General features: G+C 52.4%; 6 protein-coding genes across 13 annotated transcripts; 3 read left to right on the top strand and 3 right to left on the bottom strand.

Moving 5' to 3' along the window:
• Positions 1-3,375: 3,375 nt before the first annotated feature.
• Positions 3,376-55,949, bottom strand: SORT1 (sortilin 1). 4 transcript variants are annotated; one of them, XM_039537111.1, is made up of 20 exons: positions 55,760-55,949; positions 40,881-40,940; positions 38,764-38,837; positions 37,290-37,392; positions 36,607-36,777; positions 36,148-36,221; positions 34,586-34,635; positions 33,174-33,304; positions 32,504-32,648; positions 30,318-30,473; positions 28,827-28,933; positions 28,159-28,261; positions 27,726-27,894; positions 27,098-27,288; positions 21,193-21,382; positions 20,542-20,658; positions 19,830-19,938; positions 19,556-19,662; positions 18,456-18,579; positions 3,376-3,611 (listed from the first exon to the last, which is right to left on the bottom strand). In XM_039537111.1, the coding sequence occupies exons 1-20, from the start codon at positions 55,925-55,927 to the stop codon at positions 3,480-3,482; spliced, it is 2,481 nt and encodes an 826-aa protein (XP_039393045.1). In that variant the 5' UTR covers positions 55,928-55,949; the 3' UTR covers positions 3,376-3,479. The 4 variants fall into 4 exon arrangements, with proteins under 4 accessions (XP_039393045.1, XP_039393044.1, XP_039393047.1 ...); XM_039537110.1 differs by lacking the exon at positions 3,376-3,611 and adding an exon at positions 5,117-7,081; XM_039537113.1 differs by lacking the exon at positions 3,376-3,611 and adding an exon at positions 13,613-17,179.
• A 15,302-nt stretch (positions 55,950-71,251) lies between these two features.
• PSMA5 (proteasome 20S subunit alpha 5) lies at positions 71,252-92,943 on the bottom strand. Its single transcript, XM_039538438.1, has 9 exons — positions 92,751-92,943; positions 88,020-88,086; positions 84,594-84,720; positions 82,314-82,381; positions 81,158-81,265; positions 80,995-81,053; positions 79,842-79,944; positions 76,518-76,604; positions 71,252-71,543 (listed from the first exon to the last, which is right to left on the bottom strand). The coding sequence occupies exons 1-9, from the start codon at positions 92,777-92,779 to the stop codon at positions 71,466-71,468; spliced, it is 726 nt and encodes a 241-aa protein (XP_039394372.1). The 5' UTR covers positions 92,780-92,943; the 3' UTR covers positions 71,252-71,465.
• A 16,940-nt stretch (positions 92,944-109,883) lies between these two features.
• Positions 109,884-142,274, top strand: SYPL2 (synaptophysin like 2). Of its 2 annotated transcripts, none has more exons than XM_039538679.1 (6): positions 109,884-109,901; positions 129,386-129,457; positions 134,743-134,867; positions 139,954-140,155; positions 141,063-141,254; positions 142,061-142,274. In XM_039538679.1, the coding sequence occupies exons 1-6, from the start codon at positions 109,884-109,886 to the stop codon at positions 142,187-142,189; spliced, it is 738 nt and encodes a 245-aa protein (XP_039394613.1). In that variant the 3' UTR covers positions 142,190-142,274. The 2 variants fall into 2 exon arrangements, with proteins under 2 accessions (XP_039394613.1, XP_039394612.1); XM_039538678.1 differs by lacking the exon at positions 109,884-109,901 and adding an exon at positions 129,047-129,272.
• Positions 142,275-153,564: 11,290 nt separating this feature from the next.
• On the top strand, positions 153,565-170,850 carry ATXN7L2 (ataxin 7 like 2). Of its 4 annotated transcripts, none has more exons than XM_039539088.1 (11): positions 153,565-153,697; positions 158,356-158,424; positions 159,725-159,829; positions 161,543-161,747; positions 162,624-162,934; positions 164,038-164,120; positions 164,792-165,036; positions 165,341-165,533; positions 165,882-166,003; positions 167,828-168,674; positions 170,477-170,850. In XM_039539088.1, exons 1-11 carry the CDS (start codon positions 153,565-153,567, stop codon positions 170,489-170,491), a joined length of 2,328 nt encoding a protein of 775 aa, XP_039395022.1. In that variant the 3' UTR covers positions 170,492-170,850. The 4 variants fall into 4 exon arrangements, with proteins under 4 accessions (XP_039395022.1, XP_039395023.1, XP_039395025.1 ...); XM_039539089.1 differs by having other exon boundaries at positions 153,566-153,697; positions 158,353-158,424; XM_039539091.1 differs by lacking the exon at positions 159,725-159,829 and having other exon boundaries at positions 153,566-153,697.
• A 3,258-nt stretch (positions 170,851-174,108) lies between these two features.
• LOC120402767 (cytochrome b561 domain-containing protein 1) lies at positions 174,109-180,046 on the top strand. The gene is made up of 3 exons (XM_039533110.1): positions 174,109-174,304; positions 175,177-175,214; positions 176,611-180,046. Exons 1-3 carry the CDS (start codon positions 174,181-174,183, stop codon positions 177,112-177,114), a joined length of 666 nt encoding a protein of 221 aa, XP_039389044.1. The 5' UTR covers positions 174,109-174,180; the 3' UTR covers positions 177,115-180,046.
• Positions 180,047-195,357: 15,311 nt separating this feature from the next.
• Positions 195,358-202,289, bottom strand: AMIGO1 (adhesion molecule with Ig like domain 1). Its single transcript, XM_039538324.1, has one exon. It carries the CDS (start codon positions 201,867-201,869, stop codon positions 200,361-200,363), a length of 1,509 nt encoding a protein of 502 aa, XP_039394258.1. The 5' UTR covers positions 201,870-202,289; the 3' UTR covers positions 195,358-200,360.
• Between the last annotated feature and the right edge of the window lie 44,477 nt (positions 202,290-246,766).

The following is a 246,766-nucleotide window of genomic DNA, read 5'->3' as shown; positions in this document are numbered from 1 at the left end:
TGACAGATAGTGCGGGTGCAAAGGGAGCAGCTGCCCTGGGGCCGGCAATTTAAAAGGGCATCCGGAGCTCCAGGCCCTTTAAATCAACCCGGGAGCCCTGGGTGGCACGGGCCAAGGGCTGGCTGGGAGATGCTGACCCCTTAGCCCCATCCCTTCTGCCTGAGGCCCCGCCCCATCTGGGGGCCAGAGCCACCCCCTGTACCAGTAAGTGTCCTCAGTTACTTTCAGCCCGACCCCTTCCCCCAAGGTTCCACCCCTGCCCCACCTCTTCTCGCCCCACCCCACCCCCGAGTGCACCCTGCCTTTGCTCTGCCTCTTCCTGCCCCTGCTCCTCCCCCCAGTGCCTCCTGCATGCTGCTGAACAGCTGATCATGGTGGGCGGGAGGTGCTGGGGGCAGGGGGAGGAGCTGATTGGCGGGGCCCACCAGTGGGTGCTGAGCACCCTCTATTTTTTTCCCATGCATACTACAACTAGTACTTCTGCAATTTCATATTTGAGTTCCTTCAGAACTCTTGGGTGAATCCCATCTGGGCCTGGTGACATATTACTGTTTAATTTATCCCCTCAATCTGGGACAGTTCCTCAGATCTGTCACCTAAAAAGAATGGCTCAGGTGTGGAATCTCCCTCCCATCCTCAGCCATGAAGACCGATACAAAGAATTAATATAGTTTTTCTGCAATGCCCTTGTCTTCCTTGAGTGCTCCTTTAGCATCTTGATCATCCAATGACCCCACTGAGTGGTAGGCTTCCTGCTTCTGATGTACTTTAAAAAAAAATTGCTGTTAGATTTTGAGTCTTTTATTACTTGCTCTGTGGATTCTTTTTTGGCCTGTCTAATTATACTTCTACACTTGACTGGCCAGAGCTTATGCTCCTTTCTATTTTCCTCACTTCCAATTTTAAAGGATGCCTTTTTGCCTCACACTGCTCCTTTTATTCTGTGGTTTAGTCAAGGTGGCAGTTTTTTGGTCCTCTTACTATTCTTTTTAATTGGGGATATACATTTAATTTGAGCCTCTATTACGATGGGTTTTTTTTAATTTCCATGCAGCTTGCAGGCATTTCACTCTTGGGACTGTTCCTTTGACTTTCCATGGAAGATTAGGACCATGCCATCACCAGCGCAAGCAGCTGGAACTCAGGATGCCCACTGCTCCTATTTTCATACATCCCTAGACATTAGATCCGAAACCAAGGGCCCAGGCCTGCTCCTAGTCAAGTCAGCAGGAGTTTTGCCATGACTGTGCTGGGGCCCAACCAGAAGAGAAGGGATCTAGGTGCTGGGGGATGGTTTCCAGGAGGCAGCATCAACAGGACGGGCAGCTACAGCAGCACTCTGCACTCAGTTGCTCTGTGTTCCTGTACTACAGAAGAGCTAGGATCAAAGCAGGGGGGAAGGATAGCTCAGTGGTTTGAGTATTGGCCTGCTAAACCCAGGGTTGTGAGTTCAATCCTTGAAGTGGCCACTTAGGGATCTGGGGCAAAAAATTGGTCCTGCTAGTGAAGGCAGGGGGCTGGACTCAATGACCTTGCAAGGTCCCTTCTAGTTCTAGGAGATTGGTATAGCTCCAATTATTACCTATTACCAGTGAGTTTCGGGGGATTCAGCACTATCAGTCCTACTTTCTCAGGCCACCAGACAAACATCAAGGGCAAACACCTGTGACTGGGAAGAGCCACATCTGTGCACCCCACACAACACCTAGAGCCAGGACACTCCCGATCTGCCACATATGGAGAAAACCATCAGTCCTTCAGAAGGAGTGAGCCGTGGGCTGGGAATGGCTTGCACAGAGCTGAACGCTGCACCAGGGCTGGTGGGGCAGCATCATGTTAAAAAGCAAGTGTGCATGTGCGTGAGTGTTTTAAAAATAAAAGAGCCAAGAGTCCATCTCTCACTATGCGCTCATACAGCACCTAGCACCGAGGCCCTGATTTCAGCTGAGGGCACCGCCGTAACACACGCCTCATTATTGCAGGGTGAGGGACAATCTGGAACAAGCACCCAAGAGGACCAAGAATGATGAAAGCCAGGCTGCAGCAGCTTAATGTTCTCTTGCTCTGGGACTTGTCATCAAACAAAGCCGAGGGGAGCACGGCTGCGGCCACGAGTTACACTGATTAGCACCAGAGACCAATGACATGCTGGGCTCCATCCTGCAGGTCATCCACGCTGAGCGGCGTGGGAGTGCTCAGCACCTGGCAGGAACAGAACCTAACTGCAGAGCAGGTTTAGTCACATCACAGGCCTGGGGAACCATGTTGCCATTGACCTCAAGGCAAGTGCGCTCAGCCCACCATGCTGCTGCTGGCGATAGACACGGAATCTTACTGGGTGAGTTCTTTGGAGAAGACAGACGCATCTTCCAGCCCAGCAACACCCCTTTGCTCCCCAATCAGACCTCATTATCACTGAGCTCATTCACACCTAGTGTTCCAGGAGCCAGCATCTCCCGCCTTCCACCCCACCGGGGAACAGCAGCACCTTTAACGTTCCCTCCGGAGGCCAGTGCTGCTGAATTCCCTCCCGGGGAACAAACAGCTGATTCACCATGTAGGTGAAGCAATACACTGTCTGGGATACCACCTGAGCGCCACAGGAGAATCTCAGGGTAAAATCAGATGCATATAGAAACAGCCTAATAGCCAGCTATTCCACCTGCATGCCATAAAATGCAGCAATCTTAGCGTACATTATAGCATTTCAAGAACTCCCCAGACAGGCAGCATGGCTCAGTGGCTGGGGCATGGCACCTAGGTGAGGAAACCTGGGGTCTCTTCCTGGATCTGTAGTGGGCCTGCTGGATGACTTTGGGCAAGTCACACCCCCACCTGTACCTCAGTTTCCCCTCTCATGCTCTGACCTAGTCTACAAAGACTTTGCTGGTACATAATGACACCCTAACAAAGATGCAGTGTAGGCTAGCGCAGGAGTTCTTCAACCAGTATAATTACACTACCTCTCCAAACGCCATAAGCTAGCCTGTCCAAAGGTATAAGCTGGTATACGCTGTGTCTACATGGGGATTTCGCCAGTGCAGGTATGTCACTTAGGGGCATGATGTTTTCACAGTCCTGACCCACAGCTACGCTGACAAAACGCTGCCATGTAGAACTGACCTATCTCACTGATTTGTGTCATACACACTTTGGGGCAGGGCCCGTCTCTCATACCAGGGCCTGCCCCACCTGCAGACTTTGTACCAATGGCACCAGTTTGGCTGGCGGCTATATACAGTTAAATGGCACAGAGCTACCTTTTACCAGGATATTCTGTTTTATGCTAGTTCTCACACCATGCTCATCACTGGAGTGTCTGAGCATCTTCCAGCCGTGCACTAAGCAACATGGCCCACATCTGTCACACAGTTCGCTCTCTGATCCACCCCCTGGGGCAGCACATGCTGTGGAGTTGTGTTTTGGGGGGATTTTAGGAGGGGGTTATTCTGTTTTTAAATAGCCACAGTAACATGAAACTAGAGCAGAGGTGGCAGGTCAGAGAACTGTGCCTCACACTTGGATCGGAAGGTGGGGAGGTTTGGGATGGCCCTTCGCTCCTGGGGGTTCGTGCCACAGCCTGGGACTGGCCTCCGAGGAAATTGTCTCTCCTGCAGAGAGACAGATTCAAGTTTAAGGCCAGAGGGAACCACCAGATGATCCACTCTGTCCCACATATCACAGGGCACCAGCCCCCCAAACCCCTTTGCCAGCCTGCGGAGCATTGCACTGGGCCGGAGCAGCAGAGCCCAGAGATTCCCAGGTCAGACAGGACTATTGTGATCCTCTAATCGACCATGGTCGTCATCACAGAGTTCAGGCCCTTAGAGCTACCTGGGCCCAGGCCACGGAGCCCCGTGCAGAGAAGGGCAGAGGCCTGTTCTCTGGGACGCTGGGGTAGAGAATGTCGGATGGTTGAGATGTGCTCACTGGAACCTGTGGTGCTGAACAGACATGCTGCACCGTTCTCGACTAGCTGGAGCTTCGTCAGTGCTAAAGGTTTCCTGCCCAGGTGTGGAGGGTTGCTGTACCCCAGCCAAGAGGAGAGAGCTGATATAGCTTATTCCCAAATGTTAGTGCACCCCAACCCCCTTCTGACAACCAAAATTACTACATGGCCCCAGGCGGAGGGACTGAAGCTTCAGCCCACCCAAGCCCTGCCACCCCAAAGGCTTCAGCCCAGGCAGGGGACCTGTAACCTGAGCCCCATCCCTAGGTGCCGACTTTCCCTCCAGCTGGGGGGTGCTCGACCCCCCCTCCCGCTCTGCCTCAGACACCACCCCCACTCCACACCCCTGCCCCCGCCCCTTACTCACCTCCTCCCCCGAGCACACCCTGTCCCCGCTCCTTCCCCTCCCTCCCGGAGTGTTGTATGTGCTACCAAACAGCTGTTTGCGGTGGGTGAGAGGCCCAGGGAAGGAGGGGGAGGAGTTGGTCAGCAGGGCCGCTGGCAGGTGAGAGGTGCTGGGGGGGCAGGGGAGGGGGGAGCTTGGCTGCCAATGGGTGCTAAGCACCCGCTAATTTTTCTCACCAGCCCTGGAGCACCCAAGGACTCGGCGCCTATGGTCCCACCGCCCAGGCCTAAAGCCCTCAGGCAATAGGACTTGAGCTTCAGCTTTGGCTCCAGGCCCCAGAAACTCTAAACCAGCCCTGCTGACCCCATTAAAACCAGGTCACAACCCACTTTAGGGTCCCAACCCACCATTAGAGAACCCCTGCCTTACAGGAATAGTTATACTGGCATAGCCACCTTTCTCCTGCTCTGATTATATCCACGGCGGGGGGTGTAGATCTAACTACACTGGTAGAGCTAAATCACAAACATTGGTGTTGACAAAGCTATGTGTGCACATACGTATAGCACCTTGCACACTGGGGTCTTGCTCTCAAGTGGGGCTGGTGGGTGCGACTATAATAAATTAACACTAATCTACCCCCTAAATGATATTGAAAGCAATCATACCCAAGAGCTAGCAAACAGACAGAGGCCAGGCCTCCAGGAACCCAGCGTCACCCCACCCGCCCAACGAACTGGACAAGGGAACGTTCTTGTCACTCACTCGTTTTTATTCACATTTTGTAATGAAGCTGCTAGAGTATTAGGGGCACATAACAGAAACCAAAATTCTTGTCAAGGTGGAGCCGAGTGAGTGTGGGGAAGGGCAGGCTGGGGGAGCTACTAGTTTACCTCGCTAGCGCCTGCCCCAAAGAGCTGACGGTGTGTTCTGCACTCGTACCGGGCCTGGCACATGGGGCTCCTGGGTGCTACCGTAACACGTGCTAAGGACCAGATGATACAGCCCCTCCCTGTGAGGGCAGGGCCAGGCCCCTGATTTATTGCTAACGCCATGTTGCAATAACGCCTAAAGAATCAGATTTTAAGGCCTGCCAGGACTGTGACAATTGGTGGCTGAGCTCCTGCAGTGCGCAGCCCAGAGAGCCCATCACCTAGTGCTGCATCCAGCCCCTCTCCTCTGGTCAAGCCGGGCTGGGCCTGCATGCCTAGGGATGTACAAACCCGTGACAATATCACCGCTGCGGCCCCATGGAGCTTCCTGTCTAGAACCAAGACAGCCAAGCAAGATTGAGGCAGCAGCTTACCCCATGCAATGGGATGTGCTTGGTTCTCAGCCAGTCAGGCTGCCCACCCTGCTGGCTTCTTCAGCGCCTCTGGGACGCTGGGTGTCTACGGAGCCCTTTGGGAATGGTCCAGTCTAGGGTGCCCCTGCCCCGGGACAGGGGCTGAAGAGCTAATCCGGCGCATGCAATATTGCACACCCAGCAGCCATGGGGACTGAACTTGGGACCTCTTGCTCTACAGGCAATAGAGGCTCATGCTTGAGTGATGAGGCCCAGCTCATCCCCTCTATGTGTGGCCCAGGCCCATGCGAAAAGGACCCGGACCAGCCCGGAACGGGCATGGTCACACGTAACCAGGATGGAGAGCGTCAGACCTTCTCCATGCCTTCCTCATCCCAACTCCGCCCAGCCCCATCAGCCCCTATAGCGCTCCTCCCTCGCCACCTGCAGCTTCCATCCTGACCGAGTCCTTGGAGCACCCTGGCTCGAGGCAGCACCCCGTCCGCCTCACAAGCTTCCTCAGCCCAGCCTGACACTGGCTGGAGAGGCTGAAGCAGATGATGGGGTTGACGCAACGGTTGGCATAGGCCAGCAAGGTGGTCAGGTTGGATGCCAAATACATGGGGCCTGTGGTGAGCAACTCATCATCCTTCGTGAGGAAAACCACCAGCCAGTAGGGCACCCACATAACCACAAAGGTCACCACGGTGACCAGAGCCATGACCGTGGCACGCCTGTTAACCTGGAGGCTGGAGGCCGTGTGGACGGCCAGCCCCCTCCTAACCCACAGAGTGAACATGATGCTGGAGTAGCAGAGGATCATCAGTAGCATGGGGGGGAGAAACGCCAAGCCCCCCAGGAGCCTGAAGTAAAGAGCCAATTGCTGCTTGGGCATTTGGTTCACGCAGTACGTCTCCCCCTCCACCTCCACTGTTGTGTAGTGAATCCATAAGGGGATGGAGAAGAGAAAGCCAAGCGTCCATATAAACACACAGGCCCAGGCGATGAGCCTCTGGGACACAGCCATGGTGCGCGTGGGGTGGATCACAGCCACGTAGCGCAGCAGGGAGACGGCCAGCAGGCTGTAGAAATCGGCAAAGATGATGGAGAGGGATAGGCTGTTGTAGGTGACGCACACCACGTAGCCCAAGGGCCAGCCCTTGAAGAGCACGTTGCCAAACATCACCGGGACGACATAGAGGAAGAAGAGGAGGTCCAGGAGAGCAATATTGACCAGCAGGGGCCCGGTCAGGCGGGAAACATGGCTGGCACCAGTCCTCATGAGGTCTGGGATCAGGACCAGGAGCAGCAGGACATTCCCAGGCATGCCCAGCAGGAAAATGAGAAAGTAGATGGAAGCAAAGAGCCTCCTGGATTGGAGGAGGAAGAGGTCACTCAGCACAGAGCTGGAGCTGTTCCCTGCACTGGAGTTGAAGGTCATAGCAACGCTGACGTGCCTTGTCAAGCGGAGCTCGGCTGCAGCTGGCCCTGTCGCTCTGTTCTGGAAATCAAAGGGCAAAGTTAGCTTGGCATTCAGCACCTATGGGCTTGTCTTCACGGCCAGCACGGCGGCGGTACTGGTGCAACTGCACTGCTGTAGCATGTTTGTGAAGACGCTGCTATTCTCCCGTTGACAGGGAGCTGTCTACGCTGGGGTGAGGTCAGTATTACTATCACTCAGGGAGGAGGATTTTTCACACCCCTGAGCGATGTGGTTATACCACTACACATCTGTAGTGTAAACCAGGCCTCAGAGAAAGCAGCAGTGCTAAGGGTCCAGCCCTCGGAGAATGGTCAGAAGCACGGCTCCCCAAGAGGAAAATACGGAGGTTTGGTGCGTGGAAGCGGGATGAGTAACAAATTCACCAGGCAGTCTGAGAAATTCTGACCCTCAGAAACAAAACTTCCAGCTTCCTGGGGACAAAACCACTAGAAATCCAGACACAGAGGGAACAAAGCTCCCTGATGGGAAAGCCCTGTAGGATGCCAGAGCAAATACTAACCCCGCAGAGGTTTCTCTAGCAGGGATCTGTGACTGCTTAGGGAACAGAACCCAGGCACCCCAGCCTCCTGCTTAGCTAGCGAGCAAGACAGCCTCGGCTGACACCCCGGGAGCTGTAGTTCGAGGCCAGTGGTGGATTCGTTGCACTAAGAGCCCAGTAACGGCAGGAGCAGCCAGATAATTTCAAAGAGGTGGATTTAATTAGAGTGAGTCTGACCGCACCACTAGAGAAACGTACTGGGGGGTCGGGGAGCGGCCTTGGGAGAGCCAGGCACTGCTGGAGAATAAAATGCTCAAAGCACGGCAGGAAAGTGGGAGAATGTGCAGAAGCCCAGTGTCCACGGCTGAGGGACAGAGGCTCTAGCTGGGTGTCTAGGAGGCCAGAGCGCCTCAGGTTCTGCTGCGCTCGGTAAAGCACCTAGCAAGCTCTTTGGAGCAGGGCCGGTTTGCCTGGGCCTTGTCCAGCACCAACCCTGTTGTTGGTTATTTCTCCCCGCTAACCTCCACATGTGGCTGTTTCTGAAGGGCAGACAGGCTCCCCGAACTCCAGCACCCTGTCACGGGCAGGCTGTTTGCTCACCCAGAAAGAGCGACAGAGGGGGAGTAGGAAACTTCCCTCAGGACGGGGGTTTGGTTTGGCCAGTGAGCTAGGAACTGACGCTGCAGCACAGGAAACGCTCTAGTTAGAAGGTAGCTTCTCGTTTGGTCACCGGGAAGATTCCCCCAAGTTTCACTGGAATCACGCTTTGCACGAGTCCGGACACTCGTTCTCCTCCACTACACATTGGACTCACCCAATGGGCCCGATCCTGCTCCCACCGAAGTCAGGAACTGAACTTCCGTGGTGCAGGAGCAAGCCCGATGTCCGAGTTCCCGACACACCCCGTCCTTCCTGTATTTGAAACGCAGCTCTACGAACCCGCTCCTCTGTGTGCGTCTCCTTCTGCAGTGCAGAGAGGTTCCTGGCTCCCTGGCCTGTAAGCTGGGAGCCCGTGGTGTGTCCAAGCCAAAAGGACTCGCCTCTCCAATGCGCGTGGGTGCCCCTTGCAGGGAACAGCTGGATGAAGCTGCAGTCCCAGGCAGCTGCTCTTGTCTTGACCTTGTCACTTTCCCGAGCAAACCCCTGCTGACTAATGAGAGACAATTTATAAACTCCAGCCAGAAAAACCTCAGGAGGCGGCAACACCCCTGCTCTGCCCAGGGCTGCCCATCACAGTCCCTCCGGCTGAGCAAACAGGCAACCTGCTCCAGTGCAGAGATCAGCCACAAGGCACAGACGGCCGTCAGTCAGCCTGGTGGAGAAACTACCTGCGAACTGGGATGAGCAAGGGGACTCTGCCTACTTCTGCCACTTGTTCCAAATAACCGAGAAGCAGGCTGAAATCGACACCCTGGATCCAGCCACCGCTGAGCTTCTGGGGAGTTTGGATCGAGACTGGAACCCCCAGTCCAGCCTGACTCACAGCACTCGCTGTTCCAGAGGACACTGGGGGCTGATGGGGAAGAAACTACATGAGGCACACAGTGAAGCTGGGTAACAAATTTTCAGTGAACAGAAATATTGCTAAAAAATGTATTTTTCATAAATCCAGGGCAAATCTGGGGAATAGTTTCACCCCCCCCCCCTTTATTTTATTTATTTATTATTATTATTTTAATTTTGGCCACTGAACCAAACTCTGACTACCACGACTGTGGTCTGCATCCTGGGCTTTGATACCACGAGCTTTCCCGGAGCTGTGCTTACAGAACATGTCACACACACTGCACTCGCCCCAAAGACTTACAGGGGGAGGGATAGCTCAGTGGTTTGAGCATTGGTCTGCTAAACCCAGAGTTATGAGCTCAATCCTTGAGGGGGCCATTTATGGATCTGGGGCAAAAATCTGTCTGGGGATTGGTCCTGCTTTGAGCAGGGGGTTGGACTAGATGACCTCCTGAGGTCCCTTCCAACCCTGAGATTCTATGACTTTCCAGTGGTTCTTTCCTGCTCTGTTATTTTCCCTGCTGTAGAAGGAAGCTCGTTCAGACTGAACGCACCCACTCCTTTCCAAATGTGAAGCCATAACGTGCCAGGAGCCAAAGAAACCAAAGCCTTTACTGCAGGTGCAGATTCATAAATGTTTGCTCTAGCAGATCACTGCCCTTCAACAGGACCCAGCAGGTGCTGAATCCAAACTCTAACACGAGGGAATTTGAAAGAGACCTGGCCTAAGCAGCTACAACTCCATTGACTTCACACCAGCTCCACCTGCTTGGGCCAGATGGGAACTGGGCCCAACTATTGCCATAGGGGATTGGGACAGAGCTTAGCCTATTTAAAGGAAGAGCAGGGATTTCTAACAGCTTCCCTTCATGCAGGGACATGCACCTCAAAAATCTGATGCAAGAGCTGGGCTCAGTCAGGTGACTAATAATGGTCCATGTTGGCATACCGGAGTCCTGATAAGTCCATGGCTGGTGAGTATTTGTCCTGTCATCACAGCACTGCCTTTTACAGGTCGATCACATGTACTTTTGGAAGTTATTCCACATACTTTGCCCTTCTGTAGAGCTCTCCACCTGCAGGTCTCAAAGCATTTTATAAACACAGACCACCTCAGCATCCCCAGATGGGAGATATTCTGCCCCTCTTAAAGATGGGGAAATGGAGACAAAGGGGAAGTTAATTTCCCCAAGTTCACACAGTGAGTCAGGGCAGAACCCAGCAGTCTAAACTCCCATTTTCCCTGATTCAACCACTAGACCATACTCCTCTCCCAGTGCCAGGAATGGGAGCCAGGACTGCTGGCTCTGGATTCACCACTGCTGCTACCACAACAGTGGGAAGGACTTTTGTGTTAAATGGCAGCATTATTTTTTGGCACTTCTTTCTTATGTATAAAGAGCAACTTTATTACGTGAAGGGAAAGGTTATTCTTGCTTTTTTAACACACTAAAAACAGAACAAATCAAACAATCTGATCACTTTCTCCCCTGTTGTTTTGCTGGAGGACCCCTCAGAGAACGGGAGAACTAGCAAGATTAGGACATTGCATGGGGCTAGAGCCAGAGCAGTGGAGAGATGGGATTTTTAATCAGGCTGTTTAACACTCCAGTATTAACAGTGTTCAATCCAAACTCCGGCCACCTGGGAAGAAAGCCCTTTATAAAGGATTCAGCATCCCCCTACAGTGGAGAGCCGAGGAAGCTGAGCTCCAGCTCTCTGCTACTCCAAGCAGAGCTCCAGCAGGAGCAGGGACAAGATTTGATATTTCTAAGTTTAAAACAACCACAGCCTAAGCAGGGAGATCCGTCACAAATTGCAGCCACGCAGTGCAGGCTCTTTACGGACCAGGGCGTGTGGTTACGTCTCTGTTCTAGTAACAGAGCTCCTGGCACTTGCTCATTGAACTGCACCAACAGCAGGGCTGGAAATGCAGACAGGTTTTGCCCGCAGGAGCTAATTTTTGCTTTTACCTGCTAAAGCCCCAGTCTGAGGCTCTGTTGGTTCAAACGGCGTGTGGCGGAGAAAGACACTCAGAAACATGGCAGGGTCCCCCAACACCAAACAATCACATCCCTGAATCCTCAACCACCACCTTCCTTCCGGGCTGCTTTCCACCCCACACTCCTCCCCCTTCCCCCCTGAGAGCAGGTGTCACTGGTTAAATCTGCTAAATTCCAGCCAGAAAGATTTACTGGCAGACCGTCTGTTTCATTAAGCTGGTGTTTGCGTTCACCAAGACCCTAAAGACATCATTAAAGCCTCCAAACACCGTCCATCATTAGCGTGGATTGTCAAGAGGCGCCACAGTGCTTATTAAGAGCGCTCACCTCCACAGCCAGGGACAGGCGAGCAGCCTCACGTTGGGCAAGGTGTTACTCTACTGCCTGGCTCAGGGGAAGCGTTTTCACAAGTCCAGGCTGCTTGGATCGATTTCTGGGGGTGCAGAGCCCGGGAGCAGCTGTGAGGGGGGAGGGGAATTGATTGCAAGGATCTTGCTGCCCACCCCACACCAATTGCCAGCGGGACACAGGCACAACTTGCTGCGGAGAATGGAACAAACACCAGCCTAGAGTGCTGCCCCGGCTGTTCCCAATCACAGCACCGCCCAACAGGGCACGAGGCAGCAGAGAGACCGGCTGGGATGGGGATGCACAGAGCAGAACATGCCCGATCCCACGGTGTCGAAGTAATGCAGATGGCAAGGTCTGACAAGCAAGCGCTGCGGTTACATCAGCAGGAGATAAGCACCTGGCTTTGAAGTCCCTTTGTCCAATGCAAGGCCTAATTCTCACTGAATTAAGGCCAGCAGGGACTATGCTGATGCTGTCTGACCTCCTGCATGGCCCAGGCCAGAGCCCGTCACCCAGCTGTTCCTGCACTGGAGGGAATTGTTCTTCCCTGCAGATGGGATTGGTGAGCAGCCCAGTGACTTGTTAAACTAGTTGCTCCCCCCAAGCTCTGTTTACAGACTCCAGACAACGCTCCCAGTGACCCCATCGCTGCCTACGCTGCTCCTGCAGTTAATCACCCTCAAGAAGTTACATCTTCTTTCCCATTGGATGTTAACTTCAGCTGGGAACCCCTGGATCCTGCTAGGCTCTGGGGTGCCCAGTTAGAGACCCTGAATTACAGGGACCGTCTCCCTAGGTAGCACTGGCCAGAAGAGTCACCTCTTAACCGACTCAAAATTAGACTGAGCTCCCAAGCCTCACAAGGCTGTTCTTCCTAAAGCGCGTGCTGGGAGCCCACATCCCCAGCCTCGCTGGGTGCCAGAGCAGCTCAATGAATGCTGAGAAAACCAGAACCAGATTGGTAACATTTGTACAGCACCTAGCACACTGGGGTCCTGCTCCACAGGGCCAGCCTCCACCACTGCCTACTAGCACTACTCTGTCTACCTGGGCTGGGAGGCTCGTGCCCAGCCACAGTGTGGACATATCCCAGGCAGCTACCACAATACAAACAGGTTCTAAGAGAGCCCGTAGGCATCTAGTGCACACAGTACAGGTTCATTAGTGCCTTAGGGCAGGGACAGTCATTTTGTTCACCTAGCACGGGGGATCCCACCCATGAGCAGGTCTCCAGGGTGTGACAGTAACATACAAATGGCAGTTCAGCGTAGGGTGACCAGACAGCAAGTGTGAAAAATCGGGACGGGGATGGGGGGGTAATAGGAGCCCATATAAGACAAAAACCCCAAAATTGGGACTGTCCCTATAAAATCAGGACATCTGGTCACCCTAGTTCAGCGGCGGAGCACGCTGGTTTGCATGCTGACCACGCCTGTTATGGAACTGGCTTTCTACAGCACACGGGGGCCGTGCTTTGTACAGTGGCTACACACAGCCCTGAGCCGTTCTGCCAATAGGTTTTCAAAGCACTAAAGTAGCTTTTCCTTTCAAAAGCCCTGGGAGGTGCCCAGGGACAAACCGCCCTGGGGAGTCGTGCAGTGGGCTCCTGAGTTAGACCCTGGAAGGGGAGGGGTGGGATGGGATGGATCAGTTCTGGCCTCTACACTCACCCAATAGCCACCTGCTTTGATCTGAGCCCTCAGACTCCAACAATCACCCAAAGCCTCCAGCACTAGTGGCCTTGGCCCATGGCACGGCCTCCCAGTGTCCTGCTGCTCCCTGGCTGCCCGCTCCAAGGGCGAGCCCACACTGCTTTCACACAGCTCCCCTTACGGATGCCAGGCATGGAAGCCCGCCTCTCTCTGCAAGTCAGAAGGATCATGTGAGCAAAGGGAGGGGAGTTTTCCTGCCACTGGTAAGATGGAGATTCAATAGGACTAATCAACTGTATATTTTATTGACATCAGTGCGTTCCCAGAGAAGTGCATTAAGCAGGGAAATGGCCACCCGAGTAACAGACTTACTGGAGCCCTTAAGAGGGGCACATGGCTAAACAGATTGATGGTGCTGCTATCCCCTGACCCTGCCCCAACAGTGTGTTATGGGGAAGAGAGAGAGAGAGAGAGTTGGGCCCCGGAGAAAGCACCTAGTGTTTGTTACAGTGCGCAGGGGTCTGCTGAGGCCTGTCGCTGGGCCAGGGGGGAGAGGCGCTTTAGAGGAGTCTAGCAGCTCCCGCTCGCACAGTGAGGCACCCACAGAGCAGGTAACACAAAGTCCGTTTGGTTTTTATTTCTAACTCAAATATTGCAAATATACAGAAAAATCCCAGTACAAAGTCATTCCCCAGCCCTGACTTCTCTCACCAACAGACGTTGGTCCAGTAAAAGACCCCCTCTCCCACCTTGTCTCTCCAGTACAGTTATAGCCCAGCCAGGTTTGTTTACAGAACACTCCACACCCCTCAGCCCGTCCCCTGGACCTGCCCTTGGCCTGGAGCCCGGAGATATTCTACATGGCAGGGCAGGGGCTCTGGCTTTAGTTACGTGGTGACATATCCCTGGCAGGGCACCTGGCACAGCATCCCTGTGTTGATCTGCCCTGCAGCCATGCTAGTAAGCCAAGGGTATTGGGGCAGCATTGGTGCTCAATGCCATGCAACAGCAGCATCCCCAGGGTAGTGCTCGGGCGACCACCATTCAGCAGGGACAGGGATGCAGCATTATCAGCCTGCTTTGCTCAGGGAGAGGAAGGCTGCCGTTGTATGGCACAGCGGGGGCACTGGCCCATGGGGAAATCCACCGTCGCCCACCAGAAAAATGACATTTGTCTCTCGCCAAGGCTGTGTTCACCCCATTGGCACGCAAGCTTTCTGGGGGGCAGGTGCTCTCCACGCCAATGGCCCATGTACCACGTGCATAGTGAACATCAAGGCTGATGGGTTTGGGGGCAGGAAATAGGGCGGGGGTGTGCAAAAGAGAACCACAGTGTTTACCAGCTTCCTCGACAGCCTGTAAATGAGAATGCGCCTTCAGAACAGGCTGGTCTCAAGAGCATGAGAATTCGTAGCCAGTTTTACATTCATGCATCTGACCGTCCCATCCCCCAAATGTTCTGCTGCTGTTTCCCATCGCAGGCTGGTGCCTGGAGCTCCAGCGACCGCTCTAGGAATAAGAGCCACGGACATCTGATTCTGCCCCAGATGTCCATGCTGTGCAGTGCTTGAGACAGTCTGCAGGAGACTCCCAGAGACAGAGCAGCTGCCTTTCATTTATTCTTCAGTCTCTGTTCCCAGCTGGTGAGGAACGTGGACCCGAAGCTTCTCCTGGCGCTTTGGCCAGCTGCAGCTATTTGGCTGCTAGTCAAATTCTAAAGGAAAGCTCCTCGAAAGCTCATTCTTTAAAAAGAAATTTTGTTAAACCCAGTCTGGGAGCCAAACACTCTCCAGGCAAACAGGCTAAGCTACTTCATTCCTATTCTACACAACCAGCTGCGTAAATACCTGGCGGATACTGGTGGGACGAGGGTAGAGTTTGGCAATGTGTTGCCCAGGAAAATGCACCCAGATCTGCCTTTACCACTGAGCAGCCTCTATCTTGGCCAGATCACATTCGCTCCCTTGCAATAGGCTACTCCAAAACATAGCGCAGCCTTCCAGCCGTAGCTGGGGAAACTGCGCCTTCTAGTGGCCACAGGAACAGCATGGCTCCTCCTGTAAATTTTTAAAGGAAAGCCCCAGTGTAACAAGAGTTCGGTAGCTAGAGCCAGATTTTTGTGAAGGTATTTAAGGGCAGCTCCACTCCTTGTTGCAACACTTAACTGATTTAGGAGCCTAAATCCTACTTTCAGTGAGACTCCGGAGCCTAGGGGTATGTCTACACTGCAGTGTAAGCCCAGGGTTCGAACTCAGGCTCAAGCCTAACCCCCCTTTCGTCTACACATAAATCATCCTAACGCAGGGTTTGGACCCAGTGATCCAGGACCCCATAGGGGTGGAGGATATGAGCCTGAGTCAAGCCGGGACCCAGGGTTCAAGCCCTATTGCTTTGCAGTGTAGACGCAGCCCCACTGGGTTCGCGCTCTGGGAGTCTGCAGAAAGCACCCACAATCCTGTGAGCCAAAATTTCTTTTGTGCCCTGGACAGTCATGTTTTCCCATGCTGCACTACGAACACAGGGCTTCAGTGGCCACGTTTAAGGAGGGAACTAGGAAGCCTGGGATGGGGGTGGCTGGACTCAGGCCTGCATACTGCAGTATAGATGCTGGAGCTCAGGCTGGGACCCAGGGTTCAAGACTTCCGAACCTGGGGTTACAGACGAATGTAGACGCTCAAGCCCTACGTCTGCCAGCTCGAGTTCCGCTAACCCAGGCAGTGTAGACAGAGCCCAAGCTCTCTTGAAAATGACATTATGCTCGTAAGTCGCTGGTGCTGCAACGCTGAGCAGAGCCATGCCTAAGGTCCTGCCAAGGCTGGGACTTAGCAACGTGAAGAGTTGCAATAAATGGGTTTAGTGTCAAAGAAGAGTTAAGTTGAGGGGAAGCTGCTAATGGGACAGTGAGATGGACAATTCCAGTCAAGCCAGCTCAGTTCAAATAAGCCAAGTTTGAAAAATACCAGTTCTTGAGACTCCTGTCTCCCGCATGCCTGGGGTTGAACTGTGTTCCTTGCTCTTGGCCTACGCTGGTGCCTAACAAGGCACCGGACAAATGGCAGCCCACTGGGACCCAGCCGTGGAGAACGAACCCCAGTTATATCTGTCAGACTGTTCCGTACATTCACTTTTTATCACCCAGCCCTCCAAGTGCAAAGGCCAGCCAGGCATTGGCCTAGACACCCCCTCCACAATCAGCAGGGCAGCATCTATTGCAGAAGACAACTGGATGTTTAAACAGGGACATGGACACACTGCAGTGTACTCAGCTGAGTGGAAATGCGCCTAGAGCAGCAGCTTACAGTTTGCCAGGTGACATCACACCCAAAGGTGGTACCGCTGGGAAGGGCGGGGCACTGAGGATCCTGTTTATAACAGCCAGAGTCCCTGCAAGCCCCCGCCAGGCCTGGCCACATCAACAGCAGCTCTAGGAGCTACCAAGCAGCTGGTCTCCTACCGCTTTAGGTGGGGAAACAGGCGGATGTTAGAAAACTAGGAGCCTCTCTCTTCTGCCCCCTTAAACGAAGCCATGGGGCTCTTCGCCAGAGCACTGGCATTTCAGCGCACAGCTCCACCTGGAACACGCTTCCCACCACCCCGAAGAACACACCAACAAGCAGGAGATTTATTCCTACCGAGTTTTCTGTTGCACTTATTCCTAGAACTAAAAATAACCCCTTTCCCTCCCCTGCTGCTGCTGTCAGTGTTTGCAGACATGATGCTTTCCCAGTTCAGTGCTTTGGTTCCACAAGGGCCAGTCACAGCAGTTACTCCTGGCGCGGAGATGAACTCCACTTGACGCGCTGGTTTCATCCAATCACTTCTCATTTTTGGCGTGTGGCCCTGCGGGGTGCTGGCTAAGCGACATGCCGTCCTGGCGGGGGCCCCGAGGCCTGCCCATGCTAGGTGAAGTGGTGGGGATAGGCCAGCGCCACCAGCAGCTTCGCCCAGCCGAGGCCATGCTGAGGCAGAGATGAGCCCCCGAGGGGTGACGCTGGAGTTAAGAGCCTTCTCTCTGCAGCAGGGTGAATTGCACCTTCATCATGGTTAGTGCTTAGTGAAATGCTGGTTTCACCTTCCTATTTAGTCTTCCTTAAAAAACAAACAGCTGGAAAGAAATCTCATTAAAATAAAGTTAAATTACGCCCCTGCCCTCGCCCCCGGCCTCTGGGCCGCCAGGTCGCTGCAGCAGCTCCCTATCTCTTCCCCGGGTCTGCAGCGCAGCTGGCTCTGGACAGTCTCAAGGGAAGCGACAGGAGAGTGGTGTCCCTCAGAAAGGGGACGGGCAGCCACTGCGGAGAAGCGTGGGCTGGAGGAGGCGTTGGCTGTTCTGCAGATCCGTGGCAGCGTCCAAACCCACTTGTCCAGTGCCAGCGAGCAGCAACGTGCCCCTACTCCAGGAGGTCCTGAGGAGAGAACACGAGTGCTCATCCTTCAGGGCAGACAGCGCCAGAGCCTCCCCGATCTTGGTCAGATCCCAGCCCAGGATCACTCCCCTCCTGCCCCGGGAATGGGAGAGAACAGGACACCATGCTTGCTGCCATCCCCTCATGCTCAGGAAGCCACGGGGCCCCTGGGAACTCAGCACTACGTGAAAATCTCAGCCTGTGTGATAGCTAGGATGGTGGGCATAGCCACCAGGTCAGCACAAGCCCACTCCTCTGCCTATCAGCCCCAGGACAGGCACCACTGCAGTGCAAGCTTCTCACATGCACCATACAGTTCCTGGCCCAGAGGGCTAAGGACATGGGGGCAGGGGCAGTGTCCGGGGCTCAGCCAGCCGGCACAGGGGCCCGCTGTGCTACTCTCTCGTACAGACCACCTAGAAACGGGACTGGGACTGACTTACTTCGCACAGGCCATTCAGCCCACATGGGGGTGGCTTTCAGAGACGCTTGGGAACTAGCCCGCCCCGCCAAGGCTGAAAGGGAGACCCAAGATCAAGTGTTCTCCAAGCCACTGAAGACATTCCCAGGCTCGAATACGTTTGCAGCCACCAGCTGCCCCATTCAGAACCCACTGGCCTGCCCACTCAGCCCCCACAAAGGCTCCTTCGGCTGGAGTGGCTCAGGGCCCTCATTCATGACCGGCCTGGCCTTCTGCAGCCTGAGGATGACACTGAGTGGGAGGCAGGTTCTGCAGCGGCAGCCCTACGCTCCCGTTGCCGGTGGCTGTGGTCTGCACTCCACCAGGGCTGCTCAAACAAAGGGGCAGTTTCAGATGGCCATGACATTCAGTCCCCTCTCTGCATGGGAGCAGCAGCCGTTCTTAACCCCATCCTTCCAGTGTCCAACTCAAGCCCTGGTTCCCCAGGACACCAAGGAGGACATGCCATGCTCAGACATTGCTCTCTGCTGCATCTGCATCACCCTCCAATCACCTACCTCGTCAGAATCATCGTGGTAGCCCCCTTTATTAGCAGGGCTGGCTGCATCCAGAGCTTCAACCCCTTCCACCCCGTTAGCCTCTGCGTGCTGCTGCAGGACAGAATAGCGATGGACCAGGAACCTGGGGGTGGAGCAGACACGGGAGTCAGGGCCATGCCATGCTGTCTATTGCACCTCTGGCATGTCAAACAGCAAGACCTTCTAACGCAGCCAGCGCTGGGGGAAGACTTCCAGGCCTTTAAGGTGCCCCGTACTCTGCAGTGGAATGGTTAGTGACTGTGGGAAGGATTCAGGAGCTGCTAACCATCAATGACCTTCACTTAACTGAAGCTGGTAGATTTCAGAGCCACCTCAGGATATGCCTACGCCGCAGTCTGAGGTACAACCACTAGCAACACGAGCAGGTGCCCGGGATCTCGGACAGCCTGCGCTGGAGCTGTGCCACTGGGCTACACTGCTACTTTTAGCCAGGGTGCTGCATGTACACCTTGGATTCCAGCATGGCCGAATCTGCTGAGGGGGCAGAAAACCTAACTGGCTTCAAGCCTGAGCCTGATAAGTTTATAGAGGAGATGGTGCGATGAGACTGCCTACAATGGCATGTGGCCCAGCAGCGACGGCCAGTAGCAAAAATCCCTTATGACCAGTGACGGGACACTAGATGGCGAGGGCTCCAAGTTACTACAGAGAATTCCTGCCCAGGTGTCTGGCTGCTGGGTCTTGCCCACATGCTCAGGGTCTAGCTAATCACCAGATTTCAGGTTGGGAGGGAATTTTCCCCCAGCTCAGATTGGCAGAGACCCTGGGATTTTTTCACCTTCTTCTGCAGCATGGGGCACGAGTCAATTGCAGGTTTAAACTAGAGTCAATGGTGGATTCTCTGTAACCTGACGGCTTTAAACCATGATTTGAGGACTTCAGTAACTCAGCCAGAGGTTAGGCGTCTGCTACAGGAGTGAGTGGGTGAGGTTCTGTGGCCTGTGACGTGCAGGAGGTCAGACTAGATGATCACGATGGCCCCTTCTGGCTTTAAAATCTATGAGATATGTAATACTTCAGCCAGAGCGACTGCATGTGAAACCCCTCCCAAACCTCACCTGCCCCCGCAGACGTATTTCTTAATGATCAGGACTCCAGCTATGATGGTGAGGAGCATTACGCCCGCGACAGCCAGGATTATGGGAGCGGAGCTGGAGGCAGCGGACTGCAGAGAGAGATAGAGAAGGAAGCTTTGCTAAATTCACAAAACATGAAATTTAAACCAAGACTGCTCCAGTTCCTGGCATTTGTACAAGAACCTTGCACCCCAAGGGTCCCAAGCACTTCACGCCCTGGTATTGGCTGGCTCCCCACACGTTTGCTATCACCTACCAGCTGGCTGGGGGTCAACAAGTTGCTTGTACATTTCCTCTTCAGGTCCGTCACCTCACGGCTCGGACTCTTCCCACCGCTACATTTGTCTCCCGGGATCTTACGATACCTGGAATGTCAGGGAAGAAAGCGCCTGCAGGGCCTGATGATCAGGAGGGAGCTTCCCAGGCCAGCTCAGAGATTGTCTGGCCATTCCTGGAGACATCAAACCCCCCACCCCCACCCTGAGAGGGGCAGAAAGTGTGCAGAGCAATGTGGTTTCCTAGCCAGGATCCAAAAGCTACACCCAGACCTGCTGGGAGATCTCCAGCCCTATCCGGCCAGAGGAACGGCCTCCTGAAGCTGGGCAGCTCCCCTGAGGTCTGGCTCCATGACCGACTGCCCCCCCAAACAGCACAGGGCCAGCAGCAGGGGTCTGTGCCCAGCACTGGCCTCCCAGGACCAGAAGGGCAGTTTCCCACTTGAGTGTGCTACAGCTGCACTTGTCCCAAAGCCCTGGGGCCCAGCTGGGAAGTACCATCGTTGCCCAGAGGGGGAATTGGTGACACAGCCTGGCACAGAACCCAGGTCCTCCTAATTCCCACCCTGTAGCCCTACCCACTGGCAGCAGCAAGATCTATCCTCCTGCTCCCAGGAGTCCCTGCCATGCTGCTCCTGCCCCTATCTAGGGTCAGGGTTTGCTGAGCGAATCCCTGATAAAAAGCCACTTTACCCACTAGTCGTCAGTAGCTCCTGCCTGCCATAGAGACAGAACTCCAGGTCGTGGCCTTTCAGCTCCGGCTGCTCCACGCAGACAGACTGGTTTTCAGGGCGGAAATAGCCAAAATCGCTGCAGCGCAAGGACAAAAAGCAGAGACGGGCATGAGCGACACACTGAGTGATGGCTCAGGGGTGAACCTCACCTAGCCAGCTAGAGCGCTGTCACACAGACAGTCCTGGAGCACCTGAAGTGGACTCTTTTAGCCAAGCGGATACATGCTGTGCTAGGCCTGCAGGTGAGCTCTTGGCACTCCCACATACACCGTAGGGAAGTCAGGATCTGGTTAGAGGTCCCCACATGCCCTAGTTACGCATGGCACCATGTGTGGTGCACTCTGAGCAGGTTGCCTTTGCCAGGCACTAGGAGTGGGATCCCTGACTCGCTGGGCGATGCTCTGACAAACCCTACACACCAACCAGGCTAGATGATCCACGCGAGTGGGTCCAGCACGAAGGCAGCTCCTATGCCACCACCTGAGCCCCAGACGAGAGTGCCACCTGATGCAGTGCCACTCTAGTAACCTTAGCAGAGTAGACATCACCCCTTGCCCAACTATGCCAGCCCCCTTGCCACGCAAGGGGAGCGAGCCTTTGCTCCCCATACCAGAGGTAGTCCTCCAGCGTGCACGGGCAGACCGATGGCTGCTTCATCATCACGTAATCCCGGCCGTTCTGACAGACAGATGACTTGCGGAGACGCAGGTACTGCTCCTTATAGCCCAGGACGCAGCCATCAGTGCGGCTGCCGGGCTCGCTGGAGTGAGCCAGCCAGATAGTATAGTCGTCGTCCTCACCTACGAGAGGAGAAAGGTGATCAGGCTCCAGGCACGAGACGATGTAATTGAGAAGACAGGAACTGACCCTAGGCAACAGCTGCCAACCCCAGAGCTACAGCTCACGGGGCTGAAAGCAAGAAAAGGAGTGTGGCCATTCCAGCCCAACCTCCTACAGATTCAGGCACAATGAAGCAGGACAGTCTGCCCGCTCGCAGGAGAGGCAGTAATGGGTAATACCTGGGGGCACTGGGAGAAGGGGGAGGGATTTTACACCATCTGCTCTAGCCAGCATCAACCACATTCCTTTCCATCAACACTAAAATCTGCCCTGAAAAACCCTAGCAACATCCGCAGGGCTTTGACTGCCCGGTGAAGTCATTTGCTGCCAGTGGGACTCAGAACACTGGTAGGGAACCCCGGTTCCCAAGTAGCCTATGGGAGCTACCCCCTCATCTCACTGGGAAGTTACAGGATCGTGCATGAGATTAAATCCAGGAACCCCTGATTTCTATCCTGGCTCTGGTGGCCATGGGTGTGTCACTCCCTATCGCACCAGCCTCAGAGGAGCCGTGAGATCTAGCACGTTGGGAAGATTCAGAGCTCTGCACCGAGCGCAGGAGACTCCTCTCATTTACACAACCCTCAGGAAACTAAGTGCCCAAGATGTTACCATGGCAGCGTCCAGCAGAGGCTCTCAGAGAGGCTGTGCAGCATCTTTGCAGCTTGGGAACCAGGCCTGTTTTACTAAGGGGTCTGGGCCTTGCCTGAGGTCACACCTAGGGTGACTAGATGTCCCGATTTTATAGGGACAGTCCCGATTTTGGGGTCTTTTTCTTATATAGGCTCCTATTACCCTCAACCCCCGTCCTGATTTTTCACACTTCTTGTCTGGTCACCCTAGTCACATCACAACTTGCCCAGCTGCCTACTCTAACCACTAGCAAGAGGCGAGCCCATTAAAACAAAGCCCCCTACACCTCCATGTTCTCCACACCAAGCTGAAACCCAAGGCTGTGCCCAGGCTCCTGGGGCCAGCACAGCTTTGGTCACGCTTTGGGAGTGAAGGCTTTTACTGAAGGAAGGCAGCACAGAAGTGGGTGAAGAGCAAGTTCCGTTATATGCTGCCCCTGCATTCGCAGCCACTAACTGATCACGGAAGAGGTCGGCGTGAAGCTGGAGGTGCTAGCCACTGGTAGTTGGGGCTTTTGACCCTGGAGAGGTGTGGGAGCGGTTTGGGAGGGCAGGTTAAGCACACTGCCTCAATGTTCCTGCAGTGACCAGCAGTGCAGTGATTAATGACGACACTTCCAGCGTTCATACCCAGAGCTAGCCTCATGGCTGTCTGCAGACTCAAGCAGACACTGCAGAATTCCACACTCTGTTCAAGCGTTTCACCACAGACAAGCCACAGGTACAAAAAGCTCTAAATGACCGTTCTGTGCCGGAGCACAATTCTACAGCAAGGGAATCACAGCATAGGCACTACCCCACCCGTAGCAGCAGCCTACGTCAGGGCTGCACAAGGAGCTTTTTAGCTTTCTACAAACCAAAAAGGGACATCCAGGAAATGGAGGGAGGGGCATGTCACTAAGGAGTAGCCAAGTGTGTAGGGACAAAATCAGGAAGACCTAGGCAAGGAAGAAGTTAAAACTGGCAAGAAACGTTAGAGACAACAGAGAGGGTTCTACAAATACGTCAGAATAAAAAGACAGATCGGGGATAGTGTGGTCCCGCTGCTCAATGGAGCTGGTAACAGATAAGAAAGCAGAGCTGCTCAATGCCTCTTTTGCTTCAGTCTTCTCACAAAAAAATAACATGTGACCGGATGACTAACAAAGTTATCACAGACAACAAAGGGGAAGGGCTGCAGATCGGGATAAGTCAAGAACATGTCCGAGATCTTCTGACCAATTTGAATGAATTCAAGTCAGCAGGGCCGGATGCTATTCATCCCCACGATGCCTGGGAAGCTACTAGAGCAACGTATAAAACATTCCATTTCCAAATGCCTGGAGGATAAAGGGGTGATCACTAGCAACCAGCCTGGGTTTACCAAGAACAAATCATGCCAAACCAGCTTGATTTCCTTCTTTGACAGGATAACTGGTTTGGTGGATAGGGGTAGTGCGCTGGACATAATATACCTGGACTTCACCAAGGCTTTTGACAAGTCCCACATGACATTCTGAGAGGTAAGCTGGAGAAATGTGGGCTTGACGGAATTATCATTAAGTGGATACATAATTGGTTAAAAGAACCGCAAACAAAGAGTAACTATTAATGGGATGATGTCAGATTGGAGGGATGTCAAGTGGGGTTGCACAGGGATCTGTTTTGGGCCCGGTGTTGTTTAACATCTTTTTTTATTAATGACTAGATGTAGGAATAGATCAAGTTTGCAGATAACACAAAGCTGGTGGGGGCGGGATGGGGAAGACAAGGGGGGTTGCAAACACTTTGGAGGATAGAGCTAAATTTCAGAGGGAATGTGATAAATTGGAGAACAAGGTTATAGACAACAAAATTAAATTCAACAAAGACAAACGTGAGGTGCTATACTTAGGGAAGAAAAACCAAATGCACAGATACAGAATGGGGGATAATGGCAGCAGCACTGCTGAGAAAGATCTGGGAGCTGTGGTGGATCACAACCTCAACATGAGTCAGCAATGTGAAGCAGATGCAAAAAAAAGCAAATGCAATTTTAGGTTGCATTAACAGAGGTATAGCATGCAAGTCATGGGAGGCGATAGTCCCCATGCACTGCATCCAAGGGTGCTAAAGGAGTTGGCGAATGTGATTGCAGAGCCATTGGCCACTATCTTTGAAAACTCATGGCGATGGGGGGAGGTCCCGGATGACTGGAAAAAGGCTAATGTAGTGCCCATCTTTAAAAAAGGGAAGGAGGAGGATCTGGGGAACTACAGGCCAGTCAGCCTCACCTCAGTCCCTGGAAAAATCATGGAGCAGGTCCTCAAGGAATCAGTTTCGAAGCACTTAGAGGAGAGGAAAGTGATCAGGAACAGTCAGCATGGATTCACCAAGGGCAAGTCATGCCTGACTAACCTAATTGCCTTCTATGAAGAGATAACTGGCACTGTGGATGAGCAGAAAGCAGTGGACGTGTTATTCCTTGACTTTAGCAAATCTTTTGATACAGTCTCCCACAGTATTCTTGCCAGCAAGTTAAAGTAGTACAGGCTGGATGAGTGGACTGTAAGGTGGATAAAAAGCTGGCTAGATCATCGGACTCAACGGGTAGTGATCAATGGCTCCATGTCTAGTTGGCAGCTGGTATCAAGCGGAGTGCCCCAGGGGTCAGTCCTGGGGCCAGTTTTGTTCAATATCTTCGTTAATGATCTGAAGGATGGTGTGGCCTACACCCTCAGCAAGTTGCAGATGACACTAAACTGGGAGGAGTGGTAGGTATGCTGGAAGGTAGGGATAGGATACAGAGGGACCTAGACAAATTAGAGGACTGGGCCAAAAGAAATATGATGAGGTTCAACAAGGACAAGTGCAGAGTCCTGCATTTAGGATGGAAGAATCCCATGCACTACTACAGACTAGGGACCGAATGGCTCGGAAGCAGTTCTGCAGAAAAGGAGCTAGGGGTTACAGTGGACAAGAAGCTGGATATGAGTCAGCAGTGTGCCCTTGTTGCCAAGAAGGCTAATGGCATTTTTGGCTGTATAAGTAGGGGCATTGCCAGCAGATCGAAGGACATGATCATTCCCCTCTATTCGGTATTGGTGAGGCCTCATTTGGAGTACTGTGTCCAGTTTTGGGCCCCACACTACAAGAAGGATGTGGAAAAATTGGCAAGAGTCCAGCAGAGGGCAACAAAAATGATTAAGGGGCTGGAGCACATGACTTATGAGGAGAGGCTGAGGGAACTGGGATTGTTTAGTCTGCAGAAGAGAAGAATGAGGGGGGATTTGATAGCTGCTTTCAACTACCTGAAAGGGGGTTCCAAAGAGGATGGATCCAGACTGTTCTCAGTGGCATCAGATGACAGAACAAGGAGTAATGGTCTCAAGTTGCAGTGGGGGAGGTTTAGGTTAGATATTAGGAAAAACTTTTTCACTAGGAGGGTGGTGAAGCACTGGAATGGGTTACCTAGGGAAGTGGTGGAATCTCCTTCCTTAGAGGTTTTTAAGGTCAGGCTTGACAAAGCCCTGGCTGGGATGATTTAGTTGGGGACTGGTCCTGCTTTGAGCAGGGGGTTGGACTAGATGACCTCCTGAGGTCTCTTCCAACCCTGAGATTTCTATGATAGTACTGCTCTATGATAGTACAGTATGATAGTACTGCTGGTTAGGCCTCAGCTGGAGTACGGTGTCCAGTTTTGGTCACCAATGTCTAGAAAGGCTGTAGAGAAACTGGAAAGGATCCAGAGGCGAGTGACAAAGATGATCAGAGGGATGGAATACAAGCCATACGAGCAAAGGCTGAAGGAACTGGCTATGTGTAGTTTGGAAAGGAGGAGATTAAGGGGGGACTTGATAATGGTCTTCAGATACTTGGAAGAAAAGTTGTGTTCTCTTGCCACAGAGGGCAGGACAAGAGGCGATGAGGTCAAACGACAGCACAGCAGATTTAGATTAAACCTCAGGAAAAGCTCCCTAACTGTAAAAACAACAGTGCAATGGGACAGATGCCTAGGGAGCTTGTGGAAGCTCCTTCACTGGAGGTTTTCAAAAGAAGGCTGGAGCTGTCAGTCTGGGATAGGTTAGACCAGGGGTGGGCAAACTTTTTGGACCAAGGGCCACATCTGGGTATGGAAATTGTATGGCGGGCCATGAATGCTCACAAAACTGGGGGTTGGGGTGCGGGAGGGGGTGAGGGCTCTGGCTGGAGGTGCGGGCTCTGGGGTGGGACCAGAAATGAGGAGTTCAGGGTGCGGGACGGGGATCAGGGCTGGGGAAGGGGGTTGGGGCACTGGAGGAGATCAGAGTGCAGGATCTGGGTGGCATTTACCTCAAGCTCCTTCCGGAAGCAGCGGCATGTCCCCTTTCGAGTTCTTATGTAGCGGCATGGCCAGGCAGCTCTGCACGCTGCCCCGTCCACAGGTACCGCCCCTGCAGCTCCCATTGGCCATGGTTGCTGGCCAATGGGAGATGTGGGGGCAGCACGCAGAGCCCCCTGGCTGCCCCTATGTGTAGGAGCCGGGGTGTGGGGGTGGGGGTGGAACATGCCACTGCTTCCAGGAGCCACGCAAAGCACGGCACGCATGGAGCAAGGCAAGCCCCAGACCCTGCTCCCCAGCAGGAGCTCAAGGGCCAGATTAAAGCATCTGAAGGGCTGGATGTGGCTCCCAGGCTGTAGTTTGCCCATCTCTGGGTTAGACACAACAAGTCCTGCATCTTGGCAGGGGGTTGGATTAGCTGACCTTTGCAGTCTCTTCTAACCCTATGATTCTAGATGGGACCAAATCATAGGAAATCTGGGGTCGGGGGATTCCAATTGCTACAGCTTAATTTGGATTCCTGCATGAAATCCCACAAGCATGCCCAGGTGTGAAAGGGAGCAGTAGTGTGATGTGTGCAGTCTAGAGAGGCACAGTCACTCTACAGCAGCCTCTCTGGAGAAGATGTTCCACTGTTATGGGAGCTGAAACCAGTCTGTATCTCTCAGTCCTAACGCATCCATACTCATCTATTCAGATTGCTCCCCCACTTTGCCCCTCAGCCCTTCCGCACCCCCATCTCTGCGGAAGTAAAAGACGCTCACAGTTCCTGCTGAGGAGATGATTGAAGTCAATGGTGTAGGAGACCCACTTGCGGGGCAAGACAGAGTCTCTGTAGCCCCAAAGGCTGACGTTCATAGATCTGGCTCCTGGCTCCGACGCCAGACCGGTGAAGTAAATGGGTTCCTTGGAGAAAGTGTACTTGTGCCAGCACTGACCTTCATCCGTTGAGAACCTAGACAGAAAAGGCTTACAGTGAGGAGCTGGGGTCCCAACCAAGGAGAGACCAGGTGGAACCTTCTGTGACCCCGTTACGTTCAAAGGCGAAGAGATGTGGAAAGACAGCACAGGCCGTGCAGCTTGGCTTGTGCACAGGAGTGAAGGCCCAGAAGGGGGAGCTTACTGACAGAGCGCTAAGCACAAAGCAGTATCTGCCAAAGGAGAGGGCTCCTTCCACTCTCAGCAGCCCCACTCCCATAGGAGATCCTTTAAGCAGCTGCAGAACAAGGGAGGGAGGGGAAATCCCAACACCGACAGCAGCCTGGTTTCTCCCTTAGCACCAATCTATATGGACAGAGCTCCACTTACAGCTCACCAGAGCCTCCCGGAACCGGAGAACAGACCCCTCGCACACACACCCCATCCCCTTTAGCAGGTGGAGCTCAGGCTTACTTAATCACATTGATCGGCTCGAGGCTGTGCTCAATGGCTACGATGATGCCCCCGGAGTCCAGGATGGCGTAGTGATGGGGTCCTTCCAGCACCCATGTCCAGGTGTAGCCCCCATCATCAGATATGTAAACGTCTGGGCTCACCACGGAGATGGCATCCCCCACGCTGCCTGCAACCCAGAGCCCAGCACCACGGGGATTAGAGCAAGTCCAGGAAGTGTCCCTTCCTCGGGGGCAGACAGACTTATTTCCTCTGACCTTCCCTTGGCCCCCCCAGCCTTGCTCTGTCGGAACGAGCAACTCACCCCAAATGGATTAAACCTGTCACTTGCCAGCCCAAGGCCCAGAGGATGGATCCTGAGAGACCCCTCTGCCCCGCCCACATACCCCTCCACTTGCCCTCTCCCTGTGTTGGTAGCAGTCAGGTTCGTTACCGTGAGCGATGACTATTCCCACCACATTGGGCTCGGACAGAGGCAGCATGGGCACGTTGTGATTCAGGGAGATGCCGTACAATGCATAGATGTAAAGGCTACACTGTGAACAACATCAGAGAATCCAGGTTAGGAGACAAAATGACACATTTGCGGGGGGAGGGGGTGTCTTCCTGGCATTTTCCCACCAGCATCTCAGCAAAGCCCAGCTCAGGTTTGTGCCCACCCTGGGCCACTCAACTAATGTAGAGCCAGGGACCTTTACCTGCTTCTGCCATTTCCATGTTGTGCGAGGCACAGACCAACCACACAGGAAAGGCAGCCGTTTGCCCCCAAAGATACCCCACAAAAGCCTGGGTTAACACATTGTCAAGTCTTGGCTGGTGTCACTATTGAACTTCACTTTATTACGCATCTCACTCACGCTGCAGGATGGGAATAAACTGAGCAGTCGCCGCACGCAGGCCTGATGCTGCAGTGTCTGGGCCACTAGCCCTGCCACGGGAACAGGTCCCCTTGGACTTGCGCATGGGAAGATGCAGTGGTCTTAAATAAAAGATTGCTTACAAAAAATGAACTATGGGGCCAAGTCTGCCCTGCCTGTGTCCCGACACACGGCAGTGCCCCACACCGGAGCCTGGCTGCCCTGGGACCCCAGACGGACAAACCTCATCCTTGTTCTTTGCTGTGGAGTTACACTTAGCGTTGACAGGCATCCTCAGTGGCAGCCACTCACCACCTTGGTCGAACGTGATCACCGACTGGATGGAACGGTCTGGGGGGAGGGGGAAACACGGTGTGAAACCCTCGGTGTTTTGTATTCCACTCAGCTCACTCCAACTCAGCCCTCCCGTTGAAGATGGCAATACAGTCTGACGGGACCCTTGTCCCGTCCATCTAGCAGACATCCCACCCCCGTGAAACAGGCAGCCTGGCTGCAGCAGAAGGTGATGAGTCGATTTCTCCCTGGCAGCTGGCCCATGTATATTTCTGCTGCACCCTTTTCCCAGTGTAGAGAGCTCCTGCTACACTGCACTGAGGCAGTGTCTCTCCAGGTACAATCACTGCACTGAGACTGTTCCAGTTCAGGGCTTCAAGACTAGTAGGACCCCAAGGATTGGTTCAGGCTAATAGTTCAGTAATGGGCAATTAGCAAGCTCCCAAGTTACACCAGCAGGCTGTCCAGGAGACAGTGGAGGTGAAGAACCATCCTTGCAGGCAAAGGAGGAGCAAGCAAGTTTCAAGGATTTTTTTAATCATTATTAAGCCAGCCAGGCTCCCTCCCTGCTCTGCCTTAGAAGGCAGAATGGACCTGCATGGCACAGTTAGCACTGTTCACCATATTAGCTCATACTGCCATGGACTACTCGCCTCCCTTTGTATATCACTGCACCGTTTCAGCTGCAAATTCAGACACGGCAGTGAGAGCGCTGTGTTTCCTCCCAGCGACGCTCCCAGGTGTGCCTGCATAGTGCCGTAGCCTGCTGAGCAGCACAGAACCCCAGTGAGGCTCTGCCAACAACCTGATGCTTTCAAGCTCAAAGAGTAGAGTCCTGTGTATAGAAAGGTCTAGGTCTCGCCCCCTCCCCCAGCCAGAATAAATTTGTCCAGGCTTTGGAAGCCAACTCAGGCTCTTCCCTGAAGACCTCCAGGCTGAACCCAAACGTGGCCATTTCCAGCCCTGCAGGAGACTCATGCATGAGCAGAGAAAAGGTGTTGGACTGAAAGTTGTTTTGCATCCAGGGGCCAGCCGGTACTTTACTACTGTGAGCAGGCCCACCAGCATCAATGGGAGCAGGACGGGCCCACTGACTTCAATGGGGCTACTCACATGAGCAAGGACTGCACGCTATCCAGTCCTGTAAGCCAGGCCCAAGTGAGCCCTGCAGACAGAGTAAGGGTTGGACTCAAACAGGAGCAGGCAAAGGACAGCAGAGATCCACCCCATCCTTCCTGGGCCTCGGTGTGCCCCAAGGCATTCCCGAGGCCTGGAGCAGACCCCGGGAGCATCGCGCCCCCCAGGAACAGGGAGGAGCATTCCAGAGAAAGGATCTGCCTTGACTGAAGCTTTAGCCCGGGCCCTTCCCTGATGCCGAGGGTTTTGCTCTACCACAGCCGTCCTGCTGGGTGCAGCCCATCCCCCAAGAGCGAGCGCTTGCCTTCAGAGAGCACGCTGGTGATATAGACGCCCCGCAGCGAGGTCACATTGGTGAAGTCAGTTTCACTCCCAATGCCAGTGTAGAGATGCCGTTCGAGGGACTTGGAGTATATGAGGCCTCGATCATCTGAGGTGTAGATTGTGCCACACCCAGTATCTGCAAGACAGACAGATGATACAGCTGGGCAATCAGATAGTGCCCACAGTGTAATTGTGAAAGAGGTTACCAGGCCTGGGAAGTTTCCTGGTCACACCCGGACTCAAGCCTCCACATGCCAGAGTCACACCTAATGCTGCAGTGCTGACACAGCATCACATCAGCAATTTATCCCTAGTTCACATGGCAGGGGTGGTGGGGGCAGACAGAAGCAGCAAGTCCCAGAGGAGAAGCAAAGATGGCCCATGAACTCCAGCGCTCACGTGGTGTGACGCTACTAGATGCCAAATTCTTTGCTTCTCCTTACAGCTGGCCTTGGAGACAGCACTTTCACCCTCTGCTTTGCCAGGAACAATGGCTCAGCAGTTAGGGTGCCAGACAGGGACTCCGGGCTTGATCACAGACCATGGGCAAGTCACTCAGTCTCTCTGGCTTCAGTTCCTCATTTGTACAACAGGGAGAACAGCACTGCCCCCCAGGGGTGTGAGAGGATAAACCAATGACAGTACTCTGATAACAGGGCCATCTGAGCAAAGGTCTCTCTCTGTCCAACGCCCAGGGAAGCCCTGATCCCAAGCCCCTTAGCTTTGCCAAACCAAAACCAGTGCAACTGAAATGTCACAGGAATGATCATGTGCCGGGAACAGCTTTTCTGGCAAGTCTGAAGCCAGACAGTGGTGCAGAAGTGAGGATTACACTCAGTGTAACTCTGGGCGGTCATTAACTCTCAAAGCATGCAGCCTAGAAAGCAGAAGTTTGGCTTAATCTGCTACTCTGGAAGCCTGGTGCCATGGAGGAGTTTGCTGGGGAGGGATTTGGGGGGATAATTTAAGTGTTTACACGTATCTGACAGGCAACTTCATGTGACACATACAGCTATGGCATGGGGAGAGCAGCAAGGAGCGCAGAGGGGACCCCTTCAATCCTCGTCCACCAGCCTGATGTGGCTCTCTCCATGACTGGAGAACGGAACAGCAGGGAGCTACATGGGATGTCCGGTCTTGACACTAGAAAGGAAGCCTCCACAAAGGGACTGGTCTGAGAAGGAGCAGGGCCATCTGCTGAAGTCTTAAAGAATATTCCCTAGCAAAATATTTCAGTCAGGGTTAAGACTGTAATACTGAACTCACAGGAAAAGCCTCTGAGAGAATGCCACACTGTTCGGAACACTCCACAAGCATTAGAAAGCCTGGAAAGTCAGAGTTAAGGCTAGCCAGGTAACCTTAACTCTGCCCTTGTATCACTACTCATAAGACAGTCCTACTTTCCAGCAACAAACATGTTGACTGCATCAGCGACTCTGAAAACTGACTTGTGATCTAACTGGCCTGCTTTGGTCTTGCTCCTAGTTTGCACTCGGGAATTTAAACTGAAGGGCACTTGTCTTTCCAGCACTACAAGCTGCTCTTACCCTCCAAGGCCATGAACAACTGCGGAGGAAATAAAGGAGACTGATGCACTTCTCTTCATCAAAGCAGTCTGGATTCAGGACCACAAGATTCAAAGGACAGATTTTTCAGCTGCCGTAAGTACCACAGTGAAAGATTTGGCACAGATAAAGGGCAAATGCTTCTAAGGGAACAAACTTAAGGTGTGGACCAAAACTTAGGCAACTTAAATGATGGGGTGCAGGGCAGTGTGGAAACCACATGCATCTCAGACCCACAACGTACAAAACCATAGTGTATGTATGTGGCTATGGGAGTCCCACAGCCATGGGCTACCAGGAATTAGAGCCCTTGCTGGGCTCTCCTTCAGAATGCTGCCTCCTACATGGAAGGTGCAGCGGGTACACAAGGCAGGTCAGTGCAGAACGGGACAAAGTTACGGTTGTTTCTATACTTAGAACATACGAGCAGGGGGGTTATGTGAATTGTCAGCTTGGCTTTGCATTTCCTAGGGTTTGCTATCAGAAGACTACAGTGTTCCCTTGAGTAGAGATTTACAATCAGCTCCAACTGGATGAAGCATTGGAACTGACATTTGGATCTATTCAGGCACGCATCGCCCACCTGCCTTCTATCACTCACCTCCAGGGTCATCCACATGCATGAACACCATGTCCTCGTTAGCTGCCAGGATGGAGAAGAACTGCTCCTGACCCACAGATGGAAGCTGGGCCATATTCCAGGTCTCCCCTTGGTCAGTCGAGACATGGATCCTCCTTGTATTGCCCTGGAAGACAAGCACAATCTTTATGCTGCACCACCAATGGCTACAGTACTCAAGTATCAGAGGGGTAGCCGTGTTAGTCTGGTTCTGTAGAAGCAGCAAAGAATCCTGTGGCACCTTATAGACTAACAGACGTTTTGGAGCATGAGCTTTCGTGGGTGAATGCCCACTTCTTCGGATGCAAGAGTACAAAGTGTTCATCAGTGCCTATGCTCCGGGGGCCTAGACGGATCAGAGAGGGTGACAGGGAAGAGAAGCAGGAGCGAGAACAGTCCCGGTACTAGATCAGGACACAGGAATGGGACGAACAACTCTGGACAGCCACATGCTCATTTATGCCCCTGCCTGTTCCCAGCCCCTTAAGGCACAATCACATTCACACAGACCCTGCACCCACAAACCCAAACCAGGGCATCTATCCAAACCTGGGGCATGGCCTCCCACATGGAAACAAAGAAAGGCTGCGACTCTGTGGACTCGCAGGGCCACCTGGAAGCCAGACAGAAAGGAGTAAAGCAAATCTCCTACCTTCTCTGTCACCACGGAAGTAAACAGGAAGCGACCTCCTAGGCCAAACGAGTAGATTTTGTTTCCTATGGTCTTGAAGCTTTTGCCAAAGTCATTGGTTTTCTTTAGCTCCAAAAACCCAAGATCAGTTTCTTAAGAGAAGGAAATGAGAATTAATATTGCTGCAGTAGAGGAGGGGACACTGAGGTGAGGTTGGTATAACTACGTCACTCAAGGGTGTGAACAAAGTAGTTAAGCCAAAGCCCGCAGTGTAGACAGGGCTAGGTCAATGGGAGAATTCTCTGGCAACCTAGCTATCGCCTCTCAAGGAGCTGAAGTACCCATGCTGGCAGGAGAAGCTCTCCCGTCGGCATAGTAGCATCTTCACTGAACCACTGCAGTGTTTTAAGTGTAGACAAACCCCGAGGCTGGGAAGTGCTGATCGCCCTTAAAGTCCATTCCTGCCTCACCACAGCAGTTTCTCACCCAGCCCCGCCCGCACTCCGGGCAGAACCTCATCCTGAAGCATCAGTCTGCTCTAAAGGCTACTAGACTGTCTGTCACAGACTGCCACCCTGACGTGCCCACATCCTGCCATCAGCAGCTTAGCCTCAGCCTGCCCGGTGGCAGAATTCCACACCAGGCTGCCCCCGAAACCTCAGACAACCCTGGCTCTACTTCACAACACAGCCTGTTCAGCCTCCTTTCCACCTTCTGTGCTCGCAGCCCTGGAACAGGGCGGATTCATCTGCGCTCCAACATCACCCACCTTTCGGGATCCCACCATCACATCTCAAGCTGGCAGTGATTAAGTCTCTGGGAAGCCCTAAGGAGAGCAAGATCTCCCCCCAGACATCCATCTCACTTCACTTCTCAACACCCAAACTCTCCCACAACACACTAAGGAGCTGTAGCATGAGCACTGCCAGCCTCTGTTCTCCCTCACCCACTCCCCAGCATCAAACCCATTGGTTTGCTTAGAGTTTTGTGAGGGTATTATGGCATCATGCTTTCGTGATCGCTGGAGAGCACCTGGAGAATTCTGACCTGTGGGACTGCTACATTTAAACAGACTGGAGATGTAATTTACATAAATTGTTTAACCTGTAAATCCAGGCATCTAAGTCACCTTGTATGGTGCCTGGCAGGAGGGGGACACACACAGTTGACAGGTTTCAGAATCGCATGTTAAAATAGCCACCAATTAGCTCTATCCAACCTCCAGAGCATTTGGGCTCAGGACCATTCACTGGCCTGTCCCTAGCGACTTGGGCAAATGAGTCAGTTGCTAACAGCTGATGATTTATTAAGGTGTTTTCAGAACACGGAGCTGAAGGGAACAGGCTTGTGAAGTCTCTGGCCTCACACACACACAAAGTGGCTTTGATTCGCTGATACTGCACAACTGTTAGTTGGAACCAGGGAGTACTTACTGCAGGAGGCATTCAGGTAGGTGGTGAAGAAGATGATGGTGTTGGGGCCCCTAGAAACAGACAGGAGGGGGGAAAAAGTGCTTAGAAACCTGATATAAGAAAAGCGGATCAACAGCTGTGTCAGGCTGTCTACACTGCAGTTGGAGGTGTAACTGCAGCTTTGGTAGGCAGATCTGTGCTAACTTTCTTCTAACTAGCATTGCTGAAATAGCCATGAAGACGCAGCAGCACATACACCGGCGCAGGCTATACAAGCACACCCAGAACACATTGCCAGAGTCCCTGCCAGCATGTCTTCTCTGCTCCTTTTAGCTGCACTAGTTATATTACAACTAGTGCAGGCATGCCCACATAGGCAGCAGTCACATCCCCGATTGCAGTGTAGACATGCCCATAATTTTACACAACATGGGGACACAGGTGAAGCCAGACTCCCTGAGCAGGGACAGCTTCTAACCCAGTGGTATACTGGGATTCTACAACACATGCACCAGTGAGGACTGCTACAGGGCCTTTCAGAGAAGCGTGGGTCCTTTTGCTCAGAAGTCTGGGGAACATCCAAGGGGTCTGTGAACTGCAATCAGATACCATCCATACCGCACACACTGGCCCTGTCCAGGTAGTCACTGAAGGACTAGTTTGACTAGATACAAGTAAGTGTGTGATGAAGCTTCTACCTACCAGAAGCAGGGCTGAGACCTATCGAACTCATGGCACCCAAGCCCATGGTTCCTAAACTGTTCCAGTCTGAACTGAAAGCTATCGGATGCATGTGTCACCTTGGTATCTAGGACCAGAATGCTGAGTGGCATTGCTGACTCCAAGGAGTTCAAAATCCAGAGAGACTAAGCAAACTGGGAATCAACTCCAAAAAATCCAAGGTCCTCTCACCTTCTAAGTGGCCCCCCTCCCTCTGTAGCAGCCAGGAAAGAAGATTGTGGGCATACATAGGCAGAATCTGACATGAGCAGGTGCAGCACAGGCACAGTAGTTTATACACACATTAGAGAAGTGAAGCAGCCAAGCAGGAACTGGAGTATTTATCAGACGGCCAAAGGTCTAAATGAAGTGTGTGACAAACAAAGACACTCAGATAACCCCAGTAAGGAAGGGTGGCTGGCCAGGGTATGGGGAGGCTCCAGAGCAGACAGTTAGGTGAAGCCAGTCAGGCAGGTTACCAGATGAGCCTAGCCAGAAGCCCGTGGCTGTGTGCAGAATTCTAGACACTCCATGTGAAAAGAGTGGAGCCTTCCATTGAGGGAACACTCAGTCCATGCTGCTGCTCCTGATGGAAGAATCTGAGTCCAGGACATTGCATTATGGCAGGGAAGGCTCCCCAGCCCCCAGTGGGATGGGACACTTATTTCTAAATCAAAATGTATTAAACATGAGTGGCATGGGCCCCGCATGCTGTTGGGCTTCCTCTATGGGAAGAGAGAGGGGGCAGAAAAAGAGTGCAGGAGAGCTGATGGAAGTGCCACAAGCAGTGTTGAGCAGCTCCTGCTTTCCTTTGGCAGGAGAGCTTAGAGCAGCAGACACCGAGTTACCATTCGGCTACTCACCATTTTGCCAGACAAACAGCTTTGTGGATTTCTTCCCACTTCTCCCCAAAGTTCCTGGACACCCAGAGGCTGTTCTGAAAAGTTCAGTAGTCAGACAGGATTGCTGGTTATTGGCTGTGTTACCTCTAATGCTTCAAATAGCATCTGGCCTAAAAAATGCAGAGCCAACCCTCTGAAATGGAACACACATCAGGGCTTCTAAATACAAGGCCACATAACACTCCCTGGAAAGTACCAACCGTACGTTTCAGACTCAGGAATAGAAGTTCATCCCCCAGAATCCTAAAGGGCTAAAGGACACAGCAGCTGTGATGTGTCATTCTTCCCCTTGTGGGATGCTACCACCCGACCCCGCCAGGTGTCGCTACAGAACTCAATCCCAGGACATCTCACAGAGCACACTGGCAGCTATGTAAAAAAGCAGAGATGAGAGGGAGTGGGATGCGTCCTGTCTCTTACTTCGGTGCTGAGGACCAGCAGGTTGTCGGAGTTCTGCGGGTGGTATATGACCTGACTCTGGGGCTGAAAGGGGAGATCTGTCTGAGCAAAGTTCTTAGCATAATCAGACGATCTGAAGATCTTTCCTCCCTGGCTCCCTCCAGGCACAGGCATGTCCCCCGTCAGAATCACCTAGACAAGGAGCAAGAGGGAGACCAGGTCAGCGAGGGTGCATACGCCTTCACCGTGACTGTCAGCCTCGGCCACGTCCCCCGCAGCAGCTGTACTGACCTGCTCCAATACAAATGGGCTTTGTGTGGCTCACTCAGCCCCCATTTCCCGGCAATGGGATCAGAACGTGCACTTCCTGGCAATGGGGCTCCAAGGGCTTCATAGGCTCTGGCTAAGCCCAGACAAAGGCACTATCCCCGTTCTACAGACAGGGAAACCCAGGCACAGAGCTGTGACGTGACTTCCCCTCAGTCTCCCAGCAGGTAAGTGGAGTGTTGGGAGCAGTACCCAGGAGCACACCACCCTCTGAACACCAGTCAGCACTGCCATGTGGAGAGGTACATTTCAGTGAACAGAAGTGCATTGCTATGCAGCGTGAATGCAGCCCTCATGAAGGCCAGCTCCATCCCTGACTCAGGAGCAGTTCCAGGGAGTGCATGCTGTCCAAGAGCACATCAGCAGCTGTCTCCTACCTTCCCCGAGTTCTCTGGGCCGATGGCCATCCCAAGCTCCGTCCGGATGAAGGTGTGGTTAATGAGCTTTGTGATGTCTATGAAAGTTTTTCCATAGTCCTCGCTGAGAGGGAAGAAAGTAGATAATGACTCTTCTAGAGCAGTGGTTCTCAAGCAGGGGTTTGGGGCCTCCTGAGGGGCTGTGAGCAGGTTTCCGGGGGCGGGGGCGCCAAGCAGCACCAGTGTTAGACTCGCTGGGGCCCAGGGCAGAAAGCCGAAGTCCCACCACATGGGCCTGAAGCCTGGGGCCCTGAACCCCACCACCCAGGGCTGAAGCAGAAGTCTGAGCAATGTAGCTTCGTGGAGGCTCCTGTGGCGTGGGGCCCTGTTACCCTCTAATGCTGGCCCTGGCTTTTATATACAGAAAACCAGTTGTTGAGGCACAGGTGGGCCATGGAGTTTTTAATAGCACGTTGGGGGAGCCTCCGACAGAGAAAGGTTGAGAGTCCCTGGTCTAGGAGACACCTTGGGATGCAGCACAGGGGACAAGGTGTCACTGATGCTTCAGGGACAACTGCTGGGATTAGAGAGCCTCAAAGCAGGACTGCGCTGGGCACCTCAAAGCAGCTGCTCAGTGCAGCTGGCAGACAGAGCATTCCATGGCAAACGGCTGCTTTTCCAACACTCGAGCTAGGGAGGAGCCAACCTGCAAGAGCTCCAGTCACCCAGGACCGGCCCAAAAGGGAGTCACAAGACCACCAGCTCAGTCCTGCATTGCTCAGCTCCGGCCTACAAGGCTCCTCCTCCCCAAAAAGGTGTTTACCCAGGACTGAGGATATTCCAGTCTCCAATGAGCCCCGTAATCCTTTGCATCAGTGCAGAGGAGTCTGGGAAGCTGTGGGTACTGGTCACTCGTGCACATGCAGAACCAGGGCCTGATTTTGTAGAGGGAAGTGAGTGATCGGGCACCACGCACCAGGTTCACAGAGTGCTAGCTCCTCACTGGCATGAAAAGAGTCTCAGCGACCTGAACACCCAGATTCCCAGAGCAGCCGAGCAGCCCAGAGCTGTTCTTGTCATCCTGTAGCACGCCACCCCACTGGGCTGGGCAGTTTCTTTGCATTCCTCACCCTCTCCCAGGCACATCAGAGACAGAGGCAAGATACACCCAAGCCCTTGGCAATTATCCCCACTCGAGGCATCTCCCATTCCTGTATGGCAGCCCAGCACCTGTCAGCTGGGGTAACACAGTGGAGTGAGTCGGCACCAGTTTAGAAGCCCTGCCTCCCCCACCACACCCCAGGAGGCTGCCTGAGCCTGCTGGTAGCTCAGCCTCCCTTCAACTCCTCCCCTAGTGGGTAGGCCACGCTTACGGCTGGCCTCCCGCAAGCAAGAGAGAGAGCTGCAGCATCAGGTCCGACAGCCAGACGATGCAGCTCGCTAATTCACTGAGTTAATCAAATCAGCTGCATGCATCAGGCACTGGGGGCCTCACCTCCTGTAGAGTTTGGACTGCTTGAAACTCACGAACAGCAGCGGTAACTTGAATGTGGTCAGGACGAGAATAACCTGGCCAAAGAAGAGGACCAGAGAGTCAATCTTGGGGAGAGCTCATCCCCCAGGCAGCTTGCGAGTGCAGCCCTCAGCTCACCCCGCCACTGGATTTACTGACCCTGAGAAGGGGTTTGACAGCCCCTTAAATATCCACCTCAGGATAGTCAGTTAGTGCTTTGATCAACCCTCCACCCCACTCTTATCCCTCTCATGTGGCTTCTCCCAGGGAGAATGGCTTTAACAAGACAGGGACTCACTGGCCAAAAAGGTTTGTATTTGCCAGGGCAGGACATGAGTCTGCTGGGAAGGTACCCCCAAATCGCAGGCGATCAGACTGTCATCTGGCCTCCAGCCAATCCAGGGACAGGTTATTGGCTCAACCTACCTCTTTCAACAGCCAATCCCAATGTCTTTAAGGCAGCAAATGCCATGAGCTAGTATCAAAGGATGGTCTTACAGGGATATACAGCACCTTCACCTCCCAACATGCAGCCACTTCTAGGGTGGAAGGCACTAAGCTACGGACAGCACAATGCACAACACTGATGTGGGGGGAGGGGTTTGGCCAGGCTTTAGGACAAACCATTCCCCCCCATGAGAAAGGCCAAGGGATCTTTGATGTCCACAGCCCAGACAAGACCTTGGTCTCGCCCAGCAGGCCCACACATAGGGGAGGCTGAGGAGCTGAGCCAACTCTGCTAGGGCTTGAGCCAAGAACTTCAGACACGGACTTGAGCCTCCAAGCTGCTCTGCGAGAACCAGCATTGTCTGGGACGCAGCGGCCGTCTGATGAGGGTGAGGGAGGTTGGCTGCCTCAGCAGTTCTTTCCTGCAGGAGCCCACGGGAGTGTAGGTCGCCTTGCCTGATAAAGACAGCACAGCCCTGCCCTGCCTGGAGCTGTAATTTAGAGGGTCAATTCCAGGGGCTGGAGGAGCAGCCACCTTGCGATAGCTCTATAGATAAACCCTCCGACGGCAGCTTCTCAGCGAGCAGTGCTGGCTGTGAAGGTTTCCTAGCAGCAGCTCACTTGCTCCATGTTCAGACACTTCTAATGGGCATCAGTCACACAAGAGCACGGCCCAGCACCATCCCATTCCTCAAATGCCAGGAGCTTCCATAGATCCCAAAGCCACCACTGCAATGTTCCTGCTAATTTTTTACATCCATGTGCAGAATGAATTTTGTTCTGTGCAGCAATATGGAGGTGATGAGTGGTGGGGGTGGGGCCGAGGGGTTTGGGTTATGGGAGGGGGCTCAAGGCTGGGGCAGAGGGTTGGGATGTGAGAAGGGGTGAGGGCTCCGGCTGGGGGTGCAGGCTCTGAGGCAGAGGGGTGGGGTGCAGGATGTGAGGGCTCTGGTTGGGGTGTGGGCTCAGGCAGAGGGTTGGGATGTGGGAAGGGGAGAGGGCTCCGGCTGGGGGTGCGGGCTCTGGGGCAGAGGGGTGGGGTGCAGGATGTGAGGGCTCTGGTTGGGGTGTGGGCTCAGGCAGAGGGTTGGGATGTGGGAAGGGGTGAGGGCTCCGGCTGGGGGTGCAGGCTCTGGGGCAGAGGGGTGGGGTGCAGGACGTGAGGGCTCTGGTTGGGGTGTGGGCTCTGGGGCTCAGGCACAGGGCTGGGATGTGGGAAGGGGTGAGGGCTCCGGCTGGGGGTGCAGGCTCTGGGGTGGGGCTCCAGGGTGGCACAGACACATGAGGATAAAGGTGTCCTATCGGTGCAGCTCATTCCGGGAACTGGACCTAAATAAGCAACACCAGTTTAAGCACCGTTCTACCAGCATAACTGCACCCCTGCTGTAGGTTATGTAGATTCGTGCCAATGATCTAGCTGGAGTGTTAGACCCGCCCCCACTGGGGACCTTCCTAGGCAGGATTAAATGTCTGGGCACACAGAACACTGGGAGTGTCCAGTATCAGGAATGCTTGTGCTCAAGTTGGACACTGCTTCCCGGAAGCCAAGTTGTGCTTCCCAGCTGCCTCTCCGGCTTGCCCACCCCCACCACTGCCCCGTCATTTAGAAGAGTTACCTTTTAAAGCCCATTCAGATCAAATGCACTACTTACTCCAGTGCTGTCTCCAACCCAGGAGAGTGACACAGTGCCGCTGAAGTCATCAAAGACATACTGCAAGGAAAAAGATTGGAGTCACAACCAAACTTCTGTGCTCCACACCCCAGATCAGGCAACAAGCCCCTCTACCTCCTGTCACCAGAGGGGAGAGGATCAGGAGAAATTTGATCTGCATGGTGGAGTACCTCCCGGTTACACACACCATCCCAAGGCAGTAATAACCACCCAGCTGCCAGCCCAAGATTTGTCCAGCCCACTGGCATTCCCCCCCATCACAGGTCGCTAGGGATTACCTGGGCAGTCTATTGCTGAATCAGTAAAGCCAGGAGACACACCCCACTAGGGTTTTTTTCTCCAGCTTCATGCTCCCTCAGGTGGCTTCCTTCACCGACCCACACACATCCCCTTACGTAGGATGTTGCTGAAATGCCCAGTGGATTCTTGCCACACGCCCTACGTGTGACAACTCAGAGTTTGTCTCCTTGGCAGATCTCATGGGCAGGTGTCCCAAGTCCTCTCTCTCAATACCACCTTGTCCCTTCGGTACTTCAGGTAACACTGGGCGGCTTGTGCTGGGCAGGCAGAGTGAAGCAGAACTCAAGCTTTGTGGGTCGAAGGTGCTAAGTTCAGCCCCCACTGACCACCACTCCAAGGGGCTGACGTGCTCACATCTGAACTACAGAGCCATACTGTCTCTACCCCAAAGCTTTGCAGGGGCCTGGGGCCTTTCCCCTTAGCACTTGATACTCATCAGCGAGTTATTGCAATATGGAAAAAGCATAGTCAGGTTCCCCTTGTGTCTGCCCTTGAACACATGTGCAGGATAGCAGCTCTGCTAGGGGAAGCTGATTTCACTTTTGGTTCTGCTGAAGTGCAGATGCTTGCCCGGCGTGGTCACCCTCCCCTAATAGGGTTTCATTGCTAAACCAGGAGCCAGGGCCCCACAAGCGTCATGAGGCCTGCGATTGTTTCTAATCCAGCCCTGCAAGAACACGAGAGTGAGCAGCACAGACTGCTCCCAGATCTCACACCCTCATGAGTTAACAACACCTCTCCTATCAGAGAGCTCCCCAGCAGCCAGGTGGCATTGAGAAGGATCCCCACCCAGAGGGGCAGTAACGGCTGAAAGTTAAGCAGAGCTGGACTCTTTTCCTGTTGGACATAACTAGTCATCTGTAAGAGCAGCACCACGCCGACAAGAAACACTCTGGTGCATTTGTTTGGCCTTGTAGAGCAGTAAAACTGGGCTGTGCACTTTATCACGAGCACTAGAGTAAACAGCGCAGCCCTGCCACCCTGCAAAGGCATCTGCCTCCAGATAATATTTTCCACAGCTCCTGCTGGCTGCCAGGCAGGACCACAGCAAAAGGTGCACAGAACGTTCCCATTAAGCAAGGGGACAAACTGGACCCGGCCTCAAGAGCCCAGAGGGACACCAGAGAGATGAAGCCAGCAGAGCAGTGATGCTGGGATTTGGCTAGCTAGCGCCATGTTAGTGCCAAGGAGGAACCTGGCAATGCAAATATTCCCCTGAGCAGAACAATGAACGCCATCAGTGCCCTGCCCTGCAGTCTCAAAAGTTGCCTCATAATCTGTTCACAATCTCGCTACATTTTGAGGCTTGCCATGTTACAGCTCAGCCAGCACTTACGCCATAAAATCCTAGATCAGTGGCTGAGCTGGATAGGACATAAACCGAGATCTGGGTTTCAGGCAGAGAAACCTCTCCCCCACCCAGAGCAGCGACTCTGATACACCTGTGCCTCTGGGAACAGGAATCCCAGCATTCTACAGGCAAAACCTGGGAGATGGCCAGACAGTCACCATGGAAATACACCTGGGACCTTGGAATGCTCTGTTCTGAGAAGCCCTCAATACCTTCACTGCGACAGGAGAAGCACTACCAGTTTCAACCTCAAGTGTCCAGTTACCTTCACTGGAGGGGAGCAGAGACCCAGGGAACACCTGGGGGAGAGTGCAGAATGCTGTTTCTTCACAGCCATGGGCACCTTACGGCCTCAGTAGCGCAGGGGCAGGGCTGTGCCAACACGGTTATTGAGCTATGCCAGACCTGTGCAAATGGCAGGCTTCTGGGGCGATCAGAAGGAAGATGAAAGGAGACAAGGAGGCCATGGAGAAGGCTCTTGCACCAACAAGGATGGCGTGAAGGACCGACGAGAGCTGACGCTATACAAACAAGGGGAGGAGTAAACAGAAAATCCAAGAAGTGGGCTGGAGCGAGCCCTTAGAGAGTCACTAGCCCGGGTGACTCTGAAATGGACCCAAGAACAAGTGTGGAGTTTGATGCAGTCTCACCGTTTGGAGTGTGCAGGAAGTGGTTGACGACGTGCTTGAGTGCAGGGAACTGGGACTTTGGGAGACAGGGGAGGCATTTTCAGCAGACAAGGAGAGAGGCAGGGAGACACAGGTGGGACTTGCCACAGCCAGGGACTGGCAGCAGCCTACACCAGCCGCACGAGGCAGGTGAAGGAGGAAAGTTCTGGATGAGAGGGGGAGGCAGAGGGACCTTCCAAGCAAAGGAAGGAAAGAGGAAATGACATGGCATACAGCAGTGCAGCAGTGTCAGAGTGGTGGGTATGGTACAGTGCAGACAAAGAGCAGAACCTATGAGCTGCAGAAAGGGGGAGAGAAGTCAGGGCAGCTGTGCCCCTCCCCCCGGGAGCCAGTGCAGCATTAGCAGATTCATGAGAGAGACACCTATTAGCATCTCATTAAAAAAAATGGAAGAAATGTAAATTAGCTGCTTGTGTGACAGATGGGATGGGGGATACCAACGGAGGTTACAGACATGCCAAAGTGAATGTAATCCAGACAACACAGCCAGGGCTTCCGGTGTGAGGAAACCCACGGGGGAAATTTACAAATGGTTGGCAAAAAACTGCCTGCTACCAGCCACCTCCAAACACGGAGGCTAACTTTGCATAACTGTCCTAGCCATCCCCAACCCCAGGCAAATCCACCTCCTCACTCCCCTCCTCCCAGGAGGCAACAGTTACATAAAGATTCTGCTTTGATGCAAGATGGGGAACAGTTCTGCTGAGAGCACTGAGTCACTCCCGTCGCACATGGCTCACTAACCCAACAATCCCAACAGGTTTTCTAAACCCACCTTCACTTCAGCCAAGCGAGATCGGGAAGATTCTGCTTCTCTAGGAACTAGGTTGTGCTTTAATCTCGCCAGGCCTCATGCTATGAGGCCATCAAATCATCCACTGGACAGCCATGTGACAGGAGGCCACTCTGCTACACAGCAGTGTAAAAGATCTCATGCTTTTGGCCTACCGGTCCATCAGTAGCCAAGCTTCATAGTAGTGTAGCCCCTGCTACTCAGTCTCTGTTAATAAAGGATGATTTTAACGGCTCCTCTTCAGGCAGAAATGGAAAAAATGGTCTTAGCATTTAATTACAGGTACATTGAAATAAGTTCTTACAGCTAGAAGGGGCTCTGTGGATAGCAGCCCTCCCACCTCCTATGAGATGACGTTTGGGCCCACGGCAGGGGTGCAGGTGCTAAACTAGGAACTCTAGGAGTGGCATCTGCAGCAGCACAAAGGAGGCAACAGAGTTTGCTGTCTAAATGCAGCTGTCTGCATGAGAGAGGCTGCCATACCCAGGAACATCACCATGCTAGAAGGCTAGTGGGCGGATTCAGGGCTTGCTTGACTAGAAGCAGGATAGAGACACTCCTCTTAAGCAGTTAAAACTTGCTTATTCACGTATCTCCTTAGCACAGATGCTGGCAACTCAAACGCATTTCACCTCAGCACTGACTATCCCTCAGGGAGGCAGAAGGAAAGCTACTTTGCACTTTATAAATGATCACAGAGTGTTTAACAGCTAAGCCTCAACACCACAGTGTACAGGTAAGGGGCATGAGGAGATCTCTTCCCAGGGCACTGAAGTTGGGATGGAACATGGCAGCTGTTCCTTTATTATTTGCATTATGGTAGCATCTGGAGAACCCAACCAACATCAGCATCTCATTTTGCTAAGCACCACACAAACAGCCCCTGCCATGCAGAGCTCACACCACAGCACCAGAGAAATGGCAGAGGTCAAGACATAAAAGGTAGTGCAATCCAACTGCAATTAGAGGAAGGCTCTAGGGAGCCAGGACAGCAGTTCTCCAACTGGGGCCTGCGGACCTCTGGGGGGTCTGCGAGTCATGTCCAGGGCGCCAGCCCCACTGATCAACTCCTTCCCCGCCCTCCCAGCACCTCCTGCACGCTGCTGGACAGCTGTTTCGCAGTGTGCAGAATGCACTGGAGGGGGGAACAGGAGGAGTAGGGACAGGGCATGCTCAGGGGAGGGCAGAGGCAGGGAAGAGGAGTGGCAGGGGTGGAGCAGGAGTGGGAAGAGGTGGGGCCTTGGGGGAAGGAGTGGGGTGGGGCCTGGGGCTGAGCACCCCTGGGGGAAAACAGAAGCTGACTTGGGGGTCCATGAACATTTTAAAATGAAAGTGGGGGTCCTCAGGTTGCTAAAGTTTGCAAACCACTGAGCTAGGAGCTAGCCACATCAGTTGGAAACTGACCAGGACACACGGGTTAGAGACAGACAGACAGGCTTTGTTGTGCTTTTTTAAAAAAGCAGAAGTGTCCATTTGATCAGCTCTTCTATTATCAACAGTGCTTAGAGAAGGAGATTACAGTGACAGGAGCCTGAGCATTGCTGCTTAGAAGGCATCAGCAGCACGCTCTGGCTCAGCAGCCACGGTGCTGGTGTGATCTAACTGAAGGGGAATGCCTTCTAAGGTGGGGAATGATTTTGTGTGTAGAAGCTTGAAGAGAATCTCTGGCAAAACTAGTATGAAAAATGCCCTCGTGTTTAATATTTCACGTCTTATTAGAGATGACTTGACCCTGTTACGTTCATAAGGGTTGTGAGTTCAATCCTTGAGGGGGCCACTTAGGGATCTGGGGCAAAAATTGGTCCTGCTAGTGAAGGCAGGGGGCTGGACTCGATGACCTTTCAAGGTCCCTTCCAGTTCTAGGAGATTGGTATATTTATTACCTTTTTATATTACCTACGAGCATAGCTAAAAATAAAGGCCCAGATGTGCTGTGCATCTTCACAACCCACAATGTCAAATACGACATCTAGTGAAATAGGGACATTTTCCAAAGCCGAGAGAATGCCCATCGCTTCCACTTGTCATGGGAAAGGTTAACGACTTGTGTCCGACAGCTCCCCTACTGGAGGAGGAGGCTGGGCCAAGGGGAAAAGCCCCCAGTGAAAATTGAGCTATCCTCAGGAACAGCAGTCCAGGAAAGCTCCAGTATTAGAGTGCCCCTTCGGACCGCAGCATCACTTCCTGTGACCCTACCACATCCCTGTGCGGGCTGGAGAATGGGACTGGGAATAAGCAGGGCTGCCCAGAGGGTGGAGGGCGGGGCAAGTGGGGCAATTTCAGAAGTGGTGTGGCGAGTCTTCATGTATTCACTCTAATTTAAAGTTCCGCGTGCCAGTAATACATTTTAACTTTTTTAGAAGGTCTCTTTCTATAAGTCTATAATATACAACTAAACTATTGTTGTATGTAAAGTAAATAAGGCTTTCAAAAGGTTTAAGAAGCTTCATTTAAAATTAAATTAAAATGCAGAGTCCCCCAGACTGGTGGCCAGGATCCGGGCAGTGTGAGTGCCACTGAAAATCAGCTCGCATGCTGCCTTCGGCACGCGTGCCGTAGGTTGCCTACCCCTGGTCTATATTTCATTACAGTGCCATAGGGAGATTCATGTCAGGAGAGGGTAGCTTCATTTAAAATTAGCCACTGGGTGAGGGATCACATGAGAAGAGCAATATCCTTCCCAACCCTACCAAGGGAGACCCCCCTCCCCTGCATTCCCTGAGGCTTCAGAGGGGTTAATTCAGTGGTTCTCAAACTTTTATACTGGTGACCCCTTTCACATAGCAAACCTCTGAGTGTGACCCCCCTTATAAATTAAAAATAATTTTTTATATATTTAACACTATTATAAATGCTGGAGGCAAAGCTGGGTTTGGGGTGGAAGCTGACAGCGCGCGACCCCCAGTAACCACCTCATGACCCCCTGAGGGGTCCTGACCCCCAGTTTGAGAACCCCTGGGTTAGTTTAATTTTAACACCCTGTATCCATTCACATGCATGTGCTATTTTGAGCATTTCAGTTTTCACAACATAGGCTCATCCCAGATTCTGGAACAAGCTCAAATGCTCAGTTCGTGGAGTATGTACATAAGTTATACTAAAGACAAACCCACAGTAACCGTCTCCAGTTTGTGGGGGACCCCATGGAGCCAGTCTCTAGGAAATAGATAAATGCATGGAGGTTAAGTCCATTAATGGTATTAGCCAGGATGGGTAAGGAATGGTGTCCCTAGCCTCTGTTGTCAGAGGGTGGAGATGGATGGCAGGAGAGAGATCATTTGATCATTACCTGTTAGGTTTACTCTCTCTGGGGCACTTGGGATTGGCCATTGTCGGTAGACAGATACTGGGCTAGATGGACCTTTTGTTTGACCCAGTATGGCCATTCTTATGTTCTAAGCTAAATGAACCCAAAGTTATGGAGACAGAAATGAGTCAAGGAAGCCAACAGAGTATCAGAAACCTGGAAAAATCTCTGACTGGATGGGCTCAGGTGTTTGGTCACAAGCTGAGCTGGTTCAAAAGTTTTGGATTTTTTTTAAGCAGAATTTTTTTATTGTTTCTTTAAACAATCAAACACAGCAAGCAGCAAATATTTGGCCACACACTTCTGAAACCCGAAACCATATTCAGGTTTTGGCAGACTAATTTCAGCTTTTCAGTTAAAAAAAACTCAACAAATTTTGAAGGAAAGCAGACATTGTCCGTGATTTTTTTCTCCTTTTTAAAAACCCCTAGTTTTCGATCCAGAAAAAGTTTTGACGGAAAATATTTGTCCAACCCTTTTAATGAGCTTTAGTGCCTTTTAGCACTAGCTGATGCTGAGAACCAGTGATACCTTGTAAAGGTGACTTGAAAAGAAGTTCTCTCAAAACTGGGTTTGTGCCGAGATGCGGAAGGTTTTTAAATGTTTATTTTTCCCAGGGCTGCCTCGGGATGGGGGGGGGGAAGCAAGTGGGGCAATTTGCGCTGGGCCCCACAGGGCCCCCTACGAGAATATAGTATTGTGTAGTATTGTAACTTTTTTATGGAAGGGACCCCCAAAATTGCTTTGCCCCAGGCCCCCTGAATCCTCTGTGCAACCCTGGGCCCTATTTCCAGCTCTCCCCAGTCTCTAGAATGGTTCTCAAAAGGAGAGTTAGTCACAGACGTTCAAGCTGCTTTGAGATCCTTCAGTGACCAGCACTACGGAAATGCCAAATATCCATATTAAAAAAACATTAACCCAGTTTTCACTCCTGCCCACCCATCCCCCCAGCCAACCTTTCCGTTGTATCTTTCCCGGGAGACAAGTTGTGCACTCATCCCATCCGAGGAGGGGGATTGTATGCCGGCACACATGCAGCCCAAGCATCCCTTCCCTCAGATCACAGCTGAGGGAAGAGGGGAACTCAGGGCTAGTCTACACTGGCAACGCTTTAACGGTGCAGTGCTGGGAGAGAGCTCTCCCAGCGCTCTAAAAAAAACCACCTCCATAAGGGACGCAGCTTCCAGCGCTGGGGCTGTTTGCACGAGTGCTTTACAGCGCTGCAACTTGCTGCGCTGAGGGGGATATTTTTTCACACACCCGAGCGAGAAAGTTGCAGCGCTGTAAAGTGCCAGTGTAGACAAGCCCTCACATGGCTCATTCGGTCACAGATTCCAAGGCGGACAGGACCTTGGGGATCAACTAGGCTGACCACCTAGAGAGCATCCATCTAGCACTAAACGCTAGGCAGGGACGAGACCTGTCAAGTTCTATCCGGTCTGTGCCTTGACAGTGCTCACTTCCTCCAGTAAACGCTCAGCAGTGCAAAGACTTTAAATCCTCATTTGTGCTAGGAGAGAAAAGTCCAGCTAGGCATCTGAGGCCTTTGCAATACGCCTGAGCATGAGCAGACAGTGAATATTAGCGCAGGAGGCACCAGACAGCACAGAAGGCAACAAATCACACCATGTGGAGAGCTAGGCTGGGTTCAGGTTCAGCATGTACCGATGCCATCAAATCCTAGAGCAGTGGCTGAAAGGGCGGGACCTTGACCCTTTCCCTGGGAAGGGCAGAGGAAAAAAAAGTCACCCCTGTGGCGAACCACACCCTGTGAAGTATGGGTCACTTATGTCACCGTGGCCTTTTATTAAGAGCCTTTGGCACATCAGGCCCCCTCCAACAGCGCAGCAGGAAGGTAGATCTGGCAGAGAGCACAAGGGTCTCAAGTCTCCAATGACTGAGCTAAGATTTGCTTTTTGGAAGGGAAGAGCCCCCCTTCTGTCCTTCCTGACCCTGTATCTTATCCTGACAGGGATCATGCTTTGAAATGCAGCTGTCAGCACACCGGGATTCTGAGACACTGAGATCAGCATCTGTTCCCAGCTCCTGCAGTCTGGCATCACCATCACTCAGCGTTCTGCCAAGGTTTAAGGGTTTTTTGAAAGCTGCACAGCCACGTTCTGACATATACCCCAGCACGCCCACGCCACGTGTGCTAACAGGAGACTGGGCAATACATCTAGAGAGAGAGGCAGCTTTCCACCCAGTCACCTGGGAGACAGGATGTTCCCTTACACAAACAAGCCACCCAGCTCCTGAAATGCAAAATACAGGACGGGGGCAGTAGAGTATATCCAGTACAGTAATACAGGGGATAGTAATGCCCGAGTCCTGCCAACAGCCAACGAAACTCATCAGGCTGACCTACTGGATCAGTCTGACTCTAGAGGACCCCACCTGTCTAACCACAACCCACATCCACCCCACAGGCTCAGATTGTGCTGTAGCTGGATAAGAAACATCCTTGATGAAAATCCAGATGCTATAGGAGCCATTTTTCCGATACTGTACGATATCCAAGGTACCTAGATGGCCCCACTGCCATTATCTGGGCACCTTCCAATCTTCCTCTGTGATTATTATCCCCATTGCGCAGATGAGGAACTGAGCACAAAGTGAGGCTAAGTGACTTGCCCCAGCTCACACAGGGAGTTTGTGGCAGGGCTGGGAATTGGACCCAGGTGTCTCAAGTGCTAGGCCAGAGCCCTAACCACTGGACCATCCTCCATCTCTGGAAAGATCTAAATGCAAGGGCCTGATTACCTATAGTCATTAGAGACCCCAAGTACTTTTCCTCAAGAGTAAAAGCTTTAACCTCAGTGTTCTCATCCAACCCCAACACCCACTACATTGCTAGAAACAAGGCTCTCCATTGCTTTCCCAAACCGTGGAGCAGCGTGGCTGTTTGGCAGCTGCTCGGCTCCACCCCAGAAGCAGCCACCACAATTCCTACAAAGCACTCTGGAAACGTCAGAATGGGAGCACTACATCCCTGCTGGGTATTCATTACCACCTGTTTAAATTCTATTTGGAAGGGCGATAAAGAGAAGGCGGAAAGCTAGGAATTTTATTTTAAGCCTTTCCTTATTCAGGTGCCCTGTCCCTTGCCGTTGGAGAGGTCTGGCACTCAGCAAAGCCACCTCTTCAGTTTAATTACACAGCGAGGGTGGCTGGTTGCATCTGCAGCCCTTGATCATACAAAACAACATCCCTCACTGGAAACCAGAGGAGGAGTTCAGAACTTGACCTTCCCAGCCTCGCAATAGAGCATCGTGTCTTCCCAAACCTAGAGGCCGTAGGGCAGAAAACACCACCCAGCCCTGCATGGCTCAAGCTTGGACAAGAGTGCAAAGGGCTGACAGTGCAGCAGGGACCAAGCAGGACAGCAGAGAGTTCTCCCATTCGCGCTGCTGGTCAGCACGGTCTCTAAACCGGAAATTCCGGCTCTGCTGGGAAACGCTTGGGCGACTGCTGCTCTGAACACAGAATAAATGAAATGTCCTCAAGCATGAGCAGAGCTGGAGCAGGGCCCACTTCTGCTGCCAGAAAGTCCCTTTTCTTCACATTGAACTGGGACCTCACCCTGTTTAGAGGGCAAGAATCACTTTATTTCAGAGAAAAGCTGTCTGCCAGGCTGCCAACAAGCAACTCAAAATGCCACTGAGTAGGTAAGAGATCTCACGCAGAAAGCTTCCCAAATCCAGGGCAAATCGCTCTGAGGCCTTCCCCTCTAGTTTAACATTCCCCAGCTGTTTAACACTTTCTGTTTTCAAACTGCATCAATGATTTTTCCATATCCCTCCCTAATGGTAGAGGTAGCCTCCCATTTTACAGTAGAGAAACTGAGGTGCAGAGGCTAAGCAGCTCTACTCAGTGTTGCTCCAGGGACAGCGATGGCATGAAGCAACTGGCTATCTCACTTGTCCCCACAGCCACATGGTTTCTGACAAAACCATTGCGATGCATCAGCATGCGGCATAGCTCCCTTCTATGATGTCCAGGCCACAGCTTTCAGAGAAGCTCAAGCATCACTCCCTTACTGCCCCCAAACACTGTTGTGTTTACACATGGAAGTGTTGTAAGGTAGAAGAATTGCAAGCAGCGAGGGGGTTTTGCAACACTTTCCATTGGCTTACACAAGGCATAAACCAGTGTAGCTTCCGAGCTAGGATGGAAACCCCAGAGCTGCTGTCTCGCAGTCCCATGCGCAGCCCCCTAGGCCGCGCTGCCTCTTACATATAAGGCAACCAAACACTTCAGACCCAAACAGGTCTGCCCATATGGCGTGTTTAACCCAGAGGAAACGCCTTCAAAGGGAGGAGGAGTTGCTATTATTCCACAAGCCAGCTGGCAGGCACTATGCATTAACTTGGCAGCTAAGGCAGGAGAGCACACTGGTTGATGCTAGCCTCACCCCCACCCTGGATTTGCAGGTGTATTCTTGAGCTAGGAAGTTTTCAAACCCATCAGGAGGCAGCCACATGTGGGCACACGTTTCAGCATCTGATCAGAGAAGGAAAGCCCAGCAACCAATAGAATTAAACCCACTGGCTCTCTCCTCACCCCTACTGCTGCTTGGAAGCTTTGGAACTGACATCCCAGTACAGTGAGAATCCCAGGAAGAAGTGTTGCTGTGAGACAGAGCTGTTTACCCAGGCAGCAATCTGCAGAGGGTTTGGGAAGTTACCTTAGCTGGCCTGCGCAAGGAGAGGATGGAAGGAGTGTCTTGTGTCATCTGACTTGGCCAACTAGGGAGCAGTACTTCAGTTGTACAGAAAGCTCCAGCCAGGCCTCCCTGGACTGAAGATTGACAGACCCTTTCCCCTCCATGGGGAATGGGGAACAGACTATATTCCCCACAGACACACACACAGACATAGCTGAGATGTTGGGCCTCTCAAGCATAAAGCAGAGACTCTGGGAGGAGAGGACCCTCAAGGGCTGGGGGAGTGCAAGCTAAACAAAAACAGAGGCTGAAAGCTGTGTAAGAAGATACCAGATTTCACTCCCTCTTCAGGAGTCCAGAGGCCCATAATAAAAGCATAAGAGCTATGGCTCGCTCTCTCGTCTCCAGCAGACACGATCTGTTCTATCACAGATGGCTAGGACAAAACACTGCCAGTCCTAGCAAACAAATGCTCATATTCTTCTCTGTGCTGAGACACCATGTTATTCCCCAATGCTGATTTCTGACACAGCCTGTTTCTTTTAGACACTAAGTGCTCTTTACATGCCTACAGAAGCTATGCGCTGAAGGGGAGAGAGGATGGGATTGTGGGTTAAGGCAAAGAAACAGGAATCCGGATATATGGGCTCTGTTCTGAGATCTGTCATATACTCACTTTGGGCAAGACACTTGCCCTCTCTAAGCCTGTTTCTCAACTATAAAATGGGACAAAACTGCCTGTGTTACAGGGAGGTTGGGATGCTAAACTCAGTGTTAGTAAAGGGCTTTGCAATCCCTGGAAGGAAGCCAGAGAAGGTTTTTAAGTCTCAGCTCCAGACACAATAGGATGACAGCAGATACACTGCAGAACAACATTATACCATAGGGCCTATCCACCACAAAGGCAGGATAAAGCACCCACAAATGATGTAATATTACACTGGGACTAAATACCTCCAACATGTCAGGAAGAGTAAGCAAATGAATCCCAACTTTTGATCCTACTCAGGTACAGAAGAGGCTGATAGAAACGGGCTTAAAACCTAATTACTCAAGCCAGGCCGGTTTACTACTACCTAGTGAGTGGTAGGCTTCACCACTCGTTGCTACAGAATTTAAGGTTTTAGTCCTTATGATTGCGAAGAAAACCTGCCTATCTTCTGGAGTCTGCAGACAGTGCCTCTGCTTCTACAAGCAACAGCCTGAAATTAACAAGAGCAGTCCAGATTAACAATAGCACTGAGAATGCTGTGGCCAGTAGGCAAAACTGACCAGGATCATCACTTCTGGCCTTAGAATCTATGTCTCTTTCTCCCAGCACCTGTTAATTTGGAAAGCTAAAAGCAGAGGCAGACACTGGAGCTGCTCCTGGGAGAGAAGGGTTCAAAAGAAGAGGCTGGGGAAAGAAGGGGAATAATAGTCACACTCCCTCCCCGGCTTGCTGCAGCCCAGAGGCTCTCTGGGATGAGTAGAGGAAACCTCTGCCCTTCCAAGCAGCCAGGAAGCTCACCTATTTGAGGCAGGTGGGGGGGATGATAGTACAATAGTAAGAATCCCAGGACCTTTCCCAGTTGCTATATTATAGTAGCAACCAGGAACCCCCATCAAAGACCAGGATTCCACTGTGCTAAGTGCTGGACAGACAAGTAACTAGGACACTACTCCTTCCCCCATAGAGTTACAATCAAGGTGTCAGGCAGGATGCCACAGGCAAGCAGGATGGGAGCATGAGGGAACAATAAAACAGAGTATTTACACAAAAGCAGAAGGCAGCTGGGACGTCCAGCACAGTACTCCTAGATCTTTCTGGGGTTAACATCTCCTTTTTTCTACTAGCTCCTGGCTAGCAAGCAATTGGTAAGGTGGCTGTTGGGGGGGGGGGGGGAGGCCTGTACTAGGAGAGAGGACTAACCCATTTAGCTTTTGTGGGGGTAGGTGACTGAAGTTTAAGCTGTCTGTGCAAATGGGAAATAACCAGGACATTAGATTTTAGGTCTACCAAACCTGGCAGCATCTCCTTAATCTTCCACCTCATTCTTTCAATCACTGTACTAAGAAGCTACTCCATTCAGGTGAAGTGCTGACACACCACATCTTCTGTGGGAATAGCATCTCAGCTATTACTTAAAGTTTAAAATATAAAAATGCAGAAAGAAAAGCCACTGCATCAAATGTTAACTCAGGCTCTACCCAGCTAAGAGACCCCTCCCCAGAGGAAAGGGGGATAAACCTGCCAGACACAGTTCTGCCTCTCAGGGGATCCCCAAAATGGTAATACATCTCAGGTACAGAATTAAACCACAAAGAAAAACACCAAGAGTGAAACAAACATCTGCTAAAGCCATAAAGGGAATAGGGAGAGACAGGAGGGATATAGAAGGAACCAAATAATAGGATTTTCTACAGCAGATTATTAATGCAACAGCAGCACTGAATTGCCCTGCTATAGTTAAGGGCCTGTTACAGTTTGGATTATATGCCCCTATGCTCATTGTCAGTGGAGCACAGGTTCCTGCAGTACACATACAGGTGCAATCTTTGGAGCCATTGCACTCTACCAGGTCAGTGAACTGTGGCTAACAGACTACTGGGGTGGGGGGCAGGGGGGAACAGTTGTTGTTGTCATCGTTTTGTTTTTTTAAGAGACTGCTACAGAGTTCCACAGATGCAACAAGACTCAGCACCTCAGACGCTTGACAATCTCACGGGAGCAGCAGTATGGGCCCCTCTGCCGCTCACTCAGCATCAGCAGAGTGACCTGTTTTCAAACTCACTTTGAAAGTCAGGGAGAAGTTACAATGCTGTTCAGGTGAAGGCACACGGAGGTGTTTAACACAACGTTAAAGGGTTCTCTGTAGGTCCTCTATGGGCCTGCAATAGCGCACAGACTAGCCATTAAGACCCTGCCCTTCGCTGACACATGCAGGTAAACCAAGCGCTCAGACATTAAAGATACCTCTCTAACCCCAGGCAAAATGGGTTCCATTATCCCCATTCAGTAAATGGGGAAACAGAGGCACCAACCGAGGAAGTGACTTACCAAAGGTCACACTGACATTTGCCATAAGAGACACTCACGTGGCAGGAACCTGCTCTATACAAACTTAACCCCCTCGGCTCCTGGCTGCGCAAAGACCAGCTGCCCCCCGCCCCAATACCTATTGTATGCAGCGATTTCTTGAAGTCACTAGCAACCAGTGCTAGAAAACAAGGTGGGAGGGCCAGCTTTAGCACTCCGGGCCCCTCCCTGCAAGAGGAGGAAGGTGATTTGCTGTCCTTGGGGCTCTGATAGGAGGCAAAGACAAAGGCAGCGTGGGAGCCCCCCAAGACCAGGCAGGCATGGCTGGCACAGGGCGGTACCCCCTATTCTGGGCACGGCAAGACCATCAGTGGCGGCGGGGTCTGGCGGTCGGTCCGCCCCCAGCGGCGGGGGGGGGGGTCTGTCGGTCTGTCCGCCCCCAGCGGCGGGGGGGGGAAGGGGATCTGTCCGCCCCAGCGGCGGGTGGGGAAGGGGTCTGTCGGTCTGTCCGCCCCCAGCGGCGGGGGGCGGGGGAAGGGGGTCTGTCCGCCCCCAGCGGCGGGTGGGGGGGAAGGGGTATGTCGGTGTTTCCGCCCCCAGCGGCGGGGGGCGGGGGAAGGGGGGCTGTCCGCCCCCAGCGGCGGGGAAGGGGTCTGTCGGTCTGGCCGCCCCCAGCGGCGGGTGGGGGGGAAGGGGTCTGTCGGTCTGTCCGCCGCCCCGCCCCGCCCCGCACCTGGTAGGTGTTGTTGCCCAGGATGGGCTCGACCCCGCGCAGCTCCCCGCAGCCCGGCTCCACCGCCCGCCGTCTCCGCAGCGACCCGCCACGGGCCCCCTCCAGCCGGTTGGGTCCCAGCAGCAGCAGCAGGAGGGTCCCCCACAGCGCAGCCTCCCGCAACCCCATCGCCACTAACCAGCCCAGCCCCTGCCAGCGCCCGGACCCCGGCTTCGCCGCGCCCCGCCTACAGCCGCCCCATTGGGCAGCACGCACCCAGCTCCCACTTCTCATTGGTTAAAGGAAACGGCAATCGCCGTACCAGGAAACAAGCCCCGCCCTCCATGAGGGCTCTTTCCCCGTTCGTGTGGCCGAGCGAGCCTCATAATTCTGATTGGCTTCATGAACTGTCCGTCTCTATCTCGCAAGAACTCACACCGTCCCCCTAGCAACGTACCATGGGCCGAACCTGACCAGACCCTTTACCTTCTGATTAGGTTCCCTCCTTGTCAATCATGCATCCCGAGCACCACCTTCTTCCAGAAACGCCTCGCTCATTGGCTGACCTCGCATAAAGTGATTGGCTAGACCCACCGTTAATCTTATTTCCCCTCAATCCTAATCTACCCCGCGACCGTTCTCCGATTGGCTAGTGGATGCGCAGAGCACGTTGTTGTTTTTTTAATTGGTTGACTTTAACAGTCCCTATTTTGCAACCTGGAAATGTTGTGTCTGCAAGTCCCGCTCCCCAGAGCATTTAAAGGCGCAGCGCCCTGTGGAAGGCTGATCCCTCCACGCTCCCACCAGCTACCCCAGGGGTACAATACCCTACTCCCCTACTGGGTCCGGGCCCCAGAGCCGAGACCAGAACTCAGGCATCCCAGTCCGGGCCTTGTGCTAGGCCCCCAGCTGTGGCCGGATGGGTTTTTTTGCTGGGTGCCGGTTCTATGTGGGGAGGGATAGCTCAGTGGCCTGCTAAACGCAGGGTTGTGAGCTCAATCTTGGAGGGGGCCATTTAGGGAACTGGGGTAAAAACCTGTTCTGGGGATTGGTCCTGCTTTGAGCAGGGGGTGGGACTAGATGGTCCCTTCCAACCCTGATAGTCTATGATTCTACATTAATAATAGACTTAAAGCTAACCCTGCTGGCAGGCTCCATCTAGAACCATAGAATCTCAGGGTTGGAAGTGTCAGAGAAAAACTCAGTTCTCGCTTTTTGTTTAGGTGCAGCAAAATCAAATATTTTATTATTTCTCCAGTAATTACAATGGAGGGAGAGAGTGCCATAGGACACAGGGTCGCCCCAGTCCCGGACAGGTCTCTCAACTGGTAAACAATTACATCAAGCCTTTATACCTTTGTTACAGACAATAGCTAGCAATCCTGGAGACAGTAAAAAGAAAACATTTGCATTTGTTTATACATAAGCCTCTTTGCTATCTTATTTATCTCACTACTAAGAAAAAAACAAGACTGCACATTGCAAGGTCGTAATAACTTTCACACAATTCACTCTGTCTTACATTATCTTGCTTCTACAACTCTCACGTCATTAGGGTCACAGTATGGCCTGACTCTTGCTAACTGACTAACATGCATTAAAATCCCCTTCAAATCCTTATTAATTCTTTCCTTGCTTCCACAGAAGGGACCTCAGGAGGTCATCTAGTCCCACCCCCTGCTCAAAGCAGGACCAATTCCCAACTAAACCATCCCAGCTAGGGATTTGTCAAGCCTGACTTTAAAAACCTCTAAGGAAGGAGATTCCACCACTTCCCTAGGTAACCCATTCCAGTGCTTCACCACCCTCCTAGTGAAAATTTTTTTCCTAATATCCAACCTAAACCTCCCCCACTGCAACTTTTGAGACCATTACTCCTTGTTCTGTCATCAGGTACCACTGAGAACAGTCTGGATCCATCCTCTTTCAAGTAGTTGAAAGCAGCTATCAAATCCCCCCATATTCTTCTCTTCTGCAGATTAAACAATCCCAGTTCCCTCAGCCTCTCCTCATAAGTCATGTGCTCCAGCCCCCTAATCATTTTTGTTGCCCTCCACTGGACTCTTCCAAATTTTTCCACATCCTTCCTGTAGTGTGGGGCCTAAAACTGGACACAGTACTCCAGATGATGCCTTACCAATGCCGAATAGAGGGGAATGATCATGTCCCTTGATCTGCTGGCCCCCTCCTTATACAGCCCAAAATCCCATTAGCTTTCTTGGTGACAAGGGCACACTGTTGACTCATATCTAGCTTCTCGTCCACTGTAACCCCTAGGTCCTTTTCTGCAGAACTGTCTCCTAGCCATTCGGTCCCTAGTCTGTAACAGTGAATGGGATTCTTCCGTCCTAAGTGCAGGACTCTGCACTTGTCCTTGTTGAACCTCATCAGATTTCTTTTGGCCCAATCCTCTAATTTGTCTAGGTCCCTCTTGTTAGGATATAGATATTCAGGCCTGTCTGCAAAGGCCTATACCTTAAGAATTTAGGTGTATTCTTATCACTTACCTCTATAACTAGCTATAAAAGAAAATCAAAAATCACTGTCTGTGTAGTGGCCTTCTCTTACTGTGACAGTCTGAGGCCTGGTTCTTTAGCAGCTATAAACTGGGAAATGTATGGTCACGTCCTCACATTCCAAACTAGTCATATTAAAATAAGGCAATCTGGGGCTGTTAGGAAGGTGATTCGATCTATCACCTCCAGAGAAAGGAAAGAGCCTAGAAATTTAGTTTGAGTTTTCTGTCTGGTAAGAACTCACTTATCAATAGACACAGCTAGAGACCCCTTACGTCTGTATAGATGCAGTTGTGAAATCGTCACTTCTGTATTGTTTTGTATGTTTATTTGCATGGTTTCTGTCTGGTTCGGTGATTGTTTCTGACTGCTGTATAATTAATTTTGCTAGGTGTAAACTAATTAAGGTGGTGGGATATAATTGGTTAGCTAATCATGTTACAATACGTTAGGATTGGTTAGGTAAATTTTAGTAGAATAATTGGTTAAGGTACAGCTAAAAATATTACTATATAAATTAGGGGCAAACAGGAAGTAAGTGGGAATTCAAAAATAAGGAAAAGGAACTTGAATTTAAGCTTGCTGGAAGTTCACCCCAATAAACATCGAATTGCTTGCATCTTCAGACTTTGGGTATTGTTGCTCTCTGTTCATGCGAGAAGGACCAGGGAAGGGTGAGAGTGAAGGAATAAGCTCTCTAACACCTCTGTATCCTATCCCTACCCTCCAGCGTATCTACCACTCCTCCCAGTTTAGTGTCATCTGCAAACTTGCTGAGAGCGTAGTCCATGCCATCCTCCAGATCATAAATGAAAATATTGAACAAAACCAGCCCCAGGACCGACCCTTGGGGCACTCCGCTTGAAACCGGCTGCCAAGTAGACATGGAGCCGTTGATTACTACCCGTTGAACCCAACGATCTATCCAGCTTTCTATCCACCTTACAGTCCATACTACTTTAACTTGCTGGCAAGAATACTATGGGAGACTGTATCAAAAGCTTTGCTAAAGTCAAGATATATCACATCCACTGCTTTCCCCTCATCCCCTCAGACCCAGTTATCGCCTCATAGAAGGCAATTAGGTTAGTCAGGCATGACTTGCCCTTGGTGAATCCATGCTGACTGTTCCTGATCACTTTCCTCTCCTCTAAGTGCTTCAGAATTGATTCCTTGAGGACCTGCTCCATGATTTTTCCAGGGACTGAGGGGAGGCTGACTGGCCTGTAGTTCCCCGGATCCTCCTCCTTCCCTTTTTTAAAGATGGTCACTACATTAGCCTTTTTCCAGTCATCCAGGACCTCCCCCGATCGCCATGAGTTTTCAAAGATAATGGCCAATGGCTCTGCAATCACATCTGCCAACTCCTTTAGCACCCTCGGATGCAGTGCATCCGGCCCCATGGACTTGTGCTCGTCCAGCTTTTCTAAATAGTCCCGAAACCACTTCTTTCTCCACAGAGGGCTGGTCACCTTCTCTCCATACTGTGCTGCCCAGTGCAGCAGTCTGGCAGCTGACCTTGTTCGTGAAGACAGAGGCAAAAAAATCATTAAGTACGTTAGCTTTTTCCACATCCTCTGTCGCTAGGTTGCCTCCCTCATTCAGTAAGGGGCCCACACTTTGCTTGACTTTCTTCTTGTTGCTAACATACCTGAAGAAACCCTTCTTGTTACTCTTAACATCTCTTGCTAGCTGCAACTCCAAGTGTGATTTGGCCTTCCTGATTTCACTCCTGCATGCCTGAGCAATATTTTTATACTCCTCCCTGGTCATTTGTTCAATCTTCCACTTCTTGTAAGCTTTTTCACGTTTAAGATCAGCAAGGATTTCACTGTTAAGCCAAGCTGGTTGCCTGCCATATTTACTATTCTTTCTACACATCGGGATGGTTTTTTCCTGCAACCTCAATAAGGATTCTTTAAAATACTGCCAGCTCTCCTGGACTCCTTTCCCCCTCATGTTATTTTCCCAGAGGATCCTGCCCATCAGTTCCCCGAGGGAGTCAAAGTCTGCTTTTTTGAAGTCCAGGGTCCGTATTCTGCTAATCTCCTTTCTTCCTTGCGTCAGGATCCTGAACTCGACCATCTCATGGTCACTGCCTCCCAGGTTCCCATCTACTTTTGCTTCCCCTACTAATTTTTCTCGGTTTGTGAGCAACAGATCTAGAAGAGCTCTGCCCCTAGTTGGTTCCTCCAGTATTTGCACCAAGAAATTGTCCCCTACACTTTCCAAAAACTTCCTGGATTGTCTGTGCACTGCTGTATTGCTCTCCCAGCAGATATCAGGGTGATTAAAGTCTCCTATGAGAACCAGAGTCTGCGATCTAGTAACTTCTGCTAGTTGCCGGAAGAAAGCCTTGTCCACCTCATCCCCCTGGTCTGGTGGTCTATAGCAGACTCCCACCATGACATCACCCTTGTTGCTCACACTTCTAAAATTAATTCAGAGACTCTGGTTTTTCTGCAGTTTCATACTGGAGCTCTGAGCAGTGATACTGCTCTCTTTCATACAATGCAACTCCCCCACCTTTTCTGCCCTGCCTGTCTTTCCTGAACAGTTTATATCCATCCATGACAGTACTCCAGTCATGCGAGTTATCCCACCAAGTCTCTGTTATTCCAATCACATCATAGTTCCTTGACTGTGCCAGGACTTCCAGTTCTCCCTGCTTGTTTCCCATGCTTCTTGCATTTGTGTATAGCACTTAAGAGAATTCACTGATTGTTCCGCTTTCTCAGACTGAGACAGGAGTCCTCCCCTCTTGCACTCTCCTGCTCGTGCTTCCTCCCAGTATTCCATTTCCCCCACTTACCTCAGGGCTTTGGTCTCCTTCTCCTGGTGAACCTAGTTTAAAGCCCTCCTCACTAGGTTAGCCAGCCTGCTTGCAAAGATGCTCTTCCCTCTCTTCATTAGGTGGAGCCCGTCTCTGCCTAGCACTCCTCCTTGGAACACCATCCCATGGTCAAAGAATCCAAACCCTTCTCTCCGACACCATCTGCATAGCCATTCGTTGACTTCCACAATTCGACGATCTTTACCCAGGCCTTCTCCCTGCACAGGGAGGATGGACGGTAACACCACTTGTGCCTCAAACTCCTTTATCCTTCTTCCCAGAGCCACGTAGTCTGCAGTGATCCGCTCAAGGTCATTCTTGGCAGTATCACCACGTGGAGAAGCAGGAAGGGGTAGTGATCCAAGGGCTTGATGAGTCTCGGCAGTCTCTCTGTCACATCGTGAATCCTAGCTCCTGGCAAGCAGCAGACCTCTCGGTTTTCTCGGTCAAGGCGGCAGATAGATGACTCAGTCCCCCTGAGGAGGGAGTCCCCAACCACCACCACCACCCGCCTCCTTCTCTTGGGAGCGGTGGTTGTGGATCCCCCATCCCTAGGGCAGTACATCTCATGCCTTCCAATCGGTGAAGTCTCCTTCTGCTTCCTTCCCTCAGATGTACCATCTAGTCCACTCTCCACATTAGTACCTGTGGAGAGAACATGAAAACGGTTGCTCACCTGTATCTGCATTGCTGGTACATGGACACTCCTCTCTTCTTCTGGAGGTCACATGCTGCCAAATTTCTTCACCGTCCCTCTCTCCCCTCTGCGCAGCCTGCTCAGATTCTTCAGAACGTTGTGCCCGTAGAAGCATATCCTGACGTCTGTCCAGGAAATCTTTATTTTTTCTTATGCAATGCAGGGTTGATACTTGTTGTTCTGTATCTCAAACCTTTTCTTCCAATATGGAGACCAGCTTGCACTTTGTACAGATAAAGTCACTTCTGTCCTGCGGAAGAAAGACAAACATGGCATATCCTGTGCAGGTTACAATAGCTGAATGCTCACCTTCCATAATTTCTTCCTTCTAAGAGCTTCCTCAGCTGTTGCAGCAACGCACAGAAGCCTGCGAGATGACAGCCTCGGTGGGCTCTCCCCCGGTGAATTCCCAGGCAAACTCCCCTTGTTAGCCTCCGCTGTTAGCTGTTCGGCTCGTTTGCTGCTGACTGCCTTTTTATAACAGTCAGGCCCACTCAAGGCCCACCTGGAACAAAGCACTCCCAATTCACACTTTTCAAACAAACAATCTGACATTCACCTGACAGTGTTTTTCTTACAGCTCCAGCTGAAGTCAGGTGAATGTGAGACTCAGGGCTTGGCTACACTTGAGAGTTGCAGCGCTGGGAGTTTACAGCACTGGTCATCCAGCTGTGTAGGAACAGCGCTGGTGTGTGGCCACACTCACAGCTACCAGCGCTGGTGTGTGGCCACATTTGCAGCGCTGTTGGGAGTGATGCATTATGGGCAGCTATCCCAGCATTCAAGTGGCAGCAACGTGCTTTTCAAAAGAGGGGGGTGGGGTGGGGTGTAGTGTGACAGGGAGCGGGGGAGAGAGAGAGAGAGAGAGAGAGAGGGGATTTTTGGAGCCAACACTGTGTGTTAGCTTCCTGCCTTGCAAAATCAGAAAATGTTCCCGACCCCTTATTCTTAACTCTTAACTGCAAACAGCCTGCATCCAACTGACTCCCTTTCTCCCCTCTGCCCCCGCTGTTTCTCTGTCAAGCAAACACTCACTCCCTGCCTGCCTCATTCACAGGGGTTATCTCATTTGATTGTTCACAGTCAGGTACAGATTGATCACAGCAAACAGGAGCTGTGTTTGTTTTTTAGATAAGCAGCTCCCGGAGCACCAGAGCTCTGAGTTCACAACAAAACAAAGAGAGGCTGCATAACAAAACAAAGAGAGTAATTTAGTTAAAAGCATTCTGGGATATCTGCTAATACTCTGGAGGCCAATAACAGCGCTGGTGTGTGTCCACACTCACTACACCCCAAGCAGACCAGGTGTTCAGCCAGCGCTGCAGCCAGGGAGTTGCAGCGCTGGATGTGCCTTGCAGGTGTGGACAGTTACTAAGTTGCAGCACTGGAAAGCCTCCACCAGCACTGCAACTCTCAAGTGTAGCCAAGCCCTCAATCAAGTAGTTGTAAAAGTTTCTAACCATCCTGGCGGTGAACAAAGTTGAAAGCGGGACCCAGAGCATGCTCTGAAGGCTTAAAAACCAGAAGGTCATTTCTTTAAAATGTTTTTAAAGTTTTTGGTTCAAAAATCACATCAAGCTTTTTGAGTGCTTCATGGTAGCAATGCTAGGGGTAGCTGGCCCAGTGAGCAGTGCAAGCCATGGTAAATTGGGCAGGAACAAGAGTAACCCCAATTCCAACCCTCAGTGACCCCATGGCATGAGTGGAAAGCAGCTTCTAGTTACAGGTGAGGATTTAGCACAAACAGATGGCTGCTTGCAAAGGCTGGAAAACATAAATCATTCAGAATCCCAAATTGACATGATGTTTTACATGCTTTAAGGCACATGCCCTTCACCAGTGGACTTCACCCTCAAGACAGTGCATGGATCTTAGGGACATCTGGGAAGAAATTGCTGGAGAATTAGACTGAAAGGGAGAGATAGATGGGGAGCTTGGTAACTGATCCAGGCCTAGGCAAGTAGCATAACAGAGACATGAAGCCAAAAACTGGAGGCAAAAGGATCAGTAAAATGAGAAGATGGGGAAATACAAACCTAGTGAGAAAGGGGACATGAGAGCACAAATGATGAGGTGCGAGATTAGTAAAACAATGAGTTTGAATTAGATGGAGTAAGAGATGGGGACTCAGTGAAGGGATGCAATATAGCGCTACACAGAAGGAATGTAAAAAGATACTTTTAGTAGGTAGGCTGGAAAAGATGTTCAGCTTCTCTGCCTCCTCCATCAGTGAATGGACATGCACGTTTAACTGGTTTCGCTAGCATAAACATTCTGAAAGGTTTTTCATTCTGGGCTATAATTATGCCCTTACAAATCCACATTTAAAATGTTATGCAAGATAGTTGGACCATGGCCACACACATACACAGTCTCAGAATCCTAGCAAGGAGACCAAACCTCAGCTCCCACAGTGCGATGCTGCTGTTTGAAGAGTGCAGCTCTACCCCCACACAATGAAACTCAGTGCTTTTTGATGGTAAAGAGCAGCTTTGTAACAAATTAAGCTCCAACTCCATGGCAGGGGTCATGGGGAAAGTAAGACCATTCAGAAACCACCACTGGAATCAAAGAGATTAAAGCTCCCCCTTTGGCCCAAGGCAGGTATGGAGTTTACAGATATTCAGATGAAGGGAAGGCGCAAAGGAGAAAATTCCTAACCCAACGGTGTAACACTCGCCACCTTGAAAGCTTTACAGTGGCTAAGCCTCATAACTATGCAGAAGTGAGATCGCTTATCTCGCTTTGGCAGATGTGTAGAAGACAGGTTACGTGACTTTGCTTTGCCCAAAGCCACAGATTAAGTCAGCGGGCAAACAGATTAAAAATCAGAAGTTTCTGACTCTTCATTTTGTTCTCATTCCATGATCCCTAGCAAATGAGAGGGGGACTGCAGGAAAGAAAAGAGCTTAATTTTATATCAGTGTCATCCCCTCCACAGACGCTATTTTTCCATGCGTTCATTTGGATTTCAAATTTGAAAAACGTAAGGACAAATATCTGACATTTCTACAACTGCCTAACAGCACTGCATATCATCTGAGTAGTACTGTGGGAAGGCATCAAAAAGAGCCCAGATGAAACTCATTTGAGTGGGATGTGGCAAGAGAGCAAAATCTATTATTCAAAGATGTCCTAATTGTTCTGCATTTGACTTGTTGGCTGACTCACAACAACTTCAAGTGTTTCTCCCTAGAGCCGAGGGATCAGAGATCAGAACGCAAAGCCTTGATTTAGTTAGAATACCATGGCAGGATCATAGTTGGCACCAGTAAACAGGTGATTAGGATAGGATATAGAGGACATTTCTTTGTTTTGAGTCCCACCCAGGGAAGATGTGTTTGTTGTATTTTGTTTCCTTGAAAAGGAAAGTCAAAGGAACAGCACCATCTCCTGGAACAGCAGGATTCTTCTTGTCAGGTACCATGACTAATTGCACAACAATTGAGAACCAGAGAAGAATGGTGCTATAAAGGCAACATGCTGTTGTGCATCATATTAATCCAAGCCATGGAAACACTAGCATTGACCTCCAGATACCTGAATCCTACATTTCTTTTTAATGGGCAAGTTTCAGTGGCACTGACCTTTGAGATTATAGGTCTGCAAACAAGGCCTGTCAGGAATATGCATGAAGGCAGAGTGGGATTGGGAGTCAAAAGGCCTAGATTCTATTCCTGGCTCTGCCACTGGCTGTGACCTGGGGCAAGTCACTTCACTTCCATACCTCAGTTTCCCCATCTGTAAAATGGAGCTGAGACTTACTTTTCATCTGTAGATTTTAGTAAGAGTCAGGGATTATAATACTCAGGTCAATGAAGCACATACCTTGTGATGGCATATAAGGGCAACCTGTGTGATATAAGTAGTCACTGGCCAATCCCTATGCTTATGGTAGATGAGGCTTTTCAGCTCAGCTCGGCAGCTCACCTAGGAGAAAGACAACTCCAAATAGAAATCTTGCATGCACGACAGCTGCCATGCCTGTGGCATTTATTGCACCAGCGCAGCAACAGCTGCTTGGGTGAGAGCATGGGAAAGGCTCTGCGCAAGCCTCTCTCACTTAAACCCATTCATAGTGCTGGTTGTTCAGCCAAACTCATTTAGCTCATTTAATGTAAACAATTTACCCAAATGCTGTGGTGACGGGGACAGGCAGAGGATGCTGCTGGCAGTCCTTAGTCACAACTCTGCACACAGGTGGCCTTATGGCGATGGTCATTCTCCACAAACTAGGGCAGATATGCAGCTCATATCCTCCTGAGCTGACAGAGCAGGCCTTTTTGGAGACTTTAATGCTAGTGTGGGAGCCAGTTCTGACATGGGGAATAGAGTGCTAGGCCATCACAGCATTGGAAGGTCAAACTCCAGCAGCCAACTACTTCTCTCCAAGGGTGCCGAGCTCAATCTCACCATTACCAACACAGTCTTCCAACAGGCCAAGACAATATGGATGCATCCCAGATCAAAACAGGCACATGATGGATTACATAATTGTATGGTTTAAAGACATTAAAGATGTGCACATCACCCACGCTGTGAGAAGAGCCGAATGCTGGTCAGACTATCGCCTTCATAGAATCATAGAATTCAAGATCAGAAGGGACCATTATGATCATCTAGTCTGACCTCCTGCTAGATGCAGGCCACATAAGCCAATCCACCCACTCCTGAACTAATTCTCTCCCTTGACTCTGCTGTTGAATGCTCCAAATCATGATTTAAAGACTTCAAGAAGCAGATAATCCACCAGCAAGCGACCCCTGCCCCATGCTTCGGAGGAAGGCGAAAAACCTCCAGGGCCACTGCCAATCTACCCTGGAGGAAAATTCCTTCCCGACCCCAAATATGGCGATCAGCTGAACCCCGAGCATGTGGGCAAGACTCTCCAGCCAGACCCTCTGGAAAAGGCTAACAATATCCCAACATTGACCCTTTGTACTAGGCCTTGTGAGAAGCATGTTACTACACTTCTCAGAGTGCCCTAGAAGACACCACAAATCACCAAAGATCAATGAGCTGCCATGAAATACCCCAGCAAACAAGCAAAGTTCGAACAGACACCAGAGACTGCATTAGCTGAGGTCCCAGAGAACTCTGGAGACATTGATGCAACCAGGCAGAAGCTCAGATGTCACATCCAAGGTTCTTGGCTTTGTAAGGCAGAAACACCAAGATTGGTTCAATGAGAATGACCATGAGATAGACCGGCTAGTGGAGACTATGCACACCACACACACATCCTAAATTTTGGATAAGAAATAAGCAAGGAAGGCTTGGTAGCATCAGGCCAAACACTGCAAACCTGATGAAGAACCAGTGGTGGGAGCAGAAGGCTCTAGAACTGCAGGAAGCTGCTGACAAGCATGACATGAAGTCCTTCTATGAAGGTCTTCATGCTGTGTATGGCCCAACATCCAGTGGTACAGTCACTGTCCTCACAGCTAACGGTAACCAGTTGCTCACAGACAAAGGCAATATTCTCTCTCGCTGAGCAAAGTACATTGATCGTCTCCTGAACTATGTCTGACAATGCCATTGACTCACTCCTGCAGTGTCCTGGCCTGGAGGAGCTGCCCATGTACCTTTCTTTAGACAAAGTTAAAGGCAGCTGTCCACAGGCAAGTCACCATGCCCTGATAGTGTCGCATCAACCTGAAGTGTACAAATGTGGAGGTGCCCACCTAATCAGGAAACCCACCAGCCTTTTCAAGGTTCTATAGGAACAGGGTATGGTGCAACAGGCGTATAAGGATGCTTTCATAGTCCATCTCTACAAGAGGAAGGGAAGCACATCTAGCTGTGACAACTATCGCAGAATCTCACTGGTGTCTGATCCTTGCTCAGGTTGTCCCCAACAGGCTTGTCTCTCACCTAGTTGACTCAGTCACAGTGTGGCTTTGGTGCTGGCTGTGACACCCTGGACATTATTTTTTCAGCCTGACAAACATAACAGAAGGCTCGTGAACAGAACAAGGACCTGTACATAGTGTTTGCTGACCTGGCCAAGGCCATCAACACGGTGAATCACGAGGGCCTATGGGAACGCCTTCTTAAATTTGGCTGCACAGAGAAGGTGATTGCTAACATCTGCTCATTTCACGGTGGCATGATGGCCAGGGTGATGGAGTGTGGTGACTCATCAGAAGCCTTCCCTGTCACCAATGGCACCAAACAAGGGTGAAGAATGGCTCCCATTCTCTGCCATTGTCTTTTCAGCCATGCTCTTGCTCGCATTCCAGGACTTTGATGGAGGGAGAAGTACACATCCAGTTCAGATTGGATGGGGGTGGAGAATGGGTCTATTCAATCTCAGTGACTCAGGGCCCGCAACAAGGTAATCAAACAGCTATTAGGACCGCTCCTGTTTGCTGACAACTGTGCCCTCATTGAACACACGCCCAAGGACAATCAGCTTACCATGAACTGCTTTGCCTATGCCTCAGCCTCAAAATGCTTTGGTTTTACAATCAGCCTGTACCCGCCAGCACCAGACCATCAGCATCACGAGCACAATGATCCTGTTGTCACAATTAACAATACACCCTTCAACTCAGGCAGGAAATTCTGCTACCTGGGTAGCACACTTTCCAGCAATGCCGTGTTGGATTATGAGATCACTCAGCACCTGGTGAAGGAAACTGGCATTTGGCAGGCTCGCCCACAGGCTCCTCCAAAGGGAGCATGGAGTCTACCTCAGAACCAAGATAATCTACTATGCTGTTATACGCACCCAACTCTTCCATGTCTGCGACACATGGACGTTGTACCGATGCCATATCAAACAAATGGAGAGCGTCCACCTTCGCTGCCTAAGATCCATCTGCAACATCAAGGGGCAGGACAGGAGCCCCAACACTTAAGTCCTTGAGAGGTGTCAAATCTCTGCCATTGAGAGCATCCTCATCCAGGTTCAGCTTTGCTGGGTTTGGCACCTGGTCTGCATGGAGGTTTCCTATATAGCAAAAGCAGTGCTCTACAGCCAGCGGAGCACAGGAACCCACTCTAAGGGTCGACCTATCCTTAGATATAAAGACACCCTGAAGGCCAACCTCAAAGCATGCTAGTCACTGAAACGTGGGAACTTGTTGCACTGGACAGACCTAGACGGAGAGGTCAGTGGCATGAGGCTCTCTCTACTTTTGAGGAGTAGAGTGAGAGATCTCTGCAGAAGAGAGCAAGTCAGAAGGCCAATGCCTCAAACTCTCCCCTCAACAACCACTACACTCGCAAGACATGCAACCGTATTTTGCAAATCCAGGATCAAAACTCGCTTCCCATGTGTGAAGCCATAAAACCAAATAAACGCAGCACTTAAGTCAACACCAGCTGAACACTTGTCATCAAAGCAACAAGATAATCCAACATACAATGACTCTAGTACCGGATATGAGGGAGCCTCCATGAACAGTAGGTACAGGTACAAAGTAATAAAAATGATTAGGGTTATGGAATAGCTTCCATACAAAGAGAACTGGGACTGTTCAGGTTAGAAAAGTCATGACTAAGGAGGGATATGATAGGGATCTATAAAATCATAACTGGTGTGGAGAAATTGCCCATTCCCTCTGAAGCATCTGGGACTGGCCATGGTCAGAAGATGGGATACTTGGCTAGATGGCCCATTGGTCTGACCCAGTATGGCTTTTTTTTTTTCCCCCCCTCTCTTTAAGGTCCACAGACAATTGGCTGGTAAAGTCCAGCCTCTCACTCTTGCTACTAGAAAGATGATGCTGGGATTCCTATAAGGATGCTGTCTGGACATTGCTTTGGAGTCTACCTTGTGTGTCTATTCGTGTTCGATTTGAAACTTTCATGCTCCCAGCAGCTGGAAGGATGAGTTTTCCCTCTGCCTAGCCTTCTGGAGGGCTCTGCTAGTCTAACCTTACCCAGCCTCCATTATGAGGTCTTCCTCCTGCCTTCAACAGCCCCCTTGCATCCCTTTGCTGCTGCTCAGACCATTCCCAAGCAACAGCAAAAGAAAACTGACCCAATTCTTGGTGTTCAGACTTCCACAAGGGAAGGAATAGCAACAGTGAAACTGACCAGTCTTGTCAATTTCATGCTGCTGCTGGAAAAAGCTAAAAGCAACCATGAAATTAATGCTGGAGACAGAAACAGCTTCTACTTCAGAGTCACAGTGGAAAGGTTTTTTTCAGAGGCATAAGAATACTAGTTTTCTGTTTCAGTAAATTCTACAGAAATTGATGTCTTAAGCATTCCCATTTGCCAGAGCAAGTTTTCTTCTCTGCACTACTCAGAGTCTCTCAATGCCTGTATTAAAAAATGCTACCTCAGTTACTTATTTCACAAAAAACAAAAGTTCTAATTTCTTCATTATGAAACTGTTTAATTTTTCAAAATAAGAAAGACAAGGTGAAACTTCAGGTAGGTCCACCCTCAATCGTATGCAAGGGTTTAAAGAGCCACCCACTCAACAGAACTGTAGCCACACACCTCTACTGGCAGGAACCACCACACAGCTAATTTCCTAAATCCTGAAATAGCATTAGTAAAATAAGACCTTGATTTCACAGGAACAAACATTTGTGGTTTGATTATTAAGCAGAGCTTCCTTTTACTTTTAACAATCCAACACACATTGATCTCAATCCCCTGTACCCAGATTATGCAGCAGAAGTTACAGCTCCTCAGGTTAGAGAAACTAATGCTGTGTGTTACTCAATTGGGAACAAAAGTGAGACAAATAATGGGATAAGATTCACTCTAGATAAGCAAAAAGGACACTGATCTAAATGACAATCACCAGAGATAAATGACACTAGTCTGATTGTTAGGGCAATACTGCACCCATAAATCTCAAAGCAATTTCACATCTGGGAAAAGTAGTCACTCTCTGAAAATTAACTATGAAAATAAAGTCACAGAACTTTGGTACATTAAAATTCGTTTCCAGTTAAGGGTATAAGTATCCTACCATGCTCTTTGGTCCTACTTTTAAGGCTCCTGTTAAGAAAGAATGTCAAATCCAGTTATTGATTTCACAACCTTCAACAGAAGTCAAAACTACAGGCAAGCCTTGGACACATGAAGGAGAATGGGCGAGATGAATCTGGATTAGCAGGGGGTCTTTTTGACGCACTGGATACACAAAGGGGGATCCGTCTCTGATAAGTGACATTGGATCAGCTGTTTCATTACAGATAGTATGTTATTACAGCATTCTCCACAAGAGGGAGCTTTGCCATTGGAGTTGCCAGAAAGGATCTTCCCCAGAGTGGGTGCTGGAGGTCGTGCCATGTCTGGGAACACCAGACCATACCGTTCAGAGAAGCAGTGTGCATAGCAGGGCAGGGAGAGCAGTTTTATTAGGGATGCCAGATTGCAGAACATACATTAGATGCAGGGCTTACTGTTTTACCTAGCAGCAGTTTAACAGCAGAGTTTGTTCTATATCTGTTCCGCATCTCCCCCCACCCCAGATCTTCAATACAAGACAATCAAGATAGAGTAACAAAAGGATTTATTCTCATTTTCTTATTGTAGATTGTTTATGTACAGAACCTGTAAAAAAAACCATTAGAGCCTTCTACAAAGAGCAAGCACATAACGCTGCTGGAAATAAAATCACGGGCACTCAAAGCGAACTGACTTCTTTCAGTTCACTTAGACCAGGGAATGAGGCTTTTGAGGGAGTCTCTCTCTCAAGCCCTGTGTTTTTCAGATATCCTTGATGACTTCTTCAAGCTCTTCTTTCGTGTACATGTGAAACTTCATTCCGGGCTCCACCGTTGCAAGCTGGAAGGAGAAGAAGAAAGGGTTCAGTATAACTGTTTGCCTGCATACGTGAGCAAGTGACAGCACAGGGCATGGAACCGAGAAACTGCCAGAGATGGAGCAGCTGTTCCTTCTCAGCTGCCTGATCCGCCAGCCCAGCAAGATCGTTCCAGCCTGTAACATGTTCTTTGATTCCCCAAAATAGCTGCCTGCTGCAGAAATAGCTTCTAATTGACTCAATCTCCTCATCGTAGCAGCAGCTCAGGGAAACATCTACTGGGAACGGCTCAAGTTCAGCTGCTTCTCCCTCTGCAGGGACAGACCGGTTAGCACTAATTTTTCAGCAGACACTTGTGGGGGGGAGGGGGAGAAGACAAGCTGCAATTCAGCCCAGTCCCATTTCTAATCAGATTCAGGCAAACATCTTTTGACCAACATCTTCAGGAGGCAAGATTAGGGAGCCAGCTGCCCTCTTCTATAACAACCAGGGTTACAAGCCCTGTCCTGTTACAGGCTCATTTTTAGAATGCCTGTGTAACAACTCATATCATTAGGGGACAATTTGTTAATACTGAGCTTGAGTATCTTTGGGAAACTGGTAACCAAAGAGGCAATTTGCATCTAAGTCATTACTTCAAATACAGACCTGGTCAGTAGCGAACATCAGTCACTGCCATTTATCAATCAGTTGTTTAGTGGCTCACATGGAGATAGCAAGAGGGCCAGGGATTCAAGGGGACCTGGGCTGAGAGGGAGTTCACTCTCTTGGAAGTGACCCCAGGAGAACAGGACAGAGGCGCATTATCAAGGCAAGGCAGAGCAGGGCATGGATCTCCTGATGCTGTTTGGACCAGAGGAATTCAGTTTCTAGGGCAGACTGCCTGGAACCTTCACGGACCAAGCACCAAAATATTAAGAAGAAATTGGAAAATGAGCAACTGAACATTTGAAGAGCCATTTAATGGGGCTGATATGGAAAGGCAGCAGTAAAGAATAGAAGCAGTGGCAGCTGACAAGGGGGACTGGGGAGCATCCATGGCTGCTAGTGTGTGTGGCACAGAATCTTCATTCCTTGGACCGCCCTGGGATGTACTGAGTTCTGGAAGTGAGGCAGAAGTCTTCACTCTCTAGGGAATGGGGAGTATGCTGCTGCCACACATCAATGGAAGAGGAAGGACTGGGCACCGAAGTGCAGAACAAAAAGGGCCCAGGCCCTGCATGTCCTGGAGCTTCCATTGGGCCCACTGGCTCTGCTTTGTGGTCACCCACAGACACCAGCAGGGGAGCAAAGAACATCGAAGATGTAAAAGGTGAAGAGTATAAAAATCAAGAACTTTTAAGGCCAGCATTTTCTAAATGATGAGTCCCAACATGGGAACCTTAACCAGGCCTGGCTTTCAGATGGTGGGCAGTTGGCACTTTCTGAAAGACAGCTCTGTTTAAGAAGTCTCATGTTGGGCACCTAAGAATCACCAACTGCTTTTGATAGTTTTAGCCTAAGATACTGGACCCACTTTGACTGGGTAACCCTTTATGCACAACTCAGAACAAGGAGTAATGGTCTCAAGTTGCAGAGGGGGAGGTTTAGGTTGGATATTAGGAAAAACTTTTTCACTAGTAGGGTGGTGAAGAACTGGAATGGGTTACCTAGGGAGGTAGTGGAATCTCCTTCCTTAGAGGTTTTTAAGGTCAGGCTTGACAAAGCCCTGGCTGGGATGATTTAGTTGGGTTTGGTCCTGCTTTGAGCAGGGGGTTGGACTAGATGGCCTCCTGAGGTCCCTTCCAACCCTGAGATTCTACGATTCTATGAACTCTACCCATGCCCTCAAACCACCATTCAAAGACACTAGTGAATGACTCAAATTTGTCCAATCTCTAGACCAGTGGTTCGCAACCTGTTTACCATTGTGGGCCGCATATGCCGCTCTCTGTGTGTTATGTGGGCCACAGCCACACAATATATATACTACCTGTATGGCCCTGAGGATGTCACATGGGCCGCAGCTGTGTGCTGACTGGGCCCAGCAGCCCATGGACCACATGTTGAGAACCACTGCTCTACATTTTAAAACTTGTCTGTAAGGAAAGAGATTAAATAAAGGGAAACAGTCACATTGAAAAAGCGAATTGAGAGACGTTTCAGGTGCTGCACTGGCTCCTGAACCCTGCTGTCAACATATATTTTTAACTGTTCCTTTACCACATTTTCATGTTTTTCTACACCCCGCTTCTATGTGAAAAAACCCAAACACCGTGATGTCAAATGTAAAAAAAACCCAACCCCAAACCTTAACTCTCTCTTCAGTTTGCCTTCTAGTCTTTCAGATATAGTAACTAAGTCAAACATTCTCAACTAGAAGGGTGATTTCAGTCTACAGTGCCCCTTTAATCCTCAGTACATTATTCTCACACTTAAACCTGATAGTGATTCCTCAGTGCATATAGAGGTATGCTGAGGACAGTTAAGCCCTGTTAAATGAGGACCTGACATAAGTATACTGTACACATTACTCTGCACTGATTTCTTCACACACTGTACTACAAGTCAGTCATCCAGAAGAAAGCTTTACTGACCAAGATACTGGATTTGTAAGATCGTAATAATGAGCAAACATGCTAGTAAATGTGTGGCCCCTTACTGGGCACCCCACTGTAGCCTCATGGCAGCCCTGCAAGTGGTCCCTTGCCTCAGTTTCCCTCTATTCCTCAAATAAACTCAGTACAGCCTTTGGAATACATAAGTAGCCCTTGTTGCAGTTTTAGTTTATTACCAGAAGTCCTGCTACCTACCATAAACCAAGATGCCCCCAGCACAGTCCAAATAGCACATTTGTCCCAACAGTCCAACACCAAGTACAGCTCTGGCTTTTCTCAACATGCCCCATCTCAGAGCCTCTAGCTGGGGATTCTCTCCACCCATGTTCCTTTTCAGGAATAGTTCCAGCTCTTGCCTGAGACATCAGCAGGCTCACTCATCTGTCCTTCAGCCCTCTCTGGCTTTCCAGCTTCAGCTCTCCACTTCAGAGGCATCACCCTCTGCCGCTCTCAGCACTCTGGCCTGGGGAAGTTTGTAGGGGCCCCACCTCCAACTGCCTTCTTCTTTCCCCAGCCTGATCTGGCTTCAGGGACATCTCCTCCCTGAGCTCTCGGCCCAGCTCTGCTCTTCCTCTGAGCTCCTTACTCTCAAGCCTCTGGACTCTCTTCCATTCTAAACTGTACCTCAGGATCCTGAGCTCTTGTTTATAACTCCTGGGGCAGCCTCACCCTCATTACACTGAACTAGAGCACACCTGGACTGAAAAAGGATAGCTGAGTCCAATTTCATTTAAGGGGCTTGCTACCCTGTTAAAATGCTCATGACATAGTCCTTGCTAATTGGAACATTTCTGGGGATGGCACAAGATTGTGCTCTGAGTGTGCAAACTCAACCTGGCACATCCTCTTCCATCTCTCCTCTCCAGGACAGCTCAGTTTATCATCTCAGAAGGGCTCACTAGCAGCATTTAATATTAGACACAAGCAGCACAGCTAGCGTCAGATGCCTGTTGCTAGTAGCTTTTGTTGCTCAAACGGCTGCTAGTATCTAATGTAGTCAAACTTCTCTCCTATTGCTGGTACTGTTCAGGAACGGCACTTAGGGAAGTTTACTGGACTTCAGAGCATTTATACTGGACCCAAAGTATTTCTGTGCTTTAGTAGGTTTTTGCATACAAAAATGTAAAATCACATCATTCTGACTGTCATCTTGCTTCGCTTCCCCACCTCACTTCCAGCAACTGATTCTTCACGGACTGCCAGAGCTAAGGCACCTGCAGCTCACAACTCTGAGAAGTCAGGCCCCCAGGCATCTCAGGGTGGGCAGTCAAAAACAGAGGCACCCAAAATTAGAGTGTGTGCCTATTATTTTCAGCTTGAAAGTTACCAGCTAGAGACAGCAGCTGTTGAAATCACATCAGTAACTGAAGAAACACAAGAGCAAGTTAGTAGTCAGAATGACACGATTTTAAGGTTCAGTTATCTTGTAAACTGCCAGAAATAGAAACAAATGTTATACACCAGCCTTGCTAAAAAGAAATCTATTTACCTACCCTTTACCAAGAGGAAAACAATTATTTTTATTTGCCCCCAAAAAAAGCATTAGCATGTCTGAACCAAATTACATCTGGCAAGGCTGCTGCTCATCACTAGGAAGTGGAGGTTAACAGACTCTACATAAGTCATTCCCAGAGATCTGAAGCCTGGGAAACCCATCTCTTTGGTCTTGTTATCTAACAAGGATTTTTGCACTGATACAAGACTAAGAATAGCAAGTCCTGAAGCTGTATAATTTTCATTCCTTGGAAGTGCCAAGAAAGGATGGCAGTGGGAAACCCTAAAAAAATTGCCCAGCTGGCATGGCATGACATGTCCACTCTGGCAACTCTTGAGATCTTGTGTTAGTGCTCTCAGCAGGGCCCCCCCTTCAAGGTTTTGGAGAGCAATACAAAGCCTAGCCTAGCCACATTCAGGGAGTGTTGCAGGATTCAGATATTCACTCAGACAAGCATTCTCCAATTAGCAGGGCAGAGGAGCCCAACAACACTTTCCCAAGAGCCCACATCAAGAGAAAGATTGAGGATTTCATTCTTACTTCAGATATGCCACATGGAGTTATGTGGCAACACAGTGATATTATGCCAATGAGCACATTAGAAATTTATAGATGTTGAAACAGACAAGAATCACCACCTCAGGAAGAGATTGAAGGCTTAAGAGTTGCGGATTGGCCCTGTTTTAAAGTCCCCTCATCCCAGTCACTGCTGTTTTGACAAATATCTAAAACCAGCCCTGATTTAGTATCAGGTGAGACACTAAAAGGGGACACACTTGCTGTGCAACCACAGAGACTTGGACCAGGGAAGCACAGAATATAAGCAGGATAGACTTTTCTTGTAGTCCAAATGCTGCAAACTCCTACAGGATTTATACAGGGAAGAACAGTACAGCAGCACGTACCTCAATGTTAGTTGCATTCAGTTTCTCCTCCATAACTTGCTTTAGGATGACAAGAGATGACTTGATTGCTTCTTTCAGTGTCATTGACTGTTAAATAAAACAAGCCACAAAAGTTGCCACTCAGTTTCATTGCTTAGCACACCCCTCTAACCAGTCCTCTGAAAAAAGAAAATCACATCCTCTCTAGAAGTCATGTCCTCCCTCTGTCCTGCTCCAAAATATGTCAAGATACCATTGGCAGCAAATCAAAATGTCACCAAATTATATGCATTACCAACACTGCAGTAGTGAGGAATGTAGTTCAGGCAAGGTAATAAATTGCTGCGTACATGTTTTAACAATTATGAAAATTTGACCTCCATATTCACAGACATCTTCGTGCTCTAACATGTGAGGCCCCCACCATTAGCCAATGTCCAGAACCAATGGTTTATAGCAGGCCTGCACAACCCGTAAAGTGGCGAGGGCCACATTCCTCCAAAGAAAACAGCCGAGGGCCGAAACCTCCCGGCCCCGCAGAAACACCCTGCCCCAGGGCCGTCCAGCCCTGCAGAAACAAACCCTCCTTCCCCAGCGCCGCCCCACCAAAACAGCTGTAGGCCAAAAAGGAAGGTTGGGGGTGGGGAGGTGATACTTTATTTTAAATCAACCGGGGGCTCCCAACTGAAGAGGTGGCTGTGAGCCCTCAGGGTCAAATTAAAGGGCTCGGGGCTCCGGCGGCTGGGGGAACCCGGCAGGGTCGGCTCTAGGTTTTTTGCTGCCCCAAGCAAAAAAAAATTTCGCTGCCCCCCATCCCAGCCCTGGGCTCCCCCCTGTACCTCCCTGCTGCCCCAATCCTGTGCTCTCCCCCCACTGACCCACACCCCCTGCCACCCCAGCGCTGGGCTTCCCCCTTTCCTCCCCACCAGTGCCCTCCCCCGCCTGCTGCTGCCCCAGCCCTGGGCTCCCCCCCCCCGCCAGTGCCTCCCCCCCAACACACACCTCCTGCCTCCCCAGCCCTGGGTCACTGGTAACACTCCCAGGGCAGGTCATTAAGCAGGAATTTTGGATGTGCACAAAACACAGACAGGATTGGTTCCCATATGGTTACAGAGCTGCAGTAAAGTGGAACAATTTTCAGCTTGTGTGATTGGAAGATATCTGGATGCATATTATAAGACTGTCATACATAAATGAGGAAAAGTTCAGGTGCCTTTATTATTCTTTTGTTCCACTCTTTCTTTCTATGGGGAATTTGCCAGTGCAATATCACTGTCTTCCTTAAACAAACAAAAAGGCAATGGCTGTTGAAAATAGCAATTCCAGTGCTAATAAGCATTTCTTGCTCAATTTTATCCTGCTTTTTCTACAGCAAGTTACAGTGGATCAGTATATTTGATTTGGGAGAAATGAAGTAACAGCCGCCCAAACTGAGCTTGAGCACTCCTGAATTTTGAGGTGTTCAAATCTGGAAGGCAGGTGCTGGGGTGGGGGGGCCTGTGGGCTCCACGGGGGAGCATGGCAGCAATGTGTCTGGAGCTGCATGGAGCCAGACACGCTGATCTGAGTGGCACAGTAAGGGGGCTGGGGGTTGGAGAAGGGGTAGGGAGTTCCAGGGGGCAGTCAAGGGACAGGGAGCAGGGGTGGTTGGATGGGGCAGAGGTTCAGGGGGGCAGTCAGGGGACAGGCAGCAGTTGGATAGGCATGGGAGTCCCAGGGGTTTATCAAGGAACAGGTATGGGGTGGGGTCCTAGGGAAGTTTGGGGGTCTCAGGAGGGGGCAGTTGGGGACAAGGAGACGGGAGGCTTAGATCGGGGCTGGGGTCCCAAGGGGCAGTTGGAGCAGGGGTCTTGGGAGGGAGCAATCGGGGGACAAGGAGCAGCAGCATTTAGATAGGGGGTGAGGGTCCTGGGGGGCAGTTGGGGCAGAGGTCTGGGGAGGGGGCAAACAGCGGCCGCATGCCGGGATTCAAATGGCTCTGGGCTGCTCGCAGCCACGGTGAGCCCTGAGCCCTTTAAATCCCTGCCGCGGTTGGGAATCTCTGCGGGCAGCCCAGAGCCCTCTGACTCCCGGCCGCGGCTGGGATTTAAAGGGCTCTGGGCTCCCCGCAGAGCGCTGTGTGCGGGGGATTTAGAATCCCCTCGGGGGCCGCACAGTGACGCTCCACAGGCCGCATGTTGTGCGGGCCTGGTTTATAGGATACCCAAGAATGGATGACTAGCTGCTATCAGTTGTTGGCTGCATGTGTGTTGTAATGTACTGGCTCTGACCAGATCGATCAAGGTCTGCTGTATGGGTTAACGTCCCAAGAAGATCACAGACTCGGTTCAGTAGCAAAGGTGTTCGGCCAGGTTTATTGTTTACGAAACACGGTCCTAGCACCTGGTAAACTCTATGGCAGCGTTTCTCAAATGCTGCCACCAATGGATTTTTTTTCAGCCACAACAGCCTTCAAGGAGGGGGAGGAGAAGAGAAGCAATGGCCTCTACCTGCAGCATCCAGCCATTGCTCCTGAATAGCTGTTACCAAAAGCAGCAAGATGCGCTGCCTTGGTGTTTGTGCTGGTGCCGCCAGAAGGGATCTGTGCCCTCCTCAGGGACTCTGGACAGCACCTCTGGAGGCACATGGGGCTGGTGTGCGTGGCATCGGAGGTGGCTGCAGTGTTCGGTTGCTGGGGCACTCCCCTGGACAGCTACCCCGCTCCTGCCTGGGCAAGGCAAAGGGAGCCTGGGACTCTGCAAATGGCTGGTGAATTCCCAACCCCCATGCCTGAAGCAGGCTCTCGCTGAAGGGTTGTAGGAGACAGGGACAGAGAACCTGGTTTGTCAGAGCCGCCACCAGCAAGAGTTGGTGGCCACACTCTGAGGCCACCAAAATATTTGTTAGGAGAGCCCGTTCTATGGGGACACTTAACACCTGTATACCCATTACAATGGGCGCAGCTCAGTGAGCAGGCATGACCTTCTGCTCCCCACTAGTCCAGACAGACACACACCCTCGGCAATCCCTCTTTTATACACCGATACAAACAAGTTACGTATTGCCTCTCTGATATGGTTAGTTACCACCCTTTAACTTGTACCTGTTGGTTCGATCAAAACATCTCTATCCATCACGCTGTCATCCTGACCTTATCCTTAGGAGGGGTCAGCATGTCCCTGTATCATCTTTGGGGAGTGTGTTTATACCATACCTTGGTATTGGGGTGTTCTGGTATTACCCTTCAGGATTTAGCCCCCGTACCTAGTTTCCCCACTCATGAAGTAGGGGTAATACCTACTTCCCAGGGCACTGCAAACATCAGCTAGCTAATCAGCAGGTGCAATTCTGAACTCATTCCATTACCTTGTGATAAACCTCTTGCAGGGAGCTCTGTGCACCTTCCGAGGCAGATCCAATTGCTTTGGCATCGCACTGCACAAATGTCCCAGAAGGGTCCATGTGAAACCTGCCAGGAATACAGGTAAGAGTGTCTTATGCCATTGCATTGCAAGGGGTTTCCCCAGAAGATTCACAATAATGAAACAGCAGCAAAGAATCCTGTGGCACCTTATAGACTAACAGTCGTTTTGCAGCATGAGCTTTCGTGGGTGAATACCCACTTCGTCGGATGCAAGTTCGCTGCAGAGCCCAATTTACAGCTGGAAGCTAAGGACTCATCTGGTGAAATTTAGAGAGTGGCAGCTTGCCTGGGTACATGAGGCTCAGGGTACATGATATGTGGCTAAAGCCAGCATCATCCTGTATGGCAGATTTGAGGGGTTGCTGAGACAAGACACACCAGCAGCAGGTAACTCCTGCTGGCATTTGGAGGGCAAGATGAAATTCAGACCAAGATTCCAAAGGGGCTGAAGGGTCAAGAAATGCCCTGAAGCAAATGCCAAACCCAACAGACAACCAGGGTATCTAAACTAGAATTAGAGTTGCACCCCTTTCTGTCACTATCATTTGCAACCCTAGCGGAAGCATTTCACATGAACAGGATTTTTTGTTATTCTGTTAGGGACTGAGGCCATGGTTACCCAGAAAGACAGACCTTCAGCTAGAGATTCTTCTGACTGAGCTGTTCCTCCTACTGCATTCATGGAGTTTCCACCCCCCACCACTCCAGGAAGGTCTGGATCTTGGAAGCACATTGAGTTTCTGGTTACAAGCGCTCCCACCCCATCCCTAAGGAATGGTATAGCAGGCTCCAGATATTATGTTACGAGTGGTTCTGCTAGTTCTCTGGGGAAGGGTAAGAAAGATCTCCCCTTTTCACTTTATTCTCAACTTAAATAAGACTTAAAATCAGGATTTACTGCAAGGATATTCTGTTCAACACTGAACAGGCAACCATTGCAGCTTGTTGCATCCCCAGACACATACTGAGATAAGCTCAAAATGTTGATTTCTATGCAATTCCCTATTTCTTGTCTAATAAGACTATCTTGTGGTGCAGGTAGAAGCCCCACCTCTTCCCAAGAAGAGCATGAATCAGCGAGAGAGTTGAACTTACAGTTGGGGTCCTTTTTCATCGACTCCTCCGAACAACAGTGCTACTCCAAATGGACGAGACTGTAACAAAACCACAGGAGGGTTGAGAGAGACCAGGACTGTTAAGGCAGAGGAAATCCAATGGTTTTACACTCAGAAAGTGTCCTGTGCCAGCACCTACTCACCATAGCACCAGGATCAGCATCCTCCTCTCCAAACTGCAGGGCTAGGTTGGATACGGCCTGTGTCACACTCTCTACTGTCATGATTTCATTGTATGTAAACCAGTGATTCTAGGAGAAGATAATACAAGGACTTGAACTACCCATCCTTTTCCAAAAGCCATTTCTTGCACGTGATCCTCAACAGGACACATGCACAAGCTAATGCTCTGATGGAATAAAAGGGTCTCAAAGATAACGGGCCTGCCATGTAGCCTTGTGATGGTGCTCTTCACTGCCATGCGGAAGACTCACAAGAACGGCCGTACTGGATCAGACCAAAGGGCCACCTAGCCCAGTATCCTGTCTTCCGACAGTGGCCAATGCCAGGTGCCCCAGAGGGAATGAACAGAACAGGTAATTACCAAGTGATCCATCCCCTCTCACCCATTCCTAGCTTCTGGACTCCAGTTCCATTTCCTAACCTGGCAGGGGCTTGGAGCATTTCGAGGGCAGTACGTTCAATGGAGATAATGCAAGGAAGTGCTCAGAAGTGACATCCCAAGCTAAAGAACATGTGTCTGTGACATGGGCCTCTCCGAAGAAGGGCATCTTCATGGCCTGGTTTGGGATGGAAAAAACCCAGTAATTTGGAAATACCAATTCACAAGGGCTTCTTTCAGAAGTAGTGGATTGGTCCCTTTACTAGTTTGCTGCTCCCTTAGGGAAGCCTGAGACCCTGGGCCACTAACAGGGTGATTGCAAAGTCAGGGCATCTTAGAACTACACTCAGCTGAAAGGAGAGCAGGATTCATGTTACTCCAAAAGAAGGGGAGGAGCAGTGCTGATGTGCCTTTATCCACCCATACCAGCTGTGAGTCCCCCAGGCAAAACCCCTCTACAAGAGAATTTAATGCAGTTCCTTCTTCATACCAAGCTCTCACTATTAAAAAAGACCAAAACAAACAACAAATGAGAGCAAGAGAGTCAGTTCTGCCAAACACCTGTGAAATTTCAGCTGCTGGGCTTGACTCCAAGTTTCTCCTCCTACTCAGCATTGTTTGTCTTTGCTACCCAGGTCTGCAAGTGCCGGGACCATCCAACTGGCCACAAAAATAATCTGTTCCCAGAATCAGGTCACTGTTTTGGGGAGGGGGAATAACAACAGAGGAAGCTTTACCTGTGTCTCCACTCTTGCTTTATCAATTAAAGTCTTTGCATCAGCTATTAGTCCGCTCATGGCACAGCCTGAAACAAAGGGGAGAAAGTGTGACAACTTCATTTATTAAGTTATTTATCTACCACTTTTGTCCCCCAAATCCTCAAAGCACTGTACTAGTGACATAAGTACTCCTTCACCCACCGGGCCACACGTGCCTGCTGTGCAACAGCATTCAGTAACACTGTACAACAGTTTAGGTCAGAAAGTGAACACTGGATGCAAATAGAATTGCCAGACAGGTGAGGTTCTACTACTCAGCTAGATGGCTAAAGCTATGGCTCATCAGGGCAAAAAAACCACCACTGCAGCGAATTGACAAAGGAACCGAATCTGGAACCTTGGAAGAGAATCCAAGACACTAGCCAAACCAGCTGGAAAGAATAAAGTTAACCTCCCCTGAAAACAGGGCTGGCTGCTTCTCTATTAGCTGGCACTGGCACAGTAAGAGGTCTGAGACAGCAATCAGGCTCCACAGGGTGCCACTCACCAGCTTCCTGAACACAGGTGGCATAATGTAAGAGTGAATTAATTAGTGGCTGGGTAGCACAAAGCAGCCAGAATTCAGGCTGGGGACCTACAACACATGTGAGAGTAAAGGGTTGGAGTGGGAGGACCCGTGGGGCTATTGACCAAAAATCTAAGTACTGGAAGAGTCACCTTTCTGCTTGACAGTATTTGGTATACACACAAGTATCAGAGGGGCAGCCGTGTTAGTCTGGATCTGTAAAAAGCGACAAAGAGTCCTGTGGTACCTTATAGACTAACAGAAATATTGGAGCATGAGCTTTCATGGGTGAATACCCACTTCGTCAGATGCATGTCGCTGATATACACACACAATACCACCAAGTTGCACATTTGTAGCTGTGTAGTGAGGTGGCTGCCCCACTCCTGAAGAACAGGGGTTAAAAGCAGCCCCAGAGAGGGCTGCAGCTGTGAAAGGCTGGGCTGACTGGGGAAGGAGCCACCACTGGGGCCACGCCCCAATCAGGCTACAGTTGGCCCTATAAAAGGGCTGTGAGCCAGACGCGCAGAGAGTTTCTCTCTAGCTGTAGAGAGAAGGACCTGGCTACCTGGGAGCTGAGTGGGATACCTAGAGTGAAGCAGGGCTGGGGGAAGTCCAGAGGAGCTGCGGAGCTCCAGCCTGAAAACCCTCCAGGCTGCAAGCCTTGCTAAAGGCCAGGAAAGGTACTGGGGCTACAGAAGTGTAGCCTGGGAATAGGTAGAGGCAGCTGGTTGAACCCCTCCTTGCCAATGATGGGTGGTTTATAGACTGCAGTCTGCCCCAGTGAGCAGGGGCTAGATGGTGAATGGCAGTAGCCACTGAGGCAAGGTGGGGATAGAGGGTTGGGGGGGTTCCCTGGGTAGGGAGACCCAGACTGTGGGTTACTCCTGGGGGCAGAACCCTGACGTAGAGGGGCACCAGGGTCCAGGAGGGACACGGGCCAGCGGCAGGCGAGCGGCAGGCAAGGCGCTCTGAGCTGGAAGAGCTAATTCCCAGGATGACCAGCAGGAGGCACCACATCAGTGAAGCTTCGCCTTGCTATAAGCTGGCTGAAATAAGAGGCTATAAATAAATAGATTTGTTCAACCTGTAGTACCACATGGCTGCTGGTAGCTGTGGAAAGGGCTGTATCATAAGAAAGCAGAGGAGAAAGTTTCTTTTCTGGGACTCTAGCCTGTCTCTTCACAAGCAGCACAGCCCACCCCAATTCTCATCACTTACAAGACTAGTGCTTAGGAGAGCTCTAATTTTTTAAGCTGACATATTTGGCAATCAGTCTTCCTTGGGCCCCCTGCAGCCGCAGTAAGCTGCCTTGAGCACAGAGGAACAGGCTAACATTAGTGGTCCAATCAGTGAGCTCCCAGCACAGACACTGGCCTGGGATCAAACCTTTACATTGCAATAATTCCGTGCCCTCCCAGATCTAAATTTGGGGATGAGCTTTCATTAGGGAGGTCAAACAGGAGGAGCATTTCAGCTGCTGCTTCCTGCTCCTGCAACTATGTCCTGCTGGCCTGGAGCCTGGAAAACCAGTACCCAGTATTTGCTGGGAGTTGCTTGTTTGTTCCCACCCAAGAAAGCCACGTGAGGGCCTGAGAGCTGACTTCAGAAGCCATGTCTCAAGACAAGTCTCTCATGAAACTCTTCTGGAGGAGAGGCTTTCATTACACGTCAGGGCTGGAAGGATGCAACAGGCCTTACCATGAGAAGGAACAAACCTGCATTACTCTTACCTATATGAGAATCTATTTCTACGATTTTCTCAATACTGCTGGGTTCCATAAGCGAGGAGGTGATTCTCTTCTCCACTGCCAGGCAAACACCTTCTGATGTCTGAATCCCAATGGCTGTGGAGCCAAGCTAAGAACACACACACAGTTACCACCATCACACATAGTCTACAACATTACTAGGGTGCTTACACTTTGGTATCTAATTACACAAAATGAGGATGCTCATCTTGACCTACATCATTTGTAATATCTCTACCCCCCAGAATGATGCCATTACTGTACTACAATATCAGTAGCAGAAAAAGATTCTGCATATACTAATTTAGGGGTTCTAAACTGTGGGTCAGGACCCCAAAGTGGGTTGCGACCTCATTTTAATGGGATTGCCAGGGCTGGCGTTATACTTGCTGGGGCCAAAGCCCAAGGGATTCAGCCCTGGGCAGCAGGGCTCAGGCTTCGCCTTCAGCCCTGAGCAACTGAGCTCAGAGTACAGACCCCCTGCCCGGGGAGGGGCTTGGCCTTTGCTTTGCTCCTCACCCCCAGCTGGGGTGGTGGGGCTCAGGTTTCGGTCCCCCCTCCTGGGGTTGTGTAGTAATTTTTGTAGTCAGAAGGGAGTCATGGTGCTATGAAGTTTGAGAACCGCTGCACTAATGTACCTACAATTATGTACCTTCACAACAAATACAGGATAACACACAGTGAGAGCTAAACTAAGAGGTCAGAATTTGATCTGGGAACCAGAGGAAGTTAAACTGCTCAGGATGTGCAGTTTGAAAGTTCATTGAGACCCAGAAACCCTCTTGCAGATTAGTAATTAATCTCTTCCCCGAGCTATACCATAATCTCTCAGATTTTTTTTTTTAAATTTTACAGATTAAAAAGAGCCTTGTGAATTTTCTTTTGCAGAACAAAATTAAAGTCAGATGCATTGATTTCCAAGGAGGCCTTAAAACAGGATATAACTAATATTTTCAGAATAATTTTATTAGTTTAGTCACTTTTATTCTTTCCTTTGCTGTGAAATCCCCTACCGTCTCAGAATTTACTTAGTGTACAAGTGAGAGATACTTTGCACTCACACCACATACCGCTTTTCATGCCTTAATTACTGCATCCTCAACTCCCCTCTGAGATAATTAAGTATTACACTCCTCTTACAGACAGGGCAATGAAGAATAATGAAGTGAGGTGACCAACAAAGGCCACACAGGGCACCAAAACTAGGATTAAATACTTTGCTATCAGTTGCCTGTTCATAACTTTAAGAGCTTGCCTACACAAGGAAGTTTACTTGCATAACTATATCAGTAAATTTCCCCTTGTAGACAAGCCCTAAATCATGCCACTGTCAAATGCAACTTCCAGATTTAGGGAATTCTTGTGTGCATCATCTTCACCTACATGTTTCTCAATGACTGAACCACCTGGATCCCTTATTAAGTATATATCTTGCCTGAACCATATTCAAAGCTTTGACTGTAATTATGAAACAAAATATTATTGTTTGAGGTACTGCAAAGACTGCATTACCAACTGCCCCAATTTATTTCCCTGTAAACTGAAGGACACCCCTGTACTCCCGATACATGGAATAATGTACCAAGCATCTTTAAGGTAATATTTGAGCAGCATAAATTTAATTCATTTCCAGACTTATTGGTGGAACTGACAATAAAGACAAGCAAGTTTATCCTATGGATTAGATTTCAGCTTTATTATATGTATTTTCTGAGCAACATGCTGACTACTAGGATGAATTTAAGAGTTCTTGCTTCCAAAAACTCGAAAATGAATAGCTGCACCTTGCCTGCTCCTTGTGGCCGAAGTGTTTGAGTGGGCAATAGTAACACAGAAGATATTCATCTGCAGGGACCCTTAACACTAATTCCTAAATAGAGGCCATCGAGAAACCTATAAAAAAAAGGTTTCTTTCCTCAATGCCATTTACACTAAAACCCTCTGCATCAAATTTGGGGAGAAACTGTTGGTTTCTTTACATATTAGAAAAAATACACCTCCATCTCTCAATTCAGTTAAAATATATCTTGCGCATGTGCAATGAGACAACTGCATCACTTGCAACAGAAAGAACATTCCCAACCATTATAAACAGGCACTGCCAAACTTCACAAACTCCCAATTTCTTTGGCAATTAGCCAAAAAAATAAAGGTCACCTAGTTAACACAGAATAGTGTAGTTATAAAATGGTAATCTTTGAGAGAGGCGGTATGTGGAAACTACACATCCCAGAATGCAATGCTCCATTAGCCCAAGAAGGTTCAGGGCATCAAGTGAATATTTTTAATTGAAGCTATAGGGGGGCATTTAAGGAGCTAGAATGTAATTACTCACATTAGAATTTGGTTTGTATGTTGGCGTAACGCCAAGTCTCAAAAATGCCATGGGATCTTTAATAATCTCAGGTTAGAACTGTGGGGTCCCAGTCACAAAATTTGGCAGTATGTTGGCATTCAGTAGTTTCCCCAAAACTTTTGCTGACTGTGTAGTTTTGGGGAAGAGGTCTTTCCCATTCCCCCACTCCAGGCTGTGGCGTTCCTAAGTGTTAACTAACATTCAATTCAATTGATTATACAATGGATTTTGCTTATTAGCAACATCTTGGTTCCCAGTAAAAATTGCTGCTGTCCAGAAGTTGCCAATAAGCAGAAGGCAGGTTCGCAGGGCTGCAGCCAGGGAACAAGCACTAGGACAGCCTGAGCCCCCGGTGCCAGGACAGGACACAGCCAGGAAAGTGCAGGGAGAGGTATTGTGCAACCTTGTTGGGCCTCAGCACCTACACTCTCTATGGAAAGCCCCAGCATCTGGGCTGAAGTCTCCTTCTCTACCGCTGCCCAGCCCACAGCCTCCCCTCCCAGCCCATAGTGCCAGGGACATGGATGGCAGTTCCTGGTCACAGGCAGGTTTGTGGGGCTGCAGCCAGAGAAGGAAGCACTGGGGCGTGCCGAGCCCAGGTACTAGTGCTAGAGCAAGACAGCATAGAGACGTACTGTGCAGCCTCAAGCACTTCCTTTCCTTGCTATAGCCCTGCAAACCTGCCTGCAGCTGAGGTCTTTCCTCCAGAAAAAGTTAATGTACTGGCAACAGGCTTGCCACTTCCCGAAGCCCATGAACATCCATGGAACGGGATTGGCTCTCAACTGCAAGATGTCATCAGGATTGCTATTAACCAGCATCACTGTATGAACATAAGCGCTCCACCAGGTGTGTGTACACAAAAAGGGAACAATAAATAATGACAGGGCACTGGTTCAGTCCTCGCTTCAAATGAAGAGTGTCAACTACTGAAATGAACAATGGGACTTTTCTTAAGAGCTCTCCCATTCTTAGTGACTAAACCCAATCACAATTAGAAGCATTTGGGCTACAGATTGCAATGTATCAACAATGGCTGAGGTTTGCAATACCTTGATAGCCTCAATTGCATATTCCACCTGGAACAACCGCCCTTCTGGAGAAAAGGTATTCACACCCCTGCAATGAAGAAAACAAAATCAGAGCTAGAGAAAACGCCAAAAACTTAAGGACAAACATCAGAGAAAATAGGTCCTGTTTCAACTCCACAGAGGGACCTAATGGCACTAAGTCAAGTCAGCTGGTAATGCAGAAAGAGTGCATTAAAGTCAATGGCTGGATAAGTTTATAGGGGTACATTCCTCATCCAGCAGCATGCCACCTGTATATTCAGAAAGCGAACACCAACATGGCAGATATTGACTAGAGCAGGTGTAGGCAACCTGCGGCACGCGAGCTGATTTTCAGTGGCACTCACACTGCCTGGGTCCTGGCCACTGGTCCAGGGGGCTCTGCATTTTAATTTAATTTTAAATGAAGCTTCTTAAACATTTTAAAAACCTTATTTACTTTACATACAACAATAATTTAGTTATATATTACAGACTTATAGAAAGAGACCTAAAATGTTAAATTGTATTACTGGCATGCAAAATCTTAAATTAGAGTGAATACATGAAGACTCGGCACAGCACTTCTGAAAGGTTGCCGACCCCTGGACTAGAGGGATGTAGATCCACAAGTTTTAAAAAGAGGAAGAAGTGAAAAAGCAGCAGGGACTGGACAAAAGCAGAAGATGCCCTAGAATTCCAGTAAGTCCAATTATAAATGTAGGGAGTAATGCTTCAAGGGATCTTCCATAAGCAGATGCTAGAATGGCCACTGGACTCTAAAAAGTATATGCTCCTATTGGCTCAGGAAAGCTATTACCTTGCTTATATTCAGCAAGAGTTTCCCACCTACATAGCTACCGCCTCTTGCGGAGGCAGGAGTTAACAACCCGACAGGAGAGCTCTCTCCCGTTGGCTTAGAGCAGCGGTTTTCAAACTTTTTTCCTCATGACCCAGTTGAAGAAAATTGTTGATGCTCGTAACCCAACATAATTATAACTTTTGACTAGAGTTTTCATAAAATCATAATATTGCAAAACATTCCAGGTTAACCCACTTTACATAACCGACACTAGCCTTAGTAAGCCCATGGTAAGGAGTGTGGGAGGTGGCCCAGGGTAGGGCAGAGGGTGGCATGAGGGGGTGAGGGCTCTGTCTGGGGGTGAGGGCTCTAGGGTGAAGCTGGAGATGAGGGGTTCAGGGTGCTGGAGGGGGCTCAGGGCTGCGGCAGAGGGTTGGGATGTGGGGGGGTAAGGGCACTGGCTGGGGATGCGGGCTCTGGGGTGGGGCCAGGGATGAGAAGCTTGGGGTGCAGCAAGCAGGCTGCCCCAGGGCTGGGGCCAGAGGACTCCCCCCAGCCCCAAGGGAAAGGCCCCTCTCTCCCTCTGCATGGAGCTCCGGGGGAAGGGCCCCTCTCTCCTGCCAAAACAGCAAGCTCCGGAGGGCCAGGGGAGATGCCTGCAGCAGCCCTGCAAGCCCCACCTTGCTCCCCGTCCCCAGTTCCCACCCACCTCCTTCCTTTCTCCTCTCCAGGTTCCTTTAGAGCTGCTGCGCAGCAACAATCGTTATAATTTGAATCAGCAAGGTGACCCAGGGCCTGATCTGTACTTTGAAAAACACTGGCTTAGAGTGTCTCCACCACAAGCGCAGCATCGGTGCAGCTGCACCACTGTAAGTGCTGTAGTGCAGATGTAGCCTACGTGAATGCAATGCCACCACCAAATGCCTCACTAACATCCAGAAATCTGTGGGGGACTCTGGGAGATTTCTTAACACGCGACTTCTGCCTCACCTTGGAAGACAGTATCATTTTAAATATAACTGTATGAAACTTCATACTTGGTACAGCACAGTGCCCCACCTGACTGGTCCAGATGCTGACACCCAGGGCACAGACAGCCACTGGCATATGCCAGGAACTCATTCCATGCCACCACCCACAAAAAATCTTGGACTACTCTAGCAATACTGCATATAGCCCTTCTTCATAAAAGAGACTTAATTGGTATTTTGGGTTGGGCAGTTAGAAATAGGAGCAACACCACACTAAAGAAATTAACCTATTGGTGAAAAGGGATGAAGGGAATATCTATTTAAACCTTTGTGGGGGAGTGGGAAGGAGAAGGAAGTGCCATATTGATATGTGGAGGGGGGGGGGGGGGAGAAGAAAGAGAAGAGACACTCCTGCAAAGAGTGGAAGGAATCCAAGCAGCCTTGTCCCACCAACTACCCAAAACCTAGAGCTAGAAGGGCTGTGTGCCTGTACTATCTTGTTCTGGATCCACAATTTGCAGGCAAACTTACATTAGGAATTGCTGTTGAATGAGCCCCCCAACTGCTCCCATGAAGATGATCATCATGCAAGGGATGGGCAAAATAGATGCTGGTTCCCATCCCCAAAAGAGATATTGAAGAGGGTAGAACGATCAAGCTGCTGACAACTGAAGAAACTTCAGATGGGAAGAAACAGCTCGATGGGACACCAAGACAACTCGCAACAGCAGCGACAAGCTACATTTTGAGGTTACTCTCTTCCTAATTACCCCCACCACGCTGCCAGTCCAAAGTAGCCTTGCAGCACATAAAGCTATTTTCCCCACAGTATTTTAATCATATAGAAATGTGAGATGTATATAGTATTGTTGCAGTACATCAAAGAAGTTGTAAATATCTTCCTGCTAACTCTCTTTCAGGGTCACTCAGATTTTTATTTTTAATTGCTGCAACAGAATTCTGGATTATACCCTACCATGCAAAAGGATCTACTCTGAGGCCTCAAATCTGCAATGAGTTCCATATGGAGAGACTCTTGCACCTGCACAGGGCTCCGTGGGTGGATCACTGCACACACACAAAGCCTCAGTGACTTCAGTGGGGCTCAGCCCACACAAGTCTCCTTGCAGGATCAGGACCTTATACATCTGAATTATATACACACACAACAAAACCATAAAAAGGTAGAAGCATTAGCTGCAACTCAGCCATTTATCAAAGTTAATTAACTTTGCATTTTTCTCAGCAATAAACCTCAAATCAATGAAAAACTGTCTCACCATGATTTCTATATTCCTGTGTTGTTTTTGTACCCAGTGACTTTGCTGTCATATCAGTATATATTGCAATCATTTTGGAATACAATTGCAAGTTTTTATTAGGATTTGTAACTGTATGAGGAATAATTAGCTATGTTTTTAATTGAAAAGTTATTTGAACAATTCCAAATACATTCAAAGTGCAAGGGTGCATATGCAAATTCACATTTGTCAGATCCCCACAAAATGCTTAGCTCATGATTACATGGTCACCTAAACTTTCTGAGAGTAGTTTTTATTTATTTGCTTTGATGGCAGTTTTATAACCATGCAAAACATAGCGTTCAGTCCAACTAAAAATGAAACCAAAAGCCTGAAAACTCGGAGTCACTCTGTGACTAACCCAGCCTGCTTCTTAGGCCCTGCCTCCACTATAGTTTGAGTTGCAAGCCAGACAGCAGGAGGCCTAACATGAGTAGGCCTCATCTACTCAGGTCAGGGAAACTATATTAACACTTGCTAACCACCACCATATTTAAAGCAGATTGAGCCATGGCATAGACAGGGCCCAAGTGTTCAAGAACAGCAGTTAAACTACAATACAAAGGGCACAATATGTTGAATTAGGGACAAGGCTCCAACTACTCTACAACTACCTCTCTCCAATATGTCTAACAAATTTATTCGTTAGTCTCTAAGGTGCCACAAGTACTCCTGTTCTTTTTGCGGATACAGACTAACACGGCTGCTACTCTAAAACCCATCCAATGTGTCTCTTTCTTGTAACGAAGTCTACGGCCACGTGTAATTGTAGCGTGGACAGCGCCAAAATGACCTTGCTAACTTGGACTCCACTTGGTTACTGCTGCTTTACATCAGACTTTTAGCCATACTGCAGCACTTTTGGTATTTAATCTCAAGAGACTTCAGGGAGAGTTGGGTGCCATGAGTGGAAAAGGAAGATACTGTAGTGGGATAATCTGATGGTGTTCCTTTGACTTTAGTGCTTTAACATGGCTTGTGTAGTCATGACATAGCACTGGGAGAGAGCTCTCCTAGCACTATAAAAAAAAAAATCACCCCGACGAGGGGAGTAGCTCCCAGCACTGGTGCACGGCTACGCTGGCACTTTACAGCACTGAAACTTGCAGCGCTCGGGGGAGGGGGTGTACAGTGCCAGTATAAACAAACCCCAAGTTTCCTACTTCAGACACATTAAGGCTGGGTGGCTAAAGCATTCCCCAGGGCCTCCAAATGTGGGCCCCCACCAGAGGTGGGGTCTACAGAGCTTTCCAGAGTGATGATGTAGTGGGGTCTGTACTTCCCCACTAAGGGGGGCCAGTTCAGGGCCAAGGTGAAGGTAATGGGAACACCCGAGGGGAATCACTGGAGGCCTCGTTCTCATCCCCACTGACAGCACCAGGGAAGAGGCCCAAGGACAGGGTCTGGAAGGGGGGATTTCCCCACCAAGAGACAGTTGGGAAGCTGGGGGCGGAAGGAGAAAAGGGAATTGGGAGGCTCATGGGGGCAGATTTCCCCAGGCAGAGGGGCGGGCGCTGGGGGGCTCAGCGGGAGAGGCTGCGCAGGGGTCTCGGAGGCTGGGCCGCCCCCGGCGTGACCCAGCCCCAGGCCCAGCCGGGCTCCATGACGAGGCAGATCCTGGGCCTGGACCGAGGCCCGCGCCGGGGCCGCCCTCACTCACCTGTCGTATTCGGAGCGGGTGAGGAACATGGCGGCGACAGGCGCGGGGCTGAAGGCCGGTGCGTGCGGGGCAGGGAAACGCCGAGTCCGGATCCAAGACTCACGCCAGGCCCGATACCTGCGGCGAGCGGCTCTGTCAGCAACCGGCTCCGTACTGCGCCTGCGCGGACCCGCCCCTATCGCTACCCAATTGGTGAAACACCCTAATACGTCACCGTACCATCGCCAATAGGCGTCCGAGGCGGGATCCAGTCATGCCTCTTTGCTATTGGTCAAAAGCTACCTTGCCAAGCCTTGATTGGCTGCTGGTTGCCAGTGTCTAACGTGTATGAGGATCCCGCCCCCCTCTTCAATTCTTCCGATGGGGGAAGAACCCAGATGGTAATGAGGGGGGAGGGGCAGCAGGTGTGAGGGGCGGGCCGGCACAGGTCGCGCGGGGGAGGCTGGGCCCAGCAGGGAGAAAGAGGCGGGATGTGGGAGGAGTGGGCCTAGCAGTGGGGAGCCGGGGCCGGGGCCGGGGCCGGGGCCGGTGCTGGTGCTGGTGCAGTAGAAGGGGCTGAGGCCAGCAGGTCCCGAGTTCTGTTGCTCCTGCTCCCAGTGGGGCACCAGGTCCAGAGTAACCAGACCAGGGTGGCAGTAACCTTTGTCCCCACCACTCACTACTGGGCACAACTGGTGAGTTCATGACAAGTCTCACAACGGTTGTGGTATTTTGCTAGAGCCCCACCTGCAGAGATCAGGAGATTGCACAGGACTCTCAGCTTTCATATTAAAAAAAGACACCCCCCCCCTTTGTTGCAGCAAAAATTTTCAAATCACAAAGTGAATGCACCCTAGCAGCTCTAAAAGCAGAAGGCAACAAAAATACTCCAAAATGTATTACTTTTTACAATATTTTAAAAAATATGATTTTTACATACTGTCCAGAATAAATAATGAAGTACAAATCACAAACTCTGAATTACCAGCGCTGCTGGTAAACCACTTTCAGACCTCTGTAAATCTCAGACTTGCTGTTTTGCAAACACTCAGTAAACATAGGTTTAATGGTTTAGAGACTGATTGATTGAAAACTGAAATCCACTTGTGAATCATCTTCTTCTGAATGTACATATAAGTCCCCTATGAGATGTTAACTCATGGCTGGGGCCCTATCAAATTCATGATCCATTTTGGTCACTTTCACAGTCATAGGATTTTAAAAATCATATATTTCACTGTTTCAAATATTTAAATCTGAAATTTCACAGTATTGTAATGGTGGGGGGGTCTCAACCCAAAAAAGGGTCATGGGGGGATTGTGGGGGGATTGCAAGGCTATTGTAGGGGGGTTGAGGTATTGCCACCCTTATTTCTGCACTGCTGCCTTCAGAGCTGGCTGGCCAGAGGACAGCAGCTGGCCAGGCACCCAGCTCTGAAGGCAGCACTGCCGCCAGCAGCAGCGCAGAAGTGAGGGTGGCATGGTAGGGTGCGGGGGTCATCACTTTTGGAGGGGACAGAGCCAGCCTTATAGGTGGGTGATATGGGTGACTGCCCAAGGCCCTATGGTCAACTGGGTGCCATGGTTCCCCCCTTCCCCTATAGCCAGTCCAAGGCCCCTTTAACTCCTGAGAGCTGGATCCAGAGCTGGGGAGGGACAGGGCTGGGGCACCCCAGCTGGGGGCTCCTATCATGTGCTAGGCTCCAGCCAGGGCCAGCTCCAGGGGTTTTGCCACCCCAAGCAGCCAAAAAAAAAAAATTGCCACAATCGCGATCTGTGGCAATTCAGCGGGAGGTTCTTCACTCCGAGCGGAAGCAAGGGACCCTCCGCTGAATTGCTGCCGAATACCTGGATGTGCCGCCCCAAGCACCTGCTTGCTAAGCTGGTGCCTGGTGCCTGGAGCCGGCCCTGGCTCCAGCTGCTAGCCCTGGCGGGCTGCTGCTGGCAGTGGTGCTGCCTTCAGAGCTGGGCTCCCAGCAGGGCCAGCTCCAGTGTTTTTGAGGGACCTGCCGCCGAATTGCTGCTGAAGAGCCGGATGTGCCGCCCTTCTCTGTTGGCTGCCCCAAGCGCCTGCTTGCTGCACTGGTGCCTGGAGCCAGACCTGGCTCCCAGCCAGTAGCTGCGGAGCTTCCTGCAACTGGGGTAGGTTCCCAGAGGTGGGTCTGACCAATCCCTGGGAGAAGCCCATGCATGGTAAGAGGAAGTCCCAGCCCAGCTAGGGAGGGCTGGAGCCTGATGCATGGTAGGAGCCCCCAGATGGGCACCCCCATCTCTGCCCCTCCCACGCTCTGAGCTCCCAGCCAGCTGCCACCGCTCTCCAGCTGCCCAGATCTGAAGGCAGCGCTGCTACCACCAGCAGCACAGAAGTAAGGGTGCCATTGTATAATATTGCCACTCTTACTTCTGCGCTGCTGCTTGCAGTCATGCTGCCTTCAGAGCTCTGGAGCTTCCTGCAGCTGGGGAAGGTTCCTGGAGGTGAGTCTGACCCAGCCCCGGGAGCAGCCCGTGCAAGGGAAGAGGAAGTTCTGTCCGTCCCCAGCCTGTCCAGGACTAGCAGTTGAAGCTCAGTGCACAGTAGGAGCCCCAATCCAGCCCCTCCCCTACAATAGCCAGATTTCATGGGGTAGATCAGATTTCATGGTCCATGATGGGTTTTTCATGGTCATGAATTTGATAGGGCCCTACTTATGGTTTGTGTTATACCAAGGCCCTCCAGCACAACTAAGTCAGCATCATCTCTTATTTTCAAAGGGTCTTAGTCCATGATCTTTAATGCTAGACATAAAATCCCCCTTCCCCTTTAAGTCTGGACTATCCTGAGGCCTCTTCTCCTTTTACTTCAGATTATTTTTGTATGTGGTACTGTGGACCTAAATTCCCTCTAAGCTGCGTGGCCACGCGGCCGCACAGCAGCCTATTAAGAGCTGTGCAGGTGCTCAGGGCTGTGGTGGGAGAGATGCCCCTCCCCCAGTTCCAGCCCTGCCACGGCCCTAAACCAGCCCAGACAGTACCGGGTTTATAATGGCAGCAGGCCCACGCTCAGCAGGGGTCCTGGTGGCCCAGCCCGTCCTCTCCTCTCCAATCCCTCTAGGCCCACCGGCCCAGGGCTTCTCTCCTCCCCACCCTCCACCCACTCACTCCTCTCTCCACCCTCGCCCTCTGTCACTGGCAGACAGGAGCCGCCAGCTGCCTGCCAGTGATGGGGGTGGGGAAGAGCCTGAAGCCACAGACTGTGACTGGCGGCCCAGACTCCAGACGACCTGCTGCGGTTGGGAGAGAGGTGCCCCTCCTCAAGCACCAGCCTGGCCTGGCCTGGACCTGCCACGGCCGGAGAGAGGCACTTCTCCCACGGCCCAGCCCCAGAGATGCCACAGGGGGAAGAGGCACCTCTCCCCACCCAGCCCAGGTGCTGCTGCAGGGAGAGAGAGCTGCGGGGAGTCCTCTCTCCCTGCTGTAGCCCTGGGGCAGCCTGCATCCCAAACCCCTAATCCTCAGCCCCACCCCAGATCCCACACCCCCAGCCGTGGTCCTCATCCCCCTGCACCCCAACCCTCTGTCCCAGCCTTGAGCCCCCTCCTACATGCCGAACCACATGAACCCCTGCCACATGATTTTTGTTATGTGCACCAATGTGGAGGTGATGTGTCATACATCACCTCCATACTGGTGCACATAACAAAATTCATTCCACACATGCATGGGACAAATTAGAAGGAACACTGCTGTGGAGTGTATTTTTGGGGCCAGATTCAACTCAGATTTATGCTGGATTTTGTCAACACAAATGCAGGTGTAGGGTCCCCAAGGTCAATGGCAAATCCACTGAGGAGGAGATTGCCATGGCAGAAAGTGGCCCCAACCTCCCCTCCTCCATTGCAACCCAAAGAGTGAGCAGTCTTGGTTGGGAAGGGGACATGTGCAAGGAACCTGAGGGATGCACAGAAATAGCTTCTGTAAGCAAAGATCCTTTGGAGCCCCTGGCTGGAATCAAAACTGCAGTGATGGGTGGAATTAATCCAGTGGGTAAATTCCTCCCAGGGCTGGGGGAGGAGGTACAGGTTGGTGCAGAGAGCTGTCATTTGCACCTTCCTAAGCCTGCTTCAGTGAATCTGCCCCTTGGTGTTTTACATATAATTAGAATATTATAATTGGATATATTTAAATATTATAATTAGAGGTAACTGTGATGATTAAAAAAATATTTGCTCACACCTTCTGCTAAGGAGTTTCATGTGTCTACACCAGCAGTTTGCAGCACTCTCAGCTTGTGTTGTTTTATTTATAAAGCTACAGTAGATCAGGAACAGGGGAACAGTTGGACTTTAGGCAGGAAGATGCCTTTGAATGGAAATCCATCCCCGGGTGTTTATCTGAGGCATCATTGCCTTCCCAAAGTAGTTATTTTGTTGCATCTCACCGTCACAACAAAGGGAAAGGGGTAAATCCAACCAGCGGGGTTTATCTCAGCAGAGACTTAGCACTTCCAAAGCCAGTGGAATATCTCCTGCATGCCAGGACCGTCTGCCTGCATCTGCTAAGTGCCCGGCAATGCAACAATCACACAGATATGCATCCGACGAAGTGGGTATTCACCCACGAAAGCTCATGCTCCAATACATCTGTTAGTCTATAAGGTGCCACAGAACTCTTTGCTGCTTTTACAGATATGTTAGAGATGGAAAAGGTCCCTGAGATTATCTAGCCTCAATCCCCCACGCCCAGCCAATGCAAGAGTTTTTCCCTACAATATATTCTACACTATACAGATGTGTTGTATTCTGCAAACATAATTGGGTGAAATTTAAACAACCAGCCACTATAGTTTTAGATACAGCGCTAGAGCAGCATAATAAATAGTAGGGAGGGCAGGGTATAGAGCAGGTATCTCAAACTCAAATCACCACAAGGGCCACATGAGGACTAGTGTATTGGTGCGAGGGCCGCATCACTGATACCTTTTCATACAAAGATACAAAAGCCCCCACCTCTTCCCCCACCCCCACCCCCACTCCACCCCACCCCTTCCATGAGGCCCCACCCCTGCCCCATCTCTTCCCACCCCTTCCCCACCCCCATTCCAACCCCTTCCCCAAATCCCCACCCCAGCCCCACCTCTTCTCTGCCTCCTCCCCTGAGCATGCCGTCCCCCTCCTCCCCCCTCCCTCCTGGAAAGTCCTAAGTGCCGCCGAACAGCTGTTTGACAGCAGGAAGCCCTGGGAGGTAGGCAGAGGAGTGGGGACGTGGCACACTCAGGGGGGCGAAGGCAGCAGGGTGAGGGGAGATATGGCAAGTCACAGGAAATAATTCCACAGGCCGTGTGTTTGAGACCCCTGGTATTTAGACACAGGTTGAAAATTGAGAAGGACTTTATGGCTTGCAATAAATCAGTGGCCATCCAGCTCTTCACATGTGTCATTATACGGTGCACTGCAACCCCTTTACTGGTTCAGCAGGGTTAGAACTCAAATCTTTCTGCTCCAAAAGCAAAGACCCCCCTAACATGTGAGATAAGAGAAAAGCTTCATAAACCATTCCATCTTTCAGCCTAGTAAATGCATAGTTGAGCAGTTCTGATCCTGTCCAGCAGAAGGCAATGATTAGACAGTCTACACAGTTGCCATTATGTTTCAGTGTGATTGACTAGGCAAGACATCATTAGCGAAAACCAGGCAATGTGAGTTAAAATCAAGAGCCTACAATACCATGTCTACACTTACATTAGGCTGTTGCTGTTGCCATAAGAAGAGGAAAATGATAATCTTGCTGGCTTCCTAGAGTCTGTTGGGCAAGATTTTGAAAGCAAATAGAGACGCTGATGTTTAAAAGGGAATTTTTCATGTTAAGGCTGAGGTCACTTCGCAGCAATGCAGCTGTCAGAGGCCAGTCTGCAGCAAAGCCAGTCTCCTGCCAAACTGAGCGCAGTTGGCCCTGATAGTAGTTGTCTGATTGACTGAGCCACCTGATAGGCTACGAGAGTCAGCAGGCTGATACTTAAGCTCAGTAGTAGCAACATTCTAGTGCAGGAGTAGGCAACCTATGGCACACATGCTGAAGGTGGCATGCGAGCTGATTTTCAGTGGCACTCACACTGCCCGGGTCCTGGCCACTGGTCCAGGGGGCTCTGCATTTTAATTTAATTTTAAATGAAGCTTCTTAAACATTTTTAAAACCTTATTTAATTTACATACAACAACAGTTTAGTTATATATTATAGACTTATAGAAAGAGACCTTCTAAAAAGGTTAAAATGTGTTATTGGCACGCGAAACCTTAAATCAGAGTGAATAAATGAAGACTCGGCACACCACTTTTGAAAGGTTGCCAACCCCTGTTCTAGTGGCTGCTCCCTGTGCTCCTTGCCTGTGGCTGCACTTGGTCCTGTCCCTTTCTGCAGTCCTGCTCCTGCCCCAGCACCCCACTCCATCCTAGCTTCTGAGTCCTGGCTCTAATCCTCGGCTACGACTCTTGACTGTGACTCTAGCTAATCCTTCAGCTTTGGCTTCTAGCGCCAACTCTTAGCTATGCCTTCTGACTATGACTTTGGCTTACTCTTGGGCTTAGGGTTTGGCTTCTGACTCCTGGCTCTGACCTTTGGCTTCACTCCAGCACCCTGGCCCAGCTGAATTCAGCTTTATCTGGTAGGCTGGACTGTTGCTCCAACCATTAGGCTAGCCTGCCTGTAACTCAGTCATTGAGAGTTTGAGCAGCCCAAAAGACTGAACAAGGGTAGGCAAGGGGCCGGATTGCCCTTCAGATGGATTCCATCAGGAGAGCCATGCAGGACATTGTGGGAATTCTGCAAACCCCACAGGCTCAGGTTATGGTCCTGCAGGTACAAATTGAAGTCCTACAGGCTCCAGCCATCCCACCTGTGTTTGCTGCCCCAGCTTCAAGGGAGCCAGAGATTCCAGTGCTGGATAAGTTTGGTGTGGACCTTGGAAAGTTCTGTAGTTTCATGAACCCGTGCCAGCTCCTGTTCATGCTATGGCCCCAATCATTCTGTGCTGACCAGACCTGAGTAGGACTTTGTATTAGTCTACTAAGTGTGTAGGCCCTGGCCTGGGCATCTCCTGTCCAAGAGACTTCTAGCCCCCAATGGGGTAATTTGAAGAGTTCATCTGAGCCATGGTGATTGTGTTTGACTATCCAAATTGGGTGGAGTCTTCCAAGAATGCGCTTCAGGGGCTGCGTCAGGGAAACAGGTCAGTCGCTAAGTTTGCCGCAGAGTTCCAGCGCCCAGCAGCAGACGCTGAATGGAACGCGGCAATGCAGTGCTACTGCTTCTGAAATGCCCTAAGCAAGGAAATCAAGGATGAGCTGGCATGGCTGGAGCTGCTGTCTGTCCTGGACGTGTTGGTCAAACTGTGTATCAGCATTGACAACTGCCTGACTGAACGCTGCCTGGGGAGACAGTCAAGTTCTTGGCATGTTCCACATTCTCATCACAGGAGCCCAGGCAGATCAGCCAGTTTGGCCTTGTCTCTCTGACATTGTGAAGGGCTGGTGTCATGCTTTAGGCTTATGCCTGTACTGTAGGGAATCTGGACACCATGTCATGGGATGCTCTCGTAAGTATCGGGCCATATTTTGACCAGAAAGACTCCATGTCTCAGCCTCAATAAGAGGGTCTGGACTGAGACTATATTCCCTGCCTTACTCCAGAATTTTAGCCCCCCTGTGTTTATTGGTACCTTGGCTATGGATGGACACCATGCTAGCACTCTCCAACTGCCACTATGGCTGCAGCATCCCACCATGGCAGAGGGTAGAGCTGAGGGCTCTCAGACTCAGGGCCTCCAACAATTTCATGGACTTAGACTTTGCCCAGATTCACAATATTCCATCTCAGCACAAGAGCAACCCTGGTTTGGTGGAGTCTCTTGATGGATTCTCCCCTCTCCTCCAGCCTGGTTACTCATTAAATGGCACCCTTGATGGTTACCATGCTCCAGAATACCAGGGAGGTTCTACAGTTTGGTCTGATCTGTACACCTCACTCCCCCGTCATCCTTAGCTCACCACCCGTGATCCAGTCGGCTGCTGGGATCCAGGAACAATATGCTTCACATCAAGACTTTGTTGTCAGCTTTGCCTCCCAAAACCATGTTCCTGACCAGAAATGCCCTGTGATCTGCACCATCTACCTGTGAATTCAGAGACCACAGGAGATACTCTGAGGGCAACTGCTGCTGTTCCTGTGACTCCTTCAGTAGCTTTTGGAATCCTGGAGAAATATTGGGATTATGCTAATGTTTTTGATAAAAAGAGAACTGATACTTTATCATGCTCCAGTCTTTCAGGGTGAATAAGGATGGTTCCTTGAGTCTCTGCATTGACTATTGAGCTTTGAACAAAGTGACAGTCTGAAATTGCTACCCCCTTCCACTTATTAAATTCTTTGAGTCCACTCAGCCAATATTTTTATTGTTGGAACTTTATGGGTCCTACAATCTGGTCTGAATCAGAGAGGGTGATGAGTGGAAGACTGTTTTCTTCACTTGATGTGGACATTTTGTATATCTAGTTATGCCTTTTGGATTTGTAATGCTGCAGTGACATTTCAGCATTTTGTCAACAATATCTTCTGGGACATATTGAACTGGTTTGTGGTTATTTATTTGGATGATATTCTTGTTTTTTCTGAAAACCAGACCCTGCACAAGCAACATGTATGCCATGTTCTCAACAGGTTCTGCCTAAACCATCTCTATGCTACACTGGAGAAATGTGAGTTGGACAAAGGCGCAGTTGAGTTCCTCAGGTATATCATTTCCCCCAAAGAGCTAACAATGGTCACCCAAAAGGTTTCTGCCATCTCTGAGTGGAATACCCTGAAGGATATAGGAGGTGATCAGTGGTTTCTCAGTTTTGCCAGTTTCTACATGCATTTTATCAAAGGATTCTCTCACTTAGTAATCCTGATAACTGTGCTTCTCCAAAAGGGGGTCCACTTCTTCTAGTCAGTAGATGCAAACTGTGCATCTGATCAGCTAAAGAATGTGTACACCCAGATCTTGCCAAGCTCTTCACCAGAGGCAGATGCTTCAAGCTTTGTTGTTGGAGCAATTCTGTCACAACATATGAGTCTTTGCAACCAACTCCATCCCTGAAACTTCTATTCAAGAAAACTAACCCCTGCTGAGAAGAATTATGATATCTGGGATAAGGAGTTACTTGCAATAAAAGTAGCATTCAAAGAGTGGAGACATGTACTAGAGGGAACTCAGTTCCCAGTCCAGGTTCTTACTGATCACAAGAATCTGGAATATCTCTGAACTGCTCGTAACCTTAACCAGCTAGTTGTTTTTCTTTGTGAGTTTTGACTTATCAGCTACTGTCCTGGATCACAGAATGGGAAGGCAGATGCCCTGTTGTGCAAGGACGAATACGCCAAGTCAGAGATGGATCCCTTAGCTACCATTTTATGCCCATCTAATTTTATTAGAGTGACACCACACAGATGTGATGCCCCTGCTTCCCCAAGACCTCCAGGCTACTAAGATCTGTCAGACCCTAAATGGTCCTAGTATTCTGTCCAGTTTGGGGTTTCATTTGAAGGAGGGTCTACTTTATCACAGAAGGTATCCTTTACATCCCAGAGGGCCAACCCTGACACAAGGTGTTAAAGATGGTTCCTGGGTATTCTTGGATTTCATCGTAGAGTTACCTCACTCCCAGGATTGCACTGTCATCCTTGTCCTCATTTAGCTCCTTACTAATACGGTGCACTTCATTTCCATTTGTTCTCTCCCAACCACCCAGCCATGCCACCCTTTTTCTACATTATATTTTTCGGCGCCATGGGATGTTGACTGGAATAGTCTCAGATGGAGGTCCACAATTCACTTCCCATTTTCAGTGCAAACTCTTGGGAATGGAACTGCTTACCTCCTCAGCCTATCACCCACAGAAAAAGGGGCTGACAGAACAGGTGGACCAGGCCCTCGAACAATACCTCCATTGTTTTCTCAATTCTTGTCAAGATGATTGAGTCACTTTCCTGCTATACACAGAGTTTGCATACAACAGCTGCACCCATGCATCCACCCGACATAGTCCATTCTATGCAAACTATGGTTTTCACCCTTGCTTTCATTCTGCCACACCTACAGCTTCCCCAGTCCCCACCGCAGCAGATCTAGTTGCCCATCTTCATTGGGTCCATCAAGAGCATACTGAACACCTGGAAGCTACCAAGCAGGTATACAAACATCATGCAGAGCAAAACCGCCAAGCCACACTGACTGTCTGGCTGACCTCCAAACATCTCAAATCCACCTGTCTCTCAGCCAAACTGGACCACCAGTTTGACCTATTTAAGATCACGGGACAAATAAACCCTGTAGCATTAGGCTCTAGTTGCCAGAATCCTTAAAGGTCCACTCAGTTTTTTATGTGTCTCTTCTCAAACCCTAGGTGGGAAATTCCTGTCCTGGCTGCTCTGCACCAACCCCACCTCCCACAGATGTCCTGGGCCAAGAGGAGTATGAGGTCCATGAGATCCTAGACTCCAAACAAGTTTGAGGCAAATCCTATTATCTGGTGGATTGGGAGGGTTATGGATCAGAAGAGTGATCATGGGAGCTGGTAGAAAACATCCAGGCTCGAGAACTCATGTGTCTTTGACCAGAAATACCCTCTGAAACCAGATCCCATGGCCTCTAGGAGGGACTCTTGAAGGAGGATACTGTCAGGGGCCTGCAGCTGAGCCATTCTCCTGACAACCTAATGAGTGTAGCTGGCCCTGATAGAAGCTGTCTGACTGAGCCACCTGATTGGCAGTAGGAGTCAGCAGGATGATACTTAAGGTCATTAGTAGCAGCAGCACTCCAGTAGCTGCTCAATGTGCTCCTTGTCTGCAGCTGCCCTTGGTCCTGTCTCTCTCTCAGGGCTGTCCAGAGGATTCAGGGGGCCTAGGGCAAAGCAATTTTGGGGGCCCTTTCCATAAAAAAGTTGCAATACTATAGAATACTATATTCTCGTGGGGGCCCCTGTGCGGCCCGGGGCAAATTGCCACACTTGTCCCCCACCCCCGTTCCCCCGGGGCGGCCCTGCTCTCGCTAGCCCTGCCCTAATTCCAGCTAGTACCTGCTTCTGCCTCAGCACCCCACTCCACCCTAACTCTGATCCTCGGCTATGCCTTCTGACTGTGACTCCGGCTTACCATTTGGCTTAGGCGTTGGCTTCTGACTCTTGGCTCTGACCTTTGACTTCAGTCCAGGACTCTCCCCAGCTGGATTCAGCTCTAAATAGTAGGCTGGACTGTTGCTCCAACCATTAGGCTAGACTGCCCATGACTTGGTTGCTGACAGCAGCCTCCTCACCTCCAGCACTTTCTGCCTTGGGGATGCTGCATCTAGATATTAACACTGAGCTGAATCTGGCTTCAAAACAGCCATCTACAAAAACTATCTGGAATAGGACAAAAATCTCAGCACATTCCAAACGTTGAGGTAGATTCTGAGCCATGCCTCTCAGGAGCCATACCTCAGGAGGTGCAGCAAGTACTTATACACCTCCTTAATTCTGGGCTAGGCTGAGGGCCTGCCTGGGACATAGCATCAATTAGAGTAGCCCCAGACCCTGTTAACATCTCTGGCTAGCTGCACCTTCCATTTCAGTGATCAGTGCTTGTGGTATTCCAAAGCTACCTTTGGGAAGTTATAGACTTACAACCAGCAAGAAGGGGCACCAGATCAGCCAGCATGTGGGACATGGATATACCCCAGAAGAATATGATTTTCCTTTCATGTCACCCCACTAATTGATGAAGGTTCTGAGTTCACTTTCCCATTATCCAGCCCTGAACAATAGCAGCAGCATCAGAACCAGCTGCTTCCTCATCTCCACTCCAGGAAGGATGCTGTAGGGACACTGAATGAGACAGCCCAAGGCTCCTACCCTGCACCATTCTTCACCATCCTCAGAGTGAGTTTGCCATAAATATAATGAGGTAGAAGGCCTGGCCAAGGGAGGAGGCCCCATGCTTTGAAGTAACAAATTTAGCTGGATTCAAACTGGCAACCTAGGTATGAAAGCCTCCAGAGTCTGCTAGCAATTCCCTGCACCATCCAGACCTCCTCTTTGTAATGATTCTTCTTGTATGAAGAGAGCTGTTAGGAGTCCACAGACAACTCAGCCAAAATCCGGCAGACAGAAGAGCTGTCATAGCCCCACTTTCAGAGCTTAGCTGCAGCAGGTTTTTCTACACAAGGAAATTAACCTCTTGCTGACCATGGACTGCCTCAGTAGATGTAACTAAACAGTATTTAATCCTGTTTATGCTGGCAATTAAACTGTGTTCAGCACCAGTTCTGCTGTACCACTATCAATAGCAGGTAAATTTCCCAGTGTAAACAAGACTTAGGAAAAGGTACTGCAAGCAGTGAGACAGGATGGAACTGCTATTTAGGGAGCCTGGCAACTCTTTTTCACAGCTTATGCATGTTAAAAATTGCCTTCATAAAAAAGAAAGCTGGGGAGATGAGTGTCTTATTTCTCACTAGATAGTATTGTTGGTGAAACCTGCTGATAAGAACGGAGGTTTAATATGGTGTCATTCATCTCAAAGCACTGGACAAACCGTGTACATACACCACTGAAAAGCAGCCATCTAGGGTTGCCAGGCATCTGGTGTTTGGCCTGGTCGAAAAGGGACACTGGCGGTTCCAGTCAGCACCACTGACTGGGCCACTAAAAGTTGGGTCAGCAGTGCAGTGGGGCTAAGGCAGGCTCCCTGCCTGCCTTGGTGCCGCGTGGTTCCCAGAAGCAGCCAATGGGAGCTGCGGGGGCGGCATCTGCGGGCAGGGGCGGCTCTAGGATTTGTGCCGCCCCAGGCAGGGCGGCACGCCTCAGGGGGCGCTTTGGCGGTCGCCGGTCCCGCGGCTCCCGTGGACCTCCTGCAGATGTGCCTGCGGAGGGTCCGCTGGTCCCGCGGCTCCGGTGGATCTCCCGCAGGCACGCCTGCGGATGCTCCACCGAAGCCGCGGGACCAGCGGACCCTCCGCAGGCACGTCTGCAGGAGGCCCACCGGAGCCGCGGGACCAGCGGACCCTCCGCAGGCATGCCTGCGGGAGGTCCACCGCAGCTGCCTGCCACCCTCCCGTGGGATGCCGCCCTAAGCGCGCGCTTGGCGCGCTGGGGTCTGGAGCCGGTCCTGTCTGCGGGAGTGGGCAGTGTGCAGAGCCCCTGGTCCCTCCACCTAGGAGCGGGACATGCAGGCTGCTTCTGGGAGTTGCCTGAGGTAAGCGCTGCCAGGCCAGATCCCGTACCCTGAACCCCCACCTGGAACCTGCAACGTCTCCTACACCCCGACCCCATGCCCCAGCCCTCTCCTACACCCCAAACCCCTTATCCCCGGCCACACCCCAAAGCCTGCACCCCCAGCTGGAGCCTTCACACCTTTCCACAGCCAACCCCCTGCCCCAGCCTTGTGAAACTGAGTGAGGATGGAGGAGAGAGAGCAACGGAGGGAGAGGGGATGGAGTGAGCAGAAGGCGGGGCCTTAGAGAAGGGCCGGGGCCTCAGGGTAATGGCAGGGTAAGGGCATTCAGTTGTGTGATTAGAAAGTTGGCAACCCTACAACCATCTCTAGTGTGGAGAACCACCACCAGCCAGTACGCAGCATCCCAGAAGAGGAAGGGAAAATTTTAATTGAGGCTGGCAGACCAATCCCCTATTCTTCCAATCAGTGGAATATATTATTGTCACCGACACAGACCAGACAAGGTCAGAGAATCAAAAGTCTCATCTAAAACACAGCATAACTCCGTTCGAAGGAATGAGTTATTTGCGCTGGACTTTGACCCTGTAGCTTCTAGGAATGTTGATAGTCCCTATGCACTGCTTAGCCCACTCTCCTGGTATAAAGCCTGCACCTGGTGGAAAAGTAGGTTGGTGGGACACCTATGTTTGAGGAAGGATACAGTCCAGCATTTAGTCCTAAAGCCTAGGGTGTGGCAGGCCTTTAGAGTTCCTGCTCTGTCAGAGACTTCCTGTCTGACCACGGGCAAGTCACTTACCCACTCTGTGCCTCAGTTTCCCATTGTAAAATGTCACTTCTATACCTCACAAGGGATGCTATAAAGATTATAAAGTGCTCACATATTACAGGAATGGGGGCTGTATAAGCTTGACCTTAGATGGATCAAACAACCAGAGTGACATTCACACCTAGGCAGAGGACCAATGCAAGGCCTATGTATTATTTAAATCTTACTCATGCCCTCAAAAGACTTTACATATGCTAGCCCTTCTGATGGCCCTCTGCACAGGGGTGGCTTTCACCCCACAGTAAGCAGTGACATTTCAGAAACTGAGCTGAATCCAGAGACCAGACCACCAACTGGAGCTCTGGATTCATAGCCTCACTGCCTACGGCTGAATTTCTGAGACAGCAACCAGACCAGATATAGATAAAGGCATCTCTAATGATGATTGCCTTTACTTTCCCTCACAACTGGCAATCTGTGCTCTGCTTGTGCTTAGTTGGTGTCTTGAGACTGCATCTATTAATGAGTCAATCTGAAATGCATCCTGAAAGGCACCAGCACTCAGGGCCGGCTCTAGGCACCAGCGCTCCAAGCATGTGCTTGGGACGGCACTTTCCAAGGGGCGGCACTCTGGCTCCCTTTTCTTTTTTTTTGTTGTTGCTTGGGACGCAAAAAGCCAGGAGCCGGTCCTGAGCGGCGGTGAGCTGCGGTGGTGAGGGGTACAGGGAGGGCTTCAGGAAGTAACCCAGGGCGGGGGGCAGAGGAACTGCTCCCCCTCAGCTCACCTCCACTCCACTGCCGCCTGCTCCCCTGAGCACGCCGCTGCTCCGCTTCTCCCCGCTACCTCCCAGGCTTGCAGCGCGAATCAGCTGTTTTGTGGCAAGCCAGGGAGGGAGCGGGGAGAAGTGGAGCGGCAGCGGCACGCTCAGGGGAGCGGGCGGAACGGAGGTGAGCTGCAGCGGTGGGGGGCGCAGGGAGGGCTGCAAGAAATAACCCGGGGGGGGGCAGAAGAACCACTCCCCCCCCCCGCTCACCTCCGACTCCTCCCCCGAGTGCACTGCCACTCCGCTTCTCCCCCCTCCCTGCTAGGCAAGCCTGGGAGGGAGGGGTAGGAGGGGAAATGCAGTGCGCCTGGGGGAGGAGGTGGGGCCAGGAATTTGGGAAAGGGGTTGGAATGGGGAGGGAAGGGGCAGAGTTGGGGTGGGGCCAGGGGGGCGCAGGAAAATGTTTTTGCCTGGGGCAGCAAAAAACTTGGAGCCGGCCCTGCCAGCACTGAAACACCAGTTCCTGATCTGCTTATCGTTCCTTAGAGAAGATGAGTGGTTAGCTAGTTACTGTTCAGATGTGTGGCTGCTATACTGGCATGGAATGAACACGGCCAGACAGAGTGCAGGGATGTGCTGCTGTTAAACTTTGGATGGTAGCATCTGGTAAAGGCAAGTCCCAGAACTCTGACTACTGCCTTGGAAATATATCAGTCATGTGGGTGCCCACAACCAACATGGCTGCTCCAGATCTCTCATTTCACCCAGCTGACAAAACAAGGGAAAACTTCTAGAGCCAAAGTCAGCCTTGGCATGGGCAGGAACAGTTTTGATTGACTTCATTTGGAGTTGGGGATGCTCAGCACCTCCAAAAATCAGGGCAAAAATCTCAGGTGGGCACCCAAAATCAGTGGTCCCATAGGAAAATGGACAAGTCACTATGACTAAGTCTGTGTGTCTGTCATAGAAGTCACAGATTCCATGACTTTCCTGTGACCTCTGTGACTTCTGCAGCGGCCGGGCAGCCCCTGAGCTGGCAGCAGCAGTTTGGGTGGGTGGGAGGGGGCTGGGGCAGGAAGTTGGGGTGTGGGGCAGCATTTACCTCGGGGGGGGCTCCCCAGCTCCCTCTGGCATGTCTCTGCAGCTCCTAGGTGGAGGAGCCAGGGGGCTCTGCGCACTGCTCGCATCTTCAGGCACCACCTCCACAGCTCCCATTGGCTGTGGTTCCCGGCCAATGGGAGCTGCGGAGCTGGTGCTTGTGGCTGGACCAGCATGTGGAGCCCACCTTGTTGCCCCTCCCTCCAGGGACATGCTGGTTGGAGCCGGGTAGGGAGCCTGCCCGCCCCTCCCCCTTACCACAGTGGTCCTGGGCTGCCTTCCCAGAGCACCCCCAACCCCAGTTTTAGTTAGATGTATATAGTAAAAGTCATATACAGGTCACAGGCTGTGAATTTTTGTTTATTGCCCATGAATTTTACTAAAAATACCTGTGACTAAAATGTAGCCTTAACTATGACCAACAAGGTCAGACACCAAGTGGCCCAAATAGGATTAGACCTCAGAATGTCTGGTTCCCCAAGGAGTTTGACACAGTACAGAAGCTTTAATAAGAAGCCTGGTAGGTGACTGGATCACAATCTCCAAGTCCCTACATGTGGAGAAGTAGAGGACTCTTTAATCTAACCGACAAAGACGTGACAAGAACCGGTGGCTGGAAGCTGAACCTAGACGAATTCAGACTGGTAACAACTGACCTACAGATGTGGTGGTTTCTCTATCATTTGAGTCTTTGGATCAAATAGGAGGTCCTAATAGATCTGGTCCAGCCCAACCAGAAGTTTTAGGCTAGTTGCAGGATCTATCTGCTGAAATTCTCTAGCCTATGTTGTGTAACAGGGCAGACTAGAAGAAGAAGTGAGCTGCAGCTCACGAAAGCTCATGCTAAAATAAATGTGTTAGTCTTTAAGGTGCCACAAGTACTCCTGTTGCATCCGAAGAAGTGAGCTGCAGCTCACGAAAGCTCATGCTAAAATAAATTTGTTAGTCTTTAAGGTGCCACAAGTACTCCTGTTTTTTTTGTAGATCATAATAGTCTCTTCTGGCTTTCAAATCTATGACTCTCTGATATGATTGCTTCCTGTTGTAGGCATGAAAACTGGATCCTGGAGTAGCCTTTGGCCTCAGAATTTTTTGGTCCAGAATACAGTTATTAATAAGTTAATCCAACACAGCTTTATGTTTTTACTTATTATTGCAATGAGCTTTCATCCTGTCACCTCAGGTGCTCTGATTGTGCTCTGATTGTGTTGTATGGAAGACAGTAGCCAATCAGAGTACAAATATTTGCATAGTCTGAGTATAATTACAGTATTATTTTCTGGCTCATAGAAGGATGCTGGATGCTTCACAGAGACATAGTAAGTCCCACCACAAAGAGAGTGTGATTAAAATTCTAGATGTGACATAGTAAGCAGGGGTGACAAATCCTGGAGAAGTGATGAGGTGAGGAAGGTTTTGGCTGCATGTTGCCATTGGTGCCAGAATGGGCACTGGCATGTTCTGTTGGTCTATTCAGATGGTTCTTTTGTGACCAGAACCACCCAGATAGATAGTTATTGAAAAATACCTGTATAGGTGTTCCCCAAATACCTCCACTCTGATTAGCTGAGGACCACTACAAGGATTTCTATGCTGCATGACTGCTGAAAAATAAGTGTGACATAATTATACAAATCAGAAATCTCTGCCACTCAGACTCCTGGGAACTACATAATTGAGAAGTGTGCAATTATGTGCTAGTTACTACACAGCATCCCTGCACTCTGGCTGGCTGAGAAAATTCTCAATTCTTTATGGTACCTCATACATAGGAATTATCTTTTAAATTATGGGAGGAGAGTTTTAAAAGACAGACTTATCCTGGCTCTGCCACTGATTTGTTATATGACATTGCTGATTCACTTCACATTTTTGTGCCTTGGTTTGCCCATCTGTAAGACTTACCTTATCAGGGAATTGTGAAGCTTATAGAGCCTGGAGATCTTTGGACAGAAGGTGCTCTAGGAACAGAACATATTATTCTTTAAGTAACTGTTTTGGGTTATATGGTGCTGACACTTCACACAGCACGACATTTACCATAGCACAAGGTTTACACCCCCCTAAATCCCATGTAAGCAACTGTAACAGTGCAGGACTCACCCCTGCGGCGCCTCCTGCTGGTGTCCTGGGAATTAGCTCATTTTCCAGCCTTGGAGCACCCTCTGCAGGTCAGTGTCCCACTGCCACTGGGCCCCCACATGCCTTCCAGGACTCCAGAGCCCCATTATCTGGGGCACTTCCCCCTGCGAGTAACCCCTCACTCTCAGGGTCTCCCCTCCCTGGGGAACCCCCACCCTCTATCCCCACCTCACCTCAATCATAGGCTACTGCCAGTCACCATCTAGTCCCCACTCCCTGGGGCAGACTGCAGTATAAGCCACTCATCACAGGCAAGGTTTGGTTTGGACCTGCTGCCTCTGCCTAGCCTTCAGCTGTCCCCAGCAACCCCAGTACCTGTTTGGCCTTATACTAGGCCACAGCCAGGGTGGTTTCCAGGCCAGAGCTCCCCAGCTCTCTTGGCCGTCCCCTAGCCCTGCTCCACTCCAGGTACCTTGTGTAACTCTCCAGCAGCCAGGCCAGTCTCCCTCCACAGCTAGAGGAGACTGTGTGTCTGCTCCTGGCTTCCCTGGCCTTTATAGGGCCAGCTGGGTCTGTTTGGGGCATGGCCACAGCTGAGGCCGCCTCCCCAACCAACCCAGCCTAAGGCTCCCAGCCCCAGCCCTCTCCAAGGGCTGCCTTTTAACCCCTTTCAGATCAGGAGCCGGTGACCACCCCGCTACAGCAACCCTGCTTAAATGGGAATCAATGGATTTAAAGCCAGAAGGGACCATTATCATCATCCGCATAGGAGTAAATTTTAGTGACACACAATAGGAGTCACTTGGGATAAGCGGATGAGCCAGCTTTCAGATATGATGAAGCTCCTAAATATGGCTTCCTGTGAATGAGGGATGCATGTAACCTTTGCTCTCAAGATATTATGTTTGATCTCGTCTACTCAGTTGACACGTGTTTATGTTGCTCAGGGCTGCCCAGAGGATTCAGGGGACCTGAGGCAAAGCAATTTAGGAGCCCCTTACATAAAAAAAATACTATATTCTTGTGGAGGGCCCTGGGGGGCCCAAGGCAAATTGCCCCACTTGCCTCCCGCACCCACCCCGGGCAGCCCTGGGAAAAATAAACATTTAAAAACCTTCCGCATCTCGGCACAAACCCAGTTTTGAGAAAACTTCTTTTCAAGTCACCTTTACAAGGTATCACTGGTTCTCAGTATCAGCTAGTGCTAAAAGGCACTAAATCTCATTAAAAGGGTTGGACAAATATTTTCCGTCAAAACTTTTTCTGGATTGAAAACTAGGGGTTTTTAAAAAGCAGAAAAAAATCATGGACAATGTCTGCTTTCCTTCAAAATTTGTTGTGGTTTTTTTAATTGAAAAGCTGAAATTAGTCTGTCAAAACTTGAACATGGTTTGGGGTTTCAGAAGTGTGTGGCCAAATATTTGCTGCTTGCTGTGTTTGTTTAAAGAAACAATAAGAAATCTGCTTTAAAAAAATCCAAAACTTTTGAACCACCTCAGCTTGTGACCAAACGCCTGAGCCCATCCAGTCAGAGATTTTTCCAGGTTTCTGATACTCTGCTGGCTTCCTTGACTCATATCTGTCTCCATAACTTTGGGCTCATTTAGCTTAGGACATAAGAACGGCCAGCCCATTCAGCCCAGTATCCTGTCTACCAACAGTGGCCAATGCCAAGTGCCCCAGAGGGAGTGAACCTAACAGGTAATGATCAAGTGATCTCTCTCCTGCCATCCATCTCCACCCTCTGACAAACAGAGGCTACGGACACCATTCCTTACCCATCTTGGCTAATAGCCATTAATGGACTTAACCTCCATGAATGTATCTATTTCCTAGAGACTGGCTCCATGGGGTCCCTCACAAACTGGAGACAGTTACTGTGGGTTTGTCTTTAGTATATCTTATGTACATACTCCACGAACTGAGCATTTGAGCTTGTTCCAGAATCTGGGATGAGCTTATGTTGTGAAAACTGAAATGCTCAAAATAGCACATGCATGTGAATGGACACAGGGTGCTAAGATTAAATTAACCCAAGGGGTTCTCAAACTGGGGGGCAGGACCCCTCAGGGGGTCACCAGGTTATTACCAGGGGTCACGAGCTGTCAGCCTCCACCTCAAACCCCACTTTGCCTCCAGCATTTATAATATATAAATATATAAAAAAGTGTTTTTAATTTGTAAGAGGGGGTCACACTCAGAGGTTTGCTATGTGAAAGGGGTCACCAGTACAAAAGTTTGAGAACCACTGAATTAACCCCTCTGGAGCCTCGGGTACTCCAGGGGAGCAGGGGTCTCCCTTGATAGGGTTGGGAAGGAGGTAGGTGGTGTGGGATATTGCTATTCTATTCTCATGTGATCCTTCCCTCATGGAAAAGATAACAGCTTGTCTCTTTGTGTTAAATAGCTGTCTGCAAGCCTCAAACTGCTGAATGAGCTTTAGGGTAGGGAAGGCTGTGCCTCCCCAAACAGCCTGGCCCTGCCCCCTATCTGAGCCCCATCCACTTCCTGCCCCCCCAACTGTCCCCCTCAGAATTCCTGACCCATCCTGCTCCTTGTCCCCTCACTGCCCCACCGATACCTCCTCCCCAACCACCCTCCCGGGACCCCACCAACCCCCCCGTTCCCTGTCCTCTGACTGCCCCAACCCCTATCCACACCCTGCCCCCCGCCGAGTCCTTACAGACCCCCAGAATGCCCACAATCCAACTGACTGCATTCCCCATCCCCTGACTGCCCCCCCCCAAAACCTCTGAAAAGAGTGAGAGGAGCCCAACAGGAAAAATTAGGATGTTTGTTCACCAATGCGAGAAGCTTAGGTAACAAAATGGAGGAACTGGAGCTCCTGGTCCGGGAATTGAAACCGGATATCGTAGGAATAACAGAAACATGGTGGAACAGTAGCCATGACTGGAGTACAGGTATGGAAGGGTATGTGCTGTTTAGGAAAGACCGATGCAAAGGTAAAGGTGGGGGAGTAGCACTGTATATCAATAATGAGGTAAAATGTAATGAGATAACTAGCGCTGCAATGGACAATACAGAGTCTGTTTGGGCAATGGTCACATTGGGGAAGAAAACTACCAGAGCCTCATCCAGGATAGTGATTGGGGTGTGCTATAGACCGCCAGGATCTAGCTTAGAGATGGATAGAGAGCTCTTTAATGTTTTTAAGGAGGTAAACACTAATAGGAACTGCTTGATCATGGGGGACTTTAACTTCCCGGATATAGATTGGGAAACAAATGCTAGTAATAATAATAGGGCTCAGCTTTTCCTAGACGTGATAGCTAATGAATTCCTTCATCAAGTGGTTGCTGAACCGACGAGGGGGGATGCCATTTTAGATTTGATTTTGGTGAGTGACCTTGTTGAGGACATTGTTGTAGGGGACAACCGATCATGAGCTAATTCGTTTCCAAATAAATGGAAGGATAATCAATAGTGCATCTGAGACTAGGGTGTATGATTTCAAAAGGGCTAATTTTACTAAATTAAGGCGACTAGTTAGGAAGTGGACTGGGCTAACATATTTAGGGATCTAAGGGCAGATGGCGCCTGGGGTTACTTCAAGTTGAAGTTGCAGGAGTTGTCAGAGGCATGTATGGTAGCAGTTTTAGACCGAGCTGGATGAGCAAGCGTCTTAGAGGGTCATTAAGAAAAAGCAGAAAGCGTACCAGGAGTGGAAAATGGGAGGGATCAGCAAGGAAACCTACCTTATTGAGGTCAGAGGGAAGCTGTGAGAAAGGCGTGGAGATGGATCTAGCGAAGGATTAAAACCTTTTAGCCATATAAATAGGAAGAAAACCAAGAAGGAAGAAGTGGGACCGCTTAAAACTTTAAATGGAGTGGAGATTAGGGATAATCTTGGAATGGCTCAATATCTGAATGAATACTTTGCCTCGGTCTTTAATGAGGCTAATGAAGGGCTAAGGAATAGTGATAGAGGGAACGATGGGAATGAAGATATGGGGGTAGACATTACGGTAGCTGAGGTAGAAGCCAAACTGGAACAGCTTAAGTAAATCGGGGCCGGATAATCTTCATCCTAGAATATTAAGGAATTGGCGAGGATATTGCTAGCCCGTTAGCGATAATCTTTAATAAATCCTAAATTCGGGATTGTACCGACTGACTGGAGATTAGCTAATGTAGTTCCTATATTCAAGAAGGGGAAAAAAGTGACCCGGGAATTATAGGCCTGTTAGTCTAACATCTGTAGTATGCAAAGTCATGGAAAAAATCTTAAAAGAGAGAGTGGTTCGAGCATGAGGCCGATGGCAACTGGGATAGATTACAGCATGGATTTAAGGTAGATCGTGCCAAACCAACTTGATCTCCTTCTTTGAGAGAGTAACAGATTTTTAGACAAGGGAAATGCGGTGGATCTCATATATCTGGATTTCAGTAAGGCGTTTGATGCATGAAGAATTACTGGTTAAATTGGAAAAGATGGGGATCAAGTGAAAATCCAGAGGTGGATAAGGAGCTGGTTAAAGGGAGACTGCAGAGGGTAGTATTGAAGGGGAACTGTCTGGTTGGAGGGTCACCAGTGGAGTTCCTCAAGGCTCGGGTTTGGGTCCGATTTTATTCAATCTATTTATTGCTGACCTGGGAACCAAGAGTAGGAGTGGGCTGATAAAGTTTGCGGATGACACCAAGTTGGGGGGTATTGTCAATTCGGAAGAGGATCGGGATATTCTCCAGGGAGATTTAGATGACCTTGTAAACTGGAGTATTAGTAACAGGATGAAATTCAACAGTGAGAAGTGTAAGGTTATGCATTTAGGGATGTCTAACAAGAACTTTAGTTATAAGCTGGGGACGCACCAGTTGGAAGTAACGGAGGAGGAGAAGGACCTAGGAGTCCTGGTTGATCGCAAGATGACTATGAGTAGGCAATGTGATGTGGTTAAAAAGCTAATGCGGTCTTGGGTTGCATTAGGCGAGGTATTTCTAGTAGGGATAAGGAGGTGCTAGTCCCGTTATATAAGGCGCTGGTGAGACCTCATTTGGAGTATTGTGTGCAGTTTTGGTCTCCCATGTTTAAGAAGGATGAATTCAAACTAGAACAGGTACAAAAAAGGGCCACTAGAATGATCCGAGGAATGGAAAGCCTGTCGTATGAAAGGAGACTTGAGGAGCTCGGTTTGTTTTCCTTAACCAAAAGAAGGATGAGAGGAGATATGATTACACTCTTTAAATATATCAGAGGGATAAATACCAGGAAGGAGAAGAATTATTTCAGCTCAGTGCTAATGTGGACACGAACGGATATAAACTGTCAGTCAGGAAATTCAGGCTTGAAATTAGGGTTTCTAACCATCAGGGAGTGCAATACTGGAACAGTCTACCGAGGGAAACAGTGGGGCGAAGGACCTCCATGACTTTAAGATTAAGCTAGATAAGTTTATGGAGGGGATGGTATGATAGGATAACGGGCTTAGTCAATAGGTCAATTATGTGCCTGGTATGATATAACCTTTTCCAGAGGGTTTGGCTGGAGAGTCTTGCCCGCATGCTCGGGGTTCAGCTGACCGCCATATTTGGGGTCGGGAAGGAATTTTCCTCCAGGGAAGATTGGCTATGGCCCTGGAGGTTTTTCGCCTTCCTCCGAAGCATGGGGCAGGGTTCACTTGCTAAGGAGTGGGTGGATCGGCTTATGTGGCCTGCATCTTGCAGGAGGTCAGACTAGATGATCATAATGGTCCCTTCTGATCTTGAATTCTATGATTCTATGATTCTATGATTCTGCCCCCTCCCTGTCCCCTGACTGTCCCCGGGACTCCCTGCCCCTTATCCAGCCCCACCCCCCAGCCCCAGCCCTGGCCCCGGCCCCTTGCCATGCTGCTTACCCCTGCCTCCCCCCCTCTCCCAGAGCCTCAATGCGTTTGCATCCAGGAGTGGCCCTGGCCCCTGGACAGCGCTGCAGCAGCGCGGCTTCAGCGGCACTGGAGCTCACAGACCCACCCCCTTACCACACGGCTCCGAGTGGGAGGAGCTCAGGCCTCGCCTATCTTCCATGAATTTATCTAGTTCTTTTTTGAACCCTCTGGCAAGGAGTTCCACAGGTTGACTTCCTTTTGTTTGTAAATCACGCCGCTTTAGCTCTGTCCAGGACCGCTCCTGAATGCAGCGCACTGAGGCGCCGGGGGATGGGGGAAGGCGGAGGCGGGCCGGGGCTGGAGCATTCGCGTGGGGACCCCTGCGGGGCCCGGGGCCTGGGGCAAATTGCCCCACTTGCCCCCCCCCGGGGCGGCCCTGATGTTGCTACATTCTGATCTTGTCCCCCTGCCCCCCAGACACAGCGGAAGGTGGATTTATATGTCATATCTGGATGTCGCTTTTGTTGTCACACTTGTTTGTGAAATGACATTTCTTTCATCGTGCCTGATCCAAAGCCCAACTTAAGTCAATAGAAAGACTCTCATTGACTTCAGTGGACTTTGAATCAGGTCTTTACACATATGATCCTCAGACCACTACCTCCACTAGTAATAACTACTGAGTGAATCTGCATTCCCGAACTTTTAAACAAGGCAAAGTTATTAAAAACAGTGGATACATGCTGATTCTAACCTTATCACTGAAACCTTCCTATAAATATTTATTTATTACCTTCCAGACCCAAATTCAGCTGGACCACAAACTAAACCATATTTAATATTAATGTTGGGTGCATGTGTATTCTTCATGCACCCAACATTCTCATAAGAACAGCCAGATTGGGTCAGACCAAAGGTCCATCTAGCCCTGTACCCTGTCTTCCGACAGTGGCCAAAGCCAGGTGCCCCAAAGGGAATGAACAGAACAGGGAATCATCAAGTGTTGCCCATTCCCAGCTTCTGGCAAACAGAGTCTAGGGACACCATTCCTGCCCATCCTGGCTAATAGCCATTGGTGGACCTATCTTCCATGAATTTATCTAGTTCTTTTTTGAACCCTCTGGCAAGGAGTTCCACAGGTTGACTTCCTTTTGTTTGTAAATCTGCTGCCTATTAATTTAATCAGGTCACCCCTTGTTCTTTTGTTATGCAAAGGCATAAATAACACTTCCTTATTTACTTTCTCCCCAAGTCATGATTTTATAGACCTCCATCATATCCCCCCTTCGTTGTCTCTTTTCCAAGCTGAAAGGTCCCAGTCTTATTAATCTCTTCTTATATAGAAGCCGTTCCATAACCCTAATAATTTTTGTTGCCCTTTTCTGAACCGTTTCCAATTCCAATACAATGCTTCAATGGGAGATTAGGACATGCCAGAATTGGATAATCTGGCCCTGAATGATTGTTTTTATTTTGGCTCCCCACTTGTTCTTTGTAGTCATTTTTTGTCTATCTTTTTGTTATTGTTTAAAAAGGGCATCACAGTACTTCACAAATATTTATTTATTCATTTTCCCCCACCCCTCCATTATTATTATTGTCACCATTTTACAAATGGGGTAAACTGAAGTGCAGAGAAGGGAAGAGACTTGCATGAAGTCAGAGAGCAAGATTCAGGAAGAGAACCTAAAAATCTTAACTCCAAGTTCCCTGGTCTAACCACTAGACCACATTGCGGGTAGAACCCAGGATTCCTATTGCTAGAGCACTGCTCTACCCACTGGGCCACATTCCAGCCTGGATGAGTTTAATGCTCTAAGGTGACATTGGTTAAGCTATAGAGAGTGAGTTGTCTGATTATAACAGCATTTAAAAGAGAACTAGATAAATTCATGGTGGTTAAGTCCATAAATGGCTATTAGCCAGGAAGGGTAAGGAATGGTGTCCCTAGCCTCTGTTTGTCAGAGGATGGAGATGGATGGCAGGAAAGAGATCACTTGATCATTGCCTGTTAGGTTCACTCCCTCTGGGGCACCTGGCATTGGCCACTTTCGGTAGACAGGATACTGGGCTAGATGGACCCGGTACGGCCGTTCTTATGTTATGTTATTTGAGCAAAGACTCCATTCCTTACTCCTGACAGCACCATCGAGGCTTTTAAGTTCTATTTCATCCCCAGCTGTGCAGTATATATAGCAAGAGAACGTCATAAAAAAACTCTTTCCCTCTCATAAGTTTCTGCTTGTTTGGACTGCTGAGCCCACCTTCCCCACTTGATTCATGCCAGCTCAAAACTAGTAGACACCTTACCCTGTTGAAGATCCTAGCTTCATCTGCTTAGCTATTCTAAAGCTGCTAGTGAAACAGTACATTCCAAAATGCTGTATATGACAGATGCACGTGTCCACCTTTGCATTCATGGAAATGTTATGGCTAAGAAACTATAACTACATCCCAGGTGCTCAGATATCAAGATGATGAGCGTGGTATAAAGCCTCCATAGATAGATTAGTCTAGACAACATCAGTATTTCATAAAACCAAATGTATTTTAACTGCCCATGTGGTGTACAGGTGCAACTTTTTGCCATTCCACTTGTCTACAGTGTGGAAGCCACCTGCATTCAAAGCTAGCCTTATGCCTCCCACACAGATGGCTTTAACAAGTGTGTGGGGAGGAAGGAGGGAGGTCCGATGCTGTGATAAGTATTTAATTAGCATGCCAAAATATTAAGCCCTATTTTTTATGCAATGGATTTAAAAGCAGGAGCAAAGACACAGAGCTAGTTAAATATAAACACACTTGTGGAATGTCTGTGCAATATTACCACTCATTCGATGTATAATACAACTCCATTATAGACTCAGAGACTTTTCTACCTAATGAACATATGAACGGCTTGGATAGTTTACCATCTCTGGAGAAGGGTTTGGGATTCAGGACTTGGCCTAACCTCTCACTTGCACCAGTTTTACACCAACAAGAGAGATCAGAGAGAGACTCCCAGCAGATGGTGAGAGATCAGGCATTCAGATCACCCTATTATGTACAGAACAGCTAATTTAGAGCATGTTTAGAGATCTGTTCACTCGCTAGTTAGCTCTAAGATACAATCGCATTTGCTCCAATCCCTCAGACAAAGACAAACACCTACAGAATCTCTATCAAGCATTCTTAAAACTGCAATACCCACCTGGTGAAGTGAAGAAACAGATTGACAGAGCCAGAAGGGTACCCAGAAGTAACCTACTACAAGACAGGCCCAACAAAGAAAGTAACAGAACGCCACTAGCCGTCACCTACAGACCCCAACTGAAAGCTCTCCAGCACATCATCAAGGATCTACAACCTATCCTGAAAGATGATCCCTCACTCTCACAGACCTTGGCAGACAGCCCCGCAACCTGAAACAAATACTCACTAGCAACTACACACCACACAACAAAAACACCAACCCAGGAACCAAACCCTACTACAAACCCTGGTGCCAAATTTTTTCCACATATCTATTCAAGGGACACCATCATAGGACCTAACCACATCAGCCACACCATCAGGGGCTCCTTCACCTACACATCTACTCATGTGATATATGCCATCATGTGCCAGCAATGCCCCTCTGCCATGTACATTGGCCAAACCGGACAGTCGCTACGCAAAAGAATAAATGGACACAAATCAGACATCAGGAATCATAACATTAAAAAACCAGTAGGAGAGAACTTCACTCTCTCTGGTCACTCAATAACAGACTTAAAAGTGGCAATTCTTCAACAAAAAAACTTCAAAAACAGACTCCAACGTGAAGCTGCAGAACTGGAATTAATTTGCAAACTGGACACCATCAGATTAGGCCTGAATAAAGACTGGGAGTGGTTGGGTCATTACAAAACCTAAACTTAATTTCCCCAATACTAATTTCTCCCTCCTGGTACTCACACCTTCTTGTCAACTGTCTGTAATGGGCCATTCTCTTACCACTTCAAAAGTTATTTTTCCTCCCTTGGTATTAGGGTGATCAGATGTCCCGATTTTATAGGGACAGTCCTGATATTTGGGGCTTATTTTTATACGGGCTCCTATTACTCCCCACCCCTTGTCCCGATTTTTCACACTTGCTGTCTAGTCACCCTACTTGGTATCCTGCTGTTAATTGATTTATCTCATTAGACTGACCTCACACTTGGTAAAGCAAACCTCATCCTTTCATGTATTTATACCTGCTCCTGTTTTTTTCACTTCATGCATCCAATAAAGTGGGTTCTAGCCCACGAAAGCTTATGCCCAAATAAATTTGTTAGTCTCTAAGGTGCCACAAGGACTCCTCGTTGTTTTCACTAGTTTGAATTGCTCTCTGCTTTTTCAGCAGGAAATACGCACAAATGATAGCATCACCTGGAAGTTTCAAGTTATTTTGTATTTCCCAGTAATACACAGTGGACTAATCTGAAGAATTAATTAATGAGAGAATAACATTAATTCCCCAAAGTGAATCTGAGACCACCTCATTCCCACTTCATGACTCCATGCCCTTTCTCAATGTCTCCTCTGACTCTCCTCTCTCTGATCACCTTCTTCCTCTTTGCTTGGAAACTCCATTGAAGTCACCCTTTGGAGAGCTCCTACTTCATCTTAAAACAGCTGATCCACTGGGATGCTGATACCAGCTGCCTGGTTTTTTAATCTTTCCCTTCCTCCCACCAGCAATTGCAACTGCAATTTCTGAACTCCACTATCCCAGCTGCTTCCTCATATCCCTTTGGCTCCACCCCCTCACCACAGTCACACTTTGGGGAACGTAGAAGGGGGAAATAGCAAGCAGAAACAAATATCCATAGTATTTAGGAAGTGCCTATCACTGTATAGAACCTAGGCACTGCTGGAGACAGCAGAATGATTGGTTGCTTAGAAATCATGACATTAAGGTCCACACTTGCAAAAGCGGTCTCTCATTTTGGGTGCATCATTTTTGGGATCCCAGTTTGACACTTAGAGCCAGATTTTCAGACATGCTGGGTTCCCACAGCTCTTACTGACTTCATCTGGAGTTGTGGAGCTTGGGCAGCTCTGAAAATTAGGTCTATAGGATGAAAGCCTCACCTCATCAAAGTAAATGGGAGTTTGCCATTGATTTCAATAGGGCCAGGATTTCACCCGAGGTATCTAAAGTTGAACATTGGAGATCACTGGCTCTAATTGCCTTTTAAATTTCAGCTCCTGGATTTTGTGAAATCATTTCCTCAAATCTCTATAGATCTCTGCTTTTCACTTCCTGTCCCTAACTTTTTAACAAATCAGATCTCAGATTAGATTTATTTTAAACCAATAAACCAGGCCTTTTCTGTGTGGCAGATAGGGGAAGTTATTCTACATCAGCAGTAAGAAATGAACTTTCTGAGACAGACTAAGCACAGATATGCCAAGTCTCACTGATTGGGGGGGATCTAATTCTAGCTGGTTTTAATTTTTCCTTTGTATGTCTCATTGGATTTTAGTCATTTGCAGCCACGTGTTCAAATCCATTTGTGTGCAAATCCCCATGGGCTAGACTGTATCAGCAGGAAGAGGGTGAAAACCCTTTTCTGAGAGGCTGTCGGAAGGGGAAGTGTTGTCTTTGTAGCACTGTGTTGTTCCCAATACCTCAGGCTTTGGTGAAGCCCCATTGCAAGAATTTGGATTTGCAGCTGGGGAGGTGGCAGGGGTAGGAAATGAACCCTCCCCATGCCTTGTCCCCCATGCATAATCTAATCTAATCTAATCTAATCTTTCATGTCACCATAATCCCACTTCAGTTATGCTGCCACCAATTAATGCAGGCGCTGCACTTCTCCATGCCATGGGGTCAAGGCCTGCTCCAGCATTTTTGCCAACCCAAGTGGTGAAAAATAAAATAGAAAAAAGCCCGATTGAGCTCCCGCCGAAGTGCCACTGAAGAAGAAAAGACGGAGTGAAGGACCCGCCGCCAAACTGCCGCCGAAAAGTAACGTGGAGCACTTGATAAGCCGCTGAAATGCCGCGGAAGACCTGGACGTGCTGCCCCAGCAATGCACGGAGTGCTGCCCCTTTCTATTGGCCGCCCCAGGTACCTGCTTCCTTCGCTGGTGCCTGGAGCCAGCCCTGCATGGGGCTCCCTTTAGAGGAACCTCTGAGACTGCATATTGACAGGGGAGTGTTCTATTGGACCCATGTTGCTCTTTAGCCAGGAGATGACCAGAAGGGTCTAAGAGTCAGTGTAGAGCAGTGGTTTTCAAACTTTTTGTACTGGTGACCCCTTGCACACAGCAAGCCTCTGAGTGCGACCTCCCTTCCCCTTAAATATTAAAAACACATTTTTTATATTTAACACTAAGTTTAAATGCTAGATTTATAACTTTATGATTTTAAATGATTTTACCTTTTCTCTTTTAAATTAAAACTACACACATTTTTATCAAATTATTGTTATAAGCAGAAAAGTTATTTTTTAAAATTGTTACTGTTTAATATTGGAGCATGTGAAGAAACTTTGTCAATATCACTTTTCACAGCAGACTTAGCGTCCCATTGCCACCCTTACTTCTGCACCGCTGCATGTGCAACCCCAGTTTGAGAACCCCTGGTGTAGAGGCACAGGGCCTTGGGGAGGCTGGATCTGCTTTGGGGAGGATGGCATTGCACTAGTGAAGATCTGTTTCTGAAAACCTAGGAAGTCACCCCCATGCCAACAGCCAGATTATTTTGGAGACTTAAGTGATGCATAGTCCTGGCTTATACTGGCCCTGCATTTCACTCTGAGACTAACCCATTATGCCATGCTGGGCCTCCCCAGCTCACAAAGGGAAGCTTGGACAAGCCTTAAGGGGATGATGACATTCTTGAATTAAAGACAAAGAGCTGGGCTTGGCTTAGAACAGCCTTTCCTAGCAACAGGGGAGATGGATTCTGGGACAAACAGCAGAGGCTGTCGGCTCCACAGCCAAGTAGGAACTGGGACGCTGCGACTGGCACATAAAGAAACCACTACTAGCCTCCACCCTTTGTGACCTCCATTTCCCATCCCATGGTAGCATAGCTTCCTGTTGCTGGGTCTGCACAAGCACTAGTGTCAATCTTTTATTCTCATCTGTCTCGCTCTTTCTCAAACCAGCTCTGGTCTGACTGTGCCTCTCAGCCAGATCTGTTACTAGTGAGAGAACAAGTTCAGATCCACACCCTGGGAGACAACAAAGCCTCTACACTGGGGAGAAGAATGGCTAAGAGGGGCCCACCACCCCAGCAGTGCCAAGGTAGGCTCAGTAGGGACTGCAGGCCATGGGATTCTCTGCTGGCACAGAAGAAACCTTCTGGTGTTCAGTTAACTGGGGCATAGTAACCTGCCATTAAAGGGGGCAACTCCCTGTCATTCCATGGGGGAGGAGAACAGCCCACCAGAGAAACAAGGCTGGCAAAACTCCATGAGGTTCTAGTCCCCTGTGCAGCATATTCATATCTAGAGGACAGTCGGATCGCCAGCATAAGTCAGGGAACTGGGAAATAAGCAAAAAAGGAAGCAAGGTATAGTGGTCAAATTAGGGGTCTGGGAAGCAGCAGAGCTAGGGGTGCTGAATGGGTTATTAACCAGGAACTCACAAACAGGTTTGATGGGGTCACACCCATCCATGTTTTCTTTATGGATAAATGGGAGGAGCATCTTGAAAATATTTTCTGAGGTAACATGGATCCTAGTATGGAAGAGCCTGAGTACTACTGGTCTCTCTAATCTGGCTTCCATGCCCATCCCCATAGTATCAGGGCACCTGACTGTTCTTGGCTGTACACATTTGCTGAGTGATGTTGGGCAAGTCATTTCCTCCCTTCCTGTCTCAGTTTCCTCATGTGAAAAAACAGGGATAACAATGGTCCTGATCCCACTCAGGGAGGTAAGAATATATAGACAAGAGGGTTCATTTCTTAATTCGCTGACAAAAAGCTTTGTTAATACAGAGTTCAGTGAGACGTTCCCCTGGTGTTATCTGGACCAGTGATCTGCTAGGTCACTCCAATCCTCAACTCTGGGAGCCAGCCTTACCCTGCTTTACTCTGAGAATCCCCACTCCTAGGCTGTTCATGCACAGCCTCTGGCATGTAAGCTGCTCTCAGCTACGTGACTGACCACTTTCAGCCAGCCACTGCTTGGGTTGTGCAACCGAATGACACTAGCCAATATCTCTGGTCCCAGACACAAACCTAGGAACCTCCATCTTGCAGTGCCTAGTTATGCCTGCTGGATGCTGCAAGCTTATATGAGTTCGTCAATTTAATAAAGAAATTGATATGTACCAGGCTTGTTATCCCAAAGGGAGTCTTTGACACACTTCAGACCAAACACGCTGCTTCAGGTATTTATTTACTACAAAAGATAGATTTTAAGTGATTATAAGTCAAAGCACAACAAGTCAGATTTGGTCAAATGAAATAAAAGCAAAACGCATTCTAAGCTGATCTTAACACTTTCAGTGCCCTTACAAACTTAGATGCTTCTCACCACAAGCTGGCTGATTGCCCTTCAGCCAGGCTCTCCCCTTTCTCTCAGCGCTTCAGTTTCTTGGTGGTGATGTCTGTAGATAGAGGTGGAAGAGAGAGGAAGAGGATGGCAAACGTCACTCCCTTTTATCATGGCCTTTCCTCCCTCTTGGCTTTGCCCCCCCCCTTTTGGGGTCAGGTGAGCATTACCTCATCGTAGTCCCAAACTGCCCAAAGGAAGTGGGGTGACTCACTCGGGAGTCCAGCAGATCCTTTGTTGCTGCCTAGGTCAGTGAAATTGGGCTGGGTTTGTCCCATACATGCCCTGATGAGCTGTGAACTGCCCCTCTGCTCCTGGAGTGTTTTGCCTGGGCTTGTTTTAAGCCATGAGGACACATTTTCAGCCTCATAACTATACACAGGAAATTACAACCTATAACTTTACTATAACAACAATGCTCAGGGCATCAATGGGCCTTCCAAAGACACCTGATATGACAAAATTTGCATTGCATACCTCATAATCATATTATAAGGATGAACATGGGGTTTCAGAGTCTTCCCCCGAGGTACAGAGCATCACATTCAGGTTGCTGGGTTCCAGAATGTCAAATTCAGTGACACTCAACCCTCTGAAACCCAGGAAATGAAGAGTGGAGGTATACACCAACACAACCTTAACTCTGCCCCCTTGGAGCTGGCAAAAGTCACTGGGAATTACCTGTTTGGCCTACAGCTGCATTCCCTGTTTGAAGTGTAGCTGTACTGAATGGTGGAAGCATTAGTTGGAGCAACTTGACTGAGCTCTGATTGTGATATGAGGAGATCAGAGAGGCCTAAGCTCCTCCCACCCCCATGTGTGTGACAAAAGGAAAGAGGTGCATGTGTACTTTAAGGCAGGGGTTCTCAACCTTTTTCTCTCTGAGGCTCCGCCAACAAACTATAAAAACTCCACGGCCCACCTCTTCCAGAACAACTGGTTTTCTGCATATAAAAGCCGGGGGTAGCAAGTGGGGCAACTGCCTGGGCCCCATACCATATGGGGCCCTGCAAAGCTACATTGATCAGGCTTCAGCTTCAGCCCTGGGTTGCAGGGCTCAGGGCCCTGGGCTTCAGCCCCATGAGGTGGGCCTTCAGCTTTCTACTTTGGTCCCCAGCAAATCTAATGCTGGCCCTGCTTGGCAGCCTCTCTGAAACCTGATCATAGACCCCCCCAAGGGGCCCCGTACCCCTGGTTGAGAACCACTGCCTTAAGGGATCCAGTATACCTCATGTCAGCACACAATTCTGTAGGTTATGTCAGTAGTAGTGCACAAGGATCTTCTTGCCATGGGATTGTAAGCAGAGAGGAGGAATATGAGAGTGGTCTGTGGGTTTAATGATGGATAACTGAAAATACAGTGTTAGATGGACTCCTGGGAGTACAGGTGAATGGATTGTAAAAGGAAGCGAAGGGGCTGTAAAACTTAACAAGTATGGGGTTGTTTCTGGGGAGTAGGCTTGGTGTTTGAGTGTAGAACGATTGTAGGTAGCTCCTGATCAGCAATGCTCACCTAAACTCAAGTTTTGCCTTAGCAAAGAGAAGGTGCTTGACTCTGTGCTACAGCTGTGCCCTTATTCCCTGAATGATATGCACTATCTGCAAAGGCAGAGTACAAATAGAGTACAAATATGGCTGTTATGGGCATACTCATCATCACTCAAGGAGGGTAGCATTAAGGTTGTGTGGACACGTGCCTCAAAGCCTGTATTTCCTGGTTTTCAGAAGTTTATGCTTCAAATACCTTAATTCTTGAGTTACTGGATTTGAGAGGTTTGAGTTTTGCCGAACTCGATGTTCTGGAAGGCCTAAAGAGCAATATGAACTCTGTATTAATGATGTTTTTGTCTGTGAATTTGCTAGGTTTTTTAATAGAAAGAGAAGTGTTTGTTGTAGGAGTCATTTAGGTAGTTGTAGTTATCAGGTAGGTTTGTAGTTGGTATGCTTCTGTAGCTAGGTAATAATTATACCCAGCTCTTATATAGCACTTTTCATCTGTAGATCTGAAAGCATTTTACATCATTATCCCTATTTTACAGATGGGGAAACTGAGGAACAGAGAGGTGAAGTGACAGGAATAGTCCCAGTCCAGTGGTCTCTCCAGTAGGCCATAGTTGCTGTGTGAGCCCTAAGTGCTCCTCCCCACTCCCATATGTGTACACTTTTTTATAGTGCATTGAGGATAATGATCATTCTTTTAAATGTTTGCAGTGTATAGTTGCTGAAAGAAATCACAGATATGGTCTATATCCTACATTCTTGAGAGTTTTATTATGTGGTGGTTACTGTAACTTTAAGCCTGTGAGAGGAAAGTGGAGCATTTCTTCTTTAGTATCCCTTCCTCCCACATTCTCCTCTCCTCCTGCCCATTCCCATTTATCCCTCTCTCTTACTGCAGCCCCAAACCCCTTTTCCCACCCACTCTTCTGCCTCTAGTTCCTGCTTCCCTCCACCAACCATTCACATAGTCTGAGTGCCTTCTGAATTATCTGATCTGCTCAGATTACATTTCCCCTCCAAAATAATAATGATTAAAAAACAAAGGAACAAACCTGGAGAGATGTGAATTTCACTCTCAGATTTCTGATAAGAGTAGGTTTCAAACTTAAAGTGCCTGCATGTTGGTCAGTTTTCAATGGCCATGCTCCCTGAGGCTATATGAAGGCTAGCAGGCTAGCAGCTCTCTTGGCTAGTCTTTCTTCACATGTGCACTGTAATCTGTTCAACATGTGAGTGTTAGGCTCTTGCCTATATCGTGAGTTTAACTCCTTTTTTGAATAATGTTTTCAATATTGCTTCCCCAAAGGGGCTGTGAATGCCATGCACTAGCTGGGATGAATGTTGATCCTGAGATCATTTTGGGGCATGATCAGAAACATGTTTTGAGCCCCAGGTCTGAGCAATAAAAATTAAAAAATGGCAGAATGTGTCAACCTTAAGAAATACTTTTGTGTAGGGAGGTGCTGTAGCTTGGGAACCCCATTCTCAAATGAGCCCAATTCTGGAATAGTGATTCTACCCTGTGGTCCCATGATGCAGGCCAAATTACAAGGTAATGCAAGTAAGCATGCAGATCTTAGAGCATTTAGAAGAGTTGTCCTTTAAACAGTAAGGGCTCCTGAACCTGAACAATGGCAGAGCTGGTGCTTGACCCTATGTAAAGGCACTGGAGACCCTCCCCTGGAACTTCAAAGGTGCTCAGACTGCAATGGTAGGGTAGGCATGGAGCAGGCAGATAGATGAGCGATACAGGAAAGAGGGAAAGTACTGCTAACTGGTATTAATGAATTTAGAATTACTGTAAAAAGCAACAAAGAGTCCTGTGGCACCTTATAGACTAACAGAGCATAAGCTTTCCTGGGTGAATACCCACTTCATCAGACGCATGGGACAACGTGGGTATTCTTACAAAGTGGGTATTCACCCAGGAAAGCTCATGCTCCAATACGTCTGTTAGTCTATAAGGTGCCACAGGACTCTTTGCTGCTTTTATAGAATTACTGTGTGTCCCAGCACCAGGCGAGTATGTGCACAAGGCACTTGGGGGTGACAAATGCACCTGCAAACTGCCTGGGGGTCGGTGGGGAAACTTTACTATGTGTTTGCTTTAGTGCCCAGCTCCCAGGAGAGGTGGGTAGAGGCAGAAGCATGGCGCTGCTTGCATCTATTCGGGGTGGCTATTCCTGTTGGTTTGCTACGCTAAAGTCACTAATCATCGATTATTAATTATTGTGCATTAGAGAAAATGGTTCATCCTAGCTCATGGCTTCGTGCCTGTCCCTGATTTTCATTAGTTATCGGGGGAATTTAGGGCACGGGTCCCCACCCCCGATCCTGAGCCGCGGGCTCCTGGCGGGTGTGAGAGAGGCAGCCCCCAGCCTGGCAATGGCCCGGACACTCCGGCAGTGCCGCGGCTGCGGACAGAGGGCGCCGGTGCCCCCAGGGGGCTGGGTTTTGGGTCTCCACGTGACTCCGCGAAGTTTCGCTGCGAGTTTGACAGAAGTTTGAATCGCGGGTTTGTGCAGCCGCCAGGGCGAAGCGCAGGAGGCAGCAGCCGCCGGCGGCAGCCCCGGAGCAGCGCCCCCCCGGACAGCCCCCTCTGCGCCTGGGCTCACCCCCAGCCCTCCTCCCCGGCTCCCCGCAGCCCATCGCCCTGCAAGGGTGCGCTCCGCCCGGCGACACACGCATCGGCCAGCCCTGCCCGCAGCCTGGACATGTCCGAGCCCACCGCCCCGGCCGGCGACAAGGAGCCCGGGCAGCAGGTACCGCCCCCCTCCCTCTCCTGCCCCCTTTCTCTGCCTCTCCCCTCTCCTCCGCCCTGCTCCTCCCGGGGCTTGGCTGACCGTGACTCCCCGCCCTTGTCTCTCCCCTGCAGGGCCGGCGGCTCTTCGGGCTGCGCTGGGGCCGTCTGGAGGAGCCCCTGGGCTTCATTAAGGTGCTGCAGTGGGTGAGTTTGCTACAGAAGCTCTTTCTATTTCGGTACCAGTGAGTGACGTTCCTGCAAAGCAGCGCAGCGCTGGCTGGCTGCACTGGGGAGAGGGGGGGCTGCTCTTTTCGGGGGCGAGTTCTTGGTGAGTGGGGTCTGGGGTAGGGTTAGAGGAGGGAAGGAGCTGGGCATGCGGTGCCCCTCCCAGGCAGGCCTTGTATGTGCAAGGAAGGCCTGCGTCTTTCGGGAGAGGTATGGGAACTGGCCTTAGCCCTGCTCACGTTTCACTCTGGGGAGAGGGGGGAAAAGCTGGCTGCAGTGGTTTAACCTTTCCAGAGCTCTGATCCTGCACATACCAGGCCTCCGCGGTCCCCCAGCTCGCGGAACTCGCCTCTCCCGCCTCCCGTGGGAGAGATTGGAATCCTGCGTTTATTTGGACCCCAGTACTTGGGGCTGAGTGTGTGGGAACCCCCGTCCCCTCTCAACAGATCTGTTATAGAACAGCCTTCTGCCACCTTCTGATCACTGAATCAGGTGGTAATAGCCCCAGTTGTCTGCTATAGCACTGTTAAAAGAACGTGTGTTCCCAGAGCAAAGTTACAATTGTTTTATAGCAGGGGTTCTCAAACGGGGTTGGAATCCCACAGGGGGTCACGAGGTTATTATATGGGGGTCACAAGCTGCTAGCCTCCACTCCAAACCCCGCTTTGCCTCCAGCATTTATAATGGTGTTAAATACACAACAAAGTGTTTTTAATTTATAAGGGGGGGGGTCACACTCAGAGGCTTGCATATGAAAGAGGTCACCAGTACAAAAGTTTGAGAACCCCTGTTTTATAGCGTTGGAGTCAGGCTCCACTCTGAGTGTGTAAGGCATTGTCAAAAGACTTTTACATGTACTGACTCTGTTAAAGGAAAGAACTGTTGTCTAGGGCAGGATGCTGAGAGGTAGGACTCCTGGGTTCTATTCCTACTGACTCTCATGTGACCTTCGGCAAGTTATTTCACCCCCATGAGCTTCAGCATACCCATCCATACGGTGAAGATATGCACCCCCCTTCTCAGCAGCATTTCGCCAAGGCCATAGTGAATTAAACAGGCTATAGAAGAACTCAGCGTTGGTGTTCTGAATACCACCAGTTATGAATTATAAAGTTTGCAAAGGTTACTGTTTAAAAGGCCTTCTGTCTGAATGAGGAACTGCCGCACTAGCGTATCTCATAGCACATCAAGGGTGCTGCATTTGTTTCATGCCTCCAAGTGTTCGTGGTGTGCAGGTCACGCTCTTGATCTGCCAGGATCCAGGGAGCCTGTACTTGGTATATGGTGTGCCATGTATTCAGCATTCGGCTCGCCTGTAGCTCTCTTCATCCGGAAATCACTTCACAAAGGTAGGGGTGTGTCATGGCCCCTGTTTTACAGCTGGGGAGAGTGAAGCAGACAGGGGAGGTGATTTGCCCAAGGTCACTGGCAGGGCTAGGAATAGACCCACATTGCTTGTCCCACCCCACATCCCAGCCCTCACCCACACAGCCTCTGAGAAGCTGGCTGTGACTCTGTTTACTTTGGTTTTAGAGTAGCAACTGTGTTAGTCTGTATCCGCAAAAAGAACAGGAGTACTTGTGGCACCTTAGAGACTAACACATTTATTTTAGCATAAGCTTTCGTGGGCTACAGCCCACTTCATCGGAAGCATGTAAGTGGACTGTAGCCCACGAAAGCTTATGCTGAAATAAATGTGTTAGTCTCTAAGGTGCCACAAGTACTCCTGTTCTGTTTACTTTGGGTTCACACGTCTAGGCCGACATCTTCCCAAAGTAGCTCTGGTTTCGGATCCCTCTGTTTTTGGGAGCCTAACCTGAGACACTGGGAGCCGGATTTTCAGAGGTGCTGAGTGCCTTCAGTCCTGACTAAAGTCAATGGGAGCTGCTGGTGCACAGCACCACTGAAAATTCAACATGTCTCCAGTCAAATAGCCTGAAATAGAGGCATCCAAAATCAGTGGCCGGTCTCACAAACATTGGCCTCACTTCTCACTTAGCCACATCTGAGAGGTGCTGAGTACCCGGAATTCTCACGGAAATCAATTGGAATGGAAAGTGCTTCAGCATGCTGCAGAATCAGGCCTCCAACCAATAGTAGCAAAAGGGTATAAATCCCGGGGAGGGAAAGAAATGATACAGGGCGGTTTGAAGGGGCATAACTAGGAGGGACACTCTAACACTGAACAAAGAAACTTAAGCTGAATGCAGGAAAACAAGGGGTAACAAAGGCCAAGATCCTTAAAGGTATATATGCTGTCAGTGGAAGTTAGGAGCCTAAATACCTTTGAGCATCTGGGTCAAAGAGTTCTTTGTGATATAAAGTCTCAAGTAAAATGGTAGGAGACACATTTAAAGTTAGGCTGGGCAAAGTACTTGGGAATATACAGTACGGAACAGTCCTGCACTGGCTGAGAATGGACAAGGTGACATAAGTCCTGCTTTGCCCCTGACTGCTGTGATTCTCTGCCTGTTCTGTTCAGGATTTGGTTACATAGATCAGTCCTTTATAGATGAAGTGGGAACCCCTCAGTCTGTTCAGCCTACGTTTCCATTCTCTTTCCCGTACACACGCACACAGACAGTTGTTTTCTCTTCCTGTCGCTCATGGGAGCCAGAGTTCAGGGTGCATGAACTTAACCAGAGCTGAGTGTTTCTGCATGAGTTACCAGAAAACTATTCAGAAGCCACATTCATCTCCGCGCCCCCCCCCCCCCCATGCCAGTGGAAGAGAAAGAGAAATTCAACTCAGAACCAAGAACAGGAAATGTCATTTGAGACTCGTAACCGTTTCCTGCATGGATGAATTACACTCTCATTACGGGGGGGAGGCAAAGAAAACAAGACATCAGTTTATTGGTCCTGTAATTGAAAACTGATTTTGGTTTAGAAGCAAAAAAGGCCCTTGACCATCATCAGCCCCAGAAAGTGAATTAAAAGGTGCTTTAAAGGAAAAAGATCCTACCGGGGGCTCAGGCCCTCAGCTTCACAGTTCTGAGAGAGACATTCGGGTATCGGGCTGCATCTTGCAATGAGGCAGCAAGTTTGAGGTTCTTGTGAAAACACAGATTTTTCTTTAATGCAGTCTGTGCTTCTGCCCACGCCACCTGCGTGCATGTCTCCGCATCAGCCGTTCTGGAAACACCAGCTTCTCTGGGAGGTTTCTGAACTGTTGGTTCTGGGCTTTAGGGCACAAGTGGCCCTGCGGTGAAACTCTTCCAAGGAGCCTGCTCACCCATCCATCCGCATGGGCAGGTAATCCCCACTGAGGCCAATGGGGCGGGGAAGAACCGCGTGCAGCTTTAGGTCTCGTGGGATGGCATCCAGGTCCCTTCTCTGCCTGTGGCAGTTCCCTTCCACACACCCCCAAACCCATTGTGCTCCTCCCTCTGCCAAGCAAGTGCAGGGAGCCTCATGGAGTGCACACAAGCTGGCCAGTGAGCGATGTGGGGAAGGGAGCCAGTAAGAAGAGATCTTTGGGATGGCGCCCGGCCAGCCTGTGTTGCTGGCACAGATGGGCAGGGATGGAACAGAGGAGCTTAGCAGGGAGGAGGAATCACTGAGCGCGTGGGCTGTCTATCAACTGTGCTGGACGGTTACTAGTGCTGTCAGCTGTTCGGTGGTGGGGATCAGGCCCCATGGAGCCCCCACAGGAAGCACTGGTGTGACAGATCTTTGGAACGGGGAAGCTTAATGAGCCAGCGATGTGTTCACTGCCTTGTGCACTCAGGTGTCCTGGTGCTGTGCTGCAGTCAGTGGGGCCTGTCTGCCCGTGCAGCTTAGTGTCTTCTTTGTGAGCAGAGCCCCGGGTGCCATGATGTGCCCCAGGGGGAGGCATCAGCCCCATTGTCTCCAGCAGTGAGACAGCTCTTGCTGTCTTTAAGCCATGATGCCTATGTCAGTCCCTGCAGCTATTCTCTGCCCTTACCTACTGGTTTCTAAGTGATTCTTAGAGCAGCTAGTAGTTGGAGGTGGGTGTGGTGCAAAGCAGACACGCATGCTGTGTAAATACCTCTGCCAACCTGGCATGTTGCCTGTTAGGGTTTCTTCCTGTGCCGACCCTCCTCAGCCCCGGAACCTGCAAAAGGCCTTGTTAGAAAGGAGAGTTATGGGAGTCATCCTGGTGGTGCTGTTGTTCCCTTCCCTGGGGCTGGTGCATACTGGGGTCTGCTAGAGCCGGGGTCAGGGAGTTAAGACACTGAGGTTCTATTCCCAGCACTGCTACTACCTGCCTTTGTGTTCCTGGGAAAGTCACTTCCCTGCTCTGGGCCTCATCTCCGCCTGCAGTAGGAATCAATGGGCCTGCTCCGCAGCTGCTGTAAACTGGTGTAGCTCTGCTGAAGTGAGAGCACCAGTCTGGGGGCACATACCAGTGACGGGGAACGTGCATCCTGAGAGAGACTGTAATCTGAGATCGCACCTCTCGTTGTCCTTGCAAACGTGTCTGGTCCTCTCTGAGGAAGGAACGTACTTAGTTCGTATGCAACATAGCAAGTAGAATCCCAACCAGCCGAACTGGGAAGAGAGGCTGGCTCAGAGGATTCTTGGGATGTAGAGAACTGTTGCTGCCAGCTTGGCCAGCTTCCAGTCAGGGGAGCAGTGACTGAGAGCTCTGGTGGTGGCTCGCCAATGGTGGTCTCAGCCCAGTTCCATATCCCAGAACCTCCATCCCAGTTGGCAGTGACTGGCCCCCTTACTGAGCCTCAGCCAGAATGGACTATGGAGACTGCTTCCGTCTCTGTCTGGGTCATAGCACTGCCTGGTCTTCTGTGAGGAAGAGGTTGATTCCAGCTCCACGTTTTCCTCCCCCTGCACTGCTGCTCAGGGGAGTGCTCTAAGACCGGTTGCTTGGGAGACAGGGGTGCTCAGGAGCCCTGGGTTCTGTTTCTCCATGTTTTGCTTGCCTTGGCCTGTTCTGATTTCTTGTTACAAATGTTATCACTGAAGGAAAAGACCTTGCTGACTGGGTTTTCTGCTGGGGGTCCTTGCACCAGGTGACAGGGATGTCATATGACCATGGCACTACATTGCAACTGTTGAGGATGTTGCCTTGATGATGATGTGTGAATGCACCATTGTTATATTGTGATGATGCCCCAAATAAACTCAGGACTATTTACCTGTGAACACTGAGGCTATCTTGTAAATTTCAGGAGGCGTGGTGAGCCCAGAAGAGCTACTTGCTAGCACCTGTTGCATGTTGCTAGTTCACTGTCACCAGCTGGAGTCCCTCTGACTCCAAAACCTTTTGCTTTTCTCTTCCAGCTCTTTGCCATTTTTGCCTTTGGATCCTGTGGCTCTTTCAGTGGGGAGACAGGGGCTACTGTGAAATGCAATGATGACCTGAAAGAGATGACCGCCATCTCTGTCCAGTTTGGATACCCTTTCAGGTAACGAGGGGCCTTGCTGGGCACTAACGCAGAGGATGCTTCCTCCCCAGAGTTACATGCCACTAGAGATGGTAATCAATCCATCTGAATAGACAGACTGGCCTGACAACAATGCTTGACTCAATGGAGAGAGGTCTGTGAAAGCACCAGAACCCATATCTTCCCCCCCCAGCTTCCCAGATGAGTGCTTTCCCCAAACCAGTACACTCTGACTTGCTTTTATTACGGTTTTCAAAAAGGAAACACTTTTTGGGGCAATGTATTGTTAACCAGTGGAACTCACTGCTGCATGATATTTCTGACAGAACAGGACTCTCACTGCAGGTTTTTCTTTAATTTTAATGCTACCTAAACAGATTGAACTTAGTCTGGGAGTTGAAGGGTGGCTGTTTAACTGCTCCCATTGAAAAATGCCTCCCATTTGGGCTCTGCTTTGGGTTTTGAAAACCCCTTCTGCAATGGGTGTGGGCAAAGGAAGGGGAGAAGGCAGGGTGGCATAGGTCTTAATTACCCAAAACTAACTGTAAATAGGAAGCTGCGAGGGAACGGATCCAAAGAAAATGGCCTTTGGATGCCTGAAGAGTGGGGGCAAGTGAGCACAGGATGGACACTGCCTGATCCCATGGTGTGCCAGGGAAGTTGGTTCCTAGGCCAGCTTAGTTGCAAAGAGAACAAGGCATTTTTAAATAAACAAGTGGGGAGAGCCAGCGAGAGGCGCTGTCAGCCTTCCCCTCCACGCTCTGCCGAAGCCCTGTCTATGCAAGGCTCCTATGGCCACTGAAGCACCATAACTCAGACCGATTCATACCAGCTGAGGATCTGTCTCCATTGAAGTCAGTGGAGCTGCATCCTTTGACATCAGCATGTCTTAGACCTGCTTTGAGGAGTAAATGGTGCTTAAAATGGTGCCAGCTGCCTCCCTAGGGCTCCCAGCGTTGCTGCTGCCGGTGGAGCTCAGCTGGGGTTAGCAATGTTTGAAAAACTACCTTTGTGGAGAAAAGGGAACTGCAGTCAGGCTACAAGATGTAAATAAGGTTATGGCCAATGGAGAAACCTCCCCCTCAGCCCAGTCCAGATCTCTTCTCACCTCAGCAGAGCAGACCCCGCTCCTCGGGCCAGAGTCGGGCCATGCTTTCTCACGTGAGCGCCTGCAGGTCGTGTGTTTTGTTGATTATATTTTTTTCTCTCTCCCTTGAAACAGGTTTTGTCCAGTAACAGAGACACCCACCCACTGGGGATTTGCTCAGGAATGCAGTGTTCTGTATGGGCTCATCTTCTCGGCCCTCTGCTAGGTGACTTAGGGACCTTGAAAGCAGGGTTAATCAATGCTTGAATAGCTTTGACTGCATCGTATTTAAAGGTGTATCCGCTCCGAGCATCTCCTGGAGACAGAATACCCAAGGGAGAGCCAGTCCATTACGGACAGATCTGATCTGAGCCCTTTAGCTCTTCATCCAAGAGAGCATTTCAAACGCAGACCCCAGAGCATAGGGAACCCTTTGCCCAAGACAAGCTAAGGAGGCTGTATGGCTGAGCTGAAACCTTTTGGACATCTTCAGGCTGCATTGTATGGATGAATGCATGAATAGACCCGGTATCAGTTCCCACAAGAGAGGAATATGTGCCACTATTATCTGAGGCAAATAGCGTAGCAAAGCTTCAAAGAATGATTAGGTATTTGTATGAATAAGAGCAGCACCTTCAGTTATAGTAGCTCTGATAATAACTGGAAGGGCTTTTAGTCCTCATGCTTCAGGGCATATGCTGATCATCAGCTGGGTCAGGAAGAAATTCTTCTCCCCCCTGCCCTGCCCCCTGGTATGGCATTTAAAACAAGGTATTTTTCTTCAAGCATCTTGCACTGGTCACTATGGAGAGATGAGATGCTGGACTAGATAGATAAACCATTGATCTGTTCAGTCAAGCAGTTTCTCTGCTCGATTCTCTGTAGGTTGGAGGGCTCAGAGATCCTCCTTAATCAGCTAATGTAGGTGTATGGAGAAAACCATCATCATTCAGAGGTGACTACTTTAAACCCTTGTAGCTCACAGGTGTCAGTGTCACAGCTGTGAATTCTGAGTGCTATGCTATGGGCTGGCTGCATGCCTGACCCCCTCACTGGTGTCTCTGGATGTGCCCCTTCAGGTGTCAGGCCTCATGCCTTTACTTCCCTGGGGGTGGAATTACATGATTCTCTCACTCTTAGACTGGGCCCTGTGCTTCAGCACCTTGTGTATCTACCGTGCTTACCCCGACAGGTCCGAGTGGGTTCAGCACCAGTGGGTCATCCCTTTGGGAGCTTGTAAGCAGTGGTTAGTACAAAGAACCAGAGAGCCTTCTACACCAAAGCATTGTTCAGCCTTAACAGTAGGAGCCAGGCATAACATGAGAGAAGGATTAAACAAGAAACAGTCTGCACTCATATCTCTTACCTAAAGTCCACCACCCCCTAGGAAGCCCAGAATGCCAGATTTCTTCAATTCCCCCAAATGGGTGTCTGTGTCTATCTGCCCCTCCCTGACAAGGCAGAGAGAGATTTTTTAACTGTTTGGTTTCTGTTTCGTTGGTTGGCTCCCAGTACTGGCAGAACAAGTCTTGTAACTTGGCTGGAGCCTGGAAATAGCAACTTCACAGCAAATAGCTCAGGCTTCCTCTTTTAATGAGTGGCTGGTTGCTTATCTGCAGCCATTGTGTTGCCTTCCTACTTTTTCCTAGTCAGTCCTACTATTAAACTAAACCAACTCATACAGAGACAGTGAATGTCCCAACAACCCACCATAGCCAACAACCAGGTCACATACGGTGTTCATAAATCATCACCCGCTCCTCTCCACATCCTGCACAGCTGTTCCTTTACTCCACAGGCTGTAAACTTGCAAAAGGGGCAGCTGGCCTTGGAAAATATCCCTCAGTCACCTATTTGGAGGTGTGGTAGGGAGAGGGAATATACTGCAGGATCCATCACCGCCATTCCTGACTGCTGCTGAGGTCGGGAGGCAAGTTGCTGCAGACTTCAGCTCATGTTTTAGGTATAGGCCATAGCTGGAAGCAGGGTACTGGCACTGATGAGCCAATGGTCTGTTCCATTATGGTCGGCATTCGTTAATCCCTCAGCCGCCCCAAAGCCAGAAAGGTTTGTCAAGCAGCAAGGAAGTCAAAGCGAGCACAGGAGTAGCCCCATTTGTTAGGGATCAGCAAAAAGGCCTCTCGGGTGAGCAGAAAAGAGGCCAGAATTAGATTGAAATCCAGCCTGTGAAGCTAAACGTATGAAAAGTGTGAACATGGCTATATCTATCCACACATCTCGGCCTGCCTGCCAACATTTGATAGCTATAAATAGAGGCACACCTCTGATCTCCACTGAAATGCATCTGACTAGGAGCACTGCTAGGAGGCTCAGAGAGGGGGGAAATGGAGAACCGTGCTACTGAAATAACAGTGACTGTCCCTGCTCAATAGGGACAGTTGGCAAGAAGGCGTGGCGAGGCCTTGGGCATACCTCCGTTCCTCCTTAACAAGTGCTCGCACCATTAGAGCTCCTCTAGGGACCTCCAACATATGCAAGACTCCTGCCCAGGTCCAAACACAAGATGGAAGAGTATAGCTCTCATCCCAGTCTGCTAAGGGTGCACCACCAAACTCACCGCCCGAGATGATGAACACAGGGAGAGTTTTAAGCATCTAGTGAACTTGTCCCCGTTTGAGGGTCCCTGTTTGTTGATACATTTCACCGAATGGAAAGCAGGCTCCTCTGTTTCACTGTCCAGATCAGGTCCTCATCCTCCATCCTGACATACACAGGCCGAGCCAAGTGGAGCGTTGCCCATTTAGACCTGCTCTGACCTGGCCCTCGCTTTCTGCTCAGTTTCCAGCTGTAGTTCTTGGGTACTAGCCTGGTGCTGTTGTTTTCAGCTGCATGACAGTGAAGGGAGAGAATCAGGTCAAAGAGAAAATCCCCCTTTTCCTTTAAAGTCAAACTTGGTGGGTGGGGTGATTGGGTCAGAAAGTTTTCCCCCCCTTGGTGGCTGTGTCATATTCAGCGTCGGATGGTGGTGACAGAAAGTTACCTGTTTACCTATGGGGCTTGACTGCCGTGGACAGAGAGCTCACTGCCCGGGCAGGGTGCAGTCTAATCAGCACATACAGAATTGGAATGCAGGTGCCATCTGATGGCTCTTAGCAGCCTGTATGAAATGAGTGGGTGGGTGTCATACCGGAACTGAAGTGACAAGTCACAAAATCCTTTCTGTTACTGGCATGAATCAGCCCCATTGCTGGCAGCCTTAGCAGAGAGGTGGTTGGATACCATGGTGATGGTGATGGGCAACCTTATGGAAACCCAGATAGATAGAGTGGCCAAGGACTGACTGCTGTGGAATCTGAACTCGCTCCTAGAGTGTGTCTCCCCTATCAAATCATCCAGGGGTAGTGCTGCTCCAGTGTAAGAGCAAGTGTAGACCAGACACCAGCATTTATACAGCCATGGGCATGGCTACTGGTGCAGGTCAAGCCTTAGAAGGGATGAGGCATGTTGATAGGCTGAAGTGTGGGGACCTTTCCCTGCCACTGCCCATGCTGTCCTTGCTCTGTGGATACTCCCGCCCATGACCCCCCCAGCCCCAAGACCACACTGACAACCTCCTGCAGAGGCAGGCCAAGACAGCTGTCCATCTGTCCAGGGGGAGGAAGCAGAACAGGGGTTTCTCTGTGACTGTGGGGCCTTTTTCCAGGCCCTTGTCCGTTCACGCATCCAGGCAGGATTCCTATGGGTGCCATCCACTAACTCCTTGGACTTCTCTGGGCAGCAGGTGCTCTGGGGGGTTCTCTGCTCAGTGTCTCCCTCTGCATCGCTGGTTTTATCTCATGACCTGCACCGCCAATCCTGTTGGCTTTTGTCCCCCATACTCAGTCCACCATATCTGGGTTCCATGGCCCCGCCCCTGTCTGAGGGGGTGGGCCTTCCAAGGCTCTGCCCACCAATCCCAGCCTTCAGACAGGCTGGCTCCCTTTACCCAAGAGGGCGGATGGAGGTCTCACCTTCCTCCCTGCTAAATGCGTCTCTCCCCATCCCTTTCTCTGTGGGCAGGTTATCCAGGATTCCCTTTGAGATGCCTGTCTGCGAGGGCAACGCCACTAAAAGGACTCTGCATCTCATGGGGGACTTCTCGGCCCCCTCCGAGTTCTTCGTGACCCTGGGAGTCTTCTCCTTCCTGTACAGCATGGCAGCCCTGGTGATCTACCTGCGATTTCACTCCCTTTACACAGAGAACAAGAGGCTTCCCTTTGCGGTGAGATCCCTGCCATAGCCCCCAGGGCTGGGGTTTGTTTGGTGGCTCTTACGGCTGTGGGGCTTGTTCTAAAGAACCTGTGCCAGAGCACAGGGCTGGGAGTTAGCCCCCAGGTCTCCTGGGTCTGATTTCTGGCTCCGCCACTGACTCACTATGGGGCCTTGGGCAAGTCACTTCCCATTTCTCGGGAGGAGAAGTTTGGGAAGGCAGAGCTGAGCAGCTGAGGGCTTCCCCCACCATTGAGCCATCATTCTGTCCCCGCAGCCCCTTCCAGCCTGGGAGCTCTCCCTGTGGTGCTGTCACGGAGCTGACCCATAGCAGGCACCTTCCCCCTTATCCCAGCCAGGGTCAGCAGCCAAGTGATTGAGCCTTCAACTCTGTGTGCTAGGTGCAAAGGCTGAAGGCAGTTTCAGAGCTGGGGCTTGCAGATGAAAGCTGCAGGCCCTGTGGTGGGATGTAGCAGGATGTCTGTTTGGTGCCCAGGGCTTCAAGTCAAGAAAGGGAGGCATTAGATGCAGACAGCAAGGGCAGACTGAAGCTGTGCAGTGCAAGGCAGGCGGTCCTAAACCCCTTTGCTTATCAAAGAACAGGGGAGATGCATACATTGCGGGGAGGTGCTGGGATACTTGTGGGACCCTCCAGGGAATTTAGGGGCCTTTCTGGAGCATTGGGCCTAGATCTTTTGGAGTTTGCCCTAGTCTGCTAGCCAGAGGGGCTGGGGCAGAGCTGGGGGGCTGGTCCCTGGGCAGGTGGTGTTGGGAGGCAGCATAGGCCAGGTGGGGTGGAGGTCCTGGAGCTAGAAGAGCATTCCCATCTCCATGCCTGGGGCTGGGGCGAGTGAGAGGAGCCCTGCTGTGCACAGCACCAGAACCAACATGATGTTTCCTTCCTTCTGCCGCCCTCCCAGGATTTCTGCGTGAGCGTCTCCTTCACCTTCTTCTGGCTGGTGGCGGCTGCAGCCTGGGGCAAAGGCCTGTCAGACGTGAAGGGGGCCACGCGGCCATCCAGTCTCATCGCCGCCATGTCCGTGTGCCATCTCAAACAGGCGGTGTGCAACGCCGGGGCCACGCCGGCCATGGGGCTGGCCAACATCTCTGTGGTAAGAGCCTGCAGCGAAGCCAGCGCCACAGCTGTGCACAGGCAAAGGGGGCAGGGGACCCATTCGGCCAGATTTACACCTGGTGTAAATGGGCTGTGCTCCGTTGAAATGAACGGCCCATTCAGGATCTAGTCCACAAGCTGCAAAGCCTGTGACCACAAAACTGGAGTAGAGCGCTGGTGGAGACGCCTCTTAGGCTGTGCCATGCCCTGGGTGGGGGTGGGGGCGTTATCAGCACTGGGGTTTGATCCAGGGACCATGAGCTGCTACTGACTGAGCTCCAGCACCTGGCTCTGTTAGCCAGAGCTGGACCAGGCCCATTGGCCTCTGTACATGGACTGCCTGCGCCTAGGGGAGATGGATGGCCACATGGTGCTGTAGTTTAACCAGTGCACCAAGGGAAGTCAGCATGCCAGGAACTGCACAGACACCCTGGGGTCAATGGTGCATTGAGTGCTGTCTCTGTACTGAGTGCATTGCCCTGAGAGGCAGTCACGGGGAGTGGATGTGTGCGCTCTGAGTGACTTAGCTACTTCTTCAGCACCAGAACAGGGGCAGAGGCAGCGGCTGAAGAGTTGAGGGGATTTTGCCAAGTCTGCATGGCCTCTAGCCTGGGGAGCTAAGGGAAGTTTTCTGTTAGCTGTAGCCTTTGAGCCCCCAGCCACTGGGGGGCCATGCAGCGGAGAGCCGAGCCGTTCTGATTCCACCCAGGAGCGGGGTGTACACGGCCGGACGCACGCATGCGCCTGAGGCTGGGAGTGCACTGATGGTAATTGTGCCCTTTGCTCTCTCTGACTCTCCCCTAGCTCTTTGGCTTCATCAATTTTATCCTGTGGGCTGGAAACTGCTGGTTTGTGTTTAAAGAGACCTCGTGGCACGCGCAGGCCACCAACAAGGAGAATTCTGCTGAACAGGGAGCCATCGACAAGCAATAAAGGCCCTCTCTGCCTGTCCACCCCCCTCAAGACCTTCTCCCACCCTGGACAGCTGGTACCTTGTCACATACATGCCTTCATCCCAGCGCTGTGGGACCGTGTTCTGTGCAAGCTCCATCCTCATGTTGGCATCTCTCCTGAGCATTCTGGGATGCCCGCCTATGAGTGACTGGCAGGCGGAAGTCCTGGCTCAGTCCCAGGTATACAGAACTCGTTGCAGACTCCAAGGTTCTGGTAGCAGGGTTTATTATTTTTGTTAATAAGTGTAATTTATTTGTTTCTGTGTTCCTGCCCCCCCAGCCTGCGGCTGTGTGGAATTGCTCTTCACAGCTGCTGTGATGAGCGTAAACCAATCAGGAGTTTAGATGCCACAAGATGGGGTACGGAGTCACTTGCAGGTGAGAGTGGATGCACTGGGGAGATCTAAGACTGGGGCACTCATGCAAGAGCATCCCCCCACTGCCCAACCATGGAAAGGCAGAGGCTGTCTCAGACCTACCCCCTACTTGACTACGAACAAGGGAGACAGACTAAGATGCAGAAAGGGAAGGTGGAGAATATGCTATTTCTTGCTCCTGGGAGAAGGCCGGTATATTTCTCCTCTCCCCTTCTGCCTGCAGCATTGTGTATGTCCTGGAGGAGGCTGATGGAGGGTTTTCAGCTGCCCTTGAACTCCAGTTTGGCTCAGTGGCAGACCACGCATTAGGCCAGATAATCTAGTGTAGCAGCAGCTTGATACGGGAGTGTGATCCTGCCCTTGCCGGACAGTGCTCTAGGAGGGCTTTCCCATCTCTGATCGCACACACGGGCAATGCGGGGGGTAGGTGATTCCTTACTCAGATCGCCAGATCGTTCCTCTTCCCAAGGCAGCCCGCCCTATTAGCAGCTCTTGGTGCTCGTCCCCTCCCTGTCCTACAGCTGAGGAGCTGCCCCAAATTCCTCCAATCCCTCCTTATAAAACCTCCGAGTGTGTGTGAGTGTCCGCTCCATCGGCTCCCTGAGGGGCAGCAGCAGGGGACTGACCCTCTCCAGTGCTCTGAGCCAGACAGCTTTGCTTGGCTTCTAGGAGACTTTTTTCACAGCCGGAGGAGCCACTAGCTGATTTTATGACCCTAGGCGGAAGGACCCAGGGCTGAGCTGTGCTGACACCGGCACAAGCAGAAGGGAAGCTTTGTCCAAACAGAGTGTTCAGATCATCATCAGTCTCCTTGTCTGCAGTAGTAAGGCCGTCCCCTTACCCCACTGGCACTATACCAGCTGTTCCTACTAGTCCTATCCCTGGAGGCCAGCAACACTGATTGGTGACAGAACCCCTGAACAGTACTGTCGTCCCCCCTGGCCACTGGGGGACGAGGCAGCTGGCCCCGAGCCCATTGGTATTTTAACCCCTGACCCCCCAAGGTGCTCTGTGCTCCCGGAGCCGCTGGTCAGAATGGTAGCGTGGCATCCCAGGTCCCAAAGACAGCCCTGCTTTGTTCTTGGAGAAGGGGCTTGTTCAGCGGCTGCTTTAGTGCCCTGAACTCTGTAAACCCCTCTGAGCTTCAGGGCATTGCTCTGTTGCAAAGGGCTCGCTGCCTCCCTTACAGACAGGTGAGAGCTTTGGTTCAGGGGCCCGGGGAATCCAGGCTCCTCGCTGACTCTTCTGGGCTTGCTCTCTCCCTTTCCTCCCTCCGCCCCCCACAATGGGGGTGCCTCCCTTCTGCTGAGGGAGAGACCAGTGTTAATGGTGCTTTGTTAGCTGGGGACCTTCTCTTCAGCAAAGACCCAATTCCTGCATATTTTGTACATTTCCCCTCCGCCAGCACCTCTTGCCCCTCTACAGCAGCCAGGCTCTGGCCAGTTGTAGGGAGCCCTGTGGTGTCTCTGCCCCAGAACCGCAGGGGACTGAGCCCCACAGAGCTGCGATGCCCAGTTCCCTGCAGCACAGACCCAGTGCCACATGCTGTGGTCCTTACTGTGGCCATTGGATGCCCTGCAGGACAAGAGAATCGACCAAACTGTTGCTGGAGGGCTTCCCCCTCCCCACCCAGGCTTCCAGTCCAGCCGGCCCTGGGCCGACTTCTGTCCTTGAGTTCCTAGAGGTATAAACCCTCATGTTTTTTGGGGGAGGGATAGCTTAGTGGTTTGAGCACTGGCCTGCTAAACCCAGGGTTGTGAGTTCAGTCCCTGAGGGGGCCACTTAGGGAACTGGGGCAAAAATCTGTCTGGGGATTGGTTCCGCTTTGAGCAGGGGGTTGGCCTAGATGACCTCCCAAGGGTCCCCTCCAACCCTGATATCCTATGATAAGCCACCACTAGCTGCCAAGGGTCAGGAAGAAGCTTCCCCTGTGGCCAGGCTATTCCATAAATGTCCAGTAGGGGTTTTCTTGTACCTTCCTCTGAAGCAGCTGGTGCTGGAGATCAGATCCCAGACTAGGCAGACCACTGGTCTGATAATTCCTACACTCCCATGGTGGCTCCAAGGGTACCAGGACAACCAAAGCACCAACACACCACTGCCACATTTGGTTCCTTCTGCTTTGCCTGTGTCCCTGTTTGCTAATTTGGGGGGAGAGTTGAAGCCAATCCTCAGCTGCCAGGCTCCATTAAAGTCAGGAAGTGACACTGCTTTATGCTAGCTGAGGGACTGGCCTTTGTGGATAAGCCACCGCAAGGACCGATGCTGCTCAGATCTTCCCAGAGTCCAGCGGTGGAATGGCCTGGTCTTTATTTTCCTTATCAGTGATTAGTAATAATGGCTCCAGAACCTGGGGAGGAGGAGAGGGCACTTCTCTGCATTTTGTACCCTCAGCCTGCATGGGGAAGCAGGGGCTGGGAACCATTTCTACTGTGAGGCTTGTTGTGTTCCGTCTGTGTTTATTTATTTGAAAGGGGAGAGAGAAAATAATACCTTTTTTTTTTTTGCTTTGGTGCTAAGGTTGGCACCTGCCCCTTTGCCCAGCACTAGGAGCAGCTCCTATGCCAGCCTGCAGTCCTCCCGCATGGATAACCCCCGACCAGCTCAGGCGGCAGGCTCCAGGCCAGGGATGTGCTCTCCTCATTGGGCCCTGCCCTGTGACAGAGATCCCAGAGGAGGGGTCCTGGGGTTAGGGGGAGGGACCAACCTTAGCTGGTGCTGGCTTTCCGGTTTCCTGTAGAATCTCTTGGCTGGGGGTGGAGGCAGGCCTGGTGCCAGCAAAGGGCCCTGAATGTGTGTGACTCTGCAGGGAGAAGGGTCACGGGGGGGGGTGGGGGTGGAGGAGGAGGCAATTGCTCAGTAACCCTTTTGGCCACTGTTAAAGCAACTGATTACAGCAGGAGTTGAGAAGGGGGCAGTGGCCCAATCCCAGGCTCTGCTGTGTGTGCCCTGTTCCAGCAGCCCCTTCGGCCTCCCCAGGCCCGGCCCGGGATTACATTGCATGGTTTTCTGGTGCTTGTTGTTATGACTCTGAATAAAAAGTGCCGTGAGGGTTTGCTACGACAAGGTGCCGCTCCGGGCCAGTTTCCTTTGCACTCCCCACCCATCTCCAACAGTTGCTCTCTACCCTGCTTCGTGTCACAGTCCTAGCAAGCCACTTCTCAGCTCCTACAACTGTCACGCCTGCAACGTGTGGTGGGCCTCCTCCTCAAGGGGTTAGTCCTGATAGATAACAGCCTACTATTACTGCTAGCTGATGTTCCCCTCGCTGGAGAGGTGCAGGCCTGTGCTGTTGAATCTGAGGGCCCTGGGTTCAAACCCCTGAAAGGGGAGGAGTTGTTAGCACAAGCAAGCTGCTGCCTGTGCTTGGTTCTCTCTCCGCCCCATATCAGAGGAGAGCAAATTCAGACCCTGTTCCACCTAGCAGCTCGGGAGGTGCTGGCACTAGGCCACTGAGGACACAAAGCCATGTTTGCAACAGCAGCTGGGACCCAGCTTGACATCCATTCAGCAGCAGGCGCTGATGATAGCCTGTGGCCCCCACATCTCCCAGGGTAGAGTGACCTGTGATGGACCCTGCACTACTCCAGGGAAGGGGTGGGTATGCTGCTGTGCTGGCTGCCTCCCCTGCCCCAAGGGAAAAAGCCTGCACTCACCTCCAGGGCAGGTGCTTAGGTGACCTAATACAGCTTTGCTGTTGTTGCAGCATCTCCCCACTGACTCCACCACCTGTACACCACCTGTTCTGTTGCCCATAGCATCCAGGCAGGGAGGGCATATTGTACGCAGCCATAGCCACCCGTATGCCAGAGTCTCCCCATCCCCACTGATCTGGCCTGGGAATACACTGCCATCTCACCCACCACAACATGCCCCAAGGATCAAAGCCCTTGGTTTGATTGTTATGTCTGACCAATCATGTTAGCAGAGCCATACAACCAGGAACTCCCCAGAAAGGGAAAATCACCATCTGTTAAGGGCAGAGCAAATCCCACTAGGCAGATAAGTTGGGGTCATATTAGCCCCAACAAGCTGCTGCACCATTCTTTGCCCACAGGCAAGTGCCAATCAGGCAGGGCAAAATGCTTCCCTGCCTTTGAAAACATGGGAGAAAATGCTTCTGGGCTGATCCCAGCCCCAGGGCACCCCACGGCTCAGCATGAGCTCCAAGGGAAAATCTGTGAGGGTGGGTTGGTCATTGCTTCATGTTACTATGTACATCTCAGCAGTGTACATGGCACCTAGAAAGAGGAGCAGCTGGATTGTGATCTAGGTTATACTGGAAAAAATCCACAGGAACTCCACCTACTTGGACAGAGTCACTTTGGATTTACACCAGTGTAACTTAGATCAGAAACTGGCCCAAGCTCTTTGTTGCCAGGATCTTTTGGTGTAGTGTTAGGCTGATGCCAGGATGAAAGGGTGCTAGACACAGAGGGGATGGGCGCGGCAGTGCTAAAGAAGGGGATGCAGTTTCCTGTGGAGATTGAGTGTTAAAAGCACAGTGGCTTTCTTGTGGATCATCCTTCCAAACGAGGCTCAGGGCTCACACCCAAATACCTCCCTCTGAATCGTATTCAGTGCTGGTGCAGGTAACTGCCTTGCAGCCAGCGAGAGTTGGGCCTTACAGCCTTGGCTCCATGTGCCAGGTGCAGTAGGGACTCTGCAGTCAGTGACTGCCATGTGGATTCATTTTAAGGGCATTTGCAATGGCCCTCGCTCTCTGCCTGATCTACTAGGTTCTGAGGCTCTGCTGCATGTGCCCCAGGGTGGGCCTCATCTTTTAACACAGAAGAAATGAGCCTTTGTGGAGGTGGGTTTTTTAGAGCGCTGGGAGAGCTCTCTCCCAGCACTGCACCGCGACCACACAAGGCATGTTAAAGCACTTCCGCGGCAGCGCTTTAGCGTTGCCAGTGTAGCAGGGGCGGCTCTAAGAATTTGGCCGCCCCAAGCAGGGCAGCACGCCGCAGGGGGCGCGCTGCCAGGCGCCGGTCCCGCGGCTCCACGGGACCTTTTGCAGCTGGTCCGCGGCTCTGGTGGAGCTTCCGCAGGCATGCCTGCGGGAGGTCCGCTGTTCCGCGGCTCCGTTGGACCTCCCACAGGCATGACTGCGGAAGGTCCACCGGACCTGCCTGCCGCCCTGCCGGGAAAATGCCGCCCCACGCGCGCGCTTGGCGCGCTGGGGTCTAGAGCCGGCCCTGCAGTGTAGGCTAGCCCTGAGCTGTGCAGGATAATCATAGAATCATAGAATCTCAGGGTTGGAAGGGACCTCAGGAGGTCATCTAGTCCAACCCCCTGCTCAAAGCAGGACCAAACCCAACTAAATCATCCCAGCCAGGGCTTTGTCAAGCCTGACCTTAAAAACCTCTAAGGAAGGAACTATGCAAAGTGCTAATGATGCAAGAGGCTGTGATTACAGCTAGGAGAATCTGGTCTCTGCACAGCTCCCACTGACTTGGGCTATGTCTGCACTATAGCCTATGTCAGCAGAACTTATGTCACCCAGGAGGGTGAATAAACCACCCCCCGAGTGATATACGTTACACCGACAAGCGCACGTGTGCACAGTGCTATGCCAGCAGGAGAGCTGCTGCTGCTGTTCGTGGAAGTGGTTTTATTATGCAGAGGGGAGAGCTCTCCCCCATCAGCATAGAGTGTCTTAACCAGACGCGCTGCAGCAGTGCAGCTGCAGTGGTAGAGCTGGGCCATGCACCGCTGTTCATGTAGACATGCCCTTAGTTTAACCTGGTACCCCCAGTGCTGCAGTGGGGCCCTTTCTCCCCCCAGCCCTGAGATTTCCAACCCCTAGGTGTATTCCCAGAGCCTGAATCCTCTCCAGGCCTTCAGACCAAATGTTGAACTAAAGCAGGTGGGCAGAACCCTAGTGAGACTGACTTTTATCTCTGTAATCTGATGGGAAGGGGCAGGGTTATGGGGGAAGGAGGATCTGGATACTGTGATTACAGCCCCACCACAGCCTGCTAAGAGGAGTGCCAGATTCCGGAGAAATATCGCCGTTTGGAGACTTAGCAACAGCCCTTATAGGAGAGAAAATATTCATTAGAAAAGGAGAAAAAGTGATGGATGAACTCATTCTGCAGGCTGGGCTGGCGGATGCCGGCTGGCTGGCTGTATTGATTTCCATGTGGAAGGAGGAGAAATGGATCAGCACAGGCATTGTAACAGACAAAAGCTTTCAGGGCCCCAGGGGGCCCCCTTGGCTGCAGTCCTTGCTGACCCCAGGGAGTCCTCTGTCACCATGACAGGAGAGTCAGGCCAGCTCTGCTGGAGTTTCTCAGGCATATTGGTGCAGGCTTCTTACGGCCTCATCCTAGGTGGTGAGGTGAGGCTGCAGGGGTTCTGTCACCTCAGTATCCTGATGGATGGTTACTGCTAGACCCACAAAACTCGGGTCATTACCTTCTGCCTCCCTCAATTCCCCCTGGCAGTTTCCAGTGATACAGGATACTTCTTCACTTACTGTCCGAACCTGTTGGGTGGTGGTTTCTACCGAGGAAAACAGAAAGGAACATAAACTTTGGCCAGCCAAGAGTAGAAGTATAATTAGGCAGGGCAAAAAGAATTTGAAGAGCAACTAGCAAAAGACTCAAAAACTAACAGCAAAAAAAATGTTTACGTACATCAGAAGTGGGCACTGGACGATCAAGGACGATAAGGCCATTGCAGGGAAACTAAATGAATTCTTTGAATGGGTCTTTACTGCATAGGATGTGAGAGAGGTTCCCAAACCTGAGCCATTCTTTTTAGGTGACAAATCTGAGGAACTGTCCCAGATTGAGGTGTCAGTAGATGCAGTTTTGGAACAAACTGATAAATTAAACAGTAAGTCTCCAGGCCCAGAAGGAAATCAAATATGAAATTGCAGAACTAACTATGGTATGTAACCTATCGCTTAAATCAGCCTCTGCACCAGATGATTGGAGGATAGCTAATGTGATGCCAATTTTTAAAAAAGACTCCAGAGGTGATCCCGGCAATTAGAGGCTGCTAAGCCTAATTTCAGCACCAGGCAAATTGGTTGAAAATTTAGTAAAGAACAGAATTATCAGACATGTAGATGAATGTGATTTGTTGGAGAAGAGTCAACACCGCTTTTGTAAAGGGAAATCATGCCTCACCAATCCATTAGAATTTTTTGAGGGGGTCAACAAGCAGGTGGACAAGGGGGATCCAGTGAATATAGTGTACTTGGACTTTTAGAAAGCCTTGAGAAGGTCCCTCACCAAAGGTTCATAAGCAAAGTAAGAAGTCATGGGATAAGACGGAAGATCCAATCCTGGACCAGTAACTGGTAACAAAAATAGCAGGAAACAAAGAGGAGGAATAAATAGTCAGTTTTTGCAGTGGAGAGGTAAATAGTAGCATTCCCCAAGGATCTGTACTGGAACCAGTGCTGTTTGACATATTCATACATGATCTAGAAAAAGTGTAAACAATGAGGTGGCAAAGTTTGCAGATGATACAAAATTACTTGAGACAGTTAAGTCCAAAGCAGACTGTGAAGAGTTACAAAGGGATCTCACAAAACTGGGCAAGAAAATGGCAGATGAAATTCAATGTTGATGAATACAAAGTAATGCACATTGGAAACCATAATCCTAACTATACATATAAAATGATGGGGTCTAAATTAACTGTTACCACCCAAGAAAGAGATCTCGGCATCATCATGGATAGTTCTCTGAAAACATCCACTCAGTGTGCAGCGGCATTCAAAAACGTGAACAGAATCAGGAAAGGGATAGAGCAGTGGTCCCCAACGTGGTGCCTGTGGGCGCCATGGCACCCGCTGGGGCATTTATGTGTGCCCACCTAGTGCCCAGCAGGGGAGAGAAGCTGCAGCCCCACACCTGCCAGGGACAGAGAACTCCAGGGCTGCAGACTGTGGGTGCTGGTGTTCTCAGTCCCTGGTAGGCGTGGAGCCGCGGCTTCTCTCTGGTTTCTCCAGGGCTGCAGACTGAGGGCGCCGGTAGTCTCTGTCCCTGGCAGGCGCAGGGCTGTGGCTTAAGCTGGAGAGAAGCCATGACCCCACGCCTGCCGGGGACAGAGAATTCCTGGGCTGCACACTGCGGGCACAGGTGTTCTCGGCAGGGGCGGCTCTAGGCACCAGCGGGCCAGCCGCCAGTGGCATCCTGGGGGGGGAGGCATTTGCTCATTGGGCTCTCCGCCGGGCGCGGCAGGTCAGCCCGGAGCCACCGGAGCGGACGACGGGCAGAGTCATGCGCCGCGGCCGGCTTCCTCTTCCCGCCGCTCCGCTGCGGGCGGCGAGCAGGCGCGCAGGTCGCAGGTCCGGCCCGGTGACCTGCCGGCTCCGGCCGGCAGGCATGCTCCACCGAGCAACGCCCCCCCCCAGGAAACCCGCGGAAGAGGGACCCGAGCCGAACTGCGGAGGGGGGGCGGGCGGCGCGGGGACGGGCGGCGCGCGCCAGCGCCAGCCTGCTTGGGGAGCCGGTTCTCGGTCCCTGGCAGGTGCAGGGCCGCAGCTTAAGCTGGAGAGAAGCCACGGCCCCGCGCCTGCTGGGGACAGAGAACTCTGGGGTTGCAGGCTGAGGGCACCAGTGCTCTCTGTCCTCCAAGCTTCTCTCTGCACTGCCCAGAAGCGGCGCCAAAAAAACCCAAAAAACAAACAAAACAAAAAAAAGCAAAAAAACCAACCAAACAAAAAAAAGCTCTGATTCTGCAGAATGGCCGGAATGCCGCCCCGTAGCATGTTCTGCCCCAGGCACGTGCTTGCTCCACTGGTGCCTGGAGCCAGCCCTGTATGTGAGTAATTGTTGGCACCCACCACACTTTTCTGAAAATATGAATGTGCTACTGGCCACAAAATGTTGGGGACCACTGGGATAGAAGTAGGGCCCTACTAAATTCATGGTCCATTTTGGTCAATTTCACAGTCATAAAAATAACAAATTTCATGATTTCAGATATTTAATATAAATCTGAAATTTCACGGTGTTGTAATTGTAGAGGTCCTGACCCAAAAAGGAGTTGTGTGTGTGGGAGTGCATCACAAGGTTATTGTTGGGGGGTTATGGTACTGCTACCCTTACTACACTGCTGCTGGTGGCAGCGCTGCCTTCAGAGCTGAGCGGCTGGAGAGTGGCGGCTGTTGTTGGGGAGCCCAGCTCTGAAGGCAGAGCCACCGCCAGGAGCAGTGCAGAAGTAAGAATGGCATGGTATTGCCACCCTTACTTCTGCGCTGCTGCTGGTGGGGCGCTGCCTTCAGAGCTGGGCTCCCGGACAACAGCCGCCGCTTTCCAGCTGCCCAGCTCTGAAGGCAGTGCAGAAGTAAGGGTGGCAATACCATGGCCCCCCTAAAATAACCTTGCGAGCCCCCCACAACTCCCTTTTGGGTCAGGACTCCCAATCTGAGATGCTGTTCTCCCCCATGAAATCTGGTCTTTTGTGTAGTTTTACCCTATATTATACAGATTTCATGGTCCGTGACACATTTTTCATGGCCATGAATTTGGTAGGGTCCTAATATCAAGATAGTAAATATGTCACTATATAAATCCATGGTACTCCCACACCTTGAACAGTGCATGCAGTTCTGATCACTCCATCTCAAAAAAGGTATATTAGAAGTGGAAAAAGTACAGAGAACAGCGACAAAAATGATTAGTGATGTGGAAAACAGCTTCCATATGAGGCAAGATTAAAATGACTGGGACTGTTCATTTTGGAAAAGAGATGACTAAGGGGGGATATGATAGAAATCTATAAAATCATCACTGGTATGGAGAAAGTGAACAGGGAAGTGTCATTTATTGTTCATAACATAAGAACCAGGGGTCACCCAATGAAATGCATAGGCAGGAGGTTTAAAACAAACAGAAGGAAGTTTTTTTTCACACATCACAGTCAACCTGTGGAACTCCTTGCCAGGGGATGTTATCAAGGCCAAAAGTATAACTGCATTCAGAAAAGAGCTAGACAGATACTGGGCCAGATGGGCCATTGGTCTGACCCACTCTGGCCATTCTTATGTGTTGCTGAGCAGTGTTAGACAGCTGCTGTGCTCTGTGCCTAGGGCAACCAGACAGCAAATGTGAAAAATCAGGACAGGGGGTGGGGAGTAATAGGAGTCTATATAAGAAAAAGACCCAAAATTGGGACTGTCCCTATAAATTCAGGATATCTGGTCACCTTATCTGTGCCATAACCCCCTGCACTTCCGGGGCAGGTGAGGAATCACTCCTTCCCCCCCAGTAGAAACAGTCTGTACATCATTAGTGATCCTTGTGCTATGTAAGGCCCTATGGAAACCCCCGAGCCTATTACGACTCCCCAGATAACTTTTGTGCTGTAGAAATGTTGAGGGTGAATCTCCCTCCAGTGCAGGGAGCCTAGGCAGAGCTGGACACAGAATAGGGTGACCAGCTGTCCTGATTTTATAGGGACAGTCATGATATTTGGGGCTTTTCCTTATATATATGCCTGTTTCCCCCACTCCCCAGCCCCTGCCTTGATTTTTCAGACTTGCTATCTGGTCACCCTTAAACAGAACCCTGGCGTCCGGGCTCCCAGTGCTCCTCCCCGCGAGAGAGAACCCAGGCATCCAGGCTCCCAGTGCCCCTCCCCACGAAGGCAGAGAGAGAACCCAGGCATCCGGACTCCCAGGGCCCCAACCCCCGAGGGCAGAGAGAGAACCCAGGCGTCCCGACTCCCAGGGCCCCTCCCCCCGAGGGCAGAGAGAGAACCCAGGCGTCCCGACTCCCAGTGCCCCCAGGGCATAGAGAGAACCCAGGCGTCCCAGCCCCGAAGCCAGCATCCCCCAATCTCAGCCGAGGGGGCGGCTGTGTGGCGCCCGCAGCTGCGCGCCTGCGCAGAGCCGCCCTCCCCCCGTCGGGGCCGTGCCCCGGGCGCAGAGGACTACACTTCCCAGGATGCGCGGCGCGCCTGCGCGTGGGCCGCCCCGGGCGGGCGGCGGGGGGCGCGCGCTCCCGCGGCGGTGATGGCGGTGCGTGGACGCGCGGCGGCGGCGGCAGCAATGGCCGCTGTGGATCGGCGGCTGCCGAGCCTCGATGACTTCGCGGGGCAGAGCTGGAGCGCCTGGGTGGAGAGGGCGGGGCCGCCCGCCGAGCCAGGTGAGGGGCCGCGCGCGCCGCCTGGGGCCGGGCCGGCGGGGCGGGGGCCAGGGCGGGGAGCGGGCAGCCGCCGCCGCCGGCGTCCGGCTCCGCACCCCCGCCCGGCCGCCGGCCCCGAACAAAGGAGCCGCGGGGTCCTAGCGCCGCCTTCGCCTACCTCGCCGCCGGGTCCTAGCGCCGCCGGGTTTCCCCGATCCCCCGGAGATCCCGAGCACCGTGGATCCCTGAGCTCGTGGGATCCCCCGGATCCTTTATGAGATGCTGGGCATCCCGCAATCCCCGGACCCCACTGGATCCCCTGTGGATCAGCTGCACCCCCCAACACCACCGGATCCCCTGTGATCCCATGTGGGTATGTCCAAAGCATCCCGTGATCCCTGACCCCACGGATCACCCATGATCCATTATGTGTGTTTTGAGCATGTATCATTTCCTGACCCCACTGGATCCCCTGTGATCACTGATCCATTTTGTATGTGCTTAGCATGGTGTGTGAGATCTGTTATGTGCATGCTGTGATCCCCAACCCTGCTGGATCCCCTTTGATCCCTTATGTGCATCCTGGGCATCCCCTGATCCCAGACCTCACAGGATTCCCCAGGATCCCCGAATCTTGATCCACTAAATCCTGCTATTATCCTTGAGAGTCCTGAGCCTTTCTCTGGATCCTGACCACATAGATTCCTAATCCCACGGGATGCTCTCTGTGATCCCTACTTGCCTGACCTTCTCTGTAGCCCCTGAAAACAGATTCATCCTGTGATCCCTAAAAACAACGAGGAGTCCAGTGGCACCTTAAAGACTAACAGATTTATTGGGTCATAAGCTTTTGTGTGTAAAAAAACCCACTTCTTCAGATGCACGGAGATCCTTCTCACCATTTCCTGCCCAGCAGATCCCACCATGATATTTGTCCTCAGCTCCCTAGCCCCCCTGATCCTCTGCGCTCTGTGATGCCTGTCCTCCGATTGCCCAGCTGTCCCTTGCACCCAACACTTGTGACCCCACACCGGCCTTGATTCCTCACAAACTCATGCCCTCATGGCTCCTTGCTTCTGATGTCTCCTCTCCCTGCCCTGTGACCCCCTGAACTTTTCACTTGAGTCCCTGAATCTGGTCCTCCTCCATCCCATGCACCCTGATTTTTCCCTGACCCCCCGCATTATCCCTGACCTTTGAACCCCCAACATGGTGTGCCCTGAAACTGATCTCCCGACCCAGCCCTGGAGTCTCTCACGGTCCTCTGATCTGATCCTCCCAGGATCCTCTCCTCCACTGGATTCCCCTGCAGACCTGAACTTGATCATGTTCCCCTTGCACCAGGATCCTGACCTTTGCCCTCCCTGAACCTTACCAAGCCTGATCTCCTGCCACACCCCCATCCTGCTCCCACCCCTACTCCCCTAAGCCTGGACCTCTGCACTCTCAACCCCTGCATCCTGCCTCTGTTCTGCTTGCTCCAGCCACTTCACCATCCCTCTGAGCCTTCTTTCCTCCCATGCTGCTCTTCACTCCCATGTTGCTCACACCCCTCACTCCCACCCTCTGCTCTCTTTCCCCAGGGGGATGGAGCTGATAGCTGTCTCTTGAGACTTTTGCCCTTGAAATCCCAGGAGTTGTTCAGAAGCATCAGCATTTTGGGGGGATCATTTGATTTCTCCAACACAGTCTGACGCTGGACTCTGGAAAGGCCCTGGAAGTGGGGGAGCGGAGGCTGGTGGAGCTGTCCCTGGTGATGCTTCTTACACTGTGGAGCGGTGTCCCTTCCCCCTCCATTATCTTTTCCTTGCACTAGATGTAGTTAGAGCATCGTGCTTCCTGATCTACTTAGGGCTCCGGCAGAGTTTGCATAATGACTCCTGTGTTTTCAGGGATTTATAGCTGGGCTGTGAAGCAAATTCCCTTTACAGACAAGTTCATGCTGTCGGCTAAGTTCTTTGCTTGTAGATTGAAAATGGTACAGCAGTGAGAGCTGGAGAAAGCCTTGTTAGTTTTTATCTAATCTCTCCTCCCGCTGGGTGCAGTGCAGGAATCTCCCTGTAGTGGGTTTGTCCTGGCTGGCCTGAACTAACTCACAACTGTGGCATTTAACATCCATGCAACTTTTTGCAAGTTGTTGCTTTATAAAAATATGCAGTTTCCCTTCTCCAAGGCTGTTCCTTGCTGAGAGCCTGTTGGCATTTCCCCCTGAGATTGGGCCATGGATTTGCCCTGGTTGGCTTTAATTTCTAGGATCATTTTCAAATCTACTTTTTAAAAAGCGTCGGCTGGGTTTAGTGCCAGAAAGAAATGACAGCGCCAGGAGAAGGGCGAATGCTTTATTGCCTCATTGATGCCTGCATCAGAACGCAGCCCCATCCCGCAAACTGCTGGTTCGTGAGAGTCGGTCCATGTTCTGAGGTCTGTCTACAGCAGGTGCGTCCTGCCCAGGCGAGTGCAGGCTGTGGTGTCTGGCTATTGGATGCAGAGGGAGCATGGTGGAGTGAAGAAAGCAAGGCCCTGGATGTCAGGACTTGTGAACCTGGCTCTGCTGTTGTGTGATCGTGGGCAGGTTAGCCTCTTCAGGCCCAGTTTCCCATGGGGCTTGCTGAAGTTTCATTGTGTGGGGATGCCTGGGTGAAAAGCGCCAGAGAAGGGCACAGTGTGGGGGGAGAGGGTTGTGAATCCTGTTGTTTGTGTGTAGTACAGTAGCATGCAGAGGCCCAGAGGTGGTCAGGACCCTGGGGGCTGCCTGGACATACACTAAGAGGCAGTTCTTGCCCTGACACAGGTACAGCTGACCTAGCCCAGCTAGACAAAGGATGGGAGACTGGAAGAACTGTCTGCCTCATCTCATGGGGGGAACTGAGGCATGGAGAGATTATGTGACTCGCTCAGAATCACACAGGGAGTCTTTGGGGAGCAGGGGTGTGACCCAGATCTCCCGAGTCTCAGTCTGGTGCTTTAGCCACACCACCACCAGTTTTGGAGCTGCAATAACCAGGTACATCAGCTCCAACATGTGCGTCCACAGTGGATTCTCTTTCTGCCCCTAAAGAATTTAAATTAGCCCCAGCTCCCTCCCCCACCAGAAATTCCCAGCCAGCCCTGCTTGCAGATGGCGTTCAGACAGCACCATGGGGCTGATTCGAAGGGATGTTTGGAATCCTGGAGCTGGCGTGTTTGCCCCTGGCACCCCGTTGTGTGTGCAGCGCCTGGGCGTGGCAAGGTGGGGCCGCGCTGCTCAAGCGGCTGGTCTGTGGCACAACCCCAAGGTGTTCATGGGGACCGGAATGGGAGGAGGGAGTGGTGGGATGCTACTCGTGCCCAGGAGACATGTCTCCTCTCTCTGCTGTTCTCCCTCTGATCCTCTCCACCTTCCTTCCCAGCTGCTGGCCCCTATCCATTTACCTTTCCTTTGTGGCTTCACAGGGGTAGAACTGGGAGTGATACCAAGGGTCAGGGTGGGTTCTCCATCACTGACAATTTGGAAATCAAGACGGGATGGCTCTCTAAGAGCTCCGCTGTAGGGGTGGTTTCGGGGCAGGTCTCTGGCCTGCACTGTACTGGGTGTGAGGCTGGATTGTCACATGCTCCCTTCTGGCCTTGGAATCTATGAGCTCAAGGAAAGGAAAATGTCCCAACACGTGGAATCTGCTGGATCCCCCCCCTACTCTCTGCAGATCCACTTGGCTGGGGGATCATGTCCCAGGGGTGGTGGGGGCAGTCCCAGAGCTCGGGACTCTTCGAGCAGGTCTGGGCTAAGCCCTGGAGAATGGTGCTGGGGACAGATTAGTGACTCCGATTTCCAGCCGCCCTGGCTGAGCACATTGGCTGCCGAGATGGTCAGCGGGGAAAGAGCAAGCCCTCCGGAAGTGAGTTCTAGCAACCGGGAACAAGTCGGAATAAGAGTGTCCCCAAAGGGAGCTCTTCCGGAATAGTACTGCCCTTGGAATAACTTCCCCATGTAGACAACCTTGAGCAGGGGCGGCTCTAGGTATTTTGCCACCCCAAGCACGGCAGGCAGGCTGCCTTCGGCGACACGCCTGCGGGCGGTCCCCGGTCCCGCGGATTCGGTGGCACGCCTGCGGGAGGTCTGCTGAAGCCACGGAACCAGTGGACCCTCCGCAGGCATGCCGCGGAAGGCAGCCTGCCTGCTGCCCTCGCAGCGACCGGCAGAGCGTCCCCCCATGGCTTGCCGCCCCAGGCATGAACTTGGCGTGCTGGTGCCTGGAGCCGCCCCTGACCTTGAGTCCTGCAGGATCCACTAGGGCGAGCAGAGAGGTTGTCACGCTTTGCAGGGAAAGGAGCTGCGCTAAAGGCCTTTCACAGACCCAGACAAAGACCCCTTCTCTGCCCCAGGGCCGCACCCTGGTTCCACCCCCACCTGTCATGTGGCAAATGGTCCATTGATGGTGCTGTTTGCATGTCCTGCTTGATTCAAGGAGGCCAAGCAGGAGATTCCCTGAGACCAAGGCCCTGCACCTTGTTAACTGACTGATTCTTAGGGCTCCTCAGTCTCTTGGCAGCTTGGTGACCTGCCATCCTCCCACTTTGCAAACAATTAACCCCCCGCCCCAGCCTGTAGGGAGCAGGCTCTCTCGACTTCTGGGTTAGAGGGCTGTGGGGTTCAGGGAAGGGTCCTGACTGTTGCTGATGGGGCTGATTTTCTCTAGCAGGGTCTGAGGTGGAGGAGAGCAGCAAGAACGGCAGCAAGAAAGTGGATGCGATGACACTCATTAAGGAAGGTAAGAGCTCATCCAGCTCCTTCCAGCTCAGGGAGCTGACGGATTCTGTAGTGGGCATGATCTGTTCCTTTGGCCAAGGCTCTTGTTATCTGTGATGCCGGGGGTGGGGGGTGGTTAGCATAGGAGCTGTTGTGAATTTGGCATCAGCGGGAAACTTTGTGGCCCTGCTCATGGGTTGAGGCTGTCAGTATCACTTCCCTTCGCCTGGGCTGTTCAGACCGGTCCGATGCTGTCCGGCCCTCTCAGAGGAGAAAGCTGCTAAATAGCTGACGCAGCAGGATCTGCTCCTGCTCCTAGCTGCGACAGCTCCTCTTGGCTGTGCAAACCACGTCCCCTTTGGGTGGAAATGGGCTCCAGTGCACAGAGCAAACGCGGGGCAGACTTCAGCCCAGGCTGTCCCTCTCTGGCCTCGCGCACTGTGGAGCTCTGCAGAGCTGGCCTGGAGCCCAAGCACAGAACGTGGCTGGTGAGGGCTATGCTCTTCTGGGACCACCACATCCCTTGCAAGGTTGGTGTAGCTCCAGCATTCCTGGCCTGACTGTTCCCCAGCTTCACCTGGCAGCCCAGGGCCTCGATCTCGCTTGCTGCAAGGGAGGCTCCCGCAGACATTGAAAGCCGGCCCAGTGCTCTGTAATCCCCCCTAGCCTCACACCAGGCAGCCCTGCGATCCAAGTGGATGAGCCCCAGAAACCTAGCGTACCATATAGCCCTAAGTCAGTCGCTTTGACCCAGTCGCTCTCGGGATGGGGGCAGCGTGAGGGCCACAGGCTGTCCCCCAGTTTAAGGCTTGGGATGCAAAGGTTTTGGAGCCCCTGGTGAGGCCCTTGTCTCTGGATCGTCTGTGCAGTGCACCCATAAACCGGACACCAAGGTGCCCGTAGCCCCAGCATCCGCACGGGTGGCAGCTGCCCCTCCTCCATGCCAGCCTTGCCCTGAGGGGCCTTCTCCAGGGCTGAGTGGGGAGGTCAGGCTCTATGACCCATTTGACCCTTTGGCCTCTGCTGAAACTGCCCGAAGGGGGTCCCACTCGTGGTGGCGGCAGCTGCCCTGTGTCCAGTGAGATCTGAGACCCACACAGGCCGTGAACAGCCATTGGCTGGCAGCAGTGCTGAGCTATGCTGGGTTTGAGCTGGAGCCCTGTAGTCTCCCTTTGGGGAGGGGGGACATGACTGTCCATTTGCATTGGGTACAAAAGGTGGGTTTCTTTAGGCGTGTCTCTTGGCCTGGGCAGCCACAGCCCCACCAGGCCGCAGGGGGCCCTTCGTGGCCTCTCCCTTACCGCTGTCTCTTGCCCTGGCAGACATGTCTATCTTTGGGCACTGCCCAGCCCACGACGAGTTCTACCTGGTGGTGTGTAACCACTGTAGCCAAGTGGTCAAGCCTCAAGCCTTTCAGAAGCACTGCGGTAAGCCGATTGACTTTCCGGGGTGAGGTCAGCAGCCGGGCCCCTTCTGCGGCTGGCCGGGAACGGGGACCTGGTTCTATTCTCCTCCCCCGCATTCTCGGGGCCCTCAGGCACCGACCTTGGAGCGGCTCTGGAATGACGACTCTGCTGGTGTCCTGGCCACAGCCGCTGTGTTCGAGATTGAGCTTGGGGCGCAGGGGTCCAGAGGGAAGGCTCTGCCTCCTCCATCTGCAATGGGGAGAGAAATGCTGCAGAGGCAGCAGTGTGGGGCTGTGCAGGAAGCCGCAGGCCACCCAGGCCACCCACCAGCTGCACTTGGTCTTGTTTTGTGACGCGTACGTGCTCTTCGCCCTGGCCCTGCAGCCATAATGCTGGCTGGTGTGGAGGGGCAGCCCCAGGGGGTGAAGGTCTAGGAGAGAAACACCCCGCACTCACTGTTGTGGGGCTGGGCCTGGCTCCCTGCTCTGGGCATTGTGACTGAGTGTAGGGGGTTGCAACGCCACGCAGGTTTGGCCCGGCCATCGTGATATGGGGTGGCCAGGCCATGTTTGAGTGAGTGGTATTGTGAACTGGCGCATGCCCATGAGAGAGGGGCAGCTGGGCCAAACCTGAGTGATGCCATGACCCCTCGTGCCAGGCTGCAGTGCCTGTGGCGAGCCAGACCCGGCCCCACGGGACAGGAGCTGCCGCTATGGGGAGAATGTGTGGCGGGTTTGCTCTCTGGGCTGGGAGAAGTGTATGTTTGCCTAGGGCCTGGGAACCCACTTAGATCCTTCCCATGACTTGCCAGTGGGTCAGGACCCACCATTTGGGAAACACTTTCTTAGGGGGACCTTCAAAAAGCATCCCTGAGTTATGAGTTGGCAGCTTGTTTCCCATCCCAGCCGTCATCCTCTGTCCCCTTGCACCTGGCACAATCCCACCCTCTCCTCCACAGCAGGAGCTGCCTGCTGCTGGGAGGCCCCTGGCAATCAGTGGCAAGGTGAGAGAGTGTGGAGGAGCTACCTCCAGCATCCTGGAATGGATGGGGGGGGTGGGGGTGGGGAAGGACAGCATAGGGAGCCATGTTCCTGGGGTGGGCAGAGCAAGAAGTGCCTGGCTGCTCTGCCTGGCCTGGTTGGGTGGCTCCCAGGTTCTGGTGCTGGGCATGGTTCTCCAGGGGCCTGCAGAGAGGTGGAGTGGAGCAGTCTGTTTGGGACCCTGCCACTGCACTGGGGCGTCGAAGGGTCTGATAGCTGTTGGCACGTGTTGGACTCGCTGGGGTCTGTTGGGCCGGTTCCCAAACACAGGGTTTTGCAAGCAAAGGTGACATACAAGGCAGGTCAGTCTGCTAGAGCACAGGCCTGGGAGCCAGGACTCCTGGGTTCTTAGCCAGCAGTGCTGCTAAATTCAGACAAGCAGGCTGGAGATGGGAAAAGTGGCGTTGCCCAGGCTGCACCCCAGGCCAGCTGGATGGTTCTGTTAAAATGATCAGCAGTGAGATGACTGTTGCTATTTCAGTTGTCATCATTAGCCTTCAGAGTGAACAACACGCTGAGATGAACGGGGCCGTTCCTGTGGGACCGGCCTGGCTGCAGAATCAGGCAGCCCTTGGGGCGTGTTTGCAGTCCCTTTCCCCTGGGGCATTGGAGAGCAGTGAGGGCTGTCCCCCTCCTCTGATGGGCAGGGCCTTATGTGCGTGCGTCACTGACAGAGCCTCCCCCTCCCCCGCAGAAAGACGTCACGGACCTCTCAGCAAGCTCTACGCCCGGGCGCAGGCGTCTGCCAATGCCCAGAAGTGCCATGCGGTCAACGGGCAGCCCCCTGCTTGCGGGGGCCACGGCAGCGCCAAGGCCTCGCGGGAGAAGTCGCAGAGCTCCCGCAGCCGGGCTCAGCACCCGCCTGAGAGGCCGGATAAGGCGCAGAAAGACAACCTCTGGTGAGTGGAACGGGGCAAAGGGGGAGCCTGCTCTCACGTCGGGGACCCTGCTCTCTTGTGCAGGGAGGAGGAAGGGGGACGATGGAGAGAGACGTGGGAGAAGGGGCAGTAGGGGAAACCACACCCTGCTCATACACCGGGTGACGGAGAACCCCACTCTGATATGGGTAGAGGGGATCGGGGGAGCCCCACTGAACTCTGACATGGGGGGAGGGGCCGCAGGGAAACCCCAGCTGGCTCTGACGTGGGGAGGGGGATGAAGGGGGATGTGCTGGGGAAGGGGGAGCCCCACCCCACTTTGGGCTTGGGAGATGTGCTGCTCCAGCTGTGTGGCAGGGTCTTGATGGAGACTGTGCCTTTGCCCCCGGCTGCCTGGGACTCAGTGGACGGAGGCGTTTCCAGAGCAGGGTGTCATCTCCCTCTGTGCGCGCCGGGGGTCGCTCACCTGGACTGTGCTCGGGAGGGATGGCAGACCCAGCCCGATGGGCCCCTCCGAGGAGGGGCACAGGGGAATGAGGGCCCTGGACTAGCTCAGCCAGCCCCAGCCCCTGCCAGTGCTTGCACCTCCCATTCAGCCCAGCCACCGCGGCCGGTTGGAGTGGCATCTGCGTGCGACACAGGGGTAGCCCGAGGTACGTGGCAGGCCGGAGCACACGTGCCCACAAGGCTGGTGGGCAGCAGGCCCAGTCCAGGGGCTCAGAAGGGTAGCCCAGAGTCCAGGTCTCACAAGCCCAGAGCACCTGCCTCAGGATGTGGCTCGGGGGCTGGGACCTGGCCCAGACGGGCCTCAGTCACCCTCTGCTGCTGGGGAGGTTTGCAGCTGTCGCTAGCTCATTCCCTGGCTGAGCTCTCGGAGCCTGTCCTGTCTCCTTCCAGTTTGTTCATGCCGGTAGTGAACCTGGAGAAAATTTCCAGCCTTCCCAAGCCAGATGGACACGGCATCAAGGTGCCCCCGAAGGCTGCTGCTGCTTCTGTCCCCGGGCAGCCGCCTGCCAGCTCCAAAGAGCCTATGGGGAAGCTGTCCCTGGCAGTGTCACCCAAAGAGCCGCTTGTGCCAGCCAAGGCAGGAGTCGACTCCGTTGTGCCCGCCGATGGTCTGGACAGGAAACCAGAGAGCACCTCTGCCTCAGGGGAGAAGGAGCCGGGCGCCAGCAAACCGCCTCCCAAATCCCACAAGAAGATGGCGCGTGAGTCTTGCTGTTCCTCCTTCGCTGCCCGGTGGGGGTGATGCTGAATCAGGCCAAGGTGACAGCTGGACAGGGCGTTTGGGCGGTGGCGACTCAGCAGTCTTGTGCGATGACGCAGCTGCGTGGCTCAGCGCTGGCTGCCAGCTGTGATCGCTTAGTGGCTCAATTCAGCCTCTCTCCTTGAGCGGGGAGGTGTGGGGGGTGGGCTCTTCTCTGCCCCATGGCGGGAGCAGGGATCCTGGCATCTCCTTTTCTCTCCTGCCACACATACGCCAGCTGAGCCTCTCCCTTCCCAGCCCAAGGGGGGCTCCCCTGATTGGAGCCCAGGAAGAGTGAGAAGGCCACCAGCCAGATCCTGGGACTCTTCTAGTGCCTGTATAGCCCTAAAGAGCTGCACGCAGCTAGGGGGCTGTCCGCTGGGTCCCATGAGAGAGAGCCTGGGCCAGTGCCTCAAACCTAGAACTGGGACTCAGGCCATCTGTGTCCCAGTCCCCCTGCCACTGACCCACCATGCGGACTTGGGCAAGTCACTTAAATGCTCAGTGCCTCAGTTTCCCCATCTGGACAATGAGACTAACCCTGGAGATTGTGATGCTGAAGGAGCTGTTCGCAGTGTTCAGAGATCCCATTGCATGTCTTTGCATCTCCTGCACTCGCCCAACGCTGCTATAGTTGGGGTTCAGGACGTTTCAATCCACCCTGGCAAGCCCATGAAAACCTTTCCATTCATGCCCTGTTCAGTAAGCCCAAAACCCCACCTTGCTTTGTAATAACAGACCCTAAGGACTGGGCCTCATTTCTCGGGGGGAAGGTTTTATATAGCACCTGCTGCAGTTGTATCTGAGCTCCGCCCCACGGCAAAGAGCATGAAAATAGAGGCAAGAAGCAAGATCTTTCCCTTTTGAAATGGCGAGAACCTCCCGGTACAAAAGCTTGTTCCAACAGTCAACCAAAGCTCCAGGCCAAACGCAGGGATCTTAGGAAGTTTGGCAAAGACTCTAAAGAGCAGGGTGAGCTCAGGGGATCCAGCCAGGCTCTGTCACCGTGCCCAGTAACTGCTGCTTTCGCTTCATGCATCTCAGCTCTGTCTTTCTGCCCTGCAGGGAAGGAGTGTGATTTGAACAGGCAGTGTGGAGTTGTGAATCCTGACACCAAAAAGATCTGCACCCGGCTGCTGACCTGCAAGGTACTGTCATGTGTGAGATTGTTTCCTGGTAGAACAGTAGGAGGCGGGGTGAGTTCAGGTCCCCCTACAGCCCAGCTGGAGGTTGAAGGGCTCTGCAGGAGGCTCCAGACTGACATGCCCACTGGGGAAGAGAAGCGTTTGCTGTTGCATGGCTATAAAATGCCACTTTGTGAAGGTCTAATCCAATGGTTCTGAACCTATTTGCCATTGTGGGCCGCACATGCAGCTCTCTGTTATGTGGGCCACATCCACACAGTATATATACTACCTGTACGGCCCTGAGGATGTCACATGGGCCACAGCTGTGCGCTGACAGGGGTGCAAGCAGCCCGGGGGCCAAGGGTTGAGAGCCACTGCTCTAGTCTGTTGGAGAGGGGGCTGGAGATGTAGTGCTGACTGGCTCCAGGAGGCCCCCATGGACTAGAGACACCGCTTCATCTCACGGCTCAGCGGCATGCATGCAGACAGGGAAACGTGGAGCCTCGGGCCTCTGCTCCAAACACAGGCTTGGGAGGCCCAGGAGAATCTCCACTAGCTGCATTAGTAAGAGGGTCTGTAGCTCCTGCGAGCCTCTAGGCACTGGGGGGGGTGGGGGGTGTTCCCATGGAGGTCTGATGGCATCCTGTGGTGAGCCGGGGCTGTGACGCTCTCCCCTCCTGCCCTTGTCACAGATTCACTCCGTGCACCAGCGCCGCGAGGTGCAGGGCCGGGCGAAGGACTTTGACGTCTTGGTGGCGGAGCTGAAGGCCAGTTCCAGAAAGGGGGAGTCCCCCAAGGAGAAGAGCCCGGTGAGGAAGGAAGCGCTCCCCGACCGACTCTCACAGGAAGCCTCCTCTGGGGCGCAGACCTCTTTGGTTCTACCCAGCACTTCCCCTTGCCGAGCAAAGCAGCCCCACTCCCACTGTGCACTTCCCAGGTAACGCAGCAGCAGGGAACCTCGGGTTTGCCTCCAGCTACCACCTGTGTGTGTCAGTCTGGGCAGACTCACCCGCCCTAGCATAGGAGGGGGTGCTGTGCACATGCCTCTCTGGGGCTGGCCTCTCACACCTTCCACATGCAGGGATCCTAGCAGAACCAGGCCCCAGTGGGGACCGTCTGCCCTTTCCAGCAGTGCCTCTGGCACATAGATCCCCCCTGGCCTAACCCCATCCCTCTGCAGCTTTAACCTAAAGGCCCCCAGCAACGGCAGCTCACACTCTTCTGCCCCTCATTGGGTTCAGGTCCAGGGTTTCTTCAGAGAGCGACCTGGAGGAGCCGTCCACGACCTGTGGCGACAGAGATCCCGGGCTCTACCCCTTTCCCGTGCCCAAGGGCAGTAGCCGGGTATCGAGCGACGAGAGCGAGGATGACATGGCTGAGGAATCCCACAGGCTGGACTGTCATTATGCAACACGGCCACCACGGCCTCAGGCGGTGAGTGCTTGGCGTGAGGTGGGGTGGGTCTCTGCCCCTCTCTGTGCGGAGACCAGTGCCCCCTGGTGGCACTGGGGACAATGGCCTGTCCAGTGATTCTCAGGCCAGTTTGTCAGCATCCTGCTCCCACAGAGGAGCTTGGATCTCACAATCCAGCTGGCACCCATGCAGAGTTGCCACGTTTGGGGCAGGGAAGGAGATGGGGGGTTGGGGACTCAGCGGACAGTCCATCCTCTCTGCCATGCTATGGGCTGGGCTCCTGACCAACAGCAGGGGGCTGCTATGTGATTTACAGGGGTCTCAGCTTCCCTGATGGCTCTTTCCCCCTCCTTTCTTAATCCCAACCAGTTCTGCACCTTCGGAAGCCGCTTGGTCAGCCCCGGGTGTTACGTGTTCAACCGACGGCTGGACCGGTTCTGCTCAGCCCTCAGCTCCATGCTGGAGAGACACCTCAGCTCACACATGTGGAAGTGAGTGTCCCGCTGGGGGAGGCAGCGCCTGGACCAGGGTGGGGCGGGTGTGTTTGCGCCTGGCCCAGGCAGTGGGGGTGGGGTGCTTGGGAGTGTGGGAGGAAATCGTTCCTGGCTCACATGCTGAGATAAGAGACTGCCTGAGTGGCATCTGCCCCTGCTCAGCTCCTGTGGGGGTTGCCTTCCCTTGTGGTGGGGACAGCTGAGCACTGAGCTGGACAGCTGGCAGTTCCCAGTCCAGCCACTCCCTTCCCCAGTCAGCTTCCAGAGGGTGGGGTGAACATCAGCACCTCTGCCTCCCATCCTTGGCCTAGTACCAGGGTTGCATTGGATGCGATTGGCCTTCAGTCTGTTGGGAAGCCCATGCAGTGTGGGCAGAGAAAACGCATGGTAAGATCTCCAGCCGTTCATGGGGGAAGCTCACCCTACATGCACGAGGGGGTGTCATGACCCCGTTATTGTAACCCAGGCCAGGGGAGCTGTGGCAGGCTGCAGAGGAAGCCTTGGGGGACCCAAGGAAGCACTGAGGAGGCAGTTTTCAGGAAGGGAGGTCAGCTGATGTGTCAATCACTTTTGTTCCTTTCAGCCTTGCTAAATTTAGAGGATGGCTTCTATTTCAGTCTGTACAGTAATGCCTGCCCCTGCCCCCCTTCCCTTCTGCCTGCAGTGGGAGCGGCAGGTGGGATCCCTCCATGCCCTTCAGGGCATCTGGGGGAGCGAGAGAGGATGGCCATTGTGAGCAGAACCCCAAATAGAGTGGTAGCATGTTAAGAGGTTACAGCAGGCACTGGAGAGCCAGGACGCCTGTGTTCTATTTGTAGCTCAGTAACTGACTTACTGAGTGACCTGAGCCAGCCTCTTTACTGCTTTGTGCCTCAATTTCCCCATCTGTATAACAGGGGTGACATCCCCAGTCTGTTGGGGGAGCTGAGGCTGGACTACCGTTTGGAATGTGCTTTGAGATCTCAGCAGCAGGGAATATTAAGTGCAGGGTCCTTATAAAGTGCTTTGCCAGGAACGTAAATAATTCCTATTAACATTTATCGGGCTGGTTAACACCTCCCTGGCCTGTTCCTACCCCACACCCCCAAATCCCCACCACCTGCAGTGATGCTAAGTCCCGGCTTTCCCCAGCAGGTGGGGCTGGAGCACAGGGCTTGATGCACAGCCCTGATAGACAGGCGCATGGGAGAGACAGCCGGGGATCAGAGGGGGAGGAAAGAGCCCTGGGTCCCCAGCGAGGACGGGGTCAGAGTAGGGAGGAGATGGGTGGGGACTAGAGGAAGAGACTTCTTGGGACTGGAAGGGCGAAGGGGCCAGGGGAGAGGTGGGACATGGCCTGGGATCAGATGGGAGAGGCGACAGCCTGGGGTTGGATGGGGGAAGGGCGGGTGGGTGGGGCATGGGGGAGGCAGCCTGGGATCTGATGGGTGAGGAGGCTGGCAGGGGTTGGAGACAGCCAGGGATTGGATAGGAGAAGGGCAGGTGGATGGGGTATGGGGGGAGAATGGCCAGGATTGGATGTGGGAGAGGCCAGTGATTGGATAGGGGCAGGGCAGGGGGGTGGGGAGTGCTGAGAGACAACCTGGGATCAGATATGGGAGGGGGCTGGCAGGTGCTGGAGATCAGATGGAGGAAGGGCAGGGGGTGGGGATGCAGGGACATGGCCTGGAACAGATGAGGGAAGGGCAGGTGGGAGAGATGGGTGGGGGACAGCCTGGGATCAGATGGGGGAGAGGCTGGGGGCGGGATTTGTGGGGTGTCGTTTAAATAAGCAGCAGCCCCTCCCCCACCTTTCTGATTCTGCTTCATTGGCCTCACCAGGAAGATCCCTCCAGCCGCCGACCCCCAGCTGCACCCAGCCCCGTTGCCCGCCGGCCCGGGCTCCTCCACATCCAGCACTTCCCAGATCGGCAGCTCCTTGCTGGCATGCAGCCTTCCCCACGGCACCCCCGGGAGGACCTCCTTGTCCTGTACAGCAACGGCCGCCAGGGAGAGCCGCGGCCACCCCAGCCTGAGCTACACGGTGGGCTCGCCCCACGCTGCGGCTGCCTGCAGCCAGTCGGACTGCACGGGCGGGAGCCAGTCCATCACCTCCCCGCTCCCGGCCAACACCCCCTCGCCATCCTTCAGCAAGTTGCCTTCCACCAAGGCCAGCAAGTCCTCCAAAGCCAAGGAGCTGGCAGGCGGCGGGGAGCCAGAGGCCTCAGCCCGAAGGCGCAAACAGCCTCTGGGTGCCGCCACTGGCCCCCCGTACAAACGGACCTGCCTCCTGGACCCAGGCAAGGGCAAGGTGGCCGGCTGCCAGGTCCCCCACCCACCTGCAAAGACCAAACCCTCCCTGGGCTCCCCCTCTGCTGCCTCCCTCAACGGCGCCATCTCGCCAGGCTCCAGAGTCAAGCGGGCCAGCCACCTGGACTGCAGGGCTCCCGGCCACCCTCAAGTCAAAGCCTCCCAACTGGAGAACCGGGGCTCCCCCCTGAACGGGCCGAAAGCGCTGCAGGCCAACTGCCTCTCGGACGAGGAGGCCAAGAAGCGCAAGAACGCGGCCACCTACTGCAGGCCAGTGAAGGCCAAGCACCCCGCCGCCGCCTCTGACTCAGGCTGCGCTGTGCGGAGAAAGAAGGCCGTCGCCTCGCTGGGCTTCGAGGAGAAGCGGAACGCACTGAAGGTACCTGTGTCGTCCCCTCCCCCACTCCCCACTGCTGTGCACCCCCACAGCGGGCTGATCTTCCTGCCCTGCCCACCAACAATGCAGTGGGCCTTTGGGTCTCCCCATGCTGCTCTGTCGTCCCCCCCACCCCACAGCAGTTCTTTTCCCAAAGTCCCCCTCCCCATCCTCGTGGCTGCGTCCTGGGGTCCATGGCGCCTTCCCAGATGGACCCCGTGGTTCATGGGGCCCTTCTGAGCTCTGCGGGGCTGGACCAGGCTGCAGAGGTCTGAGCAGAGTGGACACAGGGAGTAGTTGCCACAGGATGGGAGCTCCTGCCCTGGGGCACTGCCTGGCAAGCTGGCTCCTTGAAGCCCAGCCAGCTGGCAGCTCATCCCCAGGCCACCAGACAGTACAGATCCCCAGCATGAGACGGGTTAATAGGACTGTGGTTACGTGCAAAGTGGTCTGTATTCCAAGCACTCTTCGGAGGTGTCATATCCCCAGTGGGTGGCGCTGTTGGGAGTTGGCTGGGGAGGTGCCCACAGCTGCTCCCTCCCAGCAGGGGCTCAGGCAGAGGACAGCCAGCAGGACACGCTTTTTCCAGTAGGATTTGCTGTGGAATTGAGGCAGAGGCCTTGCCTTGCTGGAGCTTGCAGCACTGCAGAGAATGGTCCTGGGCTGGTGCTGGCTGTTGGGAAGGATTGTGGCCTCTCCTAACAGGAGGCATGTAGGTCATGGCTGGTGTGAGATGGGTACATGACCGGTACCCGCTAGTCTGTGGGACTGTGGGGTGAGAACAGGGCTGATCAGCTGCTGAACTCTGCCAAGAAACAGTTCTCTTCCCACCTCTGCCCCAGACTCGCTGGGTTAATTGCTTCCCCTCTCTGGGCCTCAGTTTCCCCGTCTGTAAAACAGGGAGAATGATCTTGACCTACTTCTCAGGGGCTGTGAGCTTTGATGTGCTGATCTGCTCTGAAAGATGGGGGGAGGGATAGCTCAGTGGTTTGAGCATTGGCTTGCTAAACCCAGGGTTGTGAGTTTAATCCTTGAGGGGGCCATTTAAGGAACTGGGGTAAAAATCTGTCTGGGGATTGGTCCTGCTTTGAGCAGGGGGTTGGACTAGCTGACCTTCTGAGGTCCCTTCCAACCCTAATCTTCTATGATTCTATGAAACATCCCCCCTGTACTCAGCCAACCTGCCTTCTGGCTGTGTTCATCACAGCTGCTGGCTTCTTGGTGTCATTACGTTTCTACTGCTTGTGACTCCCATTAGCCCTGCCGCGCAGAGTCTATTCCTGTTAGACCTGTGGGGCCATCCAGGCCACCGGAAAGAGTCTATTCCTTTTTGTGCATCAACAGAATCAGTCAGTGACCTCTGTGAAAACACACAAAGGGTCACTTAACTTGGCCTGTCGAACCTTTATTACTGATGATGTGCAACAGAAACAGAGCCTAGCTGGATTCTGAGGTCCCTGGGGAAGTTTGCGGGGTAGGGAATCACCTTTTTATGGGAGGGGGCACATTCGCTGGGAAGTCGCAGATCTTAACAAGGGCCACACGATGGCATTTCCAGCAGCACAGGGCGTGCTGCACTTCTCTGAAGGGCTTTGGCACTGAGAGCTCTTATTCAGCTATTCAGATGCAAACATAAGAGTGTGCTTTTATTATAAGTAGACGCCAATTAGACACAGCTCTTGGGCTCCTGACAAGTCGCCCTAGTCCCTGAGCCCCTGCGGCGGGGGAACATTGGCCCTCCACGCTCGTCTGTTCTGCTCCTTTGTTCCTCTGTGCTGACCCCCTGTCCTCTTGTCTCCTTGCAGTCGAAAGCGCATTAACAAGCAAGTGCCTGTGCGGTGCAGACGGAGCCATCGGTTCTGAGGACTGGGAGGCCCTGGGTCGGATTCAGAGGCCACTGCTTTTTATAACTTTATATTATTTTTTTTAAAAGAAAAAAAAAACTCTATAAAAATACCTCAAGACTCTTTTCCTGTTCTGTTGCTGCTAAAAAACCCGAACGAACAAAATCCCAAGGGGGAAAAAAAATCCAGACGCAAACCCGATCCACACCTGGGAGGAGGTTTGAAGCGGATGGACTGGACCGAGGAGGCAGCCACACAGCCGGGCTGGGATATTTATAAGAATTATTATTGCTGTTTTTGTTTCTTTTTAAAAAAAAGAAAAATCAGTATTGAAAGGGTGGTTTGGCCTGTGGCTTTCAGCGTGGGGGAAGGGAAGGTGCCCCCTCTTGGCAGGGCCAGGAAGTGGATTTTCCAACCAGCTACATGTGGGGGTGGATCCCTCTGCAGGCCGTGCTCTGGTGTGCATGCCCATTGCTGCTAGTGCCCTGACGTATTCCTGGTGCATGGGTGGCTCCCCCTGCTGGCAGTGCCCTGACGTATAGGCGCTTACCTTTTCCCGAAGCTGTGCGTGGTGGCGCAAGCGTTTTCGCTGCTCCGGAATGGGACTTATGTCAGGATCATGCAATGTTCACGCCGGTCCTTTAGTGCAACGTCTTGGGCTACTTCATGAGGCCTCTGTTTTTCTGATTCCCTTTGCTGCTCATTGTGCCTGGCCCGATCTCTATCTCAGTGCCCCCTTCCTGTTCTAACCCTGGTCAGCGGCTGGCACCCAGTGAAGTGGTTGTGTGATAGACAGGAATACCCCACCCCGACGGGTCAGCCCTGAACCGGCACCCATGTTCTTGTCTAACTCTCCTCCAGCTCATGGCTTCGTTTGTGAAGATTACTACCTTGCACTGTCCTTAGAACCAGAAGGTGGCTTGAGCCAGTCGTGGTGTGGCTGAGAATCGTATCTGCAGCTTGCCCAATGCTGTGCTGGTCCAACCCCCCAAGTCTATTATTAGGACTTATTTGTTGTATTGGGCTAATGGCTCAAGGCCCCAACGGGCTGGGCATTGTACAGATCCATGGTCGGAGACAGTCCCTGCCCCAATCTCAACTAGACAAAGGGTGGGGTGGAAAACAGGCACAGAGAGGGTAAAAGTGACTTGCCCAAGGTCATCCAGCAGCCAAGTGGCAAAGCTGGGAATAGGCCCAAGGCTCCTGACCCCCAGTCCAGGTCCTTTGTCTAGCTGCCTTTTTTCCCCCTCTTCCAAGAAAGCTGGTTAATGTTGGATCTGTAACTTGATGGTGAGATCCTGGGAAAAGGCTGCAGAGCTCAGCGGCGGCTCCAGGCACCAGCGCAGCAAGCGCGTGCCTGGGGCAGCAAGCCGCAGGGGGCACCCTGCTGGTCTCTGCAAGGGCGGCAGTCAGCCAGCCTTCGGCAGCAATTCGGCTGAAGCCAAGGGACCGGAGACCTCCCACAGGCACGCCGCCGAAGGCAGCCTGCCTGCTGTGCTTGGGGCGGCAAAAAAGCTAGAGCTGCCCCTGGCAGGGCTGGATCCTTTCAGCTGGCATTCCAAGGAGAGCCCAGACAGGTGGTTTGGATAGAGACCCTTTTCACTTTAAACAGGCTGGGACTGGGTGCCTGGCAGTGGTGACTTAGGTGCCTCAGGCTAATGTTTGTACAGAGCCTAGCACAATGGTCCATAACTAGGGCTCCTGGGCACTACAGTAATACATGTCTCTGTTTGGCTCAAGCCGTGCCTCCCAATCTGTCCTGCTGTTTTCAGCCATGTCGTGTCCTGCTGTCTCCCAGCTATTGGAGCCTTCCCCCACTGCCTGCCCCACCAGCCTTTCACTGACATGTTTAGCTACACACTGCAGTGTGTCGCTACATGTCCCCTAGACGCTGCCGACACTGGTGTGCAGTGTAGACATCATTCCGCTCTCCCCAGCCCCAGCTCTCAAGTCTAGCTCCCGTTCCCTCTGCATTCACATCACGCAACTTTCTCCTCCAAGCTGCCTGGACCCAGCCAGAGGGGTCACTGAGAGCACAGGAGACAGGCTCCTTGCTCTGAGGTCGGGCACCCTGGCTGGGCCTCGGCATGACCCACAGCAACCCAGAACTGCACTTGCAGGGAAAGTGCTTGCGAGGCCCAGCCTGGAGTGGACCCAGTGCAGCCAGAATCTTTGGAGAACTGAGCTGCAAAAATCGAAGTCTTAGCTGAGCATGTGCAAACTGCAATTTTTCAGATGCTCATAACTTGGCCAAATATGGGCAGATTTCTCCAGGGATGGCAAAAGGCACATCTCTAACACCCTGTCAAACTTCAAGTCCCTGTCCCAAAGCAGGGAGGCGCTAGAGCTTTCCAAAGAAAAGAGGACCAGAATTTTTTAACATGGGAAAAACAAGGTATTTTTCACTAGCCTTCATCTCAGAAGCAGCTGAACTGTTTTGGCTGAAATCCTCCATCATCCCCCACAAAAATCAGCTTGGAGCAGACACCCAGCATGGAAATTTTTAGCCCAATTGGTTAAAGTTTGGCAAAGTTATAAGCAACTGAAAATAGGCTTTTATAATGGGAAACGTCCAGCAACCTGAATGGTAGGCGGCGCTGCCAGCCCTGCGCATGCGAACAGCAGCCTTCTGCTGCGGGAGTGAGGAAAGGCCTGTCTGGAGCAGGCCTGCAAGAAGCACTCAGCTGATCCTTGCCCAGAAATGGGCAGGCAGGGCAGTGGTTTAGCAGCAGAGCGTGCCCATGGGGCAGGCCCAGGAGCCCTGGGCGACATCCCTGTGTGGGAAGGCTGAATTCATGCTGCTGGGGTGTGGGCCTGGGTCTCAAATGCCCATGGAGTTGCCCCCTTTGGGATCCCGGCCTATGTTGGCTGCCAGCCAGCACAGCAGGAAACCAGCCCCAGAGAGATGCCAGCCCAAAAGGGCGATGGGGCTTTGGCCTCCAGGCTGACTGCCCTCCTAGAAGATGGACTGTGCCCCATGAACCCAAAGGGAGGTGGTCCAGGGTCAAGGCTCTTGGGAGAAAATAGAGTGGCTTATGGAGGGGGAGGGGAGGAAGGTACCCCTGCTCCGCCATTAGGATTTCAGTTAGGGTGACCAGATGTCCGGATTTTATAGGGACGGTGCCGATTTTTGGGTCTTTTTCTTACATAGGCTCCTATTACCCCCCACCCCCTGTCCCGATTTTTCACATTTGCTGTCTGGTCACCCTAATTTCAGTCCTCCAGATCCTCCCACCAGCCCCCCTGGATCCCTCTAGCTCTGCCCTCCCTCTCCCCTCTGGCCCTGGCCCTGGCCCCTCCCTTCCTCCCTCTGCTCCTCCCTCTAGCTCCACCCCTCCCTCTCCCCTCTGGTCCCTCCCCCTCCCAGCGACCCCTCCCTCTCCCTCTGCTCCTCCCTCTAGCTCCACCCCTCCCTCTCCCCTCTGGTCCCTCCCCCTCCCAGCCACTCCTCCCTCTCCCTCTGCTCCTCCCTCTAGCTCCACCCCTCCCGTCCTCCTCTCCCCTCCCCCTCCCAGCGACCCCTCCCTCTCCCTCTGCTCCTCCCTCTAGCTCCACCCCTCCCTCTGCCCCCTTTAACCCCTCCCTCTCCCCTCCGGCCCCGTCTCACGCCCTCGGCCCCTCCCCAGACCGGTGTCGCTGGGGCGGGACCCGCTCCCGGTCCCGCCATGCAGGCCGGGCCCCCGGAGTCCCGTGTCTCCCGCTGGCTGCGGCGGGGCACCGGCCTCCTGGCGCACCTGGTGGCGCTGGGTCTCACCCTCTTCCTGCTGCTGCTCTCCCGGCCGGGCACCAGTGAGTGGGATGGGGACTGGGGACTGGGGCCGGGGTGGGGGAGGCATAGTCTGGGGAGGGGGCTGATGAGGGTTTGTGGAGGGGCAGGGATGGAGTGTGGGGCCAGGGGAGGGGAGGCATGAACTTGGCAGGAGGCTGGGTGGGCTCAGGTGAGTGTTGGGGTGAATCTGGATGGGGCCGGGGGCAATGGAGGGTGCAGGGGCCAGAGGAGATGCTGTGGGAGAGGAAGTGATGGGGCTGTAGGGATGCAGCAGGCTGAGGGAGGGGAACATGGGGCCAGAGTCAGGGGTTCCCTCTTAGTAATTATGGTAAGTGGGCTGCAGAGCAACTGAGTGCCCCCTCCCAAGCCTCCACCCTGCTCCCTATAGCACAGTGCCCCCGTGTTGGGGCATTGGGGTCTGCACTGAGTCAGTTCCCAACCCCCTTCTGGACCCCTCTTCCACTGTGGAGAACATCCTCCCTGTCCCAGGTCTCTGAAATGGGGTGTCTTCCTTCCTGGGGCTGGCCAGAGCCCTTCCTGTCCCAGCGTTACCCATGTGCATGTCCTCTTGCCCCTGATTAACTCTGAGAAGGGATATTATCTCCAAGGATAGAAATAAACATTGCCAAGGATGGGGGAGGGGGAGAAAGGACTGAAACGCTGTATTCCACATGCCTTCCCAAATCCATCAGGAAAACAGGATTCAGACCAGAGCACCAGACAGTTCAGTGCACCCTCTGTGCTTGATTGTCCCCATCAGGCTCTACAGCCAGGGGAGAGGAACGTAATGGTGATAAGAAGTGCTCCGGTACAGAATGGGTGAATGAAGCATCATTTCCTGTTTAGTGCTAAGTGTTGCCCCAACCCGAAGTGTTGACTCTTTCCTTCCCAGGTCTGTTTTCTTGGCACCCTGTTTTCATGTCTATAGCGGTAAGTTTTTTTTTGTGTTTAGCTACTAGAAATGTCCCCGGGTTTATAGCCGCTTTGGTTTCCTTTTGGGGACGTTAGCATGTAGCTTTGGCTTCCCTTCCCCCCCGGGTCCCACTCTGCAGATGGAGCCACCCTTAGCAGCATGCACTCATTTGTCCTTGTCGGATTCAGCCCATAATCCATTGCGGCAAGTGTTATCTTCCTGAGGACTTGTGTGTCCCATTCACTCCCGAGGTCTGGTTTCCAGTGTTTCAGTGGGTGGATGTGGTGGTTGGAGAGAAGCACAGACTCTAGAGCATCTGATCTGGTGTCAACAATGAATTTATTCCCCACATCTTTAAAGTAGGTGCTCTCCTGATTGGCAAGATGCCCCCAAACGGTAGTTCTTAGCCCTGAGCAGATGGCTGATTCCAGATGTGGTTCAGTGTCAGTTTGGAGTGGAAGCAGCTGTGCCAATGGCTGAGAGCAAGGGTTCAGGGGTGAAGGGATTTCATCTGGAGCAGAGTGGGAAGCTTGTGAACATCAGTAAGAGAAGTGTGTGTATCTGGGAATTCTGAATGTACAGTGGGAGGCAAGACCCTCTTACACTGCCAGGAGTTAAAGATGGTTTCCACTATGTATGAAATAGATGAGAATTATTTATTTTGATTGATAAACTGGCCACCAGTTACAATTTTCCAAACACATTTACACTAGTTTAAAAGCATAGCTAAATGAAAACAACGAAAAGGCAAATTCTAACTCCCCAGGAACCCTCTTCCCATGACAGGCCTTAGGGAATAGCAACATTCCCTGAAGGTTTAAAAATAATAAAAAGTGGATACGTATTTGAGCCTGGAATGCCCTGCTTCTGACCCTTATCTCCCCCCACCCCCACAGAATAGAAACATGGGGGCTGCAGGAGCGTATCCCACCTGAGCTCCGCTGGAGTGGGAGGAAGGTCTCGAAAGTTCCCAGGAACGTGCAATAGGGGGCTTTTTAGCTTCAAAACAACCCCTGGAAAGAGGTTGGAGGTGGGTGTAGTGTCCACATGCGACATGCCAACGCTGCGGCAGCGTCGACCTGCCCTGCAAAGCCCTGACACTGATGATGGGAGCAGGACTGTGCATGATTTGTTAGGATTGAACTAACTCACAGGGTCAAGGCCAAGTTTCCCTGTTCCCCCTTATGTAAACTGAGCCCTCTTGTTACTGGTGGTGGTGATCTCATGGTTCTACCCATGGGAGTGGCTCAGGGCTGGACGCGTGAACTTTTCCTTCTACCCCTAAAGGCCCCTTGTGCTCTTCTGTCTCTGGGCTAACGTGCTGCCCCACGCAGGGTCCTTGGCCAGTGTTCCTGCTGGGCAGGGTAGGGGGCAGCCGGGCGTCATGTTGCTAATGGTCTCCTGTGTCCCCAGTTCTGCCTCTGCCTACCCGAAGCCATCCTGCTCTTCTCGCCCGAGAACTCGCCGTTCTGCCTCTGCTCCCGCCAGGTGAAAGTGTGGCTGCACTGGACCGCGCAGACGCTAGTGGTCGTGGCTGCCACGCTGGGCCTGGCCTTCATCATCTCCAGCAAGAATCGGAGCGAGCTCCCGCACTTGGTTTCGTGGCACAGCCTCCTAGGCGTCCTGACTCTGGTTGCCACCTGCGGGCAGGCTCTGTGCGGGCTTAGCCTGCGCTTCCCCCAGCTGCTGAGGATCTCCTCTGTGGCACGGCTGAGGCTGTACCATGTCACATGTGGCCTGGTTGTGTGTCTGCTGGCCACCTTCACTGTAGTCCTCGGGATTTGCTCTGACTGGTTCCAGGCACAGATCAAAGGGATAGCTTGGTATTTCTGCCTGGCACTGCCCTTCTACCCTGCCCTGGTGATCATGAACCAGACCACGGGCGTTCATCTACCGAAGAAAAGAGTGCGTGTCTGAACTCCGGCCTCCCCTTCTCCTTGCGCCTCTTGCCACCCTGGGTCTGAGCTCCGGCCTGCCCATCCCCTTCCCCCCAACCCCGGGTCTGAGCTCCCACCTACCCATCCTCCTCTCTTCTCCTCCCGCCCTCCCCTGGGTCTGAGTTCTGGCCTGCCCATCCTCTTCTGCCGCCCCCCACCATCCCCCCGGGTCTGAGCTCTCGCCTGCCTATCCTCTTCTGCCTCCTCCACGCCCCCGGGTCTGAGCTCCCGCCTGCCCATCCTCTTCTGCCTCCTCCACGCCCCCGGGTCTGAGCTCCCGCCTGCCCATCCTCTTCTGCCTCCTCCACGCCCCCGGGTCTGAGCTCCCGCCTGCCCTTCTGCCTTCGTTCCACAGTGCACGGGTGCATTGGGGCTAGTCCCTTCGCTCCCTGTACTAGTGAGCATTTTCGCTTGTGTGGTTAGCAGAGCTGCTCTGTGGGCGTAGGTCCTGAGCTGGCAGATCACAGCTAAGATAGACACTTAATGTCTTTTTGTTCAGGTTTTGGACCTGGGGCTCGATTTCAAGCTCCTGGCTCACACTGGAGTCCCTGCCCCTGAGCACTGCAGCTCAGCTGGTCTTGCCCCTGGATGAGTCCCTTTGCTTTCGGGTGCAAAGCCCCAGCGCATCTTTGGAGACAGAACTCCACTGGCCATCTCTGCTTGTCGTTCAACCCCTGGGGCTGCTGGGATTGTAAATGAGGCAGAAGAGCACCTGGGTGCAATAGGCCCCAGGTTCTCTTCAAACTGGATTAATTATTGTTCCTGATGTTACTCTGGGCTTTGCGATGCCCCCCCAGCCCCGACCCATGCAGGCTCTCACAGAGCCCCAGGCTTTTCTTAGGCAGGAGGGTTGGATTTTGTGGTAGTTGGACTCCCCAAGGGCCCAGCAGGCTGAGGGAGCAGTTGGAAGGATATGGGGCCTTTTGCCTGGATTCTCGCCAATGTGGGTTGTGAAATGGGCCTGTGTGAAATGAGTTAGTGGTCTAGCTATGCCTGAGGCACCTAGATCCTACGGTAAGGGTAGTGCCATAGACAGGTGGCATTGGGTGTGGAAACTTGCACTATTGCTGCCCAGGCTGTACCCGTCCAGTGGGTGAGCAAAGGTCTTGGCTCTGCATAGTCCCTTTGACAAACACTGAGTTAACTTTAGCCAAGGATGGGGTGGGGGGATCCTGGGGAGGTGGTTTCTTGGCACCCTCCACATCCCCCTCCGAGAAGCGCCTGTTTCAAAGGCCAGTTGCAGCACTTGACAGTGGCAGGTCTGTATCCGCGTGTCGCTTTGGGGCAGAGGCCGTGGGTTAGCTCAGTGGGTTGTAATGGGAAAGAACCAAGTTTGCAGTGTCCCTAGGGTTTTCGTGGGCTGGGGATGGCTTTGCAGGTGTAGCCTGGGGGTAGGTTTACTAGCTGTGGGGGCTTCGTAACTCGCAATGACTTGGGCTTTGGACCTGGGCTCCACTGAAAATTTAGGTCAGCATAGCTCCAGAGCTCGCGACTGCCATGGCTGTGCTGACTGCACCCCCGGTGTTGACACAGCTGGGGTGACAGAAGCAGTTTTTCATCAGGCTAGCTACCATCACTCAGGTAGGTGGTGTTCGTGTGCCAATGGAAAAGCCCCTTCCGGCTATAGGCTGCATTGACACTGCGGGTGTGTGCTGGCATCGCTGTGGCGACTGAGCTGTGTTGCTATAGTCCCCGTAGTGTAGACATAGCCTTAGTCAGCAGCAAAGCTCCTAGGGCCGTGTTTGGGGTAGGAGCTGATTGACTCTCACTGTTCCCATATTTAACCATTTTAATGGCAGGACTTGCGGTGGGCGTCTGCCTCCAGTATCTCAGGGAAGGTGCCCCACTGCCTTGCATTGCATTTCCCTTTTGGAGGTGCTGCCAGTTCACGCTCTTCCTTTTCCTCCGCTGCTATCTCACCAGCATCCAAGGAACCTGCACAGCTCTGGGGAGAGGCCCCTGTTTGGAGTGGGTGCTTGGTTAAATCACGCATTTAACCCCTTCTTTCCTGAATACTTGTCAGGGTGGGGCAGTTGTGGAGGGGATGAAGGACCAGAGCAGAGAACAGGAGCCTGAGGTGCTAACCAGCTGGCACTGCACCAACAGAATGTCCAATGTCATGCCCCCCACACCTCCTCGTATGTGTCACCAGTGGGGTTTTCACCTGGGACCCTCAGCACCACAGCCCTGGCTAAATAGTAGCTCTGCTAGGCCGCTATCCTTCCTGAGGATCAGCTACTATGCTAGTGTGGGGACACATGCAGTGAGCAGACTATCACTGCGTGAATGGGGGTGGCAGCAGGGGCAAGGCAGATGTGCTAGCGGGATGGAGACCCATGGAAGGGCTGTGATGCCCTTTGATGGCTCTTGCTGTGAACATGCTGCTGAAACCCTTGTGCTGTCTTCTGCTCAGTCCCACTCGACTGGAAAATGAAAGAGTGTGCAGATTCTTTTGTGCACTTGGGGTTTGGTTGCCAGCTATCCTTCCCCTCCCCAAAGACTCACTCCTCTTTCTGAAACGCCACCTGCAGTGTCACTCTGCATTAACCCTGCGAAGACGGCAGGAGCAATCCTTGCACTTTCCAAGCTCAGGACATTCCCCATTTTAGCTGCATTCTGAGTGGCTCCAGCTCGTTCAACCCAACTGAATCCCCCTCTCTGTTGTGTTATGGGTCCAAAAAGCTGGGCCAAGTCCCTGCCCTGTGGTCTAAAGGCATTGGCTTTGCCTGCCGCTTGGCGCTGGGAATGTCTTCCATCTCAGGGAACTAATGAAGTGCAATTCAACATTGAGGCCTCATCTGGAGTACCATGTCCAGTTTTGGGCCCCACACTACAAGAAGGATGTGAAAAAATTGGAAAGAGTCCAGCAGAGGGCAACACAAATTATTAGGGGTCTGGAGCACATGACTTATGAGGAGAGGCTGAGGGAACTGGGATTGTTTAGTCTGCAGAAGAGAAGAATGAGGGGGGATTTGATAGCTGCTTTCAACCACCTGAAAGGGGGTTCCAAAGAGGATGGATCCAGACTGTTCTCAGTAGTAGCAGATGACAGAACAAGGAGTAAGGGTCTCAAGTTGCAGTGGGGGAGGTTTAGGTTGGATATTAGGAAAAACTTTTTCACTAGGAGGGTGGTGAAGCACTGGAATGGGTTACCTAGGGAGGTGGTTGAATCTCCTTCCTTAGAGGTTTTTAAGGTCAGGCTGGGATGATTTAGTTGGTGTTGGCCCTGCTTTGAGCATGGGGTTGGACTAGATGACATCCTGAGGTCCCTTCCAACCCTGATATTCTATGATTCAATCCTGAATGCTGACAGCCACGTTCCTCTCTGGTTATATGGAGCCTTCCACATGCTGGGTGCTTCCCGGTGTGACATGGGACAGCCATGCCCACCCCACCCCGCAAGCTCAGGCTTTGGGCGCTGGGGATGCGAAACATGTATGTACAGCTGCACTCCACCTGAGAGCCAGTGGAGGGAACTTGCCACCACATGGGAGCTGAAGAACCTGACCCGGCTGTCTCCCTGCAGCATTGCCAACCAAACCAGTCGGAATCCGGACTGAGCTTTTCCTTAGTGCAGAGCCATGCACCAGGATTGTGCCCTACATGTCTGTAGCACCTCGCACGATGGGCCGCTGATCTCGGGGAGGGCCTTTGGGCACTATAAAAATACCGAACTGTCTCTGCTTTGTGTTGGGTTGGAAACCTGTATAAAGCAGCTGCTTTCTCTGAGATAACTTCTTGGGAGACCTGCAGTCCAGGACCTTGTTCTCTGACAAACAGTTTCCATCAGCAGCTGCTGTTCGCAGAGATGGGCCAGGTACAGCTGGGGTTTGTACAGTAGCCCATTGTCTGGCACACCATGGCATGCAGCAAGCATCACAATATCTGACTCCATAGACCTCATTATGGCACATCTTGTTACAGATCATAGCAGGAGTGGAAATGAACCAGAAGCACTGTAGCCTGGGGGAGAGGGAGAGCAGACAGATGAGTGGCTGCAATGGACTGAAGGTTGCTAGGGCAGATGGACTTGGGGGTGGGGGTGGGGGGACAGATGGAGCGAAGGTTCTCTGGGCCTCTCTGATCACATCCCACACCTGCTGGGTTTTGCTGTTCAAACTTTGATTCCAGCTTGCTGAGCAAGCCAGCATTCTGCCCTTGTGATTGCCAGCTTCGGGATGGGGGAGTAGGTGGTGGCTCTGGGGATGGGTAAGAGAAAATAGTCCATCTAATTAGACGTGTCTAAAAGGCACACAGAAAAGTTCATCAGCAGCATGGGGTGGGAGGGAGAGGCAGAGCAGGATTTGGATTATGTTTGAAACACAAGAACTCCAGCGGAAAAGTGTCAAGGTAAACTAGGGCACGAATGGTTCATTTTCCATGATCTCAGTCTCCAGGTTACTTTAGATCGCGCTGTGGCAGAGGGCTCTTCCCTCTTCTATTGCTGTCATTCTGTCCTCTGCATTTCAAATAGCATTGTAACGGGTAAGGTGTTTGGCATCTGTATGGCTGGTGCGTTTGTGTGCGCTCTTAGCCTGTGTTGTGTGTTGAAAACGCAGCCCTGCAGTAATTGGGGCCCAGTGATGGAATGTAATTCTTGTGTGTAACAATGAAACCTCAGTCAATCCCAACCATGCCTGATGTGCTCTGTTTGTGGCGTATGCGGATGGCATGTGGCATTGCTGGCAGCATGGTACTGGGGTGCCATGACTGTGCCCGTGAGGCTCAGCCATTTGTGTGTGTGATCTGGGATGAGACAAGATAGTGGCTGAAGCTGAGGCCTAAAAGTCAGATCTGGCTCCTTTCCCCAGTCTGCTGTTGACACGTGACCATGGGCAAACACGTCACCCCTCTGTGCCAGAATTTCCCATCTGTAAAATGTGGGGAACACTTCCCTGACCTGCAGGGCTGGTGGAGCCTAACTGAACTGCTAAAGCCCTGGGCATTCTGAATACTGGTGAGGGTGGGCTCGAGACAGGCAGAGTATTGGCAGGAAGTGATCTGGCCTCATTCATTTCTCCAGGGCAGGAGTGCCCAAGCACCATGCAGCTGCCGCAGAGCCAGTGGGTCTGAGTGAAGAGTGAGCAGCACTGCACCTTGTATGGCACCTGTCATCAGAGGCTCTCAAGCATGTCACAGCCACTAATCACTTTATTCTCATGAGCCCCCCCCCCCGGTTATTTTTATTGCCATTTTACAGCTGGGCAAATTGAGGGAACAACACTTGCCCAAGATCCCACAGCTAACCCAGATCTCCTGATTTCAGTCCCGCTGCTCAAACCACTGGGCCAAGCCTGAGATGGAAGGGAAGAGAAGGCCCAGTGGGGGCGGCACTGAGGATCTAGAACGGCCATGTGGAGCCGTCTGCCCATGCCCATCTGATGGGCACCAGGATGGCAGGGAGAAGAGGAAAATAGCTTCCCCCCTCTTCACAGGGCAGAAGCTGAGTGGGTCCCAGGGCATGGCTGAGATGACATGGTGACCAGACAGGCTGTCTCTGGTACTTACATGGTCCCCATTGCTGGAGTGTGAGCACCTCACACTGCACAGCTCCCTGAAATGGGGGCAGTCCTGTTACCCCCATCGTTTCTTTGTGCTTTTGCACAGATAGGGACCTAAGTGATTTGCCCAAGGTTGCCCCGGCCGTCTGCAGCAGGGCAGGGAATTGAACCGGGGATCTCTTAAATGTCAGGCTCTGCCCTACCCTGGCCCCTCTGTCCTTGCATCGTAGGGGCTTGATACATTATCACTGCCTCATCCTTATGCCACAGCAAAGCACTTCGCCGGTCAGTGATCCGTGCTGCTGAGCTGGGGGTTCTGAAGGCGGCCCGGCCTGCATGCGCCTTGGATGGAGCTAAGGTGACAAGACAGCAAGTGTGACAAATTGGGATGGGGGTGGGGGGGTAATAGGAGCCTATATAAGAAAGACCCAAAAATCGGGACTATCCCTATAAAATCAGGACATTATGGAGCCCCAGCTGCCCCGAGGAAGTGCTGTGATGCTGTGAGCCGCGCGGAGCGGGGCCGGGGAGCTTGGTGTGATGTTTGCCCACACGGGGGAGCTGTTTGCAAAGGCTTCCTGGAGGGAGAGCCGCCAGAGCTGGCCTGGATATTTCACAGCTTGGCCGCTGAAAGCTCCTCCGTCTCACCCTAAAGCCTCCTGCCCCAGTTGCCGGGAGAGGCTGCGGCGGAGCTCGCGCCCTGGTCTGGAACAGGGTGGGTGAAAGCTGCTGCATTCCTGCCTGGCGGCAGCTCCGCTAGCATAGCTGGAGGGATGCCCTGGGCTGCAGTTCTGCCAAGTTCGCCTCTCCTCCCCCTGGAACATGGGCCCCTTTCTCCCCAGGGCCCCACCCGAGAGCACCAGCTCTGGCTGCTGACGCTCAGGGCTGGCACCCAAGGGCTCTGCCTGTGTCACCGGCACAGAGCCGGGCCCATCGCTGGGTGGACACAGGAACTTGGAAGTTGGCCCTACAGATGTTGGGGCGGGGGAGGGGAGATTAAATAATTTGTAAAACAAAGTCAGGCAGAGGTCACCCTAACAACAGTATCCAGCCAGCCAAGGAGGGAAGATGAGGAGTAGCTGAGGGACCCCTGTCCCCTCTCTCCAGCTGTCGACCCTCCTGTACTGTTTCCCAGGGCCTTGCTTGTGTGGCTGCTCTGGTTGTTGGGGGGTGAAAATTGTGCCATGCTGGGACTAGCTATGTTTGACCTTAGGCCAGTGCCAGATTTCCCCTTCCCCCCCACTAGACCCAGGGATTGGTGACAGATACAAAGGTCGACATCTCATGAAGCATCAGGCAACCGTTTTGTGTCCTGTCAAACGCAGTGAGGATCCCAGGCTGCCTGTGGCCCTGAGTCAATCCTGCATGCTAGCGGCTTCTTTACCTTCGGGGGTGGTGGGGAAAGACAAGGTGGTGTGATTGTGAAGTCCCGGATCTTGCAACAAGCCAAGGCTAGTAATGCTTCACTGGCCGGTATGTCTGCTTTAGGCCTGGAGTGCATTGTCCAAGCACTGGTCCTGGATCGCTCCTGAGAAAACATCCCTCCCTGGGGTGCAACTCAGCCTCTCTCCCTGCCCCCAGCACGTTGGGATCAGTCGATCTATGGGCCTGATATGGGCCATGGTACTGTAATGTCGGAACAGTAACAATCATTACTCTATTGACCCTTGCAGACCCCTGTGGGATGGGGAAGCTTTGTTATTCTCTCTCACCGCCTTCCCCTTGTCTCATAGTTAAGTTGTCAAAGTCAGTCCTGCAGGGTCCTGGATGTTAGTGCTGACAGTTCCCCCGGCCAGGCAGCATGGGGTGGTGCCCCCCTTTGCCCGTGCCCCCCCCCCCCCAGTGTGGCTGCCGTTTGGCCGCTGAACCCAGCAGACTGAGGGTTGGCCCCAAACGGCAGCTTTGACAGACATGCAGACAATGGAGCTCGGCAGGGCCTATCAGGCAAGTGAACAGCGCTGCTTGGCCTGCTCTTTTCAGCTCTCAGGGAAAGTGCTGCCCCTCGGGACCACTGGTCTCTGATCTCTGGCCCCCTCTTTCACTCAGCAGCCCGAGACACGGCCTGGCTCAGCTCCCGAGGGGCGCTGGGATTTGCTCCTGTTGTTAGAAGGCTCCGAGTCGCTTTCATCCCCTGCATAGAGCATACAGGAGTGCCGACCGCACTCCTGCTCAAAACAGTGCCTCTGATCCCGCGCTCCTTTTGACTGGAGTTCTGGGCCCAGGCCTCCGGTGGTGGAATCCTTCTGCTGTTCCGTTGTAAGGAGCCCATTGCCCTCCAGCCCCTGCCCAGCCCCACGGTGTCTCCCTGGAGTCCAGAGAGGGGATGCCCCCTGCTGCTCCCAGCCTTCACACTGTTGCTGTGCCACTGAGTTAAGCCCTCTCTGGTGACTACTCATGCAGAGGGTAACATGCTTGTTTCAACTCCCCCTTCTTCATGCAGCCTCCAGAGAGGCGATCTTGGAGACTGCGAGGCAGTGATGGACGCTCCTCTGTTTGACCAATTAAACTGGGTGTTACAGCTGTGCCTCATGGTCCTGACCGGGAACATGGCCACCTTGTGCTAGGTGCGTTACAAATGCATAGGAAGAGGAGGAATGGAGGCACTAAACAGAGCTGGAAGGGGAGAGAAAGGGCTACACCATACAAGCAGGAGGTGGGGCCCTGGGATTCAGTGACCTGCCCAAGATCACCCAGGGCATGGACCCAGCCCAACCCATCTAGTGCCTTAACAGCCAGACCCATGTCCATTCATACCCTGTCTGATCTTCATCCAGTGCTGTGAACTGGCCCTGTTTGCACTTTTCCTGGAACATGTCAGCTGGCCCAGCCCCCACTGCTAGCTCCCCTGCCAAGTGCCATCTAGTGCTCCAGCCTGCTACAGAGTACACCATGCCTTTTAGTCAGTCTCCGCTGCACTGGGGGGGTGTTTGGGGCTGTACGTCGCAGGCTTAGCTCATGATCCAGCCTCACGCTGTTTCTCAGCCTGGCTGTTGGCACATCATCCAGCATGCCTGTCCCCATCTCTCCCAGGCAGAGCCTTGCTGGGGTCCAGCTGCCATCTCAGGTGTCTGTCTTGCCTGAGGTTACCTGCCTCCCAGTCAGCGTCTGGACACGCAGCAGCTGGAAGCAGCCCTGGGCATTGCTGCCTCTCATGGCAGCCACAAAGACTCTGCTCGCAGTCCCACATCATTCTGTAACTGGAGTGTTTGGGGGAGCCCAGGGTGCGGGAGTGAAAGGGAATGAGGTCAGGAGCAGCCTTTTCCCCAGGGTGGGCTGGCGGGTTCCCTTCTTTGGCCAGGGAGCCAGTTGTATTAGGAACCTGGTAGCAGAAATATGGACCAGTGCACGTGTGTGTGCCCAGGTGTCTCTGTGCAGGGGTACATATGTGTGTGGCATAGGTGCATATGTGCAGGGGTGGTGGTGCATGAGTGTATATGTGCAGAGCTTTGTGGGTGGTGTATGTATGCTGGAGTGTGAGGGAAAGTGTATGTGGAGGTGCCTGCGTACAGATGGACCCAGGCAGGTGCATGTGATGTGGAAGAGAGGGTGCACAGCTGGATCTGTCAGGATTCTGAGCAGTCTGGCACGGTTTGCATAAAACAGAGAGGACCCCCAGGCTGCCCGAAATTATGCCATGACCCAAGGGCGATGGTGCCCCTGCCATGACCCATATCAGTCCCCAGACAGGAAGGCACCTTTGCCCTCCTGGCTGCAAGAAGCAGAGGCTAGAACTGTAAGGCCCCTCATTCAGCCCACCACATTCCATGTTTTCAGTGGGGTCTCACAGGGATCGGTTCTTGGCCCTTCACTAATCAACATTTTTATCAGTACCTGGAAGAAAACATAAAATCACCACTGGTAAAGTTTGCAGATGACACAAAAATTGGGGGCGTTGTCAATAATGAAGTGAACAGGGCACTGTGGCAGAGCAGCCTGGATCGCTTGGACAGCTTGGGAACAACCTAGCAATGTGTTTTAATATGGTTAAATGTAAGTGTCTCCATCTGGGACCAAAGAACATAGGCCATGCTTACAGGATAGGGGGCTCGATCCTGGGAAACTGTGACACTGAAAAAGATTTGAGGGTCATGGTTGATAATCAGCTGAACATGAGCTCCCAGTGTGACACTGTGGCCAAAAGGGCTAATGTGATCGTGGGATGTAAAAATGGGGGAATTTTTAGTAGGGGAGGAGAGATTATTTTGGGAGAATAAAGAGGTTATTTTACCTCTGTATTTGGCACTGGCGCAACTGCTGCTGGAAACCTGTGTCCAGGTCTGGTGTCCTGAATTCAAGAAGAGAGGGGTCAGAGAAGAGCCATGAGAATGATGAAAAGATTAGAAAACCTGCCTTAGAGTGATAGACTCCAGGAGCACAGTCTATTTAGCTTAACAAAGAGAAGGTAACAAATATTTTAAAAAGGCTTCTTCAGTCCAGCAGAGAAAGGTCTGACAGGATCCATTGGTTGGAAGTTAATGCTAGAGAAATTCTGAGTGGGGACAGGTGTACATTTTTAACAGGGAGGGTGATTAACCATTGGAACAACTGACCAAACATCATGGTGGATGCTCCACACTGACCATTTGTAAATCAAGATGGGATGTTTTTTTCAAGCTCTGCTCTAGGAATGATTCTGGGGCCATTCTCTGCCCTGTGTAACACAGCGGGTCAGACTAGATGATCCCAACGGTTGCTTCTGGCCTTGGAATCTATGAATCAGCCTTGATCACTCAGCGCAGACGCTGAATCTGGGCTGATCAGTTTCACCTCCACATTCTTGCTGAGTGCTCAGCCCTGGGGGGAGATGTTTACATCGGTTTCTCCCCTAGAGTGAGTTCTGCAAACTGTTCTCTTTTCTATTTATCTCCCCCCACCCCACACATCTAAGTGTGGCGCCTGCACCTAGCTGACAGCATCCTTTCAAGTCTCCCATCCAGGAGGAGCGTTTGAAATCCCAGCGAGGATGAAGGTGGTGTTGCTGCCAGATGATGTTATGTCTGTGACAGCTCTGGCGTGCTGCACACTTCAGGCTGGGAGCAGCGGCTGGTTGATGTACAGGCAGAGCAGGAGCAGAAGTAGGTTGGGTGGGGGGGAGCTCCAGACAAGTTTCCTAGGAAACAAGACGATAGGCCAGGGACTTGGTCACCAAACGGGAGGGTGGCCTGGAGTGCTGGGAGGGGAATTCCTAACAGAGGAAACTCCCAGGGTTCTCCCTCCCCGCTGTCCCCCTACATCCTTTTCTCTCTCAGGCTGCAGCAGCTGGTGTTTGCTTCCTAGCTTGGGAGGGCACTTGGATATTCTGATAACAGAACTGCCCCAGGAGCTCCAGCACAGAGCCAGATGCCAGCTTGCTGGTCCAGCCAGACGATTAGAGCGTGTGGAGGGGATCTTTGGGCAGGAGAAATGTGGGAGCTTCCGTAGGGGAAGCAGTAGTGAGAGGAGCCTGTGCTAGCGGCTGCGGTGCCATCAAGGTGGCCTGGCTTCTCTTCGTGTTATATCGTCACTGGGGGAAATTCTGCAGCCCCTGATGCTGGAGGACCTTTGGGGTTGGGGCTGCTGTATTCCAGAGCTCGTGTGAGCAGAGCCTGTGTGGGGGTTACGGTCTGGTGCTGCTGGGAGCTCAAGCTGTTTGCACACCTGCTGCACTAGTCTTCAGAGCACAGGGCAGAGGATGGATGGGAGGGGTGAGGTTGGGGAGCCATGGCACAGGCCTTCCCTTAGGCCTCACTCTGTGATAGGGCAGCCACACGTCAGCAGTTCATTAACATGGGGCCAAAGTCTCTAGTAATCCCCATGCAGGGTGGGTCCACATGTCAGCAGTTCATTAACATGGGGCCAAAGTCTCTAGTAATCCCCATGCAGGGTGGGGTGTCTTGCCTGGTGCTGATCCACCCAGCATCCCATCACTGCCCCGAGCAGGCTCAGGCCTCCAGCCAGAGGTGCCTTGTGACTGGGGGGCTTTGGGGGTGATGCGCTGCCATGGAGTTAATTAGGATTCTGCAGCAAACCACATCCTGCTCAGGGCAGATCTGCCGGGTGCACGATTAGGCCAGAGAAGCATCAGGTGCAGGGGGTGGGGGTGCATTCAGCACAGGCCCTGAGTGATATAACTTCTCCTGGGCTCAAATTCAGTGCAGTGAGGGTTCCTGGATGGCATGGCAGCGCCTTGAGCCACTTCTGTGCTGGGGGGCAAAATGGACGAGATGGCAAGGGCATAATCCAACTGTGCAGGAGTCAGCTTTGCAGGCAGGACAGGCTGGCTTTGACAGCTGCTAACCAGAATAATTCTGTGTGCGCGCACATCTGCCCCCAGCCTCCCGCTGTCTCTACCATGGCTTGGTCCTGCCTCGTGGGTGGGTGCCTGCTACCACAGGTCAGCGTCTCATGCCAGGCATTTGGGCTGCAACCCTACTAGCCTGCCCGCCAGGCAAGCCTGCCCCTGCACTGTCACAGGCATCCTCTCGCTTGGCTCCTTCCCCACCATACCTGGGCTCCCAAATCCACCCCACCCATATCGCCAAAGCCTTCTCCAGGCCGTCGCCACTCCCAGCTGGACTACTGCAGCCTCCTCTTCTCCCTTCACATGCCCGTCCTGCCCTGCCACTCCCACTGTATCACATCACACCAGTCCTGGGCCTCACCCGTACCTCCTTCCATGTCAGCTCCAGCTCCTCACCCTGGCCTCCCAGGCTCTCCATGGCATCCTGCCCTGCCCAGGTGCCTCCTCCAGCTGCCCCCTGCAAGTCCTTCTCTGCCCCTGCTCCCCCTTGCACTCTGCAGTTGGTTTCCACCCACTTAAGCCTGGAACAGCTCCTCTCCTGATGTGTGCCTAGAGGCTTCAGCTCCTCTGCACTCCTTCCTCTGGCCTTGCCTTCTGCTAACCTCCCCCGGGGCCGCCTGTCCCATGTGGGTGCCTGACCCCAGCAGGGTCACTGAATACACAGGCCACCATTTCTAAGCCATGGGGCCCAAGCTGACGCCCCTGCGTGCCAGGGGACCTGTCTCTCTGTGGTGTTGGACATCCCCAGATCCAGCCAAAATCAATGGGAGCCGGGGTTGCCTACCTTGAGGCCCCGGGTTTGGGGAAGGTTGTGATTTGAGGCAGAACCCACGCAAAGCACAGTGGCCTGGGCTTTGGTCTGGGTCCATCTAAAAGCCAGAGGATGCCAGAGGTCCCCTGAAATGCTGGAGAAGGGAGAGCACTGAGCTACTGGGCTCCTTCTGGCTGTGTGTGTCTGCATGCGCATGCACTGGGGGTGTGTGGGGGCAGCCATCCTAGTCCTGTGTGCCTGGCTCCGAAGTCATTCATGGGGCTCAGGTAACATCATCCCAAGAGACATTGCTGGTGCAGTGACATTGTGACACCTCTGTTTGGTGGGGGGAAGCCCCATGCCGGTGGCTCATTTTAGCCCTAGGCCCTGCAGGAAGGCAGGCTGATTAGCCAGGGCTGCCCCCTCTCCCCAGCTGCTGCTTCGGAAGCAATCATGGCTGTGACAGAGAGAAAAAACCCGGCACAGAAGAGTATCTATTGCCCTTTTCTGACCGCAGGCCATGGGGAAGGGAAGATGCTTTTTAGTTCCCAAGAGGAAGGGAAATGGGAACCTCTGCAGCGTTTACTGGGCCTGTAGGAGCAGCAGCAGCATAAAACCCTTGCCCAGAGAGGATAAATTAGGCATTAATATCATTGCTAAAAGGTATTATCCCCTTCATATGGGGCTGGCGCAAAGCCCTTCTAATACCTGCCAGAGCTGAGTGGATTTCTGCAGCAGGGATACAATGCTGCCTACCTATTCATCCACACCCCAAGCAGCTCACACAGGGCCCTTAGCTCTCCGGGGTGCCCCGAGATCAGCACTGCTGCTGCCCAGGATTTGGTTGGCACTCTGGAGAGAGAGGCTCAGAACCTTGCCATGAGCCGTAGCAAGGAAAGGGAGGTCTGTGCTCCTCCAAAGCAGCTGTATCACCGTGCTGCACCCAAGCCACCGAGCAGCATTGGCCCCATGGGCCCCAGATCCTGCAGCTCCCATGCCACCAAGCTGCAATGCACTAGGCCTGGAAATGGGTGCAAGGGGTGCAAAGGTAGAACTGTTACCTGGCTTGAGCGCTGACTGTATTAGCAGGCAGGGCACAGACAGTGATTCCAGCAGCCACGGGATGGGGATGCTGCTCATTGGAGAGCTCCATCTTTGGGGCATGGCCTTTGTCTTTCTGTTTGTGCCCCCGCAGGCTTCTGGGTGCTGTAATGGCTATAATAGTGTTCGGCCGCCAGGGCCAGGTGGAGGGAGCCCAATGTGTCTAGTTTGCGTCACTCAGCAACATCTCTCTCTTTGCTTGAAGGGTCTCTGGAGAAGCCTGATAATGTATCGACTCCAGGGGCTTGGTGGAGGAGATGCTAGGTGTGGAGCTGCCGTAGGGAGAGCTGCTTTCATAGCACAGGCTCTGCTTTAACGCAGGAGGAGGTGGCAAGTAGCAGATGTTGGCTAATGATTAGAGCCGAAGGACTGGGGGTGAGGAACCCTGGGTTCTATTCCTAGCCCTGGAAGGAGAATGGGGCCAAGTGATTGGGAGTGAGGTCTCCTGGGTTTTATTCCTGGCTTTTCCACCGCCGCTCTGTGAGAAATTGGCCACGTCATGTCCTGGTGCATTAATGCTCCTGTCTATTAAATAGGGATAATACGACTCCCCTCTCCTGCCGGAGAGCTGTGAGGAGCAATTGTGGCTAGCCAAGTCAGAGGCTACAGATGTGAAAAATGTGATTGCATGTGGGCTGGATGATTTGGAAGGTTCCTGGGACTCCCCTCTGAGCCACAGCCAGACAGGGGGCTCATTTCTAAATCTGGAAGCCTGTGTACCATGGCAGTGGGCAAGACTAGCTCAGGGCTCTCAGGGGGCGGATGTGGCTGATGCTCTGCCTGTCAGCCCCACCTTTCTCCAAGGCTCACCTGGGGAGGGGGAGGGGATGCAGGGGGGTCCTCCTTAGTAAATGACAGGGAATTGGCAGGGGCTGAACTTGCTCTTTTCAGAGGGTGAACGTGCCCAGGTGTGACTGTCCCCATGTGGGGTGCATTCTCTTCCCAGTCCCCCACTGCTGGCTTTCCCCTGCACCTGCTCTTCCTGCCAGTTCCTAGCAGCTCTAGGGTGACCATAGTTCCCCAAGGGAAAATAGGGCCCTGTGTGGGGCTGGCCCGAGCCCTCTCCCCATGCAGGGTTGGCCTGAGTCGCTCACCCAATCCCCCCCACCCCCATAGCTGGCAGCACTGCTCGCCCAAGCCCTGCCTCCTCCACGGCACAGACCTGGCATTGCCACTAACTCCCCACCCCCTGCACATTCCTCCGCATCCCACTTTTTTGGCAAAACTGGGCATTTGTCCTGTTTGCTCTTGTCAACTGATCAACTTGGCAAGAGCAAACGAGATAAATGCCCAGTTTTGCCAAAAAAGCCGTGATGGCCAGGGCAGGGTTTAAAAAGCAGCTGGCACCGTCTGCTCTTCTCTGGGACGCATCCTTCTTATGACTGAGCTGGTGGAGGGACCCACTCTGTCCCCTAACAGATCAGGTTCACACCTAGAGTGGGCAGCCTGACAGTCACGTGCACACACAGAGGCTGAGGGCCAGGGGTCAGCGCTGGGCACCTCACTACTAGAAAACTGTCAGCACATGGGGGAGAAATTCAGAGAAGAGCCAAAGAAATGAGCAGAGGGCTGGAGGGGTTTTCTCACGGTGAGAATGGAAGGAGCTTGGCTAAGAGCTAGATTTGCCATCAGTTCCCATTAGCTTCCACTGGAGTTGTGAGCACGCTGCATCTCTGTGAATCAGGCCCTGGGGGAGACATGACAGCATGCTGCAGGTATTTGCATGGGCTAAACATCGAGGAAGCAGAGGCACACGGGGGAATTGCTAGGAGGGCCTGGAGGAAAGGAAGAAAGCAGAGTATTACAAGAAATCTCTTAATGGTGGAGAGCCATTAGGCTGTGGAATAGCCTCCCAAAGTGGCAGGGATGGAAGCCAGGTCTCAGAGCTCCCCTCATGCACAGACCCGCAAACAAATGCTGGTGTCCAGTGCAGCAGTCACTGAGGTGACATCTGGGGGAACAAGCTGGCCCCAGCGCTGCCGGAATGGCCACAGAGCCGTGGTTAGCTGCGGTGTCCAGAGGGGTCTGGCCGAAAGCATGTGTCCCAGCAGGCTGCAGTGTTTTCTCCATACACAATTCTCCCATCAGTCTGCACCAGCGACTCCGTCGCCTTTGACATTTCTTGGCATTAATGACTGGAAAAGATTTTACCTTCCAGCACCACACGCTGTCTCCTGAGCCGCTGGCGTCTCCCAGCCACGAGCACGAACCGCCCTTTGAATGGGCTGAGCTGCTGTCAGCTCAGATCAATCGCTCCTGTCAGCTCAGTGGGAAAGGGGAACATTTACCCTGATGGGCCTGTTGACACCTTTGTGATGAATGCACAGCCCGCTCAGAAATGTGCAGACAGATGCAGCGGGGTCCTTCCACGCATCACGCTCCCAGCCCCCACCCAGTCATGTCTAGCCCTCCGGCAGGCATAGCTCTCAGCTTGTATGATGCAGTCATCAGCTTTGCTGCATTAGCCTTTCGCTTTTAAAGGCTCAAGTTAAATTCTGCAAGCCTACAGCCAAATTCTGCATTGGCTTCCATCTAGGCCAGCCCTTATGCACCAGATCTGGGCCAGCAGAGCTGCACTTTGCACAGGGGTGTGTGTGTGTATAAGGCACCTTTACACAAGGTAGGACAGGGAGGTGGGATTGCAGAGCCACTGTGCTTGTTCTGTGCCCCTCTCTTGGGCATCTGCCAGTAGCCAACGAGGCTGGGGTGTGCACGGCTTGTGGGGTGTGAGGTGTTTGCAGGGTTGATGTTTGTGCAGTGTGCATGTGGTGAGTGTGGTGTCTGGGACCTGTGTGTGTGTCAGCCGACCCTGCTCCTTACTCTGGTGAGACCATGTTTGAGGAGAGGGCACGTGGGGCGAGAGGCAAGTACCACAATAAACCCTGTGGCCTGAAGCCTCAGAGAGACGGGTGCTCATTATTGACCGGTTGGTAAGTAGTAGAGCAGCCCCAAATGACCCACACACTCCAGCTGGGCAGGGGCGCCGTGGGGGAGGGAGCTTTCTGTCGGCCTCTAGTGGAGAGCAGGGAGAATGGGCTGAATGGGCCCAGCCTTGCTGGCATTTCAGTTATGTGGCAGTTTGGGGCGTTTTCGTGGAAATTCAGGTACGTTGTGAGTTTGAGGGCAATAGAATGCAACCGACACTGCTGGGAGATGCGAGGACAAGAGAGCAGCAGCAAGTGTGCCTGGGGTCACCCTGCCCAGGACTGCAGTAAGGGCAGAAAGCTAAAGGGAGAGAGACAGCGGGGCAGCGTGCAGAGTGCCTGTCTGTGGGGAGGACTGTGTGGAGGGCTGGAGACATGTATTCTTCTTTAGAGAGCTGAGCTGAGATTGCTGTGAGACAGCAGCTGGTGCAATGCTGAGGTGGCTCTGGCTGTACAGAAAGCAGCAGCCTCCCTGCCCAAATCACCCCATCTAGGTCAGGAGACAGCACCCCCAGAGCAGCCTAGGCTGCATCAGCCTGCCAGCATCCTTGGACTTCTCCAGGGCAGCTAACGGTGAGCAAGGAGCTGGGGAAACACAGCAGCCAGAGGAGGAGTAAGGGTGAGACTCTTGTAAAGGGGTGGGGGAGGCTTGCCTGCTAGAGTTTGTTAATTGATTAATTGCTGGCTTTCCCAAGTTCAGCCTGTTGTCCCCTACTCCTCACCCTGATAAATTTTTATTTGTTTTAGACCCCAGGACTCAGCGCTTGCAAGCAGGGAAGCATTGCCCACCAAGGACACCCGGGGGGGGGGGGGTATAGACAGTCTCCCAGGTTTCTGGATGGGGGCGGAAGTCAGTGCTATTTAAGTCTTTAGAAGGAACCCCTAGAAAATAGAACCCAGCCCTTTTTGCTCCAGACGGCACCTGGCAGAAGGGTTAAAACTGCCAGACGGTCTGTTCCCCTTCCCAGTGAAGCCTTTCAGCCTACGGGCCTTTGGCACCAGGTCAGACCTTTAATGGTTGGTTACCCTGTGTCACTGACAACAGGGGATTATCATGGAGTTTGTATCCTCCACACCAGCCCCCAGCAGTGCCAGATCACCAAATGCCACGTTAGACCGCCACATCCACACCTAGCCACGTTGTGACTGCTTCCCACTGGGGCTGGGTCACATTCCCCGTCGATAACCCCACAGCACTGTCCTCTGGCGGCTCCCCAGCATGGCTTATTCACCTCAGCTTCCCCTGCCCGAGGTGGCCAACGCTCCCGAGTGGACATTGATCTCTCCCATTGTTCATTCCCCACTGGGACCACATAGGTGCTGCGGAAACCCTAGTGCCTGCCAAGGTGAGCTAGAGAGCCGTGTTACAGCAGCGCATGCCTGTACCAGCTGGAGTCCCACTGCTGCTGGCCTTCCTCCCTCCCTCTCAGCTGCAGCCTTGTCTACGGTGGGATGCCCCAAAGCGGCTCTGCTGGGAACCATGACCTGCCCTGGGGCACCTAACCCCTGCCCCACCTTCATGCTAGAGCTGCCTTGATGGCTGAAGCTCCCACCATAGCCCTGTCTAGGGGAGCAGGTCCATTCTCTCAGGCCTCTCTCCACCTCCTGGAAACATCCTGTCATTACTCACCAGGCCAGTGAAAAACCAGACAAGCCTGCAAATGCAGAACCTTAAAACATGTTTATTTTCGCCTATGTCTATGCGTCAGAGCACAGCCTACCAGAGAGAGCTGCAGCCCGTGTGCTCTGTGGGCCGGGCGGCTCTGGCTGAAATGGAGAACAGAATGCACATCCTGTGCAGGGCAGAATAACATTCACGGGGCCTGCAAGTCCACAGAGTGGGCAGGCTCTGCCTGGAGCTATCTGGCCCCATCCTGGTGGGAGCAGAGCAGCCACCTCTGACCTAGCCTGGAGGCTCCCCAGACACAGCGGTTAACTGGGACACCTCCCTCTGCGCACACCCACACGCACACCCGCACACACACCCTCCCGTGGAACCAGAGCTCCTCCTGTCCCCTCTCTGCTCTCCCTTAACTCTCCTGGGGGCTCCTGGCCCCTGCCAGGGACCCCTTTAGCGTACAGGCTCTCTGTTCAGCATGCTGGGCCCCCAGCCCTGCCCTGTGGGTTTCCCTCTCCAGCTTCCTTCCTCTGAGCAGTGACCCAGCATCACCACTCTACTCCTAGATGCCCCCAAGCCCGTTCCTTGTATCAGTGCTGTATCGAGGCAGAGTTGCAAGGATGCTGGGGGGGGGGGCTGTGCCCCTCCTTCAATACCCTCACAGGGCAGACCCCTGGACACGGGGAGGGGGTGTCCTGCCTCTCTAGCATCAGCTGTCGGGCACTAGCAGAGAGAGGCATCCAGATCAAGGGCCTGATCCTTCGTGGTGCTGGGCGATGGAGTTGAGGGTGCTCAACACCTTCTAGGATCTGCCCATTGATTAGCAAGCACAAGGGTGGCCAGTCTTGCATGCCGTGATCTCGGTCCTGTCTTTTTGGGGGCTACAGCTCCTGGGACGTGGCAGAGATGGGGGAGGAGAGCTCTCCCATGGCTCCTGGTGGGCTGCATTTGCCTATTTCCAGTAGGATCCTGTCAGTCTTCCCTGTGTGGCAGGCACAGGCTGGGGGGTTGCCCAGACCTGCACCCCGGGCCCCTCTTTCTGTGCAGGTAGTTGTGCAGCCAGTGGGTGAATCTTCCAGCCACTTGTTTATTTACAATGGGAAAGAGAGTGAGGGGCTTCCCCTTCTGCCTGCGCAGGGTTAAGGGGAGGAAAGGCCTTAGGAATGATTGATGATGCACAGTGTCATCCGGTGCCACGAAAGCAGCAAGGTTCTAGCTGCTCACCAAGGGGCTGCTGAGGTTGGAGCTCAGGCTAGGGGGACCCGATTGTCTGGTCAGATGCAACAGACACTGTCTGGCTTAGGGGTGAGGAATAGGCTCTTGGGCCTTTTCCCTCTCTGGGGCACTGGCTCTTGGTGGACTGGCCAGCTCAGGGGGAAGGAAATAGGATACAGGGCACTGGAGATCTGACTGCCCAGAGCTGTCCTTTCTTCCCTTCTGCATCCTCCTGCATGGCCCCCTCAAGGCACAGAGCCATGGTGAGGAGCTCAGAGCAGGCTGCACCATCGAGCATGCTAGGGTTTGCCTATCAGGCCCTGCTGGGGGTCACCAATGGCTCCCTAATGCACATTCTAGTAAAGCAACGCAGCCCCCATGATCCCCTCGCAAGGCCACAGCACACAGCCGGTGGGACAGCCCAGCACACAAGCTGGCACACAGAACCCAGGGCTCCCACTCTCTGCTTCTGCCCCTGCCTTTCTGTTCCCGGGAGCAGCGCCACAGGGAGCTTTTCAGTTCTCTAGCCCTGGTGTCCCTGGCGTCCCCCAGCCACTACATGGGGCTCTCTCCACAGGGCTGAGTTGTGTCCTGGCCCGCAGGTGCGGCTCTCAGCAAGCCAGGCAGTGCAAGGCACGAGCCCAGCCAGCAGCCTCACACTCGCCATGTGGCCCAGCCCACACCTCTCCCGCCAGAGACAGCTCCCTCTGGCAGCCTGGCTCTTGGAGGGGCCGCTGGAGAGCTAGGCAGGGCTCCTCCTGGCAGCTCCGGCCATAGGTCTGGGCAGTGGGCTGTGGATCTCATCCCCTTTGCTTCCTGTCACATGCAGAGGTGTCCACAGCTTCTGGCAGGCAAGCTGGGAGGGGAGCAGCTGTGTTTGGAGGCTGGGTCTTTGAGTGGGGTGTGGGAGTGTGTGTGTGAATGTGCACATGCATGTACACACCCATGCACACTTGTGTGTGCTCTCAAGCACACACATGCATCCATACGCACACAGGTATGCAACATCCCCATGCACACGTGTGCACTCATCCACACGGAGGCATGCACACAGCCCTAGCAAGGTACCAACGTGCTCAGTCTCACTCCCCATGTCTGACCTCTCCCAGACAGAGCGTGCCGGCAGAGACACTCAGCACCATTCGAGCTCCATGCTCATAATAGCCCCATGCACACAGCACAGCCTCTCAGAGCCTGTGTGCCACGCACCAGCTCACAGAGCCGCACGCTGAGCATGCGAACTGGGCTGGATGCCCTTGCACACACACAGATGCGATTGTATGGGGGGGAGCTGTGTGCAGCAGCGTATGCGGGTCACCCCAGGGAGGACCAGGCAGACATGGGAACCGGCGTGTGGAGGGCACTGACCTCCCCTGAGTCAGGTCTCCCTGCTTTCCCCCCCACACCTTCCTGCAGCTGCCTCAGCCTGCCCGGGGTGCTCCCTGCCCAGCACCCAGGCGGCTGTGGTATTCGGGGAGCTCACAATGAGCCTGAAAACTAGCAGGGCTTTTTTGCGGGGTGGGGAGGCGAAGTGACTGCACAGCGGGGGAGGGGGCAGCTAAGCAGCCTTGTGGTTCCACAGGTGCCAGGCTTGAATCTCAGTCACACACAACCAGAACACAATCTCTTTCACACACACCCTCCCCTTGCTCTGCCCCCTCCCCCCGAGCTCCCCACTGTGTGGCTTGCAGGCTGGTCTCACCTGGATAGCATGCTTCTCTTGGAGGACTCATGCTTCACAATAACATGCCAGGAAAAGCATTTAGACGAGTCCCGGAGCTGAGGCCCGTTCTCGGGCTGATGAGTGGGATGGAGGAGATGTCGCCTCGTGCTCCTGCTTGTGCCAGCCATCACCTCGGGCCCCTCGCAGGCTCAGACAGCCCCCAGGGCAATGGCAGCTGGGACAGTGATGGAGAGATCTAGGGCTCCAGGGAGAGTCCACAGCGACGTACCATGGAGCTCGCCACTCTTTGGTGATGATGCTCTTCATGGCCAGAGAGATCAGTGAGGGCTTCCCTCTACCCCAATCTTTCTGGGCTGCTCTTGCCCACCTTTGTTCACCCCCTGCTCCCTGAAGCTGAGAGCCACTAGGAGAATGGACGGCTTGAGAACCAGCTGTAGGCTGGGTGGGATCCCCACAAGGTAACACCCTGACAGCCAGAGGCATCTGATTAGCTCCCCCTACCCTCGTGTACAGCAGCACCCTCCCTCTGGGACCCCCCGACCCTTTTGCTCCCCGCATCTGAGGGAAGGGGGGATGCTATCTCCTCTGCGGGTGGCACCTGCTTAGCGCAGAGTCCTCTGGCTGCACCTGGTGCATAGACCAAACCCTGCCTCCAGCTGGCCCGTGCTGGGCGAGTTTGTTGCTAGCAGGCTCAGAGCTGGGATGTCCATGTCAAGACCACATCTCTGTCTCTCTCCTCTGGGGGCAGGCAAAGGGACCACTGCAAGGGGACAGCCTGCTCTTCTGTCCCTGCTCCTTCTCTGTGCCTATCCCCTCCCCACTCCCTGGGATGGGCCCAGACTCTCCCAGGTGAAAGGAGAAGGGAAAAGGAAATATAGGATGGAATCAATTTGTATCTGGGCAGAGAGAAAAGCCACCAGGATCATGGGGGTGGGGGAGGCTTAAGGGAGATGTAGAAGGAGCAGGAGCATATTTTGGGGGCCCCACCCCCCATGTCTGCTCAGAAGTGCTGCTATGTCTGATCACAGTTCCCAACCCCCCTTCCCTGCAGGGCTCCTGTGCTCTGCCTGCTGCCTTCAGCAGACTCCATTACCAGCTCCCCTTCCTAACATCCCTGGAGTATGCAGCCCCTCGGCTCGCTGGGACAGCCCACAAGAGCACCGTACAGAAGGGGTAGAGGCGCAGTGCCTCCCTGGCAGCCACGGCACAGCCCACCAAGGGGTTGCTGATGTTCTGCAATGCTGAATAGCTGTCCCGGAAACCCAGCTTGTGCCTTGATGTATCATTGTAATTAGGAATGGGAATCTGATCATTAGGCTGTCAGCCAGAGAGCTCACTGGGGGACCAGCTGGTGTTGATCATGCCCCACTGTGTCCTGAGTTCCCGCTGCAGGAGGGGCAGCTGGCATGCCATCTTACAGGCCCCAGGGCGGGATCAATGCCTGCTTTCATCCTGATGGAGCTGAAAATCTTTGGGCTGCCTTAGTTCCAAATGGGGGTGTCCAGCAAGAGGCTGATTGGTAGCAGGAGAGAGACCCCTTGCTCTCACACACTGGTCCCCAACAGATGTCAAGGCTTTCAGTGGCCAAGCTATAAAAGCAGAAGGTGACCTTCAAATGGCGGATCCAGGCCAAGGTTGTGGTGCTGCGACGTCTCAGAGATGAGCATGGTTTCGCGCCAAGGTAGTCAGAAACAGACCTGGGATGTCCCTTGAGCAGTAAGGAAGGATTGCCCTGGCACTGCAGCATGGGGTCTTTCAGCAGCAACCCCCTGCCCCCCCCCCCCAGCTCTGCGGGGCACTGGCGCCGTATTCCCGCTGCACGTTTCATTTTTTGGTGGGACTCTGCAAAGCTCTGGCTGGAGTTCCTCGTCGAGGGCTGGGGGCGGCTGCAGGGAGTGGACTGCCGGGCTCTGCTTGCCACTTGGGCTCTGCTGATGGGAGGACAATGTTCATTGAGGCGATAGCAGGATCAGTGCTGCACAGCGGGAGGCAGCACCTGGCAGCAGCATTGTGCCATGTGCATGGAGACCCATCACCTCACTGCTGGGCCCAGCCCCTCTCCCCCTGGCCAGCTGCACTCTAGGGGAGGGTCACTACCTGTCCTCGTCCACTCGCTCGCCAACACTCCCACCTCTCCATGTCTTCCGTACACCTACACTACGATGGGCGTGTCCGAGAAGACAGAGCTGACAGAGTCTGGGTCTGACATTTTCCTGGGGGCCTTCTGGGCCCTCCTGGCTGCCTGCTCTGGTGTGCTGTTGGGTTTGACCTTGCCGTTCTGGCCTTGCATGGGGCCGGAAGTCGCGAGGTGGCTGAGGCTTCCCTTGAGACCGGCCGCCTCGGGATTGTGGTTGGGCGTGGTGCTGAGCATGGAGGAGTTGATGCTGTCCTCTGGCTGGGCAGCCAGCTTCTCGTTGCCGTGGCAGCAGCAGCGGCACGGTGTCAGGTACAGGTAGATGAGCACCAGGATGACGCTGAGGATGCAGCCCACCAGCGTGGTGTAGGCCGTGTTCAGCGTGTCGTGAGGTCCATGCTGGGTGAAGTTGTGGACCATCACATCCACATAGAGGGTCTCGTTGAAGGCCTGGCTGACCGCGTAGCAGGTGTACGTGCCCATGTCCTCCACCCGGACGAGGCGGATCTGCAGGCTGCCATTGCCCAGCACTGTCATGGTGCTGTTGGCGGTCTCCTCCGGGAAGCGCCTGTTGTTTGGGGTCACCCATTCCCTGGTGGTCGCCCCCCGGACCTTGGTGTCGCAGTTGATGGTCACTGTGTCCCCCAGGTAGGCCTCCAGCATGTGCTCCTTGAACTCGCTGCAGTTGAGGGAGTCTTGGCTGTTGAGGGTGAAGACGCTGACGCTGCGCTTGGCCAGGGGCAGGCTGCACACCAGCTCCTCCCGGAAGTCCACCACCGAGCTGAGCTGGCGTGTGTGCCAGTGCGTGAAGAGCTCGTACAGCCCACAGTCACAGCTCAGCGGGTTGCTGTGGAGGTAGAGGCCGTTTTTCATCCAGGCAGGGAGGCCTTTCAGGGCCGCGACCGGCAGGCCCTTGATTTTGTTGGCAGAAAGGTCCAGCAGGGCCAGGTCGGGCAGCTTGGCCCGGTCCTTCACCAGCTCCATGGGGAAGCGGGAGATCTGGTTCTGGCTCAGGTAGAGTTTCTGCAGCCTGGCCATGTCATCGAAAGCACTGCGGTCCATCTGGGCGATCTGATTGTTGTAGAGCAGCAGCACCTCCAGCTCCTGCAGCTGGCTGAAGAGCAACTCCTCCAGCACCTTGATGCTGTTGGAGGAGAGGTCCAGGTACCGCAGGTGCGGGACGTGGCAGAAGGCCTCGGTGGAGATGAAGCCCAGGGCGTTGTGGTTGAGCAGCAGGGAGTGGAGGTGGGGGAGGCGGGTGGGGGTCCAGTCCGCCCGCAGGCGGGTCAGGTTGTTGTGGCTGAGGTCCAGGATGGCTGTGAAGCGAGGCAGCTTAGTGGGGATGACTCCCAGGCCCAGCTTGGAGCAGCTGATAATGTTGCTGGCACACACACATTTTGGGGGGCAGTTCAGGATCGACCCCCCTTCCCGGGCAAGGCCGCAACCCAGCAGCAAGAGGACCAGGAGCCAGACTTTCCCGCCGCTCAGCCCCAGGCGTTGACCAGGCGCTAGGTACCAAAGCCACATGGTAACGCTCAGCGAGGCAGGGCCAGGTGCCAGGCGCAAAGAGCCGCAGGGCCGGGAACCATTGGTGCAGCGGCGAGGCTGGTGCTGGCTCGGAGGCTGCTAGGATCTGGTGCAGCGAGCGGGGACGGCTTGGCGCGCTGCCGGAATATTAATCACCCGAGTCATGCTCGCATCCACCTGCTCTTTGCCATGGGCTGCCCGGCTGCAGCGCGCCCGGAATCACCGCTGCCGGGCGGGCCAGCGGGAGCGGAGCCTGGCCCTGCGGAGTCCGTCTCCTCCCGCCTCGCTGCTCTGCTCTGCGCCGCGCCGAGCCCCGGGCCGGGCAGGCGGCGCCACCGCTCCCTCTCCGAGCAGGGCGGGTGCGAGCCGGGCCGCGGGTCCCCCCGTCCGGGGAGAGGCCCCCGCGGTGCTCAGCCCATCCTCGCGTCTCCCGGGCCCGGGGCCGAGCGAGCCCCCCGCGCCGCCCTGCGAGGGCAGCCCCGCCCCGCTCCTCGGACGGCGCCGGCCGCGCCGCGGGGGAAGGAGCCTGGGGCGCAGCGAGCGCCGGCCCCGAGTGCCGGGGGAGGCTGTCACCGCGCGGGGGGCTGGCTGGCCGGGGGGCCGGGCCGGCGCTGGCCGCCCCGAGCCTCACTCATCGCCGCCCGCCGCAGCCGGGAACGGGACCGGGCTCCTCGGGCAGCGGCCGGCCGGGCAGCCCTGGGAGCGAGCGAGCGAGCCAGGGAAGCCCCGACGCTGCAGCAACCCTGGCTCAGACCCGGCTGGATGCGGGGCTGGGGGCTGCTCCAGTCCTGGATGCTCCGCGCCCGCCTGGCTTTGCAAAGGTTCCAGCTCTCGGATCCTCCTCCGCCTTGACGGGCACAGGCGCCTTATTAGCATTATTAGGATTGTGTTATTCCGGGGGGGGGCGCGGCGCGAACCAGTCACCAGCCGCTCCGGCGCACCGCGGCCAGGCATTGGCTGGGGCTGTGCCGCACTAGGCCAATGAACCGTCGCTGGCTTTTAACCTGTGACGTGCTGGCTGCCAGCAGAGACATCCAGCCCCGCTGCTGCAGGAGCAATGTGGGGGAGAGGAATAGGGCCAGGCCCGGGCTGTGATCTCCTTGCGGGGACGGAGGCTGCTCAGCACGCAGCTGAATCAGGCCCCTCTATAGTTTATAATTAGAAGACGATTCCAAAGGGGAATCACAGTACAAACTCTGGGCCGGCTCCTGGGCATGCAGTGCTTACAGCCGGGGAGGGTGGGTGGCCTCCTGTGTTGGATGGAAATAAGGGAAAACCACACGAAAAATAAGGGACAACACCATGTCCCTTCACAAAGCATGAATTTTTCTCTCACTTGTACATTTCTACTGCCCTCGAGAGAGTGCACATTGCCATTGTCACCAGCGTCAACGTAATGTACTTACCAGTCTGAATACATTTCATGCGTTTTAAGAATAAGAGATGGGTGGTCACCCAACTGCCAGCGACGGGCTGCACTGTGCCCAGGGATAAGCATTCATAATGTCAGACTCTATTGATTGAACCAGATCTTATTCTTTAGTCTAATGCGCTGGCAGGTTCACAGCACAATAGCACATGGAGAGCAGGAAAACAAGAGGAGGATGGTGGGAAAGGGTGGGGAGGGGGTGGGCACTAGGTAAGGAGATGGGCCAGAGGGGGTGTGTGCATGCGTCTAGATGGGATTGTAATCGAGCTAATGGAAAATTCCCCACTGGAGAAAAAATTGCAACAGAAAATGGCTTTTTGGATGAAAGACAGTTTCACAAAAATGTCCATTTTGGAAAAAAAGATAATTTCTATCCAAAACCTGAAATATTTCTATTTCAAACCAAAATATTTTAGCTTTTTTTAAAAGTCAGAAAAATATAAAAAATTTTTTTGACAAAAACAAATATATTTTTGGTTTGGTTGAAATTTCTCCTGGGAAAAAACAGTCCAGCCCTAGTTCTGAAACTTTTGTTTGCTTATGTAGCTTTAAGTGCAAAGTGGGGGTAGGGGGGAGGTTCCTGGTAGCAGGGCTCCATTATGCTGGTACTAGAAGGCTGGGCCAGACTGAGGGGTAGGCATTTTAAGGGGGGAGGGATAGCTCAGTGGTTTGAGCATTGGCCTGCTAAACCGAGGGTTGTGAGTTCAATCCTTGAGGAGACCACTTAGGGATCTGGGGCAAAAATTGGTCCTGCTAGTGAAGGCAGGGGGCTGGACTCAATGACCTTTCAAGGTCCCTTCCAGTTCTAGGAGATTGGTATATCTCCAATTATTACCTTTATTATAGGATTTATTCCCACTGTAGGTCCCACATGGGCAGTAGGACCCCAATGCCCGGGAACAGCACCGATTTCTCAGGGCCAGGTTCACATCATCCTCTTCCCCCTGCAGTGTCTGTGCATCCAAAATGGACATAGCCCCCCAGGCATATTTTACCCTCTTTTGAAGCATCAGTTATTGCAGTAGGCAAGATAATGGATGAGGCCAGTCTGCATATGGAGGAGACTAGATGGACCATTGGTCTGACTCCTTACAGCAGGAGGCAGGATAGTGGCATAGCCAGCCCAGTGCTGTGTGCAGACCCAGAGAGCCCGAAAAGCCTGCTAACATTTGGGTTCTTACTAGTCCCAACCCTTAGAACACTTGGTTTGCCTTTGTGTTATCTCTGGTGCCTCGGGGCCTCGTGTAGCCCAGTGTGTGTGCGCTGCAGTTTGCTCAGCAGGCTGGAGGAGAGACAGACATGCAATATTCACTTCTTTTCTACCACTCAAAGGCAAGCCATGGAAGCAGCCAACTTTTCATCTTAGTTGTGGTTTCCAAAGTTACTTTTAACTGAGACATCAAGGAAATTGCTAAAGGTCATAAATTATTAGTGCCTTTAAATTTTCATGTCACTTATGGGACTGGATCTTTCCCAACACAGATGCCCACAAACACAGCATTAATCCTCTCTCCCTCTCAGCAGAGAGCTCAGAAAGGATGGCTACAAATCATGGGCTGCGGTGAGTCGATGGAGACATGTTGGGCTAAACTCTCTCAGGGACAGCAGTGGAAACCCCTTTGACTTTGATGAGCAGTTGAGGGCACAATTTGACCCATTGAATCCAGATGGAATTGGGTGGAGCATAATGATATAAATAGTGTGCAAGGCTCAGGGGTGTCTGAACAGGGTTGGAGAAAACAAGAACCAGCCTGAATTTTCAGCTGAGGCCAAGTCTTTCTTTGACATTCTGAAAAGTCTGGTCTGGTCTTCTTGGGTGGATGCAAATTCGCATGTGAAACTGGGCTGGCTATCTAGTCCAGTATCCTGCCTCCTGCCATACTGGATCATCAACCCAATGTTTGTAGTTCATTCTATGACACTCTGTACCTCGGGGAAATGCCCTGCACTCCAATGTTCATCCTTGTAAAATTATTATGTGGTATCCAATGCAAAGTTTGTCATGTTGGGTGTCTTCAGAAGGCTCATGATCATTGTTGTTGTTGTGATGTTATAGTAATTGTTGCAGTAATGTTATAGGTTATAATTTCATGTATATAGTTATGAGGCTGAAAATGTGTCCTCATGGCTTAAAATAAGCCCAGACAAAAACTCTCCAAGACCAGAGAGGCAGTTCACACCTCATCAGGATAGGTATGGGACAAACCCAGCCCAGCTTCACAGGAACAAAGAACGCTGGCCTAGGCAGCAACAAAAGAATCTGTTAGACTCTCGAGTGAGTCACCCCGCTTCCTTTGGTCAGTTTGGGACTGCGATGAGGTAATGCTCACCTGACTCTGAAGTGGGGGGAGTGGGGGCAAAGTCAAGAGGGAAGAAAGGCCATGATAAAAGGGAGAGATGTTTGCCATGCTCTTCCTCTCTCTTCCACCTACATCTACAGACACCACCACCACAAGCGACTGAATCACTGATCAAAGGGCAGAGCCCGGCTGAAGAGCAACCAGCCAGCCTGTGGTGAGAAGCATCTAAGTTTGTAAGGACATTAAAAGTGTTAAGATGAGCTTAGAATGCGTTTTCTTTTCATTTTATTTGACCAAATCTGACTTGTTATGCTTTGGCTTATCATCACTTAAAATCGATCTTTATAGTTAATAAATCTGTTTATTCTACCTGAAGCAGTGTGTTTGGTTTGAAGCGTGTCAGAGATGCCCCTTGGGATAACAAGCCTGGTACACAACAATTTCTTTGTTAAGTTGACGAACTCATATAAGCTTGCATAACTGGACACTGCAAGACGGAGGTTCCTAGGGTTGTGTCTGTGACCAGAGATATTGGCTAGTGTCATTCAGTTGCACAATCCAAGGAGCAGCTTACATACCAGAGGCTGTGCGTGAACAGCCCAGGAGTGGGGGTTCTCACAGCAGAGCAGGGTAAGGCTGGCTCCCAGAGTCAAGGATTGGAGTGACCTAGAAGATCACCTGTCCGGATAACGCCAGAGGGGAACGTCACACATGCCCCCTCTGCATTTCCTGGGGGTGGTCAGAAACAGAAGTGCTGGAATGCCACCAGTCAGGTGCCCCTGCCAGTATGAGATTATAATTCTTTATGGGCACATTCAGGGCTTCTTCACTGCTGCTCTACACTTATGGCTATCATAGACACAGGCGTTTAAGAAGTGCCAGAGCTCAGAGAGTGACTCAGGTTTGTGCATGCTTGGAGGAGTGAATTATTACAATTATTATTTATCATTTGTATTACCAGAATGCCTAGAAGCACAAGTTGTGGTTCAGGCAGGACCCTGAGATCAGGGCCCCATTGTGCGGGGTGCAGCACAGACATGGTGGAAGAGACAGTCCCTGCCTTGAAGAGTTTATGTCAACTATTCCGTTTCACAGGTGCGTGGAAGTGGGGGCGGGGGGGAATGCTTTGTCCAAGGTGATATGGGGAGCATGCGGCAGAAACTGAATAGAACCCTGGAGCCCTGACTCTCTTTCTGCTCTCTAAGCATCACAGGTGCATCAGTGGTATTATTACCATTACACAGATGGGGAAACAGGTACAGATTTAGGAAGTGACCTACCGAAGGTCACAGAGATTTAGAACTGGCCACGCATTTCTTGACTCTTAATCCTGAGCACTAACCAGTGGCCCATGCTCCCTCCCACCCAGCTGGGAATTCACATGCACTCCAGCTTGGCTCTATTCGAATCTCTGTCTATGTCTATGTTACATGGGTTCCCTTCACTATGTCATTAATCAGCTCTCTTTTCTCTCCTTGAAACCCGTGCAAAAAATGACAATAACAGTAATTATTTTGTAAATTCTTTAAATGCACAAAAGCCAGGAATTGCAAAGTTACTGGACCAAATTCTACTGTCACTTACCCCAGTGTAAAGCTGGAGTAACACCTTTGACATCCGCGTAAGTGAATGAATGCGAGATTGTCACAGCAACGGTAACTCTGCCACACTGTGCAATAGATACATGGGTGGATGTGAGGGGAGAGGGAGATGGATGGATGGATGGATGGATGGATGGATGGATCTTGAGACACAGGAAAGGGCTGGTGTTCAGAGGGCAGGTGCTCAGCACTTTCTGAAAACCAGGCCCCTTAAGGCATCTCAAGTTGGGCATCCAAAAATTGATACCCCCAAAATCACTAGTTACTTGGACAATCTTGGCTGAGAGATCCCAATTGTGGGGGAGGGGTGTGCTGAGTGATGGCTGATGTGAGAGACCATGAGCCTCTAATATCCTAACTTCTGTGCATTTAAATGCTAACTCTGAATGTCACTGTATCCTGGTCCCTTGGGGAGGGGGCAGAGCCGGGGTGGGAAGAGGTGGAACAAGGGCGGGGGCTTGGGGAGGGGGCAGAATGGGGCACAGCCTGGGGGTGGAGTGGGGATGGAGCACCCCCAGGGAAAAGGAAATTTGGTGCCTGTGGAGGGTAATTATCCTTGCCCTAGTGACCCCGGGTTCCCAAAGATGTGATAAGGAGGAATTGGCGTGTATCTGTGGCAAGCTCAGTCCCAGAATGGCAGTGTACGCAAATGCCTGATGGAAGACTTTAGCTCCAGAATGTCTGATTAAGGAATTAAAAGAGGCTGAATCGTGCAGGGCTGACAGCAAGAGATGGCAATTGGCTGACCCAGGACTGGCTAAAGCTGTTAAGTAGATAAATGCAAGTGTGTGCTGCCCAGTGCGGTGATGGTGCACACAGTGAAATAATCCTCTTAAATGAGCACCAACTGATGGATAATTGAAGTGGATACCCTGCTAAAGAGCATGGAGAGTTGAACCACATTAAAAATAATTGCTGAAGCCTGGCTTGTGTGTGCTCCCAGCTCAGCCTTGCAATCCTGGCTCTAATGACTGGAAGGTTGCACCAGCACTTGCAGTAGCAGGCAGCATGCTAACAAGGAAACCAGGGGCAGCTGCGGATGTGTGTCATGAACAGAGAACCCTCACCCTGACTCTGGGGCTCAAACGGAATCAGGCTCCGTCCCTGCCCCATCTTCCAAGCCACACTCCTCCTAAGGTGGAACCAAGGGCTCTAGTTCTGAGCTCACTAACACCAACTGTACACTGGTGTCACCCTGTGGGTGAGAGGGGAAGACCACCCAGTGGAATTGAAGGGGGCCTTGTATCATGAGGGGCCTGGGACTGGTGGGTCACATAGACACAGACTCCACGGGTGCTCCAGGGATGGAGTACCCATGGAAAAAAAATTGTGGGTGCTCAACACCCACCGGACACAGCTGTTTGGTGCCACCACCAATCAGCTGTTTGGTGGCTTGGGGAGGGTGGAGAGCAACGAATGGTGGGCAGGCAGGGGCCTTGGGGAGGGGGCAGAGCAGGGGCAGGAAGATGCAGGGTCTTGGGGAGGGGGTGGAGGGGGGCAGGGCTTTGGGATGGCGTGGAGGTGGAGAACCCTCAGGGAAAAGGAAAAGTTGGTGCCTATGGTGATTCTTGACGCTCTATACCTAATGTAAGGGGACTGTTGCCCCCTTACTAACATTCAGTGGGGGTGTTTTGGCTGCTAGCTCCCAGCACTAAAAGGGGAGGGTTTGATGGCAAATCAGGACCCTGAGACTGACAGTCCCCAGGAACAATGGCAAGAGGCCAATGCTTCAGGTCAGCCTGATTGACAGGGCAGGCCGGCTAATCAGGGAGACAGAAGGCCAGTGTGGGTCCCGTCCTCCGTGTGTGAGCAGGAATGTGCCGGAGTCAGACAGAGTGGGGCCGAGCTAAGGAGGAAGCAGGGGCCTAAGCTGAGCTGGAGAACAGAGCCAGGCCAGATCCAGAGGGGCCAGAGCTGCAGCCAGAGAGCCAGAGGCACAGCCCAGGGAGAGCAGATCCTGTGCTGGGAGCAGAGCTGCAGCCAGAGAGCCAGAGGCACATCCCAGGGAGAGCAGATCCTGTGCTGGGAGCAGAGCTGCAGCCAGAGAGCCAGAGTGTGGTGAGCAACTGGGGCCAGCCAAGGGGAACCTTGGTAAAGGGCCCAGCGCAGAAAGACACTCCAGCCAAGGGTCCATGCAGGCCAGGCTGGGAGGACCTTAACCTGCCGGGGGGCTGGCACTGGAAAGAAGGATCCCACCACCCAAAGCCCGGAGGTGTGTGGTCACCACCATTTCAAGTGTCCCACCCACAGCATCCCTGCAGCACAGCCAGGGCCTGAGAAGGAGGCCTGGGGCCTACAACGAACAGACTGCAAAGTGCTTTGATGTCCAGAGACATTGTTTGAATGTTCCCTGCCACAGAGCAGGGTGATGTGTTTCCTGTAACCGTTCTGCCATTTATTCTTATTCTTTTCTTTAAATTGATTGTTAAGTAAACAACTTGTATTTGCTTTAAATTGTATGGGATAATCAGTGGGTCAGGAGGTGCCCAGTGCAGAGAGGGTACCCGAGTGGGGACACCTTAGCCCCTGTCCTAGGTGGCCACAGCAGGGTTGGGGGTTGAGCCCCCCAGGAATCCTGGGCCCAGTCTTGTTGGGGCTACGAGAACTCTGCCAAACAGGAGAGTCCTCAAGGGCAGGGAGGCCTCTGGGTAAAGGAAGTGGGAGCGAGGACTCAGATCCTTTCGCTAGCCCACTTCACCGGGGTACACAGAAGCCAGGAAAGTTCCCACAATAGCGGGACCATTCCCGCTTACATAATTGGCGTCACGAACAGGATCCTATCCACAGGGTCCACCCCATTGGTTTACTGCTTGAGTTCTAGTAGCACTGTCCAGGCCTGGTTGAGCACTCTACCATGGCTGGAATTGAAGAACTACGAACCCAGTTTGCTGAACTTCAGCGCAGATTATCAGACCAAGCGGAGGCATTACAACAAGCTAGAACTGAACAGAGAGAAGCCTTATCGCTGGCTAAGGCAGTGATAGACCAACAGGCAGCAGAAGCTAAGAAACCCCCTACTATTTATGTCCCACGGGAGCGGAAGGTCACAGAGTTTGGTGGCTTCCCGACAAGACCAGGAGACATTACGGTAGAAGAGTGGGTCAAGTCTGTGAAGGCAGCTCGTGCTAAGAGTACCTGTAGAAGACCATGTAGACTTCATAGAGGAACATCTCAAGGGCCAGGCCAAGGCCACAGTAAAGTTCATGGCAGTGGCAGACAAGAAAGATGTGGAAAAGGTATTTGAACTCCTCCTAGAAGTGTATGGAGACAAGGTGCCTATTGGAACCCGACTAAAGGAGTTCTTTGAGAGAAAGCAGGAGCCTGGTGAAACTATCCGGCATATGCATATGACCTCCAGGAGAGAATGAGCAAAGTGGAGCGGCGAGACCCTCAACGAGTTCCAGACCCAGATACAGTTCTGAAAGAGCAGCTGGTGTTGGGGCTTCGTGATGACTCCTCCGACGTGAAATGAAAAGGAGGTTTAAGGAAGAGCCCAGTAAGAAGTTCTATGAACTCATGCAGGCTGCCATTATGTGGTCAGAAGAAGAGGAAGTTCCTGTGGCAGAGACAGCCAAGAGTAACCCCGTGGGGCCTAGTGAATGCAGCTGCTGGGGAAAAAGCCCTGCCCCAAACACAGCTAACATTGGAAAGCTTAAGTGAAGCTGTCCAAAACTGGCGGTCCAACAGGGGAGATGCTGAAAGTAATGACTGAGGTGATGAAAGGAAAAACCCCACCAATATGCCAAGACATCCAAGGGCCCCAGGACCCCGAAGAAGAGCCCCACTGAAGGATGAGCTGGGAAGATACATTTGTTACACTTGTGACAGGCCAGGACATACTAGCCGAGAATGTTCACTGAGAAGGAGAACAGAGTCCCAGGCACTCGAAACCAATGGGGCACCAGGAGCGAGTGGTCCATCTAGAGTAGAAGGCCAAGCAGTGGCAGAAGGATTCCTAGGCCTGTCCTTGGTGGAAAATCCCTCTGCATACAGTGAGAGGAACGTGGTCAGTGCCAGCATATCTAGCGACTTCTGTAGCATTTGGAGACTGTCTAACTGCTGAAGTATATATAGCAGGGGTGAAGACCAGATGTTTGGTAGATACTGGCTCCGAAGTCACCACCATTACAGAGTCGCATTTTAAAAAATATTTGAAGGACAAGGACCTGACCATGCACAGCACACGGTTTGTTAACAGCTGTTAATGGACTGGCAATCCCAGTGGCGTGCCTTGAAGCAGACATAGAGTATATGGGCCAAACGCTGCCAGGAAAATGCATCTTCATCCTGAAAGACAAAGCATCAAAGGGAGCCATATGGGAGAAGAAGTTCCAGGGATTCTAGGAATGAACATCATCAGTGAGCTGAAGGAGCTACTCTTACCAGGAGAAGGAACCAGGAGGATGAACTGTCACGAGCACTATACGAAGAATGCTGTGCGGAGTAGAGTATTGGCTCGAGCGGAGAGGCAGAGTCATTCCCTGGGCCCCAGGAGGCATATTGGAAATGTTAAAGTGGGCAGAAAACAGAAGACCATTATTCCTCCGTGGAAAGGGAAGATCCTTGATGAACACCGCTGTGTACCAGAAAATGAGCTGCAGATGATGAGGGAGAAGGGAGGACGAGTTACCTTTCTTCCAGAAAGATGTGATGGGAGACTGCCAGTTCCTGTTCACGTGGCACGCCAAGGGCTGATTCCTGCACATGTGGCTAACATACAGAGAAACATCAAGAAATCTTTTCTAAGGATGAGGTGACCAATTATGATGACCAAGTCAAGGTCACCATGACAGGCTGAAGATAGCCTGTGAAGTTGCTCTCAATACAACTAAAGACACTGCCCAAAGTAGGAAAAGGACTTATGATCGCAAGTCCAGTGGGGCTCTCATCAGGCCCGGTGACCGTGTACTAGTTCGTAACCATAGACACCGGGGGCGTAATAAAATACAGGACAAGTGGGAGTCAAAGCCCCACATTGTAGTTGCTCACACCAATCCCGAGCTACCAGTTTACACCATTCGGCCTGAACGAGGAGGTCCTGAGAGAGTAGTACACAGGGACCAGTTGAAAAATTGCACTCTTAGTCCAGACAGGTACCATAGGAGGCGTAGATCAGTACACTCTGAGGAGGCTGAAACCAGTTGGGAAATGGTTCTAGTCCCACAAACCAAATACAGAGGGGGACAGAGTGGGGCAAACCCAAACCCTAACGAATGGCCAGATCCCTCAAACTGACCCAGTATTACCCGAGGATAGGGAAACAGAAAATATGGGTAACGAACCACCAGTTTTAAGGAGGTCCCAGAGGGCTAATAAAGGTGTACTTCCTGTTAGACTTAGAGATATTTATTTTATTGGTTCTATGTAGTGTGTTGATGAATATTGTTATGTATAGTATTAAGAAGTAGATGTGGAGTGTTAACTATGTTAAATGTTCTTTCAGAATTGTTAATGGGTTTTTAATATAATATGATGTGGATATATGTTGTTGTTATGGGGACTGGATGTACCGTGTAACTATTGTGGCTGTGGCAGAATTTTAGCAGGGGGGAATGTAAGGGGACTGTTGCCAACTTACTAACATTCAGTGGGGGTGTTTTGGCTGCTAGCTCCCAGCACTAAAAGGGGAGGGTTTGATGGCAAATCAGGACCCTGAGACTGACAGTCCCCAGGAACAATGGCAAGAGGCCAATGCTTCAGGTCAGCCTGATTGACAGGGCAGGCCGGCTAATCAGGGAGACAGAAGGCCAGTGTGGGTCCCGTCCTCCGTGTGTGAGCAGGAATGTGCGGAGTCAGACAGAGTGGGGCCGAGCTAAGGAGGAAGCAGGGGCCTAAGCTGAGCTGGAGAACAGAGCCAGGCCAGATCCAGAGGGGCCAGAGCTGCAGCCAGAGAGCCAGAGAGAGAGCCCAGGGAGAGCAGATCCTGTGCTGGGAGCAGAGCTGCAGCCAGAGAGCCAGAGGCACATCCCAGGGAGAGCAGATCCTGTGCTGGGAGCAGAGCTGCAGCCACAGAGCCAGGTGTGGTGAGCAACGGCGGCCAGCCAAGGGGTAAAAGGGCCCAGCGCAGAAAGACACTCCAGCCAAGGGTCCATGCAGGCCAGGCTGGGAGGACCTTAACCTGCCGGGGGCTGGCACTGGAAAGAAGGATCCCACCACCCAAAGCCCGGAGGTGTGTGGTCACCACCATTTCAAGTGTCCCACCCACAGCATCCCTGCAGCACAGCCAGGGCCTGAGAAGGAGGCCTGGGGCCTACAACGAACAGACTGCAAAGTGCTTTGATGTCCAGAGACATTGTTTGAATGTTCCCTGCCACAGAGCAGGGTGATGTGTTTCCCTGTAACCGTTCCCATTTATTCTTATTCTTTTCTTTAAATTGATTGTTAAGTAAACAACTTGTATTTGCTTTAAATTGTATGGGATAATCAGTGGGTCAGGGAGGTGCCCAGTGCAGAGAGGGTACCCCGGAGTGGGGACACCTTAGCCCCTGTCCTAGGTGGCCACAGCAGGGTTGGGGGTTGAGCCCCCCAGGAATCCTGGGCCCAGTCTTGTTGGGGCTACGAGAACTCTGCCAAACAGGAGAGTCCTCAAGGGCAGGGAGGCCTCTGGGTAAAGGAAGTGGGAGCGAGGACTCAGATCCTTTCGCTAGCCCACTTCACCGGGGTACACAGAAGCCAGGAAAGTTCCCCACAATAGCGGGACCATTCCCCCGCTTACACTAATAGAGAGAGGAATTACTCCTGATTTACACCAGGATCAATACAAGAAGAATCAGGCCAGTAGAGTTCCTCCTGAGAGAGGAGCTGCTTTTGACTCAGTGCATCAGTCTGCCCTCCGGATACTGGTACCTCAGTATGGGGTGCCTTAGGACTCAGTGTGCCTAGTGAAGAAACTCTAGTGTGGTACGTTGAGTGGAGTGAGGGTCGACAGCTGCCTTACAGAATGGTTTTCAGTAGAATCAGGAGTACGCCGGGGTGCATTCTCTCACCTTCGTTATTTAATGTTCTCATAGAGTAACCAGTGAGAAAGCTGATGGAGGCCAAAGTAGGAGGTGTGAAATACAAAGATTCATCAAAATTTAGAGGATCTCAAACATGTGGATGATTTTGCCTCACTGGGAGAGCCACTGACCAACTACAGCTAATGCTGGATGAGCTGTGAAAAACTGTAGAATCTCTGGAATTTAAGATCAATGGTGATAAAATGCAAGCTACCCAGGCCTGCTGCAAAATGGGAACGAACAACCTGCCAGCACTGCAAGCAGATAGCAAAGGCATTGAATGGTGAATAGTTGTATCTGTTTGGCTAGTTGGTGGGCAGCAGGAGGTTTGTAGGATCAGTCTTGCATCAGTGGCATTTCAGTGTTTTCAAAGGCCTTTGTTTGGGTGGCAGGATGTCTGTGTGACAAAAGATACACATGTGCAACACAGTAACGATGAAAACAGTTCTATGGAGCGGAACCGTGGTTGTTAAAAACAGCCAAGGAGAGGCAACTAAACAGCTTTCAGTGTCAAAAGTTACAGCATATTCTTAACATCCATTGGTTTGCATTTGTCATGAACTAGAAAATACGTGGATGATCCCGGCAAGTTGCAGTCTTGCATCAGTTGAAAGCAGGATGACTGCACTGTTGGGATTATGTCCAGCGTGCTGAGGAAGGTACGCCTTTACAGATGACTTATAGAGCGGAGGTTGAAGAAAGTAGATCATGAGGCCAACCACAAATGAAGTTGGAAGGTGCAGTTTTGAGGGATTTAAGCACTTGTCCCATACTAACTCTTGCTGCACCACAGACACTGAAGGGACCATTCAAGATGGACGTCCATTTGGCGTGCCACCATGTCTACATTGTAGCCATGTGAATCTGCTGTTGCTGAAAGGATATCTGCCTATTACTATTTCACTTAAAGAGCTCACCCCTGAATTTCATACACAGTGGAATAAACAGGTAACAAACCAGCCGGGAGGAGCTAGGGGCGGAAGGACAGGAGCAGGTCAATAGGGTTACATGGTGCTAAAGGCAAGTGGTGTGGTGGAATGTTTGGCCAGAACCTCAGTTGGTATAAATCAGTATAGTTCCATTGAAGCCCAGCCCTTTTGCACCAGCTGGGGTCTGGCCCCACAATTACATCTATCACCCATCCCCTGAGGTGTGTGTGTGCACACCCCACACAACCACCCCTGCACCTCTCTGGTATTCCATCATTAGTTTTTTGGTAATCAGCCTATCTTTATGTCCAGCTCTGTCTTCTCTGCTCTGTGTTCCCTTCCTCTCCACTTTGTTTCTATCCTCTCTCCATAGCTGCTTGTCCACCTGTCCCCTAGTCTGTATTGCCTGGCATGCTGTTGGGAGTGGCTCATGATCGTGAGGGCTGACCTCAGGCAGACTGTCAGGAAACAGGGCAGACACCCAAAACTGGTGGTATGTTCTATAATTATATTTCACCAAGCCAGTAACAAATGTGAACTCCTGGATCACTGTACCGGTCTTACCAGGGAGTCACAGACAGTACCCCTAGACTCTCCAGCCTGTCTTGACAGCCAGACAAGCTGGACTTTGTGATAATGGTCATGTGATGGGGTGTACTTGCCCCATGCTGGAGAGGAAGGGGTTAAGGCAGCACTCTTAGCAATGGAAGCCACACCCCCTCAGCCCTGCTGGGTGTGCTCCAACTGCTGCTACAGTATAAAAGGGAGCAGATCAGTCCCAGTGTTCCCTCTAATGTTTCCCACCCATGTGCAGAATGAAGTTTGTTATGTGCACCAATATGGAGGTGATGTGTGACACATCATCTTCATATTGATGCACATAACAAAATTCATGTGGTGGGGGTGGGGCCGAGGCGTTCGGAGGGTGGGAGGGGGCTCGGGATGAGGCAGAGGGTTAGGGTGCAGGGAGGTGAGAGCTCCAGCTGGGGGCGTGGGCTCTGGGGTGGGGCTGGGATAAGGGGCTCGGGCAGAGGGTTGGGCTGCAGGGGGGTGAGGGCTCTGTCTGGGGGTGCAGGCTCTGGGGTGGGGCTAGGGATGAGGGGTTTGGGGTGCAGGCTGCCCTGTGGCTATGGTGAGGAGCAGGGGCGGCTCTAGAAAGTAGGCTGCCCCCACAGCGCGGCGGCTGCGCCGCGCCCTCTTCGGTCTCCGGCGGGGTCCCCCCTCTCTCCGCTGCTCGCCTGCCGCCTGCCGCGCAGGCGCCTGCAGGTCCGACACCAGGGGGACGCGCGCGGCGCCTGCCGCGGTGACGCCAAGGGGCGGGAGCGACGGCCGGGCGCGACGGCCGCCGCCGCAGTCATCCATGCGCGCGTCCGTCCTCCCCCCGGCCGACGCCGCAGGAGCCAGGAGCTCAACCGGAGCTCAAAGCTCACCCCGGCCACCCCGCGCCCCGCGCCCCACTGGCCCGCTGGTGTCTAGAGCCGCCCCTGGTGAGGAGAGAGGACTCCCCCCAGCTCTCTCCCCCCGCAGCAGCAGCTGGGCTGGGGGGTGGGAGGGGTGCCTCTCCAATTGCTGCAGCAGGTCTGGGCCAGGGCTGGGTTGGGTCCAGGGCTGGGGGAGAGGAATCTCTGCCCACTGCAGCCCTGTGTGCCTGCGCGGTGCTAAATATGCTGCTGCGTGGCCATGCGGCCACGCCGCTTCAAGGGAACTTAAGTCAGGACTGACACTGAGGAAGGAGGAGGCACCTCGCTGGCTCCAGCCAAGGAGCAGCAGGAATCCTGGACCACAGAAGCAGGAGGTGCTGAGACCCAGCCAGGTGCCCAGGCACCGGCAGATGTCCCAGGGAGATCGCTGGCACCGGGAGCAGTGCTGCCCGAGGAGCCCAGGGACTTCAAAGACGTCCAGACTTCAACTATAGGAGTCACGGTAAGAAGTAGCCCAGGGAGGGACTAACCAGAATTCCAGCAGTAGTCGGTGTGTTTCAGGCAGATTCCCCACTGACTTAGTGGTGAACCCATTCCCTATCCCTGGGCTGGCACCCGATAGAGCAGGAAGGGTCTGGGTCCCCCTACTCCGGCCATCCCTCTTTGGCAGGTGGACTCTCCTATGGACCAAACCCCCTCCTATGGACTCTGGCCATTGGGCTGCGCTTCCCTGCAGCCAAGGGGAGTCCTATTAACTCCGAACATCAGGCCACACAGCCTTGAGGCTAAGGGCAGCCATATTCAATTGCAGGGATACCATGCCCAGACCACCCCCCGCAAGAATGATGGGGTGGTACTTGCCCCGCGACACGTCGCTTACACCAAAAATCACATATCAGATTGGTCCCAGACCCAAGAGACCTGTCACTTACCCCAGATCATTTGGAGGTACTCTAGATCTTACACCAAAGACAATGCTGGCAGTCAATTGTATAGTAAATTAACTAAAGATTTATTAGCTAAGAAAAGGAAATGAGTTACTGAGAGGTTAAAGCAGGTAAATATATATGTACAAGTGAATCACAGTTTGTAATTCCAAATGGTGGCAGTGATGTTCCAGTTTCCCAAAAGTCTTTTTTGGGTAGCCAGATAGTCGCTGGGGATCTCCGCTTTGCCTCTGGTGCACTTCCCTGTGAGAGTCCAAACAGGCGAGATGAAAGATCTTACCTTGAATCCATATTTATAGCTTTTTCTCACAGAAAACAAGCCGACTGTGTCTTTACCCACCTGGGCTCTTCCTCTAATAATGGAGAGTGAGGAATGCACTTGGAATCTTTGACCTCTGATCAGGGGTGAAAGTAACTTAAAGGACTTACCAGTACGCCAGAGTCCTGAGCTGGGGGTGTGGCCTCAACTGGAAGGGGCGTGGCCTCAACTGGAAGAGGTGGAGCCTTTAAATCAAGATTTAAAGGGCCTAGGGCTCCAGCAGTGCCCTGGGCCCTTTAAATCACCCCTGGAGCCCCGCTGCCGCTAATCCAGGACTCTGGCAGCAGGGCTCGGGCATCAATTTAAAAAGTCCGGGGCTCCAGACACTGCTGGGAGCCCCAAGCTCTTTAAATCACTGGTCTAGGGAAACCGGTACGGTACGGCGCACTGGTTCTTGCCGATATGCCGGACCGGACCGGCTTACTTTCACCTCTGCCTCCGATCATCACACACAATAACCACTGGCTTTGAAATTAGCACTTTTCTGTTAAAGTCCCTCACTGGCATTCCACACGGCTTCCCTGAGGGGTTAGTTAGTTACTGGCGTACACACAATGGAAATGCTTGCCATTAATTTATAACAGGTTAAGTAAAAACAATGCCAGTAACATCCCATTAGTTTTCATGAAGTTAACACCCCAAATACACTCTGATACATTTAACAATCACTTTGATCTATACACAGTGAATTGACCTGAAAATACTCTGGCATGATGTGGTCTGGCAACGTCACACTGCCAATGAAATGCAGGCCGGATACAGGGAAATGCCTGCCAAAACCAGCCCCTCTCTCCTTGTACTGCCCTCCCTTGGCTACAGTGTCAGGTGTTAAATTCTGGCCAGTGGAAGTGGGTACAGGGATAAATGCACCAGGCAGTGAGAGCAGCAGCTGCTGCTGGAGGGCTACCTGGGCCAGGGACTGAATAGAATGTCTAAGGAGCCCCGGGGGCATGATGGAACCATAGGATTGCAGGGATTGCGGGCAAAAGAGGGAGAGAATTGTGCCCTTTGCTGTGCATGGGGAAGGTGGAGAGCGGGGCTTCCTGGGAGGGAAGGAAAGACCCCCGCCCCCGACATATATATGCACACAGCCCCACACTACATACATATACACAAAATATACACCTGCACCACAAATATACACCCCGCCATGACACACACCCATACCCACTATATATGTACTTCTGGTATACACTACTCCTGAGCGCATTCTGTGCCAAAAAATAAAAAATTCTGCGCACAATATTTTAAAATTCTGCAAATTTTAGTTGCCTATAAATAAATGCAGAGGCTCCATCATGGCAGTGGGGAGCACAGGCCACTGGCTGCACAAAGGTGGAAGATCACCCTGCAGCCCCCCTGCCCCAGGACACAGACTCAGCAGTGAGACTGCACCCGACCCTGACAAAGCACAAGGCCTGGGCCTGCCCCAGAAACACCCTGGGGCCCTGCCCCTCTGTGCCAGGTGCACCAGGTGTGGAGCAGGCAGGCTCAACCAGGCAGGATCCAAGTGTGGAGGGGCTCAGTGTGGGAGGGATCCAGGTGTGGGGTGAGAGGATTCTGTGTGGGACAATCTGGGTGCAGGCTGCTCAGTGTGGGGGCATCTGGATGCACAGATGCTCGCTGGGGAGGTTCCAGGTGCAGGGGCAATCGGAATCTGCAGGGGCTTCCAGGTGAAGCTGGTTGGGGCTCAGTGGAGGGGTCTGGCTGCTGGGGAGTGGGTCTTGGTGGGGTGGGAGTCAAGGTGCAGCTAGTTGGGGGTCAGTGGCATGGGAGTCTGGATGTGGGGGCTCAGGGTGGCGCAGGGGATGGGGCATCAGGGTGAGGGTTTGAGTGCAGGGAGCTCAGTGAGTGTTGGTTTGGGTGCAGGGGTGGGGGTCTGGAGGCAGGGAGTCTGGGTGCAGGGGTAGAGGTCTGGATGCAAGGGTTGAGGTTCAGTGGGGTGGGGTTCAGGTAGGGAGGGCTAGGGGAGTTCTGGGTGAGGCTTGGCAGGGATGACTGGGTATGGGAAGTCTGGATGCATGGGGGTTGGGCAGATGAGGGAGCAGCTCCCTGTACAGTGCAGGGCCGCCCAGAGGATTCCGGGGGCCCAGGGTCTTCGGCAGCGGGGGGCCCTTCCGCCGAATTACCGCCGAAGCGGGACCCGCCGCCGAAGCGCAGCCCGGTCTTCGGCGGTAATTCAGCGGAGGGGGGCCCCCGCCGCGGGTCTTCGGGGCACTTCGGCGGCGGGTCCCGGAACGGAAGGGCCCCCTGCCGCCGAATTACCACCGAAGACCGAGCTGAACTTCGGCGGCAATTCGCCAGCGGGGGGTCCTTCCGCCCCAGAGCGGAAGGACCCCCCGCCGGCGAAGACCGGGAGCGGCAGAAGCTCCTGCGCCCGGCCGCACAAGAGTTTGCCGGGCCCCCCGGAGTGAGTGAGGGACCCCGCTCCAGGGGCCCTGAAAAACTCTGGTGGGGGCCCCTGTGGGGCTCGGGGCCTGGGGCAAATTGCCCCTCTTGCCCCCCCCTCTGGGCGGCCCTGGTACAGTGACCCCTCCCCCTGCAGCTGAGGAGAGATAGGGACAGGAAGCAGGGGAAGATGCTGAGCTCCCTGCAGCTGGAGGAGGTTTCTGGGGGTGGGTATGACACAGCCCCAGCCACCCCTTGCAGGGGAAGAGGCATTCCTGTCCTCTCTTGCTTCCAGCCCAGCCAGGATTAGCAACTGATCCCAGCTTAGGGTAGGAGCCACTGGCTAGGGCGTCCCCAGCCCCATGGTGATTTACCTCTCTGTCAGCTGCTTTGGGTGCCTGAAACGATGTACCTGCGCAGCTAGGGAGTGGTGCATGACTGCTCTTGCAGCTTCCCTTTGCTTCCCTGTCAGAAAGCAATTTTTCTGCAAGGAAGCAAAGAAATCTATATAAATAGGAAGAAAACCAAGAAAGAAGAAGTGGGACCTCTTAAAACTGTAAACGGAGTGGAGATTAAGGATAAGCTAGGCATGGCACAATATCTAAACGAATATTTTGCCTCGGTCTTTAATGAGGATAATGAAGGGTTTAGGAATAGTGGCAGAGTGACTGATGGGAATGAAGGTGCGGGGTTGGAAATTACAGTATCCGAGGTAGAAGCCAAACTTGAACAGCTTAACGGTAGTAAATCCGGCGGCCGGATAATCTTCATCCTAGAATATTAAAGGAATTGGCGAGTGAAATTGCAAGCCCGCTAGCGATAATTTTTAATGAATCTCTAAACTCAGGGGTTGTACTGTTTGACTGGAGATTAGCTAATATAGTTCCTATTTTCAAGAAGGGGAAAAAAAGTGACCCGGGTAACTATAGGCCTGTTAGTTTAACATCTGTAGTATGCAAAGTCATGGAAAAAATATTAAAGGAGAGAGTAGTTACGGACCTTGAGGTCAATGGCAATTGGGACAAATTACAACATGGTTTTACGAAAGGTAGATCGTGCCAAACCAACCTGATCTCCTTTGAGAAAGTAACAGATTTTTTAGACAAGGGAAATGCGGTGGATCTAATATATCTTGATTTCAGTAAGGCGTTTGATACGGTACCGCATGAAGAATTACTGGTTAAATTGGAAAAGATGGGGATTGAAATGAAAATCCAGAGGTGGATAAGGAACTGGTTAAAGGGGAGACTGCAGCGGGTCGTATTGAAGGGTGATCTGTCGGGTTGCAGGGAGGTTACCAGTGGAGTTCCTCAAGGTTCGGTTTTGGGTCCGATCTTATTCAATCTTTTTATCACTGACCTCGGAACCAAAAGTAGGAGTGGGCTGATAAAGTTTGCGGATGACACGAAGTTGGGAGGTATTGCCAATTTGGAGAAGGATCGGGATATCCTCCAGGGAGATTTGGATGACCTTGTAAACTGGAGTATTAGTAATAGGATGAAATTCAATAGTGAGAAGTGTAAGGTTATGCATTTAGGGATGACTAACAGGAATTTTAGTTATAAGCTGGGGACGCACCAGTTGGAAGTAATGGAAGAGGAGAAGGACCTCGGAGTCCTGGTTGATCGCAGGATGACTATGAGTCGGCAATGTGATGTGGCCGTTAAAAAAGCTAATGCGGTCTTGGGATGCATTAGGCGAGGTATTTCTAGTAGAGATAAGGAGGTGCTAGTCCCGTTATACAAGGCGTTGGTGAGACCTCATTTGGAGTACTGTGTGCAGTTTTGGTCTCCCATGTTTAAGAAGGATGAATTCAAACTGGAACGGGTACAAAGAAGGGCCACTAGAATGATCCGAGGAATGGAAAGCATGTCGTATGAAAGGAGACTTGAGGAGCTTGGTTTGTTTTCCTTAACCAAAAGAAGGTTGAGAGGACATATGATTGCTCTCTTTAAATATATCAGAGGGATAAATACTAGGGAGGGAGAGGAATTATTTCAGCTCAGTACTAATGTGGACACGAGAACAAATGGATATAAATTGGCAGTCGGGAAGTTTAGGCTTGAAATTAGATGAAGGTTTCTAACCATCAGGGGAGTGAAATTCTGGAATAGCCTACCGAGGGAAACAGTGGGGGCGAAGGACCTCTCTGGCTTTAAGATTAAGCTTGATAAGTTTATGGAGGGAATGGTTTGATAGGATAACGTGATTTAGTCAATAGGTCAATAACGTGCCACCACTGGTAATTAGTACCAAGGGTCAATGTTGGGATATTGAAAGTCTTTTTCCTGAGTGTCTGGCTGGAGAGTCTTGCCCGCATGCTCAGGGTTCAGCTGATCGCCCTATTTGGGGTCGGGAAGGAATTTTCCTCCAGGGTAGATTGGCAGTGGCCCTGGAGGTTTTTCGCCTTCCTCCGCAGCATGGGGCAGGGGTCGCTTGCTGGAGGATTATCTGCTACTTGAAGTCTTTAAATCAGGATTTGGGGACTTCAACAGCTGAGTCAAGGGAGAGAATTATTTCAGGAGTGGGTGGGTCAGCTTTTGTGGCCTGCATCTTGAGGGAGGTCAGACTAGATGATCATAATGGTCCCTTCTGATCTTAAGTTCTATGATTCTATGATTCTATGAAATCTGCAGTGGACATGAATTCTGCGCATGTGCAGTGGCACAGAATTCCCCCAGGAGGAATTACACACAAATACCGATACACCTCACATATCTATGCAGCCACAATATACTCACAGACATGCACACAGCTACACCATATATACAGACAGGCAATACACCCATACAGATTATATATATATATATATACAGAGAGACAGAGAGAGACATATATATGCATGCATAACTCTTACATCCATCCATCCATCATACACACAGAACATACACTCACAGATATAAACAGTAAGCACACACAGAGTGCATGTATTATTATTACAGTAGCGTCTAGGACAGGGGTTCTCAACCTTTTTCTTTCTGAGGCCCCCCCAACATGCTATAAAAATTCCACGGCCCGTCTGTGCCACGACAACTGTTTTTCTGCATATAAAAGCCAGGGCCACTGTTAGGGAGTAGCAAGCAGAGCAATTGCCTGGGCCCCACGCCACAGGGGGCACCACGGAGCTAAGTTGCTCAGGCTTTGGCTTCAGCCACAGGTCGTGGGGCTCCAGCTTTCTGCCCTGGGTCCCAGCAAATCTAATGGTGGCCCTGCTTGACAGATCCCCTGAAACCTGTTTGTGGCCCCACTGGTCTAGGAGCCTCACTCATGGCCCAGTACCTGTTGTGTCAGGCGCGGTACAAACACATAACAAAAAGACGGTCCCTGCCTCAGGGAGCGCACAACCTAAGTATCAGATAAGAGACAGCAGCTGGACACAGGCAAACCAAAGGCATACAAGGAAACAGTGAGACAGGATTGGCCAGCATGACAGGCTGTGTTCTCAGCACACCAGCAGCCTAGGTGTGGTCAAATTGTTTTGAAGCTCTCACAGCAAAAGAGACTGTGGGGAGGGACATGAAAGAGGAGAATGAAGGAGTTTTGTGGGTGCTTACAGGGAGCTCCACCCCAGTGGGAGGGGCAGCCTGGGGGGAAGCACAAAGCAAGACTGGCTCCAGGCACCAGCGAACGAAGCAGGTGCTTAGGGTGGCCAATGGGAAGAGGCAGCATGTCCGGGTCTTCAGCGGCAATTCGGCAGCGGGTCCCTCGGTCCCTCTTGGACTGAAGGACCCACCGCGGAATTGCCGCCGAGGAATGAAGTGGCGCGGTTGAGCTGCCGCCGAAGTGCTGCCGATTGGTGCTTTTATTTTATTTTATATTTTTCCTTTGCTGCTTGGGGCGGCAAAAAAGCCTGAGCTGATCCTGGCACAAAGGGGCTTGTTAGAAAATTTAACAAGTGAGGGGTGGAGACTGGCCACATGTATAGGCACATGCACAGGCAGATCCGTTAGTACAAATACACACTAACACTCACCTTCACTGCGCATCTACACACAGACATGTATGCTGCACAGACACACCATCCATCTGTCTGTCTGTCTCTCTATCTATCCATTCCCATACACTGCATCTCTCTCCCCGCACACTATCTATCTATCTAGCCCCATACACCACATCCATCTCTCTCTCTCTCATGTGGTGACACCTTTCCCCACCCCCACAGCTGAACTATGGGCACCCATCAGCCTTCATGGGCTGTGAACATCTTGCCCTGAACCCACCCCAAGGAGGGGCTAGTTGATTGTCCTGCCCTGGGTCCCTTGTGCTCTGGACAATGTAGAGCCTGGCCTGGTTCTCCAGCCATCCCAGCCGAGCAAACTGACAGCCTGGCAGGAAGCAAGGAGGAAGAGGATAATGTCCGACATCCGTCATGGCCTCACCCTGCCCTGCACCTCAGCAGAGCTAGTCCAGCTCCCAGCTGAGAGAGCCAGGCTGTGCTGGCTTGGAATGAAGGTCCAGCCCATGTGTGGGGATGGAACAGAAACCGTCAGGCTCCAGATGCTGGGAGTCTGAGAACAAGCAGCAATCTCATGAGAGCACAGCTAGAGGGCTTTAACCTTCACTCAACAAGCCATGTCCTTCCCCCTCCCCCACCTGCTTGTTCCAGGAATGACCTTCCCTTGAATCAGCCCTCTCTTGCTGTCTTACGTAAGTTACTTGTATCCTTGGCTCCCAGGCATATTTTTAGATGCACACATTTGTGCAATTTTTTTATCCAAAATTAGAGGGAAGGGAAATGAAGACAAATAAACAGGGATCAAAATCTGAATCAGATGTTTGGATGAAGGTGGGAAGCTTGCCAGACAAAAAACAAAGAACGTACAATCCCCTGAACTTCTTCTTCACCACCCACAAACCCAGCAACCCCCAACTCTTCCTTATCACCCATTCCAGGGAGCCCGGCACTTTTAGCACTGGGGGGTGCTCATAAACGGGAGATGTTGGTTGGACTTGTGGGGTGAGTTATATGATAGTGGTGCCTAGAAGGTCTGATGGGCTAAGGGGCTGTACAAATTCATCGAAAGAGGCAGTCCAGGCTCTAAAGAGTTTACAGTCTAACTAGACAAGACAGACAGACAGCTATTATTCCCACATAACGGGTGGCATGAAGGGATGTAGTTCTCCTGTTCTCTGCCTATGGCACACAATAGCTTTGTCTCCCAAGGGCTGGAATACTGTGGTCTCATTTGGGTTACGGTTTAGTGGCCTGTGATTAACAGGGGATCAGAGTAGATGGTCTGGTGGTTCTTCTGGCCTTCAACTCTATAAAGTGACTTGTGCAAGGTCACACAGGGAGTACGTAGCAGAGTCAGGAATTGACCCAGATCTCCTGAGTCTCAGCCAAGTGCCTCAGCCAAAGCCTTCTGCTGTCCTGCAGCAGATCAAACCAGGGGAAAGACCAAACAAGGAATTCCTTCATCCAGCCCATTGGCCTTCCCTACAGATGGGGGAGGGGGATCCAGAAGGATTCAGACCTGCTGAGAGCAGGAAGAGAAAACTGGGCATGGCAGACACTGGTGGGCTCTAAGGGTCTCACTATTATCACCATGGGTGGAGCTAACCTGGTGCAGTCGCAGTGTGACATTTTTAGGACAGAAAGAGCCTCTGCTAATCCCTGCCCCTTCTGGCTGCTGGGTTTCGCACCAGAGCTCTGTCTCCAGCTGGCACTGGTCTCATCAGCTCCTTGGCTGGCCCTGCTCCAGCTCTGCAACTTCTGCTCCATCTCAGTGGGTTCCCAGAGTGATGTTTGTTCCTCAGGCTAAACTAGTCCCAAAAGGGAAGCGGTGTGGTCCAGTGGATAGGACATGGAGGTAGGCCTCAGGAGATTTGGGCTCTATTTCAGGCTCGCTGTGTGACCATGGCCAGGTCCCATCACCTCCCAGTGCCTCAGTTTCCCTGTTACTAGCTGGAGATACTAGATGGACCACTGGTGCAGCATTAAGAGCTCTGTGGACAGCAAATGCTAAGTGTGGCTGTGAATGGTATCACTGGCACTTGTACTGTAGTGCCCGGCTGAATTCAGAGCTCTCCTTATGCCCATCCTCACGGTGTCTGAAAGAATCACCTCAGCATCTCCTGTCCCCCAGCCTCTCTCCTCTTATCACCCCTCTGTCCCTTTCCCTGTCACTTTCTCCCTGCGCAGTCTCCTCTCCTTCCTTCTTTCTCTCCCTTGAGCTTATGTTTCTCCTTCCCTGACTTTTCCCTCTATTCTCTCCTTCATCACAGTGTCTCCACTACCCTCCTTTCCCTCTGCTACTTTTCCTTCCTTCCTTTCTCCATCTCTTTCTATTTTCCTTTCCCTCCCTCTCTTAATCTCTCCAGCTACCCTCCCGCCCAATCATCCATCATTTGCCCCCCCCATGTCTCTCTCCCTCTAGCTTATACAATCTCTTTCCTCCCTCTCTTCCCTGCTCCCTCATCTCTCACTTTCTCTCCCTGTGCCTCTGGCCCAAGGTCACCCCTCTATACAGCCGAATCAATGGCGTTCTCTTCTAAAGCTGGCTTTGGCTGTGGTGCTTTGGCTGCAGTGAAGCAGAACAGAATGAGATGAGAATCCCTCCCCATTGGAGGGGGAAGCACAGGGAGTGTCATCTTCACAGGCTGGGTACAGTCGTGTATATTATCTTCAGAGCCGGGCCTGCTTTTCACATGCAGCCCTGGCTGGATCTCCTTTACTCTGCCTTTGCGCTGTTCTGCAAGCACTTGGGCTGCAAACATTCCAAGCACCGAGCACCCCTGGGACCTGGCCTCTGTTTTTCTCTCTGTTATGTTATTTGTGGGCTTCTGATTAGTGTCTGGAATAAATAACGGCGTGATAACAATTTCCCTGATCACTGCCTGTCAGGAGTTAGAGGCTCTGCCGTGCAGCTGGGATGCCACAGTGTTGCGGAGGGTGCCTGCAGGGTGGTAGATTCTCAGCCGTCTCACTCGAAATCACCCAGGCCCCGGAGCTGAGCTAGTATCATTCCCTTCACCTGCACCATGGGGCCACTCAAAGCGGAGGCACCCCCATCTCCTGTCCTGGCAGAGAGACCCCAGGGACATGGTAGATAAGGGGTTAATTAGCCCCCCCAGTGCAGCTGTGTTGGCTGGTAGGCCTCAGTAAAGAGGAAGAACCCAGGCTGTGGAATCCCAGGCTAGGGGTGGGGGAAGCTGTGGGAGACAGGCAGGGTGTCCTGGGCCCCTTCAGCTGAATTCAGCATTTCAGAGCCAAGAGCCAGGCTGGTCTGATGTCATGCAGCCAATTAATAGAGTGCTGGGTGGGGGGAGGGGTCCAGCCCCCAAGTCTGAACATCAGGACTTTAAAACCCAGACCCAGTGCGCCCATCTCCTGCCTTCTCCCTCCCAGGCCCAGTGGTGCTGCCCCATCTCTGCATGCTCATCTGGGGGCAGTCGCCATCCCAGTGCCAAAGCCACATCACTCCCTGGTTCCCCTTTCCTGCGGTGCTGGCGGGGGAACACAGACTTAGCACATGGGGCTGGTGGGCCAGGGAGGGAGCCCAGCGCAGCGGGTGGAGATTAGCGAGTAGATTAACTGCAGAAGTGAAAGGAGATCAAGCTAACAGATTACAAGGAAGGAGATTTATTGTGTTTCTCCCCTCCCCCCTCTCTATAATCTCCCCCTTCATTTGGATTCTGTAGGTGGAAGATCTGCTGCCTCTGGCCAGGGTCCAGAGAGTGAAAGTCCCTGTGATTAAGTGGTGTTGCAAGGGCACATGGAGACAGAGTGCTGGGAGGGAACCAGTGTGGGCAGGACAGTGTGGGCATGGACTGTAAGCTGGCTAGAAAGCTGGCTAGATCATCGGGCTTGATGGCTAGTTGGTAGTCGGTATGAAGTGGAGAGCCCCAGGGGTCAGTCCTGGGGCCGGTTTTGTTCAACATCTTTATTAATGATCTGGATAATGGGATGCATTGCACCCTCAGCAGGTTCACAGATGACACTAAGCTGGGGGGAGAGGTAGATACGCTGTGTGATGCAGTAGGGACTGTCTGCACAGTGAATGGGAGAGCAGGGGATGACTTTAGGTGATGGACAGTACCTGAGCCTGTAACCTGAGCCAGGCACGGGGGAGGGGGAGTCAACACCTTTGCCGGGGAAGCTGGACAAAGGAAGAGAGCCTGCTGGAGAGGTTTTTTTCAGTTTCAGTTTTGGGCTGGGTGGTGGAATGCAGGGAATCCCAAGCTGGGATCTAAGCTCCGTGAACCCCCAGAGGGATTCGATTGAGGGGTCCTGGTTGTGCCTAGAAGCTCTGCTGTAGACTGAGTTCCTATTGTCCAATAAACCTTCTGTTTTACTGGCTGGCTGAGAGTCACTGTGAATTCCAGGAAGAGGGGTGCAGGGCCCTGACTTCCCGACACTCCGTGACACGCTGGAGGGTAGGGATAGGGTCCAGAGTGGCCTAGACAAATTAGAGGATTGGGCCAAAAGAAATCTGATTAGGTTCAACAAGGACAAGTGCAGAGTCTTGCACTTAGGAAGGAAGAATCCCATGCACCACTACAGGCTGGGGACCAACTGGCTAAGCAGCAGTTCTGCAGAAAAGGACCTGGGGATTACAGTGGAAGAGAAGCTGGATATGAGTCAGCAGTGTGCCCTTGTTGCCAAAGGCATATTGGGCTGCATTAGTAGGAGCACTGCCAGCAGATCGAGGGAAGTGATTATTCCCCTCTATTCGTCACTGGTGAGGGCACACCTGGAGTATTGTGTCCAGTTTTGGTTCCCTCCACTACAGAAAGGATGTGGACAAATTGGAGAGAGTCCAGCGGAGGGCAACAAAAATGATTAGGAGGCTGGAGCACATGACTTATGAGGAGAGGCTGAGGGAACTGGGGTTATTTAGTCTGCAGAAGAGAAGAGTGAGGTGGGATTTGATAGCTGCTTTCAACTACCTGAGGGAAGGTTCCAAAGAGGATGGAACTCAGCTGTTCTCAGTGGTGGCAGATGACAGAACAAGGAGCAATGGTCTCAAGTTGAAGTGGGGGAGGTCTAGGTTGGATATTAGGAAACACTATTTCACTAGGAGAGTGGTGAAGCACTGGAATGGGTTACCTAGGGAAGTAGTGGAATCTCCATCCTTAGAGGTTTTTAAGGCCCGGCTTGACAAAGCCCTGGCTGGGATGATTTAGTTGGTGTTGGCAGGGGCGGCTCCAGGCACCAGCACACCAAGCGCATGCCTGGGGCGGCAAGCCACGGGGGGCGCTCTGCTGGTCGCCCCGAGGGCGGCAGGCAGGTTGCCTTCGGCAGCATGCCTGCAGAGGGTCTGCTGGTCCCACGGCTTCGGCGGACCTCCCACAGGCATGCTGCTGAATCCGCAGGACCGGGGACCTCCCGCAGGCAAGCCGCTGAAGGCAGCCTGCCTGCCCTGTTTGGGGCGGCAAAATACCTAGAGCCACCCCTGGGTGTTGGTCCTGCTTTGAGCAGGGGGGTTGACTAGATTACCTCCCGAGGTCTCTTCCAACCCTAATCTTCTATGATTCTATGACAGGAGAGGGGCATGCAAATGTCCTGCGCCCTCCAGGAATGCAATCTCAGCCATGCAGGGGAGGCAGAAAGGAGAGGACTGCCCTCCCCTAACACATCTGAGACCATGGCCTTCTGGCTTTTGTGTGCATTGAGAGGGGTTGGAAGGGATCAGTTCTTGGCCCTGTGCTATTTACCATTTTTATCAATGGCCTGGAAGACAACACAAACTCATCCTTGATACAGCTTGCAGACTGGGGGAGTGGCAAATAGTGAAGAGGATGGGTCACTGATTCAGAGCGAGCTGGATCACTTGGTAAGCTGGGCGCAAGCAAACAGTATGTGCTTTACTACGGCCAAATGTAAATGCATCCATCTAGGAGCAACGAACGCAGGCCACACTTACACGGTGGTGGACTCCATCCTGGGAAGCAGAGACTCTGAAAAGGGCTTGGAGGTCATGGTGGATAATCAGCTGAATGTGACTCGAAGTGAAATGCTGGGGCCAAAAGGACTAATGCCATCCTGGGATGTACAAACAGGGCAATCTCCAGTTGTTAGAGAGGTTATTTTCCCTCTGTATTTGGCACTGGTGTGACCACTGCTGGAATCTTGTGTCCAGGTCCGGTGCCCACAATTCAAGCAGGGTGCTGATCAATTGGAGAGGGATCAGAGAAGAGCCACAAGAGTGATGAAAGGATTGGAGAACATGCCATAGTGATAGAATCATGGAGCTCAATCTGTTTAGCTGAACAAAGAGAAGGTTACAGGATGACTTGACCAGTCAATAGGTACCTACACGGAGAATAAATATTTAATAATGGGCTGTTCAGTCTAGTAGACACAGGTGTGATGGATTCACAGGTCCAGTGCTCTCTCACGGCTCTGTAATGGTCCCTGGGAGACCCCCTTTGAGTGTTACCCCCTTAGGTTCCCACTGTTTTGCTGGGGTAAACCCCTTGGCTTCACCGCCTCCTGGGGCCTCACCTCTGAGCCTTCAGCACCCCTGCCTCATTCCATGAACTCCCCTCAGTGAGTTCTCTCAAACTGGACACCTGGGGACTTGAACAGCCAAAGGGAGCAATGCACACCCGACCTCTTGAGACTGAAGCCCAAAGATCTGCACAGTGCAGGTGCACCGGCAGATGAGGTTGTGGACAGCAGATCGGGGGCAGGAGGGAGACCCACATCGGAGACTCAGAATGGGGAGTCACCCAGAGACCTCTCAAAGGTGGGACTCCAGGAAGCCCAACCCAGGGGTGCCCGTGAACGTCGGGGCACACTGACCCCCCTCATGGGACTTGAAATGTAATTACTGTGGCCAAAAGGGACACAAGGTGGCGCAATGCCTGAAGATGAAGGAAATGGCGGCCAAGCAGAACCCGCCGCGGGGTGTCAACTGGGTGGAAGCCCACCAAGAGGGGGCACTGGCGGTCCAGGGGGCCGCAGCTGATAGGGCTGTGCCAGGGGGAGGGGACCATCAGGCCAGGTCAGCTCCAGGTCCAGAACACCCATACTCAATCCACTGGGTGAGTGGGAGACAGGCCCTGGGGGGACAATCACCCTATCCTCCCCATTGAGGTGGGGGGAAGACATGTCCAGGGGTTCTGGGACACGGGTGCAGAAGTGATGCTGGTGCAGTCCAAGGTGGTGGACCCAGACCAGCTAGTGCCCGATGCCTACATGACCCTGAGGGGAGTGTTTGGGCCCCCCGCCAAGGTGCCTGTAGCAAAGATACACCTGAAATGGGGGGCTAAGAAGGGACCCAAAGAGTTCTGCCTACCAAGGTCCTAATGGGTAATGACTTGGAGAACTGGCCAGATGGCACTCAGAATGCCCTAGTCCTTACCCGGAGCCGGAGCCAGAGCCAGCGTGGGATGCAGGACCTCCCGAAATGGGGGACCGAAGCACCAAGGGTAGGGATCAACAGGGCTGGGCCAGAGCCTCTGTCCCAAGGTGGGGAAACTGAGGCACCGCCAACCAGTGCTGTACCCTCAAACCCAGCAGCTGAATTCCAGACAGAGCTGCAGGAGGATCCCTCTTTAGAGAAGCTGAGGGCCCTTGCTGGCCACGGCGGTGCACAGTCCCAGGGGGAGGCCCGCTGGGAGATATTCCTGTGGGAGAAGGGATTCCTGTACTGGGAATGGCCTGGCTTGGGGAAAACTGAACCTTGGAAAGCCAGGAGGCAGTTGGTGGTTCCCCAGAGGTACCGCCACAGACTGTTGTTCTTGGCCCATGATATCCACCTTTTGGGGGATCAGGGCATCCGGTGCACCAGGCAAAGGCTGCTGCAGAACTTTTACTGGCCTGGGGACTTTGATGCTGTCCAACAGTATTGTAGATCCTGTGACTCTTGCCAGAGGGTGGGGAAGGCCTGGGATAGTGTAAAGCATCTCTGAGACTGTTGCCCATCATAGAGGAGCCTTTCCGGAAGGTGGCCGTGGGACATAGTGGGGCCCCTTAGCAGGGTGACCCGGTCAGGGGAGAAGTACATTCTGGTGGTGGTAGATTTCACTACGTGCTACCCTGAGGCAGTGGCCTTGTCCTCTATTGAGGCAAACACCATGGCAGACACACTGCTGACCATCTTCAGCAGAGTGGGGTTCCCCAAGGAGGTCCTTACAGACCAGGGGTCTAACTTCATGTCAACCTGCTCCAGTGTTTGTGGGAGAAGTGTGGGGTCCAACACACCTGGGCTTTGGCGTACCACCCCCAGTCCAATTGTGGAGAGGTTCAATGGGACCCTAAAGATGATGCTGAAAACCTTTATGGACCAGCACCCGCAGGACTGGGACAAGTATTTGCCCCACCTTCTGTTTGCATACAGGGAACTGCCCCAGGAATCCACAGGGTTTTCCCCATTCAAGTTGTTGTATGGGAGGAGAGTGAGGGGACCCCTCGACTTGATGGGGGATGAGTAGGAGGGGAAGGCCTCTCCCAGTGGAGAATCAGTGGTGGAGTATGTACTGACTTTCTGGGAAAAGCTTGTGGAGCTCATGGGCTTGGCCAGGGGAAACCTAGCCAGGGCACAAAGGAAGCAGGTCTGGTACAACTGGTCAGCACGTGCCCACTCCTATGCTACCGGGGACCAGGTGATGCTTCTCATCCCTGTGCGGAAGAACAAGCTGCCTGGGATGGGCCCTTCAAGGTCATCAGACAGGTAAATGAGGTGAACTATGTAGTGGAACAGTCCAACCAGGCACACAGCCACCGGGTGTACCATGTCAACATGATGAAGCCGTACTGGGACAGAGAGAAGTTGGTGCTGGCTGTGTATGGGCAGTGGGAGGAGAAGGGAGAGGATCCCCTAGTGGAACTCCTCCCTGAGGCTGGGGCTGACCCCTCGCTGGAATCAATTCCCCTCTCAGACCCCCTGGTTGGCTACCCCTGCCCAGCAGGCAGAGATCAGAGAGGTGCTGCATTCATACTGGCAGCTGTTCTCCAACGGGCCTGGGCTCACTAACCTGGCTGTCCACTGGATGGAGACGGGAGCCAACCCTCCCATCAAGTGTTCCCCATTCAGGGTCACTGGGTAAACAGCCCAGAACCTGGAGAAAGAGGTCAGAGACATGCTGGCTTTAGGGGTGATCCAGCTGTCCTCCAGCCCCTGGGACTCACCCATGGTGCTGGTCCCCAAGAAGGACGGGTCGATCTGGTTCTGTGTGGACTATCGGAAGCTCAATGCCATCACCGTGTCTGATGCCTACCCCATGCCTAGGACCGATGAGATCTGAGATAAGTTGGGAGGTGCCCGGTACCTCACTACCATGGATCTTACAAAAGGGTACTGGCAGGTGCCTTTGGACCCAGAGGCCAGGGCGAAGTCTGCTTCACCACCCCAATAGGGCTTTTCGAGTTTCTGGTCCTGCCTGGATAGAAGACAATGGACAGAGGTGGGACTAGGTGATATCAGATGCCCAGTGGGGAAGCAGGGGGGCTCAGGACTTGAGAGACAGAGCAGGCAGAGCCCACCTAAATGCGGGAGGAGCCAGGAAGCATGAAGACTAATTCAGGATGACACTGACCAGAACAGACACAGGCTGGCTGGTATAACACCGGGTAGCTGAGAGCAGAAGGGGGCTGCAGTCCCTGGCTCTGAGGCTCTGGAGAGAAGGGAGCTGGGCTGGAGGGAAGAGTGTACCCGGAACGGGTGGAGAAGCAGCCCAATAGAGGCAGCGTAGGAAGCAGTCCGTGGAAACAGCAGCAAGGTGCGGGACAGTGCAGACCTTGGCCACTGGTTGTAGGGTCCCTGGGCTGGAACCTGGAGACGAGGGCAGGCCCGGCTTCCCCTACCAGCTACTGGGGAAGTGGCGCCATTGAGGGGCAATGAATTGGAAAATTGCCTGAGACAGTTGGTATGGAGAGACTTTGGTACAGACACCCCAGAAGGGGAAAAGTACGGTGAGCTGGCTGGTGGGCCAAGCCCTGAGGCTGGAGCAGTCGAGTCCCAAGGGAGAGAGAGAGAAACGGAGCACGCACCTGGCAGAGCTAATCCCCATGCTCCAGTGGTGAGTAGAGCTCCTGGGACAACCCCGTTCAGTGCAGGCTAGTCCGGGATCCCAGGCAGCAGGAGATGGGGTTAGACTGAGTCACGACAAGCCACACAGTCCCCTTTTGCTTTGCACTGCTGCCGCTCAACCCCTGCAGAGGCAGCGAGGCCCTGTCCCTGCTGCAATGGCCAGTGCTGTGGCAGGGGCAGACCCGCAGCTCTCCTGCAGCCAGCGCAGCCCTGTCCACGCTAGGAGCTGAGCACACTGCCTGTGAGCAGGGCTACACTGACACCTTGAAGACCTGGGCCCAATGCCTGGAGCATTGTAGAAATGGTTCACGCTGGGGCCCATCTAGTGTGAGGACTAGGCAGTTCTTCCCCTAATCAGGGATTGTTCACCTGGGAGCAGGACCGTCCCTCTCAACTTCATCCTCTGGTGTGGGGTGGAGCCCGCTGATGGTGGGGAATCACAGACGGTTTAATCAGTCATATGCCCGTCAGGATCAGCCAATGGGAGTTTGTTCTGATGACAGAATACTTGAGTTTCATTGGATGAGTGCACTGTCATTTTTCATCCTCTTGGAGCAGTTGAGCAGGGAACAGTCCCGGTCAGAGCTGCATGCCTCAGCTCCCACGTGCTCCTACAGGTTCCATGAAGCTTGGCTGAATTCAGACCATTAACTCATAAAGATGCCCTTATCTGTTAGCTCTTTGTGGCTGGGTCCATCTCTTTGTTATACGTGTGAGCAGCACCTGGCATGAGAAGGCCCCAATCTGTGATTCGGCCCCTATGTGCTATGCAATGTGAATATTCAGTAAGTTGAGTTAACATAAGAATGGCCATATTGGGTCAGGGTTCATCTAGTCTTCCGACAGGGACCTGGTGCCAGGTGCTTCAGAGGGAATGAACAGAACACAGCAACTGCGAGTGATCCATCCCCTGTCACCCATTTCCAGCTTCTGGCAACCACAGGCTAGGGACACCCAGAGCATGGAGTGCATCCCTGACCATTTTCCCCCCAAATCAGCAGATCGCCAGCACTTGTTAATCCAGATCCTCAGAGATCAGGAACATGATGCTTCGGTACAGTGCAAGGACTGAAGCAATCCTAATGGAGAGTCACTTGCATGCGTTGCGGAGCTGAAGGGCAAAGTTTTGCCCTTTCTCTTTTGAATTGAACCTGCCATAACCCTTGGCTTGCTATCAAAACTCAAACTACTCCTTGCGTTCTGAAGCGTAGACATGACCTGTTCTCAGAGGCCAACCCTTACGTTTGATTTCCTTGTTCCAATTTTTGGGATTTGTAACTTACTTGGTTTTCTTAGTGAGACAAAGTGAGTGAGGTGATATCTTCTAATGGACCAGCTTCTGCTCGTGAAAGAGACAAGCTTTCAAAGAGCTTTTCCTCAGGTTTCACACTGCCACTCCTAGTCAGATGGTGTCTTTGGAGTCAGTTGGGAACATTGTGATCATCTAGCATTACCTCCTGAGGTGCACAGGCCGGAGAACTGCCCTGAAATCATTCCTGTTTGAACTTACTAGAGTGTGTATTTTATAGTAGTGTGGCAGCATCACAACTTCTAATTAAAGTTCAACCTCTTCTGACCTCTGAAATTGACGCACTTAGTAGATTTCCTTTGAAATTTGGTGTGCCTCCGAAGGGTGCAGAGAAGGGTAAGGAACTCAATTTGGGCGTCATTTGGGTTGTGGAACCCAGGAGAAACCCAGGAGGAAAAAAATAGTCATTTTTTTCAACAAGTTTCTAGGTGTTTTTTGTTTTTACTTTGGGGGTTTTCATTTGTTTTGCGCAGAGCTCGAGATCAAACCGTTGATGTGATGCGGGTCCGAATAAGACTCCACTGAAGATGAAAAGTGGGTATGAACCTGCCCAGGAGCTTTTGGCTGAGTATTGCTTTGGGCAGAAGGGTGTGTGTATGTGAAGAGAGATCACACGGAAACTGAGAACAGACAAGGCTCCGTCAGGGAGAGAGAGGCAGGACAGCCCAGCAGGAGCCTATCATCACAGAGTGACCCTGGAAAAAGCCAGAGAGAGGCTTTTGGGCTCTGGTGTTGGCTCCTTTGGTTCTTGGTTTCTTCTGCATTCAGAGACACAGGCTGTGGTCCATTCCTTGTAAATAAACCAGATTCCAGCAAGGTCAGTACCAGATTCCATCAATTGCTGCTTCTAGCTGGCACATCCTCATGGCCCCAAACTTTGATGAGCCACTGAGATCAAAAAGGGGCCATGCTGAGGTGAGGTGCAGGACCCGGTTTCCAAGGATAGAGGTTGTGAGCTGGTTGTTCTGTTGAGCCCAGGAGGAACACCTAATGGAGGTGCTTGCAGAAATGAGAAATGGCCAATGGGATTTCACATCAGAGTTGAAACAGGAGCTGGAGATGACACAAAAGAATTTAAAACAAGACCTGGAGGTTTCACAAAAGGAACTAAAGCAGCACTAGTGGGTTCCTAGTAGGCGGAGATTAAGTCTCCGTTGGAGCAACAACTCCAGCCAGGTTGGCAAGCCCAGCTGCAAAGCTCCCAGACTGGAAGGAGAGGACAGATCAAAGAGGTGCCAGCAACCTGGCCGCCATAGACCAGGAGTTCTTCCATGAAATAGAGGAGACCCCACGAGCATTAGCCAGAGGTTGTTAACAGAGATGAGTTGCAGCAAGGCCTTCCCAGAAGTGTCACAACCAGAATTTAATTTGTGCCAGGGTTGAGCCCCAGCACCTCTGGGGTTGGCAGTTCAGAGCCCTGGCACCTCTGGCCTTGCTGCATCAGTTATGAATGTAAAAGAATTTCTTGAGCCCCAGCACCTCTTTCATGCCAAATTCAGCACTGGTCACAACATCTAACTTTTAGGCACCTAGAAATTCACCAGAACAACACTGCGATCCACAGACCTTGAGTCAGGCGCTCAGGCTCCGAAGCAATGACTGGGAGAGCTAGGCACTTGGAATGGAACCCACAGGGCAGGGAGCTGCTTTAGGTAGCCAGTGGGTGATACCGAGAAGTAGAGCACTGCGTGGATACAGATTTATACCCGCAAATGCGGATACCTGTGGATATAAATCGGTATCTGTGGAACTGCAGGACTCTCCTGGGAACTGCAGTGGAGAAAGGAGCAGAACAGGGGGCCGCTGCTCCCAGCCCCACGCTGGCAGCTCCTCCGGCGTGGCTGTACCAACCCCACCCACTGTGGGGGGCAGTGGAGCAGCAGGCTCACCAGCACTCTTGTGTTCAAGCAGCGTGCACGTCCCCAGACAGGAGATGCAGACACTGTGTCGAAGGGACAGGGGCGGGGCTGGGGGCGGTATAGCCACATCACTCGTGTGATCCCAGGCAGCTTCTGGTACTGCTCTGGCGAAAAATAGGGAAAACAAAGGTCAAAATTAGTAATGACCTTAAGCTAGTCTAGATCCCCCGGAGCTACTTACACCCATTCAGCAGTGTGGTGGGGGGTGTAAAAGTGTAACCTGCACACAGAGAAGCTGGAAGAGGTTGCAGAAGGTGCATGGTGCAGCACAGAGAGACTTCCTGACATTGCTGGTCTTGCTGCACTCCTTGCCCTGAAGTCAGTGTGGGCTCAGGGATTGACACCAACAGGAGATCTCGCTATGTGACTGATTCTCCTGCTCTGGAGCCCCATCGCCCCCTTCCGTGTAAGATGTGACCGTGCCAGTGGGCAAGGCTGCTCTTTCCTGCACCATTTCGCCCTTCTCTGGAGGTGTGTTGTGTCCAATGTGTTTGTGAGTCCCTAGACCTTAGAGCTGGAGATCAGAGAGTGGCTGCTACTAACTCCAGGGTTAAAAACCAACATCCAGGCCCACTGGCAGATGTTGCTGCTGAGATAAGAACACTTTGCGGCTCTGGCTTCTTTAAGCCGTCCTGGAGACAGATCAGGGCTGCTGGAAGCAGCTGGCGTCTCTCCACAAAACAGGCAGATCTGAGCGTAGCCCGTTGCCTTGGCCGCAGAGCCCAAGGTCTCATTTTCTGGGCTGCAGAAGGCTCTGGAATCTGGCTCTTGGCAGTTCTGCTGTGGTGGCTACAGGCAGTGACCGGAGCGACCGCGCTGTCTAGGGAAGTGGGTGTGCATCTCCCATGGCACCACCAGAAGTCTGGAACTTGCTCCCCAGCCCTTGGGGTAAAACAGCCCAACTCTGATGCTCTCCCAGCACAATTCATTACTAGCACCTCGCTTTCAGATAGCATTTTTCAGCTGGAGAGCTCAAAGCCAGGCACTAGCATCACCCCCACTTTAGCGATGGGGAAACTGAGGTAGAGAGAGAAGGGCAGTGTCTTGCCCAAGGTCACCCAGCAGCCTCCTACCATTGTTGGGAAGGATGATGCGGATGAGAGGATTTTCCATTTTGATTGTCGTCTGACTGAGGTCAATTGTTAGCACTGGGTACTGAAGGCCGCTGGCTAGCGGGGGTACCTTTAGTGTGTATATTAGTACTGAATGCTGCTGGGGTGATTGTACATTGAATTCATTGGGAGGTGGTGTGACCTAGAGGACTGGGAGGTGAAAGTCCTGCCTTCTGTTCCTGACTCTGGCCTGCTGGTGACAAGTCACTTCCCTGCTCCATGCCTCGGTTTCCTCACCTATAAAATGGGGACAATGGTACCGACCCTCCTGTGAAGGATCCTGAGATCTGTGATGAAAAGTGCTGTATCAGAGCTAGAAGCTGTTCAGAACTGTCCAGGCCCCAGAGCTTTCCCTGCAGAGCACAGGCACTGGCTCGGCCCAGCGACCCATGCAGGGGCTGGTTAGTACATGCTGTACTGCTGGCCGAGACTGCTCAAGACTGCCTGGCCCAGGGGGCAGACGGGGCTGGAGGTTGGTCGATGCTGGCACACCTTCTGCCCACCCCAGATCTGCACTCCTCACACCCTCTTACCACAGAGTCACCTGGCTGCCCAGAGAGGAGCTGGTGGGTGATTGGTGGGCACTTGTTTCCACCCTTGGAGGATGGGTGAACCCTTTAAAGACACAGGCCATGCTGGCAAGACAGCCCTGCAGACCCAGCTCTGCCCTCCCTCCCTCGGCTCTCACAGCCCCTGCCGGAATCTAGCCTTACCACCCCGGCGGGATCTCCCTACTGGGGGGACGCTGACACTCAGGGAGGTGAAGTGATTTGTCCAAGGCCACAGTGGGGACACAGGCTGAGCGGTTGAGCGTTGCCGCGCCTAACGATAGGTGCCCAGCCACACGGTGGAGTCACATCCCCTATTCAGACGCCCAGGCTCCCAGTACAACACAGAGGAGAACCTGGCACCTATGGAAGGGATTCTCAGATGCCAGCCCGCTGAGTGGAGAGCCTAAGCCAGCCAGGAGGACATGCCCAGGAGAGCGGGGGTGCTAAGCCCTGCCCCAATGGGAGTTAGGCACCTATCTCTACTTGGGATGCTCAGTCACAAACCTGCTCCTGGAGTCAGTGCCAAGGCGGGTCAGCCCCTGCTCAAAATCACATATAAAAAAGGAGGCAGCAGCAGCCCCCCATAATCCCGGGGTTAGATGGAAACCAGGATGTAAGTCCCTGCTCCGGATCGGGCAGAGGGGAGATCTAAATCTAGGCCATCTGCATCCCCGGGGGGGTGCTCTAAGCACAGCCCCCTCCTGCAGCTCTGCTGGTGTGGAGCTAGATTCAGGAGGTGGCCTCCAAAAACACCCCCAGGGTCAGGCCGTACAGGTGGGGGGACACGTGGCCTGAGGGTCCTGCTCCAGGTGAGGCTCTGAGCAGCTTTGGGTGTGCGCCACCGGCTGGAAAGTCGGGGATGGTGCTGTAGAAATTAGCCCCAAGAGGTGAGACAGGAGCTGAACGGGGGGCGAGGATTTGAATGTTTGGCCGAGGCAGGTGGATGCCTCGATCCCTTTGTGGAGCTATCCCACAGTGACAGAGCTGGGAACAGATCCTGGGGTCCTGACCCCCTGTGTCCTGCTTGAACCACTAGAAAACACTTCCCTCCCCGACTTCTGAGTGCCGGTTCCTCTTCTCTAACCACCAGACCATGCTGCCAGCTCCAAGGAGCCCTAGCAGCTCTTGATAATGTTCGTTCCCTTCCCCACTTTTCACTGCCCGTTTGTTCGCTCTCTCGTTGTGGGGCTTGCACATCCACCCTGGCACTGAGCCACCTCTGCAAACACAGCTGTCACTCTCCCTGCTGACATACGCTGGGCAAACAGAATGGCCGGGGTGCCCTCTGGGATGCTCAGCACTTGTGCAGGTGATGGCTGAAGCCAAGCACCCCACCCTCTCGCCTGCTTCCTTTCTCCTTTCCCAACAGCAATCAGCAATCATCCATCCCAGCTAACATTTACCATGCCTCCCCCGCTCCCACCCACTCATCCCTTCTCGAGGGGCCGGGCTTCCATTTGCCTTCCCGAGGAACGCGTAGGAGGGATGAAGGATGCTTAGAAAGAGGATCCGTCAGCTGATCAGCGCAGATGGAGCCCAGAATTGCTATAAACATAGAGGCAGGACTGGGTTTTCTCTGCAGGGGAAGATGCTCCCTTACCGACTGAGCCCAGGACTGACGCCAGGGGAGATCACATCCAGAGGGTGAATGGTGAACATTTAACAGTGTGTAGGGTGGGAGGGCTCTTTCCTTCCAGTGTCCCCTGCTCTCATCAGGCTGATTTGTTTTACATGGGGAACCCAGGGGTCATCATGTGGACAGTTCACACTGTGTCACTGAGACTCTCCAGGTAGCAGTGTAAAGCCAGCTACCAGCGGATGGACTAGGAGACTGCTCTCCACACTCGGCTCCCAGCAGCAGGATGGAGTCCAGGCTTTTCTCTCTGCTGGGCAGGGCTGGGGCCGGGAGTGGTAGCATATGCAGAAACCCTGAACTCAGTGAATGGTGATTCCACTCCGCCAAGATTGGTAGGGATGGGCCCGAGCTGCAGTCCCTGGCTCAGAACCTGGACACTGCTAATGTCCACGGGCGGCGTTCAGATCCGGTGTTTGGGTGAGACCTGCTCTGTGAAATAACAACTCAGTGCTCTCTAAGGATCTCAAAGCGCTCCACATTCACTCCACCCGGTAACGCCCCCGAGAGCTGTCCTGGGCCCATCTAAGGCATGGGAAAGGTCTGGGACTTGGCCAAGGTCACACAGGGGGAGTGAATCCTGCAGCCCTGACTCCCACGTCCCCTGCTGTAACCACTAGGCCACATCCCCTCCCCATTAGCCCCTCCCCTCCCTGACTCCCACATCCCCTCCCCCATTAGCCCAGCCCTGCCATACTATACTATCAGGAGGGGACTGCAGAGCTGGAGGTCTGGCCACTGAAGAATGGCATCTCCCCACCCCCGCTCCCCAGTAAGGCTCAGCTGTGCCATATTGGCTATTGCTCTCCTTCCTCCCAGGTAGCCGCAGCATTGTTCATGCACAACCAGTCACAACCGTGCCCAGGCGCAAACACCCAGCACCCCAAGGGACGCTGACAAAGCCCAGTGTCAGAACTTGAGCCACCAGAGCTGAGGGGGTGAGCTGGCCAGATGTCACCCAGCTGTGACGTAACGAGCTCAGGGGCTGATTAGTGCTGGTTACTGGATTCTGATTAACAGGGCCGCTTTTTGCTGCCCCAAGCGACAAAGAAAAAAAAAAGCGGCGATTGGCAACACTTTGGTGGCTGCTCTACTGCGCCGCTTCATTCTTCGGCAGCAATTCTGTGGCCGGTCCTTCCCTCCGAGAGGGACTGAGAGACCCGCCAAAGACCCGGACGTGCCGCCCCAAGCACCAGCTTGCTGCGCTGGTGCCTGGAGCCAGCTCTGCTAATTAAACAGTCTCCAGCCCAGGCAAGGGGCATTAGGGTCCCTCCCAGCTCTGCTCACCTCGCCTCTTCCCAGCTGCTGCTACAAGCCACAGGGGCTGAGCCTGTTGTTTCTCAGCAGAGCAGGTCAAAGGTGACTCCCGCTGTGATCTTCAGCGGGTGGGGAGTTGGGCTCCCCTGGGTTCTGGGGGGCACATTCATGAAAGGGAAACTAAACAGGGCCTGACTGTCCCTACCCTGATCCTCCCTTTTGTCTGGGGGAACTGGGAGCCACACGGCACAACAGGGCCCTGATCCCTTACGGAGGCCTCCTGGGCGTGATTGCTGCACTACTAATAAACAGTAATTCAGCCGAACTAAGCATGCTGCCCACCCAGAAATGCTGTGCTGGGCCCCATTCCCCCGAGCTAGGCTGCCCTCCCTGCGTCCCGTCCCTCAGAGAGCCACAGGCTGTGCTCCCAGCTGGGATGGGGGGATGCCTGGGCTTCAAACAATCTACCAGCTGCAGCTGCTGGGAAACCCAGCCTCTAGGGGGTTGGGCAACCTGGCCGGGTGGGAAGCGCTGGCAGAGCTGTGAGGAAAGCTGTCAAGAGAGCAAGCAAAGGCGGTGTGTGGGGGCGAGGGCAGAGCCAAGGAACAGAGCATCACGCCTGGGCCCAAGCCTGCTGCATCTGCAGCCTGGAATTCCCCCCATCGCGGGTGCAGGCCGCAAAGTAGCATATTTGAGAGGAGAAGGCCATGGGGTGGCTGTGGGGACCGGGGAGCCCGGGCTGACAACTCATGCTGACTTGTTTTTGGAAGGCAAGGACGCATGCTGAATGAAGGACAAAGCTGATAGAGGGATGCAGCTGCGGGAGGGGGGACCTCTTAAAGCAACATGCCTTGCTTTGATCTGCAAAGACAGAGCCCTCCTTTAAAGGCTGCGGCAGGTCCTTGCAAGGCTGCCATGAGCCCCACGCTGTGATTCTCAGGGAGGGCACGGGACAGTCTATGGCACTGGCACACCCACAAGGGATCGGATTCATTGGGGTTTGTCGTCCTGGGGTTTCATTGCTTTGTTGCGGTGAATTTCGTACTGGTGGGCAGTCTCTGGGCCAGCCAAAGGGCCAGCCCTGGAGACTGGATCTTCAGCTTCTCCCCAGAACAGGGACAGGGCGAGCGTCCTCTCCCAGCCCCAGCACACAAATGCTCTCTGCCCATTCCTAGATTTCAAAGCCAGAGGGGACCCGTTGATCATCCGGTCTGACCTGCATAGTGCAGGCCAGAGCCTGGCCCCCAGGGGTTCCTGCATCCAGCCCAGAGCTTGTCGCCGAGCTAGAGCAGGGCTTGCAGAGCCATCCGATTGCAGATTATAGACTCCAAAAGATGGAGGATGTGCTGTGGCCCCTGATCGGTCACCCGCCTGACTCTCAGTTTGCACTTCCAGCTGGTGGAGCTCACCCTGCCCCAGGGTTCACCAATCCAAGGACAAGATGGCAGCTGAGTTGTAGCCTCTTTGAAGCAGAGGCCAGGGCTGGGGTTCTGTTTAGAAAGTGCCTATCACAGTGTGGCTGGCACCGGCGGCAGCAGCAAAGAGTGACAACAGCACTCAGACTGCCTCTGCACTGCCACATCCCAGGTACATTGACAGCAGTAGGAATTGAACCTGGGACCTCTGGTTCTAAACACGAGCTGCCGCTACCTGAGCTGCAAGATACACCTCTGTCAGCCCAGCCTGTACAAGGCTCAGCAGCTTGATACGTGGCCCAGCCACCACCAGAGCAGGACAGAATGCCATGCAGCCTGGGCATGGGTCATATCTCGGAGGGAGGGAGGTAGTACCCTTTGTGACTGGGACACCTGTCCACAAAGCACTGGATGGAGACCCAGGAAACTCACTTCACATGAGTCTCTGAATGGCCATCAGGTGGTGATCCCTGGACCATTTAGCCAAGGGGTTTGGGTGAACCAGATCTGGATCCAAACTATCCCAGCAATGGGGTTTGGAGGGGATCAAACTGGTGAGTTAAAACTTGCAAAACCTCCCCATTGCTAATAGCAGAGAAACTCCCCTGGGGCTAGCACTGTTGGGAACCAAGTATAGATGGCTCCTTGGCCCCAGCAGTGTTTGTGGCACTGAGTAGCCCAGCAGAGAAACTCAAAGCTGTTGTCTGTGCAAACCAGGGTACGGTTAGGAGGCAAGAACCCCAGGGCATGTCACTGGGGCTAGCTTGGCGTCCAGGGGAAGGTCACTTGTCCTGGGTCAACTGACAACAACGCTGATGCATGGATCCCTGCAACTTCACAATCACACCCCAGAGGCTTGACGCTGTGATACAGAAGCGAGCGAGGCCACATGTCGAAGTGAGCAGGGAGAGATCTGCATGGGGAGGGACACTGGAGCTTTTGGTTGACAGTCAGTGGATAAAGATTCTTTTAAAGGAAGAGCCTTTTGTCAGCTGAGGCTCAGGTGCTCCCATTGCACAGCATGGCTATGAGTGAATTCCAGCAAGGAGGGGGCAGGTGGGAGTCATGGGGGTACCAGCCCTGCCTTTTATGAAGGTTGTCCAACACGTCCCATTATAAGATCCTGTTTTCACTTTGTTCCAGGGTGACCGGCCCCTTTAAGGGGAATGGAGGCGGTAGTCCAGTGTACCTGAGACTCATCAGCTGCCCCTCAGCTGGAGTTGAAGAGAAGACACCTGGCCATATGAATGGGGGGAAATCAGGAAAGGGGCAGCTGTGATAGGTGCAGGGGAGGGCTGCTGGGAGCCATTGGGAAGAGCAAGAGGAGAACATTCCTGGGGAGGACCTGCCAGGTAGAGCCCTGTGTGGATACAAAAAAGTGTATCCGCATCCGATCCACGGCTTTGCAGGGCTCTACATCGGGGCCGGGCTGAGGCTCTGAGGTACCGCACCCCCTACTGGAGCCCAGTCGGGGAGAGCCTCGTGGGCAGCTGTGGGGAGCCCTCCTGGAGTTGTGGACCCGCCACCTGCCACCCAGGTCCCCCGCCAAGGGTAGGTGGAGGCAGGGCCGGCTCCAGGGTTTCTGCCGCCCCAAGCAGCAAAAAGAGAAGGAAAAAAAAAAAAAAAGCTGCGATCCCGATCTGCAGTTCTACCGCCGCTGCTTCAGTCTTCAGCAGCAATTCGGCGGCTGGTCTTTCGCTCATAGAGGGTATGAGGGACCTGCTGCCAAAGAGCCAGATGTGCAGCCCCTCACCATTGGCCACTCCAAGCACCTGCTTGCTGGGCTGGTGCCTGGAGCCGGCCTTGGGTGGAAGGACCCAGGCTCCCCACTGCTGCCAGTGCAGCTCTCCCTGACTTGGCTCCATCTGGGGAAGGGGCTGGTTCGGAGCTGCAGCCCAGCCACGATAAGAGCCAGACAGGCAGCTGTGGGCAGCCACGTGGTGGACCTTCCACCTGCCATGGGTGGGGGGCCCAAGCAGCCCCTGCCTCCAAGATCTCCACCCAGGGCAGGTGGAGGGTCTGCGCTGCAGTTCCTCACAGCTGCCCGCCCGGCTGTTACCGTCAGAGCCCTGCGCAGATACAACATTTGTATCTGCATCCACTGCTCTCCACAGAAATGGTCCACGGATATAAGTGGACACCCACAGATTTGCAGGGCTCTACCGCCAGGGCTGGAGCAACTGCTGAGTTACAGGCAAGCTGAGGCAGGGCCCCACGGAATGAGGGGGGAACCAGCCAGGTGTGGGGAAGCTGAGCCTGAAATAAGAGTGGCTGTTGGAGGGTGGATGTGGGCAGAGGGGCAGGACTCCCAGGGAGGCCTGAGGGACTGGAGCACTGCTGGGACCTGACCTCACCTGGGGCTCCCAGAGAAGGGTTGTGGGAGAGAAATGGATTTGGGAGTTCTCAGGTAGTGGCCTGGAGACTGGTGCCCTGGAACAGGGCTGAGAATGCCCTCCAGAGGGGTGGGGAAGCTGGAAATGATGTCCCAGGAGGGGGCATGGAAAACTGCCCTGAACCTGCTGCAGTTTGGGGGGAATGGATTTAGCCTGAGGTTTCTGCCAACTGTTCAGGTACAGGAGTAAACTACACCTAGAGCCGGGCTTTGGACTTGGGCAGCAAGAGCGACTCTGTTCCTCTCTTGGCTGGACCCAGGGAAAGGAGGCAGGGGCACTGGCCATGCCACAGGCGGGTGGTCTAGGAGGGGTTGGTCAAACTTTAACTGATGTGGGCTGCAATTTTCTATGCTGGCTGTTGGCCTCAGGATGAAACTTGCTCCCCTTTTTTTTTAAAGAGTGGTAGCCATGTTAATCTGTACCATGGGGTAGGCAGCCTCTGAGCACACCACACCTGCACATCTACCAGTGTGATAGATGCCATCATGTGCCAGCAATGCCCCTCTGCCATGTACATTGGCCAAACCAGACAGTCTCTATGCAAAAGAATAAATGGACACAAATCAGACGTCAAGAATTGTAACAATCAAAAACCAGTCAGAGAACACTTCAGTCTCCCTGGTCACTCAATAACAGACTTAAAAGAGGCCATTCTTCAACAAAAAAACTTCAAAAACAGACTCCAATGGGAAACTGCAGAACTGGAATTAATTTGCAAACTGGACACCATCAAATTAGGCCTGAATAAAGACTGGGAGTGGATGGGTCATTACAAAAACTAAAAATGAATTTCCCCCTACTGTTACTCACACCTTCTTGTCAACTGTTTGAAATGAGCCACCTTGATTGCCACTACAAAAGTGATTGTTCATCCTGTTGATAATATCCCACTTTAATTGAATTGTCTCATTAGAACTGACCCCCTACTTGGTAAGGCAACTCCCAGCTTTTCATACACTGTTATATATATCGTCCTACTGTATTTTCCACTCCATGT

The sequence above is a fragment of the Mauremys reevesii genome, linkage group 4 (genome assembly GCF_016161935.1).
Source record: "Mauremys reevesii isolate NIE-2019 linkage group 4, ASM1616193v1, whole genome shotgun sequence".
Lineage (NCBI taxonomy): Eukaryota > Metazoa > Chordata > Testudines > Geoemydidae > Mauremys > Mauremys reevesii.
The sequence above is the reverse complement of the archived record's forward strand: the minus strand, read 5'-3'. Positions and strand labels throughout refer to the sequence as shown.

What these genes read in the sequence shown, in the direction of transcription:
- AMIGO1 (XM_039538324.1), bottom strand. Translation starts at nt 201,869, where the DNA reads ATGTGGCTTTGGTACCTAGCGCCTGGTCAACGCCTGGGGCTGAGCGGC.
- PSMA5 (XM_039538438.1), bottom strand. Translation starts at nt 92,779, where the DNA reads ATGTTCCTCACCCGCTCCGAATACGACAG. An exon ending in ATGCAATTGAGGCTATCAAG is followed by an intron (nt 84,721 to 88,019) that starts GTATTGCAAACC and finishes GTGTGTTCTTAG; the next exon opens with CTTGGCTCCACAGCCATTGG. An exon ending in TGCAAGAGGTTTATCACAAG is followed by an intron (nt 76,605 to 79,841) that starts GTAATGGAATGA and finishes TTTATTTAACAG; the next exon opens with TCAATGACACTGAAAGAAGC.
- SYPL2 (XM_039538678.1), top strand. Translation starts at nt 129,225, where the DNA reads ATGTCCGAGCCCACCGCCCCGGCCGGCGACAAGGAGCCCGGGCAGCAG. An exon ending in ACAAGGAGCCCGGGCAGCAG is followed by an intron (nt 129,273 to 129,385) that starts GTACCGCCCCCC and finishes TCTCCCCTGCAG; the next exon opens with GGCCGGCGGCTCTTCGGGCT. An exon ending in TCATTAAGGTGCTGCAGTGG is followed by an intron (nt 129,458 to 134,742) that starts GTGAGTTTGCTA and finishes TTTCTCTTCCAG; the next exon opens with CTCTTTGCCATTTTTGCCTT.
- LOC120402767 (XM_039533110.1), top strand. Translation starts at nt 174,181, where the DNA reads ATGCAGGCCGGGCCCCCGGAGTCCCGTGTCTCCCGCTGGCTGCGGCGG. An exon ending in GCTCTCCCGGCCGGGCACCA is followed by an intron (nt 174,305 to 175,176) that starts GTGAGTGGGATG and finishes TTTCCTTCCCAG; the next exon opens with GTCTGTTTTCTTGGCACCCT. An exon ending in CTGTTTTCATGTCTATAGCG is followed by an intron (nt 175,215 to 176,610) that starts GTAAGTTTTTTT and finishes CTGTGTCCCCAG; the next exon opens with TTCTGCCTCTGCCTACCCGA.
- SORT1 (XM_039537110.1), bottom strand. Translation starts at nt 55,927, where the DNA reads ATGGGGTTGCGGGAGGCTGCGCTGTGGGGGACCCTCCTGCTGCTGCTG. An exon ending in GCATGTGGATGACCCTGGAG is followed by an intron (nt 30,474 to 32,503) that starts GTGAGTGATAGA and finishes TCTGTCTTGCAG; the next exon opens with ATACTGGGTGTGGCACAATC. An exon ending in GAGCTACTGACGACTAGTGG is followed by an intron (nt 19,939 to 20,541) that starts GTAAAGTGGCTT and finishes CTGACATTCCAG; the next exon opens with GTATCGTAAGATCCCGGGAG.
- ATXN7L2 (XM_039539088.1), top strand. Translation starts at nt 153,565, where the DNA reads ATGGCGGTGCGTGGACGCGCGGCGGCGGCGGCAGCAATGGCCGCTGTG. An exon ending in GGGGCCGCCCGCCGAGCCAG is followed by an intron (nt 153,698 to 158,355) that starts GTGAGGGGCCGC and finishes TTTCTCTAGCAG; the next exon opens with GGTCTGAGGTGGAGGAGAGC. An exon ending in CTCAGCTCACACATGTGGAA is followed by an intron (nt 166,004 to 167,827) that starts GTGAGTGTCCCG and finishes TGGCCTCACCAG; the next exon opens with GAAGATCCCTCCAGCCGCCG.